At 49.7% G+C, this 243793-nt stretch overlaps 11 protein-coding genes, 2 long non-coding RNA genes, 1 other non-coding gene and 1 pseudogene across 130 annotated transcripts in view; 3 read left to right on the forward strand and 12 right to left on the reverse strand.

Moving 5' to 3' along the window:
• Positions 1–24408, forward strand: part of HDAC6 (histone deacetylase 6) — a 24682-nt gene extending 274 nt beyond the window's left edge. Inside the window, exons 1-29 of one of the 25 annotated variants that reach the window (XM_065538379.1) lie at positions 1–99; positions 1007–1129; positions 1215–1343; positions 1473–1561; positions 4078–4162; positions 4272–4312; positions 5058–5154; positions 5299–5396; positions 7374–7478; positions 7599–7667; positions 14155–14281; positions 14391–14456; positions 14551–14610; positions 14679–14768; positions 15108–15214; positions 15304–15383; positions 15612–15780; positions 15869–15997; positions 16193–16361; positions 17053–17186; positions 17767–17835; positions 17947–18139; positions 19542–19691; positions 22066–22240; positions 22358–23034; positions 23118–23231; positions 23362–23508; positions 23596–23724; positions 23976–24408. The exon at positions 1–99 is cut by the window's left edge and continues 274 nt beyond it. In XM_065538379.1, the coding sequence (XP_065394451.1) occupies positions 1037–1129; positions 1215–1343; positions 1473–1561; positions 4078–4162; positions 4272–4312; positions 5058–5154; positions 5299–5396; positions 7374–7478; positions 7599–7667; positions 14155–14281; positions 14391–14456; positions 14551–14610; positions 14679–14768; positions 15108–15214; positions 15304–15383; positions 15612–15780; positions 15869–15997; positions 16193–16361; positions 17053–17186; positions 17767–17835; positions 17947–18139; positions 19542–19691; positions 22066–22240; positions 22358–23034; positions 23118–23231; positions 23362–23508; positions 23596–23724; positions 23976–24044 (3660 nt within the window). In that variant the 5' untranslated portion in view covers positions 1–99; positions 1007–1036 and the 3' untranslated portion in view covers positions 24045–24408. Of the gene's footprint in view, positions 100–165; positions 900–1006; positions 1130–1214; positions 1344–1472; positions 1562–4077; positions 4163–4271; positions 4313–5057; positions 5155–5298; positions 5397–7373; positions 7479–7598; positions 7668–14154; positions 14282–14390; positions 14457–14550; positions 14611–14678; positions 14945–15107; positions 15215–15303; positions 15384–15611; positions 15781–15868; positions 15998–16192; positions 16362–17052; positions 17187–17766; positions 17836–17946; positions 18140–19541; positions 19692–21630; positions 21710–22065; positions 22241–22357; positions 23035–23117; positions 23232–23361; positions 23509–23595; positions 23725–23975 lie in introns of those variants that run through there. The other 24 variants (XM_065538370.1, XM_065538371.1, XM_065538373.1 and 21 more) reach the window with 24 other exon arrangements.
• Positions 24409–28124: 3716 nt separating this feature from the next.
• ERAS (ES cell expressed Ras) lies at positions 28125–29511 on the forward strand. The gene has a single exon (XM_074030009.1). It carries the CDS (start codon positions 28574–28576, stop codon positions 29273–29275), a length of 702 nt encoding a protein of 233 aa, XP_073886110.1. The 5' UTR covers positions 28125–28573; the 3' UTR covers positions 29276–29511.
• Positions 29512–30530: 1019 nt separating this feature from the next.
• Positions 30531–35332, reverse strand: PCSK1N (proprotein convertase subtilisin/kexin type 1 inhibitor). 2 transcript variants are annotated; one of them, XM_045383220.1, is made up of 3 exons: positions 35141–35332; positions 31301–31776; positions 30531–30891 (listed from the first exon to the last, which is right to left on the reverse strand). In XM_045383220.1, exons 1-3 carry the CDS (start codon positions 35252–35254, stop codon positions 30696–30698), a joined length of 786 nt encoding a protein of 261 aa, XP_045239155.1. In that variant the 5' UTR covers positions 35255–35332; the 3' UTR covers positions 30531–30695. The 2 variants fall into 2 exon arrangements, with proteins under 2 accessions (XP_045239155.1, XP_045239154.1); XM_045383219.1 differs by having other exon boundaries at positions 35039–35332.
• Positions 35333–72729: 37397 nt separating this feature from the next.
• Positions 72730–86268, reverse strand: LOC135969253 (uncharacterized). The gene is made up of 2 exons (XR_010584396.2): positions 86131–86268; positions 72730–72859 (listed from the first exon to the last, which is right to left on the reverse strand). It is a non-coding gene; the product is annotated as an uncharacterized lncRNA (long non-coding RNA).
• A 2215-nt stretch (positions 86269–88483) lies between these two features.
• Positions 88484–92836, reverse strand: TIMM17B (translocase of inner mitochondrial membrane 17B). Of its 2 annotated transcripts, none has more exons than XM_005593511.4 (6): positions 92792–92836; positions 91820–91919; positions 90063–90126; positions 89131–89259; positions 88935–89045; positions 88484–88852 (listed from the first exon to the last, which is right to left on the reverse strand). In XM_005593511.4, exons 1-6 carry the CDS (start codon positions 92815–92817, stop codon positions 88764–88766), a joined length of 519 nt encoding a protein of 172 aa, XP_005593568.1. In that variant the 5' UTR covers positions 92818–92836; the 3' UTR covers positions 88484–88763. The 2 variants fall into 2 exon arrangements, with proteins under 2 accessions (XP_005593568.1, XP_015298912.1); XM_015443426.3 differs by having other exon boundaries at positions 92596–92836.
• PQBP1 (polyglutamine binding protein 1) lies at positions 92350–98560 on the forward strand. 19 transcript variants are annotated; one of them, XR_012430331.1, is made up of 7 exons: positions 92350–92557; positions 93556–93633; positions 96602–96713; positions 97346–97458; positions 97649–97800; positions 98149–98212; positions 98345–98560. XR_012430331.1 is itself a non-coding variant. In XM_005593504.4 (7 exons), exons 1-7 carry the CDS (start codon positions 92506–92508, stop codon positions 98499–98501), a joined length of 861 nt encoding a protein of 286 aa, XP_005593561.1. In that variant the 5' UTR covers positions 92350–92505; the 3' UTR covers positions 98502–98560. The 19 variants fall into 19 exon arrangements, 11 of the variants coding, with proteins under 11 accessions (XP_005593561.1, XP_073886151.1, XP_005593558.3 ...); XM_005593504.4 differs by having other exon boundaries at positions 97649–97933; XM_074030050.1 differs by having other exon boundaries at positions 97649–97933; positions 98152–98212.
• A 39-nt stretch (positions 98561–98599) lies between these two features.
• On the reverse strand, positions 98600–109389 carry SLC35A2 (solute carrier family 35 member A2). 7 transcript variants are annotated; one of them, XM_015443424.2, is made up of 5 exons: positions 109266–109389; positions 107515–107697; positions 101794–101945; positions 100156–100302; positions 98600–98876 (listed from the first exon to the last, which is right to left on the reverse strand). In XM_015443424.2, exons 1-5 carry the CDS (start codon positions 109354–109356, stop codon positions 98778–98780), a joined length of 672 nt encoding a protein of 223 aa, XP_015298910.1. In that variant the 5' UTR covers positions 109357–109389; the 3' UTR covers positions 98600–98777. The 7 variants fall into 7 exon arrangements, with proteins under 7 accessions (XP_015298910.1, XP_005593556.1, XP_073886148.1 ...); XM_005593499.3 differs by having other exon boundaries at positions 100156–100892; XM_074030047.1 differs by lacking the exon at positions 98600–98876 and adding an exon at positions 99025–99805.
• Positions 109390–111233: 1844 nt separating this feature from the next.
• Positions 111234–116769, reverse strand: PIM2 (Pim-2 proto-oncogene, serine/threonine kinase). 5 transcript variants are annotated; one of them, XM_074030048.1, is made up of 6 exons: positions 116519–116769; positions 116281–116390; positions 115520–115570; positions 113083–113451; positions 112458–112634; positions 111234–112359 (listed from the first exon to the last, which is right to left on the reverse strand). In XM_074030048.1, exons 4-6 carry the CDS (start codon positions 113339–113341, stop codon positions 112196–112198), a joined length of 600 nt encoding a protein of 199 aa, XP_073886149.1. In that variant the 5' UTR covers positions 113342–113451; positions 115520–115570; positions 116281–116390; positions 116519–116769; the 3' UTR covers positions 111234–112195. The 5 variants fall into 5 exon arrangements, with proteins under 5 accessions (XP_073886149.1, XP_045239550.1, XP_065394631.1 ...); XM_045383615.2 differs by having other exon boundaries at positions 113083–113455; XM_065538559.1 differs by lacking the exon at positions 116281–116390.
• A 3163-nt stretch (positions 116770–119932) lies between these two features.
• OTUD5 (OTU deubiquitinase 5) lies at positions 119933–156666 on the reverse strand. Of its 22 annotated transcripts, none has more exons than XM_074030046.1 (10): positions 156347–156666; positions 142265–142358; positions 132833–132897; positions 132587–132743; positions 132340–132488; positions 123247–123450; positions 121566–121767; positions 121362–121475; positions 120867–121025; positions 119933–120643 (listed from the first exon to the last, which is right to left on the reverse strand). In XM_074030046.1, exons 2-9 carry the CDS (start codon positions 142299–142301, stop codon positions 120904–120906), a joined length of 1050 nt encoding a protein of 349 aa, XP_073886147.1. In that variant the 5' UTR covers positions 142302–142358; positions 156347–156666; the 3' UTR covers positions 119933–120643; positions 120867–120903. The 22 variants fall into 22 exon arrangements, with proteins under 22 accessions (XP_073886147.1, XP_073886139.1, XP_073886137.1 ...); XM_074030038.1 differs by having other exon boundaries at positions 142265–142355; positions 155284–156666; XM_074030036.1 differs by having other exon boundaries at positions 120867–121028; positions 142265–142355; positions 155284–156666.
• An 812-nt stretch (positions 156667–157478) lies between these two features.
• On the reverse strand, positions 157479–157585 carry LOC123571437 (U6 spliceosomal RNA). Its single transcript, XR_006695601.1, has one exon. It is a non-coding gene; the product is annotated as a U6 spliceosomal RNA (small nuclear RNA).
• Positions 157586–159289: 1704 nt separating this feature from the next.
• KCND1 (potassium voltage-gated channel subfamily D member 1) lies at positions 159290–170634 on the reverse strand. Of its 7 annotated transcripts, none has more exons than XM_074030029.1 (8): positions 170412–170634; positions 168223–169051; positions 167832–167905; positions 165605–165767; positions 165422–165505; positions 165236–165334; positions 164712–164962; positions 159290–161093 (listed from the first exon to the last, which is right to left on the reverse strand). In XM_074030029.1, the coding sequence occupies exons 2-8, from the start codon at positions 168343–168345 to the stop codon at positions 160868–160870; spliced, it is 1020 nt and encodes a 339-aa protein (XP_073886130.1). In that variant the 5' UTR covers positions 168346–169051; positions 170412–170634; the 3' UTR covers positions 159290–160867. The 7 variants fall into 7 exon arrangements, 5 of the variants coding, with proteins under 5 accessions (XP_073886130.1, XP_073886131.1, XP_015298926.1 ...); XM_074030030.1 differs by having other exon boundaries at positions 168223–169074; XR_012430327.1 differs by adding an exon at positions 166949–166980 and having other exon boundaries at positions 167832–170634.
• A 1778-nt stretch (positions 170635–172412) lies between these two features.
• GRIPAP1 (GRIP1 associated protein 1) lies at positions 172413–201799 on the reverse strand. 29 transcript variants are annotated; one of them, XM_065538550.2, is made up of 27 exons: positions 201738–201799; positions 198763–198829; positions 198563–198624; positions 197485–197511; positions 196585–196692; positions 192499–192649; positions 190299–190483; positions 190061–190108; positions 189057–189088; positions 188920–188967; positions 188696–188795; positions 187221–187298; positions 186920–187012; positions 184192–184326; positions 182691–182786; positions 182148–182360; positions 181899–182012; positions 180728–180805; positions 180529–180624; positions 180348–180404; positions 180129–180228; positions 177877–177972; positions 177548–177678; positions 174938–175060; positions 174718–174811; positions 173836–173990; positions 172413–172976 (listed from the first exon to the last, which is right to left on the reverse strand). In XM_065538550.2, exons 1-27 carry the CDS (start codon positions 201777–201779, stop codon positions 172884–172886), a joined length of 2622 nt encoding a protein of 873 aa, XP_065394622.1. In that variant the 5' UTR covers positions 201780–201799; the 3' UTR covers positions 172413–172883. The 29 variants fall into 29 exon arrangements, with proteins under 29 accessions (XP_065394622.1, XP_065394621.1, XP_073886128.1 ...); XM_065538549.2 differs by having other exon boundaries at positions 181899–182027; XM_074030027.1 differs by having other exon boundaries at positions 187597–188795.
• An 11942-nt stretch (positions 201800–213741) lies between these two features.
• On the reverse strand, positions 213742–226402 carry LOC141409461 (uncharacterized). Its single transcript, XR_012430337.1, has 2 exons — positions 226274–226402; positions 213742–214072 (listed from the first exon to the last, which is right to left on the reverse strand). It is a non-coding gene; the product is annotated as an uncharacterized lncRNA (long non-coding RNA).
• Positions 226403–226629: 227 nt separating this feature from the next.
• TFE3 (transcription factor binding to IGHM enhancer 3) lies at positions 226630–241370 on the reverse strand. 8 transcript variants are annotated; one of them, XM_065538389.1, is made up of 10 exons: positions 241125–241370; positions 238428–238541; positions 237081–237319; positions 236170–236415; positions 235983–236087; positions 233092–233209; positions 232675–232731; positions 232414–232489; positions 229291–229438; positions 226630–228506 (listed from the first exon to the last, which is right to left on the reverse strand). In XM_065538389.1, exons 3-10 carry the CDS (start codon positions 237297–237299, stop codon positions 228063–228065), a joined length of 1413 nt encoding a protein of 470 aa, XP_065394461.1. In that variant the 5' UTR covers positions 237300–237319; positions 238428–238541; positions 241125–241370; the 3' UTR covers positions 226630–228062. The 8 variants fall into 8 exon arrangements, with proteins under 8 accessions (XP_065394461.1, XP_073886157.1, XP_005593577.1 ...); XM_074030056.1 differs by having other exon boundaries at positions 237081–237365; XM_005593520.3 differs by having other exon boundaries at positions 237081–237384.
• A 1166-nt stretch (positions 241371–242536) lies between these two features.
• On the reverse strand, positions 242537–243431 carry LOC102145520 (small ribosomal subunit protein uS5 pseudogene; annotated as a pseudogene).
• Positions 243432–243793: the final 362 nt, after the last annotated feature.

Raw genomic sequence — 243793 nt, forward strand, 5'->3', positions numbered from 1 at the left:
CGCCTGTGAGCTCGCGAGAGGTGTGGCTCAGCACAGCTGGCGTAGCACGCTGGCGCGCTCCCCCGCCTCGCTCCCCCGCCGCCTGTGAGCTCGCGAGAGGTGTGGCTCGCGCGAGGGGCGCGGCCTTGAGGCACGCTCCCCTCTGGAGGCGGGATCTGGGCGGGCAGTCGAGAGACCAGGCCCAATGGAAAAGAAAGGCCAGGGCGCTCGCGTCCCCACGGGTCGCCAGAAACTTGGCGGAGCGAGCCAAGGGCGGAGTTTGAGAAAGGGGCTGCGTCCAGTGAGTGGAGCGGCGAGTACAGCGCGTCGACGGCGGAGGCGGGAAGGGGGCGGAGGCCGACCGAAGGCGGCTAGGGACTGGCTGAAGGGGGTTAGCGAAACGTTAGCGGTCGGGTCTGGGCAGGGGGTGGAGCTGGTTGAAGGAACGGGGCAGTCCCCTGAGGAGCGGGGCTGGTTGAAACGCTAGGGGCGGGATCTGGCGGAGTGGAAGGTACCGGTCCGGCCCGATGAGGGGTGGAGTTAAGTGAATCGTTAAGGGTGGAGCCGGGGCCGGGGCCGGGGCCGGGGCCGGCTGAGTGAGAGGGTGGGTGATTATCCCGGGAGGTAGGCCGAAAGGGCAGATTCGTGAAGGAATGGGGTCTGGGCCGGGCTTAGAGGGTCTGGGAATGGGGTTTGGGAGAGTGGAAGGGGCGGTGATTGGTTGGAAAGGGCAGGCCCTAAAACGGACTGAGTGAGCCAGGGGGCTCATTGCTCAGTGAAAGGGCAAGACTAGGGAAAGAGAATCCTGTAAAAGGGGTGGAGTCTAGCGGACCGGGCGGGGCCAGGTAGAATGGCCACCTGAGTGGAGGGAGAAGGCCTGAGAGAGGCGGAGTTTGGAAGGCTGTGGAGAATCAGATCGTGTAAGGAATGGAATCTAATAGAGGGGGCGGAGCCTGGAAAAGGGCAGAGAGGTGGGGTCCTCAGGGCACACTAGCCCCCTCACATACCCACGCTCCCACCTCTCCAGAACCGCGGCAGGGGTCAAGCCTCCTCAACTATGACCTCAACCGGCCAGGATTCTACCACAACCAGGCAGCGAAGAAGTAGGCAGAACCCCCAATCTCCCCCTCAGGACTCCAGTGTCACTTCGGTGAGGCCCTAGACCCGCCCTCATGAGGGGGAGAGGGAGCAAGTTGGTCATTCCCTGGACTCTGACCCTTCTCTCTGATTCACAGAAGCGAAACATTAAAAAGGGAGCCGTTCCCCGCTCCATCCCCAATCTAGCGGAGGTAAAGAAGAAAGGCAAAATGAAGAAGCTCGGCCAAGCAATGGAAGAAGACCTAATCGCGGGACTGCAAGGGATGGTGAGCAGGGCCTGGCTGCAGTTTAGACTCCTATGACAATCAAAACCCAAAGGTTCCCAACCCTGGACAGTTCCCTCTGACTCAGGGCCTGAAATGGATCTGTATGTCCTTTTTTTTTTTCCTCTGCAGGATCTGAACCTTGAGGCTGAAGCACTGGCTGGCACTGGCTTGGTGTTGGATGAGCAGTTAAATGAATTCCATTGCCTCTGGGATGACAGGTGAGGCTGGGTCCTCCAGGCTGTCTCCAAAACACAAAAATACACACATTTAGAGCCCATTAGCAAGAATAAATCCTTTCTTACCCCAGCCTGGATACTGGAAGCAGATGATTTGGAGAGGTAGGGCTCACACTTGAAAGGGTTCTTCTGTGTAGCTAACAAACATTTATTGCCTATTGTGTGCCAAGAGTTGGTGATACAAATGTACCAAACAATAGACAGGGTCCTTTCTCTAGGAGCGGATTGATGAGTAGGAGGGCAGATCATTAAACAGCCAAGAGCAGTATGATGTGTTTAATGAAAACAGACTAAAGACCAGGGGATTCAAGGGTGTATAAAAGAGGATCCTAAACTAGTATCCAGGCTTCCCAGAAGGCTTTATAGAGGAAGAGACGTTTGTACTGAAACAGAAGGATGAAACCTCCCATTTGCTTTACTTTTCAAAAAGAATCAGCAAATCTTTTTGACTATATGTTCTGACCTCTCCTCACCACCTCCACTGCCACCATCATCATCACTCACCTAGACTTGCAGAAGCCTCCTCCGTGGTCCCCTGCTTCCAGCCTCACCTCTATTGTCTGTTCATGCAGCAACCTAAAAAAATATGTATGAGATGATGTCTTTGTTAAAATACTTTAAGGAGGCCGGGCACAGTGGCTCACGCCTATAATGCCAGCACTTTGGGGGACCAAGGCAGGTGGATCACTTGAGGTCAGGAGTTCGAGACCGGTCTGACCAACGCAGTGAAACACCGTCTCTACTAAAAATACAAAAATTAGCCAGGCGTGGTGGCACGCACCTGTAATCCTAGCTACTTGGGAGGCTGAGGCAGGAGAATCACTTGAACCTGGGAGGCGGAGGTTGCAGTGAGCCGAGATTGTGCCATTGTACCCCAGCCTGGGCAACAAGAGCAAAACTCTGTCTCAAAAAAAAAAAAAATTGCTTTAAGGGCAAACTGTTGCCCTCAAGGTAAAGTCCAAATTCTTCATCGTGGCCTCGAAGGTTCCACATGATCTGGCTCCACATCACTTTGTGACCTCATCAGCCAATCCTCCTCACCCACACTAGTCCCCTTGTTCTTCCAACATGCCAGGCACCCTCTTACCTCTGGTCTGTACCCTGACCAACCCCTTTCCCAGAGATTCTTTTCGGTCTTCTCTTCCAGCTACCTTTCACATCCCAATGAGACTTTCTCAGAGAAGGTTTTGCCTGACCAAACCCTACCCCAGTACCTGATCTTATTTTCCTAGCCCATGACATTGTTTGCTAATTGTCATACTTGTGTGTTTACCAATTAATATCTATATCCCTTATCCCAACCTAAGAGTAACTTACTATGGGAAAAGACTTCTTTTATGGAATACCTATTTACCATCTATTGAGGAGCTAGGAATGCAGCAGTAAACAAAACAAACAAAAGCCCGTGCCTTCAGGGAAAAGGGGGAAGACAGACAATAAATAAACGAAAAGTAAATGATGCACTGTGGTAGAAAAGGGCAGTGTTATGGAGAAGCAGTAAAGGGAGGATAGTAGGAGAAAGTACAGTGGAGGAGACTTCAATTTTCAATACGCTGGTCAGGGCAGGCCTCACTGACATTCGAGCAGGGATCTGAAGAGGTGAGGGAGTAAGTCATGGAGACAGTTGGAGGAAGAGTATTCTAGGCAGGGCTGGGGGGGCAGCTAGAGTAAAGTTCTAGGGCTGGCTGAAGAGTATTTGGTTCGACTGAGAACCAGGGAAGAGACCAGTGTAGGTGAAGCGAAGCAAAGGAAAGAAAGAGGGGTAGGAGATGGGGTCAGAGAGGTGATGCAGAACAGACAGTTTTGGGCCTTCTGGGCATGGGAAGTACTTTGGCTTTTACTCAGAATGGGATGGGAGCCTCAAAAAAAAAATGGGACATGAACTGATTAGGGTTTTAACCAGTGTCTGGCTGTCATGCACAGAAAGGACTGTTGAGGTGGCGAGGGTCGAAGCAGGGAGGCCGAGGAGATGCCACCACAGCCCAGGCAGGAGGGTATAGTAGTAGCAGTGGCAGTGGTGAGGAGAGGGTCACACTCCAGAGCTGATGGAAGGCAGGACTGACACCACAGTTTTGTTTTTTTTTTTTTTTTTTTTTTTGAGACAGAGTCTCACTCTGTCTCCCAGGCTGGAGTGCAGTGGCCGGATCTCAGCTCACTGCAAGCTCCGCCTCCCGGGTTTACGCCATTCTCCTGCCTCAGCCTCCCGAGTAGCTGGGACTACAGGCGCCCGCCACCTCGCCCGGCTAGTTTTTTGTATTTTTTAGTAGAGATGGGGTTTCACTGTGTTAGCCAGGATGGTCTCGATCTCCTGACCTCGTGATCTGCCCGTCTCGGCCTCCCAAAGTGCTGGGATTACAGGCTTGAGCCACCACGCCCGGCCTCACACCACAGTTTTGGGGTAAGCAGCTGTGGAAGGGTGGATGGGGAGATGTGGAGAGAGCAGATGTGGAGCTCCCCAGTGTCCCCATGCATCTGTGACTGTGTCTCCATCTCCCCAGCTTCCCGGAAGGCCCTGAGCGGCTCCATGCCATCAAAGAGCAACTGATCCAGGAGGGCCTCCTAGATCGCTGTGTGTCCTTTCAGGTAAGGCCCCCAAGCCAACACTCTGGGTAAAGGGCAGGGAGCTGACCTGACCTGGGCTCAGCCCATGCCTTAACCCTTTATCCCGCCTTTATTCCTCATCTCTCCCCAGGCCCGGTTTGCTGAAAAGGAAGAGCTGATGTTGGTTCACAGGTGAAGGCTTGGGAGCCTTGTAGGGATGGGGAGGAGCCTGCCCTGGACAAACCAGGGCAAGCTAAACGCTTTGGGAAGGAATGTCATGGTCTCTGTGGCCAGCCTTGGGCAAGTCGCTGAGCCTCTCTGAATCTATGTCATCGCCTGTAACAAGGGAACCAGTAAACTTAAGTTCCTCAGGAGAGTTCGATGTGTGTCAGGTGCTTAGAACAGGGCCTGATGTATCATCAGTCCATCATGAGCTATTACTGTTATCATGATCTGATTGAACAGATGGTGGATGTGTGGACAGAGTGATCGGGTGGATGTGTGGATGTGTGGACAGAGTGATGGTGGGTGTGTGGACAGTTTCCCCAGGGGCTGCAGGAACCCAGATTTAGAGGCCTGGTGCTGTGTGGCTCGAGGAAAGCTAGCTTGGCAGAGTGGGTATCTGAGCTGAGCTTTAAGAGGAGAAAAAGAGTGAGTCAGATGAAGAGGGTGACTGAGGGAAGGGAAGAACAGACAGCTAGACAAGAGTGGCCAAAGGCCTGAAAGTAGGATTTGGTATGGCTAGAGCAGGGGAGCAGAGAATATTACTGGAACTGAGGCGGGCTAGGGAAGAAACAGAATGTATCTTAAATCCCGGCTATTCCTTCAGGTTGACAGTTGGGGGAGCCGAGCCCTAATTTGACCAGGGGTTTGGTGTGTGGACGGCTCAGGTGGGGAAGAGACAGGGCCCTGAATCTCATCTCCCATCTGTGTCTAGCCTAGAATATATTGATCTGATGGAAACAACTCAGTACATGAATGAGGGAGAACTCCGCGTCCTAGCAGACACTTACGACTCAGTTTATCTGCATCCGGTATGGATGAGAACTGTGGGGGCAGGGAATGGTGGCAATCTTGGGGTCCCTATCCCTATGCCCACCCTACCCTGGGGCAAGCAGCTGAGTGGATAGGGCTGTTCTCTCCCTCACTCCCTCTCTGGCTCCCCACTGTCTCTCCAGAACTCATACTCCTGTGCCTGCCTGGCCTCAGGCTCTGTCCTCAGGCTGGTGGATGCGGTCCTGGGGGCTGAGATCCGGAATGGCATGGCCATCATTAGGTAGGACTCTCCAGCATTTGACTTTTTACATTGTTTTAAAGTCCTTCCTTCAAGTGTAAAATGTATTGATATGGGTAATATATTCATGTGATTCAAGAATCCAAAGGTACAAAAGAGAATATAATTAAAAATCTGTCTCCCATCCTTGTCACCCAGACACCTGCCTCCTCTCATGGGAGGTAGTCATTGGAACCACTGACTCATGTGTCCTCCCACAAAGTCTTATTCAAGAAATAAATACCATATTTCATTGATTCTAAGGTGTACATTTTTTCATATCTGTAACATCTTGAAATCCAGATGCATCTTACAAACAGTGACATCTCAGAATTCCATTGGCAGTATTTTCTGCTTTGTTTTTGGCATGTAAAATCATGGTACATCTTATCATCGTTGGCATCCCAGAATTGATGAAATGCAAAAGGTTTCTCCTCCCTCCCCTGTTTTTTTTTTTTTTTTTTTTTTTTTTTTTTTTTTTTTTTTTTTTGAGACGGAGTCTCGCGCCGTCACCCAGGCTGGAGTGCAGTGGCCGGATCTCAGCTCACTGCAAGCTCCGCCTCCCGGGTTCACGCCATTCTCCTGCCTCCACCTCCCGAGTAGCTGGGACTACAGGCGTCCGCCACCTCGGCCGGCTAGTTTTTTTGTATTTTTTAGTAGAGACGGGGTTTCACCGTGTTAACCAGGATGGTCTCGATCTCCTGACCTCGTGATCCGCCCGTCTCGGCCTCCCAAAGTGCTGGGATTACAGGCTTGAGCCACCGCGCCCGGCCTCCCTCCCCTGTTTTTAACCACAAATGGTAGTAACACGACATACTCCCTTCGTACCATCTTTTCACTTACACATCTTGGAAACCTTTCTCTGACAGCATGTATCTTGGAGCCCGGTAGAACACCATTGTGTAAATGTACTCTTTGTTAATCAGCTCCCGACTAATGGGCATTTTGGTTCTCCTCAGTCATTTGCTGTTTTAAAAAAAAATGCTACAGCAGGCCGGGCGCGGTGACTCAAGCCTGTAATCCCAGCACTTTGGTAGGCCGAGATGGCTGGATCACGAGGTCAGGAGATTGAGACCATCCTGGCTAACACACTGAAACCCCGTCTCTACTAAAAAAATACAAAAAACTAGCCGGGCGAGGTGGCGGGCGCCTGTAGTCCCAGCTACTCGGGAGGCTGAGGCAAGAGAATGGCATAAACCTGGGAGGCGGAGCTTGCAGTGAGCTGAGATCCGGCCACTACACTCCAGCCTGGGCGACAGAGCGAGACTCCATCTCAAAAAAAAAAAGAAAAAATGCTACAGCAAATATACTAGTACCTTTATAAAAATAAAATGTTATTTTATACTAACATAAAATAAAAATGTTACTTCACCCTTTTTAAAATATAGGTTGTGGGCTAAGTTCCTGCAACAGAGTGACTGGGTTTGAGAATGTATGCATTGATCATTTTATTTTTATTTTTATGTATTATTTATTTTTTGGAGACGGAGTCTTGCTCTGTCACCAGGCTGGAGTGCAGTGGCGCAATCTTGGCTCACTGCAACCTCCGCCTCCTGGGTTCAAGTGATTCTCCTGCCTCAACCTCCCGAGTAGCTGGGACTACAGGCGCCCGCCACCACATCTGGCTAGTTGTTTGTATTTTTAGTAGAGACAGGGTTTCACCATGTTGGTCAGGATGGTCTCGATCTCTTGACCTCGTGATCCACCCGCCTCGGCCTACCAAAGTGCTGGGATTACAGGCGTGAGCCATCATGCCCGGCCTTTATCATTTTAATGAACATTTTCAAATCTCCTTTGGAAACAGGGGTAGATTGGCAGGGGGTGAGAGTTTGAGGGGCTCCATTACTCAGTTCCCAGCAGATTTTTAGGCATCAGCATTAAAGGAATTGGTGGTCCAGGATTAGAGAGCAGGGGATAGTATGTCTCTGAAGAGGAGGACCCCTCACACACTCCAGGCTGTTACTTTCTTGTCTTGCCCAGGCCTCCTGGACATCATGCCCAGCACAGTCTTATGGATGGCTATTGCATGTTCAACCACGTGGCTGTGGCAGCCCGCTATGCTCAACAGAAACACCGCATCCGGAGGTCAGCAGCAGAGGGCAGATGTGATGGGGGTGGCATGGGGTGGGGTGTCCTGCTCTGGGCTCTTCCCCCAGATTCACCTTGATCCCCTTGCACAGAGTCCCCTCTCTCTCCTGCTCCTAGGGTCCTTATTGTAGATTGGGATGTGCACCACGGTCAAGGAACACAGTTCACCTTCGACCAGGACCCCAGGTATACCCCAACTCCCACCTAGGTGCTAGACTCCCAGCCACCTCCCACCCTTACAGGCCCAGCCAGAAGGGGTCCAGAGGGAGGAAAAAGCATTCACATTCATGGGGCCTATCCTGGGATCAGGATCTGTGCTACTTTCTGTGTGTCTGCCGTCTCTCCTAATTTCACTCTGAGGCAGGGACTGTTGGGTTCCCCATTTTACAGATAGGGGGACTGAGGCTTATAGGTTAAGAGGTCACACAGAGAAGAACTGGGAGAGATGGGATTTGACCCACAAATATTTGAAGATCTTATTCACTGATTAACCCTTGAGCTGGAGTGAACCTCAAATTAGTGCTTTATTTTTTCTGATTAGGATAATGCTTCAAATTTGTTTATCCTTTCAGTAGATAGTAAAAAATAAATATAAATAAATAACAAACTATTTGTTTAAAGAAATTAAATAATACAGAAGTGTCTGAAGTAGTGAGTCTCCTCTAATTTCCATTACCTCAAAAATAAGTGTTGACAGTTTAGGTTATATCCTTACAGATTTTTTTCTACAGATGTCTGAATTTTTATTATTATTGTTATAATTATTAATAACACTGCCTAATGGAATAATTCTCCCCATGTTCTTCGACAACTTGCTTTATTCATTTAACAGCATATCTATATCTGGGACATTTCTCCATGTTAGTACCCCTTAAAGTATCTTGTTCTTTGTAGTATTCAATTTTATGACTGTACTTCTGGTTATTTAACACCAGGACTTTTAAGATGCTTCCCAGTTTTTGCTATTACAGGCACTTCTACTGTGAATAGGCTAGTAAATATGTAATTCTGCACTTCTCTAAGTCTATCTGTAGGATGAATTTCTAACAGTGGATTGCTTGGGCCAAAAAGTCAGCATACTTTAAAGTCTGGTATACACTGTCTGACTTCCCTCCAGGAGGGGACCAGTTTACCCTTCCTGCAGAAAGTGATTGAGCAAGTCCTTGTGAGTAGGGGACATTACTAAGTACGGGTTGATTATCCCTTATATGAAGTGCTTGGAACCAGAAGTATTTCAAATTTCAGATTTTTTCAGATTTTGAAATATTTATATTATATTTAGTGGTTGAGCATCCCTAATCTGAAAACCCAAAATCCGAAATACCCCAGTGAGCATTTTCTTTGAGCATCATGTTGGCCTTCAAAAACTTTAGGATTTTAGGGCCAGGCGCGGTAGCTCATGCCTGTAATCCCAGTACTTTGGGAGGCTGAGGCAGGTGGATCACCTGAGGTCAGGAATTCAAGATCAGCTTGGCCAACATGGTGAAGCCCTGTCTCTACAAAAACACAGAAAAATTAGCCAGGCGTGGTGGCACACACCTGTATTTCCAGCTACTCAGGAGGCTGAGGCAGGAGAATCACTTGAACCCAGGAGGCAGAGGTTGCAGTGAGCTGAGATCACACCACTGCACTCCAGCCTGGGTGATAGACCGAGACCCTATCTAAAAAAAAAAAAAAAAAAAAAATGTTTAGGATTTTACAGCATTTCAGATTTCTAGATTAGGGATGCTCAACCTGTAGTAGTTGTTTTATCTAGCCTTCTACCCAGCTGACTACAGAGAATCCACTTATCCAAGACATTTTACATCTGAAGAATCTAAGCCGGGCGCGGTGGCTCAAGCCTGTAATCCCAGCACTTTGGGAGGCTGAGACGGGCGGATCACAAGGTCAGGAGATCGAGACCATCCTGGCTAACACGGTGAAACCCCGTCTCTACTAAAAAATACAAAAAACTAGCCGGGCGAGGTGGCGGGTGCCTGTGGTCCCAGCTACTCCGGAGGCTGAGGCAGGAGAATGGCGTAAACCCGGGAGGCGGAGCTTGCAGTGAGCTGAGATCCGGCCACTGCACTCCAGCCTGGGTGACAGAGCCAGACTCAGTCTCAAAAAAAAACCAAAAAAAAAAACAAAAAACAAAACAAAAAAAAAGAATCCAATTTAGGTTGGTTGTTCTCTAGACATTGCTTTACTATTTTCCAGCATTCAGTGTTCCTGACAGGTGTCTGCTTTTCATTCCTTTACAAGTAATCTACTTTCTGCTCTGCAAGGTTATCTTGGTGTTCTTTTTTCTTTCTTTCTTTCTTTTTTTTTATTAGATAGGGTATCACTCTGTTACCCAGGCTGGAGTATAGTAGCGAGATTATAGCCCACTGTAACCTCAAACTCCTGGGCTCAAGCAATCCTCCTGCCTCAGCCTCCCAAGTAGCTAGGACTGCAGGCATGTGCCACCACACCCAGCTAATTTTTTAAATTATTTGTAGAGACAGGGTCTCACTATGTTGCCCAGACTGGTCTCAAACTCCTGACCTCAAGTGTCCTCCCACTGCAACCTCCCAAAGCACTGGGATTACAGGCATGAGCCACTGTACCTAGCCTTGATGTTCTAAACTTTTACCCTGGCCTTTTCACTCTGCTCAGTAGTAGGTAGACATTTTACATCTGAAGATTCATGCTTTTCTTAAATTCTTGGAAATTATTCTCTATTAGATCTTTGATAATTTCTTCTTTGTTTTCTCTGTTCTCATTCTAGGACTTCTGTTAGTCAGATGTTAGACTTCCTGGGTTGATCCTCTATGTCTATCTCTTTTTGAGTTTTTTTTTTATTTATTTGAGACAAGGTCTTGCTCTGTTGCCCAGGCTGGAGTACAGTGGCACAAATGTGACTGACTGCAGTCTCGACCTCCCGAGCTCAAGCAATCCTCATGCCTCAGCCTCCTGAGTAGCTGGGACTACAGGTGCACACCAGCATACCCAGCTAATTTTTTAATCTTCTGTAGAGATGGGGTCTCACCATATTGCCCAGGCTTCTTATTTTTTATCTCATGTTTTCTGTCTCTTTTTTCTTTTGCTGTGACCTGGGAGATTTTGTCAACTTTATCCTCAAGCTCTTCTGTTGAATTATGTATTTAGATATTCTGTTAAACTCCAAAAGCTCTTTCTTCCTCTCTGTTTCTGTGCCCTCTCATTCCTGATCTTGTTTTTATAGAGTATGAATTAGAATTGCCAGCCGGGCGTGGTGGCTCATGCCTGTAATCTCAGCACTTTGGGAGGCCGAGGTGGGTGGATCACTTGAGGCCAGGAGTTCAAGACCAGCCTGGCCAACATGGTGAAACCCCATCTCTACTAAAAATACAAAAATTATCCAGACGTGATGGTGCGCACCTGTAATCCCAGCTACTCGGGAGGCTGAGGCAGGAGAATCACTTGAACACAGGAGGCGGAGGTTGCAGTGAGCCAAGATCGTGCCACTGCACTCGAGCCTGGGTGATAGAGGGACACCCTGTCTTTAAATAAAAAAAAAAAAAAAAGAAGTGCCTTAAGTTTCTTCTGTTGTCTGAATTATGTCTCTTTATTCTGAGGCTGGTTGAATTATTTTTTCTTGGTCCTTCTCTTTTATGCTGATGGTTTCCCTCAAATGTCTAGCAATCCTTATTTGGCTATTTATACCCAAGAATGAAGGCCCATTGTAGGGAGCAGAGGACTACGCTGCTGCTGCGGTGTTTGTAGATCTGTTTTCCTGAAAGGCATTTCCCCAGAATGGGGACAGGGAATGTCCACTGACAGGTTGCAACGTTAGTGAGTGTGGGCAAGTACCCGGGCATTAGATGGGATCCTGCCAGATGTCAGAACAAAGGAGGCCTCTTCTTTGGGGTAGCATCTCTTTTCCCTCAGCCTTGCCAAAGGTGTGTCTGTTCTACTTACCTTTCCCAGTCTAGCTTTGGGCTTTGTTGGTCATCTCTACTGTTTTATTATGGTGGGTTTTTAATACTTCATTAATTTTTCTGGTTTTATCTTTATTATTTTTTTCCTACTACATTCTTTATTTTGTTCATTTCTGGCTTCTGGAATTGAATGCTTCAACATTTATCAACTCATTGGCCGATCTCATTTCATCTATACCTGTACCCACTGCCCTCTTCCTGTTTTCCTTCAAAGCTAATCCCAGATACCTACCATATAATTTCTCCTGTAAATATTTCAGAATGCATCTCTAAAACATAAGTATACTTTTTTAGAAAAGCATTACCTTAGTATCAATACCTGAAAATTAACAAGAATTATTTTCTCAATCTGCCAAGGGTCTGTCATTCAAAGAATTCTTTAATATCATTAATCATTCTTTTTGTTTGAATAAATGCATAGGAGGCTATAGCTGTGTGTTCTTTCGTGGGTACACTATTGACTACACACACAGATGTGAAACATTGTGTGCACATTCAGTGCATTCTTCCTTATAAACAAACATGTGTAAACAAACAAACAAAAAGAACATGTCCATACCCTTGAATCTCCCAGCTCCCCATCTCTCAGTCTCTGAACTCCAGCAGCAGGGAGACAAACTGGACAGTCCTTAAAATGCTGTTGTGAAGACAAGGAAAGCAGATGATCTAAAACTAAGTAGTTAAACAAATAACGTTGGTGCATTGGTGATTCGGTGGGGCTCTTCAGAAGGGATTTTGTGTGCATTGACCTGGATCTGTACTGGATTTCTCCAGAAAAGAAACCTCAGGTTATCTTGGGTGCCCCCTTATCCTGCTCAGCATGAGACAGAGCACCCTGGGGCTCCTGGAATCTCAAAGTCTACTTTCTAGAAATTCATTGAAGTCTCTTATTCTCTGACATCCTTTCTTCCACTCTCTCTTTCTGGGTTGCTGTTTATTTACAATTTCTTTACTGTATTTTGACCGGGGTGGTAGGAGGGTGAGGTAAACCCGTGCTATCAGTCCACCATTTAACTTGAAGGTGGTTGAACTTATTTTGAATTTCCCTTCTGTTTTCTTTTTAAACTTAGCTTCCTTGAGTGCTAGTTCTGTTGTTTGTTGACTTTGATGGCTCTCTTTTAGAGTCAGCTTTCTTCAGATCTTTTCTTTATTGCTGTCTTCCCCGATGATTTTTTTTTCTTTTTCTTTTCTTTTCTTTTCTTTTTTTCTTTTTTTGAGACAGTCACACTCTGTCGCCCGTCTCCCAGGCTGGAGTGCAGTGGCCCAATCTCAGCTCACTGCAACCTCCACCTCCTGGGTTCAAGCAATTCTCCTGCCTCCATCTCCCAAGTAGCTAGGATTACAGGCACATGCCACCACGCCCAGAAAATTTTTTGTATTTTTAGTAGAGATAGGGTTTCACCATGTTGGCCATGCTGGTCTCCAACTCCTGGCCTCTAGTGATCCGCCCACCTTGGCCTCCCAAAGTGCTGGGATTACAGGTGTGAGCTACCGCACCCGGCCCCTGATGATAATTTTTATGTCCTACTGTGTTTCTCTTCCTCTAATGATTAACTTACCAAAAGTTTAGAACCAAGATTTATCTATCAATGTCAAAAATAAAACAATCATCCTCCACCCACTCAAGACCAGAGCTTTTGCATGTTTTTATTCCCAAATTCCAAGCTCTTTTCCCTCAATTTTAAGAATCTTTTTATATCACTTGCATTAAATTTCACAACTACATTATCAACACATTAAAATGTGACTCTTAAGTTTGTCTAGATTCAGTGCATACCACTATTTCTTGCATTTCCCTAAAAAAGCTGCCTTAGATCCTCTCTGGAACAAGGCAGGGGGTAAATGACCAGATAGAAGGATGGATGGATGATAGATTATTCATTTTGCTTTCCCCAGTCAGAAATAAGCCCTCCCATGGCCCCTTGCTGGGCTTTCTGTTAAAACACGTGCATCGCATCTTTTCAGTATCTATTTTGCATGTCGGTCCATCTCATCCCTCTGAGTGCTCACTCTCTTGCCTATAAAATAGAAGAAGTAGTAGAGGTGACCTGTAAGGCATTGGGGAGAAGGAATTGCCCTCTCACTGGCCTTGTGGCAGCCCCAGCCAGCACCCCGTCTCCAGTTCCACCCACAGAAGCAAGTCTCACCCCTTCCCCCCAGGTCTCTCTACTTCCTGCTAGAGAATCACCCAACTCCCCAGCCTGGCTTGAGGCTTTTTTCAGCCTTAGCTAGCTCCCTGCAGCTAAGAGCCCCATGCTCCATTTGGGACTCCAGTGTCACAGTGTTTGACCTGCTGTTACTACTACCTTTGTCATAGGGGCAGGTAGTGGGCAGACATGATCTAGAATACCCCACAGAGTCAGGAGCCCCCATGATCTGGGATAGACCCTAGAGCTGAGCCTGAAATTGGGTGGGCACTGAGGGGGCAGTGATGTTTGCTGAGGAAGAGGTTCTAGTGAGAGACTAAATGAATGAGTGAGTGAGGTAATGGATAAATAAAGATAAGAATGGATGAATGGTAAGATAATTAAATTGGTGACTGAATGTAAGGATAAATTAATGGAAGAATGGATTCATAGATTAAATAATTAATGGGGAAATTAATGAATGAGAGAATGAACGAGTGGTTGAATGGGGAAATGAGTGGTAGAGGAAACTGGCAACTGTTGGGTTGGGAGTGTCTATGGGGATTGACTCTTCTCCAACTCTCTTACCTCTTTTTCTTCTGCCCCCAGTGTCCTCTATTTCTCCATCCACCGCTATGAGCAGGGTAGGTTCTGGCCCCACCTGAAGGCCTCTAACTGGTCCACCACAGGTTTCGGCCAAGGCCAAGGATATACCATCAATGTGCCTTGGAACCAGGTCAGCATCCACCCACCCTTTGTCCCCAAAGTGAGGCCCAGCCCTGCCCTTCTGTCAGCAGCTCGGGACAGGTGGCTGAACATCCCCCACTACACTCCTGTGTCTGCAGGTGGGGATGCGGGATGCTGACTACATTGCTGCTTTCTTGCACGTCCTGCTGCCAGTCGCCCTCGAGGTCCTGGGGGTCTGGGGTGTGTTGGGGGAGAGGAGTGGCCTTGAAGGTTAGGCCGTGAGGGCAGGTAGCCTCATGGAGTCTGTTCCCCCTTCAGTTCCAGCCTCAGCTGGTCCTGGTGGCTGCTGGATTTGATGCCCTGCAAGGGGACCCCAAGGTAAGGCAGGCTCCCTGGGGCGGCAGATGGGCTGCACGGAGCCAGACTGACCCTCCATGTCCCCCCAGGGTGAGATGGCCGCCACTCCGGCAGGGTTCGCCCAGCTAACCCACCTGCTCATGGGTCTGGCAGGAGGCAAGCTGATACTGTCTCTGGAGGTGAGTGACTCACCTTCGTCCCTCAGCCTGTGGATCCTGGAGGGCTTAAGAACGAAGCTTTCAAGTCCAAAAGGAGTTCCTGGCCCAGCATTTCACTTACTAGCTGGACAACCTTGCATAAGTCACTTCACTTCTTTGTGCCTCCGCTTTCCTTCTGTAAAACGAGCATAATAATGGTAATCACCTCATATCATTGTCCAGTGAATTCAATGAGGCCCCCTTCTAAGTTCCTTGTTGCTTGACATTTGGTATGCACTCTCTTATTATTATCATCATTATTGTTATTCCCTGGTCATGTCTGGTCCTTTCCTGATCCCCCTTCACAACTCCTTGCCCCAGGGTGGCTACAACCTCCGCGCCCTGGCTGAAGGTGTCAGTGCTTCGCTCCACACCCTTCTGGGAGACCCTTGCCCCATGCTGGAGTCACCTGGTGCCCCCTGCCGGAGGTGAGCCCCAGTGGAGGAGGGGAAAGCGGGAGCCTCACTGCCTGCCCACATTCCTTGACCTCATATTTTCTCCCTGCCCTGCCCTGCAGTGCCCAGGCTTCAGTCTCCTGTGCTCTGGAAGCCCTTGAGCCCTTCTGGGAGGTTCTTGTGAGATCAAGTAGGAAGTGGGGTATGGGCCTGGTGTGGGGTGGACGTGGGATGAGCCCTGGGGCAGACTGTCTTCGGACTTTCTCTGACTTTACTGGGCTGCCTTGGAGGTAGAGGGTCAGGCCCTCTCTCTCCCTGGGCCCTGGTTTCAGGCCTCCCACCCCATTTTCTATTTGGGGTCACCTGAGTTCCAGAGTATGACGGGGATTCAGAGTGAGAGGGTAGGACAAACGTGGCCTCCCCCTTGTAGCTGAGACTGTGGAGGGGGACAACATGGAGGAGGACAATGTAGAGGAGAATGAGGAGGAAGGACCCTGGGAGCCCCCTGTGCTCCCAATCCTGACGTGGCCAGTGCTACAGTCTCGCACAGGGCTGGTCTATGACCAAAGTATGATGAATCACTGCAACTTGTGGGACAGGTAGGCATTTGGAGGGCTGGATGAGTAGGTGTTGGGGGTCCCTCCCCATCAGGCACTAAGCCCCTACCTCTCATTTCCCCACTGCTAGCCACCACCCTGAGGTACCACAGCGCATCTTGCGGATCATGTGCCGTCTGGAGGAGCTGGGCCTTGCTGGGCGCTGCCTCACCCTGACACCGCGCCCCGCCACAGAGGCTGAGCTGCTCACCTGCCACAGGTCAGACCCTGGTGCCTGGGGTGGGTGGCTTCCCAGGACTGTGGATGAGGTCTCAGGGGCTGGAGCTTGGGTTTCCCCTCCCGGGGAGCTGCTGCAGGACTTGAGAGGGGCTGAAGTTCCTGTCTTGCGGGTGGGGTCCAGGGAGGGGATGGACCCTCCTCACTGTCCTGCCGGTGCGCCTCTCTGTACCTCCAGTGCTGAGTATGTGGGTCATCTCCGGGCCACAGAGAAAATGAAAACCCGGGAGCTGCACCGTGAGAGTTCCAACTTTGACTCCATCTACATCTGCCCCAGTACCTTCGCCTGTGCACAGCTTGCCACTGGCGCTGCCTGCCGCCTGGTGGAGGCTGTGCTCTCGGGAGAGGTGTGTCCTCTGGGCTGGGGAGAGGAGGACCTGGGGAGAATAGAAAAAGAGGGCCACCTGCTGTTTCTGGAGGCTCTGAGAGAGTCAAGCAGGGCCTGAGGAAAGGGGCCATGGGGAGGGGCACAGGAGGGGGCGGGCCTAGAGGCTGCAGTAATAATGGAAGGAACTGGAGAAAGGGAAGGGTGGCCAAGTGCGGTGGCTCACATCTGTAATCCTAGTGCTTTGAGAAGCTGAGGTGAGCTCAGGAGGTCAAGGCTGCAGTGAGCCATGATTGTGCCACTGCACTCTAGCCTGGGCAACAGAGTGAGACTCTGTGTCAAAAAAAAAAAAAAAAGGTTGGGCACGGTGGCTCATGCCTGTAATCCCAGCACTTTGGGAGGCCGAGGCGGGCGGATCACGAGGTCAGGAGATCGAGACCATCCTGGGTAACACGGTGAAACCCTGTCTCTACTAAAAAACACACAAAAAATTAGCCGGGCGTGGCGGTGGGCGCCTGTAGTCCCAGCTACTCAGGAGACTGAGGCAGGAGAATGACGTAAACATGGGAGGCGGAGCTTGCAGTGATCCTAGATAGCACCACTGCACTCCAGCCTGGGCGACAGAGCGAGAAAAAAAAAGAAGAAGGAAGAAAGGAAGGTGAGGGTGAGCTGGAGGGCAGGCTGTCCGATCTTAGCACCCTGCTGCTTCCTAGGTTCTGAATGGTGCTGCTGTGGTGCGTCCCCCAGGACACCACGCGGAGCAGGATGCAGCTTGCGGTTTTTGCTTTTTCAACTCCGTGGCTGTGGCTGCTCGCCATGCCCAGGCTATCAGTGGGCGTGCCCTGCGGTAAGGACTCCCTGGGGACCCCCCAAATCCTGATCCTTGTGGGGACCTGGATGCTCTCCCCAGCCCATTGCTTACTCATCATGCCCCATGGTCCAGCTCCCCAGGACTTCCCCAGAAAGAAGTAAGGGTACAGCCCTTACCCAGAGAAGGACTGAGGATGGAGCCTCTCAGTGCCTATTTAGATAGGACCCCCAGATCATATTACCTGGGTGCTTATAAAACAGGATTCAGGGTCCCACCCCAGCATTTCTGGCCTATAGCAGCTGCCTCGACAGAACCCAGGTCCAGGCTCCTGATGCATACTCCAGAAGACCCAAGAACCAGTCCCCAGCATTAGCTGCCCAAGGCGCAGGGTCCAGTTCCCTAGCAATGACCCAGAAGAGCCCAGGGCCCAGCCCCGAGCACTTGCTCAGGCCTACAGGGCAGCCCTCGGGAACCAGGATCAGACTTTTCTCCTTAACTGATAGGACTAGGGTCCTGCCACTCAGCACTAAATGCCCCTACAGACCCCAGGGGTCTGGCCCAGCCCTCTTCCAGGGGGTGAGTATCCTAGGTTACTGAGGTGCTGTCTTCTCCCCAGGATCCTGATTGTGGATTGGGATGTCCACCATGGTAATGGAACTCAGCACATGTTTGAGGATGACCCCAGGTAAGGGGCTGCAATCAGGGGCCGCAGTGTGATCAGGGAGGTGGGTGAGCACCTCAGGGGTACTGGAGCCCCTAACCAGCCATGGCCCCCTTCCTACCCCCTCCCCGGCAGTGTGCTATATGTGTCCCTGCACCGCTATGATCATGGCACCTTCTTCCCCATGGGGGATGAGGGTGCCAGCAGCCAGATCGGCCGGGCTGCTGGCACAGGCTTCACCGTCAACGTGGCATGGAACGGGCCCCGCATGGGTGACGCTGACTACCTAGCTGCCTGGCATCGCCTGGTGCTTCCCATTGCCTACGAGGTACAGCTCAGGATAGATCGCAGGATGTATGTGACATGCCTGTGCAGGTGGCAGCCTGGACCTGCCTCCTCAGCATGTGTGCGTCTGACTGCCAGGTGGCTGATGATATGAGACAGCCCATGGGTGATTAATGAGGCTACCGGGGCAATTGGTGACTGTGATCACTTTGTGTATTTGCCTGTGCACAGGTGACTATATGACTGCCTTCTCTGTGTGACACTATGTGGGTGACTATCTTGGCTGTGTGTGTGAGGGCCTTCTGACTATGCAGCAGTGGCCCGTGTCCTGGCTGGATCTGTGTTGTGTGTGTGCCATCACAAGTGCTTGAGTATGTGTGTGTGCGACTCTGTGCAGGCATCACCTTTTCTCTGTGTGATGGGTGTGATATTGTATGTCACTAAATGCAACCATCTCTGTGACAGCCTGTGTGGGACCCTCTGGATGTGAAAGGCTGTGTGTTACAGCAGTCACTGTCTGGCTGTCTGCCCTGGCTATTTATGTGTGTGTCTCTGACTGGGAGGTAGCTGCCTTCCCTCTGTGTGAGCTGGGGGGCTAGTGGCTTGCGTATGGCTGACTCTGGGAGGGAGGGCGGGGGTGTGAGCACCACTCTGTCACCCTGGGCGCTGATGTGCATCTTTGGATCTGCACGTGCGCGGGTGGCCAGGACAGCCTTCTGTATGTGTACAACTGTATGTGCAAGTAACCAGCTCTTGTGGACACACCAGAGTGCATGTCACCATTGTTGCTGTGTGGTAATGGCATGTGTATGTGACTCTGCAGGGTGGCTGTGGGTTACTGTCCTCTTTGAGAAACTATGTGTGTGTGTGTGTGTGTGTGTGTGTGTGTACATGACTAGTGCAGATATGTAGTACTGGTCTATATGGGACTGTGTGTGGCAGTACTTGTGGCTCTGTGTGACTATCTTCTCTGTGTGTGGCACTTGCATTGCCATCTTCTGTTATGGAAGTGTGCAAACACCTCTCTTTGACACTATGTATATAAAACCCTATATGTTGTGTATGTGTGTCCCACATTTGACCCTGGGGTGTGTGTGTGTAAGGACATGTCTCTGTCTCTCTGTTTTTCATGTCACTCTCTTGACATCTGAGTCTGTCTCATGTCTCATGACTATGTCTCATGTCCCCATCTGTCCCTTTCTACTGTCTCCAGGTCTCTAAGTCTGCATCTGTTTCTTCTGAGTCTGTATTTCTTTTCTTCCCCTCTTCATTTTCAGTCTCTGCTTCTGCATCTCCCAGTCTGCAGATCCTGTGTCTCCATCTCTCTGACTGGCATCTCCATGTCTTCATTTGTCCTTTTCTCCATGTCTCTGGGTCGCCATCACTTACTATCTACCAAAAGCCCCCACCCTCATGCTTATACATCTCTTCTCTCCCTGCCTCAGTTTAACCCAGAACTGGTGCTGGTCTCAGCTGGCTTTGATGCTGCACGGGGGGACCCGCTGGGGGGCTGCCAGGTGTCACCTGAGGGTTATGCCCACCTCACCCACCTGCTGATGGGCCTTGCCAGTGGCCGCATTATCCTTATTCTAGAGGTAATTCTCTCTTGGTCCCTCTTCCCACAGTGGGAGGGTAGTTTGGAAATGTTGGCACCATCACTCAGGACAGTTTCCTGAAATCTCCTTTGAGTGTCCCTGCCTGGGATTGTTGGCACATACTGGGTAGTAATAAGAATAACAGCAACATTAACAGCCTTAATTGAGTGCTCACTATGTACAGAGCACTCTTCTGAGCACTTCATGTGTCTTATTCATTCAGTTACTTGGCAAGGCAGCCTTATGAGGTAGGGTCAGCTTACCTCATTTTCCTCTCTCAAGGTCAGGGAAACTGAGGCACAAAGAGGTGTGATGACTAGCCTGAGATGGCACATTTACTGATGGCAGAACCAGGACTTGAACCCATGCAGCCTGGCTCCAGGGTTTGTACTTTTTACTCTACCTAAACTGCCTCTAACAAGTTCCTGGGACAAAGGAAATTCACTGACCTTTGTAAATGGCCCAGTATCCCTATGCCCTGTGCCTCAGTTTCCTCATTTTTATGAGGCAGGCTAATCATGGAGGAATATCTGGCATATGGTAAATGCTGAATCTGTTGGATCTGGTTTTTTGTTCTTTTGTTTTTCTTTTTTTTTTTTTTTTTTTTTTGAGGCAGAGTCTCACTCTGTCACCCAGGCTGGACTGCAATGGCACGATCTCAGCTCACTGCAGCCTCCACCTCCTGGGTTCAAGTGATCCTCCTACCTCAGCCTCCTGAATCACTGGGATTACAGGCACCAGCCACCACGCTCGGCTAATTTTTGTAGTTTTAGTAGAGATGGGGTTTCACCATGTCTGCCAGGCTGGTCTTGAGCTCCTGGCCTCAAGAAATCCACCCACCTCAGCCTCCCAGAGTGCTGGAATTACAGGCGTGAGGCACCGCGCCTGGCCCCTGGTTACTGTTATGCATTGTTCAGATATTAATCGGCTCAGCAACCTTCTGTGCTCTTATTCTCTTTTCTTTTCTTTTCTTTTCATTTTTGTTTTTTGTTTTTTTTGAGACGTTGTCTTGCTCTGTTGCCCAGGCTAGAGTGCAGTAGCGCAATCTCGGCTCACTGGGTTCAAGCAGTTCTCTGCCTCAGCCTCCCAAGTAGCTGGGATTACAGGTGCCTGCCACCACACCCAGCTAATTTTTTTGTATTTTTAGTAGAGATGGGGTTTCACCATGTTGGCCAGGCTGGTCTTGAACCCCTGACCTTGTGATCTACCCGTGTCAGCCTCCCAAAGTGTTGGGATTACAGGCATGAGCGACCGTACCTGCCTCTTTTTTTTTCCTTTTGAGACAAAGTCTTGCTCTGTCACCCAGGCTGGAGAGCAATGGCACAATCTCAGCTCACTGCAGCCTCCATCTCCTGGGCTCAAGCAATTCTCATGCCTCAGCCTCCCGACTAGCTGGGACTACAGGCACATGCCACCATGCCTGGCTAATTTTTGTATTTTTAGTAGAGATGGGGTTTCACCATGTTGGCCAGGCTGGTCTCAAACTCCTAACCTCAGGTAATCTGCCCGCCTCGGCCTCCCAAAGTGCTGGGATTATAGGGGTGAGCCACCATGCCTGGCCTGTGCTGTTATTTTCACCACTTTACAGATGAGGAAAATAAGTCACAGAGAAATTAATTGGCTTGCAAAAAGTCCCACTTACTGTGTGCCCAGTACTGCTTGTGACAGGACACGGTGGGAGTTAAGAACACAGATGACTCCATCAGAGAGCCCAAGTTCAAACCCCAGTGCTGCCTCTTCAGCTGTTATGACCTCGGACAAGTCATCTAACCACTCTGATCCTCAGTTTCTTTATCTGTAAAAAGAATAGCAACTGGGATTCCTGTGGAATGTAAAAAAAAGTCAATACAGGAGTCCATGTGGAGAGGGAGTCCAGTTGTTCCTGTACTAGGTCAGGGCAGGGTCTTTTGTATGGATTCACAGCAGTCGTCTTGTGCAGGTCAGGTCAGTGGTTACTGTATGATGTGAGGCCAGGGGTTCCTGGACAGTGTGAAGACGGATTTCTGTATGGCATGAAGGCAAGTTCCTGTATAGATTGAGCACCTGTGGTTGTGAGGATTGAGTTAATATGCATGAAGTACTTAAAATCAGGTCTGGCACACAGCAAACAATAAATGTCAGCTGTTACTAATGCTTTTATCAGTATCGTTATCTTGCACTTTACATCACAATTTACTCCCCACAACAACCACCTTACACAATGGGTGCTGCCCATCTTACAGGTGTGGGTTCTGTTCACTTGTTCCCAGTACTCTCCCTCCCTCTCCAGACTTGCAGGGCTCAGTAGGGAGGATTGGGGAGGCAGGACATGTTGCCCTCCACATTCCCCAATGAACCCCCACCATACTTTTCCCTCCCCTTTTCCTTAACAAAGGGTGGCTATAACCTGACATCCATCTCAGAGTCCATGGCTGCCTGCACTCGCTCCCTCCTTGGAGACCCGCCACCCCTGCTGACCCTGCCACGGCCCCCTCTATCAGGGGCCCTGGCCTCAATCACTGAGACCATCCAAGTCCATCGCAGATACTGGCGCAGCTTACGGGTCATGAGTGAGTGGATTTGGGGGCGATGGAGGGAACTCAGGGAAGGAGGGGGCTGGGGGGCAGGGATTAGAGGCAGGAAGGAGGACAGTACCCACACTCAAGGATCTCCCTCCCTGGTTCCAGAGGTAGAAGACAGAGAGGGACCCTCCAGTTCTAAGTTGGTCACCAAGAAGGCACCCCAACCAGCCAAACCTAGGTTAGCTGAGCGGATGACCACACGAGAAAAGAAGGTTCTGGAAGCAGGCATGGGAAAGATCACCTCGGCATCATCTGGGGAAGAGTCCACTCCAGGCCAGACTAAGTCAGAGACAGCTGTGGTGGCCCTCACTCAGGACCAGTCCTCAGAGGCAGCCACAGGGGGAGCCACACTGGCCCAGACCATCTCTGAGGCAGCCGTTGGGGGAGCCATGCTGGGCCAGACCACCTCAGAGGAGGCTGTCGGGGGAGCCACTCCGGACCAGACCACCTCAGAGAAGACTGTGGGAGGAGCCACTCTGGACCAGACCACCTCAGAGGATGCTGTTGGGGGAGCCACGCTGGGCCAGACTACCTCAGAGGAGGCTGTAGGAGGAGCTACACTGGCCCAGACCACCTCGGAGGCAGCCATGGAGGGAGCCACACTGGACCAGACTACGTCAGAGGAGGCTCCAGGGGGCACCGAGCTGATCCAAACTCCTCTAGCCTCGAGCACAGACCACCAGACCCCCCCAACCTCACCTGTGCAGGGAACTACACCCCAGATATCTCCCAGTACACTGATTGAGAATCTCAGGACCTTGGAGCTAGGCAGCAAATCTCAGGTAAGGCCCACCACACCCAGGTAGGGGCAAGAAGGGGCAAGAATCAGGCTTCTCTGATACATCTCTTACTTCTGCGTGTCCAGGGGGCCTCAGAATCTCAGGCCCCAGGAGAGGAGAACCTACTAGGAGAGGCAGCTGGAGGTCAGGACATGGCTGATTCGATGCTGATGCAGGGATCTAGGGGCCTCACTGATCAGGTGAGCTCAGGCTGGGACTGTGGCTTCCTTCTCTTGCCACTTTGTGTCTCCAGGTAGGAGCATGTGATAAATAAACATATAATGGGGAGATGGGGTCTTCAGCTTACTCAGTTTCATCCACCCACTCCAGGCCATATTTTATGCTGTGACACCACTGCCCTGGTGTCCCCATTTGGTGGCAGTATGCCCCATACCTGCAGCAGGCCTAGACGTGACCCAACCTTGTGGGGACTGTGGAACAATCCAAGAGAATTGGGTGTGTCTCTCTTGCTATCAGGTATGGAGCAGAGGAAGGGGATGGGGCGGAGGTTGGAACTACAGGGGGGTGCTGACCCCCACCTGACACTCACACCCCCAACCTCAGGTCTACTGTGGTCGTTACATCAATGGCCACATGCTCCAACACCATGAAAATTCTGGACACCCGCTGGTCCTCAGCTACATCGACCTGTCAACCTGGTGTTACTACTGTCAGGCCTATGTCCACCACCAGGTGGGCCCTGGGTAGACCCTTCAACACGTGCACACTCACCCCCCACACACACACACCCCTTCTGTGATTGGGTAAAGGGAGACCACAGGCCCCTCTGCATGGCTGCCTCATGTGATTATTTTGCATGGGGCGGGGGCTGTGGGATAGTCCAGAAGACAGAGTGGTTGAGGGCTGGAGTGGGGGCAGCCCTGCAGCCGAGGTAGAGGGGTCCTCACTCTCTCTCACCTGCCCTATTCTTGCCTCCTCCTCAGGCTCTCCTAGATGTGAAGAACATCGCCCACCAGAACAAGTTTGGGGAGGATATGCCCCACCCACACTAAGCCCCAGAATACGGTCCCTCTTCACCTTCTGAGGCCCACGATAGACCAGCTGTAGCTCATTCCAGCCTGTACCTTGGATGAGGGGTAGCCTCCCACTGCATCCCATCCTGAATATCCTTTGCAACTCCCCAAGAGTGCTTATTTAAGTGTTAATACTTTTAAGAGAACTGCGACGATTAATTGTGGATCTCCCCCTGCCCATTGCCTGCTTGAAGGGTACCACTACTCCAACCCAGAAGGAAAGGGGGGCAGCTCAGTGGCCCCAAGAGGGAGCTGATATCACGAGGATAACATTGGCGGGAGGGGAGTTAACTGGCAGGTATGGCAAGGTTGCATATATAATAAAGTACAAGCTGTTAAAAAACCTGGAGAAAGCCTTTTGACTTTGAGCAGGTGGAGAACCCCACATCCCTGGCCAGCAGAGCCAATGAGTAATGAAGGAAAGAGGGAGTGGGTCTCTGTCAGGTCAATCCCCTACCCATCCATTGCCCCCAAAAAACTAACTGAAAATAGAGCAGCCATTTTGACTGGCTCCATGGGAGATGAAATGGTAGAATCCATGAGAAAATGGGTGCTTGCCTTAGAAATAGGGGCCTCACAGCCAGTCCCAGCCACACCCACACCCTAGGCTGAGAAGGCAAGAAAACTAGCAGGAAGTATCCTCACCAGGCCTGTTTCCCCATTTGTCTCATTGGCCTGACGGGATGGCGGGAGGTCCACGTTTAACTTGAATGTGGTGGTCATGGTAGCTTCTTGGCAGAAGGGGTGCCTGCCATTGACCGGAGGTGGGAAATTGGAGGACAGTCTGAGAGTTGAATTTCTCCCACGTGGTGAGAATTGCTTTGGCAGCTCAAGGGAGTAGGACCTGAGGTTTCCAGGACTTGTCTTCATGGCCACCTTATGATCCCGAGCTGACCACCACAGCCTTACTGAGTCAAGAAGAGGAAGGATGGGGAAGGGCCGGGGCTGCCCCGTTTTTGTTTTGTTTTGTTTTGTTTTTTGAGATGGAGTCTTGCTCTTGTCGCCCAGGCTGGAGTACAGTGGCACGATCTTGGCTCACTGCAGCCTCTGCCTCCCAGGTTCAAGTGATTCTCCTTCCTCAGCCTCCTGAGTAGCTGGGATTACAGGCGCCCGCCACCACACCTGGCTAATTTTTGTATTTTTAGTAGAGATGGGGTTTCGCCATGTTGGGCAGGCTGGTCTCGAACTCCTGACCTCATGATCCACCCACCTCGGCCTCCCAAAGTGCTGGGATTACAGGTGTGAGCCACCGCTCCCAGGCCAGGGGCTGCCCTGTTTTAAGAGCCCTCTGGATGCCCCACCTCTGCTGCCCTCTCATTGATCAGGACTGTGCATGTGGTTGCCATAGCTGCAAGGGAGCCTGGGAAATGTGTAGCTTGACAGGCAGCCGCCTCTGATCAGGGGCTTTCTTCCCTGACAGAATGACCTCTCCTCTGTCACTCTCCACTTTTCTCCAGAGCTACCAAAAAACGGAGCTGAGGCAGCACGGGCTCTGTGGCCTCAAAGAGCTTCCCACAAAACGGTTCCCAAAGTCAGGCCATCCTGGTCAAAATCTGACCCCCAACTCTCCCACACACACACACCACCAATAGGAAAGCAAGGGAGAGGCGCTGTAGGGGACACACAAGGAGGTTTGGCCGCCGTCCGCGCACCCCTAGAGGCCGCTGTGGCACCCACGTACCTGTGCGCAAGCCACCTGGGGGCACGACCCCGTGCTCCCCCGGGGCAATGGTAGGGGCAGGGGCGGGGCAGTGGCAGGGGCAGGGGCGCGGCGCAGGGGGGTGGGCGGCCTGAGGAGCAGAGGGAGGGCGGCTGCGCATGTCCACTCCCCCACTCGCCGCCGGGGGGCCCCGGGGAGCAAGCGTAGCCCCCTGCCAGGCCTGTCAGAGCGTCCCAGCGCGCCTGCCTCCCCACGGACACAGGTGAGCGAGGCACCGGTGCCCCCGGCCCCGCCAGGCCTGGGGGTATCCCCGCGCCGGCTTTAGGGGACCCTCCCCCAAGCGCCAAGCCTTCTCCCGGGCGAGCGGCCCCTCACCCGGCCTGCCGGGAGGGGTGTTGGCGCTGGGCTGGAAGAGGGGCCGCCTCACCCGGAGTCGGAGTGGGTCTTGACAGGATGCCTGGGCGACACTGCTCACACGGAGTCCGAAGTGCAGCCCTGGTTTCGGGGACCCCTCCGTACTCCGAGCTTTGCACCTCACCCGGCCTCGTCCGGGAAAGCGCGACCTGGCGAGGCTGCCCTGACCCCAGATCCCGGCTCCTCAGCGCGCCGGCCTCGGTGAGCTGGACGAAGCCCCCCAACCTGGTCCCGGCGGCTCTGAGCGCGCAGCCACCGCCAGGAGCCCAGGGGACCCACCGGGGGCTCCGCGCCACTTGAGAGGACCAAGCCCCCCATCCCCGGCGCCTCCCGCGGGCTGAGACCCCGGGCCAGTGCCCTTGGCACGTGCCTCTGCGCCTCGTGGCTCCTCCCGGGAGTGGGGCCGTGAGGACCCGGGCCGCGGCCTCCCTGCGCGTCGAGGGAACTGGGCGAGTGTGGCCCGGTCCCGCCAGGCAGCTGGGTTGGGAGCTGCGCTCGGCCACTCGGCCAGTCCTCGGGCTCCCCTTCCTCACCGTCGGCGCCCCCAGACTCCAGCCGCTTGGACTCCGACTTAAGAGGCAGCCTCGACCCCGCCTCTGCCTTCTGACCCATCCCTAAAGATGGCCGGGCACCCCTACAGGACCCCCAGAAGCCGACCTCTCCCTCCATGTGCGCCACCGCCTCGCCCCTCCCCGCAGTCCTCCAGGTCTTCTTCCTGTCCCCAATGGTCTGGGACCCCCAAGCTCCATCCTCCGCTTCCTGCTCTCTTCATCCCGCCCCCGCTCCTTCTGGGCCAGCGCCTCCAGTGACTATTCCCAGGGATCCCTCAGAGCTGAGGACGCCGAGGCCACATCCCCATTTGGGACCTTGCCCCGACCCCGACCTCCGGATCTCCAACTCCACCAAACCTCGAAGCCACCATCTGCCCCCAAACTGTCGCTGCTCCAGGCTTTCGGAAGGGAGTCGTGGCAACAGCCATTAGGATGCACTAAGCGGGGCACTTCCTGAGCCCAAGGACACCGAGGGGCATTCACTGAGTGAATGGGGATGTGCTGCTAATAACTAACACTAATTGACCACCTGCCGTGTGCCCATCCTCTTCGAACACGCAACTTCCTTGTTCCTTATCTTGTTATTGTCTCTTTCTCTCTGCCAGAATCTAATCCTCACAAGGGCAGGGACTGGGGTCTGTTTTGTTAACTGCCACACCACAATGCCTGGCACGAAGGAAGATTCTTGAATTAATGAATGGAGATTAAATTATAATTTAAAAGCCTGGCATGAACTAAGCACCTTCTGCATGCTTATCACCTGCTACTGACATATAGTTCACTTTTTTTTTTTTTTTTTTTTGAGATGGAGTTTTGCTCTTGTCCCCCAGGCTGGAGTGCAGTGGTGAGATCTCACCTCACTGCAAGCTCCGCCTCCCGGGTTCCCGCCATTCTCCTGCCTCAGCCTCCCGAGTAGCTGGGACTACAGGCATCCGCCACCACGCCCGGCTAATTTTTTGTATTTTTAGTAGAGACGGGGTTTCGCCATGTTGGGCAGGCTGGTCTCAAACTCCTGACCTCAGGTGATCCACCTGCCTCAGCCTCCCAAAGTGCTGGGATTACAGGCGTGAGCCATTGCACCCGGCCCACTTTTTTACCTAGTTTGTTGTCTCTCACCCCGACCAGAATATAACCTTCATGAGGGCTACAGTTTGTTGTCTATTTATTGCCCACCTCTATGTCCTTGCCACACAGTAGGTTCCCAATAAATGTATGTTGAATAATTAATAAAGACAACATTCTAATGATAATGGCTAACAGACCACGTAATTGACATATTTATTTGGTTTATTGTCTTATCTGCCTCTGCCTTTTAGAACATAAACCTTCTGGGGGTGGGAATGTTGAGTCCCTACTGTCTGGCAGGCACTGTGCTGGGCTGGGGTTCAATGGTGACCCAAACCGGCAAAATCCTGCGCTCCCTCCATCATGGGGAGGAACTGCTAATGGGCATAGGCATTCTCTTCGGGGTGAGGAAAATGTTCTAAAATTTAGTTATGGTGATAGTTGCGCAACTTCATGAATATGCTAAAACCCGTTAAATTGGACACTAGCTGGCTGAACTTGATGGGATGTAAATTACATCTCAATAAAGCTGTTTGGGAAATCCAGACTTCACAGTTGTTGGTTCGTGTGAGGAGGGAAGGAGAGATGGGGGGGACGTGGGGCAGGGAGAAAACAACATAAATCATATATATATAGCACGCAAATTGGAAGGTGATCAGCACACAATAGGCACTTGGTAAATGTTAAAATAATGACACCCCACTGTCTCCTTGCCCTCACATGGTCTCCCCTAACGTATTGCCTGTTGTCTTGCTTCTTCTCTTCCCACTTGCAGAGCCCGCTGCCCACGTCTCTTTCCTGAGCTGCCTGCTGGGGTCATGGAGCTGCCAACAAAGCCTGGCACCTTCGACCTGGGCCTGGCCACATGGAGCCCTTCCTTCCAGGGGGAAACCCACCGGGCACAGGCACGCTGCAGGGATGTTGGCAGGCAGCTGCCTGAGTACAAGGCTGTGGTGGTGGGCGCGAGTGGCGTGGGCAAGAGTGCGCTGACCATCCAGCTGAACCACCAGTGCTTCGTGGAGGACCATGACCCCACCATCCAGGATTCCTACTGGAAGGAGTTGACCCTGGACAGTGGGGACTGCATTCTGAATGTGTTGGACACAGCAGGGCAGGCCATCCATAGGGCCCTGCGTGACCAGTGCCTGGCTGTCTGTGATGGTGTGCTGGGCGTCTTCGCTCTCGATGACCCCTCGTCTCTGATCCAGCTGCAACAGATATGGGCCACCTGGGGCCCTCACCCCGCCCAGCCCCTTGTCCTCGTGGGCAACAAGTGTGACCTTGTGACCACCGCTGGAGATGCTCATGCCGCTGCTGCAGCCCTTGCACACAGCTGGGGGGCCCACTTCGTGGAGACCTCAGCCAAAACACGGCAAGGCGTGGAGGAGGCCTTTTCTCTGCTGGTCCATGAGATCCAGAGGGTCCAGGAGGCCATGGCCAAGGAGCCCATGGCAAGGTCCTGTAGGGAGAAGGCCCGGCACCAGAAGGCCACCTGCCACTGTGGCTGCTCTGTGGCCTGAAGGTCTTGGCCAAGAAATGTAGACCTACCCCCAGGCCAGGGTGATTGTTTATTTGACATGAGACCCCTGAAGCAATTAGCTTTGAGGGACACATTCAGTATACTAGGGAAAGATGGACACCTCTCTTGTTTTCACTTGGTGAGGGGCTTTTTGGTAACATGGGAGTGCCTAATGTTGCTTTTGTTATGTCGAGAGATTTTGTGCAAAATTAAATAAATGGTGTTTTTGGTTTCAAAGCTGCCTCCGTGCTGAGTGTTGTGTGGGTGAGAGTGAGACTGGGTAGAATGTTACTTGAGTTGTGAGAATTCTTTCATTCAAGAAATTCAGGGGGAGCCCACGGTGTGCCAGGCTCCGCTTTAGATACAAGGGAGGTAGAGACAAACAAGACACTTAAAAATCCCTGCCCTGATAGATATGGCATCAGGCTAGACAGTGATAAAGGCTACATGTTAAAGGCAGGTGAAGGAATAGGGTGACAGGTCCAGGAAAGCCTTCTAGAGAGTAGGTGACATCTGGACAAAAACTTGAAGATATCCAAAGGCAGAGGGACTAGCCAGTGCAAAGGCCATGGCTACAAATCAGCTGCTACCACAGCAACCCTCAGTATCTCCAGGGCCTGGAGCAAGAGTACAGGTAGGCCTCTACACTACATAACTAAATAGGTAAACAGACATTGCAAATCAAGCTTTACAAAGCAAACGAAATACACCCTATCCTAATTTGGCAAATACACTTTCTTGGTGACCTGGATATCCAGGCTCCAATTTCTCAGCCTTCTCAGAGTTCCCTGCCAGAATGTGCCTGTCTGCCAAAGAGTGTGCCTGTATTGGGACCTCCCGTTCCCCAGCGCGAAGTCCTCTCCGGTTCTCTCCCCCGCATCAGGAGGTGTTCATGTGTGCCTGTGACATCCCAGCCCGCACCTCAAGCTCTACTCCCGTGCCCCACAAAGCCACCCCTTGGCCCTCAGGAGGATGGTCCCTTGGAAGATGATGGTGCAGGCCCTGAAAGTGGCCTGAAAGCCTGGGATCCCCATACCCAAGTGAGGCCTAAAAGGGGGACACAAGATCCGCGTGGGCACTGCCATTGTCCATGTTGATGCCTTCCCCTCCACCTCAAGGAGAGACATAGACTGAGCAGGTGATTGCTCTAAAGTGCAGGACCCAGGGTAGGGGCTCCTCTCCCCTGGTCTAAGGGCAACCACCACCGTGGGCACCACCAGCCCCTAGAAACTGCCACTCACACAGACAAGCACAGAGCTGCTTCAGATCATGTTTATTGTGGGGCCGGGGGTAGGGATCCTCGGGTGGGAGGGCTGGTTGGCCGGGGTAAGTTGCTCTGGACGTGCTGGCGGGGAGCAGTCCTGGTGGCGGGATGGCGGGGGCACTCCTGGGTCCCAGGGTGCAAGGGATCCGGGCTGTGCTCAGGGTGGCAAGAGGCGGCGTGCAGGCACCTGGGGCGCCGGGGTCTCTAGGCGTTTCACGCGCAGCAGTGCCCCCAGCACGCCCTCAGGGGGCACGTCGGAGCCCACATCCTGGTCGGCGGCACGGCGGAGGCGGCGCGGGGCTGCCACCCCCTCGGAGTCCGCGCTTCCGGCAAGAATCCGTCCCAGCAAGTACCTGCAGGGCCGAGCGCAATGCAGTGAGGCTACGTCCGCGGTGGGGCATTCTCTGGCCCCACCCCCGAGGCCCAGAACGCAGGATCCACAACCACGTACTGCCTGGGGACAGGTTCCCTCCCTAAGGAGGCGTCCTCAGTCCACTGCTTTCAGGAGACAGCCGTCTTTCATCCCAGAAACGGTGGCTTCCCTGCCTCCCTCTCCCCTTTCCAGGACCTGGGGTCCACTTCCCCCACTGAGTACTCAGCCAGGCATCCTTGCCCCGACTCCCTGGATCCAGGACCTCACTCCCTCTTAGGGCCCCAAGACTTAGAGGTTCGCACTCCACGGGAGAAGCAGGCGTCCCAGTTCCTCTCCCTCGACCTCCCCGGACGGAGGCACCCGACCCCTCCCCACCCCCTGCTGGGCACCTCAGCAGCTCGGGGTCCACGTCGGGTGTCTCGTCGCCTGCCTCCTCGGCATCTGGGCCCGCGGGGCCGTCGTCGTAGACTGGGGGCCGGGGTCTGAGCGCTGCGGCGGGGACAGGCGCGGGGACAAGCTGGGCTGCGAGGGCGGCAGGGTCAAGGCGGGCGCGGAGCAGAGCGCGAGCTAGCTGCGCTGCAGGCGCGTCGGGGTCGTCGTCCAGGCCCAGAGCCGGGTCAGAGTTGCGGGGGGCGCCCCAAACACGCAGCAGCTGCGCCAGGACGCGCGCCTGCTGATCCTCAGCCTCCTGCGCCTCGGCCCGCGCCCTCTCCTGACGTTCGGCCTCCAGCAGATGCGCCAGAGCCCGCGCTAGCTCCTGCACCGCCCCCGCCGCCGCCTCACCTCGGGGCACTGACCGCCGGAAGCGGCGGGGATCGCCAGTCTCAGCCAAGGGCGGCGACGCTGCGCTTAGGCCGCGGGGCTCCTGAGGGAAAATGAGGTGGGGGAAAAGAGTTTGTCAGCGTCTGTCGAGCCAGGGACCCCAGCCTGGGAAGCTCCGTGGGCCTCAAGCATCCCAGATGCCACCAAAAGCACCGTGACCATCCAAATACACCCGGACTCCCCTAAGGCCACTGGAAACCACCAAATATCTCCAAACACACTTAAGGCCACCAAAGATCCCCAGACACCCCCCCACTCCACCCCACAGCGCGCCAGTGATCCCTTGGTGACTCTCATAATTCCTCCCTCCCCACCCCCACTCCTGGGGACCGAGTTTCTTTATAAGAGTAGCGATGGTAGATATGACAGTTACAGATTTTTCCATATTTAATATTGTGGACAACAGGAACTATATGAATAAACTTGTTCATATACCATTTGGCATGTGTACAAGTTCATCTGTAGAATAAATTACCCAATAACAAATTTTCAGTTCAAGCAGTTTTGAAACAATTTCCACAAGTTTAAAGAAATAAAAGAGGGTACCAATAATCTGAGCAAGGAATAAAAAATATCATAAAAATGACTGTGAAGGTTTGGAAAAGAAACATACAGGCCACATATAAATATGCTTAAAAGGAGTGATGCCTGCAACACAAATAGCCAATAAAAGAGTAGTACACAGGGGCCGGGCGCGGTGGTTCACGCCTGTAATCCCAGCACTTTGGGAGGCCGAGGGGGGGCGGATCACAAGGTCAGGCGATCGAGACCATCCTGGCTAACACGGTGACAGCCCGTCTCTACTAAAAATACAAAAAAATTAGCTGGGTGTAGTGGCGGGCGCCTGAAGTCCCAGCTACTCAGGAGGCTGAGGCAGGAGAATGGCGTGAACCCGGGAGGCGGAGCTTGCAGTGAGCCAAAATCGCGCCACTGCACTCCATCCTGGGCAACAGAGTGAGACTCCGTCTCAAAAAAGAAAAAAAAAAAGAGTAGTACACAGAAGATACAGAGAATTCCTAAACAGTAGTAAGAGAAAAACTCATACAGAAATAGAAAAAATACATGATCACCTATTTCACAAACGTGATTACTAAACATGAAAAATTGGGCCAGCTGTAGTGGTTCATGCCTGTAATCTCAGCACTTTGGGAGGCCAACGCAGGAAGATCGCTTGAGGCCAGGAGTTTGAGACCAGCCTGGTCAACATAGCGAGACCCTGTCTCTACAAAAAATAAAACCAAAAAAATGAGCGAGGCACATGCCCATAGTCTCAGCTACTTGGGAAGATGAAGTGAGAGGATCACCTGAGTCCAGAAGCTCAAGGTTGCAGTGAGCCCAGATTGCACCACTACACTCCAGTGTGCATGACAGAGGAAGATGCTGTCTCTAACAAACATAAAATAAAATTTAAAACCTCATTAGTAATCAGGGGAAAGCAAATTAAAATGCCAGTGAGATACTATGCATAATATAACTAAAAGATTGACCCAAATCAAAAAGTCTGATAATATAAAGTGTTGAAATGAATGCAGAAAAATGGGAACTCTCATACTATGCTGGTGAAAATTAAACTGGCAAAGTAATTTTGAAGAGCGGTTTGACAATATCTAAAAAGATGCACATATCCTATGACCCACTCCTGGGACGTTATGCCCCAGAGTAGCTTTGGCACATATACTACTGGTCACAAGTTCATGACAGATGATGGCAGCACTGTTCGTAATAGCATAAAAGGGCAGGGGAGAAAGAAAAGCCTGGAAACAATCCAATGTCCACTGACAAATTGAGAACACATATATAAATCATGATGTCCTCATAGGATATAACGTTATGCAGTAATACAAATAAATGAATTATAGCCACCAAGCATAAACTTGGATGAATCTCGCAACCAAAGTAGAGCCAAGGAAAAAAAAAAAAAAAAAAAAGCCAAGTTCCAGAATTTCACTGCAGACTGCCTGAGACTACTAGACACCCTGAGGACTTCCTAGTGACCCCTAGTGACTACGAGGAACCAGTCACCTAGTATGATTCTATTTCAATGATGTTCAAAAAGCAGGAAAAACTAAACAATGGATTGTTTTGAGAGCTACACATATGTGATAAGCTACAAACAAAAGTAAGGAAGTAAGGGATCAATGGACAGAAAATATAGAATATGGACTGTGCAGGAACAGGGGCTGCCATGGGGAGGGGCACACAGGGGCTTCTAACTCTTGGTCAGGCTCTATTTATTCAGCTGAGTGACTGCTACACGGCGGAGTTATTTTGTCATCATTCTTTACATTGTACATATATATTAAACACATTGTTACACGGATATAAGGTAACAGTTTTTGTTTTTTTTTTTTTTAATTCCCATCTCAGATGCAGACAGTATTGAAGAGCTAGAGGAGGATGCCTCTGCAAGTGCCCTTGCTTGGCGCCTACCACTCCTCAGTCACCCCGGGGTGTCACACTCACCAGCAATCACAGCCTCACACACATTATGAGGACTGACAGGCCTGGAGATGTCACATATACAGCCCAACACTGCCACAGCCACATGTAAGGACCTGCACATGTTCACATCCGCAGCTGCCCCTGCAGTTACAGTCGCCAAGCCACCCAGGTGCAAGGACATGCACCATCCTTAAAGACACAATGCAGCAGAGAGGCATCATGGCTCCTCTCCTCAGGATGACACAGCTCCACAAAGAAACAGAGAGAAACAGTCTCAGGAACACGCAAATGAAATCCCAGGCACTTGGTCCAACAGAACCACTACGGAATGTGCACACGGAGATGCGAAGACCACTCCCTCTCAAACAAAAACGAAATCACAGAGAGAGTGAGAGAGAGAGAGACGCCCATAGGCCATGCCAACACACATATAAAGATTCATAAATATACACACGGTGTCACCGAGAAAACAATCGGGCCCACAGAAGAATCGCGCACAGAAGTATTCCGGTATCACACACACTACACACCCAGACGCACCACGGCACCTTTGTAGGACACTTGGAAGCGCTCAAACCAGAGACCACACACTTTCAAGGACACGACACCTCCACACCGCTGTCCTCACATCACACGCACACACACCGATGCGCGCGCGCCCTTTCTTAAAGCGCCTTAGTGCCGTGGAGAGCGTCACAGGCACCGGGCTCGGAAAGGTGGGCAGGGCAAGGTTACCGGCGGCGCCCGGGACGACGCCACCCGCACAGGCAGAGACCGAGTCAGGTCTCAGGTGTGCCGGCGTGGCCTGGGCGCGGACCGGCGGCCGGAGCCCAGGCCACCCTCGTCGATCTCTCCGCACGTACCGGGAGCCGGCTTGGGCGAGGATGAGGTGGCGCAGCCCCAACTCCAACCCTCGCCGGTGGCATCCTCCCCCAACCCCACCCCGCGCCGGACTGGAGTCGCACCTTTACCGGCCGCGCGCAGAGCGCGGAGGGCGGCTGAAAGAGGCCCAGCAGCAGCAGCACCAAAAGGCCGACGCCCCCGGCCCGCGGCCCCCAGAGCAGCGGCGACCCCGCCATGCTGCCCCAGCGAGCCGGGCTCCGGACGGGCGAACTGGCTGGCAAGTGCGCAGTGCCCGGGCGAGCTGGCGAGGCTGCGGCGCTCTGCGGCTGCGCACGCCCGGAATCAGGGCCCCCCCCTACCCCCCCACCCCCCACCCGACGCAGGCGCAGCCTCGGGGAACTGGCAGCCCCTCCAGACCTCCCGTCGCCATGGAAATGCCCAAAGGGCAAGGTGGAGAGCTGGCGGTTGCCATGGCAGTCGGAGGGCAGTTGCTGGGGCAACCGACCTTACAGTTACCTTGGCAGACAGGAAAACAGGCAAGAAAAATGGACTCAGTGGAGTGAAATGGGGGTCTGGTCCTCATCTCTCTTCCTTGGGGAGGAGATGGACTTTAGTTTGTTCATTAGATAAATAGTTAATGGATCACCCGCAGTGGGCCCGGCCCGCGCCAAGGGAGATGGTTTCAATCTAGGTGATGTGACCATGGACAGCTCAGTTCGCCATTCTAAGGCTCAGGCTCTCAGAGGCATAAAGGGGTTATTACTGACAGCCTCCCTCAAAGTGACCTTGGAGGTTTAGAATGACATTCAGTAGGAGCTCAATAAATGCTCCTTTCCATTCTCTCCTTGTCTCTTTGTCTTTTTTTTTTTTTTTTTTTTTTCTGACAGGGTCTCACTGTGTCCTCCAGGCTGAGGGCAGTGGCCAGATCTCAACTCACTGCAATTTCCACCTCCAGGGTTCAAGCAATTCTCATGCCTCAGTCTGCCAAGTAGCTGGGACTACAGGTGCCCACCACCACGCCTGGCTAATTTTTGTATTTTGGTAGAGATGGGGTCTCGCCATGTTGCCCAGGTTGGTCTCCAACTTCTGAGCTCAAGCAATCGGCCCTCCTCAGCCTCCCAAAGTGCTGGGATTACAGGTGTTGAGCCACCATGCCTGGCCCTGGCCCAATACTTTCATTTCTCCATGGCTCTCTGTGTTTCTCTTTCTGTCCTTATGTGCCCACAGCTCTCTCTGTGTCTCCCTCTCCCCATATGTCTCTCCCTGTCTATGACTTTCTCTCCTTTCATCTCTCCAACCCCTGTCTTGTCTCTGTCTTTATTTTACTGTCTATATCTACTTGTTTTCCGTAGATAGATATATACATAGATACATATATACATAGACTTTACCCATATATTGTTCCAGAAATAAGTTCAAGTCACTGAAATGACATATCAAAGCAAACAAGATCTTGAAAAAATGTGTATCCATAGGGCAAAAAATGTTGGGGAGGGAATGTTAACAATGGTTCTCTGGGGAGGTAACTAATGGTTTGTTACTTTCTCCTTTATACTTTTCTATTGTCCAAAAAAAAAAAAGTTACAATAGGCCAGGCTCGGTGGCTCATGCTTGTAATCCCAGCACTTTAGGAGGCCGAAGCGGGTGGATCACCTGAGGTCAGGAGTTTGAGACCAGCCTGGCCAACATGGTGAAGCCCTGTCTCTACTAAAAATACAAAAATTAGCCAGGCCTGGTAGCACATACCTGTAATCCAAGCTACTCAGCAGGCTGAGGCAGGAGAATCACTTGAACCCGGGAGGCGGAGGTTGCAGTGAGCCGAGATTACACCATTACACTACAGCCTGGGTGACAAGAGCGAAACTCCTTCTCAAAAAAAATTAAAAAAAAAAAGTTACAATAATTATGTGTCACTGTTATAATCAAATAAAAAAGAGTATAGATATTTTCATTTTGGAATTAAAACAAAATATGAAAACATGGCATAAATTTAAAGGGATGAAAAGAAAGATCCATTCATGGTGCTGTGGATCTATCTAACCCATTGACTCTAACTGCCTTCATCTTGATAGTGTTACAAACAACTTTACGATGAAAATCTTTGTATAAATCTTTTTGTGAACCTGAAGATCATATCCACAGGAATGGTATCATCAAAACACACTTAAGATGGCCCCCATGATTCTTCCTATCTGGCGTTCACATGCTTGCATAATCCCCTGTCCTTGAGTTTGTGCATGACCAAGGGTGACTGACTGTATGCCATTACATGTATGTGATCATATTAAAAATAAGGTTGAGGCTAGGCATGGTGGCTCACGTCTGTAATCCCATCACTTTGGGAGGCCGAGGCGGGCGGATCACATGAGGCCAAAAGTTCGAGACCAGCCTGGTTAACATAGTGAAACCCCATCTCTACTAAAAATACAAAAATTAGCTGGGCGTGGTGGGGGGCATCTCTAATCCCAGCTACTCAGGAGGTTGAGGCATGAGAATTGCTGGAACCCAGGAGGCAGAGGTTGTAGTAAGCCAAGATTTCACCACTACACTCCAGCCTGAGCCTCAGAGTGAGACCCTGTCTCAAAAACTAAATAAATAAATAAGGTTGAAATGACCACGTTGTAGAAGACTCTCACTGCCTTGTTGGCTTAAGCAAGTGGCCACTTTGGGGAACCTTAAACTCTAGGAAATGAGGGTGGCTTCCAGTTGACATCCAACAAGAAACTGAAGCCCTCAGTCTTATGACTGTAAGAAACAGAATACTGCCAAGAACTCCAGTGAGCTTGAAATTGGATCCTTTCCCAGGGAAGCCTCAAATGAGACAGCAGCCCTAGTGGACACCTTGATTTTCAGCTTCTGAGACTATAAGCAGAAAATCCAGCTAAGCCACACCCTGACTCCTGATCCACAGAAACCATGAGATAATATTGCATGTATATAGTTTAAAAGCTGCGAACTTTGTGGTAATATTCTTTTTTTTTTTTTTTTTTTTTTTTGAGGCAGAGTCTCGCTCTGTCGCCCAGGCTGGAGTGCAGTGGCCAGATCTCAGCTCACTGTGAGCTCCGCCTCTCGGGTTCACACCATTCTCCTGCCTCAGCCTCCCAAGTAGCTGGGACTACAGGCGCCCACCACCTCGCCCAGCTAGTTTCTAGTTTTTTTTTGTATTTTTTTAGTAGAGACGGGGTTTCACCGTGTTAGCCAGGATGGTCTCGATCTCCTGACCTCGTGATCTGCCCGTCTCAGCCTCCCAAAGTGCTGGGATTACAGGCTTGAGCCACCGCGCCCGGCCTGTGGTAATATTCTTTACACAGCAATAAAAAATTAGTCTGACTAGGATAAGACCTCTATGGAGAAAAAGTTAAAACTCCATTAAAAGGTATAAAAGAGGCCGGCCGCGGTGGCTCATGCCTGTAATCCCAGCACTTTAGGAGGCCGAGGCAGGCAAATCACCTGAGGTCCGGAGTTCAAGACCAGCCTGGCCAACATGGTGAAACCCCATCTCTACTGAAAATACAAAAATTAGCCAGACATGGTGACACGTGCCTGTAATTCCAGCTACTCAGGAGGCTGAGGCAGGAAAATTGCTTGAACCTGGCAGGCAGAGGTTGCAGTGAGCCGAGATCATGCCACTGCATTCCAGCCTGGGTGACAGAGCAAGACTCTGTCTCAAAAACGAAAAAAGATCATCTGAATAAATGAAGACGCAATTCATGTTCTTGGATGAGGCAATTTCGTTTTATAGAGATGTCAAGTCTATCCAAACTAATATATAATTTCTATGTAATTTCGATTTAAATCCCAGCTGAATATTTTAAAGAAAATCACTTAAATGTACTTTTTATTTTGTTTTATTTGTAATCCTCTCCTTCTGTAATAAAATGTATTGTTTTGTTTGTGTGGGTTTTGTTGTTGTTGTTGTTGTTTTTGTTTGGTTTTTGGTTTCTGGTTTTGTTTTGGCTTTTTGGTTTGTTTGTTTGTTTGTTTGTTTGTTTTTTGAGACAGGGTCTCACTCTGTCACCCAGGCTGGAATGCAGTGGCAAAATCACGGCTCACTGCAACCTCCACTTCCCAGGCTCAAGCAATCCTCCCACCTAAGCCTTCCGACTTGCTGGGACTACAGGTGTTTGCCACCATGCCCAGCTGATTTTTGCATTTTTTTGTAGAGACGGGTTTCACCATGTTGCCCAGGCTGGTCTTGAACTCCTGGGCTCAAGTGATCCTCCCATCTTGGCCTCCCAAAGTGCTAGGATTACAGGCATGAGCCACCACACCTGGCCATATTTTTAAATGTATATAAGAATCTATGAAAAAATTTGTACACAAATGTTCAAAGCAGCATTATTTATTTATTTATTTATTTTATTTATTTATTTTTGAGTCAGAGTCTCGCTCTGTGGCCCAGGCTGGAGTGCAGTGGCCGGATCTCAGCTCACTGCAAGCTCCGCCTCCCGGGTTTACGCCATTCTCCTGCCTCAGCCTCCCGAGTAGCTGGGAATACAGGCGCCAGCCACCTCGCCCAGCTAGTTTTTTGTATTTTTTTTTATTTAGTAGAGACGGGGTTTCACCGTGTTAGCCAGGATGGTCTTGATCTCCTGACCTCGTGATCCGCCCGTCTCGGCCTCCCAAAGTGCTGGGATTACAGGCTTGAGCCACCGCACCCGGCCCAAAGCAGCATTATTTATAATAGCAAAAAGTGGAAACAACCCAAATGTTCATCAGTAGATGAACAGATAAGTAAAATGAGGTTTCTCCGTATAGTTGAATATTATTCAGCCATAAAAAGGAATGAAGTGAGGTCAAGTGTGGTGCCGTAATCCCAGCACTTTGGGAGGCCAAGGCAGGCAGATTACTTGAGGCCAGAAGTTCGAGACCAGCCTAGCCAACATGGTGAAACCTTGTCTCTACTAAAAATATAAAAATTAGCTGGGCGTGGTGGTGCACGCTTGTAATCTCAGCTACTCAGGAGGCTGAGGCAGGAGAATCGCTTGAACCTGGGAGGCATGGGTTGCAGTAAGCAGAGATCGCACCACTGCACTCCAGCCTGGGCAACAGAGAGAGACTCTGTCTCAAAAACAAAAAACAAAAAGCAAAAAACGAAAAATGAGAATGAAGTGCCGATACACATTACAACATGGATTAATCATGCACAAGGAAGAATATTGATGAGAATGCGCACATCACAATTTACAGATTCTGCTTAATGAAGACCCCATATGAAAAGTAACAGATATGCCAGGTTGGGAAATGATATTTGCTCTGTCTGAAATGACAAGAGGTTAAACAAACAGAATAGAAAAGACTTTGAGAAATCAAAAAGAAAAAGACAGGCGCCCCGAGGACAAATGGATGAAAGATAAAACAGGTGGGACATGGTGGCTCACGCCTGTAATCCCAGCACTTTGGGAGGCCGAGGCAGGCAGATCTCTTGAGGTCAGGAGTTCAAGACCAGCCTGGCCAATATGGTGAAACCCAGTGTCTACTAAAAATACAGAAATTAGCCGGGCGTGGTGGTGCTCACTTGTAATCCCAGCTACTCGGGAGGCCAAGGCAGGAGAATCACTTGAACCCGGGAGGCAGAGGTTGCAGTGAGCTGAGATCATGCCATTGCACTCCAGTCTGAGAGACAAAGCTAGACTCTGTCTCAAACAAACAAACAAACAAAATAGCCTGGGCCTCTATGGATTCAAAATCCAACTGCCTCTTCAACATTCCACTTGGATGTTTAATAAGCAAAGTAATGTTAACCTCTCCAAAGCTGAGTTATTGATTTACTGCCTCCAAGCACCTCCGTTCTCGATCCCTCCCCCCACCAAAAACCCCTCCCTCTGTCTGCCCATCTTAGTCAACGGTCCGTCACTCACTTCACTTCTCCTGTCAAAAATCACACAGAAGCCCAGCATGGTGGAGTGCACCAGTATTCCCAACTTCTTGGGAGGTTGAGGTGGAGGAATCACCTGGAGGCCAGGACTTCGAGGCTGAAGTGAGTTATGATTTCGCCACTGCACTCCAGCCTGGGTGACAGAGTGACACCCTGACTCTGAAAAACAACCAAAAAACAAACAAACAAAAAATCGGCCAGCCATGGTGGCTCATGCCTATAATCCCAGCACTTTGGGAGGCCAAGGCGAGAGGAGCCCAGGAGTTCAAGACCAGGTTGGGAACATAGTAATACCCCTCTCTACATACATACATACATACATAAATGCCGGGCGTGGTGGCACAACTTGTAGTCCCAGCTACTTGGGAGGCTGAGGTGGGAGGATCGGTCGAGGCTGCAGTGTGCCGAGATCATGCCACTGCACTTCAGCCTGAGTGACAGGGGGAGACCCTGTCTCAAAAAAATAAAAAATAAAAACCACCTAAGTGAACTTTTTCCTCAGTCTTGTCTTTGTGTCCCTAAGAATTGCTTTTAAGTTTCTTCTGACCAGAATCAGGAAGGTTTTTTTGTCTTGTTTTGTTTTTTGTGTGTGTTTTTTTCTCCTAGCCCATAATCAGTGGTGATTGGCCTTTGGCCAAAATATGAAGACATGAAGTTACACAAGCACCCCCCTTCTGGAACCTTCCAATTCACATGTAATCTTCTCAGTCTGAGGCGGTGCCTCTTCCAGAACAACACTTGCATCCTTCATGTTCTGTCACTATAATGGCAACACATATATTCATCTCTCTAAATGACACAGTTTCACCAGGGGAATTTGCAAATTGAAGCAACCACTTTGGGAAACTTTTGAAAAACAAGATTGTTCATTTGAAAGGTGCCTTATAACAACATGGGAAGAAATTCACATGGAGAGAGTGTTTGTCTTATGTTTTCCGAAGAGAGAAATCCTTTTGTTTAACATAGAAGAGACCCTCCTTGTCATTTATGTATTTGGGGTTGCAGACGTGCTGACTTCTTAATAGTATGTTTTGATAACGTTGTCAAAGACTTGAATTATTGTTTAAACCAGCTGTGTTGGCACACGCTGTCATCCCAGCACATTGGGAGGCCGAGGTTGGCGGATCACTTGAGCTCCGGAGGTTGAGGCTGCACTGAGCTGTAATAGCCCCACTGCAGTCCAGCCTGTTTGACAGAGTGAGACTTTGTCTCAAAAATATCATAGTAATAAATAAAATAAAATAAAACAGATATAATAACTCTTTTGTGTATGTTTATGTCAAAGTGGGTTTTCCTGCAACCAAAATTTCTCCTCTGTCCTTTCAGAGGGAATCTAACAAATCTTTAATAATGATAATTTCTTTCTTTCTTTCTTCTTCTTTTTTTTTTTTTTTTTTTTGTTGAGACAGAGTCTCCCTCTGTTGCCCAGGCTGAAGTGCAGTGGCAAGATCTCAACTCATTGCAAGCTCCGCCTCCCAGGTTCAAGAGATTCTCCAGCTTCAGCCTCCCGAGTAGCTGGGATTACAGGCGCCCCCTACCATGCCCAGCTAATTTTTGTATTTTTAATAGAGATGGGGTTTCACCATGTTGACCAGGCTGGTCTTGAACTCCTGACCTCAAGTGATCCACCCACCTCGGTCTCCCAAAGTGCTGGAATTACAAGCATGAGTCACTGCGCCAGGCCTAATAATGATAATTTTGTGTCCATCTGAAGCCAGCTCCTTCTCTCTCTTTTTTTTTTTTTTTTTTTTTTGAGACGGAGTCTCGCTCTGCCACCCAGGCTGGAGTGCAGTGGCCGGATCTCAGCTCACTGCAAGCTCCGCCTCCCGGGTTCACGCCATTCTCCTGCCTCAGCCTCCCGAGTACCTGGGACTACAGGCGCCCGCCACTGCGCCCGGCTAGTTTTTTGTATTTTTTAGTAGAGACGGGGTTTCACCGTGTTAGCCAGGATGGTCTCGATCTCCTGACCTCGTGATCCGCCCGTCTCGGCCTCCCAAAGTGCTGGGATTACAGGCTTGAGCCACCGCGCCCGGCCCTTCTCTCTCTTTTATTTCTAATTGTCTCCATCTCTTTTGCGCTCTTTTGGGAAACTTTAAGTATTATCTGGTTTAAATTTAAAAAAAAAGAAAAAAAAACACTTTGGGCTGGGTGCACTGTCTCATGCCTGTGATAATCCTAGCACTTTAGGAAGTAGAGGCAGGAGGATGACTTGAGCCTGGGAGATCAAGTTTGCAGTGAGCTATGACTGCACCACTACACTTCAGTCTGGGTGACAGAGCAAGACTTTGTCTCAAAACCAAACAAACGAAAAACATTTCAGTCATATCTAGTCCAGAGAAACATTGACATCTAAGAGAAAGAAAGAGGCCTGGTGCACTGACTCATGCTTATAATCCCAGCACTTTGGGAGGTTGAGGATTGCTTGAGCCCAGGAGTTCGAGACTAGCCTAGGCAACATGGCTAAACCCCGTCTGTACAAAAAAATTTTAAAATTAGTTGGGTGTGCTGGTGTGTACCTGTGGTCCCAGCTACTCAGGATGCTGAGGTGGAAGGATCACTTGAACCCTGGGAGGCAGAGGTTGCAGTGAGCCGAGATGGTGCCACTGCACTCCAGTCTGGGTGACAGAGCGACACTGTCTCAAAGAAAAAAAAAAATGTGAACACTCGGAATTGTATTTACATGAAATTCTTCATTACAAGCATTATGAGATAAAAAAGGAAAGTTCTTAATACGGAGACAAAAGAAGACCTTCGACCTGAATTAATTTTTTTAATTAAAAAAATTTAATCTTGGGGGGAGGACAGGGTCTCACTCTGCCACTACCAGCTGGAGTGCAGTGGCATGATCTTGGCTCACTGCAACCTCCACCTCCTGGGCTCTAGTGATCCTCCCACCTCAGACTCCTGAGTAGCTGGGATTACAGGTGCACACCACCACACCTGGCTTTTTGTATTTTTCGTAGAGATAGAGTTTCTGCCACATTGGCCAGGCTGGTTTTGAACTCCTGAGCTCAAGTGATCCACTCGCCTCAGCCTCCCAAAGTGCTGGGATTTCTGGCCGTGTCCGTTCAGAAAAATGTATATTTAAAACGAGTTGGCCAGGCGAACTAGCTCATGCCTGTAATCCCAGCACTTTGGGAGGCCAAAGCGGGCAGATCACTGGAGGTCAAGAGTTCGAGACCAGCCTGACCAATATGACAAAACCCCATCTCTACTGAAGATACGAAAATTAGGCCAGATGCGGTGGCTCACAGCTGTAATCCAAGCACTTTGGGAGGTGGAGGCGGGTGGATCACCTGAGGTCAGGAGTTCAAGACCAGCCTGGCCAACATGGCGAAACCCCATCTCTACTAAAAATACAAAAATTAGTCAGGTGTGGTAGCGGGTGCCTATAATCCCAGCTACTGAGGCTGAGGCAGGAGAATTGCTTGAACCCGGGAGGCGGAGGTTGCAGTGAGCCGAGATTGCACCATTGCACTCCAGCCTGAGCGTAAGAGTGAAACTCCGTTAAAAAAAAAAAAAAAAAAAAAACCCAAAAAACTAAAATTACCTGGGCGTGGTGGCATATGCCTGTAATCCCAGCTACTCTGGACACTGAAGCAGGAGAATCGCTTGAACCTGGGAGGTGGAGGTTGCAGTGAGCCATGATCACACTACTGCACTCCAGCCTGGGTGGCATAGTGAGACTCCATCTCAATCAATCAATCAATCAATCAATAGTTTAACAGTATTAAATTCTTAAAATGCTACAACTTGTAAGAGTATAATGTGCTAGTTAAAATTGTAACTGTTCTGTCATTAAAAATTCTGAATTACCTAAAAATAAAAAATAAAAAATAAAAAAAAATTGTAACTGTTCAGATGCAGATCCTTAACTAATTAAAGACCTTAGATAACTGATTAAGAAATAATCCAGCCAGGTGTGATGGCTCATACCTGTAATCCCAGCACTGTGGGAGGCCGAGGCAGAGGGATCACCTGAAGTCAGGAGTTCGAGACCAGCCTGGCCAACATGGTGAAATACCATCTCTACCAAAAAAAAATACAAAAATTAGCCGGGCGTGGTGGCGGGCGCCTGTAATCCCAGCAACTTGGGAGGCTGAGGCAGGAGAATCGCTTGAACCTGGGAAGTGGAAGTTGCAGTGAGCCGAGATCATGCCACTGCACTCCAGCCTGGGCAACAAGAGTGAGACTCCGTCTCAAAAAAAAAAAAAGGCCAGGCACAGTGGCTTACGCCTGTAATCCCAGCACCCTGGGAGGCCGAGGCAGGTGGATCACGAGGTCAGAAGATGGAGACCAGCCTGGCTAACATGGTGAAACCCCATCTCTACTCAAAATGCAAAAGAATTAGCCGGGTGTGGTGGCAGGCACCTGTAGTCCCAGCTACTCAGGAGGCTGAGGCAGAATGGCGTGAACCTGGGAGGCAGAGTTTGCAGTGAGCCGAGATCGCGCCACTGCACTCCAGTCTGGGCGACAGAGCGAGACTCTGTAATAATCCTTGTGTGCCTAGACAATTTCTAAGAAACAAATACAAAACACCAGCCACTAAACATAATTTTAATTTCTTAGAATGTTGTAAATTAACAAAATATGCAGATGTATTTGCATGATATATATGTTACTTTTTGCCATTCAAAATTGTAAAAATATATGGAATGAGTACTTGTGAAGGAAAAAAACAGCTAAATAATTCTCGGTTTCCCATACTTTAGCTTTCCTTTCTGCCTGGAGAAAAGAAAAATTGCTTACTTTGGTTTAATATACAATAATCAGCTGGGCGAGGTGGCTCACGCTTGTAATCCCAGCACTTTAGGAGGCTGAGGTGGGGCAGATCACTTGAGCCTCAGGAGTTGGAGACCAGCATGGGCAACATGGCAAGATCCTGTCTCTATTTAAATTTTTTTTAAAAAAAGATATAATAATTTGTTGTATAATTTAATTTAATTTAATTTAACTTTTTTTAAACAGAGTCTTGCTTTGTCGCCCAGGCTGGAGTGCAGTAGTGAAATCTCAGCTCACTGCAACCTCTGCCTCCCAGGTTCCAGCAATTCTCCTACCTCAGCTTCCCAGGTAGCTGGGATTACAGGCACCCACCACCACACCTGGCTAATTTTTGTAATTTTTGTACTTTTAGTAGAGACAGGGTTTCACCATGTTGGCCAGCCTGGTCTTGAACTCTTGATCTCAAGTGATCCACCCTCCTTGGCCTCCCAAAGTGTTGGGATTACAGGCGTGAGCCACGGTGTCTGGTCTGTTGTATATTTAAAAGTAACTAAAATAGTGGAATTGGAGTGTTTCTGACACAGAGAAATGATAAATGCTGAGGTAATGGATACCCCAATCACCCTGGTGTACTTACTTCACATCCTTGCCTGTATCAAAACATCTCATGTGTCCAGGTGAGGTGGCTCACGCCTGTAATCCCAGTACTTTGGGAGACCAAGGTGGGCAGATCACGAGGTCAGGTGTTCAAGACCAGCCTGACCAACATGGTGAAACCCTGTCTACTAAAAATACAAAAATTAACTGGGCATAGTGGCAGGTGCCTGTAATCCCAGCTACTTGGGAGGCTGAGGCAGGAGAATGGCTTGCACCCAGGAGGCAGAGGTTGCAGTGAGCCGAGATCGTGCCACTGCACTCCAGCCTGGGTGACAGAGCGAGACTCCATCTCACAAAAAAGAAAAAAAATCTCATGTACCCCATAAATATATACACTATGTACTTATAAAAACTAAAGATTAAAGCTGGGCGTGGTGGCTCACGTCTGTAATCCCAGCACTTTGGGAGGCTGAGGAGGGTGGATCACGAGGTCAGGAGTTTGAGACCATCCTGGCTAACATGGAAACCCCATCTCTACTAAAAATACAAAAAATTAGCCGGGCGTGGTGGTGTGCACCTGTAGTCCCAGCTACTCGGGAGGCTGAGACAGGAGAATGGCGTGAACCCGGGAGGCGGAGTTTGCAGTGAGCCGAGATTGTGCCACTGCACTCCAGCCTGGGCGACAGAGCGAGACTCCGTCTCGAAAAGAAAAAAAAGTAAAATAAAATAAAAATTAAAGATTAAGGGGCCGGGCACAGTGGCTCATGCCTGTAATCCCACCACTTTGGGAGGCCAAGGCAGGTGGATCACGAGGTCAAGAGATCTAGACTATCCTGGCCAACATGGTGAAACCCCGTCTCCACTGAAAATGCAAAAAGCCAGGCATGGCGGCAGGCGCCTGTAATCCCAGCTACTTGGGAGGCTGAGGCAGGAGAATCGCTTGAACCCGGGAGGAGGAGGTTGCAGTAAGCCGAGATAGCACCACTGCACTCCAGCCTGGAGACAGAGCGAGACTCTGTCTCAAAAAAAAAAAAAAAAAAAAAAATTAAAGATTAAAAACCTTTGATATGAATGGTTGATTATCCTAGGCAAAAAGAATTATAGATAAATACAAATATGTATACATGAAAATAGATACGAGTTTTATTTGTTTATTGAAAAGTTATGGGGTGAGGACAAGATAGACTACAAAAATTGAGAAAAATAAAAAGTTATTAGAGCTTATTAATGGTAATACTATAATTAATACATACATAATTTTATCATACTAAGTTAATTGTATTTTGAAACTATGGAAAAATTTTAAATTTACTGACTATGTGTAGATTGGTTGATTTTGAGACAGAGTCTCGCTTTGTCACCAAGGCTGGAGTGCGGTGGTGCGATCTCAGCTCACTACAACCTACTCCTCTTGTGTTCAAGTGATTTTCATTCCTCAGCCTCCGGAGTAGCTGGGACTATAGGTGCATGCCACCACATCTGGCTAATTTTTGTATTTTTTGTAGAGACCGGTTTTTTGCCATGTTGCCCAGGCTGGTCTGAAACTCCTGACCTCAAGTGATCTGCCTGCCTCAGCCTCCCAAAGTTCTGGGATTACAGGTGTGAGTCACCATGCCAGGCCTGTATCTGTAGATTTGTCTTTTCATGTATAGCTAACTACATACATATACTTATATTAATAAATTCTCTACTGGAAATTATTACGTGAATAATGTACAAAAGGTGTAAAATTAGAATTTGTGTCCTTTTCCTATGAAATAACTAAATTATTGTTTTCCTAGTTTAGTAGAGGTTTCTTTTGTCATCAAAAATAATCTATCTTTCAGTGCTTTTCGACATATTCTTAAATCTTTTTTTTTTTTTTTTTTTCAGACGGAGTTTCACTCTGTTGCCCAGGCTGGAGCGCAGTGGCGCGATCTCGGCTCACTGCAACCTACACCTCCTGGGTTCAAGCAACTCTCCTGCCCCACGCTTCCCAGTAACTGGGACTACAGGCGTTTGCCACCACACCCAGCTAATTTTTGTATATTTAGTAGAGATGAGGTTTCACCATGTTGGCCAGGCTGGTCTCCAACTCCTGGGCTCAAGTGATCTGCTGGCCTCAGCCTCCTAAAGTGCTAACATTGCAGGCGTAGGCCTCCATACCCAGTAAGTACTTATTTTTGAAAAAAGTTTCTAATAAATATTGTTTACTGCTTTATGATTCTGCAGTAATTATAAATATTTCTTGTGCTTAGATATTTATGAAATATTTTGACTCCTCTAACAACTCTTTGTAATTCTGATTTTCCCAAATTCAGAATAAAATTGGTTAGATGTCTTTTCTGTATAAACTATTTTGGGGCTTATTAAAATGGTTATTAGGGCTGGGCATGGTGGCTCACGCCTGTAATCTCAGCACTCTGGGAGGCTAAGGTGGGAGCATTGTTTGGGCCCAGAGGTCAAGGCTGCAGTGAGCCATAATTGCGCCACTGCACCCCAGCCTGGGAGACAGAGCAAGACTGTCTCAAAAACAAATTGAATTAAATTAAATTAAATGGTTATTAGGTAATCTAAAGATTTCTCCTTCACCTTATAAAAGGAAGGGCAAGAGAAGTAATTAGGTTTATCTAGAATGCTTCACATGTGAATTCAAAATTCTTATAAGTGCTCTTTGGCTTATTAAACAGATTTTTTAAAAAACTGACAAATCAAAAAGAGAACTTATCTTTCTAGGCTAATTCTACCAAAGTAAAATATGTTCTCATAAGTATATTTTAATGATTATAGGCTTTTTGTGTTTAAAAGAACCATAATTATGACACAATCAAGCACAAATCCTGGTATAAGAACTGTCTACAGAAATATGTGTTTCCAGGATTCTAGATGCCCGCTTCCCTTTTTGTTGATGATATGTCTAAATAAGTATCAGGACTATTGCCTCAATTACCTGGGACTCTTTGGAGGCTCGTTATTTGCTTTAGTCTTTGATTAGATCCAGGAGCCAAAGCGTAGCCTATGAAACGTTATTGCTGTCCCTTCACACATCACTAGCCATTGCTGCAACACTCTGCCCCTCCTGAATGACCTGGGCGATGAGAGCCCCTTGCTGCTTAACTCTGCCAGGAAACCAGCCATACCCTGCGCACACTTGCTAGAGACCCCCTCGGCTCTCCCCGATTTAATTGTGTTGTTGGCAGTTCATACTCAAAAAGAAACACCAGTCGGTACTCGGTGGTTTATGTCTGTAATCCCAGCGTTTTGGGAGGCTAAAGCCAGAGGATCGCTTGAGGCCAGCAGTTCAAGACCAGCCTGGGCAACATGGTGAAATCCCATCTCCACAAAAAATAAAAGTAAAAACTAATACAAACTAAAGGAATTCCACTTTTTAAAAACTTTTATTGTTGTTATTAATATTGAGATAACGTCTGGCTGTGTCACCCAGGCTGGAGTGCAGTGGCGGTGATCTCCGCTCACTACAACCTCCGCCTCCAGGGTTCAAGTGATTCTCGTGACTAAGCCTCCCGAGTAGCTGGGACCACAGGCTCACGCCACCACACCCAGCTAATTTTTGTATTTTTAGTAGAGATGGGGTTTCACCATGTTGCCCAGGCTAGTCTCAAATTCCTAAGCTCGAGAGATCCATGAAAAAGAAAGAAAGAAAGAAGGAAGGAAGGAAAGAAGGAAGGAAGGAAGGAAGGAAGGAAGGAAGGAAGGAAGGAAGGAAGGAAGGAAGGAAGGAAGGAAAGGAAGGAAGGAAGGAAGGAAGGAAGGAAGGAAGGAAAGAAAGAAAGAAAGAAAGAAAGAAAGAAAGAAAGAAAGAAAGAAAGAAAGAAAGAAAGAAAGAAAGAAAGAAATCCATGACTGGAGAGCTAAATGGACCTTGATACTGAACCAACATTGATGGGGTCACTTTAAGGGTATTGCCAGGATGGTTCTTCCATGTCCTACTTCCAGTGACACAGTCATGGCAATGACTATAAAGGTAGAACATGGATAGGAACCAACGACCTGAGGCCCTTTTGAACACCTCCAAGTGGGCTATGAGTAAGTTCTGTCCTTGGTTATTTTCAGGGTGAATTGAGCTGTTCTTTGCTGGAGAGTCATTGCTGTAATGGTAGGGGGAAACTGTATTCCAACTTAGGGAATCCCAATTTATTTCTCCATTAAAAAGGACACCAATTAAACTGGTACTGAGAACATCATGCTAAGTGAAATAAACCAGTCACAGAAAGACAAATACTACATGATTCCATGTATCTGAGGTATCTAAAATAGTCAAATTCAAAGATCCAAAGAGTGTCATGGAGTCGTTGTCAGGGCCAGGAGGAAGGGGAAATGGGAAGGGTTTTGTTTGTTTGTTTGTTTGTTTTTGAGATGGAGTTTTGCTCTTGTTGCCCAGGGTGGAGTGCAATGGCGCAATCTTGGCTCACTGCAACCTCCGCCTCCCGTGTTCAAGCGATTCTTCTGCCTCAGCCTCCTGAGTAGCTGGGATTACAGGCATGTGCCACCATACTTGGCTTTTTTTTTTTTTTTTTTTTAAGACAGTCTTGCTCTGTCTCCCAGGCTGGAGTGCGATGGCGCAATCTTGACTCACTACGACCTCTGCCTCCCGGGTTCAAGCAATTCTCCTGCCTCAGCCTCCCAAGTAGTTGGGATTACAGGTGCCCGCCACCATGCCCAGCTAATTTTGTATTTTTAGTAGAGACAGGGTTTCAACATGTTGGCCAGGCTGGTCTCTAACTCCTGACCTCAAGTGATCTGCCTGCCTCAGCCTCCCAAAGTGCTGGGATTACAGGTGTGAGCCACTGCACCCGGCCATAAGATTTCCTTCTTTTTTGTGGTTGAATAATATCCCATCGTATGTATATACCACATTTTTGATATCCATTCCTGTGTCAATGGACATTCAGATTGTTTCCATACCTTGGCTATGGTAAATAATGCTATGATGAACATGGAAGTGTGGATAGCTCTTTGAGATTCCTACAAAATCAACATACAAAAATTAGTTGTGTTTCTATACTATAACAACTATCTGAAAAGGAAATTAAGAAAACAATCACATTTGCAATAGCGTCACAAATAATTAAACACTTAGGAAAAAACTTAACTAAGTAAATGAAATATCTGTACACCAAAAACTAGAAAACACCAGTGAAAGAAAGTAATCAAGACACAAATATATGGAAAGACATCCCATGCTCATGAATTGGAAGACTTAATAGTGTTAAAATATCCATACCATTCGAAGAAATCTACAAAGCCTGGCGCAGTAGCTCACACTTGCAATCTCAGAACTTTGGGAGGGTGAGGTGGGTGGATCACTTGAGGCCAGGAGTTCGAGACCAGCCTGGGCAGCATGGTGAAACCCCGTCTCAACTAAAAATACAAAATTAGTCAGGCGTATTGGTGTACACCTATAATCCCAGCACTTTGGGAGGCCAAGAAGGGCAGATCACTTGAGGGCAAGAGTTTGAGATCAGCCTGGGCAACATGGTGAAACCCTGTCTCCACTAAAAATACAAAAAAGTTGCTGGGTGTGGTGGCACTCACCTGTAGTTCCAGCTACTCGGGAGGCTGAGGTGGGAGGATTGTTTGAGCCTGGGAGGTGAAGGTTGCAGACCTGTAGTGAGCCGAGATTGTGCCACTGCCCTCCAGTCTGGGCATCAGAGCAACATTCTGTCTCAAAAACAACAGCAACAACAACAAAGCAATCTGCAGCCTCAATCCTAGACCCATCAAAATCCCAGTGACATTTTTTACAGCAATAGAGAAAACAATTCTAAAATTCATATGTGGCCACAAAAGACCCAGAATAGCCAAAGCAATCTTGAGAAAAAAGAACAAAGCTGTGAGGTCAGAGCCACCACAGAGAATAGGTCTAGTGGAGCTTTGTAGGTGGGGCCCCCCAAGAACCCAGAACTGTAGAGCTACCAGCAAGCAACACCAGCTTGGGTGCCTGCAACCCCTGAGAGATTGCTGTGTGGGCTGAGCCCAGCAAGCTTGTGGGGGTAGGGTTACCTGAAGCCTTGGGGGCCCAATCCCCACTCCACTGTGCCCAAAGGTGGTGCATACAGTCAAAGATTATTGTGGAGGTTTAAGACAATGTTGTTTGCCCTGTGGGCTTTTGGATTTACTGGGAACTGCTATTCCTTTTTTCTTTCCTGTTGCTCACTTTAGGAATGGGAACGTTCATCTTCTGCCTGTCCCACTGTTGTATTTTGGAAGTAGATAACTTGTGTTTGTTTTTGAGATGGAGTCTCACTCTGTCACTCAGGCTGGAGTGCAATGGTGCAATCTCAGCTCACTGCAACCTCTACCTCCTGGGTTCAAGCGATTCTTGTGCCTCACCCTCCCGAGTAGCTGGGACTACAGGCGCATGCCACCACTCCTGGCTCATTTTTGTATTTTTAGTAGAGATGCAGTTTCACCACATTGGCCAGACTGGTCTTGAACTCCTGACCTCAAGTGATCCGCCCACCTTGGCCTCCCAAAGTACTGAGGTTGCAGGCATGAGCCACCGCATCCAGCCAAGATAACTTGTTTTGATTTCACAGGTTTACAGCTGGAGGAATTTTCTTTAGAATGAATTGTGCTTGGAGTATCACCCATATCTGGTTTAGATGAGACTCTGGGCTTTGGACTTTTGAGTTGGTACTGGAACAAATTAAGACTATGGGTCTATTGAGATGGAATGAATGTATTTTACATGTGAGAAGGGTATGAATTTGGGGGACCAGAGGTAGAAGGCTGTGGTTTGAATGTGTCCCCAAAAAGCATGTGCTAAAAATTTAATTCCCAATGCAACAGTGTTGGGAAGTGAGGCCTAATGAGAGGTGATTAGGCCATAGGGCAGAGTGAAGGAATTAATGCTATTATCACAAGAGTGGGTTCGCTGTAAAAGGGGGAGTTTAGCCCCCTGTATTAGTCCATTTTCATGCTGCTGATAAAGACATACCCGAGACTGGGCAATTTACAAAAGAAAAAGGTTTAATGGACTCACAGTTATACGTGGCTGAGGAGGTCTCACAATCATGGTGGAAGATAAGGGCACATCTCACATGGCAGCAGACAAGAGAGAAGAGCTTGTGCAGGGAAACTCCCCTTTATAAAACCATCAGATCTTGTGAGGCTTATTCACTATCATGAGAACAGCATGGGAAAGACCTGCCCCATGATTCAATTACCTCCCACCAGGTCCCTCGCACAACAGGTGGGAATTCAAGATGAGATTTGGGTAGCGACACAGCCAAACCATATCATTCTGCCCCTGGCCCTCTGAAATTTAATGTCCTCACATTTCAAAACCAATCATGCTTTCCCAACAGTCCCCCAAAATCTTCACTCATTCCAGCATTAACTCAAAAGTCCACAGTTCAAAGTCTGATCTGAGACAAGGCAAGTCCCTTCAGCCTATGAGCCTGTAAAATCAAAAACAAGTTAGTTACTTCCTAGATATGATGGGGATACAGGTATTGGGTAAATACAACTGTTCCAAATGGGAGACATTGGCCAAAACAAAGGGGCTACAGATCCCATGGAAGTCAGAAATCTAGTGAGGCAGTCAAATATTAAAGCTCCAAAGTGATCTTCTTTTACTCTATGTCTCACATCCAAGTCACGCTGATGCAAGAGGTACGCTCCCATGGTCTTGGGCAGTTCCACCCCTGTGGCTTTGCAGGGTACAGACTCCCTCCCAGCTGCTTTCGTGGGCTGGTGTTGAGTGTCTGTGGCTTTTCTAGGCGCATGGTGCAAGCTGTTGGTGGTTCGACCATTCTGGGGTCTGGAGGATAGTGGCCCTCTTCTCACAGCTCCATTAGGCAGCGCTCCAGTGGGGACTCTGTGTGGGGGCTCCAACCCCACATTTCCCTTCTGCACTGCCCTAGCAGAGGTTCTCCATGAGGACTCTGCCCCTGCAGCAAACTTCTGCCTGGACAGCCAGGCATTTCCATACATCCTCTGAAATCTAGGCAGAGGTTCCCAAACCTCAGTTCTTGTTTCCTGTGCACCTGCAGGACCAACACTACGTGGAAGCTGCCAAGGCTTGGGGTTTGCACCCTTTGAAGCAACAGCCTGAGCTGTACCTGGGCTCCTTTTAGCCACGGCTGGAAAGGCTGGGAGTCCCTAGCTGCACACAGCAGGGGTGCCCTGGACCCAGCCCAGGAAACCATTTTTCCCTTTTAGGCATCCAGGCCTGTGATGGGCAGGGCTGCCCCAAACGTCTCTGACATGCTCTGGAGACATTTTCCCCATTGTCTTGGTGATTAACATTCAGTTCCTCATTACTTATGCAAATTTCTGCAGCAGCTTGAATTTCTCCCCAGAAAATGGGAGTTTCTTTTCTATCACATATTCAGGCTGCAAAGTTTTCAAACTTTTATGCTCTGTTTGTTTCCTCTTGAACACTTTGCTGCTTAGAAATTTCTTCCACCAGATATCCTAATTAATCTCTCTCAAGTTCAAAGTTCCGCAGATCTCTAAGGCAGGTGCAAAAAGCCACCAGTCTCTGCTAAAGCATACCTTTGCTCTGGTTCCCAACAAGTTCCTCATCTCCATTTGAGACCACATCAGCCTGGAATTTATTTTTCATATCACTACCGGCATTTTGGTCAAAGCCATTCAACAAGTGTCTAAGAAGTTCCAAACTTCCCCACATCTTCTTGTCATCTTTAGAGCCCTCCAAACTGTTCCAACCTCTGCTTGTTACCCAGTTCTAAAGTTGCTTTTACATTTTCGGGCATCCTTATACCCGAACTCCACTCTAGCACCCCACTCCTGGTACCAATTTACTGTATTAGCCCCTTTATTAAACCATTAGTCTAAGGGAGGAGACCCTCATATTGTCTTATGCCCAATTTCTGCCTCCAAAGAAAGAAGAAGTAAAAACTAAAAGGCAGAAATCAAATCCACAGGCAGACAGCCTGGCACCACACCCTGGGCCTGGTTAAAGATTGACCCCTAACCTAACCAGTTATGCTATCTATGGATTCCAGACATTGTATGGAAAAGCTTTGTGAAAATCCCTGTCCCGTTCTGTCCCATTCTGATTACCGGCGCATGCAGCCCCCAGTCACGTACCCACTGTTTGCTCAATCGATCATGACCCTCTCACATGGACCCCCTTAGAGTTGTAAGCCCTTAAAAGGGACAGGAATTGCTCACTTGGGGAGCTCAGTTTTTGGAGACATGAGTCTTGCCAAAGCTCCTGGGGGAATAAAGCCCTTTCTTCTTTAACTCGGTAGTATCCGAGAGGTTTTGTCTGCGGCTTGTCCTGCTACATTTCTTGGTTCCCTGACCGGGAAGTGAGGCGATTAACAGATGGTCGAGGCAACCCCTTAGGCGGCTTAGGCCTGCCCTGTGGAGCATCCCTGCAGGGGACTCCGGCCAGCTTGAGCAACGTGGATCCTGAGAGCGCTCTGGGGTAGGCAATTGCCCCAGTGGAACGCCTCGCCAGAGCAGTGCATGGCAGGCCCCCATGGAGGATCAATGCAGTGACTAAACACCAGGAAGGAACTGGCACTTGGAGTCTGGACATCTGAAACTTGGTCAGGCTGGTCTTTGGAACTTGTCCACTCCATTTGAATGGAAGCATGGCCTGATCACCCACGATGTGCCTGTACCGGCACTTTGGTTTTTGTTTTTTACTTGACTTGGATTGCTTGATACTTTGGTTTTGACATGGCTTAGATTTCTTGATACTCTGATTTTGGTTTTGATTCTGGTTTGGTGTAAACTGTAAAAGTATGTGTGTGCCCTTTTTACCTGTTCTTTGTTTTGTGGTGTGCGTGTGGTGTGAGCGTGGTGTTTTGTCTCGAGGAAGCATGGGTCAGGCACAAAGTAAGCCCACCCCACTAGGAACTATGCTGGAAATTTTCAAGAAAGGATTTAAGGGAGATTACAGTGTTACTATGACAACAGGAAAACTTAGAACTTTGTGTGAAATAGACTGGCCAGCATTAGAGGTGGGTTGACCATCAGAAGGAAGCCTGGACAGGTCCCTTGTTTCAAAGGTATCATACAAGGTAACCTGTAAGCCAGGGCACCCAGACCAGTTCCCGTACATAGACACTTGGTTACAGCTGGTTTTAGACCCCCCCACAGAGTGGTTGAGAGAACAGCAGCATAAGCGGCTGGCAGAGGCAAGGAAAGATCAGCAGAGGGAGAGAGAGGAAAGAGACAGAGAGGAAAAGAGGCAAAGAGAGAGAGGAAAAGATAGACAAAGAGGGAGTCAAAGAGAAAAAGAGAGAGAGGAAGAGACAGAGGCAAAAGGAAAGTAAAAAAGAGAGAGACAGAAAGTCAAAGAAAGAAAGAAAGAAAAAAAAGAAAGAAAGAAAGAGAAGAAAGAAATATACAAATAGTTAAAAAAAAAAAAAAAAACAAAACGCAGTGTACCCTATTCCTTTAAAAGCCAGGGTAAATTTAAAACCTATAATTGATAATTGAAGGTCTTCTCCTCAACCCTACAGCACTCCAATACAACCTTGTTGTAAGTGTAAACAAGGGCATAGCCCGAAAGCCCTGAGGCCACTGACTACCTGTAGCCTTCCTATCAAAAATCCTTAACCCAGTAACCCATGGATGGCCCAAATGCATTCAGTCTGTAGCGGCAACTGCTTTGCTAACAGAATAAAGTAGAAAAATAACTTTTAGAAGAAACCTCATTGTGAGCACAACTCACTAGTTCAGAAGTATCCTAAGAAAAAAAAAAAAGATGATTTAACATTAACCACTGAAAATTCCCTTAACCCAGCAGGTTTCCTAACAGGGGATCTAAATCTTAATTACCATACAAAGGTCCAACCAGACCTAGGAAGAACTCCCTTCAGGACAGGACAATAGATGGTTCCTCCCGGGTAATTGAAGGAAAAAAAAAAGCCATCTATACCAATTCTAAGTTAATTTGGACTAAACAAGGTCTTATTAATAGCAAAAGATAGGTCGGGTGCGGTGGCTCAAGCCTGTAATCCCAGCACTTTGGGAGGCCGAGATGGGCGGATCACGAGGTCAGGAGATCGAGACCATCCTGGCGAACACGGTGAAACCCCGTCTCTACTAAAAATACATAAAAAACTAGCCAGGCGAGGTGGCGGGCGCCTGTAGTCCCAGCTACTCGGGAGGCTGAAGCAGGAGAATGGCGTAAACCCGGGAGGCGGAGCTTGCAGTGAGCTGAGATTTGGCCACTGCACTCCAGCCTGGGTGACAGAGTGAGACTCCGTCTCAAAAAAAAAAAAAAAAAAAAGAAAAGAAAAAAATAGCAAAAGATAATTGAAATCCCAAACTTGCAAGGTTTTCAACAAAAGTAAAGTTTGCTAAAAGTTAACAGTGTAACATGTATTATAGTAACTTCTAATCTCACGGCCTTAGACAGTTTAGTCCACAGACATATAAGAAGTTAGCTTTAGAAAAGAATGTTTATCTTTGAAAATAAAAAAAAGAGGAAAAGTGGGGGCAGAATTTATGTAAAAAGAATGTTATATGGTAAATTCTTGTCCTGAAATAAATTAATTGGTTGTTTAAAGAAATAAATGTTTGTAATAAATCTGAAAGTTGAGGCAGGTCAAAGAATTGTCTGTGAAAGTTGTGAAAGAGAAAAAGTATATATTATAAAAAAAGAATGTATGCAAGAAATGTTGCATAATATAATAGTAACTAGGCCTCCTGAATGCAAAACTATTGAAAAAACAGTTTTGTGCAAGGTGTATAAGGAAAGTAAAATATACCTTTGGTAAAAGGTTTATAAGGAGGCATAAGAATGTAAATTTTTACCTATATTAAAAGGTTAAAAAAATTTGTTTGAAGGTTTAAGCAAGTTTTAAAACATTAATTGTAAAAAAAAATTCTGTGTGTAAACATATTAGCTAAAGTTAAAGGGGTATCATCCAGTTTTTCTGTGAACTGAACATTAAAATAAAAACACAATGGGTTTTTCTTAAATCACTAACCTGCCCTTTAACAAATATTATAAAAGGTTAAAAAGAGTCTATAAAAATCTTACCTTATGGTCCGACATTAAAAATTGAATAAATATGTCTGCAAAGTTTTATTAAAACTAAGTTTAACAGTCCGACATTAAAAATTGAATAAATATGTCTGCAAAGTTTTATTAAAACTAAGTTTAACATAAATAACACACTAATATAAAGGTGAAATTTAGCTTATCTGTATAAAAATCATACAGGAAGCATTGTCAAATATAAAATGGTGTTTGACTTCTTTGGTCCAAAAACTAAAAATAGGTGCTAAAGGAAATTTCTCAGTAGAAAGGCACCAAGGACGATAAACTCCACTGCTGATGTCCACACATTTAAAACAAAAGGTCAATTTCTTAAAAATTATATATTTGGTTTATCTTCCACTTTCCTTTACCTCAAAACTAAAAGTCTTTTAGCACAGGTACCACCCCTAGAATTTCCGGTAAACCAGCACCAGCCTGAAGATCACGTTCTCATCAAAGGATGAATAAAAAGGAAACTCAAGCCTGCCTAGGAAGGACCCTACCTTGTGCTGCTAACCACCGAGACTGCTGTTCGTACAGTGAAAAAAGGATGGACTCATCACACCCAAGTCAAGAAAGTGCCACCCCCTCCAGAGTTGTTGGCCATAGTCCCAGGGAAAAATCCTACAAAACTAAAGCTAAGAAAAATTTAACTCTTTCATCTATTCTATTACTCTTTCTTCTTTCCTCACTCTATTGTTGACATCTATTTATTAACATAACCAAGTCAATTTTGCCTCAAACTATTGCAATTTAATGCTTGTCTTGTTATACCCTGTAGGGACCTGCCAAGTCAAAGACAGTTCTCTACTTCAGAAAAGTACTTCTGTCCCTCCTGACTCTCCTCGACTGCACATTAGTAAATTAGGACCATTTAATCAGGGAAAATTTTGATAAAGACTCCAGTGTCAACCAGGAGTCTTGCCCCCCAATGTAGAGCTTTTATGCCGTAGTTGGTCCAACGTTCTGTGGACCACTAAAGAGCAAGGATGGACTGCCCCAACTGGTTTTTGTAATTTCCTAAAATCATACATTCATTTTACTAGAGGATCATAGAAGTTAAAGACTTAAAACAAACTTTGGCAATTAAGACAGGATACCAAGATGCAAATGCTTGGTTGAAATGGATCAAATATTCCATCCACACGTTAAACAAAAGCAATTGAATTGCTATGCTTGTGCACATGGCAGCCCAGAGGCCCAGATTGTCCCCTTTCCACTAAGGTGGTCCTCCAGTTGACCAGGTGTGGGCTGCATGGTAGCTCTTTTCTAAGATTCTACAACCTGGAGTGGTAAGTCATGCCAAGCTCTCTCTGCTATATCCCAAAGTCCGGCACCCTGTGGGTCAGCCCCCGAGGTCCATCCAGCTTCCCTTTCCCAACACTAAGTTCACTTCATGTCTCTCATGACAGGGAGGAAACTTAGTGTTCCTTGGAGACCTGAAGGGATGCAGTGAGCTTAAGAATTTTCAAGAGCTTATCAGTCAGTCAGCCCTTGTTCATCCTCAAGTGGAAGTGTGGTGGTACTCTCTGGACCTTTACTGGGCTCTCTGCCAAATAACTGGAGTGGCACTTGTACTTTAGTCCAATTGGCTATCCCTTTCACCCTGGCATTTCATCAACCAGAGGGAGGACAAATAAGACATCGTAAAGTGAGAGAAACCCCTTATAGGTCTTTAGACTCTCACATCTATTTAGATGCAATTGGAGTCCCACGGGGAATACCAGATCAATTTAAAACTTGAAATCAAATAGCTGCAGGATTTGAGTCAATCTTTTGGTGAGGGACAGTTAATAAAAATGTAGATTGGATAAACCACATCTATTACAACCAACAGCAATGAGCTTTTTCATGAGTTAAAAGAAAAACTCACGTAGGCCCCAGCCCTGGGGCTACCTGACTTGACAAAACCCTTTATACTCTATGTGTCAGAAAGAGAAAAAATGGCAGTGGGAGTTTTAACCCAGATTCTGGGGCCCTGGCCAAGGCCAGTGGCCTATCTCTCAAAACAACTAGATGGGGTTTCCAAAGGCTGGCCCCCATGTCTAAAGGCCCTGGTAGCAATGGCCCTGTTAGCACAAGAAGCAGATAAACTAACCTTTGGGCAAAACCTGAATATAAAGGCCCCCCATGCTGTGGTAACTTTGATGAATACCAAAGGATATCATTGGTTAACAAATGCTAGATGAACCAAGTACCAAAGCTTGCTAGGTGAAAATCCCCGCATAACCATTGAAGTTTGCAACACCCTAAACCCCACCACCTTGCTCCCGGTATCAGACAGCCCAGTTGAACATAACTGTGTAGAGGTGTTGGACTCAGTTTATTCTAGTGGGCCCAACCTCTGAGACCATCCTTGAACATCAGTAGACTGTGAGGTGTACGTGGACGGGAGCAGCTTTGCCAACCCCTGCAAAGTGACTCTGAAGAAGACGACAAGCCCTGCTCCAGTCACACCCAGAAGCCGACTGGTCCACACACGGCCGAAGCATGAAAAACTCATCACGGGACTCATTTTCCTTAACATTTGGACTTGTACAGTAAGGATTTCAACTGACCTTCCTCAGACTGAGGACTGTTCCCAGTGTATACATCAAGTCACTGAGGTAGGACAAAAGGTTGCTATGGTCCTAGTATTTTATGGTTATTGTAAGTATACTGGAACTCTAAAAAGACTTTGTCTGTATAATGTTATTCTATACAAGGTATGTAGCCCAGAAAATGACCAATCTGATGTGTGTTATGACCCATCTGAGCCTCCCATGACCACAGTTTTTGAAATAAGATTAAGAACTGACGACTGGTAGGGGCTCATAAATGATACGAGTAAAGTGTTAGCCAAAACAGAAGAAAAAGGGGTGCCCAAACAAGTCACCTTGAAATCTGATGCCTGTGCTGTAATTAATAAGTTAGGAATAGGATGTGGTTCTCTTAATTAAGAAAGTGGCTATATGGCAGAAGATAAGTACGTTTGTCATGAATTAGGACTGTGTGGAAATAAATGTGGATACTGGTCTTGTGTCATTTAGGCTACTTGGATAAAAAATGAAAAAAATCCTGTCCACCTTCAGAAAGGGAAAAGTGGTCCTTCCTGTACCAGTGGTCAGTGTAACCCTTTAGAACTAGTAATAACCAACCCCTTTGGTCCTCGCTGGAAAAAAGGGGAGCATTAACCCTAGGAATCGATGGGGCTGGACTGGATCCTCGAGTAAATATCGTGGTTTAAGGAGAAGTTTATAAATGCTCTCCTCAGCCAGTATTTCAAACCTTCCATGATGAACTGAATGTGCCCGTACCAGAAATTCCAGGAAAAACAAGAAATTTGTTTTTGCAATTAGCTGAGCATGTAGCCCAGTCTCTCAATGTTACTTCATGTTGTGTATGTGGAGGAACTGTAATGGGAGATCAGTTGCCATGGGAAGCCCGAGAATTAGTACCTACAGACCCAGTACCTGATGGATTCCCGGCTCAAAAGAATCACCCTGATAACTTCTGGGTCCTAAAAGCCTCAATCGTTAGACAATACTGTATAGCAAGAGTGGGGAAGGACTTCACCCTTCCTGAGGGAAGACTCAGCTGCCTTGGGCAAAAACTGTATAATAGTACCACAAAAACAGCCACCTAGTGGAGTTCAAACCACACTAAGAAAAATCCGTTTAGTAAATTCCCAAAGTTGCAAACCTTGTGGACCCACCCAGAGTCCCACCGGGACTGGACAGCCCCCACTGGATTATACTGGATATGTGGGCATAGACCTTACGCCAAATTACCCGACCTGTGAGCAGGCAGTTGTGTTATTGGCACTATTAAACCATCTTTCTTCCTACTGCCTACAAAAACAGGCGAACTCCTGGGCTGCCCTGTCCATGCTTCCTGCAAAAAGAGAAGCATAGCTATAGGAAATTGGAAAGATAATGAATGACCCCATGAGAGAATCATACAATATTATGGGCCTGCTACTTAAGCACAAGACAGCTTGTGGGGATACCAGACCCCCCATTTACATGCTCAACCAAATCAAACGGTTACAAGCTGTCTTAGAAATAATTACTAATAAGACCCGCAGAGCCTTGACTATTCTGGCCTGGCAAGAAACTCAGATGAGAAATGCTATCTATCAAAATAGATTGGCTCTCGACTATTTGCTAGCAGTTGAAACAGGGGTCTGTAGGAAATTTAACCTTACTAATTGCTGTCTACACACAGATGATCAAGGGCAAGTAGTTAAAGACATAGTTAGAAATATGACAAAACTGGCACATGTGCCCGTGCAAGTGTGGCATGGATTTGATCCTGGGGCCACATTTGGAAAATGGTTCCCAGCGCTAGAAAGATGTAAAACTCTTATAATGGGAGTTATAACAGTTATTATTACTGCTATTGCTTACTATTACTGCTACTGCTCCCTTGTTTACTACCTGTACTTCTTCAAAAGATAAAGAGCTTCATCGCTACCTTAGTTCACCAAAATGCTTCAGCACAAGTGTACTATATGAATCACTATCGATCTCTCTTGCAAGAAGACATGGGTAGTAAGAATGAAAGTGATAATTCCCACTATTGTGCGAGATTCTCAAATCGGGGGAATAAGGGAGGAGACCACTCCTCATATTGTCTTATTCCCAATTTCTGCCTCCAAAGAAAGAAGAAGTAAAAACTAAAAGGCAGAAATGAAATCCACAGGCAGACAGCCCAGTGCTGCACCCTGGGCCTGGTTAAAGTTCGACCCCTGACCTAACCGGTTATATTATCTATAGATTCCAGACATTGTATGGAAAAGCATTGTGCAAATCCCTGACCTATTCTGTTCCACTCTGATTACTGGTGCATGCAGCCCCCCAGTCACCCACCCCCTGCTTGCTCAATTGATCACAACCCTTTCACGTGAACCCCCTTAGAGTTGTAAGCCCTTAAAAGGGTCAGGAATTGCTCACTTGGGGAGCTCGGTTTTTGGAGACATGAGTCTTGCCGAAGCTCCCGGCTGAATAAAGCCCTTCCTTATTTAACTTGGTGTCTGAGGGGTGTTGTCTGAGGCTTGTCCTGCTACAAGTCCCTTTATAAAACCATTAGATCTCATGGGACTTATTCACTATCACGAGAACAGCACTGGAAACACCTGCCCTCATGATTCAATTACCTCCCACCAGGTCCCTCCCAAAACATGTGGGAATTCAAGATGAGATTTGAGTGGGGACACAGCCAAATCATATCACCCCCGTTTTCTCTCTCTCTCTCTCACCCTTGCTTGCCCTTCTGCCATGGGATGATGCAGCAAGCCTTGCCTAATTGCTGGCCTCCAGAACCTTGAGCCAATGAAATTCTGTTCATTATAAATTACCCAGTCTGGCCAGGTGCGGTGGTTCACACCTGTAATCCCACCACTTTGGGAAGCCGAAGCAGGCAGGTCACGAGGTCAGGAGTTCAAGACCAGCCTGGCCAACATGGTGAAACCTCATCTCTATTAAAAATACAAAAGTTAACCAGGCATGGTGGCATGTGCCTGTAATCCCAGCTACTCTGGAGGCTGAGGCAAGAGAATTGCTTGAACCCAGGAGGCAGAGGTTGCAGTGAGCCAAGATTGCACTACTGCATTCCAGCCCACTCAACAGAGCAAGACTCTGTCAAAAAACAACAAAAAAAATTACCCAGTCTGTAGTATTCTGTTACAGCAGCACAAAATAGATTAAGATATATGGTCAACTGATCTTTGAGTAGAGTGTCAAGAATATACAATGGAGAAATGATAGTATCTTCAACAAACGTTGTTGGAAAAACCAGATAACTACATGCAGAAGAATGAAATTGGACCCCTATCTTACAACATACACAAAAATCAACTCAAAATGGCTGGGCGTGGTGACTCACGCCTGTAATCCCAGCACTTTGGGAGGCCGAGGTGGGCAGATTACCTGAGGTCAAGAGTTAGAGACCAGCTTGGCCAACACGCTGAAATTCCAGGCTGGAGTGCAGTGGTGTGATCTCGGCTCACTGCAAGCTCTGCCTTCCAGGTTCACACCATTCTCCTGCCTAAGCCTCCCAAGTAGCTGGGACTACAGGCGCCCACCACTATGCCTGGCTAATCTTTTGTATTTTTTAGTAGAGATGGGGTTTCACTGTGTTACCCCAGGATGGTCTCGATCTCCTGACCTTGTGATTTGCCTGCATTGGCCTCCCAGAGTGCTGGGATTACCGGTGTGAGCCATCGCACCTGGCCCAAAGTTCTGCTTCTTTAACCCTCTCTGAAATCACCTAACACAAACTCCAACCCAGTAATACCTTTTCTTTTCTTTTTTCTTTTCTTTTCTTTTCTTCTTCTTTTTTTTCCCCCAAGAAAAAGAATTGTTTGAACCTCTGCCTCTTGGGTTTAAACAATTCTCCTGCCTCAGCCTCCTGAGTAGCTGGTATTACAGGTGTGCACCACCATGCCCGACTATTTTGTTTGTATTTTTAGTAGAGACGGGGTTTCACCATGTTGGCCAGGCTGGTCTCGAACTCCTGACTTCATGATCCGCTTCCCTTGGCCTCCCAAAGTGCTAGGATTACAGGCATAGCCACTGTGCCCAGCCTCTTTTCTTCTTTTTGTTTTTATTTATTTTTTTGTTTTGTTTTGTTTTTGTTTTGTTTTTTTTTGAGACAATCACAGCTCACTGCAGCCTCGAACTCTTGGGGTCAAGTGATCCTCCCTCCTCGGTCTCCTGAGTAGCTGAGTCTACAGGTGCGTGCCACCATGCCTATCTACTTTTTAAATTCTTTGTAGAGATGAAGGTCTCACTATGTTGCCCAGGTTGGTCTCGAACTCCTGGGCTCAAGTGATCCTCCCACCTCAGCCTTCCAAAACAGGTGTGAGCCTGGGATTACAGGTGTGAGCCACCGTGTCCGGCTGCCTTTTCTAACACCCTTTTAATGAGATGCTCCATGGTTTCCCACGATGTGGATGCTTCGTCATTGCAATGAGTTAATAAATACAACTTTGGGCCAGGCACGGTGGCTCACGCCTGCAATCCCAGCACTTGGGGAGGATCACCCGAGATCAGGAGTTCGAGACCAGCCTGGTCCAACATGGCAAAACCCCGTCTCTACTAAAAATACAAAAAATTAGCTGGGCGTGGTGGCAGGCTCCTGTAATCCCAGCTACTTGGGAGGCTGAGGCAGGAGAATTGCTTGAACTCAGGAGGTGGAGGTCACAGTGAACCGAGATTGCACAGCTGCACTCCAGCTTAGGCAACAAGAGTGATACTCCATCTCAAAAAAAAGAATTAGCCGGGCATGGTGGCCCATGCCTGTAGTCCCAGCTACTCAGGAGGCTGAGGCAGGAGAATCGATTAAACCCGGGAGGTGGAGGTTGCAGTGAGCCAAGATCGTACCACTGCACTCCAGCCTGGATGACAGAGCAAGACCCTGTCTCCAAAAAACAAAACAAAACAAAACAAAACAAAATCTAACTTTGGTAAACTACCACTATGCTCCTGGTGGTCTTTGGCTGGAGGGCACTGGTGTTATTCACTTAGAAAATCCAAGAGAATCATAAAAACAAAACAAAACCAAAAAAAACCTCTTAGACTTAATAAGAGAGGTGAGCAAGGTGACCAAAACAAAAAATGAATATAAAATACAAAGATGGGTAGCCTTCCTTGACAGACACCTGAAATTAGAAAATGTAACAGGGCAGGGTACCATTGATCACAGTAACAAAATTCATCAACCTCTTGTGAGCAAGAAAAGCATGAGCTTGGCTGGGCGTGGTGGCTCACGCCTGTAATCCCAGCACTTTGGGAGGCCGAGGCAGGCAGATCACGAGGTCAGCAGATGGAGACCATCCTGGCTAACACGGTGAAAGCCTGTCTCTACTAAAATACAAAAAATTAGCTGGGTGTGGTGGTGTGTGCCTGTAGTCCCAGCTACTTGGGAGGCTGCAGCAGGGGAATCACTTGAACCCAGGAGGTGGAGATTGCAGTGAGCTGAGATCACACCATTGCACTCCGGCCTGGTGACAGAGCAAGACTCCGTCTCAAAAAAAAAGAAAAGAAAAAGAAAAAGAAAAGTATGAGCTCTATACATTTTTTTTTTTTTTGAGACGGAGTCTCGCTCTGTCACCCAGGCTGGAGTGCAGTGGCGCCATCTCAGCTCACTGCAAGCTCCACCTCCCAGGTTCACACCATTCTCCTGCCTCAGCCTCCGGAGTAGCTGGGACTACAGGCGCCCGCCACCACGCCTGGGTCATTTTTTTGTACTTTTAGTAGGGACGGGGTTCCACCGTGTTAGCCAGGATGGTCTTGATCTCCTTAACTTGTGATCCACCTGCCTTGGCCTCCCAAAGTGCTGGGATTATAGGCGTGAGCCACCGCGCCCGGCCAGAGCTCTATACATTTTGACAGAAGTAAAGAAAAAAATGACCAGAATAAATGGAAAGATATATCCGTGTTTCAGGCAAGAAGAATCAGCATTGGAGTCTGAGTGCGCCTGTAGTCTCAGCTACCTGAGAGGCTGAGGCAGGAGGATTGCTTGAGCCCAGGAGGTCGAGGTTTCAGTGAGCTAAGATGGCATCACTGCACTCGAGCCTGGGTGGCAGAATGAGAGTCTATCTCAAAATAAATAAATACAAATAAAAGAAAGAAAGAAAGAAAAAAAACATGTCCTGCAGTACGTCAGGCACCTCCCTGTGACTTGAACAGCATGATTTCATGTTGCCAAGTTTTTTGCTTTTTGGCTTTTTTTTTTTTTTTTTTTCTTGAGGCAGAGTTTCGCTCTTGTTGCCCAGGCTAGAGTGCAATGGCGTGATCTCGGCTCACTGTGACCTCCACCTCCAGGATTCAAGACATTCTCCTGCCTCAGCCTCCCAGGTAGCTGGGATTACAAGTGTGCACCATCATGCCCGGCTAATTTTGTATTTTTTTTAGTAGAGACGGGGTTTCATCAAGTTGGTCAGGCTGGTCTGATGGGATTTCATCATGTTGGTCAGGCTGGTCTTGAACTTCTGACCTCAAGTGATCCACCCACCTCGGCCTCCCAAAGTGCTGGGATTACAGGCATGAGCCACTATGCCTGGCCATGAAGCCAGGTTTTTGAACTTTGCATAAGGGGAATCATATAGTATTATCCTTCTGTGTCCCGCAGCTTCTTTTGCCCAACATTGTTTGTGAGGTCCATCCCTGTGATGCACCTGGAATTATCCTTTCTTCATTTTCATTGTAAGTCAGAACTATGAAGGGTTTGAGTTTACCCTACTTGCAAGCTAAAAAGTTAGCCTGTGGAAGTTTTGCGCAGACACACATACATGCACATGTGCACACACACAGAGATATAAAACACAAGACCCCAGCCAGGGCAACATAGCTAGACTCTGTTGCTACAAACAAATTTAAAAAAAATTAGGGGTTTGATGGCACATGCTTGTAGTCTCAGCTACTCGGGAGGCTGAGGTGGGAGGATTGCTTGAGTCCTGGAGGTCGAGGCTGCAGTCAGCTATGAACACCACACTGCACTCCAGCCTGGGTGACAGAGTGAAATTTTGTCTCAAAACATACACACCCCCCCACACACCCATACCCCCCCCACACACAGATTATCATGAATCAGAAAAATGGATCACTGATTACCACAAAAATCAGCAGCCAGAGCTATACCTTGTATCAATTCCTCATGCCCCAGCTCACACGAAGCCAGATATTTCCTGTGTGTTCAGTGGGTTGCATCATGGGGGAAGAAACTAAAATTAGGAGACTCAGCTGTTGTGAACCTGCTGACACACCTGCCTGTCCTCCCCTCCATAGCCAGAGATTATTCATTACCCTGGAATGTCAGCAATCTCCTGCTTGGCGAGGGGTGGGCATTTCTGGGTTTCTTACCCTGAACTGTCTCTAAATCTCTCCACAGGGATGCACTATCTCAATATCCAAGGCTGCTGTTCAAACATTGTTCAGAAGGCCTAGTCCATGTAGGAACATGAGTGATCTGTGCAGATCTGCCTCCCAACACATTGCTATATAGTATTTCCTTGCATGAATATACCATCATTTTTGTATCCATTCTATGGCTAATGTGCATTTGGGTAGTTTTTAGTTTGGGGCTATTATGAATAAAGTTGCTGTAAACATTCTTTTATGTCTTTGGTTAACATTTATACACATTCTGTTTAGTATATACCCAGAAGTGGCATCACTGAGTGATGGGTGTGCACATATACAGCTCTAATAGAAACTGCTGGCCGGGCGCGGTGGCTCATGCCTATAATCCCAGCACTTTGGGAAGCGAAGGTGGGTGGATCAACTGAGGTCAGGAGTTCGAGACTAGCCTGGCCAACATGGTGAAATTCCATCTCTACTAAAAATACAAAAATAGCCGGGTGTTGTGGCAAGCGCCTGTAATCCCAGCTACTTGGGAGCCTGAGGCAGGAGAATCACTTGAACTCAGGAGACAGAGGATGCAGTGAGCCAAGATCTTGCCACTGCACTCCAGCCTGGGTGACAAGAGCCAAACTCTGTCTCAAAAAAAAAAAAAAAAAAAAAGAAAAGAAAAAGAAAAAGAAGGCTGGGCGCGGTGGCTCAAGCCTGTAATCCCAGCACTTTGGGAGGCCGAGACGGGCGGATCACGAGGTCAGGAGATCGAGACCATCCTGGCGAACACGGTGAAACCCCGTCTCTACTAAAAAAAAAAATACAAAAAACTAGCCGGGCGAGGCGGCGGGCGCCTGTAGTCCTAGCTACTCGGGAGGCTGAGGCAGGAGAATGGCGTAAACCCGGGAGGCGGAGCTTGCAGTGAGCTGAGATCCGGCCACTGCACTCTAGCCCGGGCGACAGAGCCAGACTCCGTCTCAAAAAAAAAAAAAAAAAAGAAAAAGAAAAAAGAAACTGCCAAACGGTTTTCCAAAATAATTGTTGTATCCATTATGCTCCCATCAGCTGTGAATGAGACATTCTGTCTCTGGAAATCCTTACCAACAGTTGGTATTATCAGATTTTAAATTTTTTGCTTATCTGGGGCCGGGCAGCGGTGGCTCACACCTGTAATCCCAGCACTTTGGGAGGACAAGGCAGGAAGACCACCTGAGGTCAGGAGTCAAGACTAGCCTGGCCAACATAGTGAAACTTCGTCTCTACTTAAAAAGTACAAAAATTAGCCGGGCATGGTGGCACATACCTGTAGTCCCAGGTGCTCAGGAGGCTGAGGCAGGACAATTGCTTGAACCCGGAAGGTGGAGATTGCAGTGAGCCGAGATCGCACCACTGCCCTCCAGCCTGGGCAGCAGAGCAAGACTCCATCTCAAAAAATATATATATATATTTTTGCCCATCTGATAGACAGGAAATAAAATTTTGTTCCTTTAATATACAGCTCTCTGATTTACTGTGAGCATATTTCTATATATTTATTGGCCATTTGGGTTTCCTCTTTTGCAAAATGTTTGTTCATAACCTTTGCATAGTTTTTGATTGGGTGTCTTGTCTTTTCCTTAAAATTTTTTAGGAGTTCTTTATATATGAGGGGTCACCTAACAGTACACAGAAAATGCATTTGATGAAAAAAACTATATGAATGGATTTCAAATGTTTTCTAGTTTTTTTGTTGTTTTTCTGTTTTGCTTTTTTCTTTCCTATTTTTGTTTTGCTTTTATTTATTTATTTATTTTTGTTTTTTCTTTTTTGAATTTCAATTTTTTTTTGCACCAAAATAAATCTGCACTAACTTGTTATAACATGTCTGAACAGGATCTGGTTTGAGGGGTTAAGAAGGATAAGACATCGATTTGAAAAGAGCCTCTATCAGAGCCACATGAATTCTGCTAATACTGAAGCAATAACAAGATCAAATTTATGGTGATGGTTGGGTGCAAGAATGGTGAAAAATCACTGATGCTTTCTGAAAAGTTTATGGGGACAGTGCCGCCATATAAATCAGCAGTTTACAAATAGATAACTCAGCTTAAGAATGGGCCAGGTGTGGTGGCTCACACCTGTAATCCCAGAACTTTGGGAGGCCAAGGCAGGCGAACCGCTTGAGCCCAGGAGTTCAAGACCAGCCTGAACAACATGGCAAAACCTCATCTCTACAAAAAAACCCAGAAAAATTAGCCAGGCGTGGTGAAACATACCTGTAGTCCTAGCTACTACTTGGGAGGCTGAACTGGGAGAATCACCTGAGCCTGGGTAAGTTGAGGCTGCAGTGAGCCATGATCAGGCCACTGTACTCCATCCTGGGTGACAGAGTAAGACTCTGTATCAGAACAAAACAAAACAAAAAAACCCAAAAAACAAAACAAAACAAAAAACAGAAGCCAATAGTAAGATGAATCACATGCTGGAATTATCTGACAAGGATTTTAGAGTAGTCACCAAAAAAATGATTCAATAAGGAATTACAAATAAACTGGAAACAAAAGAAGAAATAGAAATTCTTGGGCCAGGTGCGATGGCTCACAACTGTAATCCCAGTACTTTGGGAGGCCAATGCGGTTAGGTTGTTTGAGTCCAGGAGTTCAAGACCAGCTTGGGCAATACAGTGGAGCCCCACCTCTACAAAAAATACAAAAAGTAGCCAGGTATGGTGGTGTGCACCTGTGGTTCCAGCTACTTGGGAGGCTGAACTTAGGAGGATCGATTCAGCCCAGGTGGTTGAGGCTGCAGTGAGGCATGATTGAACCATTGCACTCCAGCCTGGGCAACAGAGTGAGACCCCATCTCAAAAAAAAAAAAAACTTCTCACCATATAGATGATATAGAAAAAGAACCATATAGAAATAATAGAACTAAAAATTATAAATGAAAATTAAAACTGACCTGGCATGGTGGCTCAAGCCTGTAATCCCAGCACTTTGGGAGGCCAAGGTGGGTGGATCACCTGAGGTCAGGAGTTCGATACCAGCCTGGCCAACATGGTGAAACTCTGTCTCTACTAAAAATACAAAAATTAGCCGGGCATGATGGCGGACACCTGTAATCCCGGCTACTTGAGAGGCTGAGGCAGGAGAATGGCTTGAATCGAGGAGGCGGAGGCTGCAGTGAGCCATTGCACTTCACTCCAGCCTGGGTGAAAGAGTAAAACTCTATCTAAAAAAAAAAAAAGAAAAGAAAAAGAAAACAGAAAATTAAAGCTAATGCAAAAGGTTCAATAGCAGGATGAATATCACAGAGAAGTGATCTTGCAGACAGAACAGTAGAAATTGTCCAATCTCAACAACAGAGAGAAAATACGCTAAAAAAAAAAAAAAAAAAGGACAGAGTCTCAGAGACCCTTATAGGGCAACAACAAAGATCTAAGATTTATGTCACTGGACTTCTGCAAGAAGAGGAGAAACAGTAGTGAAGAAAACACATTTAAAGAAATAATGGCTGAAAGCTTCCCAAAGTAGGCAAAGGACATAAACCTATGGATTGAAGAAGCTGAGCAAACCCCAGTAGGATAAACCAAACAAAACCCAGGCCCATACGTCATCATTTAAAGTCTAAACACTAAAAACAAAGGAAAACCCTTGAAAGCAGCTAGAGAGAAACGACGCACACACGAGGCATAGGGGATACTGATTAGAATGACAGTGGCGTTCTCATCTGAAACTAGGGAAACTAAAAGGAAGTGGCATGATATTCTTCAAGTACTGAAAGAACTGTCAACTGAGAGTACTACATTGAGCAAAAGTATCTTTCAGGAATGAGAGGGAAATAAAGGCATTCTCAGGCGAAGGAAAACTAAAACAAGTCTGTGTTAATCAGTTCAGGCTACCATGACGAAATACCATAGAATGGGTGGCTTGAACAACATGAATTCATTTCTCACAGTTCGGGAGGCTGGGAAGTCCTCAGTCAAGATGCTGGCTGATCTGGTTCCCGGAAAGGGCTCTCTTCGCAGCTTACAGAGGGCTGCCTCCTGGCTGTGTCCTTCCATGATGGGAGGAGAGAGAAGGGTAGGGGAAGCAAGCTCTCTGGTGTTGCTTATAAGGGCACTCATCCCATCACAAGGGCCTCTGATGACCTCATCTAAACCCAATTACTTCCCCAAAGTCCCACATCCAAATACTGTCATATGGGGGTGAAGGCTTCAACACATGAATTTTGGGGGAGACAAATTCAGTCCATATCAAATTTGTTTCTAGGACATCTGCTATTAAAGAAAGGTGAAAGGAAGTTCTTCAAACAGAAGTGAAATAACAGACGAAGACTTGGAACTTCAGAAAGGAAAAGAGAACAACAGAATGGGTTACAATAGGAGTAAATATTCTTCTCCTCATGAGCTTTTTTTTTTCTCATGAGGTTTTTAAAACATATTTGATGGTTGAAGCAAAACATTGTAACAACATTTGATACGGTTTTCAATGTATATAGAGGGAATACTTAGGACAATTACATTTTGAAAGTAGGATGGGTAAAGGGATCTAAGGAGAAGTAAATTCCTCCATGTCAATTACAGTGGTGAAACACTGACATGGGTGGACTGTGATAAGTTACACAGTTGCAGGTTGTAATACCCACAGCAATCACTAAGAAGACCATACAAAGTGATTGTCGTAGTACATTCTGTGCTGCTGTAACAGAATACCTGAGACTGGAAAATTTATAAAACACATTTATTTCACACAGTTCTGGAGGCTGGGAAGTCCAAGATCAAGTCACCAAGAGGTCTGGCATCTGGGAAGGGCTGCTCTCTGCTTCTGAGACAGTGCCTTGAATGCTGCATCCTCTGGAGAGGGGAAACACTGTGTCCTCATATGGCAAAAAAGGGGAAAGGGCAAAAAGGGAGGCATTCCCTCCATCAAGCCCTATTCTAACAACATTAATCTGTTCATAAGGGCAGAGTCCTCATGACCTAAACACATCCCAAAAGACTCCACCTCCCAGCACTGTTGCATTGGGGATCAAGTTTAGACATGAATTTTTGGAAGGGACAAAAACATTCAAATCATAACAGTGATATGCTCAAAAATTATATAAATAAGTCAAAATGGAATTCTAAAAAAATGGTAACGTATCCACCCCAAGGAAGGCAAAGGGAGAGAAACAAAGGAATAAGAATCAGAGGGAACAGCCGGGCGCGGTGGCTCAAGCCTGTAATCCCAGCACTTTGGGAGGCCGAGACGGGCGGATCACAAGGTCAGGAGATCGAGACCAGCCTGGCTAACACGGTGAAACCCCGTCTCTACTAAAAAATACAAAAAACTAGCCGGGTGAGGTGGCGGGCGCCTGTAGTCCCAGCTACTCGGGAGGCTGAGGCAGGAGAATGGCGTAGACCCGGGAGGCGGAGCTTGCAGTGAGCTGAGATGCGGCCACTGCACTCCAGCCTGGGCGACAGAGCGAGACTCCGTCTCAAAAGAAAAACAAAACAAAAGAATCAGAGGGAACAAACAGAAAAAAGTAATAAAATATACTAATTTAAACTACAATGAGGGCTGGGCACAGTGGCTCACACCTGTAATCCCAGCACTTTGGGAGGCCGAGGTGGGGAGATCACGAGGTCAGGAGTTCGAGACCAGCCTGGCCAACATGATGAAACCCCATCTCTACCAAAAATAGAAAAATTAGCCAGGCGTGGTGGCATACTCCTGTAATCCCAGCTACTCAAGAGGCTGAGGCAGGAGAATTGCTCGAACCTGGGAGGCAGAGGTTACAGTGGGCCAAGATCACATCACTGCACTCCAGCCTGGGTGACAGAGCGAGATTCCGTCTCAAATAAAAAGATGAAGAGGCTAGGCATGGTGGCTCACATCTGTAATCCCAGCACTTAGGGAGGCCGAGGCAGGCGGATCACTTGAGGTCAGGAGTCCGAGACCAGCCTGGCCAACGTGGTGAAACCTTGTCTCTACTAAAAATACAAAAATTAGCCAGGTGTGGTGGTGTGTGCCTGTAGTCCCAGCTACTCAGGAGGCTGAGGCAGGAGAATCGCTTGAACCCAGGAGGCATAGGCTGCAATGAGCCAATATCGTGCCACTACGCTCCAGCCTGGGCAACAGAGCAAGACCCTGTCTCAAAAATAAAATAAATAAAAATAAATTAAAACAAAAAGACAAAGTTGGGCACAGCAGTGGATGCCTTTAGTATCAGCCACTAGGGAGGCTGAGTTGGGAGGATCACTTGAGCCCAAGAGTTCTAGGCCAGCCTGGGCAACATAGTGAGACACCTGTCTCTAAAATAAAAATAAAATATAATTTTAAAAAAGATGAAAGATAATCCCAGCACTTTGGGAGGCCGAGGCGGGCAGATCACCTGAGGTCAGGAGTTAGAGACCAGCCTGAACAACATGGAGAAACCCCATCTCTACTAAAAATACAAAAAAAAAAAATTAGCCAGGCATAGTGGCACATGCCTGTAACCCCAGCTACTTGGGAGGCTGAGGCAGGAGAATTGCTTGAACCCGGGAGGCAGAGGGTGCAGTGGGCTGAAATTGCATCATTGCACTGAAGCCTGGGCAACAAGAGGGAAACTCTGTCTCAAAAAAAAGAAATCAATATGTTAAAATGATATCTGCACTCTTATGTTCATGATATAATTATTCACAATAGCCAAGATAGGAAATCAACCTCTATCCATCAATGTGTGAATAAAGAAAATGTGGGCCGGGTGTGGTGGCTCACGCCTGTAATCCCAGCATTTTGGGAGGCCAAGGCAGGTGGATCACGAGGTCAGGAGATTGAGACCATCCTGGCCAACATGGTGAAGCCCCCTCCCTACTAAAAATACAAAAAATTAGCCGGGCATGGTGGCATGCGCCTGTAGTCTCAGCTACTCAAGAGGCTGAGGCAGGAGAATCACTTGAACCCAAGAGGTGGAGGTTGCAGTGAACAGAGACTGCGCCACTGCATTCCAGTCTGGGCGACAGTGTGAGACTCCGTCTCAAAAAAAAAAAAAAAAAAAAAAAAATCCACCAAAGAGATATAGCAATCCTAAATGTGCATGCACTAAACAAGATCATTTCAAATTACACAAAGAAAAAATGATTAGGCTGAAAGGAGAAGTGGACAAATCCACAATTATAATTGAGGATATCAACACCCACCCCTGCAACAAATGGAATTACTAGAAAGAAATTCAAGCAATGATAAAGAAGAACTAAACAACGCCATCAATCAACAGTATCAAGGCCAGGCTCGGTGGCTCACGCTTGTAATCCCCGCACTTTGAGAGGCCAAGGTGGGTGGATCACCTGAGGTTAGGAGTTCGAGACCAGCCTGGCCAACATGGTAAAACCCTGTCTCTACTAAAAATACAAAAATTAGCCAGGCGTGATGGCACATGCCTGTAGTCCCAGCTACTTGGGAGGCTGAGACAGGAAAATCCCTTGAACTCAGGAGGCAGAGGTCGCAGTGAACCAAGATCACATCACTGCACTCCAGCCTGGGGGACAGAGCAAGACTCCGTCTCAAAAAAAAAAAAAAACCAGTATAGAACATTCGACCCAACAACAGAATACATGTTGTTTTTGAGTGCCTGTGGAACATTCACCAAGATAGAACATTACCTGGGTCATAAAACAAACCTCAACAAATTTAGAAAAACTGTAATAAGAGGGAGTATGTTCTCTGATTATACAGAATCAAATTATAAACCATAACAGAAAGACAACAGGAAAACCCCTAAACACTTATTTTAAAACATGCTTCTCAATAACCTATGGGTCACAAAGTAAGTCAAAAGGAAATTTTATAAATACACAGAACTGGAAAAAATGAAAATACACCTGTCAAAATGTGTGCAATGCATGAGTATAGTGTTGAGAAGGAAATTTATAGAACTAGGTACTTACATTAGAAAAGAGGAAAGGTCTCAAATCAATAATCTAAGTTCCCACTTCAAGAAACTAGAAAAAGAAGAGCAAACGAATCTCAAGGAAGTAGAAGGCAGGAAATAATAAAGATAAGAACAGAAATCAATACAATTGAAAACAGAAAAACAGCAAAGAAAACAATCAATGAAACAAAAACTTGGATCTTTGAAAAGATCAATACAATTGAAAAACTTGTAACAAGACTGGCAAAGATAAAAAGAGAGAAGATACAAATCGTCAATATTAGAAATGAAAAAGGGGATGTCACTACAGACTTTGCAGTCACTAAAAGGATACTGCAAGTTCCATAAAGAAGAACTCTATGCTCATAAATTCAACAACTTGGAAGAAATGGACCAATTACTCCAAAACCACAAACGATCAAACTCAAGCAATATAAAATAGGTGATCTGAATAATTCTACAACCATCAAAAATTTAAATTTATTATTTAGCCCTCAAAAAAGAAATCTTGAGGCCCAGATGTTTTCACTGGAGAATTCCTCCTAACACTTAAAGAGAAATTAGCATCAATTTTGTAGAATCTCTTCCAGATAATAGAAGCAAAGGGAACACCTCCCAACTCATTGTATGAGGCCAGTGTTACCTTGCTACCAAAACCAGGAAAAAAAGCATACACACAAAAGGAAAGCTACAAACTGATATCTCTTGTGAATTTAGGCACAAAAATCCTCACCAAAATATTAGGAAATCAAATCCAGCAATGTTTTAAAGGAATTATACACCACGACCAAGTAGGATTTGTTCCAGGTATGAAAGGCTGGTTCAGTTTTTGATACTCATCAATGTCATCCACCAAAACTGGTTAAAGAAAAAAAAGCATATGGGCCGGGCGCAGTGGCTCAAGCCTGTAATCCCAGCACTTTGGGAGGCCGAGACGGGCGGATCACAAGGTCAGGAGATCGAGACCATCCTGGCTAACACGGTGAAACCCCTTCTCTACTAAAAATGCAAAAAAAAATTAGCCTGGCGCGGTGGCGGGCGCCTGTAGTCCCAGCTACTCGGGAGGCTGAGGCAGGAGAATGGCGTGAACCCGGGAGGCGGAGTTTGCAGTGAGTGGAGATAGCGCCACTGCACTCCAGCCTGGGCAACAGAGTAAGACTCTGTCTCAAAAAAAAAAAAAAAAAAAAAAGGCCGGGAGCGGAGGCTCACGCCTGTAATCCCAGCACTTTGGGAGGCCGAGGCGGGCAGGATCACGAGGTCAGGAGATCGAGACCATCCTAGCTAACACGGTGAAATCCCAAAATACAAAAAATTAGCTGGGCGTGGTGGCAGGTGCCTGTAGTCCCAGCTACTCAGGAGGCTGAGGCAGGAGAATGGCATGAACCCAGGAGGCGGAGCTTGCAGTGAGCCGAGATCGTGCCACTGCTCTCCAGTCTGGGCAACAAAGTCAGACTCCGTCTCAAAAAAAAAAAAAAAAAAAAAAAAAAAAAAACAAAAAAACAAAAAAAACAAGCATATGATCATATCAATTGGTGAGAAAACAAAAACAACCCAGTGGCCAGGCATGGTGGCTCAAGCCTGTAATCCCAGCACTTTGGGAGGCCGAGGCAGGTGGATCACTTGAGGACGGGGGTTTGAGACCAGCCTGGCTAACATGGTGAAATTCCGCCTCTATTAAAAACACAAAAAAATTAGCCGGGCGTGGTGGCAGGCACCTGTAATCCCAGCTACTCAGGAAGCTGAGTCAAGAGAGTCGCTTGAACCCAGGAGGCCGAGGTTGCAGTGAGCAAAGATCACTCCATCGCAATCCAGCCTGGGCAACAAGAGCAAAACTCCATCTAGAAAACAAACAAACAAACAAAACCAGTTTTTTTTTTTTCTTTTTGTTTTTCTCTTTTTTTTTTTTTTTTTTTTTGAGACAGAGTCTCTCTCTGTTGCCCAGGCTGGAGTGCAGTGGCGCGATCTGGGCTCACTGCAGCTTCCGCTTCCCGGGTTCAAGCAATTCTCCTGCCTCAGCCTCCCAAGTAGCCGTAACTACAGGCATGCACCACTACGCCCAGCTAATTTTTGTATTTTTAGTAGAGACTGGGTTTCACCATGTTGGTCAGCCTGGTCTTGAACTCCTGACCTGAAGTGATCTGCCTGCCTTGGACTCCCAAAGTGGTGGGATTACAGGCGTGAGCCACTGCACCCGGCCCACCCCAGTATTTGATAAACACCAATACCCGGACTTCTGGTTCTGTTCCCAGATGGACCTGCTGGTTCTTGTGGTCCAATAATAAGATGCAGACAGACTAGAAGAGAAGGGAGTTTTTTTCTGCAGCTGGCTAGAGAGAAGGTAGGAGTAATTCACCAGACCCACCCAAAGTTAGGTGTTTTGTTAGCTTATGTATACAATTCAAACTCTATGCCTATGTGCAGGAGTGTTTCTTAATTAATCTAATCTTTTTTTTTTTTTTTTTTTTTGAGACAGGGTCTTGCTCTGCCACCCAGGCTGGACTGCAGTGGTATGATCTTAGCTCAGTGCAGTCTAGACCTCCCTGGCTCAAGTGTTCCTCCCACCTCAGCCTCCTGAGTAGCTGGGACTACACACGAGCGCCACCACACCCAACTGATTTTTAAATTTTTTGTAGAGATGCAGTCTCCCAATGTTGCCTAGGGTGGTCTCAAACTCCTCCTAGGCTCAAGTGATCCACCTAGTGCTGGGATTACAGGCGTGAGCCACCTCACCTGGCCATCTAATCCTCTTAACTAGGGGTCTGAAGGTAGGAAAGTTTATTTCTTTTTTTTTTTTTTTTTTTTTTTTTTGAGATGGAGTCTCGCTCTCTCACCCAGGCTGGAGTGCAATGGTGCGATCTCGGCTCACTGCAACCTCTGCCTCCCAGGTTCAAGTGATTTTCCTGCCTCAGCCTCCTGAGTAGCTGGAATTACTGGCAGGCACCACCACGCCTGGCTAATTTTTATATTTTTAGTAGAGATGGGGTTTCACCATGTTGGTCAGGCTGGTCTCAAACTCCTGACCTCGTGATCCGCCTGCCTCGGCCACCCAAAGTGTTGGGATTACAGGCATGAACCACTGTGCCTGGCCGGAAAGTTTCTTTTTAATTTCTTTCTTCCTTTTCTTTTTTGAAACGGAGTCTCACTCTGTCGCCCAGGCTGAAGTGCAATGGCTTGATCTCAGCTCACTGCAACCTCCGCCTCCCGGGTTCTAGAGATTCTCCTCCTCAGCCTCCCTAGTAGCTGGGACTATAGGCGCATGCCACCATGCCTGGCTAATTTTTGTATTTTTTAGTAGAGACAGTGTTTCACCATATTGGACAAGCTGGTCTTGAACTCCTGACCTCATGATCCGCCCGCCTCGGCCTCCCAAAGTGCTGGGATTATAGACGTGAGCCACTGTGGCCGGCCAAGTTTCTTAATCTTAATCCTAAATGGGTTTTGGTAGGGGTCGCATGTGTAGGAATGCTATCAGGTTTTGAGGTTGAGAAATCCAGGAGGGGTTTTCGTGGTTTGTTTTTGCATTTCAGTTCTGGTACTCAGGCACCAGTTTTCCCAGGTCAGTATTCATTTTTTACTCCTGCTTTAATGTTTGACTTATACACTCCTCATTACAACAAAGGGCTTATGGAGACCTGGGCTGCCACAGTTCCTGGAAAAGATGGAGTGGATACACTCCTCCCTGTTTCTCCCACAAAGTACAGCTGAACCCCCTGGATGTTACATAGAAAAGAAGCCTGAGAAGACTGCAAGGTACAGAAGAGCCAGCAGATGGCTAGGGATTTGGACTCAAGAAATGACATGGTGCTGAGCCCCGCGGGTTTTCTTATGCATTGAAGACCAGGTGCTGGAGAAAGCAGCAACCCAGAACACCAAGTAGTGCAGACAAAAAAGACTCAGGAAAGCCTGGCGGGCACAGCGGTGCGTGCTTGTAGTCCCAGCTATCCAGGACACTGAGGCAGGAGGATCACTGGAGCCCAGGAGTTTAAATCCAACCTGGGCAACATAGTGAGAATCCCATCTCTAAACAAACAAACAAAAAACCCAGAGACTTGGGGAAACCTCTTCCCCATAGCCAAAGGACCAGGTAAGGGGCAGCCTTGTAAGAGGGTGTGAACCAAAAAGTATCCCAGACAGGTCTCAATCAATTTTGAAGTTTACTTTACCAAGGTTGGCCAGGTGAGGTGGCTCACGCCTGTAATCCCAGCACTTTGGGAGGCCGAGCCGGGTGGATCACTTGAGGACAGGAGTCTGAGACCAGCCTGACCAATACGGTGAAACTGGAGTCTGAGACCAGCCTGACCAATATGGTGAAACTGCATGTCTACTAACAACAACAAAAAAATTAGCCAGGTGTGGTGGCACATATCTGTAATCCCAGCTACTTGAAAAGCTGAGGCATGAGGATCGCCTGAACCCAGGAGGCAGAGGTTGCAGTGAGCCAAGATCTCGCCACTGCACTCCAGCCTGGGTGACAGAGCGAGACTCCATCTCAAAAAAAAAAAAAAAAAAGTTTACTTTACTAAGGTTAAGGACAATGCCCTGGACACACATCTGTGCCTGTGCCTTTCTCCAAAGATGATTTTGAGGGCTTCAATATCTAAATGGGAAAAGCGGGCTGGAGGGGAAAGAGGGAGGGTGTGGTCATCCATAGGTTGCAAGAGAAAAGGAGCAGGTAGAGGATTTTTTTTTTTGAGATGGAGTCTCACTCTGTCGCCAGGCTGGAGTGCAATGGCATGATCTCGGCTCATTGCAACCTCCGTCTCCCGGGTTCAATCGATTCTCCTGCCTCAGCCTCCTGAGTAGCTGGGACTATAGGCGCCCGGCACCACGTCCATCTAATTTTTGTATTTTTAGTAGAGACGGGGTTTCGCCATGTTGGCCAGGATGGTCTCGATCTCTTGACCTCGTGATCCGCCCGTCTTGGCCTCCCAAAGTGTTGGGATTACAGGCGTGAGCCACCGTGCCTGGCCTAGGGGATTAATCAATTATGTATTATGGCTGGGCCTGGGGGCTCACGCCTGTAATCTCAGCACTTTGGGAGGCCAAGGTGGGCGGATCACCTGAGGTCAGGCATTAGACACCAGCCTGGCCAACATGGAGAAACTCCGTCTGTACTAAAAATACAAAAATTAGCTGGGCATGGTGGTGGGTGCCTCTAATCCCAGCTACTCTGGAGGCTGAGGCACAAGAATTACTTGAACCCAGGAGGCAGGCAGAGGTTGCAGTGAGTTGAGATGGTGCCACTGCACTACAGCCTGGGCAACAAAAGCAACACTCCGTCTAAAAAATATATATATATATATATATATATACACACACACACACACACACACACACATATATACACACACATATATATACACACATATATATATATACACTGAGTGTTTTGAGAAAACCAAAGCTTTAAAGCAGAAAAACACCTGGGAAAGCTTCACCAGAAAGTCTTTCTCCACCACAACAATGTCCCTGCCTACTGCTCTCATCAAACAAAGGCGATTGTCATTTCATTTTTCCACACTTTTTGAAGTCCCCTTGTATTGTGGCTATTCATCCTTTGTCAACCATATGTGTTTGAAGCTGACTATGTCTTTTTGGGTAGACATATCTGTATGTTGGTCTAGGCAGATGGGCCCCACAAAACCACTGCGCTCCTGTTATGGCTGGGAAGAGGAAGCAAATATTTCCTATGCCTCCAGGGGATACAGATTTAACCAAGAGTTAGACCTGGAAGTACCCCATAGTCCGTTTGAGGGATAAAGCAGGAGCATCATACATGAGTCAACATCCAAGGACCACATAGTATCTGGCACATCTCAGAAGATACCTGTGTTGGCTGGGCACAGTGGCTCACACCTGTAATCCCAGCACTTTGGGAGGCCAAGGTGGGTGGATCATTTGAGCCCCAGAGTTCAAGACCAGCCTGGGCAACATGGCAAAATCCCATCTCTACAAAAAAGTATACAAATTAGCTGGATATGGTGGTGCACACCTGTGGTCCCAGTTACTTGGGAGGCTGAGGCAGGAGAATCACTTGAGCCCAGGAGGTTGAGGCTGCAGTAAGCTGAGATGGCACCACTACACTTCAGCATGGGTGACAGAATGAGACCTTGTCTCAAAAAGAATGTAAGAAAGAAAGCCTGTTTGAACAGAAAAGGGGCTAAGTGGGGGGCAGATCCTAAAGGAATCCTTCGATTTTATAGAAGGAAAACATAACATGCTCATTATTGCACTGAAATTTAAAGAAAATCCTCTTTGCCGCTATCCTTTGTATTTTGCAGTAAAAAGTTAGCTCCATAGGCCTAAATGCATTTTCTTTTTAATGTTCACCTAATTAAATTCCAGATCCAGACACTAGCCTTAATAATGATTGTCTTTATAATTAACTAAAGGAATCTAAGATTCCTTTTGGCTGTGGGGGGAGAGAGTCCAATCTCCATCATAAAGTTAGTTTACACCATCTGATTTGGTGAAGTGTTGAATTGAGAAACTTTGACAAGAATGTCTGTCTTGAGTCCCTGTACAACTACAGAAGCCTGTGAAATGCCCAGGGTCATTGCCAATGCCATCTCCATTAAGTCAAGTCTGTCCACAGTGGGGAGAGCAAAAGGTTGGTTAATAAATACAAAAGTACAGCTATAGACCAGGCGAGGCTGCTCCCGCCTGTAATGCCAGCACTTTGGGAGGATCACTTGAGCCCAGGAGTTCAAGAGCAGCCTGTGCAACATAGTGAGATCTTGTCTTCAATAAAAAATAAAGGCCAGCCGTGGTGGCTCACGCCTGTAATCCCAGCACTTTGGGAGGCCGAAACGGGCAGATCACGAGGTCAGGAGATCGAGACCACCCTGGGTAACACGGTGAAACCCCGTCTCTAATAAAACTACAAAAAAATTAGCGGGGCGTGGTACCGGGCGCCTGTAGTCCCAGCTACTCGGGAGGCTGAGGCAGGAGAAAGGCGTGAACCTGGGAGACGGAGGTTGCAGTGAGCCGAGATCGCGCCACTGCACTCCAGCCTGGGTGACAGAGCAAGACTCCGTCTCAAAAAAAATAAAACAAAATTTAAAAATAAAAAATAAAATAATTATCCAGGCATGGTGGTGCACGCCTGTAGTACCACCTACTCAGGAGGCTGAGGCAGGAGGATCACTTGAACCCAGGAGGTTGAGGGTACAGTGAGCTATGATGGTGCCACTGCACTCCAGCCCAGGTGACAGAGTGAGATCCTGTCTCAAAAAGAAAAAGTCACACTGTACCCCATAAATATTTACAATTATTATGTGTCTATTAAAAATAATAGGCTGGGGCCGGGCACAGTGGCTCATGCCTGTAATCCCATCACTTTGGGTGGCCGAGGCGGGTGGATCACCTGAAGTCAGGAGTTTGAGACCAGCCTGGCCAACATGGTGAAACCCCATTTCTATTAAAAAAAAATACAAAAATTAGCTGGGCATGGTGGTGTGCACCTGTCATTCCAGCTACTCGGGAGGCTGAGGCAGGAGAATTGCTTGAACCCAGGAGGTGCAGTTTGCAGTGAGCTGAGATCGCGCCACTGCACTCCAGCCTGGGTGACAGAGCAAGACTCTGTCTCAATAGTAATAATAATAATAATAATAATAATAATAATAATAGGCCGGGTGTAGTAGCTCACACCTGTAATCCCAGCACTTTGGGAGGCCAAGATGGGAGGATCTCTTGAGGTCATGAGTTCGAGACCAGCCTGGCCAACATGGTGAAACCCCATCTCTACCAAAAATACAAAAATGAGCTGGGCATGGTGGGACGTGCCTGTAATCCCAGCTACTTGTGAGGCTGAGGCATGAGAAATCACTTGAACCCAGGAGGCAGAGGTTGTAGTGAGCCGAGACTGTGCCACTGCACTCCAGCCTGGGTGACAGAGAGAAAACCTGTCTTAAATACAATACAACACAATACAATACAATACAATACAATACAATACAATACAATACAATACAATACAATACAATACAATAATAAAAGCAAAAAGAGGAATGTTTGTCCTTGAAATTATTACTTTAGCAAAGAAGGCTCATAAAACCTTCAAATGACACCTGTAGTTATAATTGAGAATATGTTGTCCCTCAAATTATGTTGCAAATGACATCTCTGAAACTCTAAGTGCTGTAAATAAGGATTTTGAACCCCTGGCCTCAAGCAATCCTCCCATCTTGGCCTACCAAAGTGCTGGGATTACAGGTGTGAGCCACTGCGCCTGGCTGTGGATTTCAGTCCCAGCTTTGCCCCTCTGAGGCAGTGTAGTCATCGGAAGTTGCTTCGCCTTTTTGTTTCAGTTTCCTCAAATGCAAATGAGGACAACGAAAGGCAGTTTTGTGTCACCTCAGACGTGGTCCTAAATGGGCCCACTGGGATGGTTCCCATTTTTTAAAGTCAGAGCATCGATCTCTAAAGGTCTGCCCCTAGGTTGGGGTCAGGGATGTCAGAGCTGCCCTGCCTGTCAGGCCCTGTTCTCCAACTGCCACTAAGAGTACAGCAGAAATAGGAACACTGAGACCAGCAGTCCCAGACTCAAGGTGAAGTGAGTGCACCTCTCTTCCATCTCCCTCTTGCTCTTCCTCCCTCTGCGTTGACTCCATCTCTCCCTCCTCTGTATCCATCTTACCTTCTCAATCTCGTTTTCTCTCTGCTTCTGTTTTTCTTTTGTCCCTGTTATCCCTGTCTTGTGTCTTTATCAATGTGTCTTTCCCCTTCTTTTTTTTTTTTCGGATGGAGTCTCACTCCGGCTCCCAGGCTGAAGAGCAGTGGCGCCATCTCGGCTCATTACAACCTCCACCTCCTGGGTTCAAGCAATTCTCCTGCCTCAGCCAGGGAAGTACATAGCTGGGACTACAGGCGCCCACCAACGTGCTTGGCTAATTTTTGTATTTTTAGTAGAGAGGGGGTTTCACCATGTTGGCCAGGCTGGTCTCAAACTCCTGACCTCAAGTGACCCGCCCACTTCGGCCCCCACAAGTTCTGGGATTACAGGCATAAGCCACTGCGCCTGGCCCCTCCTTCTTCTTCTTCTTTTTTTTTTTAAGACAGGGTCTTGTTTAGTCACCCAGGCTGGAGTGCAGTGATCTGCAACCTCCGTCTCCTGGGTTCAAGCAATTCTGTCTCAGCCTCCTGAGTATGTGGGACTACAGGCATCTGCCACCACGCCCGGCTAATTTTTGTATTTTTAGTAGAGACGGGGTTTCACCTTGTTGGTCAGGCTGGTCTCGAACTCCTGACCACAGGTGATCCACCCACCTCGGCCTCCCAAAGTGCTGGGATTACAGGCATGAGCCACCACGCCCAGCTTCTTGGTATCTTTCTCTGCATCTCTGTCTCTCCTTTGATCTCTCTGTAAACTCTGGCTTCTCTTTCTATGTCTTTCTCCCTATTCTTCTCTGTCTCTTTGATTCCCCCATGTCTGTCTCTTTCTCCCTGATCTGTCAGGGTCTGTCCCTGAGGAAGTGAGTAAAGTGATCCCACACCTGTCAGGGCTGGACCCCCTTGCTCTTCTTTGATCCCACCCACCTCCTTAACCCCCTAGCCCACCGACTATTTCCCTTCTCCCCATGCAGACAGGTGGGTGGCAAACTCAAGGGCCACCGGGGTCACACTGTGAAAGCACCAGCCAGGGAAACTAAAGCAGAAAAATGAGGATGTGAAGCTGAGAGAACAAGACAGATAGAGGCAGAGACTAAGGGCTTAGGCACGGAGGAAGCAGGAAGAAACAGGAGGAGGAACCTGAGGCAGAGTCGCTGAAGTCCTTGCTGGAAGCAGATGGGATTAAATTAGAGAGGAGACTGGGAGAGTGCCAGAGAGACACCAAGAGGATGCAGGTGAGGCATCTGTCCCCTGAGGCCCCGCAGCTACGGTGTAGGTGGGTGGCAGCCGGAGGAGGCCTGGCCTGAAGCCGGCTCACAGGTCACCCGCTCCTCACTGTCTCCCGTGTTTGCCTGCGTCTGATGCAGTATTCCCCTCTACCTGCCTGCGTTTCTGACCCTCACGCAGCTTCTTCTGTTTCTTAGTGTCTCTCCCCTTCTCTTTGTCTCTGTCTCTTTTCATTGATCTCTTGCGTGTCTGCCTCCATCTCTTTCCACCTGTCTCTTCTACCTCCCTACGTGCATGTCTGTTTCTATTTCTCTCTCTCTCTCGTCTCTCCATCCCCTGTCCTCCCTTTTTGTCTCTGTAGTCTCTTCTCGTCGAAACAACCGAGGGTCTCACCTCGCATTCCCTTCTTTTAGGAACAGAGGCTGCCGGCCCCGGGCCCAGGTCGGTCAGTGGGCGGGGCCTCAGGGCTCGCCCCAGCCGCGCCCCAGCTCGCGAGCCACGAATGACCCAGGGCACCCCAGCCCCAGCTCGAGGTCTGCTGAGGCCGGGTGACGCCGTTGACGCCAGGCCTCCACGGAGTCCCCCTTCCCCCGGCACCGTCCCCAGCCGCCCTACGACTCTCACGCGAGGCCCCTAGCCTCGGTTTCCCAGCCCGCTCCCTGGCTTCTAAACGTGGCTCCGGCCCCCCAGCCCCGCCCCAGCCAGCGGCCGGAGGAGCCCGGGCAGAGGAGGCCCCGAACGTAGCCGTAAGCGGGCAAGCCACCCGGGCCGAGGTCGCGCAGAAGGACCGCTCCTGGGCCCCGCGGGTGGGTCCGGCCGTCCCCAGCCTGGAGACTGCGCGGCGGGAGCCGCGCGCGGGAGAGGGGCGGGGCCCGGCGGTGGGTCCAGAGGCGGCCGAGGACGGGAGCCTGCGGGTCTTGGGGAGCATGGAGGGGTGCGGCCTCGGAGGAGCCGGGTGGTTGTAGGAAGGAGGTGGGGCCCGCCGCGGCCTCAGGGGACGGTGCTGAGCGATAGGACCAGGGCGGTGCCGAGGGGCAGGGCCGGAAACCCCGGGAAAGTGGAGTCCCCAGGACTCTCGGAAGGGAAGGGCCTCCAGGAGCCACTCTCCAGGGGCGGCGCTAGATCGACGCAGGTGAAGGCCTGCAGGGGGCAGGGCCGGCCCGAGAATCCAGAAGGGGCGGGACACAAGGAACACCCTGGGTCTGACTGGCGCTCCGGTCTCAAAGATGCAAGCCTGGTGCTGCCGCCGCAGTGCTTGTGGAGATGAGGGTTCCAGGCCGAAGCCCGGGCCCCGCGCTGCCCTCCCTGGTCCCTCAGTTGTGTGGCTGCGCCCTGCCCGGTACTGAGTCGCTCAAACAGGTGTTACAGCTGTCACCGCTGAGGACTCTTTGCATCCCCACGGACCAGTTTTGTAAGGGAGAAAGGGTGTTCCCACTGCCTTGTAATGGCTTGCAAGAAAGGGACGGTTTTCATGTCTCAAGGTCATTCGCCATTGGGACAGTTTGTGCAGAGGAAACCCTTGACTCCTCAGGAAGTTTTTGCGCCTCCCCGTGTCTTCTGCACCCCAGTGTAGGCAATGTTTGCCCCACCCATGTAGAGGTTTTCGAAGAAGTCAAGCTTGGGGGCGGGGGCAGGGGCGGGGCATGGGCATGTCCACTCAGAAAAATCTAGCTCCCCCACCCCAAAATAGAAACTCATTTCTGGTTATTTTGTGGTTACCCTTTAAAAACACTTGACCTGGCCGGGCGCAGTGGCTCATGCCTGTAATCCCAGCACTTTGGGAGGCCAAGGCGGGCAGTTCATCTGAGGTCAGGAGTTTGAGACCAGCCTGGCCAACATGGTAAAACTCCATCTCTACTGAAAATACAAAAATTGGCCGAGCGTGGTGGCTCACGCCTGTAATCCTAACACTTTGAGAGGCCAAGGTGGGCGGATCACTTGAGGTCAGGAGTTCGAAACCAGCCTGGCTAACATGGTGAAACCTCATCTCTACTAAAAATACAAAAGATTAGCTGGGCGTGGTGGTGGACGCCTGTAATCCCAACTACTTGGGAGGCTGAAGCAGGAGAATCGCTTGAACCCAGGAGGTGGAGGTTGCAGTGAGCCAAGATCATGCCACTGCACTCCAGCCTGGGCAACAGAGCAAGACTCCTTCTCAAAACAACAAATAAAAACACTTGACCATACTGAGCAGAGGAGAGCAGAAAAGCAGTTCTATGGCAGAAGGGGAGGCTGATCCAGGGCACCTTCTTTGAGGGAGCTAGGTCTCCTGGCCCTCTTCTTCCATCCCAGATCTACCCTGAGGCCACATGGAGGGAGGGAAATCACCTTCACAAATGCTGTGCTGAGTGTCCAGAAAGAAGGGACTCCTGTGAGGCCACATTTCCCAGCCTCGGCGACAGGGGCTGTGGAGCAGGGGTCAGGGGTATTGGGGTGTGTGTGGGGGGATGGGCTCAGGGGTACAATGTCTAGAACCACCCCCGCCCCCAGCAATCCTGGTGTTTATTCACTTCTTTCCCAAGCTTGTTCCTCTGACAGCTAGGACCCATCACCCAGCCCCAGACAACCTTATTCATGTCGCTAATTCACATCTTCATTCTCCCTTCCTGCTCATCCAGCCCACAGACATTTACTAGAGCCCATCTGCTGTGGGCCTCCAAGTCCTAGGGCTTCCGAGTCCCTGAAGCAGGCTCTGCCCCTTGTCCTAAGGAGGGGCCCCATAGGCAATTCAAGGAGTCCACACATAGGCATTTCAAAACAGACTTTAAATACTCATCAGGGTGCCACACAAAGGAGCTGGGGTGAGAACTTCGTACATGTGAGTGTGGGGCTGGGGTGCCCTGAGAGAGAAAAAGGGGACCCATCTTTCAGGGCAGCTGGGGTGCCCCACCCCCACCCTGGGACTAGGGAGCAGAGTAGAAGCCCTCTCTGGAGGGTCCCAGGGCTAACTGGGAGCCAGCCCTCCCTTCGAGGTAGATCATCGGGGAGGGAACCGAGAAGCAGCTCCCATGGTGGCAGTGGCTTCCTCAGTGGTACTGCTGATAGCTGGGATAGCCTGGGGCTGGGGTGCCGTCCTTAGGGGGCAGCTGGCTGGGGTCCTCCAGGAATGGGGGCGCTGGAGAAGGGAGACTCGGGTAAGGATGAGTGGAAGAGGCCAGGTGGAGGATTTCCCACTCCCCCGACCACCAGTTACTCACCATTTCGGAACTGCTGGGCCGTGTAGCGAGTGAGGAGGATGCCAACGCCCTCAATGAGGGCCAACAGGATGCCCCCCATCATCGCTGAGCCCACCATGGCCAGTGGGCCACCTGGGGGAGTTGGAGGCAGAGAAACAGAGGTGAGGGCAGGCAGAACAGGGTGGAAGGGGCTGGGGCCAGGGCCGGGGGTACTCACTGCGGGCAGCCAGTACAGCCCCGGTCAACGCTCCACTGGTGATAGAGTTCCAGGGATCCTCCTTGCCCCGAAGCCGCACCAGGCCACAGTCGATGGTGGAGAACAGGCCCCCCCACACTGCGAAGCTACCTGTAGTGGAACCGAGGCCTAATTAGTTCGTAGGAAATCCCGAGAATTCACATCTCAGGGGACTTCCAAGGCCTGAATGCTTTGGCCAAGAACAGGGAGAAAAACCCAGACACAAAGGCAGATAGCAACCCCCCATAGAGTATTTTCTATCTGTCCCCATCCTGTGGTAGCTCCCACTTCAAGCTGTCTGTGATCACCATCAACGTTCCCTTCACCTTTATGGGGAGCTGACAAATGTTTACAAGCAGATTTACCTTCATATGGCTTTTAACAGAGCAACTTTGAGCTTCATAATCACCACAGAGTTGGAATTCTGATTTGGGTTTCAGTGAGAAGGAAATAGGAAACCCAGTTAATATGATAGTTAAAATGTTTACTGAGGGCTTACTGTGTGCCAGGACCTGTTTGAGGTACTGTGTTATTTGACTTTTGCAATTTTATATTAGTTAATGTTATTAAAGTGTTTAGCATAGCAACCAGCACTTAGTAGTATATAAATTACATAAACTTTAAAACTACCAATGAAGTGGTTACTGTTATCACCACCCCTGGTACGGGTGAGGTTCAGAGAGGTTAAGCCACTAGCCCAAGGTCCCACGGCAGGGAATAGTCAGGACCTAGATTCAAATTCCAGAACCCACTTTCTTCCCCTCCATATTCAATTGTTGGGAAACATCACCCCTCTGGAAAGTCTCCCACAGGGGCTAGAATCTGAACCCCCAACTTGCAGCCTAGACCCAAAGGATCAACCACTCCCACCTTTGCCAAGACATCTCCTATATCTATCTCCCCAAGTCCCTCACCTCCAATCTGGGGGGCTCGGATCCTCACAGCGTTGGTACTACCTCTCAACCGGTGCCGAATTCCCTGGGGAAAGGAAGGAAGTCCGTCAGGGCAGGGCTGAAGCCACTGGCAGACAGGTTTCCAACTTTTAAGAGAGGGAAAAAGATGGGAGACCTGTTAGAGGTATCAGCAGTAGAAATGTGGAAAAGTGGCCAAGAACTAGGGTCCTGGAGAGCGCCCCAACATGGGTGTTCTCAGAGGTGGGTTGAGAAGTGCTAATGCATTCATACGTTTGTTCATTCATTCATTCAGTGAATGATTAACAAGTACCTACTATATGTGCCAAGCACCATGCCATATGCAGAGATACAGCCATGAACAAGGTAGATCTGCTCCCTGCCCTCTCAGAGCTCACATTAACAGTGGGAGACACAGACCTTGAGCAAGGATAAGTAAACAAGGGCGCTTCAGCAATCTGCACTCTAGAGGAAATGCCATGAAGAAATATGATTGGGGCTGAGGGGTCAGGAAAGGCCTCTTGAAGGAGAGAGAATCTGTGCTGAGACCTTGATGATGACAAACTTGGGCAAAGATCCAGGGAGGAGAGTTCCAGGAGTCTAGGGGAGGGACGGGGCTACATATATAAATTGCAGAGACTTTGGCTAATAGATGGCATTTAAAGTCACGGCATTTGCGATCTTCTGGGAGGGGAGGTGGTCAGAGAAAAAGAACTATGTTAAAAAAATTCTCTCAACTTTAAGGCTGTCTTCCCTCTGCCAATTAAATTCCTGCCATTTTCCTCTATACAGGTTTCTGAGTCAGAATCTGCCTCTAGGTAAAATGTGTCTGGTCCTGGTGCAGTGGCTCACACCTGTAATCCCAGCACTTTGGGAGGCTGAGGTGGGTGGATCACTTGAGTTCAGGAATTAGAGACCAGCCTAAGCAACATGTTGAAACCCAGTCTCTACAAATAAATAAATAAATAAACAAATAGTTAGCCAGGCATGGTGGCGCAGTCATGTGGTCCTAGCTACTTGGGAGGCTGAGTTGGGAGGATCACTTGAGCCTGGGAGGCAGAGGCTGTAGTGACCCCTGATTAGGCTACTGCACACCAGCCTGGGCAACAGGGCAAGATGATGTCTCAAAAAAAACCACAAAAAACAAAACAAAACAAAACAAAAAACATTGGCCAGGCATGGTGGCACACGCCTGTAATCCCAGCACTTTGGGAGGCCGAGGTAGGTGGATCAACTGAGGTCCAGAGTTCGAGACCAGACTGGCCACCATAGTGAAACCCCAACTCTACTAAAAGTACAAAAATTCGCCAGGTCTAGTGGTACTTGCCTGTAGTCCCAGCTACTCAGGAGGCTGAGACAGGAGAATCGCCTGAACCCGGGAGGCAGAGGTTGCAGGGAGCCAAGATCATGCCACTGCACTCTAGCCTGGGCAACAGAGCAAGACTCTGTCTCAAAAAAAAAAAAAAAAAAATCTGTCTGGCTTTGCACATATATTTAAGATTTGGTGATGACTCTTTGAACGACACAGCATTTCCACAGAGGAGCTCCATTTGGGTGGGGTGGAGGGTGGAAGACAGAAGCCATGTTTGCAAATCCCTACAAAATCCCAGATACAGAAGCCAGGCTTGGCACACAGTAGGTGAGTGGCCACCAGAATGAATAAGTGCACGTGACTGGCAGCTCCAAGCAGTTTTCGGAGCAGCATCCCTTGTGGGCAAGACAGCTGACCCCACATCAACCCAGAGAAGGTCTGGACTCACAACAGGGGCATTGCGGAAACCCTTGATGGCCTGGAAGACTCCGCCACCGATGACACCCATAGTGAAGGCTCCACCGCAATCATCCACAATTCGCCATGGGCTGCAAGCAGGAAGGGAAGGATGGGGTTAATGTGAGCCCTCCCCCAGGCCCTGTCACACGAACTCTTTTCTAATTGGGAGAAACCAAGTCACCAGAATGGGAAGTTCCTAAGGAGAAACAAACACTTCAGATAATAAGGAGCTAATCCTGTCACGCTTTTTCCACAGCTCCCCACCATTAAAGCGAGAAATGGGGCAAAGGGGGAGAAATATTAGTCTTCGCCCTGTCTATCAACCAAGGAATCAGCCAACTGTTTTACTGTGATCAAAGATTAAATGAATTGGCACACGCAGAGTTGACGTTTCAATAAGCGACGTAGGCGTGTTAACTAGCCAAGACAGATTGTCAGCAAAGCAGGACCGCGTGGCACCCCTTCTCCGACGGTGTGCCCGTCCAACCATGCCCCGCCCCTTTTCAATCCGGCGCAACTGGGAAAAACCAAGAGCGACCGCGGGAAGCATCCACCGTCCCCGCCGGCCCTCAGCAGGTTCATCCGTACCCCGCCCCCACTGACAAAGGCGACCTGGGAAAAACCACCCGCGGCAACTCGGGATTTCCGGTCAACACTGTACCACCCCTAGCCAGGATGGATCGGCCAGCGTGTCTTTTTTCGTTAACAGGGACTAGGAGATTACGAGGTCAGGAGAAACATGGCGTGGTTCGGCCTTCGCCGCACCTTCTGAGGGGAGACGGTTGTGGCCCCTCATAACGGAGCCCGAGTGACAGGAACCGAGTAGGGGTAGCGGGAGATACGTTAAGAGTCCCCCGAGTCTGGTACATGGCTCTGTGCGGCCGGTGCCTCCCCCGCCCGACCCCCACGGCTGGCCTTGGCGTCGCAGCAACAGTCCGGATGCCAGTGCCCATCGCCGTACCAAGGTTCCCGAGCGTACTCCTCCATGGCGCTGGCGTCTGGCCGCGCAGTCAGGCCACGCCCCCAGCGTAGACGCACACCGGCGTCCAAGCTTTCCGCCTATTACCGGACAGCGATTGGGTCGCTACGCCGCATGTCACTCCAAGGGCACACTCTCATTGGCCAATCGAGTTTCTGCCATTTGTTCATTGCCTCCTGAGCGTAGTCCAGTTACTTTCAGGCTCGGGGAGTGAAGGCCTCATTCAGAGAAGGTCTCATTCTGTGTTTTGGGAAGAGAGTCGTGTGGGCCCAGGTATCGTAGCGGCGACACGAGAGAGACGGCCGGTGTGACAGCCGTCCACTACCTGCACGAGTGTATTGGTAATGTTGGGGTGGGCGTACTCTTTTGGAGCTGGAGGAAGTGCTGCCCTCTGCTCCCCCATCCCAGCGCTTTGGTTTCTCCCACCCGGCAGTCTTTGGGGGACGCTGGATGAGCCCATTTCTGAAGTGCGGAGGGGCCGGGCTCCTTAGGCGGGCGGAGCCTGGGCCTGGGAGAGGAACAGGGCCCTGGAGCACCCGGTTTCGGGACAGTAGGGTTGGTGAGAATTGCGATAATATTGCCACCTAACTCTTACATCTTTTAGTGCGTATGTTCTGTCCACCCAACTACTGGTTCATTTGAGTAGATGGGAGTCAGATGAGTACATGTTGACGGGAGGGGCTTGGTGACGGGATCCAGATATGAATCTATCTGAGCTGCTTGTCAGTTTGTCCGTCTGCCCCTAGGTCTATCAGCTATGCCTCTGCCCGTTGCGCTGCAGACCCGCTTGGCCAAGAGAGGCATCCTCAAACATCTGGAGCCTGGTGAGTCGGCTAAAAGCAGATGGTCCTAACACGTGCCAGCCTCGACAGGCACTTTTGTTGTTGATACTGACTATCGTGGGCCAACTGCACCAAGCAATGGGGTGGCAGGCATTTTTCATTGTTAACGATATGGATTCCTGACATCCATCTCTACCGCGTGTCAAGTGGAGCGGGTTGGGGGAATAGATATTTCATTCTTTTTTTTTTTTGAGGCGGAGTCTCACTCTGCACCCAGGCTGGAGTGCAGTGGCGCGATCTCGGCTCACTTTGACCTCCGCCTTCCGGGTTCAAGCGATTCTCCTGCCTTAGCCTCCCGAGTAGTTGGGACTACAGGCACGCTTCACCACACCTGACGAATTTTTTTTTTTTTTTTTTTTTTTTTTTTTTTTTTTTGAGGCAGAGTCTCGCTCTGTCGCCCAGGCTGAAATGCTGTGGTGCTTCACCACACCTGGCGAATTTTTTTTTTTTTTTGGAGACAGAGTCTCGCTCTGTCGCCCAGGCTGGAGTGCTGTGGCGTGATCTCGTCTCACTGCAACCTCCGCCTCCGGGTTCAAGCGATTTTCCTGCCTCAGCCTCCCGAGTAGTTGGGATTACAGGCACGTGCCACCACCCCCAGCTGATTTTTGTAGTTTTAGTAGAGACGGGTTTCACCATGTTGGCCAGGCTGGCCTCTTAACTCCTGACCTCAGGTGATCCACTCCCACCCTCGGCCTCCCAAAAGGTTGGGATTACAGGTGTAAGCCACTGTGCCCGGCTATTTCATTCTTAACAATACTGACTGGCTGGGCGTGGCGGCTCATGCCAGTATTCCCAGCACTTTAGGAGGCTGAGGCGGGTGTATTGCTTGAGCTTAGGGATTGGAGATTAGCCTGAGCAACATGGCGAAACCCCTTCTCTACAAAAAATACAAAAATTAGCCGTGTGTTGTGGTACATGCCTGTAGTCCCAGCTACTTGGGAGGCTGAGGTGAGAGGATCGCTTGAGCCTGGGATGTCGAGGGTGCAGTGAGCCGAGATTGTGCCACTGCACTCCAGCCTGGGCGACACATGGAGACCCTGTCTCAAAAATATCCAAAAAAACCCAAAATAATACTGACCACCTAATGCCTATTTGGGGCCTACTGTATGCCACGTTAAATCCATGGATTATGGGGGTGATGACATAGTATCTTTTTTTTTTTTTTTTTTTTTTTTTTTGAGACGGAGTCTCGCTCTGTCACCCAGGCTGGAGTGCAGTGGCCGGATCTCAGCTCACTGCAAGCTCCGCCTCCCGGGTTTACACCATTCTCCGGCCTCAGCCTCCCGAGTAGCTGGGACTACAGGTGCCCGCCACCTCGCCCGGCTAGTTTTTTGTATTTCTTAATAGAGACGGGGTTTCACCGTGTTAGCCAGGATGGTCTCGATCTCCTGACCTCGTGATCCGCCCGTCTCGGCCTCCCAAAGTGCTGGGATTACAGGCTTGAGCCACCGCGCCCGGCCTGATGACATAGTATCTAATAGGAAGTACTGCTAACCTCTACTGCTATCTCCTGTGTGCCAAATGTAGTTGCAGTGAGGATCTATCATTTAGGCCTACTGTGCTGTGGCTGCAAATCACACCTTATTGTCAGTAATACTAAAAACTGGCATCTATTTGGGGCTATGGTGTGCCAGGAACTGGAAAATGCATCTTCTCCTTATTGATAACTGACATCTATTACAAGCCTACTGTGTGCAAGGTATAGACCTTGTGGTTAATAAAATTGACAGTGATCCCAGGCCGGGTGCGGTGGCTCACGCCTGTAATCTCAGCACTTTGGGAGGCCGAGGTGGGTGGATCACGAGGTCAGGAGATCGAGACCATCCTGGCTAACAGGGTGAAACCCCATTTCTAATAAAAATACAAAAAAATTAGCCGGGCGTGGTGCTGGGTGCCTGTAGTCCCAGCTACTCGGGAGGCTGAGGCAGTAGCATGGTGTGAACTCGGAAGGCAGAGCTTGTAATTAGCCGAGATCACGCCACTACACTCCAGCCTGGGCAACAGAGCGAGACTCCATCTCAAAAAAATAAAATAAAATAAAATTGGCAATGATCATTGATTTACTTTTTTTTTTTTTGAGGCAGAGTCTTACTCTGTCACCTAGGCTGGAGTGCAGTGGCATGATCTTGGCCCACTCTCCACCTCCCAGGTTCAAGCGATTCTCCTGCCTCAGCCTCCCAGGTAGCTGGGACCACAGGCGTGCACCACTGTGCCTGGCTAATTTTTGTATTTTTTAGTAGAGACAGGGTTTCACCATGTTGACCAGGCTGGATTTTCTTTTAAGCCTATTGAGTGACCTGTGCCTATGGTATATATATTATTTATTATTTGTTTAGGGACAGGGTCTCACTCTGTTGCCCAGGCTGGAGTGCAGTGGCACGATAACAGCTCACTGCAAGCTCAAACTCCTGGGCTCAAATGATCCTCCTGCCTCAGCCTCCTGAGTAGTTGGGACTACAGACGTGTGCCACTGTGCCCAGCTAATTTTTTTTTTTTTTTGTAGAGACAGGTCTCACTATGTTAACCAGGCTAGTCTCAGAGATGGGGTTTCACCATCTTGGCCAGGCTAGTCTTGAACTCCTGACCTCGTGATCCACCCACCTTGGCCTCCTAAAGCGCTGGGATTACAGGCATGAGCTGAGCCACCACGCCCGGCCAAGATGAGTAAATTTTTTGATGAATCCCTATCAACTCTGAAACGAGATAGCTTTGGCTAACAGTAGAACTCATCATCTGAACCCAGAAACAGAATTAGGTAACCTTTTTTTGTAAACCTCCTAATACAGAGAGTTGGATTTGGAATGTGAAAGGTACTGCATATGCTTCCTGGCACACACACACGTCGTTTACGTGTGGCTTGTGTGAATGTGAGTGCGTGTCTCTAGGCTCTGTAGGATGAGGACACCCCTGGTCCTTAACTGCTCTCCTCGTCCCCACCTTGTTCTGCCAGAACCAGAGGAAGAGATCATTGCCGAGGACTATGACGATGATCCTGTGGACTATGAGGCCACCAGGTTGGAGGGCCTACCACCTAGCTGGTACAAGGTTTTCGACCCTTCCTGGTGAGCCTGGGTGAGGGGGGACTAACTTCTGACTTCACCCTTCCTGTGCTTACCTTGGTTGTGAGGTATAGGGGGACACAAGGGAGGGAGCCTCGGGTGGAGGGTGTTGGTGTTAGGTATCTGCAGGACCCAAGTTGCTGCCTGCTGGGGCCCGGCGCCTCTGGGGTTGGAAGACTGTCTTTTCTCTCTCTTTTTTGAGATGGAGTTTCGCTCTTGTTGCCCAGGCTGGAGTACAATGGTGCGATCTCGGCTCACTGCAACCTCTGCCTCCTGGGTTCAAGCAATTCTCCTGTCTCAGCCTCCCAAGTAGCTGGGATTACAGGTGCGCACCACCACACCCGGCTAATTTTTGTATTTTTTTGTAGAGACGAGGTTTCGTCATATTGGTCAGGCTGGTCCCGAACTCCTGACCTCAGGTGATCCGCCTGCCTCGGCCTCCCAAAGTGCTGGGATTACAGGCATGAGCCACCACGCCTGGCTGACAGTGTTTTCTCTTCGGGAGAAGAGATTCTGGGGATCCTACCTGTGGGGTCCTGACATGGGGCAGGTATAGGCAGAGACTGGGGAGACGAGTTGAGGATCCAAGGCAAAGACATCTGTGCTGACACTTCTCTTGTCCTGCGGCCCCACAGTGGGCTCCCTTACTACTGGAATGCGGACACAGACCTCGTATCCTGGCTTTCCCCACATGACCCCAACTCTGTGGTTACCAAATCGGCCAAGAAGCTCAGAAGCAGTAATGCAGGTGAGTTGGCAGGTACAAGAGTGCCTTGAGTGATCTAAGCAGTTCTCACAGAGAGGCCAAGTAGAATGATAGTGGATCAGAGGGGCAGGTGAGACCAGGTGGGCCCAGCCTCAGGCAAGCGAGGTTGTTGAAGGCAGAGGCTGCTGGGTCCTTGGGTGGCAAGAGGTCACTTCAAGACTTGTGTCCCCAGATGCTGAAGAAAAGTTGGACCGGAGCCATGACAAGTCGGACAGGGGCCATGACAAGTCGGACCGCGGCCATGAGAAACCAGACAGGGGCCACGACAAGTCAGACCGGGGCCACGACAAATCTGACAGGGATCGAGAGCGTGGCTATGACAAGGTAGACAGAGAGAGAGAGCGAGACAGGGAACGGGATCGGGACCGCGGGTATGACAAGGCAGACCGGGAAGAGGGCAAAGAACGGCGCCACCATCGCCGGGAGGAGCTGGCTCCCTACCCCAAGAGCAAGAAGGGTAAGCTGGGCAGAATGGGGCTCGGTGAGACCAGCAAGGTGCAGGGCACACTGCGTGAGGAAGCCTTCCCTCAAAAAGATGCCTAGACCTGGGGCCTAGAGGAGGGTGCTGTGGTACATGGCAGCCAGGGGCTTCATTTCTTCTTGTGGGGTGGGGCTCAGTGATCAGGGGCTCCTGGTGCCTCTATTGAAGACTTTGCCCTGCCACTTCCACAGCAGTAAGTCGAAAGGATGAAGAGTTAGACCCCATGGACCCTAGCTCATACTCAGATGCCCCCCGGTAAGTGACAACCCCTCTTGACTCAGTACGTGGACACCATCCTCCTGCCTCCTTCCTCCATTCCTCATTGGGACCAGGTGGGCCGTGTCCACCACATCTCCCATCCCCATCCCCTGACTCTTTCACCGGCAGGGGTACGTGGTCAACAGGACTCCCCAAGCGGAATGAGGCCAAGACTGGAGCTGACACCACAGCAGCTGGGCCCCTCTTCCAGCAGCGGCCGTATCCATCCCCAGGGGCTGTGCTCCGGGCCAATGCAGAGGCCTCCCGAACCAAGCAGCAGGATTGAAGCTTCGGCCTCCCTGGCCCTGGGTTAAAATAAAAGCTTTCTGGTGATCCTGCCCACCATGCCTGAGTGCTTCCTTCGAGGCTGCCCAACCCAAGTCGGCAAGATGCACAACACATTTTATTTGCAAAAACTCAGCTAAGAGAGTGTGGGGCTGGCAGGGGCTGGGGGGCTGAGCTGAGGTGGGTCATGAGAGAGCTTAGTCATGTCGGCCCTGCGTGGGGTGGGGTGGTGGGGACAGGGAGTCCAGTGTCTACCTCACCCTACCCCTAATACTGATCAGAGTTTGGTCCCAGCTGGGCCAGGGCAAGAAGAGAACGAGGCCAGGCCAATGTCTTCAATCCCAGCGGCTAGGAACCCTTCACCTTGGTGAGCAACCTGTGGTGGGAATGGGGAGGAAAGAAAAACACAAAGCTGGGCTAGGCCGACAGGTGGGTTTCCTGAGCAAGTGAGGGCGGCAGTGGTGAGGCTGGTAGTCCTGGTGTTAGTAATGGCGCCCACCTGGGTCAGAAAGCTACACGTGGACTAAATAAATACAACATCTTTATTTGGCATTGGATATCCTGACATTTGTTCATTACAGTTCCTTAAAAAACAAACCAAAAAATCAGAACAAATTAATCAAAAATAAAGATCCAGTGGCTCTATTTACATATAGCAAAGACAGCCCAGGCATCTTCCATGCACACACACACCCCGCCCCAATACAGTTAAGGGGTTAATAAGCTTTGGGGAGTGCAGGAGGCAGGTTCCACAGTTCATCAATCCCACGACACCCCCATGAGGTAGGGGTGCCTCACACAGCCAGACAGATATCAACAGTATGATTGGCAGCTTTATTTTTCCTCTCTAGACGTCTCCAAAAATAACCCTGCATCTGGCAACTGACAGTGTCTTAAATACAATGAGATTCAGCCACTTCAAGGACCTCCATTTTTCCCACACCCTGGATCATTAATGATATGATTACACCACAAATCCCAAGTCCACTAAAAATCAAATGGCCCCGACCGCACCTTCTGCCAGAAGGGCTGATGCAAAAATCTTAGCTCTTGTCCCTTTCTCCCTGGGGACTCACAAGAAGTCCATCTTCAAGGTGTCAGGGAAGCTGGCCCAAGGCCACACAAAAGACGGAACTGCTAACATGATCCAGAGCGGTGGTAAGGGAGGAGAGAAGGCCTCAAACTACGGGCAACTGAACCCCAACAGGTAGGCATCGGTCATTCCTGAAGAGCTGCGGAGTTCTGTCCAGTGTGTCCTTATGGAGGTGGAGGGACTGCTGGGAGGGAATCTCCCAGACAAGACACCTCCAGAAGAGGGCATAGGGTCAGGGAGGGAGCAGACAAAAAAAAAGGCCTTGAATAATAACCCCGACCCTGCCTCCAAAGAGGTTAGAGGGGGCAGAGGAGGCAGCTCTAAAACCCCCACCGGGGGAAGGGGGTCAGCCTACCAGGAAGGGTTCACGTGACACCCAGCTCTAGTCCCACGCCCCTCCAGAAGTCTCAGTGACCTGGGAGAAAAGACCATCTCCCAAACCCAGAGGAGCCAGGCCCCGGAGGGCGGCAACTTGGGTCCTGCAGATGCCCAACACCCTCCACCCCAGTCCCCCTCCCTTGTGTTCCCCATTGCTGCCAGCCCTCACTTCACCAGCACTGACTTCGGCAGAAAGGACTCCGTGATGAGATCTCCATGGTGGGAAGACAGCTGCGGTGGCGGTGGCTGCCCGGGAGGCTGCTGGTGAACGCAGGGCCCGGAGGCGGAAGCAGAGGCAGAGGCTATGGCTTTGGCTGCACCTCGGGGAAGGCTGTAGAGGTAGACGGCACCAATGACGAGCCCAGCGCCAAGGGCAAATAATGGGTCCACGTGGAAGCCAAAGAGGCGAATGGAGGCAACAGTGGACAGCACAATGGACAGGGAGGTGGCAAAGCCCTTGAGGATGTTGTCAGCGTACTTGACAACCACAGCCACCAGTAGCCCACCAAAGGCCTGGTTGAGCACCACGCCCCAGACAGCAGGCGTGTACCCAAAAAAGAAACCGCGGGTGGCCACGGCGGTACCCTCAGCCCACCAGAGCCCCACTAGGCCCAGTGCTGTGCCAAAGAGGCCCAGTTGCAGGTTGCGCAGCCACACGGAGCCTGAGCTGCCTTTGAGGATCTTCTCAAAGTAGACACCTGCAAAGCCGGAGGAGAGACAGGAGGCCACGACGGCTGCCAGGCCTGCCCCAGGGTTCTGATCCAGTGGCCGTGGGCCTCCCCCACTGGCTTGCTGTGCCTGGACAATGGCGACGCCAGTGAAGAGGAGCAGCAGGGAGGCCCACTGCAGCCGGGAAAGGCTGCGGTTCAGCATGAGCACGGAGAACAGCGCTGTGGTCAGGATCTTCAGCTGGTACGTCACCTGCGAGTGGCACGTGGAAGGCACTGAGGGCTAACCCTGGCCCCCAACAGGTACATATGGGGGGCAGCACCCACTGTGGGTCCCCAGGCACAACGGAGGGACAGGGTGGGGGGTATGACAACAAAAACAGCAAAAGGAGCCAGCCACTGGCCATTGGCTGAGCTGCAGCAAAACAGTTCTGAGGTCTCTCCCACCAAGTGCACAAAAGGACGGCTGTGCCAGGAAGTCCACATCCCAATCCTATTTCCTGGCTGTGTGACGGGACAAAGCACTTGCCCTGTCTGAGCCCTGGCATCATCATCTATAAAAGATGGCTGAGGTATGGAAGTATCTTTGTGATGAGGGACTTGATACAAATGAATCAATAGCCACAACAATTTCAGCAAATACTTACATAGTGTTTACAATGTATCAGTGTGGTTCTAGGCACTGCACATGAATTCATTCATTTAATTCTCACAACACCATTCTGAAGTGAGCACCACTGTAAGCCCCAATTTAAAGATGAGAAAACTAAGGCACAGAAAGGTTAGGTGACGTGCCCCAAAATCACACAGCTGGAAAGTAGCAGAGCTGAGATTTGAACCCAGGCAGCCTGCTCCCAGAATCCAGGCTCTTTAACCATTTCACAAAGCTGCCCACAAATAGCCTAAAGCTTATCTATCATCAACCAAGGGCTCTTCACAGGTATTATTTCTTTTAAGTATCCTAGCATCTCAGTGAACAGGCATTACTATTTCCACCCCCAATTTTCAGACGAGAAAAGGTTGAGGGAATTCCAAGGACATTCTGGAGGTGACATAGCCCCTGTCCTCTGCAACATCCCCCCACCACGCTATTCCCATACTCCAGTCCCCAACCCAGTTAGTTCCTCTGGGGCCATGCTGGGCTTGCGGCTCACCTGGAAAGTGGCAGCTGGTAGGTTAGAGATGGCAACATACTGGAGGTTATTCTGCAAGGTGTAGATGAGAGAGGGCACTGCGAGCTTGAGTGTGTCCACATACTGCACCAGGACAGCCTCATGAAGGAAGAGAACCAGGTGCTTCACGTTACCTAGGTGGGAGGAGGAGAGCCCTTCTCAGCACTGACAGCCATACACGGGGAACCCCTGAAGGCTGGGAACAGGCCTTGCTATCGTGACTCCCCCATCCACCCTGCTGTCCAATCCCTGGGGGCTGGAATGAAGTCTGTGATCTTGGTTTTCCCTAGGGTATAACCATGTTTCCAGCTAGCTTTTCTGAGACTCAGTTTAATGGCAGCAAAAGAATCAGCCATCTGTGTCTGCTAATCACAGAGCATGTCACTATGTTAGAGCCTACCTCCCTGGCAGACAGCCCCATTCAGGGCAAGCACTCAATACTCAATACATTTTTGTACAATGAAATAACCATCATTAGGCTAGGCGCCATGGCTCATGCCTGTAATCCCAGCACTTTGGGAGGCCAAGGCGGGTGGCTCATGAGGTCAGGAGTTCAAGACCAGCTGAGCCAACCACACGGAAACCCCATCTCTACTAAAAATACAAAAATTAGCCAGGTGTGGTGGCATGTGCCTGTAATCCCAGCTACTTGGGAGGCTGAGGCAAGAGAATTGCTTGAACCTGGGAGGCAGAGGTTGCAGTGAGCTGAGACAATGCCATTTGCACTCCAGCCTGGGCGACAGAGTGAGACTCCATCTCAAATAAAATAAAATAAAATAAGAAATAACCATCATTAACTTGGAGCTTATGAAATAGAAGCCCTAGGAGCTGGGGTGGAGGGCTGTCTCCCACACAGAAGAGAAGTTTAGTCTAGACTTTTCTTTTTTTTTTTTTTTTTTTTTTTTTGCACAGTGGCACCATCTCGGCTCAGGCTCACTGCAACCTCCACCTCCCAGGTTCAAGTGATTTTCCTGCCTCAGCCTCCCGAGTAGCTGGGACTACAGGTGCATGCCACCACTCCCAGCTAATTTTTTGTATTTTTAGTAGAGACGGGGTTTCACCGTGTTAGCCAGGATGGTCTCCATCTCCTGACCTCGTAATCCGCCCACCTTGGCCTCCCAAAGTTCTGCGATTACAGATGTGAGCCACTGCACCAGGAGTAGTCTATAGGCTTTTAGACTTATCCTGGCTCCTCACTGACCCATGTGCCATTTGAGGGCAGGGGCCACCACCTCTCCCTTGTTGCATCTTTCTGTCAGCCCTAGACACAGAGTTGCCTCTGCCATATGGATGAGTGCAGGCTTGACCATTAAGCAGAAGTCCGCTTGGGACCTGCTCCAGTGAAAACATGATAATTGGGCTGGGCACAGTGGCTCACGCCTATAATCCCAACACTTTGGGAGGCCAAGGCGGGTGGATCACCTGAGGTCAGGAGTTTGAGACCAGGCTGGCCAACGTGGTGAAACCCTGTCTCTACTAAAAATACAAAAATTAGCTGGGTGTGGTGGTAGACGCCTATAATCCCAGCTACTCGGGAGGCTGAGGCAGAGATAATCTTTTGAACCCGGGAGGTGGAGGTTGCAGTGAGCCGAGATCATGCCATATGCACTCCAGCATGGGCAATAAGGGCAAAACTCCGTTTCAAAACAAACAAACAAAAAACATGAGAATCATTTCCTATGTAACAAGGCCTTTGCAAAGCTCGCCCCACTTTTTGGCAGTTCATCTTTTTTTTGGCGGGGCGGGGGCGGGGGGTGGGTATGGAGTCTTGCTCTGTCGTCCAGGCTGGAGTGCAGTGGCATGATCTTGGCTCACTGCAACCTCCGCCTCCCGGGTTCAAGCAATTCTCCTGCCTCAGCCTCCCAAGTAGCTGGGATTACAGGCACCTGCCACCATGCCCGGCTAATTTTTGTATTTTTAGTAGAGACGAGGTTTCACCATCTTGGCCAGGCTGGTCTCAAACTCCAGACCTCGTGATCCACCTGCCTCTCGGCCTCCCAAAGTGCTGGGATTACAGACATGAGCCACCACGCCCAGCTGGCAGTTCATCTTTTAAGTCACAGCTGGGTGTCACTCCACAGGCAAAACTTCTTCAAACACTGAACAAAGTTGTCCCTGGAACTCCTACTGATGCTCATTCACCAAACCCTGTCCACTACTGGTCTCCAAACTCTAATTCAGGGGAAAAAATTCCGGGCGGGGGAGGGAGGGGTGCTGAAATGTGGCTAAGAGATGAAGGCCTGTGATTAAGTCTGTGGCTATCTGTTATTTCCATCTCCCATCAGTAATGAGGACAAGCCACTCCTCTGCATTGCTAACCCATCCACCCCCACGGCCTGAGGCAGTGTGCACACCTGCATAGTTCACAGAGTTAATAAAGGTAAGAGCAGGTCTCTTGTTAACCTGGAGTTAACAAGTGGGTGAGAATGTTCTCTTCAGTGTAAACAAAGGGCAAAGGTGCATAATTTATCTCCATCCCTTTACTTATGCAAGACCTCTTTAGAGAAACAATTGGGCAACACTTCAAAGTAGAAGACCTTCAGGGAGATGTTGAAATTAGTAGATAAACCCAACTCCCAATTTACAAGAGATAAAGAAGACAGAATATTTGTTAAATTTTTGAGAATATTTGCCTCAGGGAGGCAGCAAAATCTAGACTACCCAAAGCCTGCAAGACAAATGACCTGTTTTCTCCAACAAATTAATTGCAAAGACCAAAAAACCCCTAGAGATTAACAGATTTAGAATATAAAATACCAAACAAGGCCAGCCTGGCGGCTCACGCCTGTAATCCCAGCACTTTGGGAGACCGAGGTGGGCAGATCATGAGGTCAGGAGTTCGAGACCAGCCTGACCAACATGGTGAAACCCCATCTCTACTAAAATTACAAAAATTAGCCGGGTGTGGTGACATAAGCCTGTAATCCCAACTGCTCGAGAGGCTCAGGCAGGAGAGTCGCTTGAATCCAGGAGGCGGAGGTCAAAGTGAGCCGAGATCGTCCCACTGCACTTCAGCCTGGGCGACAAAGTGACTCTCTCTCAAAAAAAGAAGATACAAAACAATTACAAAACACTGACTATATACAAATGAATTTTTTTTTTTTTTTTTTTTTTTTGGAAATGGAGTCTCGCTCAGTCTCCCAGGCTGGAGTGCAATGGCAATCTCGGCTCACTTCAAGCTCTGCCTCCTGGGCTCACACCATTCTCCTGCCTCAGCCTCCCAAGTAGTTAGGGACTACAGGCGCCTGCCACCACGCCTGGCTAATTTTTTTTGTATTTTTAGTAGAGACGAGGTTTCACCATGTTAATCAGGATGGTCTCAATCTCCTGACCTCGTGATCTGCCCACCTTGGCCTCCCAAAGTGCTGGGATTACAGGCGTGAGCCACCGTGCCCGGCCTTTACAAATGAATTTTTTAAAAGTTTTATGACATTTAATAAATTACAAATTTGAACATTAACTGGATATGTGATTATTTTTTATTTAAATTTTTAAAAGGGCCGGGTACAGTGGCTCATGCCTGTAATCCCAGCACTTTGGGCAGCCGAGGAGGGCGGATCATCTGAGGTCAGGAGTTTAAGACCCGCCTGGTCAACATGGCAAAAACCTGTCTCTATTAAAAATACAAAAATTAGCCAGGCGTCATGGCAGGCGCCTATAATCCCAGCTACTCAGGAGGCTGAGGCAGGACAATTGCTTGAACCCAGGAGGTTGCTGTGAGTTGAGATTGCACCACTGCACTCCAGCCTGGGCGACAGAGTGAGACTGTCTCAAAAGAAAAAAAAAAAAAAAAAAATCAAAGATGTAAGCCTGGGCAACATGGCAAAACCCCGTCTCTCCAGAAAATACAAAAATTAGCCAGGCATGGTGGCACGTGCCTGCGGTGCCATCTACTCAGGAGGATGAAGTGGGAAGATTGCTTGAACCCAGGAGCTCAAGGCTGCAGTGAGCCGAGATCACACCACTGCACTCCAGCATGGATGACAGAGTAAGACCCTGTCTCAAAAAAAAAAAAAAGATTGGGGGTACAACTGCAGTTTTGTTACATGGATATATTGCACACTGATGAAGTCTGCATTTTTAGTGTGCTCATCACCCAAACAGTACTGTACCCATTAGGCAGTTTCTCTCTCTTGACTCGCCTCCCACCTTTCCATGTCCCCAAGACCTATTATTACACTCTCTATGTCCATGTTATTTATTTAATTATTTTTTTGAGGCGGAGTCTTGCTCTGTCGCCCAAGCTGGAGTGCAGTCGTGCGATCTTAGCTTACTGCAACCTCCACTGCCCGTGTTCAAGTGATTCTCCTGCCTCAGTCTCCCAAGTAGCTAGGATTACAAGCAGGCACCACCATGCCCAGCTAAATTTTGTATTTTTAGTAGAGACGGGGTTTCGCCATGTTGGCCAGGCTGGTCTCGAACTCCCAACCTCAAGTGATCCACCCACTTCAGCCTCCCAAAGTGCTGGGATTACAGGCGTGAGCCACCATGCCTGGCCTATTTTTTTATTATTAATTTTTTCATGTATGATTCTTAGACAGAGTCTTGCTCTGTTGCCCAGGCTGGAGTGCAGTGACATGATCTCTGCTCACCACAACCTCCATTTCCCAGGTTCAAGCTATTCTTGTGCCTCAGCCTCCCAAGTAGCAGGGATTACAAGTACCCACCACCACTTCTAGCTAATTTTTGTATTTTTAGTAGAGGCAGGGTCTCACCATGTTGGCCAGGCTGGTCTCAAATTCTTGACCTCAAATGATCCACCCGCCTCAGCCTTCCAAAGTGCTGGGATTACAGGCGTGAGCCACCACGCCAGGCCAGTATTGTATTTATTTTATTTTTTTAAAAACAATGCACCAAAACATTTATTCAAGATAATATGGGGGAATTTACTTCCATACCATATTACTTTGTGTGGGATTTACTTAAAAATAATATAGGGCTCACGCCTGTAATCCCAGCACTTTGGGAGGCTGAGGTGGGTGGATCACAACGTCAGGAGTTCGAGACCAGCCTGATCAACATGGTGAAACCCGTCTGACCAACACGGTGAAACCCCGTCTCTACTAAAAATACAAAAACTTTGCCAGGCATAGTGGCAGGCGCCTGTAGTCCCAGCTACCGGGGAGGCTGAGGCAGGAGAATGGCGTGAACCCAGGAGGCGGAGCCTGCAGTGAGCCGAGATCGTTCCACTGCACTCCAGCCTGGGCGACTGAGCGAGACTCCGTCTCAAAACAAAACAAAACAAAACAAAACAAAAAATAATAATAAGGGGATAAGGATGTAGGTAGACATATAGATTGGCAGTGAGTGAACAATCACTGATATTGTTTAAAGCGGCCATGAGTTGCTAATTGCTAACTCTGGGGGATGGGTACATGGATATGTTACTATTTGATTAATCTCTCTGATTTTGCATGTATTCGGAATTCTCCATAATATAAAGCTAAAGATGACTAAATCACATGTGAGAGACCCCTGCTACTTTATAAGCATAGACAATCCCACTCCTACAGTTCACACAGGTCAGCTCCCTGGCTGTTAGGACTAGAAAAGTGTAAGATGCAGCTACACAAAGCTGGAGGGGCGCCCCAGGCAGGTTGAGATTTGGAGACACTCTTGAAGCAAACCGTCTGTGTGAACACACACACATACATGTGGAGTCCCACGCACCGACCCCGGTGCAGCCCCCTCCCTGGCTCGTACCCCTCTTCTGTGCGAAGAGCAGCAGCAGGCAGGTGAGACCTTTGAGCACTTCCGCCATGACCACAGCAGTGGTGGCAAAGAAGCGGTCCCCTGGCAACGTGCGGGCGTAGCGGATGCTGAGGATGAGGGAGGCATTCTGGACCACCAGCACAGCTAGGGATATGTACTTCAGGCGCCTGTGAGCTGTGGGGAACGGAAGGGGCAAGGGGGAAGGAGGGGGTCAGAAGCCGCTAGGGCATAGCCACACCACCACCCACCCCCTCTCCTTTCTCACCCAGGACCCTCCTAGCCACCGCTACTTGTTCCCTCAGCCTGCCTTCTTCACCCAATGAGGGTCTGACTCCTACCGCCTTACTGCCTCAGCCACAAGCAGGAAGAGCCAGAAGGGAGAAATGGGCCCCACCCTGTCCAGTCCATACCTGGAATCCTTACCGAGGTTTCAGGTAATGGCTGAGGCAAGCTCTGGCCACGCGCCTCGGCTCCCGCCCAAGTGAGAAGCAAATCCTCCCCAGACAGAATACCGACAACTACGTTCTCCACGTTTACTGAGTGTTTACTGTATGCATATCACTGGGTTAAGGGATTTCTACGGATTACCTCAATAGACTCATATCATTGTCATCTCCAAAAGAACTGCGAGGATTCCCATTTACGGATGAGCAAACTGAGAATGTATATGAAATGATGCCCTATTTAACGAGGGACTGTCTCATGTAAAGAATAATACATCAATGCAGGGAATGAGGCCACTGTATGAGGTATGTTCACCCCTTAAGGAAAGGTCTTTCTCCCATCTAAGAAATGATTCGATTCCCTCACTCTCAGAATGGCCTACATCCCATATGGAATGATCCTCCTCATACCCAGAATGGTCTCTCCAACCCCTCCCTCCTGTGACAACTGGTTCCTCCCGACCCAGAATAGTCTACTAAATACAAGAAATGATTCCCCCATGCTCCCAGGGACTGAATCCTGTAACAGGAATGGTTATCCCACCAAGAAAGGTCTGGCTCCCTCAACCAGATGAGGAAATATTTCCCTGTACTCCACATGGTCCGTCCTCCCACCACCGCGCACCGACCCTCTAGCTAATGCTCTACCCACAATCACAATCTTTGCTCTACCCACAATCACAATCGGCTCTCTCTGCTATACGGAAGGACCTGGCACCCTCAGAACGTTCTTTTTCCACCATATAACGATGAGCCCTCCCACCCGAACGTACAATGAACTCTACCTCCATTAGGAAGGGGGCCCCCAGAACGGTCTCCTCCGCACATAATGAAGGACACCATCATCCTCAAAATGGACCCTCTCTAGTCACATAAAGAAGGACTCGCCCCACCCTAACTCACAATAGTCTCTCTGTCCTTTTATAAGGAAGGAAGCACCACCCTCAGAATAGTCTCCCACTTCTTCAGTGAAGAACTCCCACGCCCGCAGAATGGTCTCTTCCACAAGGAAGGACCCTACATATTCAGAATGGTTTCGGTGCCCTTAGCCTTCCCAAAAAGAATTACCCTCCACATTCATAATGGTCCATATGCGGAAGGATCCCACAATCACTCTCAGAATGTTTTCTTCCCCGCCCCCAACACACTCACAATGTGCACACACAGACACACACAGACACACACACACACGTCGGTCCACACGGGATGCTCCCTCTCACTTTAGTGAGGAACATTCCCGACACCCAGCGATCCCGACCTCTGCCTCCCATGCGACTGCTCGGACACAGACTGTCTCACCCGCACTAGCAGTCCCCGGCTCTAATGCACCCGCGGAAAGCGCCCCTGGCCCGGCCGCCGCGGTGGAACCACCAGCCCCAACCGCTGCCATGTTGGCATTTGCCCGGCCCGTCCCCTCGGTAACAGCAGACCACTTCCGTGTTCGTCACTTCCGCTTCCAGGCCGCCTGAGTGAAGGTGGGTCGAGAGCCGGGATCGTCAGGGTGGTCGCTTTTCTCCTTCGCTCCTAAAAGCTCAACGTAAGAGTAGCCCCGGGATTTCCAAATTCCGTCGGATCTGGATGCCGGGGACACGGCCCGATCGGCCTATCCACCGCCCCTACAGAGCTTCATCGGCCCATTCCTGTCACTAGACCCGCCTTGTCCTGCTGTTCGTCCGCTTCACTGATCGCGTTTTCCAGATCACCCCCCGATCCCGTCTCCTAGTCTCATTGGCTAAGCCATCCCTCTTTCATCTCGGCTTTTTATTGGCAGCTTCTCCATAAGGCACCGCCCCTTCCGAATCAGAAACTCCCAGGTGCTTCCTGGTTGGACTGAAGTTCCGCTTTCCCGTCTTCCAGCGAGGCCCCACCCTCTGGAAAGCACAGGGGAATCTGGGGACCAAGAAACTTTGACCTGTGGGGTCGGGTGAGGGCGTACTGGCTGAAGCATCAGGTGCGAGTCAGGCATGTAATAGCAGATAAAAGCAGAGCAGGTGAGGATAAACAAGTGAAAATGAAAAGGAAAGTTGACGCAGAGAAGACAAGTGAGTCACCAATGAGGATGGCAAATAAAGGGGACAGGCGAAAGGCTCACAGTTAGCTAGCATTTGGAAGCAGGGCAAGAGTCCGGGCCAGGGGCGGTGGCTCACGCCTGTAATCCCAGCACTTTGGGAGGCTGAGCCGGGCCGATCACCTGAGCTCAGGAGTTCCAGCCTGGGCAAAATGGCAAAACCCCGTTTCTACTTAAAAAAAAAAAAAAAAAAAAAATTAGCCGCATGTAGTGGTATGCACCTGTACCCAGCTACTCGGGAGGCTGAGACAGGAGAACCGCTTGAACCCGGGAGGCGGAGGTTGCACTGAACCGAGACAAATAAGCAGGGCAAGAGAGGTGACAGCCGAGGTCGGAGCATGTGAAACCAACATGGAATAGGGCAGGCCAGGTAAGTCAAGTGTTGAAGGAGAAATCAGAGGGATGGGTATGTAAGGGTAAAGATGGGGGAGAGGCTAAAGATTAAGAGCAAAACAGGGCGGATGCGGTGGCTCACGCCTGTAATCCCAGCACTTTGGGAGGCCGAGGCGGGCGGATCACAAGGTCAGGAAATCGAGACCATCCTGGTGAACACGGTGAAACCCCGTTTCTACTAAAATGCAAAAAATTAGCCGGGCGTGGTGGCGGACGCCTGTAGTCCCAGCTACTCGAGAGGCTGGGGCAGGAGAATGGTGTGAACCCGGGAGGCAGAGGTTGCAGTGAGCCGAGATCGCACCACTGCACACCAGCCTGGGCGACAGAGCAAGACTTTTGTCTCAAAAAAAAAAAAAAAAAAAAGCAAAACAGGTGACTACACCCTGGACAGATTCCAGTCAGTGCCCAACTCCAGCCCCGCCCTCATCAGTACCCTGATAGGGCTCTTCTTCTCCAACAGGGAAAAGGGCTTCCTCCTTCCCCTGGGGTGCCAGGGAAGGTATTTTATCTGCTTCTGAGATGGCCATCTTGATTGGGGATGTACCCTAAACACCTTCCACCTTCATGCACAGTATCTCCAACAGACAGCCCTTCTACACATACTGGGCGCTGCTTAAGATCAGGGGCAGGGGGAATCAAGATTTTTTGTTTTTTGTTTTTTTTGTGGTGCAGTTTCAAGAACCCTTAAAGGTCTTTAGGATGGCAACATAAGACTGTGGCTTCCTGAGGACAAAGCAGAGGGACAGTCTATCTCAGTGCAAAGTAGATGCTCCATAAAAGCCTCACACCTACAAATGGCCAGCCGCTTCTGATTCTATTACTTTTATTAAATAGTGGGTTTCCACACATGGCTTTTTAAATAATCCAGGCAGGGGGAGAAGAGAGGAGGTCACACTTGGAACTCCCCTCCTCACAATACGTGATTATTTACATTTTAGCAACTGGACAATCCCGGCTCAGGAGGAGGTTGCAAGAATCTGCAAAAGTTGGAGGGGGGCGCCCCAGGAGAACAAACAGCAAGCCTCATTTCCCCTAGCCCATCCCCCAAAAAACCATCCATCCCATCCTAGTGTCTGGTGGTGTCCGGTGGTGTCCATCTTCCATTCCTTCCCAAATTATGGAAGTAAGGTTCTTCTCACCAGAATAAGAGCACTTGGGATAAGAGTAGGGTCCCCTCACCCAAAAAAAAAAAAAAAAAAAAGGAAAAAAAAAAAAAAAAAGCCTTGGGTAACAGCAGGGCATTACCTCCCCCAGAATAAGGACTCCTGGGCTGAGGCAGGTAAGCAGCTTGACCCAATATGGGACCCTAGGCTAGGGGAAAGGGTCCCTTTACTAAAATAAAAGCAATTGGGGTATTGGAAGGAAAGCACCCTTGCCCAAGTAAGAGCATATGAACTAAGTTTGTGTGGTGGTAGTAGGAGGTGCCAATGTGGGGGTGACACGTCATCAGAATAAGAGTCCTGGGGCTCAGAATGGGAACAACTTCACTGAAATAAACTTCCTTAGCAAAATGAGAAGCAAGAACTTCCCCCTCCAGAATCAGGGACCACAGGTTCCGGGAGGAAGGCTCCTTTGTAGGATTGGGAAGGGAACTGGGCAGACTTGGTTTATGTCTTCTAACCCCTGATCCTCAATCCCTTACCTTAGTAATACTGGACTTTAATAACCGGTAATGACCTGTAAAACCAAGTCAACAAATGTCCGTCTATCCCTGTGACATGGCCATGGGATGGCTCTTCCGACCACTGGGGGCCAGACCAGGCCAGGCTTAGGGTAGCAAGGACCAGGCCAAAGGGGCGGGGCCTCCTTTGGGGGGGTTGAGGGGTGCATCCTCGGCTGGTGTTTGCATCCAGGGGTCCAGCAGGATCTCTTCCAGTGAGGGTCGGGAAGAAGGTTTGGGGGCCAGGCACCGGCGGATTAGGGCACAGCAGTCTGTGGGCCAAGAAGCAGAGGGAAGATTAGCAGTCAGTAGGGGGTACTGATCCCTGAGAGGGATGGAGTCTTCTGGGCTGGGGTCAGTGAGGCCTCACCTGGGGAGACATGAGCAGGGAAGTGGAGCTCAGCTTCCAGAATCTCCTGGTCCCTCTCGAAGGGAATGTCCCCACACACCATGTCATAGAGGAGGATACCCAGTGACCAGACAGTGGCTGGGAGTGCATGGTACTGGTGTCGAGAGATCCACTCTGGGGGACTGTACACCCTTGTCCCTGCACACAAGCCAGGGGTTAGACCACTCACTCTCATGATGCCCTTCTCCAACCCCAAACTCCCCAGGAAGGATGGCCTCACCACAATTAAGAGCACTCAAGATAAAAGCAGAGTCCCCTCACTAGATAAAGAGCAGCTAAAATAGCAGAGTCCCCTCAACAGAATAAAAGCATTGAGAAGTAACAGGATCCCTTTACCAGAGAAAGGATACTGAGGATAGTAACAGGATACCCTCACCAGAATAGGAGCCCAGAATAAGGTTAGCGCACTGTTAAAAGATGGACTTTATCAGAGGGCAAGGCTGAGAATCCCCAGTATTAGCAATCGATCATCTTATACAGATGCAGTATGGGTCAAGGATTACAGGATACCCCACCACTGGAGGCCAAAGGTCACAAGTCCATCAAGTAAAAACAATCCCTCCAGGGAGATTTAGAGAAGCCTTACCATCAAAGTCAGTGTAGGGTTCATCATGGAGCAGGGCACCAGAACCAAAATCAATGAGTTTGGCACAGCCACGGCGTAGGTCTATCAGGATGTTCTCATCCTTGATGTCACGATGGACAACTCCACGGGCATGGCAATGCTGGATGGCTGCCACTACTTGACCAAAGAAGCAGCGGCTTGGGCCTTCACCCAGCGGGCCCTTCTCTGTGATATAGTCAAAGAGATCCTGGGCAGGCAAAGGCCGCTCGAGGACCAGCATGAAGCCCTCTTGTGTCTCAAACCAGTCAAGCAGGCGGATCACGCCAGGGTGCCCACCGCCTGCACCCACTTTCCATAGCAGTGCCACTTCGAGTGGGCATGTGACTGAGTCTGACTGGGGGAACAGGTAGGGTGGGAAGCAGAGAGAGAAAAAAGACAGATGTCAGGGCAACAGCTCTGAGGCTTTTTACCTAAGCTCAAATTAGGGTCCCTTCTCCTGACAGTGTGTTGTTGAGCAACTCACTTCCCTTCCTGGGCCTCAGTTTCCCTAAAGACACAAACTCACACAGTGATTGAGAGGGTGAAACCAGCAAAGAGCCTGCACAAGTCTTGCATGTAGTAGATCAATAAACATTTGAATAAACGAAAGTTTGGCCGGGCACAGAGGCTCATCCCTGTAATCCCAGCACTTTGGGAGGCTGATGTGGGTGGATTGCTTGACCCCCAAGAGTTCAAGATCAGCCTGGGCAAAATGGCAAGACCCTGTCTCTACACAAACACAAAAATTAGCCAGGTTTGATGAAATGCACCTGTAGTCCCAGCTACTCGGGAGGCTGAGGTGGGAGGGTCCCTTGAGCCCAGAAGGGAAAGGTTGCAGTGAGCCAAGATCGCACCACTGCACTCCAGCTGTCTCAAAACCAACAAAAATAGAAAAAACTGGTTTTTAACAAAAGGCCTTCAGCAGAAGCAGCACCATTATGTGGTATTTTGTTTTGTTCCCTGACATATCGCAGGATATTAGAATAGTACCTTACACAGTAGGTGCTCAATAAATGTTAAACAGATGACAGCACTTGATAGCATGGGCTCTGACAAGCAGTTAGCACTCAATAAACACTGTTATTGTGTAATGGTTTGTTTTGTTCACGGACCTATATGAAGCACTAGAACAGTGGCTGCTAACAAAGTAGGGCTGAATAAATATTTGTCAAACAGGTAAAACAATTAGTAAAAAATGCCCTAGCAAAAAATGAGCTCTCAATAATTATGTAATACTTTGCTGAGTGTCTAGAGTTGTGTCTGTCATATAGTAGGTGTTCAATATACCTAATTTGTTAAACAGCTGACTGATTTATTGCAAAGGACCTAGTACAAAAGGACTTAGTGTTATCATGTATTTTGTCAGCATCACCAAGCACCTAGAACCAGTCAATAAAAAGCATAAACGTGGCCCTGCACAGTGGCTCACGCCTGTAATCCCAACACTTTGGGAGGCTGGGGCAGGCAGATCACCCGAGGTCGGGAGTTCGAGACCAGCCTGACCAACATGGAGAAACCCCGTCTCTACTAAAAATACAAAATTAGAGGCCGGGCGCGGTGGCTCAGCACTGTGGGAGGCCGAGGCAGGTGGATCACCTGAGGTCGGCAGTTCAAAACCTGCCTGGCCAACATGGTGAAACCCTGTCTCTACTAAAAATATGAAAATTAGCTGGGCATGGTTGTGCGCTCCTGTAGTCCCAGCTACTCGGGAGGCTGAGGCAGGAGAATCGCTCGAACCCAAGAGACGGAGGTTGCAGTGAGCCGAGATTGCGTCACCTCACTCCAGCCTGGGCAACAGAGGGAGACTGTGTCTCCAAAAAAATAAAGAAAAATAAAGTATAAACGCTACTGGCCACAAAATCCGCCCCCCAACCGCCTCCCCACGCCCTGCGCAGGAACACTTCGACCAGCAACCTTCTGGGCTGAGGTAGAGCCCTCTCCTGGCCAGGCTGCTGACTTGCACAGCAGCAGACGTTTTCTCGCCGAGACGCAAAAATTCCGATATTGCGCAGGCGCAATTTCCTCTAGAGCCCGCCAGGGGGCGCTCCCAACTCTACAACTTGCCCAGACCCGCCCTGATGTCGGTTAGCGCTATAACGGCAGGAGAGAAGCAGCCACCATCACCATGGTAACCAGTGACCTCTGCCCCTCGTTCCCCACCAGCATGCCCTGCGGGCAGTCCCCCAGCAGTGTTTGGAGGGAGGATGGGAAAGGATTGTTGGAGGGGAGAATCCAGGGCTCTAGGGGAATTGGGGTAAATCAGAACTGGATGTCACCCCAAGGGAGTATACATGGGCTGGCAGGAGTGTTCTCACTGTTACAGGGCCCAGGGAGTCATACATCCCCTGGAAAAGCAAGGAGGTGAATTCATCATCAGTGATGGAATAGGTAGGTCAGGAAGGGCTCCGAAGGTACTCACCAAGGGGGACCAGCCCAGCACACGATTCCGGGGAATCACTTTGATGGCCACCTGGAGAAGAGAGGGGCATGGTAAGGAGGCCAGCCAGTGATCCCCAGACCCCTCCCAGTCTAGACCTTCTGCCTACCTCCAGTATTCCTCCATCTACCAGCAGTCTAGTCTTTCTGATCTCCAACCACACCACCCCACACAACTCATACCAGGGCGTCTCCACTGCCCTACAAGTCCTCGGAACCAGGTTCATCTCTCTCACCTTCCTGAGCCCTGGGCTCTCCGTTCTCAGGCACCAGGACTCATCACTCCAAGTCCTGAGTTCTAGATTTCCTGATACCCCAGGCCCACAATCTTCCTATTTAGCTCTACGACACCCCAACTCTGTACCAGGGTCCTGGTCCGTATGACTTCACACTGGACACCTACCTCCAAAAGTCCCATAAATCTCACATCTAGGTCCCCGCTTTCCCACACATACGCAGCCTGGACCCTGGGGTCGAGGACCTCCGGAATCTGAAGCCCCCTGTCCCCTCACCCCCAACACAACCCCCTAGACCGACACACACGCGCGCACACGCACACACACACCTGGCCCTCTACACACACTGCAGGCTCACTCCTCGGACACACACACACACACACACACACACACCCCCGGTCCTCTACACACTCTGCAGGCTCACTCCTCGGTCAACCAGCATTCCAGGCCCAGGATCCCCGCCCCCGCCACACGCACCTGACCCTCCCAAGACCCTTGTGACGGATACCTGGAGTCGATCTGTGAGGCGGTGTCCTGCGAAGACGGTGCCAAAGCCCCCCTTACCCAGGAGGGGGCCGAGTCGGTACTCGGCCTCGAACGCTTCCCGATCCTTGCCTCCTACGCAGGCGGAGGCGAGGAAGTCAGGGTGGTAGCGTGCTGAGCCCAGCCACGACTCCCTCCCCCCGCGCTGCAACCCATCATTCCAGCCCACCCCGTCTGGTTGTAGCAGGGGAGGATGTGCTCACCTGGCGGCGGCGTGGGGGTCACGGGGGGCGCAGGAGGCCCCTGCAGAGGCTTAGTCAACATGGAGGTGGCGCTGCGCAGATTGAGTCCACTGAATCCGCTAAGCCCGCAGGGCGTGGACGCCCGGGGCAGCGCAGCTGGGGAGCCAGGGCTGGGGGGCGCCAGGGTGGAAGGCAGAGAAACTGGTGGTCCGGAAGCGCCCGCAGACGGCGCAGCGTTAAGATTCGCCGCGCGCGCCAGCCCCAATGCTACTGAGCCTGGGCACGCGCCTCCCGGGAGAGTCACCCTGGGCGACAGCCCCGCCCACCTGGCTTTGATCAATCCGGACGCGGCACCTGCTGTACCACAGCCAATCGGAGCCACTCCTTATTTGCATACCACCCTCATCGTTTCAAGTGCCCCCTTATGCAAATACACGCTCGGTTCTTCCGAGGAGGCGGGGCCTGCATGTAAATGAGGGGGCTTGAGGTGGGGCTCACACCAAGAGGAAACCGGTTCTGGGAATCCCTTTGCAGCACCGCGCTTGTTTTGGTTGTTGCGCGGGGTTGTTGTTGGTAGTGGTGGCGGTGTGTGTATTTACACTTAAAAAATAACTGCGCAGTATCCTTTCCTGGGAAGTTGGTTTGCCGCCGCTGCCTGGATATTAGCACAGAGATAGCGCCAGGCCGGGCTTCTAAGAATCTATCCAGGACCCCGTCTCGAAAGGTGCTTGTCGGACTCCTTCACCGGAGTCTTCCAGGCGGCCTTCACTGGAAAGCTGAGGCCAGGGCCCTGGAAATATCTGGTAGCCAGGGAGGGGGAACCCACACCATCAACGCCACGGGTGCGCATTGGTCAAAGGCAGCATTGCCTGGGGAGTGTTTATTGGAGCTTTTAACCCTGAGCCCTGGGCCCAGTCAGCAGGTCTAGAATCTAGAACAGCAGAGGGTGGTTCTTGGGGGATGGGGGTGAGCCCAGAGTGGTGGTGGCATGGGCTGCACTTGGAGTTGAGAGAGGCAAGGACTGAGAAACATGATAGAGGCTGCTAGACAAGTGGCAACCCTGACACAAATTTGTGAAAAACAGCCAGAGAAGGCGCCACACCCCAGGAAGAAAAATGCACTCCAAAGACAACATGAATGCCAGGATATACACAAACACATACTGTCAGACACATTCACAGAAACGACCTAGATACACATGCAGCCAGAGACTGACATACACTTTCAGGCAGGCACACTGTCAGAAAAATAGTTATGTCCTAGAATGACACCCAGAGATACACTGTTACAGAAAGGCACTCACGCAGACCTACATTTGCCATGTGGTAACACAGAAATGTCCCGTCAAACACACTGGCAGAACCTGTCACAAACACACTGTCACCATCAGACATGCACTGTCACAGCAAGACTTGTACTGTCCCAGAAATGAGAGACGCAGAGTCTGTCACAGAAGATACACAGATGCTCCAGGAACACACATGCACTGCTCTGAAGGCAGACATGTACTGATGTGATAGAGTCACATTTGTGGCAGTGTCACAAAAGCAGACATGGATAGACCTGTTCAGACACAGACACACATACACCATGACACATGCAGCTTATCAATGGAACAAACTGTCCAGAAATAGCTACCCAGAATCTGTTGCAGGAACACAAACGGACATCCACCCCATCAGACAGAAACCACAGATGCACTGTCACAGACCCACGCAGGCATGCACTCATCTTGGCTTTAGACACAAACTGTCAGAGATAAGAGTCCCACACTCAGTCACCATCTGACACACCTGGAAACAAGCCCTCATCACACACACAACTGGAGACACTGTGAGCTGCACATGAAGACTTGGACTCACCACAGTCACACACACACAGACACCACCAAAAAAGCATACATGTATTCTCCTTTGTTCACCCAACATTATTAGGGGTTGGTTTGCTATAAGCCTGCCAGGCCTTGATGGGGATGTTGCTATTAGAGATGTACAGATAAGTCAGGCATCAAACCTGTGCCATGAAGTTTATCTGTAGTACAGTTACTGGGGAGATTTTTAGATAGAAGTGAGAATGTGAATGGGCTTCTCAGCAGGTGACCCTCTACTTGTCTTGAAAGACAAAGTTGGTGGCTCAGGACAGGGGAGGGCAAATTGCAGGCAAAAGCCAAGAATACTGGATAGAGCGGTGAGAGATTGGCAGGGGCCAAACGGTGCAGGAACTTCTACAAAAAGGATAGTACTACTAACATTTGTGCTCTCAATGTGCCAGGCACTGTGCCCAGTAGTACATTACTTTGATCATACATATTCCCTCTAGATGATCACAAGCAGACAGCATGAGGGATTTTTTTTTTTTTTTTTTTTAAGACGGAGTCTCGCTCTGTCGCCCAGACTGGAGTGCAGTGGCGCAATCTCGGCTCACCGCAACCTCCACCTCCCAGGTTCAAGTGATTCTCATGCCTCAGCCTCCCAAGTAGCTGGGATTACAGGCACGTACAACCCACCCAGCTAATTTTTGTATTTTTAGTAGAGATGGGGTTTCTCCATGTTGACCAGGCTGGTCTCGAACTCCTGATCTCAGGTGATTCACCCACCTCAGCCTCTCAAAGTGCTGGGATTACAGGCGTGAGTCACTGCACCCAGCCTAATCACCTCTTGTACAGATGAGACACTTGAAACTCAGAGAAGCTATGAATTGACCAGGGCCACACAGCTAGAAAATGCCAGGCAAGGTTTCAAAGCAACTCTACAACAAATAGATGCTTGGCCATTGGGTTCCAGAGACACCCCACAGCCAGCCACTCAGCTAGCCATGCCCTCAACTGCAGAGCCAGACACACATCCAGCCAGAGGGTCTCCATTATCATGGCATGGTGAAAAAGATGCTTGAGAAAACCTGGGGGCTAGCCAGCCTTCTTTACCTTGGATTTACCCCTAGGAAGGGCAGGGAAAGAGGTGTCAGACTGGGGGACAAGAAAAAGGGTTTAGCCATCCTTCACCTTCTAAAACCTAGTGGGGAAGGCCCCTCTGGTTACTTCCACTAAACCCATGTCGCTACAAAGTATTAGTTGTACTTTTCCAAGGTTTTTCTTCATCAGATCATGATAAGGAAAGAGCAACATTCATGGTGAGAGGCAGGCAAAGAAGCTGGAATTCAGGCAGGAAGTTCAAGCTCACAGTCCTCTGCTACCATCACACCCCCAGGAAATAGGGTAGGCAGGGGTGGGGTCAGCAGGCAAAGACGCAGCTTTTCCAGTGGTAATAGGTCCAGAAGGAGGTTTAATAAGCAGCAAATAAAATACAAACACCAGGCACCCAGACAGACCCTGCTGGAGAGCACTCACACCTCTGAGGTCAAGCCAAGGTCCGTGCCATTGCCTCCTCTGCCCAGAGGCCCGCCCAACCCCTGCCCCACACAGAACAGAGCTGCTCAGGGAAACTGACATTTGGTTTTATTGTGCCAAGGACATTACAGATGGTGGATCTTGTCAACACCTGCAGGGCACGGGTGCCCCATCTGCCAAAGCTGCTCCCACACTCCTTATAACTCAAATCCCGGGTGGCAGCCATAATCCCCAAAGATGCCCCCCACCCCAAGATTCCAAAGAGGCTAGTGGTGGTGGAAGCAAAAGGAATGCAGCAAGGTCAGGGTTTCATTGTCCAAGCCGGCCTGACACCTGCCGCCCTGCCCTGCCCTTGCCCAGTGCACACCCTAGACCCTGGACCGGCCTCCATGCAGCTGGAGGCCAGAAGACAGCAACCCACATCTTTGTGCCCTCCTCCACGCCCCATGGCCTGCCTGCCCAGAGAGATGCCACCTTCACAGAGCCACTGCTGTCGTCTATATCATTTTTGATTAGTTGATTTTATAAGATAAAAGTACATTTTAATAAAGAAAAAATTCAACATTGAAGGCTCAGACGTTCTTGGGGTACTGGGAAGGGAAATTTCCCACTTCTTCCTCCCACCTCCCTGGCATGAGTGTGGGTGGGGGGGGAGGGCAAGTTTTTCTCATCTTGGAAGGAATGAGGGGCAGGGAGACTTTCCTCTGTCTGAATGTCTCTCTCCTCTGGGGCTGCCTGGCTGCCAGTTGGTCTGTCTCTGTGTGCCTCTCGTCTATCTTCGGCACCCTTGCCCGAGTCCCCTGTGGAATGCAGGGATGGTTCTGTGTGGGGTTGGGGGGGCAACAGGGCACGTCAGCTGGCAGAGAGACAGGTGATAGTGGCAGCGGCAATGAGAGGGAGCGCAGGGGTGGGCTAGCCAGAGAGAAGTGAGAAGGAGGGAAAAGGGGGGAGAGCAGAAAGAACAGAAGGAGGCAAGAGGGAAGAAGCCAAAGAAGGTGAGGTGGCACCGGAGAGCAGGAGTACTGGGGTTGGGAGATGGTGTCCAATCCCTGGGTCTCCATCAACTCTTGTCTGGGGGCGGGTCTCTGTGCACTTTATTTTTCTTCATACTGTCTAGGTATTCCTGTTGGGACACTGCCAGCACCGACGCTAGGATCTCATCATCATCCCAGTCATTCAGACCTGCTGGGCGAGAGGAAGAGGAAAAGGATGATGGAGCGCTCTCAGCCTGCCTTCTCCTCACCCTGTGCCGACGTCTGGGGCTCTGGAGAAATCCCATAGGGCCCTTCTCACTCCCTTCTCAAACAGAAGGATCTGCTAGGCCTGTGAAACCCCACTTAGACCCCAGACCCTTCTGGGGCAAATTCTTTGGGTCAGAAAAATCCCCTCCAGTGCCTCTCCCTTGTTTTCTTGGAGAGATGGCCAGAGGCTCCAGAAACCCCCTCTCAGGACTTGCCACTTCTTCCAGTCTCTCCCAGCTCCTAGCAGCCTCCATCCCCCCAGACAAAGGAGGCTTACCAAAGGCAGAGGGGGACATCTGCTGAATGAGGGCCCGGCACTCCAAAGCAGGGTAGAGGGACACAAGGGGGGAAGTTGCCCGGTCGGCCCCTGCCGAGAACTGACTGCTTGTACCTGAAGCAGACGGACAGTCAAAGGTAGGGACCCAGGACCCAGGCAGTGCCTCCTAACTCCCAGCACATTCCCTGTGGGCAAGTCACTGACCTGGCGCACAGGGCGAAGGAGGTTTGGCAAGAGCTAAAACAGTGCCTGGGGAAGGGGGCTTGATGCCCAATTCAGCATGCAGCTCAGGATGCTCAGGTGATGAGGCTGAACTCCGCTGCCGTGGGGACCGGCTAGTCCACTCCTCCAGGCCACTGGAGGCTGCTGCTGTGGCCGAACTGCATGTGGCGCTGGCTTTCCGGGGCTGCAGTGGGGAAGGAAAATGCGTTAAGGACCACCAGCAACCATGACCTTCCTGTGACCCATCCCTGAATGCTGGCTCCCTTCCCAGGACCTTGGCTATGATACAGCTTCTACATAGGTCAACATCATCCCAACTCACACGGTGGACCACAAGGCTCCTCACAGGACAGAGGTGGAGCTCCTTACCCTTTCTCTCACACCCCTACAGTCAATGTGACAGGAAACCCTGTTACCTCTATCTTGAAAACAGATCCCAAATCCAACCCCTTCTCACCACCTCTACTGCCAGCAGCGGCCACCAGTCGCCTGGCCTGCTGCAGAAGCCTCCTCCTCACTGGCCCCTGCTTCTGCCCTCACTCACGAGACTCCACTGGATGACTAGCAGGCAAGGCAATCTTGTTAAATCCCCAACCACATCCTGTCTGTCCTCTGCTCACAATCCTCCCATGGTTTCTGCCTCGCTCAGAGTAAAAGTCAAAGTCCTCGCCACAGCCCACAAGCCCCTACCCAATCGGACCCACAACCTCTCTGACTTCATCTACTTCTACATTCTGTTCGGATGCACTGGCCTCCATCTGGGCTGTTCCTGAGTCACACCAGGTGTGTGGGCCTGCTGCCCTCCCCTCCATGTGCACTCATCTAACTCTCACCTTCTTCAAGGCTCAAATCTCACCTGCTCTGAGGCCTACCCTGACTGTGCTATTTCATACTGTGAACTCACATCCCTGCTAGGCCCCTTTATCCTGGCTCTACACTTTCCATCCACAGCATTTCCCAACTAGTTTATTCATTATGTTTATTGTTTATTTTGTTTCACTCTACAAAACTGTGAGCATCACAAGGACGGGGATCTTGGTCTGCTGGGCTCACCTATGTATCACCATATACTGAAAACAGGGCCTGGCACAGACTGGCAGTATTTGTGGAATAAAACTCAGCTCCTGCCAGCCAACATCTACAATCACTCCAAACTCCTTGTGATTTTACAATTCCTCAGATACTTGTCTGCCCTGCCCCTCCCCGATTCCCTAACAGTTCAGCCTTCCTCTGTGAAGACTAACCAGAGCCCCCACCTCCACTGATCTCCCAGCCAGGGTCAAGGACCCCACCAATGAGTTGTCACCCCCAACAAATGAGATCGCTGAGGGCAGAGCAGTCCAGATCTGATGTTACATTCTCAGTAGAGACCTGGCACACAAGGGCAGTCAACGAAAGCTTGTGTCTCTGAAGCTATCCATTATTCCCTAGTGTCACCAGCAGCATGGCTGCCCTCCTCTCACTCCTTAAGTGCCTGTTCTGCACAAGTATTTAAAGTTCCAAGGTATAATGCCAAAACTAAGACCAAGATGAGTTAGATGGTGCTGGATGCTCCCTTCCCTCCCAGATGTCAAAACTGCTTAATTTTTTTCTGCTCACTTGAGGGCAAATCATGAGAAGTAATGGATTCTTGGCCAAGCCTGTGACAGAGTCCATAACCCACCTGGCTGGGGCCGCGGACCTGGCGGGCCTGTTTCTCCTGATCCCGCAACCACTGCAGGTAGGATTCCCGAGCCACCTGCTCCTCAATGGCCTCATTTGTGGCCTCCCAGTCCGTGGCCCGTTTCTTGTCTTCTAGCATCTGCTGTTCGATCCATGACTCCTCCGATGTTTTTATGGCATTCTTCATCAGAGACTGCTCTGCAAACTGCAAGGAGGGAGAGGAATAGGGATGTGCAATAACACACTGAACCTGCCCAAGAGCCAGAACAGGCTCAGCGAGGTAGGCCCCGGGGCACCAGAAAAAAAGGAGACAGGAAAGCAGGTACTCCCACAGAGCAACCCTCCGCAGACTATGTCATGATTGGGGACCAGGGGAAAGCAGGCTTGGGATATGGAACCTGTCATTCCAAACTCCTATGCTTGGAAGACCTGACTCCAACCCCCAAACCACCTCAACTGAGGCACTGAGACTGGGGCAGTCAGGTGTCTTCCAACCTGGGCTTTTGATTTTTTTTTTGAGACGAAGTCTCGCTCTGTCACCCAGACTGGAGTGCAGTGGCGTGATCTCGGCTCACTGCAACCTCCGCCTCCCAGGTTCAAGTGATTCTCCAGCCTCAGCCTCCCAAGTAGCTAGGATTACAGGTGAGCACCACCACCCATGGCTAATTTTTTTGTATTTTTAGTACAGACGGGGTTTCACCATGTTGGCCAGGCTGGTCTTGAACTCCTGACCTCAGGTGATCCACCCGCCTCGGCCTCCCAAAGTGCTGGGATTATATGCGTGAGTCACCGCGCCTGGCTCTGGGCCTTAATTTAAAGAAGCCCCATCCAGTGATGACTGTTTCATAATGTTGAGGCCTTTCTCACACATGAGCAGATGAGACACATAGAAAAATTAGCTATATGAGCACAGGGTGGGAGTATTTAAGCATGTGAGGGATTAGGGGAAGCAGTGGGTGTGTGAGGGAATAAGGGGGCAGTTATCAACATGGATGGTGTGGGGTGCTATGAGTTACAGGACACTACATCAGAGTACTGTTTTTCCAGCTATGAGATCCAACAGTATTTTTTAAAAATAGAAAATATCAGAGTATATCCCAGGGAATAAGTGCAAATATTGTTTCATGAAGCTTTAGTTAACATTATTTTAATGCACATATATACATCACACACAAATGCATATATGTTAAGTAATCATGTAAAATGTATTCTTTTCTTTTTCCTGCAGACCTTACATTCAGATAAAATGTAATTTTTTACTCTGAATAGTTAAAAAAAAAAAAAACGTAAAACTATGTTAGAATAAGCTAATTTAAAAAAAAGTTAAAAAATCTAACCACTCTGGCAGTGTTAAACACACTCCAAGTGTTTTTTCTACTCGCTCACTCAACAACAATCAACACAGGAGACTTCTGTGACCAAATGTGCGGGCTGGGGGGAGGGTGTTTTCCCACACAGCAAGCAGCTAGCAGCGGACACCTGGTGTCCCTCCTCCAATGCAATTCAATACCTAGAGACAAGTCTGGGATCCCACAGGTTGAGGGCTCAGTCTCACAAGACTACCCCCACTCCCCTTCGAACACCAATCGAATGTCTGGGCCTCCAGTATTTCTGACTGACCGGCTATAAATTGGGATTCCTACAATACTTTTTGGGGGGTTCAATTAACTTGCTTAGAGCAGCTCACAAAACCCAGGAAACACGTCTGCCAGTTTATTATAGAGAAAATTACAAAGGATACAGATGAGATGCACAGAGTAACACATGGGGGAAGGGATGTAGAGCCTCCATGCCCTCCCTGGGGTGCGACCCTCTAGAAACTTCCATGTATTCAGCTACCCAGAAGCTCCCAGAACCCAATCCTTTCGGGATTCTTTGGAAGCTTCATTATGTAGGCATTATTGATTAAGCCATTGGACATTGGTGATCAACCTAATCTTCAGCCTCTCTCCCCTCTCCAAAGGCTGGGGGATGGGCTTAAAGTCTCAAACCTCTAATCCTGCCTTGGTCTTTCAGGTCACCAGCCCCCATCCTGAAGCTACCTAGAGGCTGCCAGCCATCAGTCACCTCTTTAGCATACAAAAAGGCATCACTTTGGAGATTCTAAGGATTTTAGGAATTGTATGCCAGGAAGTCACAAACACAATTCACCAAAGAAGATATACAGATGGAAAATAAGCATATGAAAAGATGCTCAACAGCATTTGCCAACAGGCAATTGCAAGTTAAAATAATGAGATACCACTATACACCTAAGAGAATGGCTAAAATCCAACACAATGATAGTATCAATTGCTGGTAATGCTGAGCAACAGGAACTTCCAAATCGTTATGCTGGGCATGCAAATAATACAGCCACTTTGGAAGACAGTTTCTCAGTTCCTCAAAAATCAAAACATAATCTTACAATGCAATCCAGCAATCTTGCTCCCAGGTATGTATACAACTGATCTAAAAACTTATGTCCATAAAAAAACCTGCATGCACGTTACAGAAGCTTTATTCATAATCATCAAAAACTGGAAGCAACCAAGAATGTCTTTTAATAGGTGAATAATTAAACTGGTACCTCCATAAAAGGAACATTAAGTGATAAGAAAGAAACCAGCTAACAAGCCATGAAAGAACATGGAGAAACCTTAATGCATAATGCTAAGTGATAAGAAGCAGTCTGTCACATTGACCATTTTAATTTCAGGGCCAAAAAAGCAATTTGGCTGCAGGATGCTCAGCCCTGTAATACCAGCACTTTGAGAGGCCATGGCTGGAGGACCACTTGTCCTCAGGAATTTGAGATCGGCCTGAGCAATGCAGTGAGACCCTGTCTCTACAAAATAAAAATATTTTTAAAAGTTAGCCAGGCGTGGTGGTGTGTACCTGTGGTACCAGCTACTCGGGAGGCTGAGGTGGGAGGATTGCTTAAACCCAGAAGGTCAAGGCTGCAGTGATATTGCGCCACTGCACTCCAGCCTGGGCAACAGTGGTACAGTCTTAAAAAAAAAAAAAAAAAGCAGTTTGAAAAGGCTACATAAGGCTACATACTGTATTATTACAATTATATGACGTTCTGAAAAAGGCAAACCCACAAAGATAATAGATTAGTGTTTGCAGGAAGAGGGAGGAAGGGAGGGGTAAGCATACATATGGAATATGAGGAATTTTAAGGGTGGTCAAACTATTCTGAATAATACTGTAATGGTAGATACATGACATTATATATTTGTCAAAACCCATAGAATGTATAACACAAAGAGTGGACCTTAATATATGCTATTTAAAAGAAAATTAGGAAGGTTGGGCACGGTGGCTCATGCCTGTAATCCCAGCACTTTGGGAGGCCAAGGCGGGTGGATCACCTGAGGTCAGGAGTTTGAGACCAGCCTGGCCAATATGGTGAAACCCTGTCTCTACTAAAAATACAAAAATTAGCCGGGCATGGTGGCATGTGGCTGTAATCCCAGCTACTCGGGAGGCCGAGGCAGGAGAACTGCTTGAACCAGGGAGGCTGAGGTTGCAGTGAGCCAAGATCGCACCACTGTACTCCAGCCTGGGTGACAAAGCAAGACTCTGTCTCAAACATAAAATAAAATAAATAAATAAATAAATAAATAAATAAATAAATAAATAAATAAAATAAAATAAAAATTAGAAGATCTATGGCCGGTGCAGTGGCTCACGCCTGTAATCCCAGCACTTTGGGAGGCCGAGGCGGGCATATCACCTGAGGTCAGGAGTTCGAGACCAGCCTGAGCAACATGGTGAAACTCCGTCTCTACTAAAAATACAAACATTAGCCAGGCGTGGTAGTGCATGCCTGTAATTCCAGCTACTCGGGAGGCTGAGGCATGAGAATTGCTTTAACCCAGGAGGTAGAGGTTGCAGTGAGCTGAGATCATTGTACCACTGCACTCCAGCCTGGGCGACAGAGTGAGACTCTGTCTCAAAAATAAATAAATAAATAATTAGGAAATCTGAGATCCCAGCATAGAATGCAAAAATGTGACAAAATAATATAAATGTATTACAAACATATGAAACAAGCTTGGCCGGGCACGGTGGCCCACGCCTGAAATCCCAGCACTTTGGGAGGCTGAGGCGGGTGGATCACAAGGTCAGTAGACTGAGACCATCCTGCCTAACACAGTGAAACCCCGTCTCTACTAAAAATACAAAAAATTAGCCAGGTGTGGTGGTGGGCGCCTGCAGTCCCAGCTACTCGGGAGGCTGAGGCAGGAGAATGGTGTGAACCCGGGAGGCAGAGCTTGCTGTGAGCGGAGATCACGCCACTGCACTCCAGCCTGGGTGACAGAGCGAGACTCCATCTCAAAAAAAAAAAAGAAACAACCTCATTTGAAGGGGGTGGGGGTACAAATAGGTCACTTTCAAAATGAATGGAGTCTGTAACACCAAAAGCAAAAAAGAACTATATGTAGCATTGTGCTGTAGTGATACAGTTGTTTCCCACGGGGGTACAGGTGAACAAGTCTGATTCTGCTACATGTGTATATGGAAGTGAGCAGTTACATAAACGGGTGGTAGGAGCCACTGCATATACATCTGATAGCATATCTACTGTTGGAGTGGGAATTTGCAGATGAACAAGGGGAGAAGGCTAGAATGAAGCATGTGATAATGGATCTGAGTTGGAGACATCAGTAAGGATTCATGTTTAATATAAATAAACATGGTTACACGTAGAAATATTTATAGATATGTGTACACAGGCCACTATACACACATGTAGCTCCTTGTTCTATCGTCTGAGAGGGCCTAGAAGCATGGACAACCTGATATCGAAGAGCACATTCAACACCTAGGTCTTGGCTTCTGTTAACATTCTCCAATACGTTCCAGGGCTCTTTAGAGAAATGGCTGTTTCAGCCGGGCGCAGTGGCTCACACCTATAATCCCTGCACTTTGGGAGACCGAGGAGGGTGGAACACCTGAGGTCAGGAGTTCAATACTTCAGCCTAACCAACATGGTGAAACCCCATCTCTATTAAACAATACAAAAATTAACTGGGTGTGGTGGCGCATGCCTGTAATCCCAGCTACTCAGGAGGCTGAGACAGGAGAATCGCTTGAACCAGGGAGTGGAGGTTGCAGTGAGCCGAGATAGTGCCACTGCACTTCAGCCTGGTGACAGAGCAAGACTCTGTCTTAAAAAAACAAAAAATTAGCTGGGCATGGCGGCGCATGCCTATAATCCCAGCTGCTTGGGAGGCAGAGGATGCAGTGAGCAGAGATTGTGCCCTTGCACTCCAGCCTGGGCAACAAGAGAGAAACTCCGTCTCACAAAAAAAAAAAAAAAAAGACCGTATTGAGATGAATAAATAACAGGAAAAATTAATAAATTAAGGATGAGTTAAGGATGAGAGACAGATCCTCCTTGAAGAATTCCAAATAATCTATGCAGATACTCTACCCTTAAGGGGATGGGGCATAACCATTTCTTAGGTGTGGGCTGCACAGAGTGACTTCCTTCCACACAGTACAGTATGGAAAAGGTGGGAAAGAGTAACCTTAAGTGGAGAAATCTAACAAACACTACTTCTGCCAGCTGATCAAGGGTAACACCAACGGGCATAAATGACACTCATTGTATACACCCTTGAAATGATGTAATGAGAATGGCACTTTACCTCTGTGATCTTCTTCCCTAAGTCCCACAACCCTAGTTTAAACATGAGAAAAAGTTCAAAAGAGATGTTTCCTACAAAATATTTGATCAGTACTCCTTAAAAAACCATCAAGGTCATCAAAACAAAACTGAAACTGTCAAAGATAAAAGGGCCTAAGGAGGCATGCAGACTTCGTTTAATAGTAACGTATTAGGCTGGGCACAGTGGCTCACGCCTGTAATCCCAGCACTTCGGAAGGCTGAGATGGTTGGATCACCTGAGGTCAGGAGTTCCAGACCAGCCTGGCCAATGTGGTGAAACCCTGTCTCTACTAAAAACAGAAAAATTAGCCAGGTGTGGTGGTGGGCACCTGTAATCCCAGCTACTCAGGAGGCTAAGGCAGAAGAACTGCTTGAACCCAGAAGGCGGAGGTTGCAGTGAGCCGAGATCATGTCACTGCACTCCAGCCTGGGCAACAGAGCAAAACTCTGTCTTTAAAAAAAAAAAGTATTGGCCGGGCGCAGTGGCTCACGCCTGTAATCCCAGCACTTTGGGAGACCGAGACGGGCGGATCACGAGGTCAGGAGATCGAGACCATCCTGGCTAACACGGTGAAACCCCGTCTCTACTAAAAAATACAAAAAACTAGCCGGGCGAGGTGGCGGGCGCCTGTAGTCCCAGCTACTCGGGAGGCTGAGGCAGGAGAATGGCATGAACCCGGGAGGCGGAGCTTGCAGTGAGCTGAGATCCGGCCACTGCACTCCAGCCTGGGTGACAGAGCGAGACTCCGTCTCAAAAAAAAAAAAATAAAAATAAAAATAAAATAAAAAATAAAAAAAAAAAGTATTAACATTGGTTCGCACATTGTAACAAATGTACCATAATCATCTGAGCTGTTAATAATACCAGAACTGGACGCGGTGGCTCACGCCTGTAATCCCAGCATTTTGGGAGGCTGAGATGGGTGGATCACCTGAGGTCAAGAGTTCGAGACCAGCCTTCAACATGGTGAAACCCTGTCTCTACTAAAAATACAAAAATTAGCTGGGTGTGGTGGCAGATGCCTGTAATCCCAGCTACTTGGGAGGCTGAGGCAAGAGAATCGCTTGAATCTGGGAGGCAGAGGTTACAATGAGCCAAGATTGTGCCATTGCACTCCAGCCTGGGTGACAAGAGCGAAATTTCGTCTCAAAAAAAAGATAATAATAATAATAATAGTAGAACTGTGTTTGGGAAGAGGAGGATATGTGGGAATTCTGTATTATCTCCTCAATTGTTCTGTAATTCTAAAACTGCTCTAAACAATTAAGTCTATTAAATACAAAAACTTAAAACATTCATTTTATTTTTTCTTTCAGACAGAGTCTCGCTGTCGCCCAGGCTGGAGTGCAGGGTTCGTGAAATCTCAGCTCACTGCAACCTCTGCCTCCTAGGTTCAAGTAATTCTCCTGCCTCAGCCTCCCAAGTAGCTCAGATTATAGGCGTGTGCCACCATGCCCTGCTAATTCTTTTTTGTATTTTTAGTAGAAACAGGGTTTCACCATGTTTGCCAGGCTGGTCTCAAACTCCTGACCTCAGGTGATCCTCCCACCTCAGCCTCCCAAAGTGTTGGGATTACAGGAGTGAGCCACTGCGCCTGGCCAAAACACTGACATTTTTGAAGAAAAAGAGGAAGCTGGGTGCAGTGGCTCATGCCTGTAATTCCAGCACTTTGGGAGGCCGAGGCGGGAGGATCACTTAAGCCCAAGAGTTCAAGACCAGCCTCGGCAATATACTGAGATCTTGTCTCTACAAAAAACTTTTTTTTCATTTTTTTTTACAAAAAATTTTTTAAAAACACTGGCCAAGCATGGTGGCGAGTGCCTGTAGTCTCCCAGCTACTCGGGAGGCTAAGGTGAGAGGCTTGCTTGAGCCTGGGAAGTGGAGGCTAGCTACAGTGAGCCTAGATTGCCCCACTGCACTCCAGCCTGGGTGACAGAGTGAGACCTTGTCTCCCCACCCGCCCACCAAAAAAAAAAAATGAGCCATTAAACCAGGACAAGTCACAGATGAATCTTAAATGCATAGTGTTAAGTGAAAAAAGCCAGTCTGAAAAAGCTACATACTGTACATTTCCAATTATATGACATTCTAGAAAAGGCAAAACGAGAGTCAGTAAACAGATCGAAAACAAAAACAAAAAAATTCTGAGAAACTGTCACAGCCAAGAGGAGATAAAGGGGACACAACAACTAAATATAATATGGCATCCTGGATGGGATCCTGGAACAGATAAAGGTCATTAGGGAAAAACTGAGGTAATCTGAGTCAAGTATGGTCTTCAGTTAATAATATATCGATATTAGCTCATTAACTATGACAAATGTACTATGTTAATACATTAATCATAGTGAGGCACATGGGAACTCTGTAGTATCTTTGCAACTTTTTTTTTTTTGAGAGAGTCTCATTCTGTCGCCCAAGCTGGAGTACAGTGGCACAATCTCAGATCACTGCAACCTCCGCCTCCCAGGTTCAAGCGATTCTCCTGCCTCAGCCTCCTGAGTAGCTGGGATTACAGGCACCCGCTGCCATGCCCAGCTAATTTTTATATTTTTAGTAGAGACAGCGTTTCACCATGTGAGCCAGGCTGGTCTTGAACCCCTGACCTCAGGTGACCTACCGGCCTCAGCCTCCCAAACTGCTGGGATTACAGGCGTGAGCCACCGGGCCCAGCCACTTTGCAGTAATTCTGTAAATCTAAAGCTGCTCTAAAATTAAGTTTATTTAAAAACAAAACAAAAAGAACTATGTTGGAGGGTGTGTTGGTGTTAGGGTATGTGTTTCCGAAAATGAAGCAGGAGTACTTTGTGTTTGTAGAAGTGAAACCTGAATAGAAGATACCAAAATCCTCAGCAGATGACTATGACAGAGACGGGAGAGGGGAGAGAGAGAAAGAAATGAGAATCTATCAGTGTGTGCTGGGAAAATGCACTGCCACCTTCTGAACACCTACTAGGCCCCAGGCCCAGTGGGAGGTGCTTTCTGTATCAGCCAAGCTGCCAGCCTGGAATACTTATAGAATCTGCCTAGATTACACAGCCAGTGAGTGGTGGGGCCAGGCCTGTACCCCATGTCTCTGTGACCATGGCTGTCTGTAACCACTATGATCCTGGGAGAAAGATACATGCCAAGATGCCTAGAGCAGACCCTGGCTCACTGCTCCCAAATAGGATTCCATATCCTAAAATGCCAGACCCCAATGGGCACAAAAGATAGGTGAGCCAACTCAGATGGGCAAATCAAGACCAAAGAACAAGCCCTGAGAGATCACCTTGAGTAACTCCCTATATTTTTTTTTTATAAGGGTGAGACCTCAGGGGAGACCCAGAGAGGAGACAGGATAGTTTTGTGAGTTAGGGGCAAAACAGACTCCAACAGAGGTTTCTGACCTCTATATCCAGCAGCCATTCTGGGCATAGGGACCTACTCACCCCTGGTTTGAATGATGGCAGGCCCAGCCCCACACCAATGGTGGCCTTGTTAGGATTCACCACTGAATTATAGTGGATATTCCGATGGTAGCTGACACGAATGGGTTCGTCCTCGTTTTGATGTATCCCATGGAATGTGTTGATGGGTTCTGCAGAGAAAGAGAAGGAGGGAGCATCCACAGCAGGCCAGGTAGGGCAGGCTCGAACGAGGTGCCATCAGTCCCTCACCTACCCACTGCAGAAGTACCTGTGCTGTACTGGTACACCTCCACAGGACGGTTGTACATCTCTGCCATGGCCTGCATCTCAATGTGGTTGCCATGGCAATTGTTTTTTCGCTTCCGGTTAATGTAGGTGGTAAAGTCCTCTGTGACATAGTTGGAGAAGTAGTCGGCATTCTTCATCTACAGAATAGATTGGAAGGTTAAGGTCTGTGTGGAGAAGAAATCCTCCCACCCTGCCCCTCCCCCAAAGGCCTCCCCCATTTTCTCACCAGATAGTCCATGCAATGCTTTCGCACAACCTCATGCATGTCCTGGTCTCCATACACCTGGTCAGCTGTGGGGGCAGAAGAAAGCAGCGGCTAGGTCAGAGATGCCAGAGAAGAGCTCTGAATCACAGAACATCCTTTGGGGAGGAGGAGCTGGGGGACCAGGGAAATTCCCTTTTCTACCCCAAGGCCTGGAGAGTTCTTGCCCTTGTAGGCTAGAACGGGGTCATGGAAAAATAAGGCAGGCAGGGCCAGACTTGAAGAACAAGAGAGTGCAGGTGAGAGGAACACAGCCACAAGCCTCTTGGGCAGATGACTTTATCTAGGGTACACGTGGCCACTCGAAGAAATCAACAACATTCTAAGTTCCATAGGTTGGCCTCAAAAGCTATTGATTCCCATACCACCTCTTCACTTTCCACATGAGGAAACTGAGGTTCAGGAGGAGTTTGTGGTTTGTCCAAGATCACAAAGAGTCAGTCTGTGACAGAGACAACTCTGAATTCAGTTTTCCTGACTCCCATGAGCCAACACAGCCTTTGTAGGTTGAAAAAAAAAAGGAACAAAGACAAAAAAAGAAAAACAGAAAAAAAAAAGGGGGGGCCTCCAAGCCCAGTTCTGCCAGATACTAGAGAGCTGAGTGACCAGAGGCAAGTGACCCAAGTGTTCTGAGCCTCATATATCTCATCTGTAAAATAGGAACAAGAGGGATAACAGGCCAGGCATGGTGGCTCACGCCTGTAATCCGAGCACTTTGGGAGGCCGAGGCAGGCAGATCACTTGAGGTCAGGAGTTCGAGACCAGCCTGGCCAACATAGTGAAATCCCGTCTCTACCAAAAATACAAAAATTAGCCGGGCATGGTGGCAGGCGCCTGTAATCCCAGCTACTTGGGAGAATCGCTTGACCCCGGAGGCAGAGGTTGCAGTGAGCTGAGACTATGCCACTGCACTCCAGCCTGGGCAACAGAGTGAGACTCTGTCTCCAAAAAAAAAAAAAAAAAGAGGGATAACCACATGGCAGGCCTTAATGGTGGGGATTAAATGAGATAATGGGTATAAAATAACTACCACTGGGCTTGGGACAGAGTAGCCACACAGTAAATCGGAATTCCTTCCTCCATAGGGAGGCCTGAATGTGGGGTACTGTGAAGGTGACAGAGGTGAGTAAAATCCTGCCCCTACCTTCGGGGAGCACACAGTCTAGTAAAAGAGATAAGACACACATGCAACTAACTTTAGCTTAACTCAGGATGGGCAGCCTGTGGCCCGAATAGTCCAGGCGTCGTGAGATTTGGTCAAACTAAGGCGAGAAGGAAACACACTCCCTCTGCTTCGCTTGAGGATCTTCACACATGCCGTTCCTTCTCTTCAGGACGCTCCTTCCATCCTCGTCAGCTGCCTACTTCTCAAACACCAATGTGTTCTTTATTTATTTATTTATTTGAGACAAGGTCTCGCTCTATCGCCCAGGCTGGAGTGCAGTGGCGCGATCATTGTTCACTGCAGCCTTGACCTCCTGGGCTCAAGCGATCCTCTCGCCTCAGACTCCCAAAATGCCTGGATTACAGGTGTGAGCCACCGCGCCTGGCCCAACATGTTCTTTAATACAGTTCCCCACTACCCAGGACACCTCTATCACCAGATTTATCAAAGGTGTGCATAGACTTCTGCCCGACTGCACTGGGCTCCCACTGAAGGCAAAGGGCAGTTCACACCAAAGTCCACCCCCAGCTCAGGGCCCGATACAGTAAAGGAAATCAGGAAAAGTTTATTGAGCAAATGGATAGGCTGGGTAAGCCAGAGAGCTCTTCTCCCTGTGAAATTAAAGTGGGCCTGAAGATCATGCAAGTCTGATTTCCACTGGTTTAGGGAATTTCCCTTTGTTTCCCCAGAGGACCACTGCTCTGATGGGATCTCCCTAGGGCACTGGGCTAGGGTCAGGTCACACAGGAACACTCCCGAGTTCTTCCCTGTCAGTCTACCTCTCTGAAGAACTGTCAGAAGAACGCCTTCCCTGCCTTCCCCTTCCTACTCTGGAGGGCTCTGTGAGAAAGGCTACTCTGAGATAGAAAATAGGGCCCATGTTTGCCTCCTGTCCTCTTGGAGGTGAAGAGACCTGAAGGGTAAGGGGGTGTGGAGGTTGTGAAGGCGGGAAGGGGGTAGCCCCTTCACCAATGTAAACAAGGATGTGGGTTCTGCGGCCACACTCTCCCCCGCCCTCCCCAGCGGCATTTCCAGCAAGTCACATGTCCTGCGCACAGGCTGGGGGCCCCCTGCTGCTGCCTTTCTTAGAAGCCAGGACCACAAAGCCCGCACAGTGAGCTGCTTGAGGAGCTATTTCTGTAGGCTGAGCTTGGGGTACTGGGAGGCGGTGCTGTTGGCAGCTGCAGTAAACAGGAACAAAGATGAGCGTGAAGGGGTTAAATAGGGGTTGGTTGGCCAGGCTCAGAGAGATAGGCTGAGGTGATGGAGAAAGCCCATCTCCTATGGAAAGGTCAATTGTCATTTCCAGGCCTGGGAGTTCTATCTTCAAGAGCTAGATGCCAGATGCAGGAAAATGGGGGAAAGAGAGGAGACCATGGAACAGGGAAGGGATCTGGGGGAAAACCCCCTGAGGGTCCCATTTCTCTGCTACTGACCCCTTTGGCCTGGCAGAAAGGCTCTGCTGCCTCCTAGCTGTGTGGCAATGGATAAAGCCTTTAACCTCTCTAAGCTGAAATGTCCTCGTGCATAAGGTAGAGACAGTAACTCCTCTTCCATTTGCTGGGTGTTGTCAAAACTACACAGGAGGTTTGCCAAGCACCTAAGGCACAGGAGGTGGTCAAGAAACAAGAACATCATTTGTCATGACGACAATGATTCCTTCATATTGCTAGTTACCCACAAGTCAGCCAGAATGTTGCCATAACCACTTATGAAGCCCTTCCTCATTTCTGTTGCAATTGCTCAGTCAGAGGAAAGCCCCAAATGCAGACCTAGGATGCATGTCCTCTCCTGGCTCTCTACCTTTAGTGAAACCAAAGGTCCACAAGTCTACCTCTAGGCCCTTAGTTCTAACAAAACTTCAGCAGTTAAATTAATATCAAGTTAACAATACAGGCTTCATAAAACAGGGTCCTAAACTATGGACAAGTTATGACACTTCTTTCCTTATCTGTAAAATGTAAAATACCACCTTCTCTCCTCAATCCTACGACACCACTGATAGGTGATACAGTATAACATGTACCTAATCACAGCTTTTGGTGGAGAAATATATCACACTGATTATAAGGTATATCCTAAGTGTGGAATCATTAATGTGGAAGAAAATATACATCTCCAAATCAAGGAAAACAGCAATAGTAGGACCCCAACAAGGGAGAATAGGATTTCTCCAATAATATAAGGCAGGAAAAGCATCTAAGCACAGAGCTAAACACATAGGAAGTAGTCAACAAGAATTCATTTTTGGCCAGGTGTGGAGGCTCACACCTGTAATCCCAGCAATTTGGGAGGCCAAGGCAGGTGGATCACCTGAGGTCAGGAGTTTGAGACCAGCCTAGACAACATGGTGAAATCCCATCTCTACTAAAAATACAAAAAATTAGCCAGGCGTGGTGGCAGACGCCTGTAATCCCAGCTATTTGGGAGGCTGAGGCTGAAGAATCGCTTGAACCCGGGAGGTGGAGGTTGCAATAAGCCAAGATCACACCACTGCACTACAGCCTAGGCAACAAGAGCGAAACTGTCTCAAAAAAAAAAAAAATTCGTTTTTCTGACTTTCCTAGCTCCACCTCTGTCCTCCAGAAAGCCCTCCTCTTCCCAGAAGGCTGGCACACAGGGCTGGGGGCAAGGCATGACTTCCCTGTGGAGGGGTCTGAGGTTGGGGGGATGACCTGCAGAGGTAGGGGAATTCAGAGAACTTGTTTTGATAGAAACTGAAACTTCTCCTGCTGACGCTGCACTTGTGGGCAATCTGCACCTGTTCTCCCTTCCCAAAGGCCAGCTGGAAGGGGGTCCCCCACCATTCTGCCTCTGTTCCCATCTCCAACTGGGCTCAGAAATCCTCAGTAAAATACTACAATTGGTCCCATACCAAAGACTTTTCACACTCCAACTCATTCTACCCTTACAAAAACACTCTTACTTTACCCAGGAGACACAGAAATGTGGCAAAGCTGGCCTGGGATCACACGTTTAGCGGGGTGAAGGGGAGGCCAGGCTCTCAAAGGGTAACTGCTGGCCCCAGCTGATATTACCACCCTCACCCCAATCTAGCCACCATCTTAGTTGCCTTACTCCCTGGGGCAGGATCTGATCTTGTGTGCCTCAGTTTCCACACCAGCACAAGCAGGAATCAGCTAGAACTCAGGAAAGGCATGGGAGTGGGCAGAGATTATAGATATCAGGGGCTGTATCTCTCCCTAGGGCCACAGAGGCCAACATGAACATTACCGTCCCCATACACACCCTACTTCTTTCCTTTTTCTGGACACACAGAGACACCAGTGTAGAAATGCACATGTGTATACACATACAGCAGAGCCTGCCAAAGATGCTCCCTGAGGTCAAATGCTCACCCAATAAATCCCACAACAGAGAACTATCACATTCAATGAGTAGATGCCCCTGCCACTTCAGGAAAGACTGAAGATAAGAGGCTCTACAAACTGAGGAAACCCCTACCCCACCAACCTCCTTCCTAGCCTCTGGCAGGGTAGGTGGAGGGCAGGGAAAATAACCAAGAGCTCTAACAGACTAGCCTCAACCTCTCTCCTCTGCTGCCTGGGAGAAGTCCTCATGTAACTAATGTAATGTAACCAATAATGTACCCAGATTTATGTTAAGAAGCAAGACATGAGAGCCTGGATTATCTTCCTATAGGGTCCTACCATTTGCTTTAGAGACATCTGAGAACCGCCTACTCCCCAGGTAGCTGCCTGCCTGCCAGAAGAGCCACAGCAAGTTCCGCTAAGGGCAAAAAAGGAAGCTAGGTGTCTACAGGGAACCTAAAAACAAACCACACAAATGTGTGTACACACAGCTGCAGAGGGAGACAGGGACCTGGTCTGCTCCCCACTACCATCCTGGTCCAGTGGAACCCTGGCCCCACTGAGAACAAATCTCCTGAGGAGATAAGCCAGGACAAAGGTCTCACTTGTCTGTCAAGCAGCCGTGGTGTGACCTGGTCTGTGGTCCCAACTACCCCAACTAGCATACCCTCAATGGGAGAGAGAGAAGAACTCATCCCCCTGGAGAGTCTGGTTCCTGAGATGTGTGCTCCTCTGCTCAAGGATTCCCACTGCAAGGATGAGAAACCTGAAGGATACAAGGGAGATACAAGGAAGCTGGTGTACAGGAAATGGCCCATGGGAATCTTCTTCTTTCTGAGGCCTGGTTCAACCTCAAATACCAATGTTCTGACACTGGTTGTATGACCTAGACAGGGTAGGGTCTTGGCTTTCTCTTGAGGCCTCAGTTTCCCCATTTATAAAACAATCAAAATTGACCTCAGATCCACCCCTCCTAGTGCTGATGGTCCATGTTCCAAGACCAAAAGGCACAGAAGAGTGGGCCTAGCCAATGTTTCTGGGCCTCATCATGGTAACATGCACAGCTCTTGCCACTCCCCCATGGCCCATGTAGAAACAACCATGTGGCCTCCACTCTGCCCACAGAAACTAGCACCAGGACCCTGGTCAGGGTTAGAGGTTTCTGCTGAGTCAAAGCCACATGGAGAGAGGGAGCAAGGGAGAGATGCAGAGTCACATTTCCAGGAGGAGGTTATCTGAGCGTAACAGGGACAGGGTGGGCCACAGGATACCTCTGAGGCTCAGGTTCCCACCTCCCCTCCACCCAAGCCTTCACTGATGCTCATGAATCCCCAATAAGAGGAGGTGGGAGAGAACTGAGTGCAAGCAACGGATATTGGTTCACTCAGGGGAACCAATGGCAGGCAGGCAGCTACCTGGGGAGTAGGCAATTCTCAGAAGTCTCTAAAGCAAATGGTAGGACCCTATAGGAAGATAATCCAGGGGAACAGAAGGCAGAAACCCACTTGCCTCAAGAGGCCCAACAACAGAGGGCCATGTGCTCCTACTTGGAGGAGGTAAGGTCCAGAGATGTCAAGGAACACAGCCAGTTGACAACCAAGCTAAGAAGCTAAGGATCCTAGGATCATAAAAAGAATGTGTCGCCGGGCGCGGTGGCTCACGCCTGTAATCCCAGCACTTTGGGAGGCCGAGGCGGGCGGATCACAAGGTCAGGAGATCGAGACCACGGTGAAACCCCGTCTCTACTAAAAATACAAAAAATTAGCCGGGCGCGGTTGTGGGCGCCTGTAGTCCCAGCTACTCGGGAGGCTGAGGCAGGAGAATGGCGGAAGGCGGAGCTTGCAGTGAGCCGAGATCGCGCCACTGCACTCCAGCCTGGGCGACAGAGCGAGACTCCGTCTCAAAAAAAAAAAAAAGAATGTGTCCTGGCCAGGTGCGGTGGCTCACGCCTATAATCCCAAGGCGGGTGGATCACAAGGTCAGGAGCTCGAGACCAGCCTGACCAACATGGTGAAACGCCATCTCTACTAAAAAACACAAAAATTAACCAGGTGTGGTGGTGCACGCCTGTAATCCCAGCTACTCAGGAGGCTGAGGCAGAAGAATCGCTTGAACCCGGGAGGCAGAGGTTGCAGTGAGCCGAGATCACGCCACTGCACTCCAGCCTGGGCGACAGAGGGAGACTCCATCTCAAAAAAAAAAAAAAAAAAAAAAAAAGAATGTGGGTCCTTTGGACACCTCTAGGTTCCCAGGCCAGTTCTGGCTAATGGCCCTGAGCATGTCATTCCCCTTTCTATGCTTCAATCTTTTCACCTGTCTCATGGGATAATGATCCAAGTTTTGCAAGTGAGCCTGAAGCACCCAGCTGAATGTCTAGCACAAAGCAGGGGTCAAGGAAACAGTGCCCTCTATGTTTGCAACCCCCCACTCCAACTCCAACTCTCTGCTCCACGTTCCTTCCACTATTCAACACATGACAGGAAGTCAGCCTGTAGGGCTTCACACTACAGCCTAAGCTGACTGCCATCTGTCCCCATCCAGGCGAGGCTGGAAACTGGGGGGCGGGGGGGGGGCGGGGTGCCGGGCAGCAAAAAACCCAGGGACAAAGTCCCCTTCCCAGGCACATGTATTTATGCACTCTGCACCAAGGAAACCTCCAGATAAGGTCTAGAGACCAGGGGCCATGTACTTCGGGGGAGAGGCCACAGGACCTCTGAGGTTTTACAGAGAAAAGCCAAAGGCAGCCCAGTCAGGGGAAATGTGTAGCCATAGTCCCGATAAGGAAAGGCCTTCAACCTGCTGTGGTCAGCTCTTCCTGTAAGTAGAGGCCCCTTATACTGAAGGCCCCAGTGGGAGGAAGGGTCGGGAGTATTTGGGGAGAAGAGCTAGATACACAGATACACACACACACACACAAATACTGCTCTTGATACGAGTTACTACAACAAGCCAAGTAGCCCCAAGAGTCGGGGGTATTTGGGGAGAACAGCTAGATACATACACATACACACACACACACACACACACACACACACACACACACAGAGCTCTTGATATGAGTTACTACACAAGCCAGGTCCTTACTAGCCAGCCCCGAGGCTTACCCTCAATGACTGCCCAAGACTCAGATGCCTGCTGTACTCTCTGATCCTAACTCCACCAGCAACCCTGCTTACTCCACATCCAGCCTGAGGTCTGGACACAGGGCCTCGCACCTAACAGGCCCCCACCTATTCTTTCTTTGCCTTTCTTTTGTCCAAGATGCCCCGAAACCCAGCTCTTCCTCTGGGAAACATCCCAGGAAAAACATAAACTTGAGACAGAGGGGCAGGAGGGGTAAGTTTTTTCCCAGTCCAACAGAGCCCACTGCCTGAGCCTCGTCTGCTTGGCAGAATAGAGAGGAGACCACTCACTCCACCCTTTCAACAAACACATGTGACTCTGAGGCACCACTGAAAACGGCATCTGGGTTTTACAAATGCTACTGTTCCATGAGGGTCTACTATATGTGTCAGGCACTAAAGGGATTTACCAAAGCAACTTCATTAAATCGTTACAACATTAGGGTCTTTTAGCCCCATTTTATAGATGAGGAAACGGCCTCAGGAAAGAAGAGCTGCTTGCCTAAGGTCATACCAAGAATCAGGGGTGCAGCCAGGGATGGAGCCTGAAACACTCCAGCCCACCAGTAGATATGGGGGTTACCCACAGACAGAGAGAATAGCAGACCAAGAAGGAACTCAAAGAGGCATTGAGAATCAACACCATTTCACAGACGGTAAGACCAAGGCCAAGTGTCACAGCAGTTATGAGTCAGGGCCAGAACTAGAAGGTAGGTCTTCTGACTCCCAGCTCAAAGCTCCTATCAGAGGGCACTTTTCCTTGGTAGGTATCAGAGCACCAAAGGGAGGATCAGGGTCACATTACCAGCTTCCCCTTCACCCTAGCACAGGACCTCACAACTACTTGTGGGGTCACAGATTCAGAGCCAAAATGGCCTCAAAGATCCAGCTCAGACTGGATAACTGATGGTATTAAGGCATTATTAATTCTGTTAGGTGCAGTAATGGCATTTTGATTAAGTTAAAAAGAAAAGAGTAAGTCTGTATCTGTCAGAGAAACATACAGAAATATTTACGAATAAAATGATCCAATGTCGGGGTTTTGCTTTAAAAATACTCTTCTTTCAGGTGAGTGAGAAAGAGTGGGCGGGATAGTGATGAAACAAGGCTGGCCACGTGTTGACTATTTTGAAGCTGGATGATGGGTACATAAGGGTTCATCATTCTACTTTTATGTAAGTTGAAAAAAAAATTCTATGACATAAGAAATTTGTAAAGATCTAGTTTGGTAGCCCCCATATACACAGATTGAGGAACAGAGACCCGCAACACACCAGAGATGGGATCTGGGTATAAACCTAGGGGTCATACAGCCAGGGTGGCAGCAGTGTGCTATGGTTAAGAGCATGGGCCTCAGACTAATCTAATGCAGACACTGAATCCCAAGTCTACCACTTATTATTTTACTCCAGACAAGTCACCCACCATCTCGGAGCCACTTTTCTCATCTGACAAATGGAAGCAACAATAGTCCCTACACTCACCTAGCTCAGGGGGGAATCAAAGAGGTTTCCTGTAGCACCTGACAGACCAATGTGTCCCAAAGGATATTATTTTCTTTGTCACTCTTCTTGCTGTTATTATTCATATTAATCTTGCACCACTACAACGTCTCAAGACCCACGGCTAGAGGTCAGATACCAACTTGAGGCTGGAGCCTGGAGTCCCTAAAAGATTAGCTAGCTCTGCCTCAACCCTGTCTCAGGGGCTATTCCTGGTAACTGGGACACAGCTTAGGGGCAGCCCTAGGCCCTTAAGGACTAAGGCAGAGACTCACCTACAGCCCGGAAGAGACAGGCGCCATCCTCCTTCATCTGCTTGATGATGAAGCCCTTCTTGTCTCGTAGGGCCTTTTCAAACCAATGCTCCTGCTGGAGGGAAGAGGTGGGGGTCAGCAACAGGGAAAACCTATACTCCATCCCCAGGGCCCCGACCTCAAGCTCCCGAGAGGCCTAGGTCATTGACAGAGAGGACGCTGGCCAAGGTAAAGTTCTCAGCCCTGTGTGACCACTCCATGCATGTGAAGTAGGAGACTCTTTTAGGGAATCAGTTGCTGAGTGAAACTAAGACCTGCTTCCAAAAGGGTCCCAGGTGCCCTGAGAACAGTGGCCCCATCTGCCTTATGACTTTTGCTGACCTTGCAGGGCCTTGGCCAGGGAGCCACATTGCCCCAGGCAGCCAGAGACTCAGACCCAGCAAGTGCCTGGGTGGAGAATGTGGCTCTACCTTAAGGAATTTCATCTAGGAAAGGTGGTGAAGAGGGAGTAACTGGCAAGAGCCTAGATCCTGAACCTGACAAAGGGCTAGAGGATTCCAAGATATGCTGTAGGCTGGGCGCGGTGGCTCACACCTATAATCCCAGCACTCTGGGAGGCCAAGGTGGGTTGATCACCTGAGGTCAGGAGTTTGAGACCAGCCTGACCAACAAAGAGAAACCCCGTCTCTAATAAAAATACAAAATTGGCCGGGCGTGGTGGTGCATGCCTGTAATCCCAGCTACTTGGGAGGCTGAGGCGGAAGAATCACTTGAACCCAGGAGGCAAGAGGTTGCAGTGAGCCGGGATCACGCCATTGCACTCCAGCCTGGGCAACAAGAGTGAAACTCCATCTCAAAAAAAAAAAAAAAAAAAAAAAAGATATACTCTAGAAGGCAAAAGTGTGCAAACAATATTCTCATCTGTGACTGAACACATTTAACAGATAGATATCTACACACATATACATATGTATGTATACAAACACACATACACAAAATTGGGAAAGCTAGACAGCAAAATATTATCCCTAAGTCCTGGTGTTACCAGCGATTTCACTGCACTTTTCTTTTATAAAGGTACACTAAACCCAAAAAGCTTTGAAAATCAAAAGCCTTTAGCGAATTCATTTGGCATCATAACCTGACCAGAACTGACAAGAATCTATCCCACTTGGGGTGAATATTCAAATATTTCAATGCAGAAAACATACAGGTGTTTGATTATGAGGTGCTGCCTCAGACCCTGCTGGAGGTGTTACGTAATACAAAGTATACACACCAGGTGAGTTTCATAAATTCTGAATTTTTCCTAAATTCCAAAGCACATCTGGCACCGTGAAGGTTCAACTTAAATGAACCTGTACAAATGCATATTTTTGGATTAAAAAAAAAAATGACCACATAACCTCTTAAAACATAATTTTCATTTCAAAACAAAACCAACCAGCAGACCTTTCCTGGGCCCCTTACGCCCTCTGCTGGCTACCAGAAGCAGCCAGCCTGACCCAGCAACAGGGCTGCAAACTACAGGATCCCAAGCCTGCTCCTTGGGAACACAGGCCTGCCCAGGAATTTATAGGATCTGGGGTATCAGAGACCAGGACATAGGGGCCCACCTGTCCATAAGGCCATTTTTCCCCAGCTCAGGCAAGGGGTGGAACCCATCCCCTAGGAAAGCCAGAGGAGAAGCATCTCTGGCAAAGTTGTAAGCACAAGGTTTGGAAGGCAAGAGCTCTGGATTCCAACCCCAGCTTTGTCACAAACTTGCTGTCCGATATCAGTCTGTTTCCTATGGAATGCGGGATATGTTGATCTACCGGACAGAGCTGTCAAGAGGTTCAGAGGAGTTTCAGGACCTAAAGAAGCTTTGTAAATAACGTACCATATACTGGGGGAAGTTGTCGCCAGTCACAGAAGGGGAAGAGATCAGCACGGAGATTATGTACAACTGAGAGGCCCTCAGCAAATCCTAGGTGAGTAGCAGGACAGGAGGGGAGGAAGAGGTGACAAGGGAATACCCGGCCAGCCCCGTCATCAGGGCCCACACCCCAGGAAGATGTGGCTGGATTTCTAGAGATGACAAAGGCACCTGGAAGCCCTTAATGAGCTTCCATGCGCAGCACAAGGACTTCTGTTTGTGCACAACATTCCAGTGGTCCAGGTGGCCCTCCTTGCCCCCGAGCCTGTGGATTAACACACTCCAGCCAGTTATGGCCAAGTCCATCCTGGCCACACAGGGTCAGCCATCTCCCAGAGTCATGGGCCTGCCCCAGCCAGGGGTCTCCAGCAGGGATGGTGCAACCATAACTATAGTCCCAAACCTGACACAAGAATGGGTTCTTAAAAAAGAACACAGAAACTTCCTGCCTTTGGAGAGAGGGGGAAAAGAGAGGCGAAAAGGAGGTCAAACAGGAGAGGGGCTCCTACTTATCCATCTAAGAAAGATTTACCAGGTAGCTACTCAGTAAGATATCGGGCTGGGCAGTGAGGACAGTGAAATGAATCAGACTTAGTCTCCACTCCTGATAAGCTCACAAACTATTTAGCAGAGGGGCAGGGAAACAGGTAACCACCACAAGCTATGAACAAGGCTGTGAAAAAGGTAAACACCAGGTGTTGTAAAACAGAAAGAGGCTGGGCACGGTGGCTCTCGCCTGTAATCCCAGCACTTTGTGAGGCCGAGGCAGGTGGATCACTTGAGATGAAGAGTTCAAGACCAGCCTGCCCAACATGGTGAAACCCCGCTTCTACTAAAAAATACAAAAAAAATAGCGGGGCATGGTGGTGCACGCCTGTAATACCAGCTAATCAGGAGGCTGAGGGAGAAGAATCGCTTGAACCTGGGAGGCAGAGGTTGCAGTGAGCCGGGATCCCGCCACTGCACTCTAGCCTAGGCGACAGAGCGAGACTCTGCCTCTGCCTCAAAAAAAAAAAAAAAAAAAAGAAGAAGAAGAAGAAAAGAAACACAGGCTTTAGGTCAGGCGTGGTGGTTCACAACTGTAAACCCAGCACTTTGGGAGGCCAAGGTGGGCAGATCACCTGAAGCTGGGAGTTTGAGACCAGCCTGACCAACATGGAGAAACCCCGTCTCTACTAAAAAATACAAAATTAGCCGGGCGTGGTGGTGAATGCCTGCAATCCCAGCTACTCAGGAGGCTGAGGCAAGAGAATCGCTTGAACCCGGGAGGTGGAGGTTGCAGTGAGCTGAGATCATACCATTGCATTTCAGCCTGGGCAATAAGAGCAAAACTCCGTCTCAAAAAAAAAAAAAAAAAAGAAAAAAAAGAAACACAGTCATCAAGGCTAGCACCTGAGAGGAGGTGCCACCTGACCAAAGGATTAAAACACCAAGACCTCCAAAAACGCTTGCTAACTGGGTGAGAAATGAAGTTACTTCTGCCAAGAAGTACCAGGGATGCCTGGAGCCCAGCAATGAATTCAGTAGAGCTAAAGTTCTGGGTAGTACTAGGCAGGTAAGCAAGGAGGGCCAGGAAGAACGATGAACTCATATTAACTGAATACCTGCCCCATGCCAGATGCAAAGGGTGATGTCACCTCATTTAATTGTCCTGACCACAGCCCAGGTGGCAAGAAACATTACCCTCACTTTACAAAGGCAGAAAGGAGGCCAGACATGGTGGCTCACGCCTGTAATCCCAGCACTCTGGGAGGCCAAGGCGGGTGGATCACCTGAGGTTAGGAGTTCAAGACCAGCCTGGCCAACATGGCGAAGCCCAGTCTCTACTAAAAATACAAAAAATTGGCAGGGCGTGGTGGCGTGTGCCTGTAATCCCAGCTACTTGGGAGGCTGAGGTGGGAGAACTACTTGAACCCAGGAGGTGGAGGTTGCAGTGAGCCGAGATCGCACCATTGTACCCTAGCCAGCCTGGGTAACAGAGCAAGACTCTGTCTCAAAAAAACAAAAAACAAAAAAACAAAGGCAGAAAGAGAAAGGAGCTGGAGTTTGGATACCAGCAAAGCCTAGTATAGAGGCAACACGGAAGGCTCCCATGAGCCACAGCATAGAGGACATAGCTCTCAGCCCATCCATGGAATATCCTGGTTTGTCTCTAAACATGAAAGAGAACTGAATAGCCCCTTGCACTGCAGGGTGTGGGTCCTGGGGCAGTCAAACTGGCATCCAGGCTTGGATCTAGAGGCTGGACTGCTAGCCACCCACTGACTTTGGCATCAGCAGCCTGAAGAGTTTGGGCTCTGGCCCTACTCTTTCTCCCTTTGGGGAGAAAATGTTGCTCAGGAAGGGCTGGTAGTGGTGGGGGGTAGGGGATAGCTCAGCCATAGATAAGTTTAAGCTCCAACAATGCCCTGGTCTGAGGAGATCAAGTCCAGGCTCTGAACTGTGGGAAAGTCCCTCCATATCTTTGAGCCTCCACAAAAAGGCTGAGTAAAGCTCCGTAACACCAGAGGATCCCAGGAGATAAGGCAAGATTCTGTAACCTAGAAGTCTAAAGGCCCAAGTGAAGTTGGAGCAGCAGGCTGTGGAACCCAACTGACTTAGGTTCTAATCTAGCTCCACCAATTATTAGCTATGTGATGAACTGCTCTGAGCCAGTTTTCCAATCTGTGAATGGGGATACCAAGCCTCCCAATAATAGGGATGCTGGGCAGACTCAAATATTACAGGGCTTTGCCCAGTAAGAGACCACTTAATGAGTTCCCTTCCTTTCCCCAGGAAGGAAAAAAGCCTCTCTAGTAGGCTGATTAATAGCCACGCAAATATATCAAACCCTAACCCCCCTGGAACTTATAAATGTTACCTTATAATGAAAAAGGTAGAGCCGGACGTGGTGGCTCATGCCTGCAATCCCAGCACTTTGGGAGGCTAAGGCAGGCAGATCACTTTGAGCTCAAGAGTTCAAGACTAGCCTAGGCAACATGATGAAATCTCATCTCTACGAAAAATACAGGCCAGGCATGGTGATTCACGCCTGTAATCGCAGCACTTTGGGAGGCCGAGGCAGGTGGATTGCCTGAGGTCAGGAGTTCGAGACCAGCCTGGCCAACATGGTGAAACCCTATCTCCACTGAAAATACAAAAATTAGCCGGGCGTGGTAGCAGGCGCCTGTAATCCCAACTACTCAGGAGGCTGAGGCAAGAGAATTGCTGGAACCTGGGAGGCGAAGGTTGCAGTGAGCCAAGATCGCACCACTGTACTCCAGCCTGGACGACAGAGCGAGACTCCATCTCAAAAACAAACAAACACCAAACATTAGCCAGGCATGGTGGCTCACACCTGTGGTTCCAGCTACTCGGGAGGCTGAGGCTGGAGGATCACTTGAGTCCAGGAAGTGGAGGGTGCAGTGAGCCAAGATTACACCACTGCACTCCAGCCTGGGTGACAGAGGCCGGCCCTGTCTGAAAAGAAAAGAAAAGCCCGGGCACAGTGGCTCATGCCTGTAATCCCAGCACTTTGGGAGGCTGAGGCAGGTGCATCACCTGAGGTCAGGAGTTTGAAACCAGCCTGGCCAACATGGCGAAACCCCATCTCTACTAAAAATACAAAAATTAGCCGGGCGTGATGGTGGGTGCATGTAATCCCAGTTACTCGGGAGGGTGAAGCAGGAGAATAGCTTGAACCCAGGAGGCGGAGGTTGCAGAGAGCCGAGATTGTGCCTGGGTGACAAAGCGAGACTCTGTCTCAAAAAAAAAAGAGAAAATAAAAAGTGTTTGCAGATGTAATTAACTTACATTATTAAATCTGGAGATAGGGGGTTTATCTTGGAGTATCAGGTAGGACCTAAATGCAATCACAAGTGTCCTTATGAAAGAGAGACAGAGGGAAATTCAATACAGACAGAAAAGGAAACCAAATTTACAGAGAAGGCGATGATGAAGATGGAAGCAGAGATTAGAATGACACAACCATAAACCAAGCAATGTTGGCAGCCACGAGAGGCTAGAAAAGGTCTAAATTCTCCTTGAGAGCTTCCAGAAGGAGTGTGGCCCTGCCAACACTTTGATTTGGAAGCAGTGAAACTGATTTTGGTCTTCTGGCCTCCAGAATTGTGAGAGAATAAACCTCTGTTTTTTGTTTTGTTTTTCTTGAGACGGAGTCTCTCTCTGTCGCCCAGGCTGGAGTGCAGTGGTGCAATCTCAACTTACTGAAACCTCCACCTCATTGCAACCTCCAATCCATCTCCTGGGTTCAAGCAATTCTCTGCCTCAGCCTCCTGAATAGCTGGGATTACAGGCACCCGCCACCACACCCAGCTAATTTTTCTGTTTTTAGTAGAGATGCGGTTTCACCATCTTGGCCAAGCTGGTCTTGAACTCCTGACCTCATGATCCACCCGCCTCAGCCTCTCAAAGTGCTGGGATTACAGGGGTGGGCCACCGCACCCAGCCAACTTCTGTTGTTTTAAACCACCTAGTCTGTGGTAACATTTGTCACAACAGCCACAGGAAACTAACACACCCCTCTTGGTAGCACTCCTTGGTGTCTGTTCCCTAGTGCCTCAAGGATGTGAGACAACATGGCATGGATCCCACTCTGCAGGGTCCACCTGCCTACCATCCTCCAGAATAGGAGGTCAGAATTAAGGCAGCAGGGGCCTAGAATCTCCCTTCTCAGCATGGGAAACTACTGACCCTGCCTATGGATGGATGAGCTGCCACTGAAGCAGGAAGGGGGCAAAAGATGGCAGCAGCAGTGGCAGTTCATGGACAGATGTCTTCCCTGAGCCCATGGCCAAGAGGTGTTTAGCATTCTGGGACTCACAGCTCTGTCCCAGCAGCCCTGGTGCCAAGACCACCCCCTCCAGCAAAGCACCCAGGAACACTAGCCTGGCTCCATGGACAAAACAGGTGAGCTGGGCACGGTGGCTCACACCTGTAATCCCAGCACTTTGGGAGGCCGAGGTGGGTGGATCACGAAGTCAGGAGATCGAGACCACCCTGGCTAACACGGTGAAACCCCGTCTCTACTAAAAATACAAAATTATTAGCCAGGCGTGGTGGTGGGCTCCTGTAGTTCCAGCTACTCGGGAGGCTGAGGCAGGAGAATGGCGTGAACCCGGGAGGTGGAGGTTGCAGCGAGCTGGGATGGCGCCACTACACTCCAGCCTGGGGGACAGAGTGAGACTCCGTCTCAAACAAAACAAACAAACAAAAAACAAAAAAAACCACAGGCAACCCATCCAACGAGAAACATAGACACAATACTCTCTAAGGACCAACACAAGCCCTCCAGGGCAGAAGGGGAGAAGCCCAAGGCAACAACATTTGGCTAGGCCACTGAGGGCAGGGGGATTAAAAACCTCCAAGATCGCCCGGGTGCGGTCGCTCACACCTGTAATCCCAGCACTTTGGGAGGCCAAGGCAGGCGGATCACCTGAGGTCAGGAGTTCAGGAGATCAGCTTTGCCAACATGGTAAAACCCCATATCTACTAAATATACAAAAATTACCCAGGCACGGTGGCGGATGCCTGTAGTCCCAGCTACTCGGGAGGCTGAGGCAGGAGAATCACTTGAACCCAGGAGCCGGAGGTTGCAGTGAGCTGACATTGCGCCACTGCACTCCAGCCTGGGCAGCAGAGCGAGACTCCACCTCAAAAACAAAAACAAAAACAACCCAAGATCCTGTTATTCAGTAATAGAAAGGAATGAAGTACTGATACATGCTACAACATGGATAAGCCTTTAACATATTATGCTAAGTGAAAAAAGCCACATAACAAATAACTGCATATTCTATTATTCCATTTACATGAAACATCCAAAATAGACAAATTAAGCCAGAAAGTAGATTAGTAGTTGCCAGAGGCTGGAAGGGGATGAGGAAATTGGGGGATCATGGCTAAAGAATGCTGGATTTGGCCGGGTGCGGTGGCTCAAGCCTGTAATCCCAGCACTTTGGGAGGCCGAGACGGGCGGATCACGAGGTCAGGAGTTCGAGACCATCCTGGCTAACACGGTGAAACCCCGTCTCTACTAAAAAATACAAAAAACTAGCCGGGCGAGGTGGCGGGCGCCTGTAGTCCCGGCTACTCGGGAGGCTGAGGCAGGAGAATGGCGTAAAAACCCGGGAGGCAGAGCTTGCAGCGAGCTGAGATCCGGCCACTGCACTCCAGCCTGGGCGACACAGCGAGACTCCGTCTCAAAAAAAAAAAAAAAAAAAAAAAAAAAAAAAAAAAAAAAGGAGTGCTGGATTTCTCTTTAAGGTGATGAAAATGTTCTAAAATTGACTGTAGTGATGTGATGGACGCACCGATCTGTGAATATACTAAAAGCCACTGAACTGTACACTTCAAATAGGTGAATAGCATGGTACATGAATTACATCTCATTAAAGTTGTTAAAAGAAACACACCCAAGGGCTCAGCACCAGCCAAGAAGGATGCTGAACACTGCTTGAAATGTCCTACCACAACCCCCAAAGGCCAAGGGGTCCCACTTAAAACTTTCATGAAGGGTGAGGGGAGTGGCAACAGGGAAGAGACTATAACTTGCTTCAGAGCAATGAGTCCAACCTCCCTCCTCACCACTACCCATTTCATGGAGGGAGAAACCAAGAACCAGAAAAGGGAACTGGCTGAAGACCACACAAAAGCTTACTGCAGAAACAGGACTGAAATCCACATTGCCTGGGAAAAGACCCCTTCCTGCTTTCCCACCAGCTAGCTACCCAATTCCAGTTGGGGTAAGAAGAACCCAAGAAATCAGCAGGTTCCTAGATGCCAAATGAAGGGCTTTTGCTACCAAAGATAGGTTACTAGGAGTGGACAAAGGCTCCTAGGAAGAACGAAGATGAACCTGGGGCAAACTGCCCATTCTGGGCAAGAGGAAGAACCAGTCAAGGTCCAAGGTGAGCAAGATCAGACACACCTGGGCACGGACAAACTTTTGCAAAAAGGGCAGCTGAGGGGGGAAGTAGTTTACCTAAAGCTATAAAGCAGGTAAGGAGGAGGTGCTGAAGTCTGGAAGGTGATGAGAGAATTGAGGGATGATGGCTCAAAGCTTGCCTTGCTCCAAAGCCCCAACTCCACACACAACTCTACCTCCACACCACTATCCAACAGGCCTCCTGACAGGAAATCCCACTAAGCTTGTTCATTACAACAGGGCTGCCCACAAAAAAAGGCTGTTCATCCACCGTGAGCCTCACACAAAACAGGCTGCTTGTCCTGCCCACCAAGCTTGGATGGCTGAGAGGGAGCCAGGATGAGAGGGAAGAAACCCAGTTCCTCCTCAAAAGACATCCACCATTCTTTGCCACCTCCAGGTCCAGAGAGCTTTGGACTGAGTTCCCTAAAATCCCAAACAACACCTGACCAGCATCTTGCCTAGCCAGTGAGGAAACTGAGGCCCAGAGCGCATAGGTAGAACCTACCCTGCTTCATCCAGCAAAGCCCTGAAAGACCCAGAGTTGGAACCCAGGCATCAACTATGGTGCCACGCTCAGCTTTTTCCACCACCTCAGTTCACATGCCTCTTCTCAAAAGAGTTCTGTAGGGTCTCCAAACTCAGGATGCTTACAGGCCAACCTTTTCATAGAGCAGACTCTCAGCAAGACAGCCATGCCTGGGAACCCCTGACATCACCACCCACCCAGCACCTGGACCCCACGGTGCCAAAGACTCCTAAAGGAAGTAGGGATACAAGAGAATCAGGACAAAGAGGAAGCCCAAGTAGTCAGAACCCCAGAATCGCCATCCAGACTCCCTCTTAACGAAGCCTCTCTTCCCAAGGGATCCAACTGACCTCCAGGCTACAAACACCCCTAGTGATAGTTTAGGACCAAGACTGGGGTGGCAGGAGGAATCTTCCCTCTTCTCATCCCCAAAAGTTCTCAAGTTGGACCACGTGAGGCAGGGAAAAGAGGATCACCTTATTTGTCCCAAAAAGTGTGGGGACAGAAAGCCTCTCCTGTCATTGGGAAGGGCAGGTTTCATGAACCCACAGAACTTGATTTTCATATTCTGTTTTTTAATTAATAAAGATGAGGTCAGCTGGGCGCGGTGGCTCACACCTGTAATCCCAGCACTTTGGGAGGCCGAGGCGGGCAGATCACGAAGTCAGGAGATCGAGACCATCCTGGTGAACACGGTGAAACCACATCTCTACTAAAAATACAAAAAAATTAGCTGGGCGTGGTGGCGGGCGCCTGTAGTCCCAGCTTCTAGGGAGGCTGAAGCAGGAGAATGGCGTGAACCTGGGAGGCGGCGGAGCTTGCAGTGAGCGGAGATCGCGCCACTGCACTCCAGCCTAGGCGACAGAGCGAGACTCCGTCTCAAAAAAAAAAAAAAAAAAAAGATGACGTCTCACTATGTTGCCAAACAGGTCTTGAACTCCAGGGCTCAAGTGATCCTCCCGCCTCAGCCTCCCAAGTAGCTGGGACTACAGGTATGGACCACTATGCCCGGCTTACTCCCATGTTCTTATGGGGACAAGTATAAGAGAGGGACTGCAAGGGGCACACTGCAAGGTGTTTTTGAGTTACCATGGCAGCACAGGATGTTCTTTCTCTCTGTCGATGGAACCAGGGATGTATGGCTCCCTGTTTCTAGAGAAGGAAAGAAACTACCCAACCACAGAGAGAAGAAATAACTGGTCCTGACCCTTGAGTACAGATGGCTTATCATGCCAGAATTAATGATGGGAGGAAGGGAACAAGAACAGGGAGCTCAAGACAAGGCTTGGGGCCCCTGTGAAGTACAGAAAGATTTACCTGAGCCAAGGGGAAAAGGAATGTGGGAGGAGAATTTCCCCAGAGTGGCGATGTCCCAAACCCCTTTCCTGTCCCTGGGAAGAAAAAAGCTTGTCAAAAGCAGTTCAAAACTTATTATATGATCTAGAGGTGAGAAGCAAGCATAGCTAGGTCAGGGAGAAACTCTGAATCGCTCCTGGTTTCAGAAGGGAGGCTCCAGACTCCATGTCCCCAGGACCTGACAATCTTCTCATAGAAAGGAAGAGGATCTTCTTGGCCCTGGCCACGAGGGAGCTCAGGATAAGGGGTTCATATGACCCTGAAGAGCATCCAGGTCCTTCTGTCCAATGGGAGAGGATGACCTCACGTTCCTCTCCCGGTACAGAAAGGAATCCCTGGTGTGGTAGGGGGAGAGCCTCATGCCCAAGTGGGAGCCAGGCCCCAGTCCCTAAGGCAAACGATATCTTGTCCCAGAGAGGAAGCTCGGGCCCAGACTCTTTTCCTCAGAATCCTACTCTACTCATGTCCCCGAAAGGAATTGGGAATCTGAGGCCCAAGTCCCCGAGGCAGGAAATCTTACATCCCTAAATGACCCCTATGACTAGGGTGTATGTATGTTGTCTGAGGTGAGGTGACAGTACCCTAAGGACAGGTTCAGAAATCAGGTCCTAAGGTGGGGAACAGGCCTTCGCACACCTGAGGTAGGATTCAAACCCTTGGAGGTAGACTCAGGACCCTGTTCCACAGGGATCCTTTATCCATGCCCCAAGGGAAGGGTCTCAGGGCTCAGGCGTCGGGGGAGGAGTCCTCCTGTTTCTCAGGGGTACACCTTAAGATCCTTGAGGAGGAAGCTCAGACCTTACCTCTAGACACACAAGTCACCAGGGTATGTATGAGTCTCCCATCCCTGAAGGAAAGCTCAAGTGTCCTTGGCAGAGTGGGTCTCAGGCCCTTAAATGTAGGCAGAGATCTGTAGGGAGGCCCCAGACATGATCTCTGGGATCCCATGTTGCCCATGTCCCCTGAGGAGTCGTCTCAGGCTCAAGTTCCCAAGGCAAGGGTCATATGTCCCTGACAAGAAGCTTAGGCCCAAAGAGGGGAGGGCCTCAAACCCCTGTTACAAAAGGGAAAATGAGATACTGTATCAAGGTATGTTTCAGTCCCTTATAATTGGGGTAAAAAGGTCACATATGCTTGTGGGGTAGGGAGTCTCGGACCCCCAAAACCACTCAGACACTAGTCTTGAGAAGAAGAATCTCCTAAGGCTTCACCTTGTCTGAGACCTTTGCAGCAGAACACCACGCCCCCAAAGAGGCCTCAGACTCGGTCTCTAAAAACCTCAGTCCATAAGCAGGTGGATCTTAGGCCCTAGGATCCAACGCTGTGAGTCTTCATTTTCCTGAAGAAAGGTTCAGGCCCCTGGTGGGGGTGCTGAGGGCCCATCTCTTCTTACAAGAAGCTTAAGATCCTGAAGAGAGTCAGGGCCTTGTCTCCGAAGAGGTAGGTCTCAGCCACTGATAGGAAATGCAGACCTTTGTCACTCAGAAAGCGGATGAGTCTCTTGTACTCAAGTAAAGCTGCTGGTCCTTGGGTGTTGGTTTCGGTCCCTGTCCCCAAGGGCAAGGGAATCATATCTCCCTGCGAAAAGTCTTACATCCCTGGAAAAAGCTTAGAAGATCCCTGTCCTTAAAGGGTGTGTGTGTGTGTGTGTGTGTGTGTGTGTCAGGACCTTGATTCTACAATAAGGACTCTCAGGCCCCTGAAGACAGACTTAGGACCCTTGAGGTCTCAGGTCTGGCTATTCAGTGGTCCTGTGCCGTGTTACCTAGCGAAGCAGGAGAGGACTGTCCTACATGCAGAGTGTCTTAGACTCTTGAAAGGGCTTAGGCTCCTTGGGGATGTTCAGACCCGATCTCTGAGGTCTCCACCTTATTTGACTTTCCTGGAGGAGGAATCTCAAACTTCTATCCCAAAGGAAAAGAGCTCTTAAGCCACTGAACACAGACCTAGGTCTTTTGGAAGACCTGAGACTCCTGCTCAAGAGGGGCGCGATCCTACCTGTGTCTCTTGGAGAATTCCCACCTATTGGCCCTACAAGATGAGGTCCCAAGGACTGAAATGACGATTACAGACCCTAAAAGAGGCCTCGGATCCCATCTTTAAGTCTGCCACCTTATCGTAGGCCTCTAGCCCCAAATCCCTGGAGGGGAGGAAAGAAGGCATCTCACACCCCTACCACCAGAGAAGACTATCAGGCCCAGTGAAAACGCCTAAATCCCTTGGGGCGATCTCAAACAGCCTTCCTTGAGGCTCTTCACAGTCTGGGGGTCCCATCTGCCGTAGCCGCCCACCCCTCATCCCGCAGCTCTTACCTGCTCGACAGTGGCAGGGTCCATAGCCTCGATGCGTGCTGCAGCCGCCTCATACTCGTCCTCACTGTTGTAGCCTGCGCCGACCTCCTCACGCTCGGGACTGCCCCCGCCAACCGCGCCAACCCCGGGAGCTTGACGTCGCCGCTTGCTGTGCCCAGGCCCGGAGCAGCAGCCGCCCACGCCTACGGCACCACCCACACCCACCACCACGCCCGCGGCACCCACACCCGCCGCCGCTGCGCCCAGCGCGTCGCCGGGACCGCCGCCGGGACCACCTGGGCCCCCGCAAGGAGGTGGAGAAGCCTGTTGTGGCCGGGGACCCGCCACTGCACCAGGCGGCACGGCCAGCGCCCAGCGATGAAGTGCGCCCGGCGGTCCTGGTAGCGGGCCTTGAGGCGGTGGCGAAGCTCGCGGACGGGCCCCCACGACGCCGGAGTCACGGTCGCGATCGCCGCCGCCCACGCCCGTGCCGCCGCCGCCCACGCCCACACCCCCGCCGCGCCGCGGCGCCGGGGGCAGCGGCCCGGGCGGCGGCGGCTCGTTGGCGGGGTCGGCGTCGGGAGGCGGCGGCTTCTTTTTGGGGAGTATAGTCATGGCTGCACCGCCGAGTACCCCCCAACAAACCCGGCGCGAGGCACGCCGGGAGAGAACCCGGATGAGGGGGGGCTAGTGTAGTGCGCTAAGCACGACGGGAACGGCGAAACCCGGATAAAGGGATCGCGGCACCGGTTCGAGAACCCTCGGCGGCGGCGGCGGCGGCGGCGCGCGGGTCACGCCGGGAGGAGAACCCGGATGTAAAGTCCAAGATGAAGGCAGTGCGGCGAGTTTGTCGGAACCTTCTCTCCAAGTCCAGCAAATTTATTGCTACGCTTGTTCCGGCCTTCTGCTTCAAAGGAAACAGAACCAAAACAAGCACCTCTTCGCTCCGCCCCCTCGCAGGTTCTTGCACTACCGGGTGGGGCCCCGGGGCGCTGCGCACGCGCGCCAGGGCACAGCCCCGCCCCTTGCTCGGAAGTACGTGGGCAAAATCGCCGCCGCAGCCACAACAATTGCGAACACCAACCAATTGAGCAGCTGCGTGGGTCCTCGACGACGCCCACGGGCCAATCACAGGCGAGTGCTCGCCCTCCGGTGCCCTCCGTCTCAAATTTCAGTCAAAGTCGACACCCTGGTTCCCAGCCTTTCTCCCCGTCGGTCCCGTCTTGCTCTTCACTTTTCTCCCCGAAGCTCTGACTCGCAGTCGTCGGTACTGCGGACGGACAGCGTGGCCTGTCCCACGTACGACAGGAAAAACACCTCCCCTCCAGGCTTCCAACTTGAACGCTGTCAGCCGGAATGACTGGAAAACATCAACACTCCCAGAGCATAGCATTCCCCTGTAGCGTCACTTCCGGTCCCACCCACCTACAAATATCCTTCCGGGGGAGGCGGACACCGCTTCACCCCGGCAACAGCCTGAGTTCTGCGGTGATTGGCTAAAAGACGCCGTCACTCGCGTCATACCGACCAACCTTGGGACAGACAAGCACCGTGGGGACAGTGGTTGTTTGGGAAACAGACACGCCTTCTCTGGCACCACAGCACTCTCGCCCTCGGGTTGACCTCCCCGGCCCTATGGCTAGTGCGCAGGCGCGGCCCAGCCTTTTTTTTTTTTTTTTTTTTTTTTTTTTTTTCCCCCCCCCTCTAATCGAGACGGGGGTCTCACTCTGTCGCCCAGGCTGGAATGCGGTGGCGCGATCATAGCTCACTGCAAACTCCAACTCCAAGGTTCAAGCGATCCTCCCGCCTCAGTCTCCCGAATAGCTGGAACCGCAAGCGCGCACCACTACGCCCGGCTAATTTTTTTTTCACTTTTTTGTAGGGACAAAGTCTCGCTATGTTGCCCAGGCTGATCTCCACCTCCTGGGCTCAAGCGATCCTCCCGCCTCGGCTTCGCAGAGTGCTGGGATTACAGGCGTGAGTCACCGCGCCTGGCCAAGCCCAGCCTTTTTCTAAAACTGAGTTTGCTTGGGTCGATCGAGGTTTATGAATCAGCTCTGTCACCAGTCAGCGTCTCGAAATGGGGTTGGCAGAATCCCTGCTATTGAGTAGCTGGAGAGCTACACGCTAATTCTAGCTCTGCGCTTCCTGTCTGATTGATCTTTGTCAGTCATTTAACTCCCACCCCGTCCTCAATTTTTGTTATTGTTGTTTACTTTTTTATAGAACGCTTCACGTATTTGCGTGTCATCCTTTCGCATAGTGCCATGCTAATCTTCTCTGTATCGTTCTAAGTTTAGTATATGTGGTGCGAAGTGAGCACCCATCCTCAATTTCTATTCTATAAATTGGCAATGATAATTCCAATCTGAGGATCAGAGATTAATGCTTCTGAAGGGCCTGGTGTTGTGCCCAGCACATAGGAAGTGTTCAATAAAGTAGTCTGCATGGTGGTGCAGTGGAAGGATCGTAGGCTTTGGAGCCAGAAAGACCTCAGTTCCAGGCACAGATGGACCATTACCAACTGTATGATCTTGAGCAAGTCATTGTGTTGCTTTTGAGATTACCCGTGTGTAAAACGGGAATGATAATGCCTGCCCAGACTACCTCAGGGAATGGTTATGGGGTTCAGATGAGCTGATGAACCAAGAAGGTATTTGGAGTTCACTTCCAGTCTTAGGAGACAAGCCATACAACAGGTTGACTGAAAGAGACCATGGGAAAGCTGTTTTGAGTATAGCCTTGCCTCCCTTCAGATACTAACCCTAGTTGAAGTTCTTCCCTGAAAGGTGTAAGTAATAAATGGGTTCTAAGTAGTGTTTTCTGCTCATGAGACTTAATGGGAGGAGGGGACTTTCATGTTTACCAGGCCTGTTGTGTTCATGGCTCTGTGCCAGATGCACATTATCACATTGAATCTTCTCATGACCATCTCACCCTAGCCCCATATATTTCACTCACTACACATCTAAAACTGAACTCAAGATAGTAATCATGGCTACCCTTCACCAAGTACTTACTATGTACCTAGCACTGAGTGCTAACAGCTTTGATGTTCCCTTTACCAGGGAATAGCACTCCCATCCAGCCGTTGTCCAAGCCAGAACCTGGGAGTCAACCTTGACTGCTCCCTCTTCCTCAACTCCCACATGCCTGTCAATCCCAAGTCCTGCCAATTCTACCTCCCAAATCTCTAGACTCTCCAATTCTACTGCCACTACTCTAGTCCAAGCCACTGTCCCCTACCACCTAAACTATTATAAAAGCCTCCTCCCTACTTTTCTTCCTTCCAGGACTGTTTCTCTATATCTACTCTCCATAGCCAGAATGATCATTCTGAAACACAAACTTCATCATGACTTTTCTGTTTAAAAGCCTTTAGAAGTCCCCACTATCTTTAGGATGAAGTTCAAAATTCGCGTCATAGCGTCAAAGCTTTTTGTTATCTGGCCTACCTCTCCATCCTTCCTCTCCTCAGCCCCACACTCTCCTCCCCAGCTGGACTGAAATACTTTCAGTTCCCCAAAGGCCTGAGCTCACTCTCTAACCTCCAGGTCATTGCACATGCTGTTCCCTCTGCCCAGAACATTGCATCCTTTGATTTGCTGCCTGGCTAACTCCAACTCATTCCTTGTGTGTTGGCCAGGTTAAGTTCTCCTGCCATCTGCATGCTTCTATAACCCATGGATCTTAGTTCTGCCACACCATGTTGTAATTACTTGTCTGCCTTCCATGCTCAACTATACATCAGAGACAATGTCTACTTTGCCCACCTTTGTATCCCTAGGGTTGGCACATAATGGAAGTTAATAAATATTTGGTGACTAAATGAATTATCCCTATTTCACAGATTAGCAACCTGAGGCAAGAGAAGGTAAATGATTCTCTCACCCAGGGACTGGAACCCAGATCAACCTGAATCCATCGTCTGTCTGCTCAGTGCTCTACAGAACTCAGCCACACACTAACCTAGTGTAGCCAGTAGCCCAGAAGAGAGAATGTAGGGGGCGTCCATAAGGAAAGGAAATTCACCAAACCAAGTGATGCTTTTATTAGGGTTAAATTCTGAGTTGTTTGCTGTCAGGAAGCCTGGGTTTAAGTCTCCTCTATGTGTTTCTCTGGGTCTCAGTTTCCCCATCTGTGAATCAGGAAGCTGGCGCAGATGATATCCAAGGAGGAATGTCTCAGGACCCCCTGGCCTGCCTCACTGGCTGTAGATGGACTCCTCAAACCACGTTCTTTCATTTCTCCTGGATCCCCGTCTTCCAGAATACATCACCAACCATCCATCTCCCATACCTTGACCCATACCTGCCCTTCTCCTAGCCAAAAGGGATTGAAATCAGAGTGTTTTCAACCCCCAAGCCCAACCCAGCCCCCAAATCCACAGAGCCAGGAGATACTCAGTCCTCATCTCTCCTCTCAGGTTTTATTGACTGATGGAAACTACATCTTTGTCAGCCGCCAGCTCCATGGGGACAGTGCTGGGGACAGGGAACCTGAGATGATGCCAGATTTCAGCCTGAGAGCAGAGTTCTGGAAGGTGACCCAAGAGGGAGAAGAAAGGAATATGGGAAAAGGAATTGTAGGGGAGGAGGAGGAGAAGTTCCTCCTGTCTCCTATAACTCCCAAAGTTCAAAAACATCCCAGGCCTGAGCCCCTGATGCTTCTGGACTCTTGCCCAAGAACATGGAATCAGCCCATGATCTCCAAATACAGCCCAGCTCTTGCTGGTTGCCAGGCTCTTATCTTGGCCAGTCCAGACTCCAGCCCAACCCAGGAAGGAGGCAAACCAGAGGAGAAGAGAGGAGGAGGAGGAGTTAGAGGTGGCCCCTCTGATTAGGGCAGATGTAAATGCTGCAGCAAACTGGTCAGAGGCTTTGCATAATGACACGGCAGCAGCTGCTATTGCTAGAGTTTGCTGGGGGCCCGGCAGAGGACAGGGTTGCGGGGTCCCATTTCCAGCAGCCAGGGAAGGGGATGGTAGAATTTGTGCTATCTGTGTGTTGGGAGAGGCAGCCTGACCCCTCAGGCAAGGCCTGGGGATGGCAGGTCACTGCAGAGGCCACAGCCCATGAAGCCTGTGTTTGCATTCCAAGCTTCAGAATCTGGGAATTGTTGGGCCAGATAGAGGGTGAGGACCTCGTGTAGAGGCCAGATCAGAGGTGAGGGTTCTCTTCTCTGAACCTCCAAAGCTCCATATCCCAGCCAGAGGGAGGTGGAAATCTCAACTCTCCTTCTTAGGCCAGACCTCAGATATCAGATCAAAGCTTTACCTTCAACTGAGAGCCCAAGGGGAGGAGCATGCAGGAGTCCAGCTGGGAGAGTGGGGCCAGTCCCAGTGTGCTGGGGCAAGGAGGCCAGGGGCCTGTGGAAGCCCAGTGCTTCAGCTCCCACCAGGAAAAATGTCTGGGGTGGGGGGAAGTTTCCCATTTCCTGGCTACTTCCCCACTATGTGGACCATTTCATGAAACTCCATTGCATAGTTCTCAGTAGGGGGGCAGAAGGGGTGTCCAAGCCTGCCTCTCTCTGCCTCCCAAAAATATGGCTTTGGAAAGGATTTCCCAAAAATGAAGAGGACCTTCTGAATGGGCAGGTCTACCCCTCACAGGGAAGAGATCTTGACGGTCTCAGGGAAGAGGCAAGGGGTACCCAGGCTGGAGTTCCTGAGAGTGCTGCCGGCCCTGCTGCCGCCACCAGGGGAGGAAGGTTGGCTCTCATCTGGGGTGTTGGCAGGAGGGGTAGGGATACTGATAATGGCAGCCACGAAGTCCCGGCTGTCGCAGTTCAGGTCAAGGCTGTCATGGGGCTTGGCATTGAGGCTGGAGCGGCTGTGGAAAAGATGGAAGGCTCTTAAAAAGTTATCTTAGGCCGGGTGCAGTGGCTCATGCCTGTAATCCCTGCACTTTGGGAAGCCAAGGCGGGTGGATCACCTGAGGTCAGGAGTTCAAGACCAGCCTGACCAACGTGGTGAAACCTGGTCTCTACTAAATACAAAAAATTAGCCGGGCATGGTGGTGCATGCCTGTAATCCCAGCTACTTGGGAGGCTGAGGCAGGAGAATTGCTTGAACCCAGGAGGTGGAGGTTGCAGTGAGCTGAGATTGCACCACTGCACTTCAACCTGGGCGACGGAATGAGACTCCATCACAAAATAAATAAATAAATAAATAAATAAATAAATAAAAGTTATCAGCCAGGCGCGGTGGCTCATGCCTGTAATCCCAGCACTTTGGGAGGCCAAGGCAGGCGGATCACGAGATCAGGAGATTGAGACCATCCTGGCTAACATGGTGAAACTCCATCTCTACTAAAAATACAAAAAATTAGTTGGGCGTGGTGGCAGACACCTGTAGTCCCAGCTACTCAGGAGGCTGAGGCAGGAGAATGGCATGAACCCAGGATGCGGAGCTTGCAGTGAGCCGAAATTGCGCCACTGCACTCCAGCCTGGGCAACAGAGTGAGACTCAGTCGCAAAAAAAAAAAAAAAAAAAAAAAAAAAAAAAAGTTAATACTTGCCATAGCAATCATGGCATTTATTGAGCACCTACTGGGTCCCTGACACTGCTAAGGACGTAAGTACTTCTCCTGCATCCCCAATTATGGTGGTAAAGAGTGAGGACTCTAGAGTCAGACAGTCCTGGGTTCAAATCCTGGTCCTATTTTAACCACTCCAAACCTCTCTCTTCTCTCATCTGTAGCGTGGAATGAACACTATCTCCCATAGGGTTGCTGTGGAGATTAAATGAGATTGAAAATGTTACGAAGTGCTCAGAGCAGTGTCTGGAACACAATGAGCATACACATGAAAATGTTCTCTCATGGTTACTCCTAACAGTGTCCAAGTCCTTACAAAGTGTCTACAGTAGGATCTAAGGTGGGACCCTCACTCCTTTCTGAGTTTGCCTCTTACCACTCTCCCCCTAGCTCACTCTCCTCCACCCATGATAGCTTCCTTGCTATGTCTCTAATGTGGACCCACATCTGCTTCAAGGCCTTTGCACAGGCTGTTCACTCTGCTTAGAAAGCTCTTCCTTCCTCTGCATAGCCCACTCCTTTGCCTCCTTCAGGTCTTGGCTCAGTTGTCACCTCAGTAAAGCCTTCCCTGACCACACTATTAAAACTGCATCACCAACTGAGAGTGGTGGCTCATGCCTGTAATCCCAGCACTCTGGGAGGCCGAGGCAGGTGGACCACCTGAAGGTCAGGAGTTTGAGGCCAGCCTGGCCAACATGGTGAAACCTCATCTCTACTAAAAATATAAAAAATTGGCGGGTGCAGTGGCTCATGCCCGTAATCCCAGCACTTTAGGAGGTCGAGGTGGCCAGATCACAAGGTCAAGAGATTGAGACCATCCTGGCCAACATGGCAAAACCCCATCTTTACTAAAAATACAAAAATTAGCTGGGCGTGGTGGCACGCACTTGTAGTCCCAGCTACTTGGGAGGCTAAGGCAGAGAACTGCTTGAACCCGGGGGGCGGAGGTTGCAGTAAGCCAAGATCGCGCCACTGCACTCCAGTCTGGGCGACAGAGCAGGACTCCATCTCAAAAATAAATAAATAAATAAATAAATAAATAAATAAATAAATAAATATATAAATATAAAAAACTAGCTGGGTATGGTGGCAGGCACCTGTGATCCCAGCTATTCGGGAGGCTGAGGCAGGAGAATCATCTGAACCCAGGAGGCAGAGGTTGCAGTGAGCCGAGATTGCACCACTGCACTCCAGCCTGGGCAACAAGAGCAAAACTTCATCTCAAAAGAAAAACCAAAAAACGCAGCCAGGCGCGATGGCTCACGCCTGTAATCCCAGCACTTTGGGAGGCCGAGGTGGGTGGATCATGAGGTCAGGAGATCGATACCATCCTAGCCAACATGGTGAAACCCTGTCTCTACTAAAAATACAAAAATTAGCTGGGTGTGGTGCCGCATGCCTATAGGCCCAGCTTCTTGGGAGCCTGAGGCAGGAGAGTCGCTTGAACCTAGGAGGCAGAGGTTGCAGTGGGCCGAGATTGAGCCACTGCACTCCAGCCTGGCAAGAGAGCAAGACTCAGTCTCAAAAAAAAAAAAAAAAAAGGCCGGGTGCGGTGGCTCATGCCTGTAATCCCAGCACTTTGGGAGGCCGAGGTAGGCAGATCATGAGGTCAGGAGATCGAGACCATCCTGGCTAACACTGTGAAACTCTGTCCCTACTAAAAATACAAAAATTTAGCCAGGCGTGGTGGCAGGCGCCTGTAGTCCCAGCTACTCAGGAGGCTGAGACAGGAGAATGGCATGCACCTAGGAGGCAGAGCTTGTAGTGAACTGAGATTGCGCCACTGCACTCCAGCCTGGGCAACAGAGCGAGACTCCGTCTCAAAAAAAAAAAAAAAAAAAATCTGCATCACCACCTGCTCTATGCTTTTTTTCTTTTTTTTTTTCTTTTCTTTTTTTTTTTTTTTGAGACAGCGTTTTGCTGTTGTTGCCCAAGCTGGAGTGCAATGGTGCGATCTCAGCTCACTGGAACCTCCACCTCCCTGGTTCAGGTGATTCTCCTGCCTCAGCCTCCCAAGTAACTGGGATTACAGGTGCACACCACCACACCCAGCTAGTATTTTGTATTTTTAATAGAAACAGGGTTTCACTATGTTAGCCAGGCTGGTCTCGAACTCCTGTTATCCGCTCGCCTTGGCCTCCCAAAGTGGTGGGATTATAGGCATGAGCCACCGCACCTGGCCTGCTCTATGCTTTCTAGCCCCCATCCCTGACTGACTTTTCTCCTTGGCATTTACAGCTGTTTGATATGCTATATAATCTATGTATTTGTTTATTAACTGTCCTATCCCACTAGAATAGAAGTTAACTGTCTTATCCCACTAGAATAGGATACAGGGGCTTCTGTCTGTTCATTGACTGCCACATCCAAGTTGCCTACAACTGTGCCTGCCACACAATAGGTGCTCAATAAATGTTTGGTGAAAGAATGGATGAAGAGGCCAGGCGAGGTGGCTCATGCCTGTAATCTCAGCACTCTGGGAGGCTGAGGCAGGTGGATCACTTGAGGTGAGGAGTTTGAGACTAGTCTGGGTAACATGGCAAAACCTCATCTCTACTAAAAATACAAAAATTAGCTGGGCATGGTGGCATGTGCCTGTAACCCCAGCTACTCATGAGGCTGCGGCAGGAGAATCGCTTGAACCCAGGAGGTGGAGGTTGCAGTGAGCTGAGATCCCGCCATTGCACTTCAGCCTGGGTGACAGTGAGACTCTGTCTCAAAAAAAAAAAAAAAAAAAAAAAAAAAAAAGAATGGATGAAGAATGAGATCCAGACAAGATAAGCCCAAGCTTCCAGTAGGGAGGGGTTTGGGTTCGAGCTTGACTTGCTAGGCCTGGAGTCATGGAATCTCAGAGCTTCTGGTCTAAGCTCTGAGCTTCCCCAGCTGTGGCTAGCAGGTAGGAGGGCTGCTTACCTCTGGGGGGCAGGGCTCCTGCGCAGCCCTGCCAGCATGTCCAGCTCCTGCATGCTGCCACGGCTGACTGAGGCAGTGGAGTTGGCAAGGCGGATGGCACGGCGCTTGGCCCTGCGAGGGCAACAAGAAGACAGCAGGCTTCCATGTCCCATTGGCTGGGAAGACACAGAGGTGCTGCGGCTGGTGCGGCCACCCGGCGAGACGGCTCCCAGGGCTTCGCTGAAGGTGAGCTCGTCTGTGAACTCATGACACTGTGGGCAGAAGGGAGGCGGGGTCACGGGGCATCCCATGGGAGCTAATCCCACCCTCAAGCCTTTGCTCAGGCTGTTCTCTCCTTTCTGTAAATTGCTCCCTCTTGCCTTCCCTTGCCCATCCTTCAAGGCTTGGCTCTCCTGTAGCCTCTTCCAGGAAGCTCTGTGTGATTTCCACAATTTGTAGTGAGCCTCCCATCCAAGGGAGAGAACTGGCATGGCCTCAGAGGGACCCCTTTCTATTCTGCTATACCACCTCACATTAGGTCTCACCGTTGTCTTCTCTAGACAATGCAGCAAGTGGTGATGTTGCTGTTCAAAGGCAGAACGGTTCCTGACACAAAGAGCCTGTTCCTCGCCACTGCCGCTGTCCTGGAGTGGATGGAGCAGAGCAATAAGGGCAGCACCTTCCTCCCCCTGTTATCGCTCACTGCAACCCCAATCCAGGCCCCAACCCACCTCAAGGCCCCCATTCTGCTTGTACTGCAGGAAGGCATTGGTGGTACCACTCTTTGCCAATCGGATCCTTGCCAAGCGCACCTTCTGCAGAGAGAGGAGATAAAAGGTCAGGTGGGTAAGCCCCAAAGTAGACTGGCTTGGGGTGTAGGGAGTGGGAGGTGCTCGGATGGAAAGCGCAGTTACCTGCTGTGCTCGGCGCTTGTCAGCCCGCTGGTTCTGGTGGTAGATGCGGCTAAAGTTGGACACAATGACTGGCACAGGCAGGGCAATGACCAAGACGCCACTGAGTGAGCAGATGGACCCGAAAATCTTGCCAGCAATGGTGCTGGGCACCATGTCTCCATAGCTGGAGTGAGGGGAGGTAGGCCAAGGTCAGGAAAAGTGCCCACCTACCTTTCAGTCCCTCACTCTATCCCATCTAATCCGGGCTAGCTCTGTGACCCTGGCCAGGCACTCAAACCTTCTGAGTCCCTCAGTTTCTTGCTCTGTAAAATGTTGGGGAGTCAAGTGAGAAATGGGCCTGGCCCTCAACCCCTACCATCTGCTGCCCCTGTCCAAGCTACATACCAAGCACCTGAGTCAGCTAGAAATCTATGAAAACCAACAGAGGGGAGCATGAGGAAGTCACAGACAGTGAACACAGCCTCCTCCTAGGAGGAGAGTCCCAGCACCATGGGCCAGTCGAAGGGCTTCAAGTCCCAGGCTGAGTGTTTTGTTGGTTTTGGCTGCCTCTCTTACCCGGTCTAAGTAGGACCCCTTTTCATTTCCCTGTAGGGGAATCTTTGAAAACTGTCCACATATGACAAAACAGGGAGGAGCCTTGAAACCCCCCTGTCTTTCTCCATGCCACCCACCTCCCATAGAGATAGAGCCAAGCCAACCTTACTAACTTGTTCACAGAGAGCTCCCCTGAAGATCAGGGGGGTTCTGTAACTGACTCGCCCAAGATCACACTGCATACTTTTGTTCTGACCGCAGAACCAATCAGAACTCCTCCACAGAAACAGTCTCTGCAGTCTTTAGCCTCTAAGCCTTTTCTCTGTGCCCTAGGATGGCTGTTCCTTATTTCTGTATTTTGACTCATTTTAAGCATTCAGGACTCTGCTCAAAAGTCTCTCCAACTTGGCCATTGCTGGCTCTCTGATGTGTCATCTCAGACCGTGTCCTCAACTATGAGACATGGGCAGACATCCACCCTCACAGAGTTGTTGTGAGGACTTGAATAGAGTAAAAGCCATCAAAATACTCAGTTCCAGCCTACTGTCAGCGCTCTGTATTTGTTTGTTGGTCTGATCCTGGACCTCCAACTAGAATTGGGGTTTCTACGCTTTAGAAACCCCAAGTCAACTTTTTTTGTACCTCTATGAAGAAACTGAGCAAACCCAACCCATTCAGTCATTCCTTCAACAGATACTGAGCACCAACTGTATACCCAATCCCAGTGATGGAAACTTAGAGAAGGATCACAGCATCTGCCCTAGACAGTATCTTTAGAAAGCTCATGAGTTCAATGATTCCATTTGATACTTTTATCCGAACTCTGTTTCTTCTGCAGGGATCTACCAAAAAAAAAAAAAAAAAGCTGAAAACATCTTGTTCTGGGAAACATCAAGGAATCACAAAGGCACAGAAGTAGTGCCCCACACAGCAGACAATTCTAGAAGGTTGGGAGACATGGGTCCCCAAAACAGAAAAAGAGGTGCTAGAAAGCCAACACCTATGTATCCTGCACCAGAAACATTCAGAGAACTTTCACAACTGTGATGTCATTGAATCCTCTCTAGATGATGAAGGGATCAGCATTCCCCATTTTACAGAGGGGAAAACTGAGGCCATGAGAAAATGACATCAACAGAAAGAGAGCAGCTAAGACAATCCTTGAACCCAAGTCTCCTGACCTAGAAAATCAAGGCATTGTCAGAGCTGGGAGGGATCTGAAGAATAAGTCCAGCTCCTTCAGTTTGTACAGATTAGCAAACTGAAGCTCAAAAAGAGAGAGAGGCCAGGCACGATGGCTCATACCTGTAATCCCAGCCCTTTGGGAGGCCAAGGTGGGCGGATCACCTGAGGTCAGGAGTTTGAGACCAGCCTGGCCAACATGGTGAAATCCCATCTCTACTAAAAATACAAAAATTAGCTGGGCATGGTGGCATGCACCTGTAATCCCAGCTACTTGGGATTCTGAAGCGGGAGAATCACTTGAACCCAGGAAGCAGAGGTTGCAGTGAGCTGAGATCTTGCCACTGCACTCCAGCCTGGGCAACAGAGTAAGACTCCATCTAAAATGAAAGAGGAAGGAAGGAAGGGAGGGAGGGAGGGAGGGAGGAAGGAGATCATTCCTTTAAACTTCCTAATTTTACAGAAAGGGTGAGTGTAATCAGGCAGCCCCCAACATGGAGTCCGCACTCACCCAAGCGTGGTCATGGTGACAATGGTATACCAGAAGGCCGCAGGGATGCTTGTAAAGTTGGTCTTGTTTGTGCCCTTCTCCGCATAAAACATGACAGTGGCAAAGATGATGATGGCCATGGTTAGAGAAAAGAGGAGAAAGCCCAGCTCAGAGGCACAGCTCTTGAGTGTGTAGCCCAGAATCCTCAAGCCCTGTGAGTGCCTGGAGAACTTGAAGATGCGAAACACCCGGAACACACGCAGGGTGACAAAGGCGCCTGAGACATCGTCGTTCTTGGGCACCAAAAGCCCAATGTAGTAGGGCAGGATGGCCACCACGTCAATGAGGCTCATGACACTCCGCAGGAAGCGGCAACGGCTGGGGGCAGCAAACAGCCGCAGGAGATATTCACCTGTGAATATGAGTACACAGGCTGTGTCCATGCAGAAAAAGGCCTGTGGGAAGCGTTCGCCACAGGGCTGCTCCCTCGAGGACCTGCGTGCAGCGCCGCGGCATGGGATGGTCTCCACCACATTGGCGATGACCGACACGGCGATGAAGAAGCCGGTCACGTAGTAGAAAACGAGGGCTGCAGTGCTCGTATGTGGATTCTCGAAGGCCCGCCAGAGCCGCTGCCGCAGGGAGCTGCCCGCAGGCAGGGCTGGGCCGTCCCCGGCCTGCTCGGCCTCCTCATCCTCTGCCAGGCGCTCGGCATTCTCCTTCTTTCGGTCCCGATACTCTTCAAGGCAGCAGTCACCAACTAGCTCGGGGACCAGGCCGTAGAAGGCCAGCTCTTCGTCGAAGGCCTGGATGCACTCCTGCCGTGGGCAGTGCAGACGCCCCGTTCGGTAGAAGTTCAGCACATGGCGGAACATGTCAGGGTCGCGATCGAAGAAGTACTCGCCTGAGTCAGCATCGTAGAAGAATTCCTTCTCTGAGCTGCCCAACAAGGTATCTGGGTAGCGGTCCAGCGTATTCTTCCAGGTCTCAAAGCGCCGTCCGCTCACGTTCACCACCAGAACCTCATCTCCTCGAGATGTCTTCACCCCCGGTGCTGGGGGCAGGGGCTGCTGGGCCAGGGGCAGCCAGCCCACTGCTGCCGCCCGGGCAAAAGGCAGCCACGTGGCCAGGCCTGCCGCCATCGTGCCGCTCCCCAAGCCCAGGGAGAGTTAGTGAGGGTGGCTTGTAGGAGAATGTGGCTGTCTCCAGGATGGTGGGGGCTTGGAGACGCCTTGAGCCACCTGAACAAGGAAACTGGGGGTGTCTAGAGAGGCCAAGAGGAACCAGGAGGAAGAACTAGAGAGACGGGAAGGAGTTTGGGGGACATTTACAGAGCCTAGGAGGGGCCTGGGCAATGTCCTGAGGGACTAAGAAGGGACTTGGGGACATAGAGAACAGAAAAGAGGTGTGGGGATGGGGCCAAGAAGGAGCTGAGGGTTTAGAGAGACTGAGATGATTCTAAAGGAGTTAGCCTGTGCCTGAGAGGTGTCTGGGGGCGTCTAGAGGGGCCAAGAAACACGTGAGGAGTTCTCTACACTCTCAAGAGTCTCAGGGAAGGCAGAAGAGCCTGGAACTCCTTTGTGGAGGTGGAGAGGAGACTGGGGCATCCGGAGGGGTAGAAATGGGACCAGAGGTGCTTGAAAGAGACTGAGAGTGTCTGGAAGTGGGGGTTCTAGAGGGGCTGAGACAGGTGAGGAGGGTTGTCCACACCCTCAAGCTTCTAGGGGAAGCATAAGAGGGTTAGACCCCCCTCATGGATCTGGAAAGGCAGCTGGTGCATCTGGAGGGGTGGCTGTGGATCCAGGAGGTTGTAAAGAGGCTGAAAGGTGTCTTGGGACTGCCTAGAGTTGCCAAGAATAGCCTGGGGGGATGTCTGTACTCTAGAGGAGTTCTGGGGAAGAAAGGAGAGGCGAGGGCCGCCTAGTAGGGCTGGAGAGGGGAAGAGGTTATCCAAAGGGGTGGATAGGGGGCTGGGTTATTTTTTGAGAGGCTGAGAGTTATCTGGGGGAGGTGGGTATCTAGAGGGGCCAAGAAAGCCTGGTCGACAGTCTCAGGAGTTCTACGGGGAGGAAAAAGGGGCCTGGGGAATTCCAAGGAGCTGGGACTCAAATGTTAGGAAGTTGGGCACAGTCCCAGAGCACCCAGGGGATCTATGAAGACTAAATAAGAGGAAGGGGGTTACCCCCAAAATGGGGTTAAGAGGAGGGTGGGGTGTTGAAAGGGAGTTGGGTGTGTCTCCGGGGAGGGGGGCTCCTGGGCTTTGCAGGAAGCTGGCAGGGGAGGCCGGGAGAAGGCTGGGTCCCACCGTTGGGGGCAGGTCTGGGGAAACCACACCCCGAGGGGCTGGCGGTGTGTGCTGGGCAGTGGCAGTAGCAGCAGCGGCAGCAGGAGGAAGAGAAGCAACCACAGCCAGGCGTAGGAGAGGTGGCATAGGCAGGGAGAGGGCGCAGGGTCCCCGGAAGGAGGCCTGGGAAGGGCAAGGTCCAGTGGGACCCCTGGGGACTATCCCAGGATGGGCTAGGGCATGGGGGCTGGACCAGGGAAGGATGAGGACAGCGCTAGTGGTGGTCCCCCTCCCCCTCCCTCTCGGGCCGTCCTCACCTGTGTCCCCGTTGCAGCAGCAGCAACAGCGGTGGGGCTGGGGGTACCAAACACCCGAGCTCCTGGCCCCCTCTTGCAGAGCTGCCTGAGTTCTCCTCCTCCTCTGGCTCTCTCTCCCCGCCCCTCCGAGCTTGCCGGGAGATGGAGGGAGGCAGGGAGGGGCCTCGTGGCTCCCCGAGCCCCCTCCCCTAGGACAGCCAGAGAGGGACCCTGGGGAGACTCCGCCTCCTACAAAGCTGGTTGGGCCTCAGTCGCGTCATCTGGAAAATGGGGGTGGCAGGGAACTTTGCCAATTCTCTCCACCTCCTTCCTGGACTCCCCTCTCTTCCTGCCCAGCTCCTACCCCCTCTGCCCCCAGGGGCCCCCACCCCCACTCGCCTGAATCAGCAGCACTTAGCAGATCCGATCGATGGGGAGGCGTCTGTTAATGGCCCCAGAGCGGAGTGCCACAGGGAATGATGCAGCGCTGTCCCCTCCCTGCCCCCCAGACTGTGGAAGGGCAGGAGAGCCAGGAGTCGGGGGTAATTGCTGGGGAGTGTTTCTCTAGATGGCCAAGCTTCCGAAGCTGCCCCCTTGAGGGACGCAGCATGGGTTAGAGCCCCAGCTCTAAGACTTCGGCTATGGGACTGGAGCACACGACTTCCTGTTTTTAGATATGAAATGAGGATAAAGGGAATGTAGAGGGGGACAATCCAGGTCCCACCCCTCTACCAAGTCATCTCTCAGGCAGGCCCCACTCTGAGGGGGCAGTCTCTCTTATCTGTCCACATCCAGTGGCCTCAAATCATACCTCCTCCGCTAGAGGGCTCTGCTTCTGGATGGCAGGAGCACTGATTATGGAATGCCTCTGGCTGGCTATGGGTGGGTTCAGACCCCACCTTTGCCACTGACTTGCTGCATCCTTGAGCAAGTGACTTGCATTGTTTCCTCATTTGTCAGATGGAGAGACTTATCCCAAGTTGATAGCATCATTTGGAGCATTACATGATGTGAAAGGTGATAGCACTGGACACAGCACACACCAGGGATGCTTAATCTTAATTAAAGGAGTGTGATGACAGGGGCACTGTAACGCAGGGCCAGGCCTAGCCTTTCATCCGATTACCCACCCATGTAATCTTCCATTTGCCCACTTGGCACACTCCTGATTTGTCCATTTCTACATCCATTCCTCCACCTACCCATCCATCCATTCTCCCACCCACACAACCAATTACTCTATCCATCCCTCCACCCACCCATCTGTCCACTTAGTTGTTAATCTACCCACCCACTCATTCATCCATGTGTAAGTTCACCCCATCTGCCTATTTGCCAATCTATCTGTATGTATCCATCCTCCACCCATCTCTTCCCACCTGGAATACACGCAGGGTGACATCCTCTGCCCTTTGCTGTCCATACATAACTCCACTCATCATTTCTTCTCCCACTGTTTACCCTTCCCATTCATGAGCTCATCTACCCATCCATCCATTCCCCTAACCATTGGTCCATTTACTCCCGACCTGTCCATAAACCCATCCATCCACCTATCTACCTAATTCCTCCACCCATCCATTTGTCCATAGACCTATTATCCATCTGTCCATTTACATCTCTACTATCCATCCTCTATTTATCCAGCCACCAATCTATCTATCCATTTATTCATCCAACCACCTATCCATCCATCCATTTATTTGCCAACCTATCCATCATCAGTCCATGCAACTGTCCACTTATTCATCCATCTGTCCATCCAACCACTTACCCATCCCCCCGTCTATCTACTCATCTATACCCACAATCCCATACATGTCTACCCATGTACATATCTGCAAGTATTTCAGCTCTACTCAGTTTGAGGGGCTGGTCAGCAGTAAATGGAGACAGGCTGGATGAGGGTGAGGAAAAGAGAGTAACGTTGCAGCCAGAGATCTCCCTCCCTATTCCAATGGTGTGAACCTCCCCGCCCCCAGCACGTCCCTCTTGGTTGAAAAGAATGAGACGAGACAGTCAGTGGGTGGGCCCGTCTGGCCAGATGGTATTTTGGCTGCACAGCCTTTACACACACACACACACACGTGTTGCTAGAACGCTGAACATGGACCACACACCCACCCAACATCCCCAATCCCAAATGCAGAGTAGCCAGGCTCCAGACATAAATTAAAAAATAAAATAAAATAAAATAAAAAAGAGTTGGTCTCTGGGAAGGAGAGCTCATGCAGAGATGAAGACAGAAGCCCTTGGGAGCCAGGACCAAGAAGAAGGAGAAATCCCTGCCCCTTCCTTCAGGATCCCCACTCCCTGGTGGCCTCTGCCCTAAGACAGGATCATTAACACTAACCATCAGGCCTCTAGTCCCTTTAATGTCCAGTCTCCCAAGCTATTTGATTTTGGCTTCAGCCCTCATTTCCCCACCACAGCCCAAGGGAATGGCATCCTAGGGGGTAGGAGGGGGAGGAGGTGGGTGCAGCCTGCAGGTCTTTAGCTGGTTTCTCCTGGCTCTAGGTCTGGGTCAGGAGGCCCCACGCACTCCTTGCTGAGCCGCACAATTTCCTGGGACAGAACTTCCATGTCCTAAGAAACAAATGAACCATCAGGGGCCAGAAAAGGGGACAGGCTGCTCCCTTGCCAAATGCAGAGTATCATCTGTGATTTCCTTCACACCCTTTCATTAATCAATGCTCAGCTGTGTCTGGCCTGGGATGGGAAGGTACTCACAGCACCCCCAGCAGTGGGCTGGGCTCAGAAAAGTCATGAGGATGGGTGGGGAGCTACAGATATGGGAGTGGGACGCCTCCTGCGGCATGGTGCTGCTGCAGGATACATCACCACTCTGGTCACCTGCCCTTCTACTAAGTGTGAGCTTGCTTCTCAAAGGCAGGAGCTGGGTCTGACTCCTTTCTGACTCTCAGAGATGGGGAAAGTCTTTGGGTGGCAGGTTGGGCAAAAAGATGTGTGTGTGGACTCATGGGCATGGGGGATCTGTGGTAGACAAATTGGTGGACGAATGAATTGTCCAGAGGACAGATGGAGATCAACAGGTGGGCAGGCAGGTCACCGGGTGGGTGAAAGGTAACACAAGGGGCAACTGATGAGTAGATAAGAGAATGATATGTCAAGAAATGGGTGGCAGGACATGGGGTAGACAATGAGATGAGTAAGTAGTAGATTGGGCAGATGGACAGATGGGCAAATGGTTGGGTGAATGTGTAGATAAATGGATGAGCGGATACATGGAAGGAATGAATGGATAATAACTTGATGAGACAGTGGAAGATGAGAGCATGATGGGGTAGTTGATGAGTGGGTAGGAGGATAGCTGGGAGGACAGGCTGGGTGGGTGGGCAAGGGGACTGGCAGATAACCCAGGGGCTGTGGCTGGGTAGGCAGGTGGCTGGGTGAACAGATGGGTAGGCTGGCAGGCCACACTCGCCTTGTGCAAGTGCATATTCTTGGTGAGCTGCTCCTCCAGCATGTTCTGCAGCTTCTTGTTCATCTCCCGAAGGTTCTCGTCGCCTGGCTTCACTAGGTCTCTCAGGACGCTGCCCAGCCCGCTGCGGTCTGTGTGGCCTGCTGCCACAGACACATCTGCAAGGGCCCAGGCTGAGAACAACCCCCTCGGCAGAGCCAGAGGAGAGCCAGGCAGAGCCAGAGGAGAAAAGAGGGAGACGAATACCAGGGAAGAAGGGAGCAGGAAAAGCCATGTCATGGAGGACAGAGGCTTTGACATACGAAACCTAGCTCTGTCACTCACTAGCTCTGCGGCCCCGAGAAATGAGGATAACTAACTTGTGGAACTGGAAAGATGCACATGACTGAGTGTGAAGCACAGAGCACACAGAAAGTCCTCAGCACATGTTGGTCAGTATGATTCTGATTAATAAAGAAAAATCTGTGAAGGAGAAGGTTTGAAAGAAAGGAGCAAAAGCAATGAAGATACAGAGAAGGAAAATGTATGGAGATAGAACAGTATAGACAGCGAGACAAGATGAAGGAGTGGGGTGAAAAAGAGAAACAGGGAGAAGAGAGAAGGGAGAGAGGAGAGGAAGATGAGGCACAGGGAGAGGAAAGGAGAAAGCGGACAGAGAGACACACTGGAGAATGGAGAGTGGAGAGATGACAGAGAAAGGAAGAAGAGGGAGGAGGCGAGATCAAGAGACAGTGCTTTCCTGTTCTCCCCTCCACAGGCCATGGTCTTGTCAGTAGCTTCGCTGAGTTCCGAGAGGAGAGGAGAGAAGCCGCAGCACATAATGGAGAGGGAGGGCCAGGTGAAGGCTGGACCAGGGCTGAGGGCCAGGGAAAAGGGGGCACTGACCGATCCGGCTGTCCATGACGTAGGTCTCAATGATGGCGCTCTTCCGGCAGAGGTCCTCTGCCATGGAAGCACTGCTCACCTCCAGGTGCTTCACCTGCAAGATGGCCCAGCCCACCTGAGACCCCTCTACTGTACATGTTCACACATGAGGCGGGCCCTGGACAGACCCCACACCCCCAAGGGCACTTCAAGTGGGGATGGGCAGGCAGGCAGGCAGCACCTTCTCCTCCAGCATCCATTTCTCCTGCTGTGTCTCTGCCAGCCGCTGAAAGAGCTCAGCCACTTCCTCATCTGACAGCTCTGCTGGCCGAGGGGGCTGGGCCTGAGGGCTGCTGGATAAGGACTGCAGGAAAGAGAAGGGGAGAGGCCAGACCCAGGCTCAGCACCACTGACCGCAGACAGGTGTCAGGGACTGGGGAGGAGAACCAGGCCAGAGGTGGATGAGAGAACGTGGGCCCTGAAGATGGGACTGTAGGCCCATCTTGGTACCCTCAGACTCTGTTTTCCCCTCTGCCTAAACGGGGGTAGAGAGTAACCACATCAGAGCCTTGTGGAGAGGATTAAAGGAAGATCCCAAAGCAAATGCGATCTAACTTCCAGCTGACAGGAAAACTGGAAGAGAGAGGGACATGTTAAATCATACCACCAGGAAGCCAGCAGAAAAACCCAAAAGGTAGCATACTTCCTGTGGGGTGACTGGGCTGGCCTCTTCTTTTTTTTTTTTTTTTTTTTGAGACGGAGTCTCGCTCTGCCGCCCAGGCTGGAGTGCAGTGGCCGGATCTCAGCTCACTGCAGGCTCCGCCTCCCGGGTTCACGCAATTCTCCTGCCTCAGCCTCCCCAGTAGCTGGGACTACAGGCGCCCGCCACCTCGCCCGGCTAGTTTTTTTTTTGTATTTTTTAGTAGAGACGGGGTTTCACCGTGTCAGCCAGGATGATCTCGATCTCCTGACCTCGTGATCCGCCCGCCTCGGCCTCCCAAAGTGCTGGGATTACAGGCTTGAGCCACCGCGCCCGGCCTGGGCTGGCCTCTTCAACAAGTTGGTCTCAGGAAAAAAGGGACCACACTAAAGAGATTTAAGGGTCATAAAACAACCAGATGTAACATGTGCTCTGAATCTGAATGCTAGTTTTCATAAAACCAGCAAGAAAGGACATTCTGGGGCCAACTAGAGAAATCTGGTTAAGGTCAAAGTATTAGATGACATTAAATTTTTTTTTTTTTTTTTGAGACAGAGTTTCGCTCTTGTTGCCCAGGCTGGAGTGCAATGGCAAGATCTTGGCTCACTGCAACCTCTGCCTCCCGGGATCAAGCGATTCTCCTGCCTCAGCCTCCCGAGTAGCTGGAATTACAGGCACGCACCACCACGCCCGGCTAATTTTTGTATTTTAGTGGAGACAAGGTTTTGCTATGTTGGCCAGGCTGTTCTCAAACTCCTGACCTCAAGTGATCTGCCCACCTCAGCCTCCCAAAGTGCTGGGGTTACAGGCATGAGCCACCACGCCCAGCCCTGAACTAAGAATTTATAATGGTGACTTCTGGATGGTGAAAATATTATTTTTTTTGACATTTAAGGTTTCTTGGTTTTTGTTTTTTCTAAATAGAGTCGGAGTTTCACTGTGTTTCCCAGGCTGGTCTTAAACTCCTGAGCTCATGTGATCCACCCACCTTGGCCTCCCAAAGTGCTAGGATTATAGGGATGAGCCACCATACCCGGCCAGACATTTAAGGTTTTATTTATTTATTTATTTATTTTAAATTTTTTTTTGAGATGGAGTCTCGCTCTGTAGCCCAGGCTGGAGTGCAGTGGCCGGATCTCAGCTCACTGCAAGCTCCGCCTCCCGGGTTCACGCCATTCTCCGGCCTCAGCCTCCCGAGTAGCTGGGACTACAGGCGCCTGCCACCTCGCCCGGCTAGTTTTTTGTATTTCTTAGTAGAGACGGGGTTTCGCCGTGTTAGCCAGGATGGTCTCGATCTCCTGACCTCGTGATCCGCCCGTCTCAGCCTCCCAAAGTGCTGGGATTACAGGCTTGAGCCACCGCGCCCGGCCGACATTTAAGGTTTTAAAAAATCTTTGCTCATTTGTGGTTTTTAAAAAATGTACTACAGGCCGGGCGCGGTGACTCACGCCTGTAATCCCAGCACTTTGGGAGGCCGAGACGGGCGGATCACGAGGTCAGGAGATCAAGACCATCCTGGCTAACACGGTGAAACCCCGTCTCTACTAAAAAATACAAAAAAAAACTAGCCGGGCGAGGTGGCGGGCGCCTATAGTCCCAGCTACTCGGGAGGCTGAGGCAGGAGAATGGCGTGAACCCGGGAGGCGGAGCTTGCAGTGAGCTGAGATCCGGCCACTGCACTCCAGCCTGGGCGACAGAGCGAGACTCCGTCTCAAAAAAAAAAAAAAAAAAAAAAAAGTACTACAACGCGCACATACTATTTGTGGAACATAAAAAAGTTATTTCCAAAGGAAAGTGACTGGTAAAGAGGCTGACATGATAGCTGGCAATAATAATTCGTGATGGTTACAAGTTGGAAAAAGGGACCTTCTCCTTGGATGGTGCACCTACTATGAGCCACATACTTTATGGCACCAGAGAAGGGGGAATTAGCCCACAGATGATGGAACAGAAAGTCAGACAGAGAGAGAATGGCCTGTCCCACATGTAGCAATCCGAATCCAAGTTGGTGGGCTTGGGGAGAAGTTGGCAAGAAAATATGTGTGCTGCGCCCAAGGTAGGAGATGGATTTAAGTGAGGAGAAAAGGGGAGGAGTTCTCAGATTTTTGGGTTGAGAGAAGCTGGAGCTGTAGGTTCTTCCTTTCCCCTTACCCTGGCTGGAACAGCCGAGCTCTCCTTTTCCCGCAAGATCTCCCGGTAGCTGAAGGAGGAGATGCTACTGCTGTCCCCTGTCTGGGTCCGGCTTGGTGAGTTCATCTCTGAGAGAACCAGCTCCTCAAGGCCTGGGTGGTGGAGGGAAGAGAAACTTGAGCCCCAATACCCCTGAGTCCCAGAGCAGCAACCAGCAGGAAGAGGCAGAAACAGATTTAACAGAGATGGAAAGAGAGACACCGAGGCATGGGGAAAGGCAGAAGCAGACAGGAGGACAGGGAGAGACAGAGACAGAAAAAAGAGCTGAGGCCGGGCGCACTGGCTCACACCTGTAATCTCAGCACTTTGGGAGGCCGAGGCGGGTGGATCACTTGATGTCAGGAGTTCGAGAACAGCCTGGCCAACGTGGAGAAACCCTGTCTCTACTAAAAATACAAAAATTAGCGAGGTGTGGTGGTGCAAGCCTGTAATTCCGGCAACTCAGGAGGCTGAGGCAGGAGAATCGCTTGAACCTGGCAGGCGGAGGTTGCAATGAGCCGAGATCGCACCATTGCACTCCAGCCTGGGTGACAGAGTGAGACTCCGTTTCAAAAAAAAAAAAAAAAAAGAAAAGAAAAGAAAAGAAAGAGCTGCCTTTCTGGAGAAACACATACAAAAAGAGAGGGAGAAAATGGAAGAGGTTGGAGAAACACAACGATGTGGGTACACATGGGCCTCAAATGGCAGACACACTTGGACACAGGGTTCAGAGAAAGGAAGACAGCTAGGAGGGCACAGGGTACATCTGCTTGCAGAGAGAAAATGCCAGAGATGGAAAGCCAGAGCAGATGACAGAAACTAACAGAGACCCTGGAGAAAGAAGTGAGCCAGAGCAGAGACAGAGAGAAAAAAACATGCAAGCAGGCTCTCGTAACCACGCACCTAACTCTCAGTTTAATCTAATGGACAAGGTGAATGTATTGAATGTATGGTATACAATTGTAACTTTTCCCAAGATTCTTTTCTTTTTTTTTAGACAGAGTTTCACTCTTGTCGCCCAGGCTGGAGTGCAATGCCGCAATCTTGGCTCACTGCAACCCCTGCCTCCTGGGTTCAGGCAATTCTCCTGACTCAGCCTCCCGAAGCAGCTGGGATTACAGGCGTCCACCACCATGCCCAGCTAATTTTTTTGTATTTTTAGTTGAGACGGGGTTTCACCATGTTGGCCAGGCTGGTCTTAAACTCCTGACCTCAGGTGATCCACCCACCTTGGCCTCCCAAAGTGCTGGGATTACACCTTTCCCAAGATTCTTACATTCGTCTGTGATAAAACAGAAACAAAACTCCTCCTTTATAAAGAAAGGTTACTTCGGGAGACTGAGTGCCTCAGAGAGAAATTGATTTGGTGAGAGATACATCTGTTTTGCCACGTCACTTAAAGCCCTCAGGGATCTCTGGCAAGGGTGGGGTGACTGAGTGGGGATCCATAGGTATCCCGAGTAGGGGAACAAGGGACCAAGTTTTCTCTGAGTCTGTGATCTAGGAGATACAACAGAGCCATCACTGCATTTTACTTACTTAAATGTATTTATAGGCCATCCCCGTCTAAAAAAAGGCTGAAGCAACTAAAGTTGTGCGTGTGTGTGTGTCTTCTGCTTGAAGTGGCAGAAATAACAGATTGGATTAGTTGTATAATGAAAACACCACAGGGTTGCTGACTGTGTATAAGTCTGTCTCCCTAGCTCAACTGGGGGCTTCTGGAGGGCAGGGACTCAGGGAGTTTTATATCAGGGAGCCTGTACTTGAGTGTGGAGATTTACAGAATGAGAGATTGTATACAATAGATTTAGAAACACCAAGTGAGGTGTGGGAGTGTGTAACGTAGGACATACAGTGAGGAGACAGAGATATAAACAGACAAACAGAAGAGAGAGGAAGAGGAGACAGAGATAAAGTGGTGGGAAGAGATAAAGGGACAGAGAAAAGTAAGGGGGCGCTGGGCGCAGTGGCTCATGCCTGTAATCCCAACACTTTGGGAGGCTGAGGCAGGCAGATCACCTGAGGTTGGGAGTTTGGGACCAGCCTGACCAACATGGAGAAACCCTGCCTCTACTAAAAATACAAAATTAGCCGGGCGTGGTGGTGCATGCCTGTAATCCCAGTTACTCAGGAGGCCGAGGCAGGAGAATTGCTTGAACCCGGGAGGCGGAGGTTGCAGTGAGCGGAGATCACACCATTGCACTCCAGCCTGGGCAACAAGAGCAAAACTCTGTCTCAAAAAAAAAAAAAGAGAGAAAACTAGAGAAAGAAAGCAAGGAGATAAAGGCAAATATAGAGGAAAGAGAGAGAAGAAACTGAGACAGATGCAGAGACAGAAACTGAGAAGAGACAGGGCAAAAATGAGACAGAAAGATAGAAATAAGAGAAAATGCAGAGAAAGAATCAGAGGAGAGACAGAGAAGAGGTAAAAGACAGATGGAGTTCCAGAGCGACAGAAGCAGGAAAGCACAGCTGAGGAAGATGCAGGACTGACCTGCAGCCTGCGGGCCCAGGCCCTGCCTACCCCATGCCTCAGCCTCCTCTGCCTGTCCTGGTCCCTCACCTGAGCGGCTCTTGCTATTAGTGAGGATGTCCTGCAGCCGCTCCTGCAGCTTATCTGCCCGTTTCCGCTCCAAATGCAGCTGCCGCTTGAGGTCCTTGAGCTGTAGGGGACAGGGGTAAGATGAGGACTAAGGCCCAGTGGGCCCATAGGAGGGAGGCTGCAGGTAGGAGGGAGGCTGCAGGTAGGAGGGAGCCGTGCTTGGGCACCCCTCTGTCTTACCGCAGCACTGCCCTTCTTCTCCAGGATCCTCTGCCCATCCGCTGTGTCCTTCACTTCCTGTGGGAGAAAGCAGGCATGGCTGGTAGGTGCCAGAAGGGCTGCCTGAAGCATGCTCCCTCCCTGCCCCTCCTGCACGCTGAGGATCAGGGGTGTGTCTGGGGGCTGTGCAAGGACCGCTGACCTGCTTCAGGCTGCTAATGGTCTTCAGGTGGCAGTCCCGCTCCTCCTGGGCCTGCTCGAGCTGATCCCGCACATCCTGTAGCTCCTCCTCCTTGTCCTGCAAAGCAGAAAGCAGCTTAGGCATTGGCTTGGGAAGCCTCTGTCCTCCCAGGAGGGCCCGTCACTGTCTGGAGAGAGGAACACCATCATGCGAGAGGCACCTTCAGCTCGGCAGCATGCTGCTCCCGACACTGCTTGAGGGCTTCCTCTTGTTCCTGCTGCTGCTGCTGCAGGGATTCCTACAAGACAAGTCCCAGGTCTGGCCACAGCCCCCCAGAAGATATCATGCCCCGTTAGGGGTATGAGGGACTGCAATGGGGGCCCAGAGGTATGCAGAAATGACCCTCCTGCAGGGAACCCCACATGCCCTTAGGCAGTATACAGAAGTGTCACATCTAAAGCTGCACCATTCACATGGTTGACCTAGATTTGCATTTACATTTTATTTTATTTAACAAAACATAACACAGCGCTTACTATGTGCCAAGAATGTTCTAAGGGTTTTACATATATTAACTCATTTTCTGTAATCCTCCCGTAATACCTAGACGGTAGATATTATTGTTATCCCCTTTCTACCATTGATGAAAACAGGCCACAGAGAGGTCAGATAACCTGCCTAAGGTCACACAGCTAGGAAACAGCCCAGCCAGGATTCAAACCTAGACAAACAACTGGCTCCAGCCTGTGCTCTTCACTGCTACATGACAATGCCTTTCAATGTATCATGAGATTTCCAGAAAATGGCAACAAAGGTTCTTTTTTTGAGACAGGCTAGAGTGCAGTGGCACAATCTCAGCTCACTGCAACCTCTGCCTCCTGGGTTCAAGTGATTCTCCTGCCTCAGCCTCCTGAGTAGCTGGGATTACAGGCGCTGGCCACCATGCCCAGCTAATTTTTGTATTTTTAGTAGAGACAGGGTTTCACCATGTTGGCCAGGCTGGTCTTAAACTCCTGACCTCAAGTGATCCGCCCACCTCGGCCTCCCAAAATGCTGGGATTACAGGCATGAGCCACCACACCCAGCAGGTTCTTATTCAAATAACATCAGTGTATTGCATTAATTTCCTGACAGAAGTACAGTTTCAGGAGAAAGAGGTGCCTTTCCAAATTTGCATAAAGGCAGGGCAGCCTTAACACGTGACAGTCTGTCCTATCTGATGGCCATCCCCTGATCCACTCCAGAGAGCTGCTATTGAGCCAGGGGACTGTGGGGATATCCCTAAGTCCAGAAAATCTCGGAAGTTCCAGGGCCTGACCACTCCTGTTTCTCTGGTTTGACATGAGGGCCCCAATCAACCTCTTGTTCCTCACCAGGCATCCCCAACTCACCTCGGCTTCTTTCAAGCGCCGTTCAAACCAGCCCTTGGCTCCATCCATGGAGTGTACCTGAGCTTGAAGTTCTTCCACTGTCTGCTGGAGAGTCTCTAGCTCCCGTGTCCGGGCCTGGGATGGGGCAGACTGTCATGGGCCAGGCAGGCAGAGGAGTGGGCACCTGATGCACGCTACCCATTGGCCTATCAGCAACACTGTGGTCCCCAGGTTTTAGAGGAAGAAGGGCATCGTCATCTACCCACCCACCTTCTCCTCCCGGATCTGCCCACGGAGCTCCTCCTCCTGACGCTTCTTGTCTTCATGCAGCTCTCGGAGCTCACGCTCATAGCGGGCACGCACCCCCAGCACCTCCTTCTCATGCCGTAGACGAACTGCTCCCAGCTCTTCCTTGTGCTGGGACTTCTCTTGCAGCGTCTCCATTGCTAGCTCATCCAGCATGGCCTTCCGCTTCTCAGCACTCTGGGGACCAGGACGATGGCAGTTAACTTCATTCCACAACATTGAAAAAAGGCCTCCCACCCTCTTCCCATGCCCAAAGAACTAGCCAAACTCCACTCCCATCCCCATTGAACTGGCTAAGGCACTCACCCATCCTTATAGAACTGGTCACTTTCTTTCTTTCCCCTCCCACTCTGATGGATTTGGCCAAGAAACTGGTCAACCACAAACCAATCAATTTTCCTTTCCCTCCTATCCCCACATATTTGGCTATATCACCTCTTCCCACCCCCATGGACTGAGCCAATTCCTACCCCTCATCCTCTCCCCTCAACCCTCATGTTCCCCTACCTTCCGAGCTTCCTGTAGTTCCTGGGTCAACTGCTCCTTCTCCTGCCCTATCTCTTGAAGTTGTTCCAGCAGCCGACTATTGGCCCGTAATGACTCCTAATGCAGACACCAAGGGGAAAGAGTTTGATAAAGAGCATCCAGTAGGTGCTAGTCACCCAGGACCATCTGGTAGACCATCTCCCTTCTCCGTGGTAAAGTTGGTATTGTGATCTCAATTTCTGGATAGGAAATATAGCAGAGACTGCTAGTTGCTCCCCAGTATTCATTCTCCCTTACTTCCCTAGCAATAAAATTTATAATCAGGCATACAGCTGTCTAGCAGATGTTTCCCCTCCTCCCTCACTGTTAGGTATGGCCATGTGATTTACTTGTGTATGCGGAAGTGGTGAGTGTAATTTAGGTTATGCTCTTAAAGGAAAGAGGCACACTCTTCCCTGCCCCCTTTCCTCCTTCTTTCCATATAGAATACAAACATGATGGTCGGGGAGCTTCAGCACCTGTCTTGGATGCCAAGATAAAAGTCTTGTGTTGAAGGTGGAGGAACAGCAATGGAGAAAGAACCTGGGTCACTGATGACTGGAAAGCCATCATTCCATCCCTGAACAACATACCTGGACTTTTAATGAGAGAAAACTAAATTTGTATCTTATTTAATCTACTGTTATTCTGGTTTCTATTATGGAATCAGAATGGATATCCTTTGGGAGGCTGAGTCAGGTGGATCTCCTGAGGTCAGGAGTTTGAGACCAGCCTGACCAACATGGTGAAACCCCATCTCTACTAAAAATACGAAATTAGCTGGGTGTGGTGCCAGGTGCCTGTAATCCCAGCTACTTGGGAGGCTGAGGCAGGAGAATCACTTGAACCCAGGAGGCGGAGGCTGCAGTGAGCTGAGATGGCGCCACTGCACTCCAGCCTGGGCGACAGAGCGAGACTCCATCTCAAAAAAAAAAAAAAAAAGAGGCCCAGCGCGGTGGCTCACACCTGTAATCCCAGCACTTTGGGAGGCCGAGGTGGGCGGATCATGAGTTCAGGAGATCGAAACCATCCTGGCTAACACGGTGAAACCCTGTCTCTACTAAAAATACCAAAAATTAGCCAGGCGTGGTGGCGGGCGCCTGTAGTCCCAGCTACTCTGGAGGCAGAGGCAGGAGAATGGCGAGAACCCGGGAGGCAGAGCTTGCAGTGAGCCGAGATCATGCCACTGCACTCCAGCCTGGGCGACAAAGTGAGACTCCATCTCAAAAAATAAATAAATAAAATAAAATAAAATAAAAAATAAAAATAAAATGAAAAAGAATGGATATCCTAACTAACTGAAGAGGCTAGTTTCAGAGAAGTGAAATGACTTGTCCCAGAACACAAAGGTGCTAATAAGTTAGGGAGCCAGACTGGAACCTAAGTCCTCCTGACTCCAGTCTTCCCACTCTACCTTATTGGTGACTTCCCTGGGCCATTACTAGGGAACTAGGAAGAGACAGGCCAGAGCCAAAGGTGTTACCTGGAGCTGGGAGTTGAGGTCATCTTTCTGTCCCATAAGGTTCTCGTACTCAGCCTGCCGCTGCTGCAACTCAGCTGCCAGCCCAGTGGTCTGTTCCCGGAGCATATTCAGTTCTTGGGTCTTTGCTGTTTGGATCTGGAGAAAGTAGTGGTGATAAGAAGTAGAGTGAAAGGGACCCCAGGGGCCAGGGACAGGGTATAAGCCTCCTAGTTCCAGGGAAACAGGGAGGGAGGTGGAAAGAGAACCAGGAAGAGAGAGGAAATTTCAAACAGAAAAGCAATGAAGAGAATGGGTAAATGTGGCATGTTCATACAATGGAATACCACACAACAATAAGAGAACACACCTGGCCGGGCGCGGTGGCTCAAGCCTGTAATCCCAGCACTTTGGGAGGCCGAGGCGGGTGGATCACAAGGTCAGGAGATCGAGACCATCCTGGCTAACATGGTGAAACCCCATCTCTACTAAAAATATAAAAAACTAGCCGGGCGTGGTGGCGGGCGCCTGTAGTCCCAGCTACTCGGAGGCTGAGGCGGGAGAATAGCATGAACCCGGGAGGTGGAGCTTGCAGTGAGCCGAGATCGTGCCACTGCACTCCAGCCTGGGCCACAGAGCCAGACTCCGTCTCAAAAAAAAAAAAAAAAAAAAAAGAGAACACACCTGTGTTCCATGTGGATAAACTTACATAGTGCTACCAGAAAGAAGTCAGAGACAAAGAGCAGCTGATTCCATTTATATAAAGTTAAAGAACAAGCACAATGAATCTTACGTTGCTAGAGATCAGAATAATGGTTACTTCTGGGGGAGACTGACTTTGAAGGGATAAAGGGGACCTTCTGGGGTACTAAAAGTGCTTTATACTTTGATCTGGGTAGTGGCTATGGTGGCGGGGAGAGAAAGAGAGAGAGAGAAAAGAGAGAGACAGAGGCAGAGAGAGAGGAAGACAGGATTCACTGAGTGTACACTTAACATTAGTACATTTCATGTACTTTACTAGAGAGAAACTAGAAAGAAAGAAAAGCAGAGATAGGCCAAGCACAGTGGCTCACGTCTGTAATCCCAGCACTTTGGGAGGCCGAGGTGGGAAGACAGCTTGAGGCCAGAAGTTTGAGCCAGTCTGGGCAACACAGTGAGACCCTGTCTCTACAAAATAATTTTTTTTCTCTTTTTTGAGATGGAGTCTTGCTCTGTCACCCAGGCTGGAGTGCAGTGGCACCATCTCAGCTCACTGCAGCCTCTGCCTCCCAGGTTCAATCGATTCTCCTACCTCATCCTCCCAGCCTCCCAGGTAGCTGGAATTACAGGCCCCACCACACCCGGCTAATTTTTTTTTTTTTTTTTTTTTTTTTGAGACGGAGTCTCGCTCTGTCGCCCAGGCTGGAGTGCAGTGGCACGATCTCGGCTCACTACAACCTCTGCCTCCCAGGTTCAAGCAATTCTCCTGCCTCAGCCTCTCGAGTAGCTGGGATTACAGGCGTGCGCCACCATGCCCAGCTAATTTTTTTGTATTTTTAGTAGGGACGAGGTTTCACCATATTGGCCAGGCTGGTCTCGAACTCTGGACCCCAGGTGATCCGCCCGTCTCAGCCTCCCAAAGTGCTGGGATTATAGGTGTGAGACATTGCGCCAAGCCGAATTTTTTTTTTTTTCTTTTTTTTTTTTGAGATGGAGTCTCGCTCGCTCACCCAGGCTGGAGTGCAGTGGAGCAATCTCGGCTCACTGCAAGCTCTGCCTCCCGGGTTCGCCATTCTCCTGCCTCAGCCTCCCAAGTAGCTGGGACTACAGGCTCCTGCCACCACGTCCAGTTACTTTTTTTGCATTTTTAGTAGAGACGGGGTTTCACCATGTTAGCCAGGATGGTCTCGATCTCCTGACCTCGTGATCCGCCCGCCTCGGTCTCCCAAAGTGCTGGGATTACAGGTGTGAGCCACCGCACCTGGCCGAATTTTTGTATTTTTAGTAGAGACGAAGTTTCGCCATGTTGGCCAGGCTGGTCTCAAACTCCTGATGTCAGGTGATCTGCCCACCTCTGCCTCCCAAAGTGCTGGGATTACAGGTGTGAGCACCACGCCCGGCCAATAAGTTTGTTTTTTTTTTTTTTTTTTGAGATGGAGTTTCACTCTTGTTGCCCAGGCTGGAGTGCAATGGCATGATCTCAGCTCACCGCAACCTCTGCTTCCCGGGCTCAAGCGATTCTCCCACCTCAGCCTCCCGAGTAGCTGGAATTACAGGCGCCCGCCACCATACCCAGCTAATTTTGTAGTTTTAGTAGAGATGGGGTTTCTCTATGTTGGTCAGGCTGGTCTCGAACTCCTGACCTCAGGTGATCCGCCTGCCTCGGCCTCCCAAAGTTCTGGGATTACAGGTGTGAGCCACCAAGCCCGTTTTTTTTTTTTTTTTTTTTTTTTTTGAGACAGAGTATTGCTCTGTCACCCAGGCTGGAGTACAGTGGCGCGATCTCGGCTCACTGCAACCTCTGCCTCCTGGGTCCTGGTTCAAGCAATTCTCCTGCCTCAGCCTCCCTAATAAAATTTTTTAAAGTTAAAAAAAAAAAAGTAGGGATGGATGGCCAGAGAGAAGAGGGCTGGATGCCAACTGAAAGGAGCAACAGAAACAAAGACAGGAGAATAGCATGGGGTCCAGACCACCCTACCCTGATGTGCACCAGAAACAGATGGAGACGGGGGAACAAGACAGGGATCAGCAAGGGCCCCCAGGTGTCCTTTACCTGCTCCAGGGCAGCCAGGCTAGTCCTCAAGGCATTGTTCTCAGCCAAAAGCCCTTCCACTTGTTCCTGTGCATCTGCACTCTGGATGGATACCTGGCCCCATGCCCACAGCAGGTGAGAGTGGGTCCAGAACAGGGGGACAGGACCTACCCACAGCCAAGAAAGGACACATACACACACAAACACACACGAAGGCCTGGGGGAAGCAGGATCCCCTGGAACCTTGCCTGCCTATGTAGTACCCACTCAGGCTGCCCCCATCCTGAACCCCAGCTCCCTGAGCCCACCCAGTACAACATACCTGATCTTGTAGGGCCCGCAAAGCTGCCGCATGTTCCAGGCGTTCCCCTTGCCGCTGATCTCTCAGCTCTGCCAAGCTCTGTGGAGACCAGGGGAGCCCATTTTACACCTCAGCCTTTCCTGGGGTGCATACAACCATACAGACTCCCTCTTTGACCACCCGACAGCATGTTCCCAGCACCTGTGGGTCTCAGACTATCTAGCCAGCAGCAATCTCAGGTTCACCCAGACGCCAGGTCACTACCCTCAGGGGCTTAAGACACAGTCAGCCCCTCTATCCCAGCCTCCAAGATCTCAGGCACATCTAGTCTCCTGGCCGTAGCTCCTGTGTGGTTCAAACTCACTCAGCTCCCATCCATAAGAGGTCTCATACTCACCCAGATTCCAGCTTGGGAGCTCCAGGATTCTCAGACACAGTCAGCCCCATGGATCTCAGATGTAGTCAGCACACAAGGATGACAGCTTCACCCAGCCTCCCAATCCCAGCCACCAGGGGTTTCAGACACACTCATCTCCCATGTCCCTATCTCCCAAGTGAGATCCACCCAAACTCATAGTCCCAGATCCTAGAGGTCTCAAACTCACAACCTCCTAGTTTCCAGGTCCTGGTGAACTCTCAGACTGACTCCTTCACCTGTCACTCTGCTCCCCAGTCTCTTGGGATCTTCAGACCCAGCTAACCACCAGTTCCTGGGGGTCTCAGCTTTACCTAGACTCCTGTCTTAGACCCCATGTTCCCAGTTTCTAGGGACTTCAGAGCCACAAGCCACCATATCCTCCATTCCAAGGGACCTCAGACTCACCTTTTCTAGAAGGAAACCCAGAGGCTTCAGAGTCATCCAGCCCCCCGTCCTCAGGAGCCTCAGACCCACCTAAACTTTTGCTCCAGCCCCTGGAGGTCTCAGACTGACCAGCTTTTTGTTCACAGCCCCCAGGGATCTCAGGACTACCTAGCCCATATGATCTCACTTCCTAGGTGTCTTAGGCCCAAGCCAGCGCCCAGATCCTGAGAGTCTCAAATGCACTCAGCCTTCAGCCCCAACTGTCTCACCCTTGAAAGTTGTACCCAGCCATGTCCTCAGCCCTTGGGAGTCCCAAATTTACTGATATCCCAGCCCCTAAAGGTCTTAAAGTCACCCAGCGCCCAGGGAGTTCAGACTTACCCCAATTCCTGGTCCTAGGCCCTAGTGACCACAGATTCATCCAGACTGTGGTCTCAAACCTCCAGGAGTTTCATATTTACACAAATTTGTAGCACACAGCCCCCTAAGTCCTTAGCCCCCTGAGATCTTACACTCATGAAGACTCCTATAACAATTCCTAGGGCTCTCCATTTTCCTAGCTCCTGGGGTACCCTAGAATCCATTTCCAACACAGGAAATCTGACTCCCCAGCCAGCCTCCATGGACCTCAGACCTCTCCAGGCTCCCAGTCCTAGCCCCTACCCCAGGGATCTCAGAACCCAGCCCCCATCACCTGATTTGCAGCCTCAAGTTCCTGCTGCAGCTTCTGGGTTCGAGCCAACTGGGCTTTGTGATCAGCTTCCTTCCGTTGTTGTAATTCCTCAATCTTGTTCCTAGGGGTGATGGGGAGGGGGTGTGTTGGGCATGGCTTGAGGCCCGGTCTCCTAGCTCTGCCCCTGTAGTCTTCACTAGGCACTGTCCCAATTGTCCACCAATGCCTGCAAATCTGGCAGTTACCTGCTGTCATTAAATAGAGTCTCCTTTTCTGTCTGCAGACGGCAAAAACTGGGCACAGAAGGACAGATGTAGATGGGTCAGTTCCATAAGTTAATTCCCCCCTCAGCCCCCAGTACCCCTAGGAAAAAGAAATTTACCTTTCTTGTTTCTTTTTCAGTTTCTCGGAGAGCTGGGGAGAGGGGTGCAGACAAGTGATAACATTGAGAATAATATAAAGACAAATATAAAATTAATAAATATAGACTTTTTTTTTTTTTTTTTTTTGAGACGGAGTCTCACTCTGTCTCCCAGGCTGGAGTTCAGTGGCCGGATCTCAGCTCACTGCAAGCTCCGCCTCCTGGGTTTATGCCATTCTCCTGCCTCAGCCTCCCGAGTAGCTGGGACTACAGGCGCCCACCACCTCGCCCGGCTAGTTTTTTTGTATTTTTAGTAGAGACGGGGTTTCACCGTGTTAGACAGGATGGTCTCGATCTCCTGACCTCGTGATCCGCCCGTCTCGGCCTCCCAAAGTGCTGGGATTACAGACTTGAGCCACCGCGCCCGGCCAATATAGACACTTCTTATGAAGTCCTTTTTGGAAGCCAGGATTTACTTATGTTATCTTGTGGAATCCTCAAAATAGCCCTGAGAAGTGAGTAGTACATTTTACAAATGGGGAAACTGAGTCTTTGGTTGCCCAGCTGGTCAGCAACAACAGTATTATCTCCACCCAGATCCTTCAGGCTCCAAAGCCCAGTATTTATGCTCCCAAAATAGTGGCCAATGGCCATGTTATAGAATGGCTAGACTGGGGGGCCTGGAAAGCAGGATCATGACTGGGTGCCTCATCCCTAGGTCTCCAGGTCCTAAGATAAGAGTCAGGAGTCTGTAAATGCTTGCATGAATGAATGAATGAGTGAATGGGCAAAGCCGAGAGGAGATGGATGGGATGAAACTTATCATACACAAGATATAGTGTGACCACATTAGCCCATTCCATACTGAAAGTAACTGAGACATAGGTGTGAGTCTCTCCATTTCACAGATGATGAAACCTAGGCTTTGATGGGGTACAATGCCCCTTCTGCCCTAGGATTGGGAATGGAATGGGAAAGAATCCAGCAGATTGGGAGTAAAATGGGAAACAGCCAAGCAGCCGCACCTTAGCAAGTTCCTCCTGCAGCCTGGATGTTTCGGCCTGCTTTGAGCTCTGCAGGGAAGGATGAGGGATGGGAGGGTTGTCAGCAAGGACAGGGAGAAGCCTTCCCCTGCCCATCTGCCTCCCTCACCCCATCAGCCCACAAGATGGTGTGATATCACAGCCATCTCTGTGGGACTATAGACAGAGGTAGAACATCTGCCCTGCCTTCTGTCTCCAGCTCCAACAGACCCAGATTCACCTCTAAGCCTTGCAGCTGCTCCCAGAGCAATCTCTTCTCCTCTTTCTCCATTTCCCATTTCAGCTCCACCTCTGCCAACGGCATGGGGGCCGGGACGGTGGGGGCTGGACCCCCTGGGGGGTCCCCCTGGCCCTCACTGACAGCTAAGGACTTCCCGGCTTCTTTCCCGTAGCGTTCCTGCAGGGCTGGTGAGTAGAACAGGGATATATTATGGATGAGATGGTCTCTGAAGTCTCTTGCCATGCGTCGAACAGAGGGAGAACTGGCCTTCAACCCCTCAGGTGGCAGAGTCCCTGCGCCAAATGACCACATGCATAAAAGACGAAGGTTCAGCTCTATCCATGCCTCTAACATTTTTTTTTTTTTTTTTTTTTTTTGAGACAGGGACTTGCTATGTCACCCAGGCTGGAGTGCAGTGGAATGATTACGGTTCACTGCAGCCTTGACCTCCTGGGCTCAAGTGATTCTCCCACCTCACTCCCCCAAGTAGCTGGGATCAGAGGTGTGTGCCATCACCCCGGGCTAATTCTTTGAGTTATTGTAGAGACAAGGTCTTACTACATTGCCCAGGCTGGTCTTGAACTCCTGAGCTCAAGCAATCCTCCCGTCTCAGCCTCCCCCAAAAATCTTTTTCCCTGGCCAGGCACGGTGGCTCACACCTGTAATCCCAGCACTTTGGGAGGCCAAGGCGGGCGGATCACGAGGTCAGGAGTTCAAGACCAGCCTGACCAACATGGTGAAACCCAGTCTCTACTAAAAATACAAAAATTAGGCGGGTGTGGTAGCGAACGCGCCTGTAATCCCAGCTACTCATGGGGCCGAGGCAGGAGAATCGCTTGAACCCAGGAGGCAGAGGTTGCATTGAGCCGAGATCGAGCCATTGCACTCCAGCCTGGGTGACAGAGCGAGACTCCATCTCAAAAAAAAACTTTTTCCCTAGACAGTCTTGCTCTGTTGCCCAGGCTGGTGTGCAGTGGTGCAATCATAGCTCGCTGCAACCTCCAACTCCTGGGCTCAAGCGATCCTCCCAAGTAGCTGGGACTACAAGTGCACACCATGCCCGTTTAATTTTTTTATTTTATTATTTATTTATTTGTTTATTTTCTTGAGATGGAGTCTCTCTCTGTCACCCAGGCTGGAGTACAGTGGTGTGATCTCGGCTCACTGCAAACTCTGCCTCCTAGGTTCAAGTGATTCTTCTGCCTCAGCCTCCCAAGTAGCTGGAATTACAGGCATGCTCCACCAAACCTGGCTAATTATTGTATTTTTAATAGAAACAGGGTTTCGCCATGTTGGCCAGGTTGGTCTTGAACTTCTGACCTCAGGCGATCTGCCCACCTTGGCCTCCCAAAGTGCTAGGATTACAGGTGTGAGCCACCGCGCCTGGCCTATTTTATTTTTAGTACACACAAGGTCCTGCTATGTTGCCCAGACTGGTCTTGAACTCCTAGCCTCAAGAGATCCTTCTGCCTCGGCCTCCCAGAGTGCTGGAATCACAGGTATGAGCCACTGTGCCCAGTCTCTCACAAATATTTTAAGCCCTATCAACCACTAAGATTCTGTTTACTATTAGCCCAAGCTGGTTTCACAAATCCCATTCTCAATCCTTCAAGCCCCACCCATAGCCCTTGAAGGCCATGCCCACCATGTGCCACCATTGACTTATAGCTGAATCCCTCCTAGAGCCTCCTAATTCCCACCCACATTCTACTAAGTCTCCCTCCTAGTCATGGAACCAGCACCCACCACCACAGACATCCCAGCTGCTCTCCAAAGTTCCACATACCACATGCTCCCACACTCTATCAAGCTTTCTTTCAGCTTTCATCCCAGACCCCACTTACAATCTGGGCTCAGAATCTTCCCAACACTCCATTCACTTTTTCCACTTAGCAAATATCTCCTTTTTGACATTCAAGCTGCTAATCTGTAACATCTGCTAGGTATCAGACACTGAACTAATGCAGAATGATATTACCTTTTATCTCTACTACAATCTTCTGGGTGACAGACATCACTACATGAACTGTGTAGATGACAAGGCTTTGGCTCAGAGAGGTGAAATGGCTTGTCCAAAGCCACACAGGGCATGGGCCAACCCTATTTCTGAAGCCCTTCTCCTCCCCCTGAGAGGATGACAGCCTTTCTTGCCCTACTCAAGCCCCAAGGTCCCCGCATCCCCAGGAGGGCCTCTATGCACCTGCCACGTTCTTCTGCAAGGCTGTGTTTTCAGCCTGCAGCCTCAGCAGCTCCCCATCCACGAGGGGCCCAGCTTGGGCAACCCCTGCTCCTGCAGCCCCCTCCTTCAGTTGCTGGTTCTCTCGCTCCAGCTGTTCCATCTGGCTGCAGAGCTGAACAGAGGAAGAGAAGGGGCAGAGAAGCAGAGAATCAGAACAGTATTTGCTGAAACCTACATAGCATTTGTCCATGTACTTTACAATTCACTCAATTCCCATAATGACCCTATGATGTAGGTGCCCTCCCACTTTACAAATAAGGACATTGAGGCACAGAGATGTTAAACAATTTCAAATTCACACATCTTTTAAGTGGCAGAGTCAGAAAATACCAAGAGCATACCAAGTATGAGGACACCAAAAACCATTTTCCTCTTCCTACTTCCAACCTCAGAGATGCAATCCAAGACCTCAGGCTCCTCTGGAGGTTGTTAGTGCTACAGACAGCCTCACTGCCACCCCGCTTCTGTGGAGGGCTGGATCCTGGGTCCAGAGTTAGCTCCCTCTCATCCTAAGCACCACAAAGAGCTTGCAGGTCATTTCCAGGGCCAACACTGATGACAGCTCCTGCATTGCCAGCCGTTAGTCTTGGAGACGTATACAATGCCAATAAAACTAAGCCAGACCTCTGCCCAATTCCTGGCTAAAGTACACTTCTCAAAGCAGTCCTGAGAAAATCCCTTGTCCCCATTTTCTTTTTTTTTGAGATGGAGTCTCGCTCTGTCGCCCAGGCTGGAGTGCAGTGACACGATCTCGGCTCACTGCATGCTCCGCCCCCCAGGTGCACCCCATTCTCCTGCCTCAGCCTCCCGAGTAGCTGGGACTACAGGCGCCTGCCACCACGCTCGGCTCATTTTTTGTATTTTTAGTAGAGATGGGGTTTCACCGTATTAGCCAGGATGGTCTCGATCTCCTGACCTTGTGATCCGCCTGCCTCGGTCTCCCAAAGAGCTGGGATTACAGGCATGAGCCACTGCGCCCTGCCCCTTGTCCCCATTTTCATATGAGAATATCGAGGCCTACAGAGAATTTTTATTTTATTGCCTGCAATATTTTCTTTTTCTTTTCTTTTTTTTTTTTTTTTTGAGATGGAGTCTCGCTCTGTCACCTAGGCTGGAGTACAGTGGCACGATTTCAGCTCACTGCAACCTCTGCCATCCAGGTTCAAGCGATTCTCCCGCCTCAGCCTCCTGAGTAGCTGGGACTACAGGCATGTGCCACCATGCCCGGCTAATTTTTGTATTCTTAGTAGAGATGGGGTTTTGCCATGTTGGCCAGGCTGGTCTCGAACTCCTGACCTCAGGTGATCCACCCACCTCGGCCTCCCAAAGTGCTGGGATTACAGGCGTGAGCCACCGCACCGAGCCTGCCTGCAATATTTTCTACCCAGAACACCAATCCTTTCATCCAGTTATTCACATAACTAGCTTCTTTGCATCCTTCAGTGCTCTGCTCAGATGTCACCTTTAAAGTGGTATCCCTCAACAGAGAAAATTCCAGTACTCTCTGTCACAGCACTGTTCATTTCTTTCTTACCTAGTACTAATCACAATTTTCTTTTGTAACAAGCACAGATTCTGAAACCAGACTGCTTGAATGTGAATTTCTACTCTGCCTTTTACTAGCTGTGTGACAAATTACTTAATCTCCCTGGAACTCAGTTTTCCTCATCTGTCAAATAGGGATACTAATATCTCATAGGCTTATTTCAAAGATTAAATGAGTGAATAATGTAGAGTACTTCAAACAGGACTTGGCACAAAGTAAGCACCATATAAATGTCAGCTATCACTACTAGCATTATTTGTTTACTGTTATCATCTTTCTCCCATCCCACCCCCAGAAGGTAAGCTAAGAGTGAAGATCATTCTGTGCTGCTTACAACTGTATTTCCAGAACATAGAGCATGTGGTGGGTACTCAGTAACTATTTGTTGAAGGAACAATTGAGCTGAAATGTCTTGGTGAATAAGGGGTAGTGGCAGGTTTAACGTAGCTCTCTCTGTGAGCACTTCCAGTTCCTGGGAGGAATTGGAGGAGGAAAGGGACTATGCAGGAAGTCTCTGCAACTGGCCCAGTGCTGGACCAGGGCAGATGCCGGGAAACAAGCTGGATTTATGGAAGAATGTCTGCCCTTGCCTCACTCTGCAAGAATCATGATACCATGGAGGCTGGAGGCAGGAAGCAGTGAGGAGTCAGTCGGTGAAGCCAGCAGTTATGTGAATACCAGGGGCTCTGAACTAGGGACAGGACCGGGGGCACTGGAATGTATTATGTAAAGGAGTGATGTCGTAAGATCTGCAGGTCAGAACAGCCTCTGTGGTGTGAACTAAGTAGAAGAAACTAGAAGTGAAGACACCAGGGAGGCGGCTGTAGAAACAGCAGATGAGAGGTGGTAGAGACTAAGGCAAAGCAGGGCCACAGGGTGGATATAAAACTTTTTTTTTTTTTATTGAGACAGAGTCTTGCTCTGTTGCCCAGGCTGGAGTGCAGTGGTGCAATCTTGGCTCACTACAACCTCCACCTCCCGCGTTCAAGCGATTCTCCTGCCTCAGCCTCCTGAGTAGCTGGGACTACAGGCGCATGCCACCACACCCAGCTAATTTTTTGTATTTTTAGTAGAGACGGGGTTTTACCATGTTAGCCAGGATGGTCTCAATCTCCTGACCTCATGATCCGCCCGCCTTGGCCTCCCAAAGTGCTGGGATTACAGGCGTGAGCCACCATGCCCGGCCACAAAACTGTTAAAAAGTCAAATATTTTAGAGGGAAGATGAGTTAATAGAAGGATAATATTATAGCTAATGCTTCCATAGCTGATACTATGTGCAAGGCTCTGTTCTAAGTGATTTACATACATTTATTCATTTAATCCTCACAAAAGCCCTGTGAGGAGGCAGGTACTGTTATTATCATGACTTCCATTTTAAACATTTGGGAACCAAGAACCAGGCAAGTTAAGTAACTTCCTCAAGGTTACAGTTAGTAAAAGGTAGAGCCAAGATTTTAATCTAGGCCTTCTGGTTACAGAGTCCCTGCTGGTAACTACTACTTGCTCAACTGCCTCTCCTGGTATTGTATCTGCTTAAAGGTTATTTTCAGTTTTGTTTTTTTAAGGTCACAGGCACTATATTCTCAGATGGAGCCTTAGAAATACCATTTTTGGGCCAGGCACGGTGGCTCATGCCTTTAATCCCAGCACTTTGGGAGGCCAAGGTGGGTGGATCACTTGAGGTTGGGGGTTCAAGACCAGCCTGACCAACATGGAGAAACCCCATCTCTACTAAAAATACAAAATTAGCCAGGCATGGTGGTGTATGCCTGTAATCCCAGCTACTCAGGAGGCTGAGGCAGGAGAATTGCTTGAACCCAGGAGGCAAAGGTTGCAGTGAGCTGAGACCTCGCCATTGCACTCCAGCCTGGACAACAAGAGTGAAACATCATCTCAAAAAAATTTGCTGCCATGAGACTTTTTTCCTTAAAACACACTAAAAACATAGACAATTATTAACTGTGGATACAGAAGATAGATGAGGGAACAAAAGACAATGTCTCCAACTGCCCAGTAGATTTAGAAACAGACAGGACACTAAAATCAATGGAGAGATAGAATTAGTAGCTCCAGGATGAATTATCTGGAAGAGGTAGAACCCCAGGCTCATGTCAGATGAAGAGAAGAAAGAAAAGGGAAGAAGCCCAAACACTTTTCCATCCTATATTAAGCATAAGAACTCTGCCTAAAACCCCCCAATACCTTGGAGCACCATAGCATCAACCCAACATTATACACATGGAGACTTGAAGCTCAAATAAAAGGAGTGACTTGGCCAGGAACCAGCTGACCTCAGGGCTCAAAGCTTTCTAATCCCAGCAGAGTTAGTGGCCCCATCTGTCAAATTACTGCCCCCCAGCAGCAATCCAGGACCTGTTTCAGCACCACGGACAGTGCTCCAGGGCCAGACCCTATCCAATCACTCTCTGCTGCTGTTAGGTTTCAGCTCAGATGGCCCCTACCCCTCATTTCCCCTTTGACTATCCCAGGCACCAGCACCTTGCTGAACTCGGCCATTAGCGTGCTGTTCTGCAAACGGAAGTCCTCCTCCTGGCTGTGCAGCTTTGCCTGCAGCATCTCATTTTCACTCAGCAATACCTCGACTTCCTGCAGTGGCAGACAAGGGCCAGGACTCCAGCAAGGGCAGGAAGGATAGGGAGGTAGGGCAAAGAAACAGAGAGAGGGAGAAAATGACATGGGTGGGAGAGGACATAGGGTACAGAGAATGAGGTGATACAGGAGAAAGAGAAATAGGGAGGGATAAAATGAGAGACAGGGAAAGGGAGATAAAGACATGGGAAGGTAGAGAGAAGGGAATACAGGGAGGAAGACAGCAGAAGAAAAGACAGGAAGATAATGATGGGGGAGAGAGGAGGTAGAGATGGGGAAAGGGGGAGAGATAGAAAAGGGGAGAGGGATTGGGAGGGAGAGAGTGAAAAAGATGGAGAGAGGAACAAACAGAAATCAACAGGGAGAGAACAGAACAGGGAAAAGAGAAGGAAGGGTCAGGAAAAGAAACGAGTTAGGAAGAGAGGAAAGGTGGGGAAGAAACAAAGAGTCAGAGAGAAAGCAGAAAAAAAGAAATCACAGAGACAGGAACAAGAGGGGGAGAGACAGAAGATTGGGAAGAGAAATGAGTCAAAGAGACAGGAACAGGAAGACAGAGACAGAGACAGAAAGAGACTCAGGGAAGAGGATAGAAAGAGAGAGAAGGAAAGAGACACAGAGTTAGAGACAAATAGGGAAACAAGGACAGATACAGCAACACATGGCAGTGAGGTAGTAGCAGACATAAGGGCACACAGAGAAAGAAAGGCCAGTACAAGGAAATCTCAGCATACAGAAATAGCCCACCAAGACAGTCTCCCAGTCACACTCACCCACAAGAGATCCCCTTACCTGAGCTTTCTTGCTCTTGCTCAGTGCCTAAAGTGGGGGTGGGTGGGAAGAGAGCTAAAGTGAACAGAGATGGACTGCCTTACTAGGATATGGAGACAACTGTGCCAAGCGTTTTGGGAGGACAATGATGATGGGGGTTGCGGGATGGGAGCATCTTCAACCACAGAACATGTGTGACAATTTGGAGCCCAAAGGCGTGAGTGAGTGAATGAATGCAAATCTTGCCCTGGGGCCCCAGCACACACAAATAATCCTTTCTTGGAAACTCTGGAGGCTGGTGGGGGGTGGGGGAGGTAGGGAGGTGCCCTGGTATTTAACCATTTACGGGCTGGATCTCCAGGCTCAGAAATTGTGGCTTCATTGCTACATCTGTCCATACATGTCTCCGTTGTCCCTCTCACGCAGTGTGGAAACTGTCGCTCCCCTGCTGGGCAGCCAAGAGCATTGCCAGCTTAGGGGAATCAGCATCCTACCAAAGAGCAGTGCAACTTCCTGACTGCCGGATTTTCTGCATACTGTATTCATTCATCCAACAAATATTTATTGAGCACATATTATGTATCAACATTGGGCTAGGTATGGCTAGATATGGGGACAGAGCAGTGACAAAGGAGAACCTTGAATGTCTTGAGGGGCCACATTAGGTTATATTCTATCTCATCTTTAGAGGATCTGAGAGGTGGGTTTGCTCTCATTTTCCCAACTGGACCAGGACAGAGATGGGAAGTAGGAGCACAAGGCAGGAGTGTGAGTGGAGGATGGGAGGCAGATTCAAGGTAGATTTACTGATAGATTTGAATATTTAATTAAAAGTCAGTGAATGAGAATGAGTAACTGAAATTAGAAATGAATTAAAAGTAAATTAAAATTAATCAATAAATTAAGCAGGATTAGGTAAAATTAGCCAACTAAAGAGAATTCCATGAGAATCTTTTAAATGACTACATGAAAACAGCATGCAACATTCAGTCTGGTTCACTGTAGGTGCTCACTGGAGGGATGAATGAGTCAGATAGGTAGAGGCAAGGGTGGATGGGTAGGTGGATGGGTAGGTGGATGGATGGGTGGAGGGAGGTACCTTCTGAGCTTTGCTGAACTCCTTATCCAAGTAGGCGACCTTCTGTCGAAGACTGGTGAGTTCTGGTGTCAGGAAAGCAGGGAAACTCAGCCTCAGTAGGTGGCAAGAAACTGAAAGGCCTTCCTGCCAGGCCTCTGAGGGAAAACCTCAGACACCATGCCTCAAAGCCACCCCCATCTAATAAGGCCCTCTTGGCTCACCAACACCATTCTTGCGTAGTTCATCTGAAAGCTGGTAGTTGTTTGTCCGGAGTTCCAGGAGCTGAGCCTTTGGGGGAGGCAGGAAGGGAAAAGACTTGGTCAGGAAAGCGCCCCTACACCTACCATGAGGGAACCAAGCCCCTAAGCCCCACAGACCTTATGCCCTCCATGTTCCTCTGTAGCTACTCCTTAAGACCTGTATGTGCTACACCTAAAGTGAGCTTCCAGGCCCTCAGACCCTGGCTCACCTTTTCCAGCTCCACTTATAACCCCAGCCAGCCTCACCCCTCCATCTCACACTATAATCCATGCTGCACTCAGGCCACCCTAGAGCACTGCCCCAGTCAGGGTCTTGCTTGTGTGAGTTCCCTGGCTCTCCGTGCCCACAGGATAAAGTTCCTCCTCCTCATCCTGGCTGACCTCTCCACACACTGAACACACACTGTCAGGGGTGTTGTCCATCTTTCTGACCAGACCTGGGGGCCCCTGAAAGCAGGGAGTAGGGGCCTGTCTTCCTCCCTCTTTCCTAAGGGAAGAGGGTCAAGTATTCTGCCCAACTTTCACTGAGTCAGGGGGCTTTCCAGGGTCCCCCCACCTCCAAGTCTCTCAAAATACATCCAGGCCGCCTTCAATAATTAAGGGAGGGCCAGGTGCAGTGGCTCACACCTGTAATACCAGCACTTTGGGAGGTCAAGGCGGGTGGATCACGAGGTAACGAGTTCAAAACCAGCCTGGCCAATATGGTGAAACCCCATCTCTACTAAAAATATAAAAAATTAGCCGGCTGTGGTGGTGCACACCTGTAGTCCCAGCTACTCGGGAGGGTGAGGCAGGAGAATTGCTTGAACTGGGGAGGCAGAGGTTGCAGTGAGCCGAGATTGCACCACTGCACTCCAACTTGGGTGACACAGTGAGACTCTGTCTCAAAAAAAAGAATTAAGGGAGGCCGGGCGTGGTGGCTCAAGCCTGTAATCCCACCACTTTGGGAGGCCGAGATGGGCGGATCCCGAGGTCAGGAGATCGAGACCATCCTGACTAACACGGTGAAACCCCGTCTCTACTAAAAAAATACAAAAAGCTAGCTGGGCGAGGTGGCGGGCGCCTGTAGTCCCAGCTACTCGGGGAGGCAGAGGCAGGAGAATGGCGTGAACCCGGGAGGCGGAGCTTGCAGTGAGCTGAGATCCGGCCACTGCACTCCAGCCTGGGCGACAGAGCGAGATTCCGTCTCAAAAAAAAAAAAAAAAAAAAAAGAATTAAGGGAAAGTGCCAGGCGCAGTGGCTCACACCTGTAATCCAAACACTTTCAGAGGCTGAGGTGGGCAGATCACTTGAGGTCAGGAGTTCAAGACCAGCCTGGCCAACATGGTGAAACCTCATCTCTACTAAAAATACAAAAATCAGCTGGTCATGGTGGTACGCACCTGTAATTCCAGCTACTAGGGAAGCTGAGATAGGAGAATTGCTTGAACCCGGGAGGTGGAGGTCGCAGTGAGCTGAGATCGTGCCACTGCACGCTCCAGCCTGGGTAACAGAGACAGACTCTGTCTCAAAAAAAAAAAAAAAAGAATTAAGCATCCTCCTCCCTACCAGCCCTGTAGAACCCTGAGGCTGGTTCTACCCAGCAAGGCCGGTTCCTTCCCGCACCAGGACTTTTCCCTCCCTCCCACGCCACCAGCCTCCACTTGCTATTCTCTGGTAGTCTGCTCAAAGTGAGAGGGCTTGGCCTTCACAGAATCTTTCCTGCTCCTGTCCTCCCCAGGACCCAGTGATCTGTCTCTCCAAGTCCTGGTCCAATTGGAATACCCTTTGTACCCCCTGAGACTTGCCCCCCAACAAAGCCCAGTAGTTCTCTCTCATTCATGGCCCAGTGGGATCAGTGTTCCTCATTCAAGGGTATTCCCACTCCCAAGATCTCCCCAGTCATGATCCAATGGGAATGGCCCTATGCCCTTCAGGGTAAGCCTCTACAAGGCCTTGGGTAGGCCAGTTGGATGACTCTTACTCACTTAGAATCCCCTTCAGATGACAGTGGCATTCCCCATTCATGGGTTAATCAACTCGCCCTTCCATTCTCAGTGTCCCTCACACAGGGACAGTTGGTTTCCCTCATTCAAGGACCAATTGGATTACCTGTCCTCCCTCAGAGTTCCTCCCCTCCCCATGCTGGACCCTGTTCAGAGCCCCCCAGTGAGGAACCCTCTCAACAAGGGCCCATTCATAGTGCAATGCTATGGCCTTTCATTGCATCTCAGAGTCCCCCCAAAAGAATCAAGTGGGAGTGCCTCCCCAAAGCCCAGTGATCTTCCCTCCTTGTAGTCCAAGGTATCACTCGTTTACCTCTTCTGGTCCTCCCCCCAATTAATGGGATTAATGTTATTACCCATTCATGGCCTTCTTCACCCCAGTGCCGCCCCCTCTTAGGATGCACTACCAACTACCAATGGCACAGATCTCCACCTCCCAGGAACAATGACAACATCTGGGGTCTTTCCCCAATCCCCGGGCACAGTGGTATCTCCCCCAAACTTACCACCTCCCACCCGCTAATGGTTCTGCCCTCTCAAGGGCTCCTACCACCATGACGCAAACCACCCAACACCCGCTTCCTTCCTCTCCAGACAAAATGGTTTCGCCTTCTCAGGATCTCCTTCCCTCAAAGCCCATTATCATCACCCGCCGATGGTGTCCCCTGCACGGGCCCAAAAGTCTCATCCCCTCCAGGTCTGAGTAAGGTACCGCCTACTTAAGGGCGCTCTCCCCCGCCCACAATGCTAACAGAGTCCAACCTTCAAAGCCGCAGAGTATCTCGGAATCCAATAATCTCACCACTCCGAGCCTCAGTTTCCCTTCTCCAGACCCACCCCATAAACTCAGGGTCCATCCCAACCAACCCCTTCTCAGAGCTGATGGCACGACCTCTCTCTACCCCGCCCCCGGTCGCCTAGCCGGGTGGTCTTTCCCACCGCGAGTGGCACCTGCATCCGCTGAAACTCCTCCTCAGACAGAGCTTGCGCCATGTTCCTCCCCCCACCCCCCCGCCAGCTTTCTGCGCAGACGCAGCTCGAGCCTCCTGTCAGTATTAAGGTCGGACCAAACCACTGGCCAGGAATGGAGGGGGTAGAACCTAATTCCGGAGGGCAGCATTTTGGAGACGCAGAGAAGAGATCGAAACTGACTGGTCAGGTGAACTATAATATAACGTTCTACTAGAATGTAAGTCATCTGATTGGCTTTTGCGCTCTTTTAGGCCACCCATTGTGATACGACATTATTACATCCCCGTTTCATGGGTGGACTCGTCGTTAGGGAAGTCTTTGCCGACAGAAAATCACCCTTCCGCGATATTCCTTTAATGAGAAAGGGTAACTTAATAACCATAGAAATGAAAGCGGAAGCTTCGCTCTGGTCTTGTTCCCGCCCCCCTTCGGGAGACCCCAAAGGGGAATCCCACCTCTTGTAAAGCCTTTGGCCTTTTTTTTTTTTTTTTTTTTTTTTAAGGTTTGACACTGATTTTGTTATCATGATGCTGCACGTCACATTAGGTAAAGGACTTAGCCACCAATAAATTAAAAATAGCGGAGTGGAAAGAGTGACGGTGAATCAAACGAAAAAGCCACATTAAAAGAAAACAAAAACAAAAACAAACCAGGGTGGTGAAACACCGGGCTCATTCAATTAAGTATTAGAATGCACTATAACCCTCACCGATCTGAGAGTAAGAAATGGTATCTCAGTGTAGTTTTTTTCTTCTTCTTTTCTTTTTCTTTTTTTCTTTTTTTTGAGACGGAGTTTCACTCTTGTTGCCCAGGCTGGAGTGCAATGGCACGATCTCCCATCACCGCAACCTCCGCCTGGCGGGTTCAAGCGATTCTCCTGCCTCAGCCTCCCGAGTAGCTGGGATTACAGGCGCCCGCCACTACGCCCAGCTAATTTTGTATTTTTTTTTTTTTTAGTAGAGATGGGGTTTCTCCATATTGGTCGGGCTGGTCTCGAACTCCCGACCTCAGGGGATCTGCCCGCCTCGGCCTCCCAAAGTGCTGGGATTACAGGCGTGAGCCACGGCGCCCGGCCTTCTTCTTATTTCATAGAAGTTAATGATTTCCCTTGTATGGAAAAATATTTCCAGCCAGGGCCGGGCGCGGTGGCTCACACCTGTAATCCCAACACTTTGGAAGCCAAGGCGGGCGGTTCACTTGAGGTCAGGTGTTGGAGACCAACCTGGCCAACATGGCGAAACCCCGTCTCTACTAAAAATACAAAAATTGGCCGGGAGTGGTGGTGGGCGCTTGTAATCCCAGCTACTCAGAAGGCTGAGGCACGAGAATCGCTTGAACCCGCCAGGCGGAGGTTGCGGTGAGCCGAGATCGCACCACTACACTCCAGCCTGGGGGATAGAGCGACACTCTGTCTCCAAGAAAAAAAAAGAAAGAAATAAAGAAAAAGAAAAGTATTTCCAACCAGGACTCTTTGTTTCCTTTCTTGATTTAATTAACTTTATTGAAAGATTGATCTGTCTATATATATAGATGAACCCATTTTAAGGGTACAATTTAGTGAGCTTTGTCTAATGTATACAACCTTGTAACCACCATCACAAGCAAGATAGGGAACATTGATTCCTTTGTACCCTATCCCAAACCCCACCCCCTACCCCAGGTAACCAATGATTGGCTTTCTGTTACTGGATTACGTTTCTCTTGCAGAGTTTCATGCAAATACAATGAGACAAGATGTATCCTTTTCTGTCAGGCTTCTTTCACTCACCATAATCCTTTTGAGATTCATCCAAGTTGTTTTGTGTATAAGCATTTTTTTTTTTCTTTTTATTGATGAGTAAAATTCCATAGTATGGGCCGGGCGGGCTTGATGGCTAACGCCTGTAATCCCAGCACTTTTGGAGGCTGAGGCAGGTGGATCACCTGAGGTCAGGAGTTCAAGACCAGCCCGGCCAGAATGGTGAAACCACGTCTCTACTAAAAATACAAAAATTAGCCAGGAGTGGTGGTACACACCTGTAATCCCAGCTACTCAGGAGGCTGAGGCATGAGAATCTCTTGAACCCGGGAGGTGGAGGGTGCAGTGAGCCGAGATCGTGCCACTGCACTCCAGCCTTAGCGATAGAGGGGAAAACTCTGTCTCAAAAACAAAACAAAACAAAATTCATAGTATGACTATACCACAATTTGTTTATCCATTCTCTTAAGTGTAGTTTTGTGTTTCTCTTATTATGAGTGAGATTCACCACCTTGTCATATGTTTAAGGTTCATTTTATTTTATTTTTTATTTTTATTTATTTATTTTTTTGAGACGGAGTTTCGCTCTTGTTGCCTAGGCTGGAGCGCATTGGTGCGATCTCAGCTCACTGCGCCCTCCGCCTCCCAGGTTCAAGCAATTCTCCTACTTCAGCCTCCCGAGTAGCTGGGATTACAGGTGCCTGCCACCATGCCCGACTAATTTTTGTATTTTTAGTAGAGACAGGGTTTTACCACGTTGGTCAGGCTGGTCTTGAACTCCTGACCTCAGGCGATCCACCCGCCTCGGCCTCCCAAAGTGCTGGGATTACAGGCATGAGCCACTGCGCCCGAACTTATTTTATTTTATTTTATTTTATTTTATTTTAAGACAGGGTCTTGCTCTATCGCCCACGTGGGAGTGTAGTGGCACAATCAGGGCTCACTGCTGCCTTGACTTCCTGGGCTCAAGCAATTCTCCCACCTCAGCCCCCCAAGTAGCTGGGACTACAGGCATATGCCACCAAGAACCATTTCTTATCTGTTCTTATTTTATTTTTTAAATTTAATTATTATTTTTCTTTTGAGACGGAGTCTCCCTCTGTCACATAGGTTGGAGTGCAGTGGTGCAATCTTGGCTCACTGCAATCTCTGCCTCCCGGGTTCAAGAGATTCTCCTGCCTCAGCCTCCCAAGTAGTTGGGATTACAGGCACCCACCAGCTAATTCTTGTATTTTTAGTAGAGACGGGGTTTCACCATGTTGGCCAGGTTGGTCTCGAACTCAAACTCCTGACCTCAAGTTATCCTCCCGCCTCCACCTCTCAAAGTGCCAGGGTTATAGGTGTGTGCAACCGCACCCGGCCTCTTTGTATATTAGGAATATTAACAACATTTTTGGGCCAGGGTGGACGGAGTTTTGCTCATCGCCCAGGCTGGAGTGCAATGGCGCAATCTTGGCTCACCGCAACCTCTGCGTCCCAGGTTCAAGCGATTCTCCTGCCTCAGCCTCCCGAGTAGTTGGGATTACAGGCACTCACCACCATGTTTGTATTTTTAGTAGAAACGGGGTTTCACCACGTTGGCCAGCCTGGTCTCGAACTCCTGACCTCAGGTGATCCACCCGCCTCGGCCTCCCAAAGTACTGGGATTAAAGACGTGAGCTAAGACCATGCACGGCCTTTTTCTTTTCTTTCTTTTTTTTTTTTTTTTTTCGAGACAGGGTCTCCCTCTGTCATCCAGACTGGAGTGCAGTGGTGCAATCTCGGCTCACTTCAGCCTCGACCTTCTGGGGTCAACTAATTTGCCTACTTCAGCCTCCTGAGTAGCTGGGACTACAGGGACAGGCTACTATACCCAGCTAATTTTTTAAAAAATTGTTTGTAGAAACCAAGTCTTACTACGTTGCCCAGGCTGGTCTCAAACTCCTGAGCTCAAGTGATCCACCCACATCTATCTGCCTTCCAAAGTGCTAGGATTTCAGGCGTGAGGCACCACACCAGGCCTACTGTGTGTGTGTGTGTGTTTGAGACGGAGTCTCGCTCTGGAGTTCAGTGGCCCGATCTTGGCTCACTGCAACCTCTGCCTCCCAGGTTCTAGCGATTCTCCTACCTCAGCCTCCCAAGTTGCTGGGATTATGGGCACGTGCCACCATGCCCGTCTAATTTTTGCATTTTTGGTAGATACAGGTTTCACCATGTTGGCCAGGTTGGTCTCAAACTCCTGGCCGCAAGGGATCTGCCCACCTCGGCCTCCCAAAGTGCTGGGATTACAGGCATGAGCCACCATGCCTGGCCCTTGCCTACATTTGCAATATATAAATTATGTTGTCACAGTCTCCATTCCATACTGGATCCCCTGACCTCCTGGTTGCTTTTTTTTTTTTTAATTTTGCATACATTAACAAACTTTTTTTGTACCATAAAGATGAATGGGTTTTGACAGATGCATTTTAAAGTGTTCCACACACAGATTTTTTTTCACATTTCTTGTTAGATTTCTTCCTCATTATTTCCTTTGATGCTATTGTAAATGAGGTTTCCTTTATCATTATCTCTCTCTCTTTTTTTTTTTTTTTTTGGTAGAGACGGGATCTCACTATGTTGCCCCAGCTGGACTGCAGTGGCTATTTATAGGCGTGATCATCGCACACTACAGCTGTGAACTCCTGGGCTCAAGCGATCCTCCCACTTCAACTTCCCAAGTAGCTGGGACTACACGTGTGAGCCACTATGCGTCTTTATATCCTCTCACTGGTTATTGTTGATATATACAAAAGCCATTGATTTCTCTACGTTAATTTTATATCCTTCCATTTTACTGAATAATTTTATTGTTAGAGTGTTTTATCATTCATTCTTTAGGGTTTACCAGGTACAAAATCATATCATCTGAAAATAGGGATATCTTTCTTTATTGTTTTCCAATCAGTCACACTGGCTGTAATTGATTTCTCTTGCTTAATTACCATTTTCCACTAACAGGAACCACAGCCCCTTAGAGAAATAGCTGATTGCAGGGCTGGGACAAGGAAAGTACAATATTAGCCTGGAACATCTTGTTTTACCATACATTGAAAGAATTTGAATTAAAAAAGAATCCAGGAGTCCAAAGTGATCTAAATAAATAAATGAAGGCAAAGGGAAAACTCTTCCTCACAGAGGAATGCCAACTAATAAATGTACAAGGAATGATGGAATTAGCAAATAACTATTTGGGCCAGGCGCGGTGGCTCACGCCTGTAATCCCAGCACTTTGGGAGGCCAAGGCGGGCGGATCACGAGGTCAGGAGATTGAGACCATCCTGGCTAACACAGTGAAACCCTGTCTCTTACAAAAAAAATTAGCCGGGCGTGGTGGCGGGTGTGGTGGGTTCAAGCGATTCTCCTGCCTCAACCTCCTGAGTAGCTGGGATTACAGGCGCCTGCCACCACACCCAGCTAATTTTTTTTATTTTGAGTAGAGACAGGGTTTCACCATGTTTGTCAGGCTGATCTTGAACCCCTCACCTGACCTCAGGTGATCGGCCCGCCTCGGCCTCCCAAAGTGCTGGAATTACAGGCGCGAGCCACCACACCAGGCCCAGAGGGCTAATTTTTAAATTTTTTGTAGAGACAAGATCTCACTATGTTGCCCAGGCTTACTTTTTAATTATAACAAGGATTAGGGTAACTTCAGAATGGAGAACACTACCTTAACCAAGTCACCTTTACATCACCAGGACAGGGACAAATTGGTATTATATACTTTCCCATGTAATGCACTGAGAAAGACACAAATCACTTCTGTGGTATTTCTGCCAAAAATTCATAACCTGAATCGAATCATGAGAAGCTATTAGTCAAACCCCAACTAAAGAACTCATCAAGACATCAACGTCATAAAAAACAAAGATCACTTGCAGTCAGGAGTTTGAGACCAGCCTGGCCAACATGGCGAAACCTGTCTCTACCAAAAATACAAAAATTAGCTGGGTGTAGTGGCAGGCGCCTGTAATCCCAGCTACTTGGTAGGCTGAGGCAGGAGAATTGCATGAACCCAGGAGGCGGAGGTTGCAGAGAGCCAAGATCGCGACACTGCACTCCAGCCTGGGTGGCAGAGCAAGACTTTGACTCAAAAAAAAAAAAAAAAGAGAATGACTTTCTCTTAAATGTCTTTGGAGAATGACTTTCTCTTAAATGTCTTTGTACAGAAGAGACTGAGACTATTATCCTTAGAAAGATCTGATTGCAAGGTTAGCCCTTGACTAGCATCTGGAAATTTGGCTAGTAACAGTTCGCTACACTGATATGAGTGGTTCATTGTGACTGGGCGTGGTGGCTCACGCCTGTAATCCCAGCACTTTGGGAGGCCGAGGCGGGTGGATCACTTGAGGTCAGGGGTTCGAGACCAGCCTGACCAACATGGTGAAACCCCATTTCTACTAAAAATACGAAAATTAGCTGGGCATCGTAGTGGTGTCCTGTAATCCCAGCTATTCAGGAGGCTGAGGCAGGAGAATTGCTTGAACCCGGGAGGCGGAGGTTGCAGTGAGCAGAGACTGTGCCACTGTACTCCAGCCTGGGTGACAGAGCGAGACTCTCTCAAAAAACAAAAAACAGGAGTGGTTCATTGTGCCTAAACTGTTTGTAGAAACAATGTGGTTTATGTGGAACACCTGCATTCCCTCAGAGTCTAGGATTCTGATATGTGCTAGGTAGAGAGTACCTATGTGACCAGTCCCCACTAAAAAACTTTGGGCACGGAGTCTCTAATGAGCTTTCCCAGTAGAAAACACTTTGCACGTGTTGTCACAACTCATTGCTGGAGAAATTAAGTCAGTCTTGTATGACTCCACAGGGAGACTCTTGGAAGCTTCCGCCTGGTCCTCCGGATTTCAGCCTCTTGCTCAAGGGAGGTACAGAGTATACAGAAGCCTGTGCATGGGGCCGGGCGTGGTGGCTCACGCCTGTAATCCCAGCACTTTGGGAGGCCGAGACGGGTGGATCACGAGGTCAGGAGATTGAGACCATCCAGGCCAACATGGTGAAACCCCGTATCTACTAAAAATACAAAAAAAATTAGCCAGGCGTAGTGGTGGGCCCCTGTAGCCCCAGCTACTCGGCAGGCTGAGGCAGAAGAATGGCGAGAACCCAGGAGGCGGAGCTTGCAGTGAGCCGAAATCTCGCCACTGCACTCCAGCCTGGGCGACTGAGGGAGACTCTGTCTCAAAAAAAAAAAAAAAAAGAAGCAGCAGCAGCCTGTGCATGAATTTCCTGGATCCCACCTGTGTCTTTTCTTTCTTTTCTTTTTTTTTTTTTTTTTTTTTTTTTGAGACTGGGTCTCGCTCGCTCTGTCGCCCAGGCTGGAGTGCAGTGGTGCAACCTCACCTCACTGGAACCTCCGCCTCTGGGTGCAAACAATTCTGCTTCATCAGTCTCCCGAGTAGCTGGCATTACAGCCGTGCGCCACCACATCAGGCTAATTATTGCATTTTAAATAGAGATGGGGTTTCATCATGTTGGCCAGGCAATGGTCTCAAACTCTTGACCTCAAGCAATCGGCCTACCTCGGCCTCCCAAGGTGCTGGGATTACAGGTGTGAGCCACTAGGGCCGGCCAACTTTTTTTTTTTTTTTTTTGAGACAGAGTTTTGCTCTTGTTGCCCGGTGCGGAGTACAGTGGCGAGATCTTGGCTCACTGCCACCTCTGCCTCCCGGGTTTAAGCAGTTCTCCTGCCTCAGCCTCCCAAATAGCTGGGATTACAGGCATGCACCATCATGCCTGGCTAATTTTTGTATTTTTAGTAGAAACAGGGTTTCACCATGTTGGTCAGGCTGGTCTCAAACTCCTGACCTCAGGTGATCTACCTGCCTCAGCCTCTGAAAGTGCTCAGATTACAAGCATGATCCACTGTGCCCAGCCTTTTAATTAATTAATTTATTTTTGAGAAAGAGTTTGGCTCTCGTTGCCCAGGCTGGAGCGCAATGGTGCAATCTCTTCTCACTGCAACCTCCACCTCCCTGGTTCAAACGATTCTCCTGCCTCAGCCTCCCAAGTAGCGGGATTATAGACATGAGCCACCACGCCTGGCTATTTTTTTTTTTTTTTTTTGAGACGGAGTCTCGCTCTGTTGCCCAGGCTGGAGTGCAGTGGCCGGATCTCAGCTCACTGCAAGCTCCGCCTCCCGGGTTCACGCCATTCTCCTGCCTCAGCCTCCGGAGTAGCTGGGACTACAGGCGCCCGCCACCTCGCCAGGCTAGTTTTTTGTATTTTTTAGTAGAGACGGGGTTTCACCGTGTTAGCCAGGATGGTCTTGATCTTGTGACCTCGTGATCCGCCCGTCTCGGCCTCCCAAAGTGCTGGGATTACAGGCTTGAGCCACCGCGCCCGGCCTGGATGGAGTTTTGCTCTTGTCGCCCAGGATGGAGTGAAATAGCGTGATCTCCGCTCACTGCAACCTACACCTCCCAGGTTCAAGTGATTCTCCTGCCTCAACCTCCCTAGTAGTTGGAATTATAGGTCCTGCCACCAAGCCCGGCTATTTTTTTTATTTTATTTTTATTTTTAGTAGAGATGAGGTTTTGCCATGTTGGCCAGGCTGGTCGTGAACTCCCGACCTCAGGTGATCCACCTGCCTTGGTCTCCCAAGTGCTGGGATGACAAGCATGAGCCACCGCGTCCAGCCTTTCAGCCTTTTTTTTTTTTTTTTTTTTTTTTGGTCTCGACTCTGTCTCCCAGGCTAGAATGCAGTGGCACGAACACGGCTCACTACAGCCTCGACCTTCTGGGCTCAAGTGATCCTCCCACCTCAGCCTCCTGAGTAGCTGGGACCACAGGCATCTACCACCACGCCCAACTAATTTTTGTATGTTTTGTAGAGATGGGTTTTTGCCATGTTGCCCAGGCTGGTCTCGAACCCCTGAGCTCAAGCAGTCAGCCTGCCTCAGCCTCCCAAAGTGCTAGGATTACAGGCATGAGCCGCTGGGCCAGCTTCAGCTATTCTATTAATCCGAAATTATTTCAAGACAAAATTTAAAATGGAAAAACCGGCTGGGTGCGGTGGCTCATGGCTGTAATCCCAACACTTTGGGAGGCCGAAGTGGGTGGATCACTTGAGACCAGGAGTTTGAGACCAGCCAGGGCAACATGGTGAAACCCTCTCTCTACTAAAAATACAAAAATTAGTCGGGCATGGTGGCGCGCGCCTGTAGTCCCAGCTGCTCAGGAGGCTGAGGCACAAGAATTGCTTGAATCTGGGGGACAGACGTCGCAGAGAGCTGAGATCACACCACTGCACTCCAGCCTGGGTAACAGAGGGAGACGTCATCTCAAAAGAAAAAAAAAAAAGAAACAAAAAAAAGAAAAATGAAAATGAAACCAAATCTGTACCCTAGATGTGTTTATTGCTCATTGCTAGAGACATACCTGTTTTTAGGCCCTCTCAGTGAACAGACGTGGGACACACACACACACTGGTTCTCCTCATAACATAACTCTCTTTCTCTGTCTATATATAAAACCATGAGATCATCCTGATACCTCCAATTCCAATTCAACACTTCAGGGTAAACTTTTGTTTTCCTCATCCATATTTGTCACTCTTTTAGTAAGTAATCTAACTCCTATTATTCCTAATTACTTATTTCCTCAAGCCTAGATTACACAAAGGAATTTTCAGAATTGCCTAACCCATACCACTACAAAAGCAAATCTACTTACCAGAGTACAATATTTCCTTACAGATTTTTTTTTTCTTTTTTTTTCAGAGACAGGGTCTTGCTCTGTCACCCAGGGTGGAGTGCAGTGGCACGATCTCAGCTCACTGCAACTTCTACCTCCTGGGTTCAAGCAATTCTAGTGCCTCAGCCTCCCCAGACCTTTTTTTTTTTTTTTTTTTTTAAGACAGGGTCTCACTTTGTCACCCAGGCTGGAGTGCACTGGTGTGATCACAGCTGACCGCAGCCTCAAACTCTTGGACTCAAGCGATCCTCCCGCCTCAGCCTCTTTTGTAGTGGGGACTACAGGTACATGCCACCATGTCTGGCTAATTATTAAAAAATATTTTTTTGTGGCCAGGCGCGGTGGCTCATGCCTGTAATCCCAGCACTTTGGGAGGCCGAGGCGGGCGGATCATGAGGTCAGGAGATCGAGACCGTCCTGGCTAACACGGTGAAACCCTGTCTCTACTAAAAATACAAAAAATAAGCTGGGTGTGGTGGCACATGCCTGTAGTCCCAGCTACTTGGGAGGCTGAGGCAGGAGAATCGCTTGAACCCAGGAGGCAGAGGTTGCAGTGAGCCAAGATCACGCCACTGCACTCCAGCCTGGGCAACAGAGCGAGACTCCATCTCAAAAAAAAAAAAAAAAAAGTTTTTTTTGCAGACTGGGTGCGGTGGCTCGTGCCTGTAATCCCAGCACTTTGGGAGGCCGAGGTGGGCAGATCACCCGAGGTCAAGAGTTCGAGACCAGCCTGGCCAACATGGTGAAACCCCGTCTCTACTTAAAATACAAAAATTAGCTGGGCATGGTGGCGGGCACCTGTAATCCCATCTATTTGGGAGGCTGAGGCAGGAGAATCACTTGAAGCCGGGAGGCAAAGGTTGCAGGGAGCCGAGATTGCGCCATTACACTTCAGCCTGGGCAACAAGAGTCAGACCTTCAAAAAAAAAAAAATATATATATATATACACACACACACACACAATGTATATACATACATATATACACACACACACACATATATACACACACACACACATATATATAGTAGAGACAGGGACCTTGCTATGTTGCCCAAGGTTGTCTCCAACTCCTGGCCTCAAGCAATCTTCCTGTCTCAGCCTCCCAAAATGTCCAGATTGCAGGTGGGAGCCAGCATACCCAACCCATTGTTTACAGGCATTTTTGAGGTAAAATTTACATGCAGTAAAATTCACAAATCAAAATTCACAGCAGCCTGATAAAAGAATACACTCAGCAGGGCGTGGTGGCTCACGCCTGTAATCCCAGCACTTTGGGAGGCTGAGGCGTGCAGATCACGAGGTCAGATCGAGACCATCCTGGCTAACATGGTGAAACTCCGTCTCTACTAAAAAAATACAAAACATTAACTGGGCGTGGTGGCAATTGCCTATAGTTCCAGCTACTCGGGAGGCTGAGGCAGGAGAATGGCATGAACCCAGGAGGCAGAGCTTGCAGTGAGCCAAGATCGCGCCACTGCACTCTAGCCTGGGCGACAGAGTGAGACTCCATCTCATAAAAAAAAAAAAGAGAGAAAAAAAAATACACTCAAGTAGCTCCTACCCCTATCACGATATAGAATGTTTACATCAGCAGGGTGCAGTGGCTCACACTTGTAATCCCAGCACTTTGGGAGTCCAAGGCGGGCAGATCACGAGGTCAGGAATTCAAGACTAGCCTGGCCAACACAGTGAAACACCGTCTCTACTAAAAATACAAAAATTAGTTGTGCGTGCTGGTGGGCGCCTGTAATCCCAGCTACTCGGAGGCTGAGGCAGGAGAATCACTTGAACCCAGGAGGCGGAGGTTGCAGTGAGCTGAGATCGCATCACTGCACTCCAGCCTGGGTGACAGAGCTAGACTCCGTCTCAAAAAAAAAAAAAAAAAAGTTTGTTTACATCACAGAAAGTTCTTTCCCAGATGTTCTCAGTCGATCCTCTCCCCCATGAGGCAATGAGTGTTAAAATTTCGGGGATCCTGTAATACCAGCACTTTGGGAGGCTGAGGCGGGTGGATTGCTTGAGGCCAGATGTTGAAGACCAGCCTCGCCAACATGGTGAAACCCCATCTCTACTAAAAATACAAAAATTAGCCAGGCGTGGTGGCACGTGACTGCAGTCCCAGCTACTCAGGAGGTAGAGGCACAAGAATTGCTTGACCTCGGGAGGTAGAGTGAGCCGAAATCACACCACTGCACTCCAGCCTGGGCGACGGAGCAAGACTCTGTCTCAAAAAAAAAAAAAAAAAAAAAGAAAAAAAAAAAGAAAGAAAGAAAAGAAAAAAGATAAAAAGAAGTTGGGGGGGGGCACATGGCTATCCAATTGTTCCAACATTATTTGTTGAAAAGAATATCCAGTCTGCACTTTGCACTTTTTTAAAAAATCAATTGACCATATACGTGTGGGTCTATTTCTGGAGTTTCTATTCTCTTTCATTGATATAATTGGCTGTCTTGACACAAATACCACAATATTTTGATTATTGTAGCTTTATAATAAGTCATGAAGTCAGGAAGTGCAGGTCCTCCAATTTGTTCTTGTTTTTCAAAGTTGTTTTATTTTACATTTCCATATGACTTTTAGAATCAGGTTGTCGGCCAGGTGGCTCACGCCTGTAATCCCAGAACTTTGGGAGGCCGAGGCAGGCAGATCACCTGAGGTCAGAGTTCGAGACCAGCCTCAACATAGAGAAACCCCGTGTCTACTGAAAATACAAAATTAGCCGGGCGTGGTGGTGCATGCCTGTAATCCCAGCTACTCGGGAGGCTGAGGCAGAAGAATTGCTTGAACCTGGGAGGCAGAGGTTGCGGTGAGTCGAGATCACACCATTGTACTCCAGCCTGGGCAACAAGAGCGAAACTCTGTCTCAAAAAAAAAAGAAAAAAGAATCAGGTTGTCAATTCTACAAAAACATCTGCTGGGATTTGACTGGGATTACATTGATTCTATAGACCAGTCTCAGGAGAACTGGTATCTTAATAATATTGAGTCTCCTGCTTCATAAGCATGGTGTATCTCTTCATTCATTTAGGAATTATTTAATTTTTTTCTTTCTTTTCTTTTCTTTTTTTTTCTTTTATTTTTTGAGACAGAGTCTCACTCTCTCACCCAGGCTGGAGTACAGTGGCACCATCTCGGCTCACTACAGCCTCCGCCTCCCGCATTCAAGGGATTCTCCTGCCTCAGCCTCCTGAGTAGCTGGGACCACAGGCACATGCCCCCACGCCCGGCTAATTTTTGGTTTGTTTGTTTGTTTTTTGAGATGGAGTCTCCCTCTATTGCCCAGGCTGGAGTGCAATGGCATAATCTCGGCTCACTGCAACCTCTGCCTCCCAGGTTCAAGAGATTCTCTCACCTCTGCCTCCTGAGTAGCTGGGACCACAGGCACATGCCCCCACGCCCGGCTAATTTTTGGTTTGTTTGTTTGTTTTTTGAGATGGAGTCTCCCTCTATTGCCCAGGCTGGAGTGCAATGGCATAATCTCGGCTCACTGCAACCTCTGCCTCCCAGGTTCAAGAGATTCTCTCACCTCTGCCTCCTGAGTAGCTGGGACTACAGGCGTACACCACCATACCAGGCTAGTTATTTTTTATTTTTAGTAGAGACAGGGTTTCACCATATTGGCCAGGCTGGTCTCAAACTCCTGATCTCGTGATCCTCCCACCTCAGCCTCCCAAAGTGCTGGGATTACAGGCAGGAGCCGCCGCGCCTGGCCTTTTTTTTTTTTTTTTTTTTTTTTGAGATGGAGTTTTGTTCTGTTGCCCTGGCTGGAGTGCAGTGACGCCATCTTGGCTTACTGCAACCTCTGCCTCCGGGGTTCAAGCGAGATGGGGTTTCACCATGTTGGCCTGGCAGGTCTCTGGTGATCCACCCGCCTTGGCGTCCCAAAGTGTTAGGATTACAGGCGTGAGCCACCGCTCCCGGCCTAATTTTTGCATTTTTAGTGGAGATGGGGGGGTTTCACTATGTTGGCCAGGCTGGTCTCGAACTCCTGACCTCAAGTGATCCATCTGCCTGGGCCTCCCAAAATACTGGGATTACAGACGTGAGCCACCATGCCCAGCCCATAAATGTTATTTTAAGGTTTCAATTTCCTATGGGTCATTGCTAGTTGATAGAAATACAATTAGCCGGGCACAGTGGCTCGCGTCAGTAATCCCAGCACTGTGGGAGGCTGAGGCAGGTGGATCACTTGAGGCCAGGAGTTAGAAACCAGCCTGGGCAACATGGTGAAACCCCATCTCTATAAAATATACAAAAATTAGCAAGGCATGGTTGCGTGCGCCTGTAAGTCCCAGCTACTCAGGATACTTAGGTGGGAGGAATGCTTGAGCCCGGAAGATGGAGGTTGCAGTGAGCCAAGAGCCAGACCCTGTCTCAAAAATAAAAAAAAAAAAAGAGCCGGGCACGGTGGCTCATGCCTGTTATCCCAGCACTTTGGGAGGCTGAGATGGGTGGATCACCTGAGGTCAGGAGTTTGAGACCAGCCTGGCCAAGATGGTGAAACCTTGTCTCTACTAAAAAAATAACAAAAATTAGTCGGGCATGCTGACGGGCGCCTGTAATCCCAGCTATTTGGGAGGCTGAGGCAGGAGAATCACTTGAACCTGGGAGGCAGAGGTTGCAGTGAGCTGAGATCGTGCCATTGCACTCCAGTCTGGGCCACAGAGTGAGACTCCGTCTCAAAAAAAAAAAAAGAGGACATGTTGGCCTGTTTGTAATGTTAGGTTAGGAGGAAAGGCAGTCTTTCGCCATTGAGTTTGACGTTACTACAGGTTATTTGTAGCTGCTCTTTATCATATGAAGGAGATATTACCTTCTTTCATTTCTAGTTTTCTGAGAGTTTTTTTTGTTTTTTGTTTTTTTGTTTTTCTGAGACAGAGTTTTGCTCTTCTTGCCCAGGCTGGAGTGCAGTGGTGCAATCTCGGCTTCCTGCAACCTCCGCCTCCCAGGTTCAAGTGATCCTCCTGCCTCAGCCTCCCAAACAGCTGGGATTACAGGTGCACGCCACCACGTCCAGCTAATTTTTTGTATTTTTAGTAGAGATGGGGTTTCATCATGTTGGCCAGGCTGGTCTCAAACTCCTAACCTCAGGTGATCCACCCGCCTTGGCCTCCCAAAGTGCAGGGATTACAGGCGTGAGCCACTGCGCCCGGCAGAGTTTTTTTTTAATCAGGAATGGATGGTGGATATTGTCAAATGCTTTTCTTTGCATCTCTTGAAATGGTTTTTCTTGCATTCTTGGAATAAATTCAAATTCATCTTGATGTATTTTCTTTTGTGTATATATTGTTGGATTTGATTTACTAAAATGGGCAGGGCGCAGTGACTCATGCCTGTAATCCCAGCACTTTGGGAGGTAGAGGTGGGTGGATCACCTGAGGTCAGGAGTTCAAGACCAGCCTGGCCAACATGGTGAAACCCTGTCTCTACTAAAAATACAAAAATTAGCTGGGCATGGTGGCATGTGCCTGCAATCCTAGCTACTCGGGAGGCTGAGGCAGAATAATCGCTCGAACCCAGGAGGCAGAGGTTGCAGTGAGCCAAATTCGCTCCACTGCACTTCAGCCTGGGCAACAGAGTGAGTCTCTGTCTCCAAAACAAAACAAAACAAAAAAAAGCAAAAAACAAGATTTACTAAAATGTTAAGAACTTTCGCATCTGTGCTGATGAAGGATAGTTACATATAGTTTTATTTTCTTGTAATGACTTTCTGTGCTTTTGTATCAGAGTAATGCTAGTTTCATAGAATGAGTTGGAAAGTATCCCCTCCTCTTAAATTTTCTGGAAGAGTTTGTGCAGAATTCATATTATTTCTGCCATATATATATGGTACAGTTCCCCAAGGAAGCCATCTGGGCCTGGAATTTCCTTCATGGGAATATGTTTTACTACAAGTTCAATTTATTTAATATAAATCAAGTTATCTATTTCTTCCTGAGTGGGCATTGGTGTTTTGTGTCTTGCAAGGAATTTGTTGAGAAGTATTGGCATAAATTTGTTTGTAATATTCTCCTTTACCCTTTTTTAAAAATTGCAGTAAAATGTGCCTGACATAAAATTTACTGTTTTAACCATCTGTAAGTGTACAATTCAGGAGCATTAAGTACATTCACAATGTTGTGTAACCAATGCCACTATTTCCAGAACGTTTTCATCATCCCAAACAGAAACTTTGTACCCATTAAGCAATAACTCCCCCATTTTCCCCATCCCCAAGGCCCTGGTAACCTCTATTCTACTTTCTTTCTCTAGTAATTTGCCTATCCTAAATACCACATATAAGTGGAATCAATATTTGTCCTATGTCTGGCAAATTTCACTTAGCATATTTTCAAGGTTCATCCTGAATTGGCCCTCTCCATCTCCAGGAGGTAAGCTGGGCAACTATCATGCTTACCTTGTTTGTTTCCCATCTCTCAGGGATCACTTTCCTTCATCGTCTAATGTCCAATATCTTTTTTGTTGTTGTTGTTTTGTTTTTGAGACAGGGTCTCACTCTCGCCTAGGCTGGAGTGCAGTGGCGCAATCACAGGTCACTGCAGCCTTGATCTCCTGGGCTCAAACAATCCTACCGCCTCAGCCTTCCAAATAGCTGAGGCCTCCAGATTAACCACCACACCCAGCTAATCTGATGTCCACTATTGTGAGATTTGTTTTTCCATTTTATTTGTCTCAATTTTTATTTGTTTCAGGCAGGAGGGCAAATTCCGTCCCCATTATTCCATCTTGGTTGAAAATTGGGCTGGGCGCAGTGGCTCACTCCTGTAATCCCAGCACTTTGGGAGGCCAAGGCAGGTGGATCACCTGGGGTCAGGAGTTCGAGACCAGCCTGCCCAACATGGTGAAACCCCGTCTCTACAAAAATACAAAAAATTAGCCGGGCATGATGATGGGTGCCTGTAATCTCCACTACTCAGGAGGCTGAGGTGGGAGAATCACTTGAACCCAGGAGGTGGAGGTTGCAGTGAGCCAAGAACAAGCCATTGCACTCCAGCCTGGGTGACAGAGTAAGACTCTGTCTCAAAAAAAAAAAAAAAAAAAAGAGAAAGAAAGAAAATCAATAATTACAAACAGCAGAAAATCATGCAGCAGGTTTCCAGACAAATTTGGTGAAAGATAAGTAGAACAAAATAGTTTTTTTAATAAAAGATGTAATAACAGTGAACTATTTATCAGTTTTTTGTTTGTTTGTTTGTCTCAAAGAGCTCCCGGCCGGGCGCAGTGGCTCATGCCCGTAATCCCAGCACTTTGGGAGGCCGAGGCGGGCGGATTACCTGAGGTCAGGAGTTCAAGACTACCATGGCGAACATGGTGAAACCCCATCTCTACTAAAAATACAAAAATTAGCTGGGCATGGTTGCACATGCCTGTAATCCCAGCCACTCGGGAGGCTGAGACAGGAGAATTGCTTGAGCACAGGAGATGGAGGTTGCAGTGAGCCAAGATTGTGCCACTGCACTCCAGCCTGGCCAAAAGAGCGAGACTGTCTCAAAACAAAAAAAAAAGAAAAAAGAAAAAAGAAAGAAAGAAAAAGAAAGAAGGAAGGAAAGAAGGAAGGAAGGAAGGAAAGAAAAAAGAAAGAAAGAAAGAAAGAAAGAAAGAAAGAAAGAAAGAAAGAAAGAAAGAAAGAAAGAAAGAAAGAAAGAAAGAAAGATTGATTCAGTATCAGGCACGGTGGCTCACGCCTGTAATTCTAGCACTTTGGGAGGCTGAGGTGGGTGGATCACCTGAGGTAAGGAGTTCAAGACCAGCCTGGCCAACATGGTGAAAACCCATCTTTACTAAAAACACAAAAATTAGCTGGGCGGCCTGGCGCAATGGCTCAAGCCCATAATCCCAGCACTTTGGGAGGCCCAAGCCGGTGGATCACGAAGTCAGGAGATCAAGACCATCCTGGCTCGATTCTCCTGCTTCAGCCTCCCAAGTAGCTGGGACTACAGGCGCACGCCACTACACCCAGCTAATTTTTGTATTTTTCTTAGAGACATGGTTTTACCATGTTGGCCAGGATGGTCTCGATCTCTTGACCTTGTGATCTGCCTGCCTTGGCCTCCCAAAGTGCTGGGATTACAGGTGTGAGCCACTGCACCCAGCCGTTTTTTTTTTTTTTTTAGACAGAGTCTTGCTCTGTCACCAAGGCTAGAGTGCAGTGGTGCGATCTTGGCTCACTGCAACCTCCACCTCCCAGGTTCAAGCAATTCTCCTGCCTCAGCCTCCCAAGTAGATGGGACTACAGGCATGTGCCACCACGCTCAGCTAACTTTTGTGTTTTCAGTAGAGACGGGTTTCGTCATGTTGGCCAGGCTGGTCCTGAACTCCTGACCTCAACTGATCTGCCCTCCTTGGCCTCCCAAAGTGCTGGGATTATAAGCGTAAGCCACTGCGCTTGGCCTATACTCTTCATTAGAAGCAAGTCTCTAAGTCCAACTCACATTCAACAGGAGGAGGGGAATTAGGCTCTACCTCTTGAGGGGATGAGAATAAGATATCTAATACATATTTTGGAGGTGATACTTTTTTTTTTTTTTTTGAGACGGAGTCTCGCTCTGTCACCCAGGCTGGAGTGCAGTGGCGCTATCTCGACTCACTGAAAGCTCCACCTCCCGGGTTCACACCATTGTTCTGCCTCAGCCTCCTGAGTAGCTGGGACTACAGGCGCCCGCCACCATGCCCGGCTAATTTTTTGTATTTTTTTTTTAGTAGAGACAGAGTTTCACCATGTTAGCCAGGATGTTCTCGATCCCCTGACCTTGTGATCTGCCCTCCTCGGCCTCCCAAAGTGCTAGGAATACAGGCATGCGCCACCGCGCCTGGCCTATACTTTTTAAAAATAATATATTTTTTGGCTGAGCACAGTGGCTCATGCCTGTAATCCCAGCACTTTGGAAGGCTGAGGCAGGTGGATCACTTGAAGCCAGGAGTTCAAGACCAGCCTGGCCAATATGGTGAAATCCCATGCTGGGTGTGGTGGCACATGCCTGTAATTCCAGCTACTTGAGAGGCTGAGGTAGAATCGCTTGAACCCAGGAGGTGGAGGTTGCATTGAGCTGAGATTGCATCACTGCACTCCAGCCTGGGCAACAGAGCAAGACTCTGTCTCAAAATAAAGATAAAAATAAAAAAATATATATTTTTTGACATGCGGTTTCACCATGTTGCTTAGGCTGGTCTTGAACTCCTGAGCTTAAGTGATTCTCCCACCTCAGCCTTTCAATGTGCTGGGATTACAGGTGTGAGCTGCTGCTCCCAGCCTGAAGGTGATACTTTAAGGATGTGCAACTGTGTTTCACCTTAAAGTTTTGCCCACTAGTTTTAGCATTTAGTGGATTTTGTCTGCAGCGATTATTACTGTGGTATTCTAATGGGAATTTTCTACTTCCCTCATTCCTTCTATATTTATTACTTGGAATTCTTGTATAAGAAAGAGTTGACCCTTCTCCACCATTCATATATTTATTAGAGACAGGATCTCACTGTGTCTTCCAGGCTAGAGTGCAGGGGCTATTCACAGGAGTGATCATGGTGCATTACAGCCTCAAACGCTTGAGCTTAAGCCATTCTCCCACCTCAGCCTCCCAAGTAGCTGGGACTACAGGCACAGCACCTCGCCTCGCTCTCAGCATTTATTTATTCAATCATATCACTTATATAAATAAGTATGGAATCATGGATGTTCATTTTTTGAACTATAATCTAATATTCTCCTTTTTGTTATTCTTGCTCAAATTGTTCCAGCTTTGGCCACTGGGAGTTGCTTTTCTTTTTTTTCTTTTGTTTTGAGACAGAGTCTCGCTCTGTTGCCAGGCTGGAGTGCAGTGGTGAGATCTCGGCTCACTGCAACCTCTGCCTCCCAGGTTGAAGCGATTCTCCTGCCTCAGCCTCCAGAGTAGCTGGGACTACAGGTGCGTGCCACCACGCCCAACTAATTTGTGTATATTTAGTAGAGACGGGATTTCACCATGTTGGCCAGGATGGTCTCAATCTCTTGACCTCGTGATCCACCCAAAGTGCTGGATTACAGACGTGAGCCACCGTGCCTGGCCAGGAACTCTTTCAGGTTGCCTTCTGTATCTTATGACACGCTGCAATCATGACTTTTTTTTTTTTTGAGACAGAGTTTTGCTCTTGTTGCCCAGGCTGGAGTGCAATGGCATGATCTCGGCTCACTGCAACCTCTGCCTCCCAGGTTCAATCGATTCTCCTGCCTTAGCCTCCTGAGTAGCTGGGATTACAGGTGCCCGCCACCACTCCCGGCTAATTTTTTGTATTTTTAGTAGAGACGGGGTTTCACCATGTTGGCCAGGCTGGTCTCAAACTCCTGACCCCAGGTGATCCACCCGCCTTGGCCTCCCAAAGTGCTGGGATTACAGGCATGAACCACCGCGCCCAGCCATTGTTTTTAGGCATTTCCTTACTTTCTGTCACTACAAGATGCTCCAGGCTCATCTTGTATTTCTCTCCACCCCAGAATGAAAATCAGCCATTTTTCCAGGAGTCCTGGTTTCTTTTACTGGAGAATGGCATTTAGAAACCAAGGTCAGGCCGGGTGCGGTGGCTCACGCCTGTAATCCCAGCACTTTGGGAGGCGGAGGTGGGCGGATCACGAGGTCAGGAGATCAAGACCATCCTGGTGAACATGGTGAAACCCTGTCTCTACTGAAAATACAAAAAAATTAGCTGGGCGTGGTGGCAGGTGCCTATAATCCCAGCTTCTAGGGAAGCTGAGGCAGGAGAATCTTGTTAACCTGGGAGGCGGTGGAGCTTGCAGTGAGCGGAGATCACGCCACTGCACTCCAGCCTGGGCGACAGAGCCAGACTCTGTCTCAAAAAAAAAAAAAAGAAACCAAGGTCCAGGCTGGGTGCGGTGGCTCAGGCCTGTAATCCCAGCACTTTGGGAGGCCAAGGTGGGCGATCACCTGAGGACAGGAGTTCAAGATCAGCCTGGCCAACACGGCGAAACCTTCTCTCTACTAAAAATACAAAAAGTAGTCAGGCGTGGTGGCCAGCGCCTGCAGTCTCAGCTACTCGGAGGCAGGAGAATCGCTTGAACCCAGGAGGCGGAGGTTGCAGTGAGCCAAGATTGCACCATTGCACTCCAGCCTGAGCGACAAGAGTGAAACTCCGTCTCAACAACAACAACAAAAAAGAAACCAAGATCTGGCCACTAGATGTGCTCATTGTTTCTGGAATAGCACGATTTGTAGGACTTCTCAGTGGACAGACTGAGAAACTGTCTGCAAAAACCAAGAAGATAAGACCACTTAGTACAACATAGTATCTGCGGTAAGTGCCTTCTGAGATACACTCAACCAGTGCTCCCTGCCTGCTATATTCTTGGTCTTGTGTAATCCCCTCCCCGTTCAGTTAACTTGTTTCCAAGCAACAGAATGCCTCAACCTTGAGGGGTATCACTTCCATAATTAGATCACAAGAGATGTGACCTCTGTTTTGCTAGCCAACTCTTTCTCTTGCTGGCTTGGCTGAAGCAAACTACCACGCTGTGAGCCACCGCGTGGAAAGGTGTGGATGGTGGGCACCTCTGGCTGACAGCCAGCAAGGAACTGGGGCCCTCTGTCCAACAAGCTGCAGAGAACCGGATCCTGCCAACAAATACGGGAGCACAGAGCAGATCCTTCCCCAGTCGCATGTTCAGAGAAGTCCTCAATCCTGCCCTACTCCTTCTTTGATTGTGCCTTAGAGAGGCTGAAGCTGAGGACCCAGCTGAGCCCAGCCTGGATTCCTGACTTGCAAAACCTGAGAGATAATTCATGTGTATTGTTTGGAGCCACTAAGATTGTGGCCATTTGTTTCACAGGAATAAGTAGTACGGCATCCTTACTTGGATCCTAGCACAGAAAAAACGTTAGTGGAAAAATTTCACCAGTGAAATCCAAATAAAGTCTGAAGTTGAGTCAATAGCACTCTACCAATGTTATTTTCTTTTTTTTTTTTTTTGAGACAGAGTCTCACTCTGTCGCCAAGGCTGGAGTGCAGTGGCGCGATCTCGGCTCACTGTCAGCCTCCTGGGTTCACGCCATTCTCCCGCCTCAGCCTCCCGAGTAGCTGGGACTACAGGTGCCTGCCACCACGACCGGCTAATTTTTTGTATTTTTAGTAGAGACAGGGTTTCACCGTGTTAGCCAGGATGGTTTCGATCTCCTGACCTCGTGATCTGCCCGTCTCGGCCTCCCAAAGTGCTGGGATTACAGGCGTGAGCCACTGTGCCCGGCCCAATGTTATTTTCTTAGCACTGGTAAATGTGCCATGGTTATGTAGGATGTTAACATTTAGGGGAGGTGGGTGACAGGTATGAAAGCTCACTAATGGTGATGCAACTCTTCTGTAAATCTAAAATTATTTCAGAAAAACTTTTAAAAAACTCTGGGAGGCCAGGTGCGGTGGCTCACGCCTGTAATCCCAGCACTCTGGGAGGCTGAGGCGGGTGGATCACAAGGTCAGGAGATCAAGACCATCCTGGCTAACACGGTGAAACCCCGTCTCTACTAAAAATACAAAAAATTAGCCAGGCGTGGTGGCGTGCGCCTGTAGTCCCAGCCACCCGGGAGGCTGGGGCAGGAGAATGGCTTGAACCTGGAAGCCAGAGGTTGCAGTGAGCCAAGATCGTACCACTGCACTCCAGCCTGGGCGACAGAGTGAGACTTCATCTAAAAAAAAAAAAAAAAAAAAAACAAAAAAAACTCTGTAATCCCAGCACTTTGGGAGGCCGAGGCAGTTGGATCATTTGAGATCAGGAGTTCAAGACCAGCCTGGCCAACATGGTGAAAACCCATCTCTACTAAAAATACAAAAATTAGCCAGGCAGTAGTGGCATGTGTCTGTAATCCCAGCTACTCAGGAGGCTGAGGCAGGAGAATCGCTTGAACCTGGAAGGTGGAGGTTGTGGTGAGCCAAGATCATTCCACTGCACTCCAGTCTGGGTGACAGAATGAGACCCTGTCCCCACCTCCCCCCCAAAAAAACCCTCTGGGCATTACATGTTACGTTTAAAAAATAAAGAAGAGGCCAGGCGTGGTGGCTCACGCCCGTAATCCCAACAATTTGGGAGGCCGAAGTGGGCGAATCATCTGAGGTCAGGAGTGCATGACCAGCCTGACAACATGGTGAAACCCAGTCTCTACTAAAAGTTCAAAAAAATTGGGTCAGGGGCTGTGGCTCATGTCTGTAATCCCAGCAATTTGGGAGGCCGAGGCGGGCGGATCATTTGAGGTCAGGAGTTCAAGACCAGCCTGGCCAACATGGTGTAACCCCATCTCTACTAAAAATACAAAAATTAGCCGGGCGGTAGTGGCACGTGTCTGTAATCCCAGCTACTCGAGAGGCTGAGGCAGGAGAATCACTTGAACCTGGGAGGCAGAGGTTGCAGTGAGCCGAGATCGCGCCATTGCACTCCAGTCTGGGCGACAGAACAAGACTCTGTCTTAAAAAAAAAAAAAAAAAGACCAGGCGCAGTGGCTCACCCCTGTACTTTCAGCACTTTGGGAGGCCGAAGCGGGTGGATCACGAGGTCAGGAGTTTGAGACCAGCCTGACCAACATGGTGAAATCTTGTCTGTAATAAAATTACAAAAATTAGCCAGGCGTGGTGGCAGGTGCCTGTAATCCCAGCTACTCAGGAGGCTGAGGCAGGAGAATTGCTTGAGCCTGGGAGGTGGAAGTTGCAGTGAGCTGAGACCGTGCCACTGCACTCCAGCCTGAGCAAAAGAGCAAGACTCCGTATAAAAAAAAAAAAGTACCCAAATTTGCCAGGCGTGGTGGCACATGCCTGTAATCCCAGCTACTCAGGAGCCTGAGGCAGGAGAATCACTTGAACCTGGGAGGCGGAGGTTCCAGTGAGCTGAGATCACGCCACTGCACCCCAGCCTGGGTGACAGGGAAACCCCATCTCAAATAAATAAATAAATTAAATTAAATTAAATTAAGAGGAGAGTATAGAGCCAGGTATGGTGGCTTATGCCTGTAATCCCACTTTGGGGGGCCGTGACAGGTGTATCACTTGAGGCCAGGAGTCTGAGACCAGCCTGGGCAACATGGTGAGACCCTGTCTCTGCTAAAAATACAAAAATTAGCTGGGTGTGGTTGTGCGCCTGTAATCCCAGGTACTTGGGAGGCTGAGGCATGTGAGTCGCTTGAACCTGGGAGGCAGAGGTTGCAGTTAGCAGAGATTGTGCCACTGTACTTCAGCCTGGGCAACAGAGCGAGATTGCACTTCAAAAAAAAAAAAAAAAAAGAGAGAGAGAGTATAGCAAAGTTGAGGAGAAAAATAAAGGTTATTAGGGAGCCATCAGTCTGGTTACAGAGATTCAGCAACCAAGCTTGGAGGGGTAGCAATGTGACAGGTTAGAAAGAGCCAGCTTTCTAGGCTGACGCCTGTAATCCTACCACTTTGGGAGGCTAAGGCAGGAGGATCACTTGAGGTCAGGAGTTCGAAACCAGCCTGGCCATCATGGTGAAACCCCATCTCTACTAAAAACACAAAAAATTAGCTGGGTGTGGTGGCAGGTGCCTGTAATCCCAGCTACTTGAGAGGCTGAGACAGGATAATTACCTGAACCTGGGAGGCAGAGGTTGCAGTGAGCCGAGATCATGCCACTGCACTCCAGCCTGGGTGACAGGGTGAGACTGTCTCAAAAAAAAAAAAAAAAAGAGAGAGAGAGGAGTCACAGTGACCAAGCCCAGTTCCAGCCCTCAGAGGTCACAGTCTGGTGGGGGAAATGGAGGGAACAGGCTTGATGCTTGTTCTAGGAGTCAGTGTCTGGTTGAGAAATTGCGGGAAAAATACTTTTTCCCAGCCTTCAAGAAGATACTTGTGTTCATTTAAATTCTCCCAAAATCTCAACATCTGTTCCAAAATTCATTTGGTTGCCTGTTTCTCTGCCTTTCAGATATTTGTCTTTGCCCTTTCCACCATCTTGAATACCTCTGTTGTCTGCCAGGAAATATCCTCATAGACTTCCTTATCAGTTTCAAAAGTGGATTTGCAAGAAAAGCTTCTTTCCCCCTCTGCCCTCAGCGGCATTTTTCAATGGAGCCCTCACTCACCTGACTTTACTGTTTTACCGCCTCACCCATTTACAGGCTTGCGTATCTTCAGAACAGTTCAATTCTATTCCTCAGCTTCTTCAAAGACCAAATGGAAGTAAGAAGCAGCATGTTCTGACTAACATTCCTTTGGAGAAATAAATTAGATAAAACACTTGCAGCAGTTAAAATTGTGCCTGGTGATTGGTCTTTAAAAGGACTAATGTCTTTTGTTTGCATAGTCTTCCTCCATGCCCTCTTCCTTTCTAAATTATTTTATCCATTCTTCTGGAATCTGTTTCTCCCAAGGACTTTTATCCCTCTTGGCCTGCATGGGCCATGTTCACTGCACAGTGAAAAACAAGGACAGGACACTCTTTGCCAAAGTTAAAAGCGCATCAAACACGCCTAGCTTTTATTATTTTAATCACAAACCTATAGACCCCTCAGTATACCTTCCCTGGGGCCTGGCCCCAGCAATCCAAAGCTGACAACCTTGGGTGTAGGTATGAAGGGTGGGAATGGAGGGGGGAGTGTCTCTTGATAACTCTGAAATGGGGTGATTCCTCCAAATGAAGAACTGGGTGGGGGACAGAGGTTGGGGTGGCCTAGATTCTCAGTATGTGGAGCAATAAAAAATTCAGATAAACAAATGAGGGGTACAATATGCTTTTACAACCCTCCTCCAAGCCTCTGCCTTGCTGGGGGGAAGGCTTCCAGTTTTTCCTGGGCTGGGGAGCTCCCAGGATAGCCCCTTCCTTCATCCTGTTGCTCTACATGTTGAAAAAGAATACTGAGGTACTGGTCCTGGTAACCTGAACCCAGTCCCCCACTAATACCCATCACCTTCCCAAACTGCCCCTCAAAGAAGAAGGCAGGACTCTGCCCAAGGGTGGGGGCCTCTCACTCCAGATATAGGTCTGGAAAATTCATCCATGAAATTTCATCATCTGTCCCCTTCCCCAAGAGCAAGGTTGGCTCAGAGCCCTCCTAGGTTAGGTCAGGTTGGTCCCAGGTTAAGGCAGGGGAGCTTAAGTACCACTCCTCCCTGCAGTGTGGAATGCTTAGATGGGATGTTGCTGAGGGACAAGGGTGGGGCTGTGATCTCCACAAGCATGAGTGGTGGCCTGGTCCTACTGATTCTTCCACACCTGAAATGCCTGTGCTGGGCTGTTCCTATAGGGAAGGGGTGGGGCCTGGCTCCTCCATTCCTAGAAGGCCAGGAGAGTTCCCAGGGGAAGGGGCCGGGTCTCATCCTCATTTCTGTTCCTTGCCTGGGCAGAGCAGGGCAGGGTTCAGGGGGAAGGGGCAGAGCTTAAACCCCCAGGACTGGGACCTCCATTACTTGACTCCTCTTCTGTGCCAGGATGGACTAGACTGGTGGTTCCAAGACAAAGGATGGAGCAACATCCTCACATCTCCCTTTCCCAGGAGACCTGGCTAGGACAGTCCCTAGGGTACAGGCGCAAGACCTCATCCTGTCTCCTTCCCTCACCTGGACAAGGATGAGTCCCACGGGGGCAGGGGTGAGGCTGTGATCCCCAGGGGGCAGGCCTTGATCTCAGGTCCTTCTCCGGCCTTCTCCTTCTGAAATACCTGCACTGGGCGGTTCCTTTGGGGAAGGTGCAGGGCCTCATCTGACTCCTCCTCCTTGCCTGATTACAGGGGTGGGGCCTGATCACTTCTCCTCTTCCCCCCAGAATACCTGGGCAGGGCAGTCTCATGGGAGGGTGGGGGAAAAGGCGGGGCCTCATCCTGACTGGTCCTCCTTTCCTGGGTGGGGAAGTCCCAGGGGAGGGGTGAGGACTGATCAGGACTCCTCCTCCATGCTGAAGCTGCTGCGGCGGCTGCTGGCCTTGGAGACAGCAGGGGACACTGAAGAGAGCAGGGGATCGGAGGCAGCCCGCAGTGGGGACAGGGCACCCCCCGACAGTCCTCCCACCACCCCCTCCTCCTCCTCCATCAGAATGTCCTCCAGCCCTAGGTGGAAGGGGTCTCCCAGGTCCCCCAGGTGGTCACTGGGAAAGTGCAGGTCCAGAAGGGCATCTGAGGGCGGTGCAGGGGGCTGCTGATGGGGAGCATTCTGGGCAGGTCCCCCCCCTACATGGAACGTTGCTGCGCCTGGCCTGCCCTCCTCCTCAATGTCCAGCTGCTCTGGCTTGAGGCTGTCAGAAGCCGAAGTCGTGGCCAGGGAGAGCAGCCCTGGGGTGGGAGGTACCGGCAGGCCATGGATCTGGGCCTGCAGTTCTAGCTCCTGTAAAAAATAAGGGTTGGGTGCAGGATAAGTAGGGTTCAGAGTCCCTTAGAGGCAGAGGAGTGTAAAGGTTGAAAAGGGTAGGTTCCCTGGGTTGGAATTCAGCTTCTGCTACTCACTACTTGGAAAACTTTAGGCAAGGTGCTTAACATCTCTGAAGCTTCAGAGTCGCAAACTGTAAAGTGGGTATATAATAATGGCCCCTAGGCCAGGCGTGGTGGCTGACGCCTGTAATCACTTTGGGAGGCTGAGGTAGGTGGATCACCTGAGGTCGGGAGTTTGAGACCAGCCTGACCAACATGGAGAAACCCCATATCTACTAAAAATACAAAAATTAGCTGGGCGTGGTGGTGCATGCCTATAATCGTAGCTACTCAGGAGACTGAGACAGGAGAACTGCTTGAACCCGGGAGGCGGAGGTTGCAGTGAGCCGAGATTGTGCCATTGCACTCCAGCCTAGGCAACAAGAGCAAAACTCCGTGTCAAACAAAACAAAACAAAAAAAGCCCCTATCTCATAGAATTGTGAGGATTGAATAAGTTAGTGAATATAAAGCTCTTGTCACAGTACAGAGCACAAGCTAAAAGTTATGTACGTTAGCAATATTATCCCTGTTAACATTATGATTATTACTTATCATTATCACTATCACCATCATGTGAGTTGGGAAGCCCGGGGATACCCCAAGTATGCCAGGAAGGGAAACCCTGGCCCGCTTTCTCTCTGTCTCCACCTGCAGGAAGCTCTCCCCTACTTCCCCCACCACCATCTCCTCTTTTCAAACCTGAATTCGGAGCTGCAGGCTGCGGTTGGCCTGCTCCAGGGATCGCTGCCGGCTCTCCAGGTCTTTGGAGCGCTGTTGCTCCTTCTGCAGCTTGCGGATATAATCCACAGAGGCCTTCAGGATGGTGCCCTTGTTCCAGCGCATCTCCCTGTGGGGCCCAAGTGGGAGGCAAGTGGGAAATGCCACATGAGGGGTTTCTCAGGAGCTGAGGCGGGGATTGCACCAGGTGGGAACCTCCCACCACATGCCTAGAACTTGAGGCTGGGGTCCTTTAAAGATATGGAGTACCCAGAGGAAAACTTCCCGCCTGGAATCTTCCAACGGTGCCCCATCACACTCCAAACCCTGGAAGCCGTCTCTGACCTGACCCCTTAGGATTCCTCTCTTCCCTATGTCTCTCTGATTGATCTCACTACAGCCACATTGGTATCTCAGTGCTCCTAGAATACGGAAAACCATTCCCATCTCAGGGCATCAATCCCAGCTGTGCCCTCTGCCTTGAATACTCTTACCCCCAGACACCTATGCGGCTCCCTCCCTTGCCTCCTTAGGATCTTTATTCAAACGTTTCCTTGTCAGTTGGGGCCTGCCCTATCCTCACCTTCCTTACCCCAAACTGTAACCCTCTCCAACATTCTCCCATTTTCCTTCCAGTCTTTATTCTTCTCATAACACTCATCATAATGGATCTCATGGATGTTTACTTATTTACTATTTGTCTGCCCCTACTAAAACATCAGTTTCATGAGGTCTGTTTTGTTCCCTCTGGTATTTTTTTTTTTTTTTTTTTGAGACAGAGTCTTGCTCTGTCACCCAGGCTGGAGTGCAGTGGTGCGATCTCAGCTCACTGTCAGCTCAGCCTCCCGGGTTCACGCCATTCTCCTGTCCCAGTCTCCCGAGTAGCTGGGACTACAGGCGCCCACCACCACACCTGGCTAATTTCTTGTATTTTTAGTAGAGCTGGGGTTTCACTGTGTTAGCCAGGATGGTCTCGACCTTCTGACCTCGTGATCTGCCCACCTCGGCCTCCCAAAGTGCTGGGATTATATGCGTGAGCCACCATGCCCAGCCTCCCTCTGGTATCTTTAGGGCCTAATATGGTACCTGGCACAAACCAGAGGCTCAATAAATAAATCTTTCTCTTCTCCTTTTTTTTGGGGGAAGGGGGTGGGGGATGGAGTCTCGCTCTGTCACTCAGGCTGGAGTGCAGTGGCACAATCTCAGCTCACTGTAACTTCCACCTCCCGGGTTCAAGCGATTCTCCTGCCTCAATCTTCTGAGTAGCTGGGATTACAGGCCTGTGCCACCATGCCCCGCTAATTTTTTTTGTATTTTTTATAGAGATGGGGTTTCACCATGTTGGCCAGGCTGGTCTCCAACTCTTGACCTCAAGTGATCCACCCCTCTCGCCTCCTCAAGTGCTGGGATTACAGGTGCCCACCACCATACCCGGCTAATTTTTGTATTTTTAATAGAGATGGGGTTTCAGCATATTGGCCAGGATGGTCTCGATCTCCTGATCTCGTGATCCACCTGCCCTCCCACCGCACCGGCCATCTTTTTTTTTTTTTTTTTTTTGAGACGGAGTCTTGCTCTGTGCCCTAGGCTGGAGTGCAGTGGCGCGATCTCGGCTCACTGCAAGCTCCGCCCCCCCGGTTCACGCCATTCTCCTGCCTCAGCCTCCCGAGTAGCTGGGACTACAGGCACCCGCCACCACGCCCGGCTATTTTTTTTTTTTTTTTTTTTTTGAGACGGAGTCTCGCTCTGTAGCCCAGGCTGGAGTGCAGTGGCCGGATCTCAGCTCACTGCAAGCTCCGCCTCCCGGGTTCACGCCATTCTCCGGCCTCAGCCTCCCGAGTAGCTGGGACTACAGGCGCCTGCCACCTCGCCCGGCTAGTTTTTTGTATTTCTTAGTAGAGACGGGGTTTCACCGTGTTAGCCAGGATGGTCTCGATCTCCTGACATCGTGATCCGCCCGTCTCGGCCTCCCAAAGTGCTGGGATTACAGGCTTGAGCCACCGCGCCCGGCCTAATTTTTTGTATTTTTTTTTTTTTTTTTTTTGAGACGGAGTCTGGCTCTGTCACCCAGGCTGGAGTGCAGTGGCGCGATCTCGGCTCACTGCAAGCTCCGCCTCCCGGGTTTACGCCATTCTCCTGCCTCAGCCTCCCGAGTAGCTGGAACTACAGGCGCCCGCCACCTCGCCCGGCTAGTTTTTTCTATTTTTTAGTAGAGACGGGGTTTCACCGTGTTAGCCAGGATGGTCTCGATCTCCTGACCTCGTGATCCGCCCGTCTCGGCCTCCCAAAGTGCTGGGATTACAGGCTTGAGCCACCGCTCCCGGCCATCTTTTTTTTTTTTTTTGAGACGAAGTCTTGCTCTGTCACCCAGGCTGGAGTGCAGTGGCGCCATATTGGTTCACTGCAACCTCCACCTCCCGGGTTCAAGTGATTCTCCTGCCTCAGCATCCCAAGTAGCTGGGATTACAGGTGCGTGCCACCACGTGCAGCTAAATTTTTTGTATTTTTAGTGGAGACAGGGTTTCACCATGTTGGCCTTCAACTCCTGACCTCGTGATCCGCCTGCCTCGGCCTCCCAAAGTGCCGGGATTACAGGTGTGAGCCACCACACGTGGCTAACTTTTGTATTTTTAGTAGAGAGGGGGTTTCACCATGTTGGCCAGGCTAGTCTGAAACTCCTGACCTTAGGTGATCCACCCGCCTCGGCCTCTCAAAGTGCTGGGATTACAGGCATGAGCCACCACACCCGGCCAATAAACAAATCTTGAATAAATAAAGGAAGTACCATTGCACCACTGCACTCCAGCCTGGGTGACAGAGTGAGACTCCATCTCAAAAAGAAAGAAAAAAAAGGAAGTACTAAGTGAACAGAAAAGTAGGTGCATATATCCTACGGAGACCAGATGGGGCACACAGACCATAACATTATGTCCCTAAAATTTTAGGTACTGACACAGTGAGGCTCTGCAACCCTGCTCAGGCTGAGAAAGAACCAGAAGAGAAATGCCTGGGCCAAGACTGCCTGGTGATCCCACCAAGACACAATTTTAGTAGCATGGGACGCCTGCCCCACCTCCCACTGGCAGGGTCCCAGCCCAGACTCACGGGTCACTGGACTTAGGGATGAGAGTGCCCAGTTCCTTGATCCTGTCGTTAATGTTGAATCGCCTGCGACGCTCAACTTTGGAGAGGGGAGGAGAGGAAGAAAGAGTGGGAGAAAGAGTTGTCAATTAGCCAAGAATGGAAGAGACAGAAAGTAGGGAGTTGGGAGGCTGTTGCAGGGAAGGAGTTCCCCATGGGGGGCCAGGACTCGGGGTGAGGCAGGCCTGCACAGCACCTGGGCAGTGCACACGCTTTCTGGCTTACTTAGGTTGTGATTGTCTTTCTTCTGCCGTTCCTTCAAAAGGGCCTTTGCCTCGGTCTCTGGAAAAGAGTGGAGTGATCAGGGCCTCTGGGCACAGGAAGGCAAGAAATGCATGCAGATGCTAAGGTAGGGTTTGGTAGCCGAAAGCAGGGGAAATGCCGTTTTTAAAAAGTGCCTTTTTTTTTTTTTCTATTTTAAGCCTTGGTGATAGGCTGGTTGTTAAATCCAAGATGAGAGGAAGTGAGAGGAGGCGGGGTGAAAGCAAGACCACAAGCCACACGGGGAAAGGGGACAAACAGCCCCCATTTCTGTATGTCCAAACCATTTTCCCCAGAATCAGGCCCATCTCTAGACCTGGCAGGCACAGGGCTCACCTGGGGTAAAGTGTAGGGCCATGGGACCAAGACCCTGTCACCTACCAGAGATCTCCCGTTTGATGTTGGGCAGCTCAGCTGGGCAGGAGTTGCTGACAGTGATTGCTGGCGTGGCTACGCCTTGACTACTGTACACATCAAGCAGATTCCCTGACACAGGCAGCTGGGGGCAGAGAGGGCAGAGAACCACCAGTTGGGAACAAACCCCAGGCTTGGCTCCTCCTCAGAACCAGGTTCCTGAGCTTCCACATATCCCTCTAATGCAAAGACTGGCTGACTCAGCACCAGAACCCTTGCTTCTCCTTCAAGGCAAATTCACATGGCGACCAAATAGGGAGGACAGAGCAAACCCGAGCTACCTGGCTTCACTGGGAGACTGGAGCCTGCCTGGCCTGCTTATCACTTCCTCCAGTCCCTCATATCCCTCAGTGACCTCTAAAGCCCCTTTCCCAAACCCCGGGGCTGGCTCTGAGAAGAAATGCTGGAAAACCACCCTTCTCAGGTCTTTGTCGGCTCTGATGCGACATTCCAGTCCGTTAGCTCCTCCCAGCACAACATTCCAATCCAGCATTCTTGGAACACTCCAACCCAATCTTCTCTGACCTTGGTAAATTGTCATGACAACATTCTATCCAAAATCTGGCCTTCTGGAGAATTCCAACCTAATCTCCAGTCTTTCACTCTGATCAAGTTGTACCATCTTCCACATCAGGGTCTCCTGCTGCTGTGGACCAAGGTCCTGACTCCAGTATCTTCTTGCACATTCTGTTCTCTCAGGAGATTCTTACCCAACTATTCAATTAGCACTGCTTTATGTCAGCCTAGTTTTTTTTTGTTTTTTTTTTTCTCTCCTTCACACTTTCCTGGATATACTCTGCAGCAGCACGCTAATCTGAAGTATACCCAGGGCCAAGTGTGGTGGCTCACGCCTGTAATCCCAGCACTTTGGGAGGATGAGGCGGGCGGATCACTTGAGGTCAGGAGTTCATGACCAGCCTGGCCAACATGGTGAAACTCCATCTCTACTAAAAATACAAAACTGCCGGGCATGGTGGCTCATGCCTGTAACCCCAGCACTTTGGGAGGCTGAGGCAGGTGGATCACCTGAGGTCGGGAGTTCAAGACCAGCCTGACCAACATGGAGAAACCCCGTCTCTACTAAAAATACAAAATTAGCCGGAGTGGTGGCACATGCCTGTAATCCCAGCTACTTGGGAGGCTGAGGCAGGAGAATTGCTTGAACCCAGGAGGCAGAGGTTGCGGTGAGCCGAGATCACGCCATTGCACTCCAGCCTGGGCAAAAAGAGCGAAACTCTGTCTCAAAACAACAACAACAACAAAAATTAGCCAGGCATGGTGGCCTGCACCTGTAGTCCCAGCTACTTGGGAGGCTGAAACAGGAGGTGGAGGTTACATTCAGCCGAGATCACGCCACTGCACTCCAGCCTGGGCAACAGAGTGAGATTCCATCTCAAAATAAATAAATAAGTAAATAAATAAAAATAAAATAAAGTATATCCAAATCCCACCTCTTCATGAGTTTTAATCTCTTGAACCCACTTCCAGTCTGCCACATATAAGGTCCCAATCTCTAGCTGTGTCCAAATCAATAAAAAGTTCTGATAAATTAGTCCCATTTTTATACATGCTTCCATCCTATTGATAAGTTGGAAAAAAGCAAAACTACAGCCACTTGGCATGCTCTAAAGCGAGTTATGAGACCCGGCATGGTGGCTATGTCTGTAATCCCAGCACTTTAGGAGGCCAAGGTGGGTGGATGGCTTGAGCTCAGGAGTTCGAGACCAGCCTGGGCAACATAGTGAGACCCTGTCTCTACTAAAAATACAAAAAATTAGCCAGGCATGGTGACACAAGCCTGTGGTCCCAGGTACTTGGGAGACTGAGGTGGGAGGATCACTTGAGCCCGGAAGGTGGAGGCTGCAGTGAGCCAAGATTACACCACTGCACTCCAGCCTGGGTGACAGAGCAAGACCCTATCTCAAAAATAAATAAATAGGCTGGGCGCGGTGGCTCAAGCCTGTAATCCGAGAACTCTGGGAGGCCGAGGTGGGTGGATCACCTGAGGTCAGGAGTTCGAGACCAGCCTGACCAACATAGTGAAACCCTGTCTCTACTAAAATACAAAAATTAGCCAGGCATGCTGGCAGGCACCTGTAATCTCAGCTACTTGGGAGGCTGAGGCAGGAGAATCGCTTGAACCCAGGAGGCAGAGGGTGCAATGAGCAGAGATCACACCATTGCATTCCAGCCTGGACAAGAAGAGTGAAACTCCATCTCAAAAAAAAAAAAAAAAATTAAATTAAAAATAAATAAATAAATAAAGCAAGTTAGGCTGGGCACAGTGGCTCAGGCCTGTAATCCCAGCACTTTGGGAGGCCAAGGCAGGCAGATCACAAAGTCAGGAGATTGAGACCATCCTGGCTAACACGGTGAAACCCTGTCTCTACTAAAGATATAAAAATCAGCCATGTGTGGTGGCACGTGCCTATAATCCCAGCTACTCGGGAGGCTGAGGCAGGAGAATTGCTTAGACCTGGGAGGCAGAGATTGCAGTGAGCCAAGATTGCACCACTGCACTCCAGCCTGAGTGACAGAGCGAGACTCTGTCACAAAAAAAAAAAAGAAAAGATTATCATCTCTTGGTACTTCTCACAGCAAAGCCTAAGCACTTTGATATACCCTGCTGTCTCAGTGAACTCCCCACCTGTATCTTTCACAGTCTACATGGCCCACCTCTCAACACAGTCCAACAAGGTCCAAGGGCATTGACATACCCTATTCTCGCCATAAGGCCTCCCTCTCTATCTTAGCACAATCCAGGCAAGGGTCTCATATACACACAGCCAGCTGAGTATGGTCTTGGTGATACAGAAATGCCCTAATTTTCAGACCAACCTCCCATCTCAGGGCCTCACCGTGCTGGGGAGCTGCAGTCCTGTGGTGCCTCCGGGCAGATAGCTGAGCATTTCATCATTGTAACTGGACTCCAGGCTGATGATCTCATCAATGACATCATCAATCTAGGGGAAGAAGTAAGTATCATACAGGGTTAGAAGAATTTGGGAGGGGAATGTGGGAGGAGGTTTGGCTGTAGCCTCTTACCTCTTTCTCTGAGCTGGACCCGATGGTAAGCAGCGCCATGGGGCTGTTGGGCGCACTGCCTGTAGGGCCGGTAGTGTGGGCAGCCTCGGGGGCAGGCAGCGGCTGGGCACTTGTGGGCCCCGGCGGTGGGGTGAGGGCCTGGGAAGCCAGCTTGGGCCCGAGTGTGGTGGACAGGTACTGTTTCACCTGCTGCCGGCGCGCCTGCTGCAGGTGGTAGCGCGTTGGGTTCTCCAGGTGGGTCTGCACCTGTGGAATAAGGTAGACAAGGAAAGGGAGGGGACAAGGCAGAACAGGACTCAAAGGGGTGACTCTGAGCTCCAGCCTGACCCTCCTAACTCATCGGTGCCTAGACTCAGGCAGACAAGCTGGACCCAGAATCTGAGAATACCCCAAAAACATTGGCAAGTCTCCCCCAGGACCCAAACTCTCTTTCTCAGAAATCCTTCACAGCTGCCAAGATCCACCTGTGACTGACAGGATCCCTCATAGTTTCTGGAAAACCCTGTCACAGTCCCCAAGATTCCCCACCCTAGTCTCTGACACCACCTAATAGACCTGGGAACCATACAATGCTTCCCCAAGACCCCCTGATGGCCAAAGAACTAACGTATCCCACACACATGAAGCTCTTCCTACAAAGCCAGGGCCCACTTGGGGCACTCATGAGCCTCCATGGTTCACCAAGACATCCTCATGGCCCCCAAGAACTCCTCGCAATTTCACAAGATCACCTCAGAAACCCGAAACACATGAGACATGAACACAGATCATTTAAACAGTACCAGGGACCTTCCTTAGAGCCCCTAAGACCTAGCCCCCAAATCACCAGCACATTGAGGCCATCCCTAGCTCCTAGGACTACTCCTCAGTCACCAGGAGCCCCCTCCCAGGGCCTCTGGATCTCACCTTACCTTGAGCACCTCCCTGGGCACCTGAGCAGGGGGTGGACGGCCCAATGTGTGGCCCCCAGCAGAGACGCCAACCACAGAGATGGCAGGAGAGGCAGGTGCAGGACTGGGGAAGGGAGCCGCGGCGGCCTGTTCCCGACGCTCACGCCTCTCCTGCTCCTGCGCCTGGGCCCGCATTAGCTGCTGCCGCAGCAAGACCCTCGATGAAGAAGATGACGACATGGCAGGGGTCCTGGAGCCCCCTGCAGAAGACGATGCAGAGAGTGTAGCTGGGGTGGCTGGTGTGGCCTGCAGTGATATTGGGAGGCTGTGGAATGGGAAATATGGGGCCATATTTTAGGTAAGCTAAAAGTCTCGTCTCAAGCCTAAAGGGTCGTAGTGTGATGGAGCAGACACAGGAACTAGGCCTGTTCTCTGCCTTCCGAGGCCACAATGTAGAAGCAGAGACACAGCTACCAGGCTTGGTGGTGGCTCTCAGGGGTCACAGTCTGATGGGGGACACACTGGAGGTCAGTCTGGTGGGGGAGTTTTAGCCTTTGGTCCTTATGGTGAAGCCTAGATTTGAGCCTGTTCACATATTAAGTGGAGATGCTATTGTTCAGCTCTGCAAGGGGGTGTTTGTCCTATTTACAGGAGAGCAGAAGCAGCAGAATTGAGGCTGTGGCAGCAGAATGTGGATACAGAGGGCTCCTAAGCCCAATGTGAGGCTAGAGAAGCTCTCTGAGCTCCTGGGGGTGGGCGTCAGGTGATAGGAGGAGCCCCAGGTTCCTCTTCCTCTCCTGTCTGGGCCTCTGGTCCCAGGAGCTAGTCAGTCTTGAAAACCTCAGAGATTTCACAATACTCTCTTCCTGCCCCTCTTCCACCTCCCCTCCCCTCTCTCAGAGCCCAGGCCGATGACTCAGCACATTTAGACTTCCAAGCTTGGGGAAAGAAGAGACCAGCAGGGGCTCCTCAAGGGCTGAGGGTGGGTGAGTTGGTAGTGTGGGAAGGGGCTGAGTTGGGGCTAGAGGTATGGCCCCGCCCACCCGGGGACTAGAGTTTAAGCAGGCCACGCCTTATCTCTGAGCACTCCAGGCCGGCTGCAACACCAGAAGCTGGAACACTTGCATATGAATGGGTGTGCAGGTGGGCAGGGGGAGGCAGGAGGGGTCTTGACAGAGATACTGGAATCCTAGCTTGGCCACCCACTTTCCTGTGTGACATGCTCTTTCTGGCCCCTAATTTTACCACCTAGAAAACGCAGACTGGTGAAAGAATGGGTTGGGCTGGTACTGAGGGCCTCTGCCCATCAAGAGGGGAGAGGAGCGCTGAGGAATTGGGAAGGGAGTCAGACAGACAAGTCATACATACCTTGAGCGAAGGGGTAAGGGTTGGCTTTTGAGCTCGTAGAAGCTGTCAGGATCAAGGACGTTTTCTAATTCTATGTCAGCAACAATCCCGGATTCCGGAAGCAAAGAGTTCAGGCTGAGGGGGAGGTGGAGTGGTGGTCAGTGATTGAATGAAGGACCTTATTCCCCAGCCCTCCCCTGAGACAGAGAAAGAGAGAGACAGAGAAGGGGAGAATCAAGAGGAAGGCACAAGCCCCTCATACTTGGCCACCTTGCTGGGTACCACACAACCATGAATTCCCACCTCCTTCCCCCCATCCTCCTTTCCCCTCCCCACTGTGTTACTCATAGTCCCTTAAGAGTCAGAATAATAAGAACGCCTGCATCCCAGCCCCCACACTGTAACAACCTAGGTTTGAGGAAAACAGAATTTAGGAATAACAATTCACTTTATAGAAGGATTCCTGACTTCCTATCAGAGTTCTCCCAGCCCCCATACCCACCTACTATTTTTTTTTTTTTTTTTTTTTTTTTTTAGACAAAGTCTTGCTCTGTCGCCAGGCTGGAATACAGTGGTGTGATCTCGGCTCACTGCAACCTCTGCCCCCTGGGTTCAAGTGATTCTCGTGCCTCAGCCTCCCGAGTAGCTGGGATTACAGGCACACATCACCACCTCCAGCTAATTTTTGTATTTTTAGTAGAGACAGGGTTCCACCATGTTGGCCAGGATGGTCTCAATCTCCTGACCTCATGATCCGCCTGCCTCGGCCTCCCAAAGTGCTGGGATTACAGGCGTGAGCCACTGCGCCCGGCCAACCCCCTAATATTTTCTTTACAGCTGAATTTGAGCCCAGGTATATGTGTATGTACACACACACACACACACACACAGAGCAAGTAGGGGCACCCCTCAGCATAACAGTCCCTTGTAACACAGACTGAATGCATCACAAAGAGAACTGGGAATAATTCACTTGACATAAAGTCAAGTGAAATTTGTGAAAACCCATTTCACAAATGAGTTTCTCCCAGCCCCAGTTAGAGTTCATGAGATGCCAACACATGCCCAAATATAAAATAGAAATATCAAAGGCTCCCCTCACTCCAACAGACTGGATTTACAAGAGGGAGAATTTGGGTGGTTGATCCACTTTATACAAGCATTCTTTTCTTAGCCGGAGGAGCTTGCCCAGCCTTCTGTTTTTTTTGATAGATCAAAACACACACACACCTCCAACACCAATACCCACTGGCATACAAAATAAGAAGCCATATACACCCCTCCCTTTAACTATGTCCACTACTGCGATGATCTAGGTTGTTACAGAGGAATTAGAAGATGGTGAATCAATATACAGAAAGGCTCTGCTCAGCCCCAGAGAGCAAGGGACAGTTAACACACACGTGGATGAATATGCATCCTTCAATTTAGCCAAACATTTAGAATGCTGAGAGATTGCTGGTGACTTCACTGGACAAGAATCCTCTCCCCTCCCCAAGGATCTGTCTTCCTTCCTCTCCTCACCCTCAGATGGAGCCCTAAAACCACCCAGGAAGTGGGGAAGAGGAAGCTCGGGGGAGCCACTGAGCTCAGCACAATCCCAGGCACAAAGGAGGCAAAGAGCCCCGTCACCACCAAGGCTCACACACCCATTGCACAGAAGTTGGAAGAGATGGGCACTGGGGTGATCAGGGAGGGCTGGGGCTCCAAAGCCCATTGATAAAAGTAAGGATGAGAAGAGGCCAGAGGGGATCCACCCAGGCAGGGATGGTGCAATCTGTACTCGTTCCAGCTCTATGGACAGATTACCCCCAGAAGCTCAGAGATCGAAAAGAAGATAAAAAGAAAAGGGGTGTGGGGCTAGGTAGTGGGAAGGGCTGAGAGGCTAGAACGAGTAGCAGCATGAACAAGAGCCTCCTCTGGGTTCCCAAACAAGGTCTGAGGCCTTCTCTGAGCTAAGAGGTAACAAACATCATCGCCCTCTGTCTGGCTGTCTGTCTCCCATTCAGGCCCTTAACAGGTGTGGGAAGAGGGCTTTTCCACTATCCTTGGGATCTGCCCCAGCTGGGTGGGCGGGCAGGGGGGAAAGGATTATTCAGGCCAAGTCTTGCTGAATGTTGTTGCTTCTCTTGTTCATTCACACGCACTCACAAGGCTGGTCCCAGGCAGCATATCTGAGATACCTCCAAATCCCTCCAGATTCATGTTATCCCCAAACACAGCAACCAGTCACTGAGAGGCACCAAGCTCCCAGGACAGCACTTGTGTCCCTCAGGACCCCTTCTCCCACACTGAGGGAAAAAGATTCCAGGATTCCCTTAAAACCAGTGCCTCACCTGACAGTGTCCCCTCAAATTCATTCCCCTCATGTCCAACTGAAAACCCCCGAATTCAGCCTCTAATCAGAGTCCCAGTCTGCCAAGTTCAGCTATCTCAGACCAGTTTCTGGATACTCCAGAATAGGCCCCTCTAGACACAGTCAAGGGCTCCCCAAACCTGACCCAGACCCCGTTTAATGCACTCCCACGACTCCTTTAATAAAGCCACGATCCAAGCAGGCCACTGCCGGATTCCTTAGGTGCCCCCCCAAGACGGGCGCCCCGACGTCCTCCAAGGCTAGGCCGAGGGCCTCCAATCCCAGTCCGGGGCCCCCGCTGCCCCCCAGATCAGGCCCCTGGGAGCCCCAGTCGGCACTCCCGGCCCCAGGCGGCACCGCACCTGAGCAGCTGAGCCGAGTCGGCCGGCCTGCGCTCCTCCAACAGCACGAACACGGCTCGAGGGCCCTCCGCGCTGGCCTCTACGCCATCCCGAGGTGGCTCGGCCGCATGAGACATGACGCCCGGCCCCGGGCGAGCCCTGCCAGGCCGGTCGGGCCTCGGCCCGGTCCCCCTAACAAAATAAGAGTCCCCCTCCCCCCAGCTCGCCACCGCCTCCTCCTCCGCTAAGCCATGGAGCTAGCACTGCGCGGGCGGGCGGCGTCGGGGAGATGGGATGGGCCGTGAGTCATCCCCCGCCCAGAAGGGACCGACGCCCCCCCAACCTAACCCCGGACGACCGCCCTCCTCCCCTCGTCTTCTTCCCCCTCCTCCCTCCTCCCTCCTCCCAGGGATGGGGAAACTCCACAGGAAGTGACCGCACTGGGGATGGACTGCCCGTCTGGCCACGACCCATTAGCCAGGCGGCCAATCGCTGAACGGCGATTTGAGGGCCCGCCCTAAGCGACGCCTCCGACGCGAAGGAAAAACGCGATTCGGCCCGCCCTCCTTCCGAGAAGAGGCACCCAGACCACGCCCTCAGGGGCAGCGACAAATAGGCGAGGGGTGATTTGGTTGAGCCACGCCTCTATGTTTGCGTCGGTTTCGGAGCCACGCCCCCTCTTCTCAAATTATCCCTCTGCAAGATAATATTATTAAGCCGCTCCTTGGGTCCTCTGCGCCTGCGCATCGATGGCCAGTCGGCGCACGGAGGGGCCCCTGGCCAACTTTTAGTTGCGGAACTGCGCCCTCTCTCGGCCAATATTCGTAATATCTGAGCCCTAGACCGCGCTCCAACCTCGATCTAGCTGTGCTCTCTCAGCCAAAGCCATAACTATGAGGCAGAGGCAGCTACATTCCCTGGAGATGCGGACCAGAAACCCCGCCCTTTCGGTATCCTCAGTCCAACCGCCCAGCTGGTCTTCCGGGAGTACTCTGCCTGTTCCATGCCATCGAGAGCGGTTGTTGTACTATGTTCGTTGCGCTGCGCAACATGTGCTTAATAAATTCTTGACGGGTGGATGAATCTGGTCCCTTCGGTGAATGACGACTTCTGGAATCACAAAGATCCAGGTTTGAACAGGGAAGGGGACCTTCCCTCTCCCAGCCTCAGCTTTCCTGGCCTGTTAAATGGGAGTCAAAATACCTTTCTGGCAGGGTTGTTCTACGGTATGAAAGGTGCTAGCAGGTTGTTTGGCATACAAGAAGTTCCCCAAAATTAGTTGATTCACTCATTTGTTCACTTATTCAACATTCACTGAGCGCTTCTGTATGCCAGACGCATGCAATCCGGCTTGCACACGGCGGAGGGTCTCACCCATATCCTCAGGTGCACATAGCTCACAAAACACCCAGACCCACAGCCTTCCCTTCCTCTTTCTTTCTTTTTTTTTTTTTTCCAGGCTTAATTCACTTTATTTTTCTTGTATAAAAACCCTATGTTGTAGCCACAGCTGGAGCCTGGGTCCGCTGCACGGAGACTCTGGTGTGGGTCTTGACAAGGTGGTCAGTGAATTCCTGATAAGGAGACTTGGTAAATACAGTCTCCTTCCAGAGGTCAGGGGTCAGGTAGCTGTAGGTCTTAGAGATGGCATCAAAGGTGGCCTTGGCGAAGTTGCCCAGGGAGGCAGTGCAGCCCCGGGCTGAGGTGTAGCAGTCATTGATACCAGCCATCATAAGCAGCTTCTTGGGCACAGGCGCTGAGACGATGCCAGTGCCTCTGGGTGAAGGGATGAGGTGCACCAGTACAGAGCCGCAGCAGCCTGTCACCTTGCAAGGGACGGTGTGGGGCTTGCCGATCTTGTTCCCCCAGTAGCCTCTGCGCATGGGGACAATGGAGAGTTTGGCCAGGATGATGGCCCCACGGATGGCGGTGGCCACCTCCCTGGAGCACTTAACACCCAGGCCAACGTGGCCATTGTAGTCCCCAATAGCAACAAACGCCTTGAACCTAGTGCGCTGGCCAGCACGGGTCTGCTTCTGCACCTGCATAATCTTCAAAACCTCGTCTTTGAGAGAGGCCCCCAAGAAAAAATCAATGATCTCAGATTCCTTAATGGGCAGGGAGAAGAGGTAGATCTCCTCCAGGGACTTGATCTTCATGTCCTTGACCAAGCGGCCCAGCTTGGTGATGGGCATCCACTCCTTACCCTCGGCCTTGCCTCCGCGAGCTCCGCGGCCTCGGCCCCAGCCCCGTCCATGGCCGCGACCCCGGCCCCCGATGCCACTGCCGAAACCTCCGCGGAAGCCACCGCGGTTCCCCATCCCAGGGTCACCAGAGCCTCCGGACCCGCCCCCCTCCGTCCCCCCCCCCCCCCCCCCCCGCGCTGCACCGGCGTCATCCGCCATTTGGTGTTTTCTCGGAGAAGAAGCCCTTCCTCTTTCTTGACATCCCAAGACCCTGACCTGAGTTGTGCCTCCAGGAATTTCACCGGGCTCCCATTTACCTCAGATCTTCCTGTATTGGCATCCTTATTTCACAGGTCTGTCAGTTGCTTTCCTAAACTCGCACATCCATACTCACACACTCTTGTACAAGGGGGAAACCTCTACATAATAAAGATGACTTCTGGCCAGGTGCGGTGGCTCACGCCTGTAATCCCAGCACTTTGGGAGGCCAAGGTGGGCGGATCA

The sequence above is a fragment of the Macaca fascicularis genome, chromosome X (genome assembly GCF_037993035.2).
Source record: "Macaca fascicularis isolate 582-1 chromosome X, T2T-MFA8v1.1".
NCBI classification, from domain to species: domain Eukaryota; kingdom Metazoa; phylum Chordata; class Mammalia; order Primates; family Cercopithecidae; genus Macaca; species Macaca fascicularis.

Coding starts and splice junctions, on each gene's coding strand:
- ERAS (XM_074030009.1), top strand. CDS start 28,574: ATGGAGCTGCCAACAAAGCCTGGCACCTTCGACCTGGGCCTGGCCACA.
- PCSK1N (XM_045383219.1), bottom strand. CDS start 35,254: ATGGCGGGGTCGCCGCTGCTCTGGGGGCCGCGGGCCGGGGGCGTCGGC. Junction 31,777..35,038: donor CTCGCCCAAGCCGGCTCCCG/GTACGTGCGGAG, acceptor ATTTTCCCTCAG/GAGCCCCGCGGCCTAAGCGC. Junction 30,892..31,300: donor GTGGACCCCGAGCTGCTGAG/GTGCCCAGCAGG, acceptor TCGGCCCTGCAG/GTACTTGCTGGGACGGATTC.
- TIMM17B (XM_015443426.3), bottom strand. CDS start 92,783: ATGGGCACTGGCATCCGGACTGTTGCTGCGACGCCAAGGCCAGCCGTG. Junction 90,127..91,819: donor GTTTCCGCAATGCCCCTGTT/GTGAGTCCAGAC, acceptor TCCTTTCCCCAG/GGAATTCGGCACCGGTTGAG. Junction 89,046..89,130: donor GGCTGTACTGGCTGCCCGCA/GTGAGTACCCCC, acceptor CAACTCCCCCAG/GTGGCCCACTGGCCATGGTG.
- PQBP1 (XM_005593501.5), top strand. CDS start 93,260: ATGAGCCCATTTCTGAAGTGCGGAGGGGCCGGGCTCCTTAGGCGGGCG. Junction 97,459..97,648: donor GCTCAGAAGCAGTAATGCAG/GTGAGTTGGCAG, acceptor TTGTGTCCCCAG/ATGCTGAAGAAAAGTTGGAC. Junction 98,213..98,344: donor TCATACTCAGATGCCCCCCG/GTAAGTGACAAC, acceptor TTTCACCGGCAG/GGGTACGTGGTCAACAGGAC.
- SLC35A2 (XM_045383613.2), bottom strand. CDS start 109,356: ATGGCAGCGGTTGGGGCTGGTGGTTCCACCGCGGCGGCCGGGCCAGGG. Junction 101,946..107,514: donor GCTCTTCGCACAGAAGAGGG/GTACGAGCCAGG, acceptor CCTCCCACCTAG/GTAACGTGAAGCACCTGGTT. Junction 100,893..101,793: donor TACCAGCTGCCACTTTCCAG/GTGAGCCGCAAG, acceptor TGCCACTCGCAG/GTGACGTACCAGCTGAAGAT.
- PIM2 (XM_045383615.2), bottom strand. CDS start 116,579: ATGTTGACTAAGCCTCTGCAGGGGCCTCCTGCGCCCCCCGTGACCCCC. Junction 115,571..116,280: donor GCCTCACAGATCGACTCCAG/GTATCCGTCACA, acceptor TCTCTTCTCCAG/GTGGCCATCAAAGTGATTCC. Junction 113,456..115,519: donor TGCTGGGCTGGTCCCCCTTG/GTGAGTACCTTC, acceptor CTGTTCCCCCAG/TCAGACTCAGTCACATGCCC.
- OTUD5 (XM_015443428.4), bottom strand. CDS start 155,877: ATGACTATACTCCCCAAAAAGAAGCCGCCGCCTCCCGACGCCGACCCC. Junction 142,359..155,283: donor ACCCTGCCACTGTCGAGCAG/GTAAGAGCTGCG, acceptor TCTTCCCTCCAG/CAGGAGCATTGGTTTGAAAA. Junction 121,476..121,565: donor TCCTTCGCCCTGTGCGCCAG/GTCAGTGACTTG, acceptor CGTCTGCTTCAG/GTACAAGCAGTCAGTTCTCG.
- KCND1 (XM_015443440.4), bottom strand. CDS start 168,952: ATGGCGGCAGGCCTGGCCACGTGGCTGCCTTTTGCCCGGGCGGCAGCA. Junction 165,335..165,421: donor AGCAGAATGGGGGCCTTGAG/GTGGGTTGGGGC, acceptor CATCCACTCCAG/GACAGCGGCAGTGGCGAGGA. Junction 164,963..165,235: donor ATTGTCTAGAGAAGACAACG/GTGAGACCTAAT, acceptor TTCTGCCCACAG/TGTCATGAGTTCACAGACGA.
- GRIPAP1 (XM_065538549.2), bottom strand. CDS start 201,779: ATGGCGCAAGCTCTGTCTGAGGAGGAGTTTCAGCGGATGCAG. Junction 187,299..188,695: donor AACTTGAGGCTGCAAATCAG/GTGATGGGGGCT, acceptor TGGTCTCCACAG/AGCTTGGCAGAGCTGAGAGA. Junction 180,806..181,898: donor GGCGCTTGAAAGAAGCCGAG/GTGAGTTGGGGA, acceptor CTTGTCTTGTAG/GAATCCCTGCAGCAGCAGCA.
- TFE3 (XM_005593520.3), bottom strand. CDS start 241,240: ATGTCTCATGCGGCCGAGCCACCTCGGGATGGCGTAGAGGCCAGCGCG. Junction 237,385..238,427: donor CCCTTACCCCTTCGCTCAAG/GTATGTATGACT, acceptor CCCATTCCACAG/CCTCCCAATATCACTGCAGG. Junction 232,732..233,091: donor CATCAAACGGGAGATCTCTG/GTAGGTGACAGG, acceptor ACTCTTTTCCAG/AGACCGAGGCAAAGGCCCTT.